The sequence below is a fragment of the Lissotriton helveticus genome, chromosome 2_1 (assembly GCF_964261635.1).
Source record: "Lissotriton helveticus chromosome 2_1, aLisHel1.1, whole genome shotgun sequence".
Lineage (NCBI taxonomy): Eukaryota > Metazoa > Chordata > Amphibia > Caudata > Salamandridae > Lissotriton > Lissotriton helveticus.
This window is the reverse complement of record NC_136059.1, coordinates 1,078,536,867-1,078,825,224: the sequence shown is the minus strand read 5'-3', so window position 1 is coordinate 1,078,825,224 and position 288,358 is coordinate 1,078,536,867.

The window sequence follows — 288,358 nt, the reverse complement described above, 5'->3', positions numbered from 1 at the left end:
CTAACTTGAAGTCTTTACATATCACACTCTGCTAAATTCCCTTTTCTTTTGAAATGCATGCTATCACATTTCTCAATTTAATTAAGTTTCTCTTTAATATTAGGATATTATGTGTTTCCTTACTTAAGCAATGTGGGCATGATCTGTGCCAATGTGAATCCAGCTTAAAATTGTTCCTACAGCTGTCTTTGACGAGACTGCACTTCTTGGCATCAGAAATTAATTCACATTATATTATTGTAGTACTGCAGTACTGAATGTACTTGCTGCCTTGCCTAACTTCACGTTTATTAGGGGGTATTCCATCATGTATATGTCAGAACCTCATGTTATTCTCTAAAGGGCCGTAGTCACTGTTAGATTGCCTGGGAAACAAAATGTCACTTGAGGCTCAATTTATGGACAAAACTGGGGCAGTAATGTATCCTGCGTGACCTTATAGCAGCAAGGATACTTTCACTTATATTCAGCACAATAAATGGCGGTATTCAGATCCTAGAGTGTAGCACAAAGGTGTTCACTTACTAATTTAAACAAGCATTTACAATGCAATAGGTCTCGCATTTGTGAGAGTCTAAGCAATTGGTATTGTACATGACAATGCCTTTTATTTATCTGTTTTGATAATTGACACATAAATAAAAGACATTGTTATTTACAATGCCAATAGCTCAAACTCTTGTAAATACAAGAGCTTTCTCACTTCAAAGAAACGGGCTGCATGGAAAGAGAAAGTGCATGTGGTGTGCTGAATGTTACAGGAAAGCATGTTGTGCCTTTAGTAAGAGAAACTCATTAAAGAAAATAGTGCTTACAGACTAAATAAGACATACCGTGTAACAACCATGCTAAAATAGCCAGTCCTCATGGGAGGTTACAAATGAAGAGAAGACCGGACTAAGGAGGGACTAACAAGCCTATTAACGAATCAGAAGCTATCATTTTGAAGTACAATGACACAAGCCAATGACAAATATCGGTGGAGAGTGGGTGGGGCTTCAAGTCTATACTCCAATTCAGCATGTCTCGCAGAGCAGCGCATACGCTGACCAGGCTAGACCTAAAAATGGCTTGGGAATTTGTAGCAAAATTAAACTGAGCAATAGCCAGATCTGTAGTTTCATGCATCTGCCAAGGTCATCGTGGTGGATTTAGGAATGACGGACAAGCCTTTTGTAAAAGGGATGCCATCTAGCTACACTCTGTGGTAAAAGCAGGAAAGATTTCCACTTCCTCAGGATAGGGCAAATAAAAGTGGTTAAGCATGCCAGGCTAAAATGAATGCATGTCCTATAACGGCAACAACACCTTGCTTCTTATTAGAGAGCAATTTATGGTAAGGGAAAGAACACAACAGGTGCACTGCTAATATTCATAATATGTATTTCTTTTCATATGTAAGGGTTTTACAGCATTCAAATCAGTTTATTCAATGTACATAAAACTAGCAATTGTACTTCATTTCACCCAGGCAATCTTTTAATGACTCCTCTGTTTTATAGCATGTATTGTTGTCTCTTTACTCTTTATTCTTATTATTTGCTGCAGGAGTGTGTTTTTCAGTTGTGGAGTTTTATTGGCCCAGTTGGACATACCCTGAACTCACTACCCCAGAGCTCATTTTGAAAAAAAAATCAAATAAAAAAAAGAAGTGTTCAGGAGTTCAAGGTTTTTTTTTTACGTTCCCTCCACATGTACTACTGAATGATTTATTTCACTCTTGCAGGTTCTGTATCCTCCCTACTTTTCTATTTCTCATATCTTTCTTTTACTGACTAATCTGCATTATCCCTCTTGGGTGAAAGTTAATGATATAAAATGAATTCAGGTCCTCTAAAATGATTGCCGTTGGTCACCACCATCAACCACATGCACTGCAAATTAAGCAGTGCGTCACCATCACCGCAGTGACAGGTAACCAATGCTGTGTCTTTAATATTTAAAGGCCTTTACTTTGTGCGTACAGTAATGACCACTCACTGTTTAATTGCATTGCCTTCTTTCTCAAGTCCAATAAGTAATACACTGCTGCTCCTCTTTGTTCTTCTTCCCCTACTTATTTTGTCTGTGGCTTGCTTTTTTCATTAGAAGCTCCTTACTTTCATCACTAAATCTGCTTCTGCAATTGAGTAAATTTAACCGTCATTCCCAAGTTGATTCCCATACCAGTAAATCTAGCAGAAAAGTAACTGCGAATACTTGAAAATTATGTCAGCCGAGCTTTTCTTTTGAAATAATGTCTGCTTGTTATAGCTACAAAAGAAACAATTGATGGACGGAATGCTGGACAATGCAAACATTCACCCCCAGTCACAAGGATCTGAGTTAAATCTATCATTCTTTTGCTCACCACACCACCCAGTTTGGACCAAGCCATATGCAAATCAGTCGTGACCCTGTTCCTTGTGGGAACAGTCCAGCCCGAACTGCCAAGCCTGGTCCTCCCTGGACCGGAAACAAGCATCCTGGGACCGGTTTCAGGGCATCACCCTTCATCAGCCAGGCTAGCTTGAATCCAGTGGTGTAGTGAACAGAGGACACACGTCTGGGCATACCCTTCCCACTTAGGGCGACACATGCAAAAGAAACAATTGATGGACGGAGTGCTGGATAATGCAAACAGTCACCCCCAGTCACAAGGATCTGAGTTAAATCCATCATTCATTTGCTCACGACACCACCCCAGTTTGGACCAAGTCATATGTAAATCTGTGTTAACTTTGTTCCTTGTGGGAACAGTCCAGCCTGATCTGCCAATCCAGGTCCTCCCTGGACCAGAAACAAGCATCCTTGGACAGGTTTCGGGGCATCACCCTTCATCAGCCAGACTAGCTTGAATCCAGCGGTGTAGAGAGCACGGGACCCACGTCTGGGCATACCCTTCCCACTTTGGGCGACACATGCAAAAGAAACAATTGATGGACAGAATGCTGGACAATGCAAAGATTCACCCCCAGTCACAAGGATCTGAGTTAAATCCATCATTTCTCTTCTTCTCTAGTGAACCCTAGTCTTAAAAGTGCTATCTGTGTCTTTGGAATCAGGGTCAAGGGCAAAGGGACATACAATAGGCCAGGGTAACAAAATACAGGTGACTCTCATTAGAAATCAGACAGCCAAATAAGCATTGGCAAAGCAAATAGGTCGGCGTTATCAGCTAGCCTTTTAGCAATTTTTTTTTTTTTGTTATGGTGTTTGCAAAACTTCAATGTTCAAGAAGCTGCCGGGTGTTCGTCACTCTAAAAAAAAAAATCGACTAAAGGCAAACATGTTATCTAGTCTCAAAGAAGCACACATTACCATAGTAGACCTTGGCAGTGAAAGGAACTTCTTTGTGTGTGGATATGCTCCTTGTGAAAGGGCAGCATGATATAACTCATACTGAAATCAGCCAATATCATAATCATAATACTACTAAACAAATTATTAAGGTAACACAGACATAAAAATCCAATAATTCTGCCATTGCCTGGCAGGCTCATATATTTGACAAAGAAGAAGAAGAAAAGAAAGAAAGAAAGAAAGAAAAAGGAGGGAAACAAGAAAAACAGAACATAAGGAAAGAAAGAAAGTAAGAAAGAAAGAAAGAAAGAAAGAAAGAAAGAAAGAAAGAAAGAAAGAAAGAAAGAAAGTATGAAAGTATGAAAGCATGTAAGAAAGAGAGAGAAATGGAAAGCAAAATCGAGAAAGAGAAAAATAAAAATAAAGGAAGAATAAATGAATGAAAGAACGTATGAAAGCATGAAAGAAAAATAAAGCAAGAAAGTAGGAAAGAAATCAAGCATGTAGGAAAGCAAGCAAGAAAGAATGAATGAAAGTTAGAAAGCAAGATAGAAAAAAAGAAAGATGGAAAGTAAAGAAAGAATAAATAAAAGAAAGAAAGCATGATAGAATTACATAAGGCTCCAGCAAAATTCCTAAGTTAGCGCCAAGAAACTAATCAGTGCACGAGCGCTTTATAAGAAATTTAAAATAACATAACATAACATAGAAGGAATGAAAGAAAGACAAAAAAGTTGAAAAGAAAGAAAGAAAAAATAAGAAATGAAACAAAAAAGGAAATAAAGAGAGAAGATAAGAAAGAAAGGAAGTAGAAAAAAGAAAAGAAGTAGAAAAGAAGGAAGGAAGAAAGGAAGGAAGAAAAGAGAAAGGAACAAAAGGGAAAATAAAAGAAAGAAAAAGAGAAGGAAAGAAGAAAGCATGAAAGAAAGAAAAGAATAAAAGAAAGAAAGACAGAAAGAAATGGAACGAGAAAAGAGGAAAATAGGAAAGAAAGAATGAATGAAAAAATGAAAGAAATGAAGAATGGAAGAACAAAAGGAAAGAAAGGAAAGAAAGAAAAATAGAAAAAGAAAGGAAGGAAAGAAAGGAGAAAGAAAGAAATGAAGGAAAATGGAACAGAGAAGAAATGAAAAAAGAAAGAAAAAACAATGGATGGAAAGAGGGAAATAAAGAAGGCAATAGAGAAAGAAAGAAGGAAAGAAATAAAAAAGGAAGAAGGAAAAGAAAGAATAAAACAAATACTTTTCAAGATAGTGTTACAAGAACTGCAAATTAAAGAAGTTTATTAAAGACCGATTAGTGAAATTGGGTCCAGAATAAATGTTTTCTGAAGGATTGTCTGCTTGTGTAGTGCATGCATAGTAAAAAGAAGATAACTTAACAAAGACCAATTTAAAATGGATGCTGTGAAATACTAGAAGTCAGATAAACAAAGGACACTTAAAAAAGAATTTACAACAGGATTGGCAATAGGCAGGAACTGATAAAGCATGAAATGTGGCCTGTGCTCGGATCTAGCATAAAGCATCCTGTTTTCACCTCAGGCTCTAAATACAAAGCAAACACTAAAGTAATTATAAATTAAAAATAAAAGCACTGCCACTGAGAGGATGCACCTTGTGTGAGGATGTGCTCAATGTAAGAGAGCTAAACAACAAGTCTTTCTGCCGGGTAGAAAGTATGTTACTTAGTATTGCTCCTAGTGCCAAGTAAAAATGATCGCAACCAATGAAACTCACCTATGGAAGTTAACAAGTGGCTTAAGTAGGCTGACCCATTGCCCCAAGCTGTATGCTGTATTGGGAGAAAGCACAATGTGAACGACACAAAGACAGACCACTGGATAAATAGAGGTGGCTGACAGCCACTTTAAACAAGAATGTTATATGTTATATATATTATTTTAGTAAAATTGAAAGATCTTGGCTAATGTCAGACCTAAAGTGTTGCTTACATTTGCAAATCAGTTTTTCTGAACTTGTAAAGACACGCTGTATAAGTGTTTTGCAAGGCATGGAAAATGCATGCATATGTGTCAGCTGCAGGCAATATTAGGACAATTAACAGTAACAAACAGCCCACCAGACCATAAAACAGACCCACACACAGCTAGAAAACTGGCCCGCTCCTTGACCTGTCATACCAGCTCTTCAGACACTGCCAGAGTGCACTACAGGCCAGTCCGCCCGAGCATGTTTGGCATTGATGACTGTTAAATTACTAAACAATCACATTAAATAGTTAAACAAGACTTGTCCGTTTTTTACAAAAGTCTGAGTTGACATTGTCTTAGACTCAGGTGTTGACCCAGGTTTTCCTGCATCAATCCTCCCTTTCACAATGCAAGCAGAACAGTGCAACAGTGTTGAAAGATCATTTCTGTTTTCTGATCTAGCTCTGAAAAGGAAGTCAACCATGTATTACAAGGGATGGCTGCAATGCAGTGTGAGAACATGTAAGGATAATTTCCAATCCTCCCTAGAGATGGCGGTCTGGTGCCAACAAGACGGGACAGAAGCACAGGCTAAAATACCATTCGAAACATTGATCTTTTTTAAGTAGACAGGATACATAAAAGAAGGGAACCAGGTCAAAGGAACTAAAGCATTGTCCGAGGATTGCATTACATTTCTCTTCTCTTTAAATTGTATCTTACATAGCAGGGAGAGGGACTTCAAACACTGCATTGGGGTTTAATGTTTTTCATCTTCAAGCTAGTTAAAGAAACATTCCTCGGCCTTTTTTCGCCGTCCACAGATCCTTCTAATTGCATACCTTCTGGCACTGCATACTCTAAAATTAGATGTTAGAACATGTGTGGCAGTATGTCAAATGCAAATCACAAAGTGAAGAGACAAGTGTCTTTTAGGTGATAGAAATGTGTTCACGTTCTTTTCAAAAAGATGATTAAAAGCAGAACACCTTACTACCCATCCTATTGTTCACAAATGCACACACTCATCTGTCTTATTTCAGAAAAACAGACAACAAAAAATTGCAGTTACATAAAAAAGTAATGGTGTGCAGTCTAAATATCGAGTTTTTATTTTCGAATGGACATAATATCGACTCCAGAATATCGAGATGGCATTAATGTCGAGGTAAGTAATATCGATGTATTTATTATCGATTGTCATGTATGTTAAAAAATATCGATTGAAAAAATATCGAGTAAGTAATATCGATAGTAAAAAATATCGTTTTTTCTAGTAGTTTAAAAATATCGAAAGTCAAAATATAGGTTTTAAGAATATCGAAAGTTGTGTTATCGACAGTCATGATATCGACTGTCATAATATCGACTAATAATATCGATATAAATAATCTCGAATATTTAAATGTACACTGTTTTATTTTTTTATTACTACATTTATTGTTAAAATATATGTTATTTTTTAATTAATTCATATTGAAATTAAATTTATAAAAAATTAATAATTATAAAAAATAATTCAAATAGTATAATAATTTCTAGGAGCGGGTAGTGGGTTTTTAGGGGAATAGGGTGGGAAGTAATTTAATTATAATTAATTAAATATGTAAATTTATTAATTGGTAGTAATATTAATTAATTGTTAATTAAATAATATTTTTTATTTATATAAAATTTAATTGATAATTAATTTAATGTAATTGATTAATTGCTAAATATGCTAATTTAAATAATTTATGTCATGTAGCGGGTTGTGGGTTTATAGGGGAATAGGGTGGGAAGTAATTTAATTATAATTAACAAAATATGTAAATGTATTATTTGGTAGTAATATTTAATTAATTGTTAATTAAATAATATATTTTTATTATATAAAATTTAATTTGTAATTAATTTAATTTAATTGATTAATTGGTAATTATGTTAATTTAAGTAATTTATGTCATGTAGCGGGTTGTGGGTTTATAGGGGAATAGGGTGGGAAGTAATTTAATTATAATTAATTAAATATGTAAATGTATTAATTGGTAGTAATATTTAATTAATTGTTAATTAAAAAATATTTGTTGATTATTTAAAATGTAATTGGTAAATAATTTAATTTAATTGATTAATTGCTAATTATGTTAAATACAATTTTTTATTTCCTGTAGCGGGTTGTGGGTTTATAGGGGAATAGAGTGGGAAGTAATTTAATAATAAATAATGAAATAATATTATTTATTAAAGGTATACAACGTTTACCACGCAACTTTTACAACGCACTACCATTACAACGAAAATTTTACTACGCAAATACCATTACAACGCATGTATTTACAACAAATGTTTTTACAACGCAGGTACTTTTACAACGCATACCATTACAACGTAAGTATTGGTAAGTATATAATTATATTTAAAATGTTATAGGTTTGGGTTTTTGGGTAAAGGGGTATTTTTAGGGTTCAGGGTCAGTTTTGGGTTTTTGGGTAAAGGGGTATTTTTAGGGTTCAGGGTCAGTTTTCAGTTTTTGGGTAAAGGGATATTTTTGGGGTTCAGGGTCAGTTTTCAGTTTTTGGGTAAAGGGGTATTTTTAGGGTTCAGGGTAAGTTTTCAGTTTTTGGGTAAAGGGGTATTTTTAGGGTTCAGGGTCAGTTTTCAGTTTTTGGGTAAAGGGGTATTTGTAGGGTTCAGGGTCAGTTTTCGGTTTTTGGGTAAAGGGGTATTTTTAGGGTTCAGGGTCAGTTTTCAGTTTTTGGGTAAAGGGGTATTTTTAGGGTTCAGGGTCAGTTTTGGGTTTTTGGGTAAAGGGGTATTTTTAGGGTTCAGGGTCAGTTTTCAGTTTCTGGGTAAAGGGGTATTTTTTGGGTTCAGGGTCAGTTTTCAGTTTTTGGGTAAAGGGGTATTTTTAGGGTTCAGGGTCAGTTTTCAGTTTTTGGGTAAAGGGGTATTTTTAGGGTTCAGGGTCAGTTTTGGGTTTTAGGGTAAAGGGGTATTTTTAGGGTTCAGGGTCAGTTTTCTGTTTTTGGGTAAAGGGGTATTTTTAGGGTTCAGGGTTAGTTTGGGGTTTTTGGTTACAGGGGTACAGGGTAAAAATTACGTTTATACTTGGTGGAGTTGGAATAGTAATTAGTATGGGTTCAGTGTCCAGCACCTTCCATGAGTTTACAATTGGTGAAGTGGGAATTGTAATTTGTATGGTTTTAATGTGTAGGTGAGTTTATAATTGGTGCAGTGGAAATAAGAAAACATTTTTAATACAAATAATTATTATTGGTAGGATACTATAATAAAGTTTTAAAATTACATAGAACATTTTTGTATTAATTACAATTATTGTTATTGTAGTAGTTAAAAGATAAATACATTTTTAAAATTATTAAAATATAAAATGCATTTTTAAATAGAATATTTCATATGTAATTAATATTTATATAGAATAATAAAGAAGGAAACATACACAGGGTTAAATGGAATAAATGAAAAACAGTTTATTAACATATAAAAAATAAATTGTAAGCAGAGATGTATTTTTTATTTCTATTGAAAATTGTAAGTAAACAGTTTTTATTATCCAACAAAATATATGAAGTGCATATATATGTTTTTAACAAATAAATGATATTTAAATAATTTTATGTTTATTCACATATATTGTAATTTAAATAGTTAAAGAAACAAATTGGTAATATGTACTTTCCATTTAATAACAATTATTTTATTCACATAGACATTGAATATATTGTCATAGATAAATATGTATATTTGTTTTATAACAGTAACATTTTTGTTTTTTACAAAGTAATCATATTTTTTTTACAAATTATGAATATTGAACATATTTATAATATTAATTTTTACATAGATAAACACACAAATACATTTTTATATACATACATAATGTTTAAACTAATATTAGCTATTTTTATAAACAAATTATTTGTAACAAGGTTATATATTCAAATTTGTTTAACATATAGATTATTTTCTAAATGTATATATAAATAATAAAATATTATTTAAAGTAACAGATAACAGTTGAATAATTATTTGAAAGTAATGAATATTCAAGAAATAATTTTCTACAATTTAAAGAATTATTTACACTTAATATAATACTCAGTGTATTTTTTTAAAGTGTTGGAATATAGAAATTAAAGAGGTTTTTGCTGTATACAGGGACTACTTTTTAACCGCGTAATGTTATTTAGGCTTATTTGGTGCTTCAACAGATCGCGGTTGGATGCTGCTTCGCGTTAGAGAGGGTAAGTTTGTTTTAATTGTATTTTAGAAGTTAATGAAGTTAGTGTTAGTGTATGTGTGGTGTGTTTAAGTTTATGTAGATAGGGTTATTAAGAGAAGATTGTGTTTTCGGTGTTAGGTAGAGTGTACGATATTTCATTTTTACCGCGTTTTAGTTGTAGGTGTGTGACGTGAGCTAATATGTTTAAATGTTACAAAGATAATATGTTTCGTGTATAAATATGTTTTTTTATATATGTATGGGTGTTTTTGTGTGGGTGGGTATGTATTTTATTTTTTCCAGGTTATCGTTGCGTTTTACTGTTTTTGAGGAGGTCCTTCTTTTTCGATCAGAGTTGTGTGACGAGTATTATATACTCTTATTTTTGCACACAAATATTTTGGTTTACAAGTTTTCCAGGAGCGTTTTTTTTTTTAAATTACTATTTTCGGGTTTTCAATGGTATATCGTGTGTATTACATTGGAGAGGAGTCGCTATGGATTTGGTTGTATTTTTGCATTTTTTTTTGGGCTTCCATGGATTGTATGGGTTTTTGCAATGGTGTCGTATGGATTGCTTGGAATTGGATTACGTTTGAAGGTGCAACAGAAATGTAAGTATTTACAAATCTTTTCATGGGTGGGGAAACTGTTTTAATTTTTGCTTTAGTTACGTTGTATGTAACATTTTGTAAATACATTATCTAAATACATTTTATATATGTTAATATTATGTATTATGTATTTGATATTTTAATTGCAAATTGTTACATGTAAAAATCAAGGAATTAAAAAAAAAATGCTTAATGTAACGTGTATAGTTATGTTATGTTTTAAAGAATAGTTTTTGCAATCATTGATAGATAGTCTAGTCCTTTGCTAGTTGGATAGAGGGTAACTTGACTTTGGAGTGTGTTATACATTTTTTTCCTTTCTTTGGTGAGTTTAGGTCCGATGAAAGTTACTGATTGCTCCATTCGGAGCTCCTAGTAACTCTGTTCTTTTTGTAAGGATTGTATTATTTGTGAAGGGTAGGCGTTCCTCGGCCTGTAGTTGCTTGGAAGGCATTGTGCCATCCTTCAACTGCATTGTTTGTTTTTGCTTCCTTATTTAGTGTGCTAAGGTAGACATTCCACCAAGCTATTTGGTATTTGGGTTGTCTTCAATGGCCTGATCTGTGTAGCTTTCCTACCCATGTGTCTTCGAAGTAGTCAAGCATAGGGCTTAGTCTTTCTTCGTTTCTTTTATAGTAGGGGCTGTCTATTAACAAGTTATAGTGCTCAGTTACATCTGTCAGTGGAACATAGGCTAGGGCGATGAGTTTTTTTATTTGATAAGCAAAAGTGCTATCAGTGGCGTATTGGATACTCAAGGTAGATTGTTGTAGATGTCGCCAGATACATTGGTTAAAATGGTAATAGCAACCTTGTATTGCTGTGTGTGGGTATGTTTCAAGGATGCTGTTTATCATTGCTTTTTCAAAGTCAATGATCATTTTTTGTGGAAAATAGTTGTTAGTATGTTGCTTGACTTCAGTTAGTATTTCTTGATAGGTAGCTTGCTGTTTGTTTGGTAGAAGGGCATAAAGGAATGGAATATTAGCATTTTGGAAATGACCATGGATAGTGTATAATTGATAAAAAGGTTTGGGGCATACAGAAAAAGTACCATCCATCATCCAAGTTTGGCATTGGGTAAGTTTAGTCATGTTGTTTGCTGTGGCAAACAGTATAATTCTTTTATCTTTAGATTTGTTGTCATAGAGTATAAAATCATCTTTATTGTGAGTTACAGAGAGTTCAGGGGGAATTTGCACTTCTTCAAAAGTTTTTGGTGTGGGAGGAGTAGTGCATGTTGCTCTTTTTTGTCTAGCTATAGTTCTTTTAAGGGATTCGATAGATGGTAATTGGCTAGAAGCATGTTGGGGAAGTACACTTAAATGGTGTTTCAGAATAGCAGTTGTTGGTTGATCAGTACTAGTACTAGCTTCTTTAAGGGAATCTAGCATTTGTCTAATCTCTATTTCTGTTACATTGGGTGGGTGATTATGTTCCTTAGTATAAGTAACAGTAGTTTCCTGAGTTATAGCTCTACCATAACTTTCCTGTCAACTTCAAGGACCAGATTTGGCCCCCAGACCTGCCCTGCCCTAGTGCGATGGGAGGCCCAGCTAAGAACCTGGGGGTATGGTTCGGTCAGGACCTGAAGGTTTCGGACCATATTAAAAAATTGACTGGCATCTGCTTCGGTTCCCTGCGAGCCTTGAGAAGATTTTTCCCTCTCCTTCCGAGCCCTGATTTTGTCTCGGCTCGATTACGCTAATGCTTTATTTAGCGGCTTGCCTGGGTACATGATTCATCGCCTTCAGGTGATACAAAATGCTGCAGTACGTCTGCTCTTCTCTCTTCCCAGGAGGTCGAGCGTGCGGAGCCATTTACGAAGCCTGCATTGGCTCCAGTGCCACACCAAATTTTGTTTAAAATTCTTGTGTTGGCATTTAGAGCAGCTCATGGCCAGGGACCGACGTATTTGCAGAAACGGATCTCATTCTACATTCCCAATCGTGCCCTACGATCGGCCAACCAATGCCAATTGGCCATTCCCAAATACAAATACGCCCGACTGGGCGGCCAATCAATTTCAGTTAAGGCAGCTTCTGCTTTGAATGCCCTCCCCCTATTCCTCAGAGCCTCTACGACCATTACTGTTTTTAAGAAAGAACTTAAGACTTATCTGTTTAATGTTCCACTCTAACAGACTTGCTCTTGATCTATCACTCTTGCTGTTAAATTACTCACCGCGCCAGGATACCCCGTGGTAATAGAGCGCGCTATAAAAGTTTTAATAATAATAATATTTCGTACACTTCCAAAAAACTTTCAAATCTTTTTGTTTCTCTTGAGTGTAGACATATCCCATGTAACAAAGAAGCATTTTCCCTTTTTGTGAATAAATGAATTTAGCTCCTTCAGTCATGCTTGTATTGTAGTGCTAGGAGGTAATTAAAAGAGAATGTCATTACATTTTTTGAAAAAATAATGTTGTATTCTAATAATACAGTTTAACACATTTCTGATTTACCTGTAAATCTTTTTATGATTTCAAGTAGTTCTTTTCAGGTGTTGATGTTCTTCAAACTGTTATTTTCTGTGTATATATTTTTGTACCTGTGGAAGTTGAGAAAATGTGTACAAATATTTTATAACTATTTATGATATTTTGGTAGAGGTTTTTAGCTAGTTTCTATTTAGTTACCTATCTACTAAATGTCGAAGTTACATTTAAATTATATACTTACTTATTTATATTTAACTTTTGATGTCCAGGTGTTGTCTAGGTCTTCTGTATTTTCTTTTTGTCTGTAGGATAAATAGTAAAAAAAAAACATATATTTTAGGTATTTGGCTTTTAAACATAGGTGTGAGGTTTGAGAGTTACATTTTCGATGGAAAATAATGTAGTAGTACTTACTTTAGATAGGTGTAGCTGTCTTTATGTTGAAGTCAATACGTTTTCTTTCAGAAATCCTGCAGAGTTTCGTCTTCCTTTAGTTAGGAGATTTAGGCTGCATTTTTAGTTTGCTGTAATCTTGTTTATATAGTATTAGTCTAATAGTTTCTGAAGTAGGATTGGTTGTTTAAATTGATAGTCTGTTTTAATTCGTGGATTTGAATTTTGTAACCTGTTATGCTAATTGCTTTCCTTATATGGGTGACGCCAATTAACGTTTATTTAATGTGTAAGGCCTTATTTAGTATAGGTAATGTTATCTTTATATTTTTAAAGTGGAGGAATATATATAATTTGCAGTAATAAATGTTTAGTTGTTCGAAACATTGTTTATGTATTATAAAATGTATGTTTGTATTTATTTTGTGTTATGAATGTTAGGAAAATATATAGTATGTTTTATAGCTTTTTAGAAACAATAAGTGAATAATTATGAATAGTATGACTAAATTTTAAGATAATACAGTGATTTATTCAAGGATGTAGTAATTTCGATATTTTAAAAAAACGATAAATTTGCTATCTATATTTTTGTATTCGATATTTTGACAGTTTTTCATTTACAGATGTGATAATCGATGTTTTAGAAATCGATAATGTTGTTAGTCGATATTGTTGTAGTCGTTGTTTATTTTAGTCGATAATGTGGTTTCGATATTTTTGTGTTTTGTTGTTTAAGTATAGGCAATCGATAATTTTGTAGTCGATAATTTGTCATCGATATTTTGTCCAGTCGATATTCGGTCTGTCGAGGTTATGTCAGTGATCCAAAAGTAATTTCTGTATCTTACCTTCACGCAATTAATATTGTACCTTTCTGGGATGTAAATTACATTTCATAAGTACTACTGAAGAAAAAACAAGTGAAAGGGTCTATTCTTGCTGACGTTATATATTCTTGTTTATTGTGGTTCCATACAAATTTTAAGATTAGGTTAAATCTCAAAGCCAAAATTAGGGGGTAAAAAGATCTTAGATGACATGGGACCTATTATCTCCTTTGAGAGTATTACCCACCACCAACACATTATTTGCAGTGTCTGCCCTTCTTCAAGGCACAGTGCTTGATACCTGTAATAATCACTCCTCCTTTGAATAAGCCAAAGTTAGAGCAGAACATACTAGCAAACAACCACCTGCACCCCTCTAAGTACTCTGCAGCCCAGCAGAGTCAAAGATTGGAAGGAACACAGCTGAAAGCCTTGAGAGGGAGGAGACTACCACATTCTTCTTCCCAACTACCAGTCAACACTGAGGATCATATTCAGAACAGAACCTGACATAGAAAACAACCAAGATATACAGATTCTCATCATCATTTTGTAATGTAACTGCCATACATCACTGGCATGAATCAAATTAGAGTGCAGCCTATTTCTCAAGCCGATGCTGGGGATAATGAAACCCACAGGAACTCATCAATAGTGGACTAAATTATTCATACAAAAACACAGCAGCCAAAAATTAAAGCTGGATAAGCTAAATCTTCCCAAAAAATCGGTTTTTCTACAGTATTCCAAAGGGAGCGCCTGGTCCTACCCCTGTTGCTATATTTGCTTCGTTCAGTACAGCCCCATTTGTAATTCTACAGGTAGGATGATAATGACAGCAGTGTTCTGATTTAACTGCAGTACACATAACCTTAGGAAAAATAATCAAAAAATGTTCATCAAGCTGTATTGCAAAATAGCTTGTGTATGATTTTATGTCCAAAGATGGTGAAATTGACTATTGAAGCACCAAAATGCAAAGTTGATATATTATTGATCAAACTTTACTATCAAGATCTGATTGGGTGCAACATACAGGATATACTGTATCTTACATAACATTGTAACTACAGGATCTGCTGTAATTCATGTTTGATCTTATGTGTATGTGTGGTGTTTTATAAAAAGAACAGTGAATAATTAATATTTAGAACATATATTTTGAAGTAAATGTGCACCACAGAGTTAGGCTTAGGGTGCTGATGTGTAGAAATGTGTAATAATGCGGCTTCTCTACAAAATACTGCCACGGCTTCAATCCTATTTCCGTCCTTTGGTAGTCCACTCCTTCATTTTAATTAATTTGCACTACTATAACTTATTGTTCCGTGGCACACCAGATTACCTAATCAAATGGCTTTATCATATTCAAACCGCTGCTGCCAAGTTAACATATCTCATCACCACTACTTTTCATCCTCGGATGCCCTCAACACTTTGCACTGCTGTCAGGTGCCAAAAAAGGCTAACATTTAAATCCCTCTGAATTGGTTCACAAAGAAATACATCAGGCTGGGCAACGCTTTCTTCATACTAAATCATCACACTTTCACCTAACCACTTATTGCACTTTGGCAATAGTAATCATGACAGGATACCTAATGTAGGAAGGCACGGGTTGATGGCTGTGCCTCCTCAGTCTAAGCAGCTGCACTGTGGCACTCTCTTTTCCTAGTGCTGTGCTTTATTGACACTCATCTGTTTCGGGAAGCACTTAATACTTGGCTCTATGCCTCTTAATAACTCTCCATCACACCTATGTCATTAGAGATAGGTATTTTGTCCCTTGTAGGCTCTATTAGCCTCCGAACCCAGGAACATCATCTACAGTGTCCCCCATGGCTCCCCCTCAGCCCCAACCTTTTCAACACCTACATGACGCTGCTGGCCAACATCATCCCCACCAATAAACTCAACATACTCTCCTAAGCCGACGAAACCCAACTCATCATCTCCCTCACCATAGACCACACCACCACCGGATCCAATCTCAGAAATGCCATGCCCAGCCTCGCTGACAGTATGAGGTCAAACTGCCTAAAGTTGAACACGGACAAGATAGCAGTGCTCATTTTTGGAAACCACACCCCACCATGGGATGACACCTGGTTGCCCAGCGCACTCAGACCAACTCCTGCTGTCCACAACCTCAGCATTATTATCAACAGCCACCTCACACGAAGCCACAAATCAACACAGTGTTATTCTTTTGCTTCCACATCCCCTGCATGCTCCACCAGAAGAAGAGTAACTCAAGCTCTCATCTCAAGCCGACTAGACTATGGAAACGTACTGTACACTAGAACCACCACAGTTCCTCAAATGTCTCCAGACCATACAGAATAGCACAGCCAGCTTCATCCTTCACCTTCTAAAATGGACCAGCATCACCCCTCACCTCAGAAACCTCTACATGCTCCCTTTTCAGAAGAGATGCCAGTTCAAGGTAATGACCGTTGCATACAATGCCTTCCACAGAATCGGACCGAACTACATCAACTACCGTATGACTTGCCACCACCCTGCCAGACTGCTCAATGTTCCTCACCCTTGCACATGTCCCAGACATCCATCAAAGCTGCTGCGGAGGTCATTGATTCTCCTACATCGCTGCCAAGTTTTGGAACGACCTCTACCTGTGAACTGCAACCACCCTCGCCGACTTCAGGAAAGGTCTCAAGACCTGGTTCTTTGACTAGAGGTTGTCAGAATCCCAGTGCCTGGATACTCCCCGGAGTGAAAAGCCACGCTTTACAAATACTTGAGTGATTGATTAATACCAGCGCTAGGACACCTTTACAGGTAACAGCACACTTTATGAGTGTTAATAATAATAACAATCATAATATTGTAAGTTTACTTGATAAAACCAAGATTTCATATTATCCGAAAAATGTCATAGTTCAAAAGGCAAGAACATTACTATGGCCACAAGGGAATAGGCTTGGGTCTGGGTTTAATTGAAACGAAATATGCGGGACCCAATTCTACCTTCTCTTATCAATGCACAGGGAAATTTAAATAGAATTGATTGTTAGACCTGGCATTCTTGGTGTGGTTTCCCACCTAACTTTTTGCCTTCAGACCTCCTGTTTTTGCAGACATTTTTGCTGGCCTTAGGACTCTGCACACTTTACCACTGCTGACCAGTCCTAACGTGCTTGTGCTCTCTCCTTAAAATATGTTAGGTTGGCTTATACCCAACAGGCATATTTAATTTACTTGCAGGTCCATGGTAAAGTGACACTACTTGTGCCAAGTGCCTGTCAATTAAATGCTAGCAGTGGGCATCAGCACCAATTGTGCTACCCACTTAAGAAGAACTTTTAACATCTCAGACCTGCTATTGGAACCTGCGTATTTTCAGTTTCAAACCATCATTTCGACCTGGCAAGTAAACCTTTTGCCAGGCCCAAACATTCCTTTCTAATACATATAAGCCACACCTAGAGTAGGCTCTGGATAGCCCAGAGGGTAGCGTGCAATTTATTTAAAAAGTATGATGTACTTTTAAGTTGTACATGTCCTGGTAGTGCAAAACTCTTAAATTCATTGTTGACTACTGCAATGCCTACATCTCCTTTAGGATCAGATTGGAGTTACCTTATTACATTTAATAACTGCAATTCCCAAATGTGAGCTGGTAACCAGCTACTGTTTGGTGTCTTTGGTATTGTAATGAAAAATTCTAACTTATAGTGAAGTTGGTTTGAAATTGCAATTTTTTGAAAATGTCAATTTTACAAAGTCGGCATTTTCCTGCCTTAGTTATTTGGTGCCTGCCTTAGTCATTTGGTCTCTGGGTCACATGATTGGGTGTAGTTGACAGTTAGGCTTTGTGACTTCCTCCTAGACCACAACTCACAATCGGTAGCTTAGGTGTGACTGGATGGGCCAGCACTGGCAGGATGGGAGGCAGAAATCGAGCCATGTCCCACTTACACTTGAATGGGCTGTGTCCTGCCTCCACACAAATGGCTGCATATCCCCTGCAGTTAGTCTGGAGCCAGGGCCAGAAAGGCAGCACACCTGTGCACTTCAAAGGCCTGCCACTATAAGCTTTTCCCCACTTTAAAGGCACAACTGGGTATAAATATTGGACCTCGGATAGTAACTCTTCAGCACAGGTCTGGACCTGTGAATACTCTGTAAGGAAGAAGGACTGCTGAGCTGCTGAAAGGACGTCCACTCTGCTATATTGCTGCTCTGAACGACTGCTGTCCTGCTGTGCTGAATTGCTGCCTGCTGCCCTCTTGCCTGGTTGTGGATTGGACTTGCTTCTCTTGAACTGGGAACCAGAGGGGTTCCAAGGGCTAATTGTCTGGCCTCCTGATCTGAAGCCTCAGGGACACAACAAGCTTCCAACAACCTTTGGCCCGGTCCGGCGCAACCAGATATCAACAGTTGTAGCTTTGAGCTTTTTGGTGCTATTTTAAAATATTTCAAATTGCATAACTCCAGTTCTAGTGATTGGATTGTGCGTCTTGTTTTATTTATTTTTCTACTTTGGTGTGGGATCCTTTTTCTGTGTTGTTTTCCTTCGTTTAATGTTTGAAGTGTTGCACAATCCTCTACACATTGCCTCTAATTTAAGCCTGACTACTATGTGCCAAGCTACCAGAGGGTTAAGCACAGGTTAATTTAGGGGTGACTTGTGCCTCAACCTGACAAGGATTGTGGCTGCTGCTTGACCAGGGCTCACACTCCAGTCAACCAACAACCCAGTTTCTTACATACATCAATGTTAAAAAATTCTCTGCAAAATGTAAAAATATTTACCATATATAGATAGACCAGCAGAAACTAATGCTCTTGGTGTAGTATTGTGCATTGGGCCCAGAAATGTTTCCCCTTTAATTTTCTAGTCTGTTACATTGTTCTTTCATTTGTCCTCTAGCTACCATCATACTCTGTTGTCTCTCTGATGAATCTTGTTTTGTACTGAAAGGGACTGGACGTTCGGAGGATGACATTTACCAAAAAAGGACCAGGAACATGATAATTGCTTACTCAAATGATTATGATTCAAAGTTTAGTTAAGTCAATACACAGGCCTTAAAATATCAATCAAAAGATTACTTCACAAGTAAAAAAGGAGTCAGGGTCATCAGAGAGTAGATTTCAGAGCTTTAGTTTCTATTCAAGGGAAAGAAACATTTAAATAAATACCATACAATCATAAATTAGGCTATATTAGGTTTAATAAAGCAATATCAAACTCATGTGAGATCCAGTGGTGAAGAGATAAATCTTCCTCAGCAGAGGGAGATTTAGGATAACTCAGACTTATGGATCAATAGGAATTCAGTTGAGCCTCATACAAACCCTTGGTAAAGTTCAGATAGTTCCAAGTGACTAAAGAGGGGTAATCTGTCTGAGTCCGTTGCTGTAACATCAAAGTCACAGCTGCATGACACAAGCACCTTCAACTGAAAGGTTCCACTATGTTAGCATACCAACCGGCAGCAGATCGCAGTATTACGCCGCAGTTCACATTGTCTTAAATTGTGCAAGCCGTCAGTCTCAATCCTGCAAAATGCAAGCAAGCAAACCAAGTTCAGTTCCAAAGTTTGAACAATTATGCCCCATGGATTCCAGGGTAACACTCCTTAACATCATCACGAATATTGGACCACTCTGTCCCATTGGTCCATTCTGATAGGATAAGGATTATGTAGCAGATAAAAATAATACAATCTGGAAAAATTAGATGAAGCACATTACGTAACTTCCTTAAACATTGTAAGTTTAGTCATACGAACAATGGGATACTCAGAGGGTAAGTAGGATTATGCTCTTGAAGCCTCCGTTAGTTCCCAAGCATCTGTTCTAGTATGTGTCAGTTTTGTTGCAAATATGGTGAAGCTGTACTGAAAATTTCAAAAAAGCCATTGAAAGTTAGAGCACAAATGGTAACTTTACAAAAAGTTCCCATATGCTCAGAATGTTCAGTTCATAAGTTCATGTTGAAAAAGAAAAGAAAAGAAGCAAAATCTGAGGCCTACATGAGATACAGTTTACTTCACAATGTTACTATATGAATCTCACATTGCATACAACAAAGTGTTATTCTCTCACATACATGTATTATTATACATTTCAATCAATTCGTAATTATTCATGTTAGTGTGGAGTACTCATAACATTTTTAAAATGTCACCGTTGTACACATAAAGGGGCAGATTTATAAGCCCCTTGCGCCACTTTTGCATCACTTTTAACATGGGAAAAGTGACGCTAAAGTGGCGCAAGGGGCTTGTAAATCTCGCCTATAGAGTATATATGTTTTCTTTTCATACATATCATTAGGGCACACGTATTCAAAAGGTGCATTCAGAGAAGAGAGATTCACAGAAAAGCAGCTTTAACTTAATCCTGTGTGGCACTTACTTTTCTTTAGTGATTTTCAGTGCACACCTTACACATAAAGGTACTATTCATTTCTAGCACGTGGAACTTTTAATTTTCCATCTCAAATCTTTTAGTCACTGTATAATCACACTTTCTAATTACAAGATCAGACTTCTTGAGGTGTTAAAATTTCACATCTATTAAATAAATTTGAATATGATATAGGATGGTTCTAGCATTCTGCATGCTTTTACAATGCAGTATCTAAATCAACGTTACATTTTGTAATTTTCATGAAAAGTGAAGCTTAACACGTTTGTCGTCATTCATGAAAAATATTGTCACAATTCTTTTCTTTCTTTCTTGTCACACTGTTGTAAGAGGAAAACCTCTATCACTCTCTATATAGTAAGTTTCATTGTCTATCTGATTTCGTGCAGTGCGTTGCTCAGGTAAAAGCTACAGCCTAACAGATGGTTTTAGCAATGAATATTTCTAGTAATATATGTTCCTAGATGAGATTAGTTACATAGCAAGGGGAGTATATTATTTGAGTAGCTGTGCACGATTTAGTCCATTTCACCACACTGCATTGTCCCTAATTGCTCAGTACAGGAGGCACAGTAATACTGGGTGCAGCACCAACATTACTGTGTAGTGTTCCCCACCTTGATACTGCGCCATTCCGAGTTTTGCACGTGAAAGGTTAAATGATATGCAGAAAACCACGTTTTCCTGCTGAATCCCTCACGTTCTTTCACAATTTGAACCATAATTTCAACCGAACATTTTACTTCCTCTGCATTAAGTGTATACCCAGTTGATACATTCTAGACTCGCAGTGTTCCAATGGGTCTTTTGATCTTGATTCGTCCAGCAGCTCGTGTTACCTTCCTACTCATGATTGGCCCAATCGAAGGAAATGAAAAAACACCAGCCGCGGCCCGTGGAGGGAGTTACGGTGGGGCAGGGAGGCGGGGGAGGGGCAGGGTGGAGGGTGCTAAAAACCGGCATATGGATAATTGCAGGTAAGTACACAATTTAATTAATAAAACAAATTTTGTAGCGTGCACTGCGTCGCAAAATGCAATGCTGTGCGCGCTACGAATTTCGTTTTATTAGATAAATTGTGTACTTACCTGCAATTATCCATATGCCGGTTTTTAGCACCCTCCACCCTGCCCCTCCCCCTCCCCACCTCCCTGCCCCACCGTAACTCCCTCCACGGGCCGTGGCTGAAAAACACACCTGTAATTATTTCTCGTCCTCTGTATTCTGTGCATGGATGTCTACATTAGAGAGTGAATTTAAGTATTATATAGGTGAAGGCAAATAAATTGCTATCGGTGAAGAACAGTGCATATTTTTCCGATCAGTGCACAAACACAGCCGCGGCCCGTGGAGGGAGTTACGGTGGGGCAGGGAGGCGGGGAGGGTGAGGGGCAGGGTGGAGGGTGCTAAAAACCGGCATATGGATAATTGCAGGTAAGTACACAATTTAATTAATAAAACGAATTTTGTAGCGCGCACTGCATCGCAAAATGCGATGCTGTGCGCGCTACGAATTTCGTTTTATTAGATAAATTGTGTACTTACCTGCAATTATCCATATGCCGGTTTTTAGCACCCTGTATTTGTATTTGTATTTGTAGACATACTTATAGAGCGCGACTGTCACCCTAAGGGTATCCTGGCGCTTTGACCACAAACCTCACCCTTTTTATCTTGGGAACGGTCACCAAGAAGGCCGAGGAGGATCTCAAGAGTCTGGCAGCAGAGTACCAGGAGAAAAGACCTCACAGTACCACTGGACCCAGCCCATGCAAGGCTCTAAAGACCAAGCAAGCTGATTTAAAGCAGATCAGTGTTTGCACCGGTAACCAGTGTAGGTCCGAAAGGGCAAGAGAGGACGAGGCAGACCATGGCCGCGTGAGCGCCAGTTTAGCTGCCATATTCTGTACCCGCTGTAACTTCGTAATCAGAGTACTGGGGGCCCCCAGAAGCAGTGCGTTACAGTAGTCTAACCTACTGAGGATGATACTACGCACTGCTTCCGTCCTCGCTGAGTGAGGGAGTAGCGGAAGAATCTTCCGCAGCATGCGTAACAGCAGCATGCAGGTCGCCATGGTTTTGTTAACGAAGGCGTCCAGCTGGAGACTAGGCCCGAGCAGGACACCTAGGTTACGGACCGAGTCTGCCGCTGTGACAGTGCCTAAGGTAGAAAAAGGCCAAAGTCCCTCTGGCAGAGGGTGAGGCGTACGATCTACCGAGCAGTAGAGAACTTCAGTGTTTGCCCCGTTGAACTGTAACGAGTTCTGACACAGCCAATCTGCAGCTGCCGTCATGCATTGCCACCCTGCCGCTCCCCCTCTCCACCTCCCTGCCCACCGTAACTCCCTCCACGGGCCGTGGCTGCACAAACACCTCTTTGGAATAGGATTATGATTCCAAGCTTTGTCGCAATTACTGCTGCTCCCAAAATTCACATGCCATTCCCCATTTAGATGACGAAATCCCGTGAAAGCTGTTTTTTTTTGTACTCCATTAATACTTATCCCCAATATGTCACTTTAATCAAGCTGATAAGTAAGGTATAGCCTTCGTGACCACTCCTGAAGGCCTTGTTATAACAAACTTCACATATTATCTCAAAAGCCTCATAGTTTGTAAGACTACTATGGCCACAAAAGAAGGAAACTCGTGTATGGGTTTACTTGCAACCAGACATTAGGGAAGCAATTCTGCCATCTCTTTTTATTGCAGGTGAAAATATTTAACATGAAAAGTATTTACCAAATATTCACAGAAACATTAATTGGTCAGAATATATTAAGTTCTATTTTCTATCTGATTTGGCAGCAGTGGGTTGGTCAAATCAAAAGGCAAACAAATGTGTTGGCAATCATGGGTGAGAAAATAAATTAAGAAAATTAATCAACTCCAGGAGCTAAAGATAATATTTCTTTATAAAGACAATAAAACAAGTGTAGTCTTAAAATGCATGCGTTTTAGATTAGTAGTCTTAAAAGGGATACTGAGACTTATGTTAGGCTGCATTTAACTGTACTTTCTTAATTTACCTAAACACCATAATGAAAATCATTTTAGAATGTAATAATGGAAACCACAGTGTAAAGCATTTCATGGGCTAATTCATTCTGCACAAAGAAAAACATTTGAAAAAAGCTCGATTGATTGGAAAGAGAAGCAGAATGAGCAGATGCTACTGAATGAATGTATTAAAAGTCAATTGAGCATTCCAAAAGTAAACAACCTGATTCTTGAGAAGCCATGCAACAAAAATATGCGCTCATCTAATTTGGACAACTGTTAGAATTAAAGGTCAACACTTTGTGAAAGTGATATTTGTTAAAGGCGTTAAAACACTCGCGTACTTTTCGTTTCTACTAGCTCGAACGTCACGGAATATATTTTCAAAATAAATAGCTTTTTGTAGAGGTCGAAATAATGTGTTATCCACAAAGTAATTAATTTTAACAACCTGCCTAAATATGTCTACAGAAACAAAATCGGAAGGCTGTGATTTAAACACGTATATGGCAGAAAGTTAAGGAATTGATATCCTCACGTATACATTTGACGAGAAAAGTTACTTTTTGACATGGGTAGGGGCTATGTCTGGAAATTAATTTTTGAACTAATTCGAGGACACATAGCATGTTCTAAATCTAACATTGGTGTTTCTGTTTTATGTATATGCTTTGCTTTGTAGTATTTATTTGCAGCTCTATTCATACCTCATTACAAATATGTTATTTGCATTGTTTTTATTTTAAATATATGTAAAAATGAAATATTAATTGGATCCTTTAATTCCTTAACACTTACATCTCTACCAGTTCTAATACTTTAAATGACTAATAAGATGATCATTTCTAGGGAGAAGTGATTAAAGATTATTTTCCGCTTTTTTTCTTACAAATTCAAGCAAAATACAATTAAGTTCAGAGGGTCATCGCATAATATTCAATAGCAGATTTATCAAAACTGGCCTCACCTCTAAGACCTTCCAAGTGACACATAACAGTGCAAAGGCTACATTGGGTATTTACTTTCCAGCATAACAAAAATGTTTGCCCTGGGAAAGATGTATTTTTCTTTGCATACATAGCACTGTGTGCTGCTTTGCACAACTATGCTCCAAGGAGTTGTTCCATGGGTGGTATTCCAGCACAACCACCCATGAATTTTTAATCAAAGTCTTATCTACTAAATTTGTAAAAATGGGCTTTGCATCATAAACTAACATATCCTTGAAGCAGATGCAATTTAGAGAAATATTTTTATATCTCCAAACATTTCACACATTGCATGTGTTATGTGCGGTGCAGCACAATTCCAATGTGTGAAATGTTTTTAAGTTTATCCACGCATTGGATCTTGTACAAACCCTATGCTAAGCATCACACAAAGATTTTTACTATTGTACAAAGGTGGGTCCCTGACATTAATGACATTAGGCAGCCTGTTTGTGGGTCAGTTCAGGGGAAGAGAGCAGCGGAAGGTTATATTTACTAAATAAGTCTGCGTTTTTCTCTCCCTAGAGCACAATGCAGCACGGCAACCTTGGTTACTCCACTGCATTGGTTTACATTTTTGTACATATATGCTTTTAGTTTATTTGTAATTACAGTTTCAGCAGGAAGAAGTCTGCCACCAAATATGAAACTTTTTAGTATCTCCTGATATTTAAAGCTACACTGTAAAGTTATCCTACAGAGGCACACATATCACCAGTGGTAAAACACTTAACCTAACATGGAGACAATAAAAGGGATTTTATTCACTTGGACATAATAGCAATATCCCATTGGAAACATAATGTCTGGAGTGGATACTCCGTTTTCTTTCTTTTCCTGGAAAAGCCTAGCAGACTCGAGTGATTATAAAAAATTATAAAAATGTAACCTAGTGAAATCGTATGGCCATTTCAACTTGCTCAAAAGAATTGACACTGTGATTATTGAAAATTAGAGGTGCCATTGTAACACAAGTTACAACATCACCTACCCATAAATACTTAGCGGGAGCCGATGCCAGCTACGCACTTTAGCCAAAACAGTTTTCAGGAGGGAGTCGTAGTTTAATGTTACAATATCATTGACCTGACCTTAGATACATACCCCAAGATAAGTTGTGACCTCCCAGGCCACTCTATCGAACGTCTTTTCCGTGTCAAGCATGACCATACCCATCTGTATATTGAGTTTGCATGAGACATCGAGAGCAGCTATATCAGTACCTATGTGGTCCGTTATATGTCTTCGAGGAATGAAGCCATGCTGCTGCGTTGATACAAGCTTATGGATGAAAGAGGCTAGTCGGGAAGCCAACATTTTAGAAAAGATTTTGGCGTCTGCGTTAGTTAGTGATATCGGATGATAGAAGATTCTATCATCGATCAGCTTCCCCTTTTTAGGTTAAACCACAATATTAGTTACACTCCATGAGTCTTGCGCATTACCCTCATTGATGATATCCGAACTCAGCTGTAGATAGACAGGAGCCAATAAATCCTGAAATACCTTTTAGAATTCAAGCGGGATGGCATCATCGCTGGCCGCTTTAGCAGAAGGTAAGAACTTGATAGCTGCTTCGACCTCAGTCTATGAGATGTCTTTCTGTAATTCTTTGTTGTCAAGACAGTCCAAGCGGTGCAATTATCTCTCCTGCAAGTATTCATAGAAGGTATGTTGACAGAATGAGGCGGCAGATGAATATAAAGCGGCATAATACAGCCCGAATTGCTCCGCTATTTCCTGTGGTTGAGAAAATGACTGGCCACCCTCACCTCTTATAATGTTAACATTGATCCTTGCCTTTTGGTTGATGATCTGAAGGGCTAGCACCCGCCCCACCCTCTCCCCGTATTTGTATTGTAAATTTGTGTGCTTATTATAATTAGAAGCGTTCTTATTCACTAACCCACTATTAATTTTGGATCGCATTTTTAACATCCAAATGTAAATTAGCTGAGCCCCGGGATCTCCAACTGCGATTGCCCCAGCATGCTGACCTGTAAATCTAAATGCTCTTGTCGAGCCTGTTCCACCACCTCAGTAGACCGTCGATTTTGGCCCAGGATAGAATGAAAGGTTTCCCCCTTAACGTACGCTTTCATAAAATCCCATACACTTGAGTTGTTAGCTGTGCCTACATTGTTATTCAAATACACCTTCCAAGCCCTTCTGATATTTGCCACATATTCAGGGTTACTGAGTAAGTATCTAGGGAATGAGAAAGGCTGGATAGTTTTTTCTAGCTCCGAGTTGTCTCTGTAGGGTTAGCATGACAGGGTTGCGATCCGAAATAATCTTAGGACAGATTTGGACAAGAGCATTTTCCGGGAGCGAACTCTTGATGAAGATCATATCTACATGGGAGTACTGTTTATGTGGGTGTGAGTAAAAAGTATAACCTGGCAGTGTTAGATACAGCACTTGCCAAGGACTGTCAAGCAGATGAATATGCAAGAGCTCCCGCAATGCTGCTCTAGTCTTAGACATTATTGCCCGAATCTTGCTATTAGTAGTGTCTATGTTACTGTCCATAATGCAGTTAAGTCACTCAGGATTAAAAAATCCCCATTGCAACCCAGTAGTTCAGCACTTAAATGATCAAGGATCCATTGGCAATCCGAGTTGGGACCGTATATGGCACAGATCATAGTGGTGCGACCCGCTATCTGCAGCTGGACAATAGCCCACCTCTCCCTGCTATCTGACAATGTACGCGTCACAGTGGCTGCTAAGGTCCTAGATTTCAATATGGCAATCCCTGAAACAAAACTGTCTGTGATGTCCATACTTGTGTATCATAGCCGAGCTGTTCCAACAGCGACCTGTCTTCATATGCTACGTGGGTCTCAGTTACGCATGGGAGGTGTAACATTAAAAGAATGAGTATCCTCCACAAATTTCTATACTTATTTTGTTCTATACCATTGCAGGTCCCTTCGTCGTCTTTAAGAAATTGAATAGTGTCATAGGTAGCTTCCTATTGGCATATAAGCGTGCTAGGCGGGCTCTCAAGTTTATGAGATTAACATATGCACTGGGGGGTTTTAAGCTTCCAGACTTTCAGCTTTACTTTTGGGCTTCCTTTGCCGGCCGGCTCACCGGCTTGCTCTGTGGAGAGGTTGCTGGTCCAACTTTGCTATGTTATCAGCTCGCCTGTGGTCCAACAGTTGGGTTTACGCTGTATAAAACTGCTGACCCTAACTACTTTAAATGGGTAAAGGTTAAGGTAATCATAGATTGAGAAGTGTGGCTCAAATGGTTAGAGCGGCAGACCTTGATGCAGAGCTCAGGCCCGGGACCAGGGTTCGGATCGCGGGTCTCGGGCTCAAAAATTCCTCTGACCTGATATTCTCGCCTCAGCGCCGATTCTAATCATGGGTCCCACGCTGCAACTCTGGGCAATAGCTTGCTTAATCTCCACAACGGCCCCCAACAGCGCTGGGGATGCCTGGTTTCACCATGGGGGTGTCCAGGAGTGGACACTTCACAAGGAAAGCCAGGAAGGGTTCCTCAGCGGTATGAGTTCAAGCGCCGGGAGACCCTTGTTGGGTAGCTGTGCGATATACAAGTACAAAAACATTTACATTTACATAGATATAAATCGGATTTGGCTAGACATTTGTAAGCAATACTCTCTCCCGGCGCAGCATCAAGAACACAGTGCTATGGGGTAATTCAACGCTGCCCAACATACTCTAGGACTGCATATCGAAAGACTAGCGATATAAGTGTATCACCCAACTGGGCCAACTCTACGATGGACAGGGGTTCCGCTCTTTTACTGCTCTTAAGGACGAGTTTGGCCTTTCGCAAAAAACGTTTTTTAAATACCTGCAGGTTAGGGATTTTTGATACGTGACAAAAAGCTATTAACAATGTCAAACTCGTCAGAAATACTGGCCGGAATATAAACATGTACCGGCTGAGGGGCAATCGGCTCAATCTATCAGATATTCCTGGCCCGCGCTAATGATGATAGCTTACTGATTGCGGCTAAACTCAGCCAGGTTCTACGTGCTGAAATAGCTGTAAAGGACATCCAGGAGTGTGTAGAAGTACTAGACCAAGGGGTAACATTGGTTAATTTAAGGCTACAATAACATCGGACTGTATATATACTGTATTACACACCGAATGTCATATCTAAGTGGGCTTCTCGTAATTTGGAGAAATCATTCTGTCCGAAATGCCAGCTATATGCTGCACCCTTCAGGCACATGTTCATTAATTTTCCAAAGCTCGACGGATTCTGGAGTGGTGTCTCCAGTATTCTTAGTTCACATCTTGGCCCAAATTTTCAGCTTACTGAAAAATAAATGTTTCTAGGGATTAGAAGTGAGGCATTTGGCAACTGGAGTCTTCTGGCAACTATTGTTATCTAATGTGCCTATTTATGTTTTGCTAAAATCTGGGTAGATAATATAGGTCCTAGTGTTAATGAATTATGGGTTTTACTTAGACAGGTTTACGATATAAACTTGCTTTGGCTAAAGCCAGAGGATCACTTTCTGGACTTAAATTTAATCGGATTTGGACTGATCGGCAAAGGGGGCAATAAGTCGCTGTCTACCTATGATGTTTTCTCTTAAGTTTCTTACTCATGGTCCATTGACATAAGTTCTTTCTTCCTTTCTATCCTTTCTCCTTTTCTTTTACTTAAAAATGTGATTATGATTGGTTCTCTCTTTCCTTTTTTTTAATTGATCCTATTGGTGTCCCCTTTTTTTGTTTTTTGCAAAAGAGAATTTTTGTTTTGTCTACTCTTCTAATGTCATTTGTATAATGTTTGTCTTACTTATGGCTTAAAATTAAAAAAATGGATGGGGGTGGAAAGAACATCCCCTACAAACTTAGACCAGAGACCATTTTCTCTTAACTCAACTAAATATTATCAGGATTAGAGGTATGCCAAATATTAGATTTCCATTACAACTTCTACTATGAAGATTCTTCTGAATGGAGGACTTACATTCTGCCACATTAATTATCACGGCTCTTACACAATATACAAATGAACCATTTTTTTTTTACTAAAAGAGCCAAACGCTGTTGAAATTTTACATCAGTAAACATTCTACAGCCATTCACATCACAGTTGAATACCTTGGCTCACAGCATCTAAAATTTAAATGTTTAACTAATAGGATCTTAAAAACTGTTAAGTATCAAAGCAACTTGACATTCCAGACTTCAGGGAGCAGGCACACTTGTACATCGTTGTTTTACATTTGTAAATTAATTTCATATTATCTGTGAAAAACACTGTACAGCATTCTTTGAGAATGGCCATATATCTAGAAGGAAAATAGATTGCATTAACATTACCTGGTAATTTACATGAAAAAGGGCAACCACTTTTAAAATGTCATAAAAAGTCAAAGAAAATTAATTTCAAAGAAGAAATTAATTATAAAACGACATCGAAAAATTGCTTGGTTATTTACCAACTTTTACTTTTGGAAATGTACTGAAATATTCTTTTTTCCTATTCCCTTCTTGAGTACATCAATTTTTATGATGCACGATAGTATTCATCAAACCTACAGCGAACAAATAGGAAACCTCAAATAGTAGCCTCTGTTAAAGACAGCAGCGTTGCAAAGACTAGATGGAGGTGGCAAAGTAAAATGTATTAATTATTTAAAGCTGAGCAAATACAATCTTGAAAGTGAACAAATGCTTAAATACAAACACGCATGTAAAACATGGTGACATTGCAAACGATTTCTTTAAAATGACCTGAACTACAAACATTTACCTAAGTTTCCAAATGGCATGCAGCTCCATGCTAAGTGGTGTTTTACATTGTCTTGCGGAGAAGGCGTATCTTTGGAAATATAGTCAAGTAACACAATTTAAAAATATCACAAATTACAAATATTATTGCAATCATGCTCCGTCAGTTCCATAATTTGTGCATTTCCACCAAATGTAGGGCCTCACTTATGGGGAATGGGCATAGTGCCGCGCCACAAGTCTTCTTTCAGTGCTGCCCTACGCCAATTTGAAAGGGCAGGAATGCAGAGTATTTAAGAAATACTGTGCATTCCTCTCCTTTCCCCCTGCGCCGGCGCACAATTTGCTGTCTAGCACTAGTGGAGGCACCCTTGCACCATGGTGCAATGTGGGTGCCCCCGTTGCAGACATGATTCTTTTTGTGCAGGAAGGGGTACCTTCCTGCACAGTGGTTTAGCGTTGCCTCCTAGATATGAATGAGAAGCTTGCACCGCCAGAGCATCAAAAAAAGGTGACTGCGCAAACCTATCTGTGTAGATTAGAATAGACGTTTAACATTAAATAGGCTTTTCGACTGTCAGGGGGTGCTAGAATTTGCAACTGAATAGTGCTTAACTGGTGTGTCTGACATGCAATTTAATCCTAAGCGCCAAATTCATAACGTGTTTGGATACATAAGTTAAACTTGGATTCTTTCAAAAGCAATGTGCTGTTGTAAACCTCAGACTGTAATATAAAGGAATCGGGATCTCTGTTCCAAGTCGTTATTTCATTTTGTTTAGGCAAAGGATTTCACTGGGAAAAATGTGTCAACAAACATGGCCGCACATTTTGCTCATGTTGTTTATCCATGCTGGAGACAATGGGGCAGATTTATGTTGCCTGACGCCAGGAAAGATATGGCAGGCAAGTTTATCCTTGCGCCATCCATGATGCGCCGCATTTACAATGCGGCGCACCATGGCACAGGAATAAACAGATGCGTGTCGCATCTAGGGAGTGAAGTTGGCGCAGTGCTGAAGTTGTGTTGCATGCGGCACGCAACTCCAGCACTTTTCCAACTTGCCCTTTCTGTTAACGTGGTGCGTCAAGCCTTACGCCTGCTTCAAGCAGGCGCAGGGTTTTGAAGTATCAGCGTTAGTAAAGTGACTCAGTGAAATCTTGTAGATTTCACTGAGTCACTTTCCAGGGGCGTTCCTGCGACGGAACGCCCCCTCCCCCTTCGTGGAAACGCCCACAGGAAACCTGACGCAGGTTTCATGTGGCGCAGGGCTTCACAACGTGACGCATCTCTCAGATGCGTGACGTTGTAAATACCCCGCACCATGGCGCATCTTTTGTGCTGCCGCTGCGTCACAAAAGTGACGCAACGGCGGCGTAAAAGAGGCGCAAGGGTTTTGTAAATCTGCCCCATAATGCATAGTAAGTTTGGTTAAAGAACATTTCTGATGAAAACCTAGTTCATTCATAGAATGCCATCAGCAAACATATTTTTGTTAATCCCCAAATGTTCATAAATCTACTCAAATTCTAGAAATAAATCTACAATGCTTTTGAGAATCTGCAAACAATCTTCTATTTTTATTTATCAGTTCATTTATATATTCATATTGTTTTTTAGCTTCATCTTTATTCGCTCCGAGACACCCTTCAAACATTATTCAGGTTTAGAGGCACAAACTTTCATGTAGAAAATTTGACTAGGTGCCGTTTCAATGACAGTATCATTAAATACATTTCATACTTTCAGAAATGGAAATTGTCACATGCAAATGTACAAACGAACATCAGATGGGCTTTCATTTTCTGACTTTAGTTTGAATTTGTGTAAGAAAAAGTATGCATATATGTAATCATGATGCAATCCTTGCTCTTCATGTTTGTCAGGAATGCAGGTCAATGCTCTATTACTTACCGGTAATCTTCATTACTCCGGGTCCCGTCGTCCTCGTCCCATTCATTTACATAGTGGAGATGACCATCTCCACGGCAGAAAAAAAAGACAGAAGAATGCGGGTACATGAATCCCCCTCACACTGTGAGTAATAAACCGCACCAACCTAGCATTCTCCTGAACCACCAAGCCCCCCAACAGGAAGGCCGACCGTCCGGGAGGGAGGGCGGGGCGTATGAATGGGACAAGGACAACGGGACCTGGAGTAATGAAGATTACCGGCAAGTAATAGAGCATTACCCCCAGGTCCCTTATGTCCTCGTCCCATTCATTTATATGGTGGAGAATACCAAAGCATAAAAGCTGGCCTTTCCAAAAAAACAGAAGCCAACTCAGTAAACCACACCAAGGCAGCCACCGAAGGAAAGCAAAAAAGGCAGAAAAACCCAGACAGAGCACTCAGACATGAGGGAGCCCCACCAAATCAGTGTTGCACCCAACAAAACAACGGGAGACCAGTCAGACGAGGAGGCCGACAACCACAGATGCCAAACCAGCCCACATCAAACAAGGGAAGTGGAGAGTATGGACACCACAACACACCGAGGCAGCCAAGAACAAAAACAGCGAGGAGGCCACCCAAAGAAGAAGACCAAAGGGTCAACAGGCCATCGAGCCAAAACCAGGCAACAGGAACCAGACCAAGGCAGAGACAACCCACGCCAGCAGAAAACAGGCATCGGAACGGGGAACCCCAAGAAAAGGCCACAGAAGGGAAAGAGGCCCCATAGCAACCAACACCCCGCACCAAAGGGGTCCTGAGAAAATGAAGCCCCAGCAAGAGAACACCAAGGGCACGCATGGGACAAAAAAAGGCCAAGAAGCCCACCAAGGGCAGGACCAAATCAGAAGAGGAGGGAAGCAAACTGCCAGGCCGAAGCAACACCACTCCCCCCCAAAGCAACCAGGACGACCCAGCACCAGAGAGCCCAGAGGACAACAGCCCCCAGAACCCCACAGAAGAGCACCAGGCCCCAGGTAAAAAAGAGACCAGCACCAACCACGCCGGCCAAACAGCACCCAGCCCGGAAGGTGAGAGAGCCCAGGGACACGCCAAGTTGGAAAGCCAAGGCACCGGGGAAAGAAAGAAGAAAGGGATCCAGGAGGGAGCTCATGACCCAAAGAACACAACCCCAGCAGAACACCCCAACAGCAAACCCAGCGAGACAGGAGCAGGAAGCCACAGCCCGGAGAAGCACACACTGACCACCCAAGAAGAGGTGCAACAAGCCCCAAACGGAACAGGCAGACGATCAAATGATCCAGAGAACCCAAGACCAGATCAATGGAACCACAAGGGAGCCAACAGCAGCAGCGGACAATCCCAACCAAAGACCACCGAAAGAACAAGCCAGGCAGAGAGGGACCCAAACAGACCATGCAGAAGGCAGGACCAGCCACACACAGACCAGCAAAGACCAGAGCCCAACAACCGTAGCCCGCAGGGGCCCGGACGGAATGGGACAGGCCCAAACACCACAACCTGGAAACACCAACCCACGAGGGGAAGGACCTCCAAAACCAGCCCAGCCACAGAGGCAGCAGAAGCCAGGGCAGAAGACAAGCAGAAGAACAGGCAAACTAAACCCCAAGGCCCAGTATGCATCAGAGGAAGGCAGAAGCAGGGGAGAAATCCCCATGACAGAAATCGCAACAAAAGACAAGCAGCTGAGAAGTCAGAGCTGAAGCCAAGCAAACAGCCAGACCAGAAGGATCAGAAGGCCCAAAACACACTCGTGGAAGGCCAAAGAGGGGAGGACCCCGTCAGAGCACAGGCAAGCAAATGCCGTAAGGGTGTAGAGAGCCCCGGCACAGAAAACAGTGGACCGTGCACGACCTCAACTAACAAGGCAACAGCACAGGCAAAGAAGCAATGCAACAAGCCACCAGACCCCCTCAAAACAAGCAGCAGACCCCCAGGGGACCAGGGGACCAGCAGCCAGGCACACATCCCGACCGACACCCCCAGAGGCAGCAGGCAAGCAGGGAAGACAGGAGTAGGAGACAAACCAGAACAGGCTCAGCTGGAGCCAAGAGTCCACAATGGCAGGAACACACAACACACGCAAAGACCAGAACCCGACAGCAGAGGGACCAGGGCAAGCGATCAACCGGGCAACCCCGAGCAGACAGCACCAGCACATCCAGGAGGACACCCCACCAGGATGCAGGCAGGCACCCAAGTGCCAATAGGGAGGAAAAGCAGAAGGCAACCGGAGACCAAAGGAGGCAATGCCGGAGACCAAGCAGAGGCAGCCGCAGGCCCGCAGACCACGAGCGACCGGAAAACAACCCCCAGAACAACAGGATCACAGGGAAAATAAAACAAGGCCCAACTCCGGCTAAAAGAAACAGGACCAGGCAGGGACAAGAACACGCCCACCCCCTCACCAGAGATTCAAGCTGGAGAAGAAAACCGCAGGCCAGCGGAAGCACAGCCGAGGCCAACAGCACCCGGGAAACCAGCCAGGCACCAATCATGGTCCACCCAGCCCCATTGAAACAGCCACCGCAGGAAGTGCACAGAGCAGAAATGCGACCCGAAGGGAGCAGGGGCAGAACCCCAGTACCAGCCGCGAAACAGGAGGATTCATGCAACAGACAGAGTATCCAGCAGACAGGGAGCCACAGGAGGAGCAGCCACAGACCGAGCAACACCACCGACTGAACCAGGAGACAGTGAAAGCCAGACCAGAGCCAAAGGGCGCGAGCATGACCACCAAAGGAAGCCAAAGGTAAAAGGCATGCACAGGAGACAGAAAATGGCAGCAAAGACAAGGCCAGAATACTCGCAAGGGTAACCCCTGATAACCCAGTAGAGCGCAGCTGCCGGGGAACACAAGGACCAAGCCAAGGAAACCACAGAAGCCAGGAACAACGCAATGAAAGTGCCAGAGCCCTGAGCAACAAAGACAGCAGAACCTAGCATGGAAGCGGCAAGCCGCTGAACACCATTAGTTATAATGGGGAAACCCAGTAACCCTCAGAACCTGGGTCTTGAAGCTAAACAAAAACAGTGGTTCTGTCGGGAATAGCACAAAAAGCCGCTGAACACAGCACCACCTAGCCAGGCCAGACGAAGCAGCCCAAAGGCAAAGGACAAGCCACACACGCAGGAGGGGTCAGGACCAACACCGGCAGCCACACAAAGCCAGAACCAACACTAGGAAGGAAGAGAAAGGCTTTGCGCACCCAGGAGGCCCCCGGCCAAACCCCGGCCTCCCCAGGCTGCACAGGACCCAAACCAGGAGTACACACAGGGTGCAGCAGGGGAAGCAAGCAGCCACAGCTGTGGAGTGGAACCGCACAGGACTAGTCGCCAGGGCCCGTGCGAAGTACAAGACAACAGCACATCGCAGGAACAGCGAGGCAAAGAAGGAACAGCCGGAGTATTATGGTGGCAACAATAAAACGTATGAAAACAGTCACAGCATAAGAGTGTGCCATTCTGGATGGCAACAATAAGGTCATGAAATACTAATTTTCTTTGCTACCGATTTACACCTGTAGCATTGTAATATATTTATGTATTGATTTGATTATTTATTTATTTATGAATTAAAAAAATTGCAAATATGAAGCTATATGTACGAAGTGACTGGTCCCAAAAGGTGGCTTTAAATCGCACACCAACATTTTGAGGCTAGTCTGTAATTTTGAGATGTGACATATGCAATAGATCATTGTGCAAAATATCCTGTCACAGGGGCTTGAAGAACAACTCGCCTAATGAATATCAATTAGGCAGGTTGCTATTTGATAAACTCTGTAATTGATGTAAACAGAGGGATGGTGACTTGCCCAGCAGACCACCATCCTTGTGTTTGCATTCCTAAATGGAAAACATTTTGTTTACATCAGTCTAAGTTCCTTAATGGAACTGGTGTTGCTTTCCAGTTCAAAAGTAAGTTTATTGAAGAAATATTAAAACATCAATACATAATGCAATTAAACAGCATTAATTTAAATAAATTGTCCAGATAAATATCCAATTCACGAAGACATCCCAGGGGGTGCAGGCATTGGTCTTTTGGACTACTGTCTCCTCCTCCCTGATGTTGCCTGACACTGGGAAAAGCTTCCATTTTGCAAATCTGTTACCACTTTTAAAAGGAGTCATTAACAGTTTAATGGCTTGCAATTGCAGTTGCAGTAAAAAAGTACTGGTGCATCTCATTACAAACTGCAACTAGAAGGAATGTGTTTTTACCCTTCTCATATTTGTTTCTTCGAAATGAGTCATTGAACCCATTTTGAAATTGAACAAGGCTTTATTGAATTTATTGAGTTGCAAAACACCATTGTGCAGGTGTAAACCCTGTGATTTTGCAAAATTGCTAAATGGTTTCATACATCTAGCTCATGGTTTGCTGTACATCATTTAGGAAGAGTCTAAATTGGTAGCTTTAACAAGACTGAGGATCCGATAATAGGAGAATGAGTCACAGTAAAATAAGGTACATTAATGTATGTCATATATACATAGTAACAGCATGTCATGATTCATAGAATGGAGAAGGGTACAGGACAGGGTGAGAGTAAGGGATTACTAATTATTTGCTTCTTGATTGACAACTGTGTGAACTTTGAGCAATCTTGAAGGTGGCGAGTTGGGTAATGGAACATGAGTTAGGGGGAAGTAGGTGAAGTGCTATGATATACGTAAATTGTATGATTGGAATTTCAAAGCCATGCAATAATATTAGTGATATGCCAAATTGTGTCTGCAGACAGCTTTGAAGATTTTGATTAAACACTTGCTTAGATCTAAATTATTGTGTGACAGCCACCATCTCTTGATTTAGAAGTATATTTCCTGAGGTTAGAGACCTCATAACACATTTTAGAACCTAGTCCAGCAGTGAGAATGGGTTCAGGAAGATCAATTAGTAAACTGTTGTGATAGTCTTGTTTACTGGTGATGATTGTAGAGGTCAATATTGTGGCGGTTTGAAGGCTATATTAGGTTAAACTTTTTTCATATTTAGTGATTGATACCTGCCCGCAGAGGCAGGGATGGAAGTTTCTTTTTGCAGAGGTGGATTGAAATATATTCCATTATAAATTGATAATGACAGTTGCAATGACAGTTGCAAAATGATAGGGTTTGTAAAAGCAGTTGGTACAGGATCTGTGCAGAAGTAGATAATGTCAGTCCTGGAGGACTTCAGCATGATATTCATTGCTGTAAAGCTGTGAAGCAATTGAAGAACTAAGTTTAAAGATAGGGTAGGAACACTGGAAAACAAAATTCGGGTATCATATACAAATATATGATAGCAGAATCCACAGGATGAAATAATAATGCAGTAAAAAGGATGAAGAGTAACTGGCCTAAGCCTGTAACTTGTTAGTCACAGACAGTTAAGGGTGTTGATGATGAGAACTATTAAACAGAAAGAAAATGGAAAAACAGTTTAGGCCCTGATTACGAGTCACGCGGTCCACGGAACGCCAGTGCGGTGGTTGCCGTCTTCTCACCGTCCTATCACAACTAGGGCGGTTGGACCTCCATTGCACCACCGCAACTGCTGGAGGTTGCGCGGTGGTCTTGAGGCCGCAATACGCTTTCATATTACAAGTTTCATTTCTGCTGTGGGAATGCCAAAGAACCTCCTGCCAGTGAATACAATTTCAAAATATTACGCACACGGTCTGGCAGTGTGGCTGTGGGTTGCTTCCACATCGCCAAACTCATAATCAGGCCCTAAGTGTTTAGTTGATGTAAGACAGTGGGTTACTGGTGTGTTGTCAGGATGAAGTCACAAGCAAACCCCAAATTAACCTGTGCTCAACCCTCTGGTAGCTTGGCAGAGAACAGTTAAGCTTAACTTATAGGCAATGTGTAAATGATGTATGCAGCAATTCACATAGTAATAAAGTGAAACACCCCACAAGAAAAGTCCAAAGTAATATTTAATAAGTGATTTAAGGCCAAAAGGACCAAAATTCAATGAGTAGAACCGGAGATATGCAATTTTAAATATTTTAGTGAAAATAGCACCAGAAAGCACAAAGTGCCAACTATGTTTATCTGGTTGCTCCGGCCCAGGACAAAGAAATAAGTTCAGGCCAACTGCCATGGAGTGGGGGCCGGCCACAGGAACCCAGTTAGATCTGTTGAACAAATCTATCTTAAATCCTTTTTGCAGAGCCATATGGAGTCCCACGTTGAGGATACATCATGCCTCAGCAAATGCTAGGAGTTGTGAAGCTGTGGTCTGAAGTCCTGCATCATCATTGAAGATGCTGTCAAAAAGGGGCTTGAGATGTAAAGTCCTGTGTTGAGATGATTTGCCCACTGGCTGATTCCAAATAAGCGATGGGGCTTGCAATGTGGTGTCCTGCATCGGCGCCGAGGATGCCATCAATGGAGGGCTTGCAATCAGAAGGCCTGTGTTGAGGATGCGTCATAAAGCAATTGTTCCTGGAGGGCCGTGGGAGCCAATGCGTAGTCCTTCACCAGGGACAGGTCACACAGTGGTCCTAATGCAGAGTGTAGTGGGACGATGCGTCGTGCAGCTTCTGTAATGCGGAGTTTTGGGGAACTGATACAGCACACAAGGGTCCAATATGTTGGTTCATGCTGGTTCCAGAGTTGGCAGAGCACCTTCAGGCACACCTCCAAGACCAAAGGACTGGTGTGGCACAACTTGAGAGGAGAGGACTCACAGTTGGCAGAGTTCAGGTGTTGAGTTGAAGATGGAGGAAGGCTGTTCTGTCCCTGAGGCTTCAGATCAGGAGGCCAGCCAACTAACAATTGAAGTCCTTCTGGTGGTCCGGGTTCACAATGCAAATCCAATCCTTCTAACTAAGTCAGGAGGGCAGCAGGGAAGCAGAGTGGCAGTCCTTCTTTCAGCAAAGCAGTGTTTCTTCTGAGTCTTTAACTGGTCCAGATGTGTACTGAAGAGTTGGGGCCTGAAGTCTAATATTTAAGCCTGATTGCCAATACCAAATGAGAGAAGTTTCTAGAGGCTTAAATTCCATTGAGGTGTCATGCATTACCTTCCTCCCTGCCCTGGCTACAACTTGTCTGGGGCCACCAAAGACTAGTAAATTACCATTTCTTAGTGTGTTCAGTCAATTCTACCATGTTTATAGGAGAGAGCACAAGCACTTTATTACTGGTTAGCAGTGGTAAAGTGCACAGAGTACTGAGGCCAAAAAACAAGATCTGCAAAAATAGGAGGGGTGAAGCCAAAATGTTTAGAGAAATACCACGCTAAGGCTCTCAGGTTAAACAATTGGTGCTATTTAGAGTGATTAATGTGGAAAACAGATATAAAATGATGCAGAGAGCATGAAGAGTAAATATAGAAGAGAGGTGGTCAGGTGGACTTGGAATTGGACATATGTGACAGGTTTGTTTCAGCTCAGGGGAGCCATTCACTAACCTGAATGTAGGCGATTTAATAATTTTTTAATAGTTAGAGGTAAGGGGTGAAACTTAAAAATGATATTTTAGGTTAGATGCCAGTGGCCTTTAGGTTGCATAAATCATTACTGGTGGAAGTTGTTTTTTTATCTGCCTTTGAGGTAGAGTTTTTGTAGTCTGTGTGTAAGTGGGTGGTGGAGATTGCACAGCTACACAGCGGCTAAGTAACTATTTATTCAAAGAGCTCTAGAATCCTCATTTAAAACAGCAGTCCATCTGGTTTCTTTTGGGTATTTTTTTGAGAATAATATTCACAAGTGGTATATTTGTAGTACTTCACAAGACAGCAATGCCCTTGTTCGCATACAGTGCAAAACTATAAATAGTCTAAATGCAAAATTCCTTCTAATTAACAGTGATTATTTAAATGCACAGGCTTGTGTGTGCAGACTGGAAACAGTTATTTTACCAAATGTTTGCACAGCCAAGATAACTGCTCTGACATTTGTGGCTCATGATAAAAACAAAAAGTACTCTGGGAAAGGAAAAGGAAAACTTCATAGGTGGTTGGATCACTTAAATGCATAGTGGCCTCTCCCACTTCACAGCTTTGGGACTTTTAGGGGTTTAGCCTGCACATGTTGGAATGTCTCCACATGTGCAAGGAGGGAACTTGGATGGTAAAGCGTACCACCAAATGGGGGGTGATTATTCAAAAACCCTTTTTTTGAGATAGCTGGTGCAGAGGTTTGTAACTCTCTGCACAGTGTCACAGGTTTTCTGATATCAATGTAACTATGTTCCGCTTCCTTCCCCAGAGTACTCTTTGGAGGCATATTTACAAGGGGATAATGCCACCAGATTGTGACTTTTAGTGACGTTCTGATGATGCAAAGCCCTTCTCTGTATTTACAACGAGCTTTGTATTGATGGCCCCTTTACATGCATCACTTAGCCTGAAAGAGGCGTGCAATGGGTGTTGCTGTGGGCCTGCCACCGCTACGCCTATTGCTTTTTGACGATGCCCCAGATTTACAAGGATGTGCAAGTCTGAGGCACCACCAAAACTAACACCATGCAAAAGCAGGTGTTAGAATGGCGAAACGAGGAGATATACTTTTATTTCTCCTCGTTTTTGATGCACTCATAGAAAGATAAAAACTCTGTTAATAATTGTATATGTGCAGGAAGGTGTCCCTTGCTGCACATAAACAATCATTAAACAATGGTGATTTGCCACTTCTAAATGTGCTGCATTCTGAAGCACACATGAAAGTGAAAAATTGCCATTATGGATTGTTTATGTGCTGGAAAGGACCCCTTGCTGCACATAAACAATGACTCCCTACAACACAGGCACCCAATCACAAGCGCTAGGCAGCTAATTTTAGTACCATTGCTAGGTAAACACAGGGGTACACCTGTTGTAAATACGGCACATCCGTGTGTTTTGGAAATGTCGGAGCATGGCGCTGACAAATTTAGCGCACCTTTGCACTCTGACATTTCGTTGTAAATATGCCCCTTTGCTTTTATGATGTTAACTAAGAGGGTGTACTCATGCTGCATTTACGCGCTACTCTCCCATCATAGTATTTGATTTGTGCCATATGACTATGTAATTTTATATATCATAAGGATTTATTTCAAACACCCTTTTGCAGCATCAACACATCATTAAAGGAAGGAAGTGGTTAAAAGTCTGAAAGCAGACAGTGAGCTCTCTTTTAGGAATTATTCTTTACCTCTCTGGGGGCCTGCTGAGTGAACAGTTTGATTTCTTTCTCTTTATGGATGGTTCAGTGCATGTGCATATGTCCTCTAAACTTAGGACAGGGCTGTCTATCATTTTGGCATCTTGTTTGCAACAGGAGTTCATAAATAAGGTTCTAGTCATTTCATGTCTGAAACGCTGTAATAGATAAAGCAACAGCGAGAGGCTTAAAATGCCTTACCTCTTTCAGAGATGTAAGTATTGTAGTAATTGGCAAAGGTAGATGGAAATTCCCAGTTTCTCAGCATATGTTTTGGGAGTATGAATTCTTCGTTCATAGGACTGATATCTTTAATTACATCTTTTTGTCATATTCAATGCGTATTAGTGGGAGAATTGTCTACTGAATAGAACTGTCCGTACTCTTCACAGACAGTGCAATGTTCCATTGTGCGTTGTCTTCAAATCCCTAGGCTTAACTAAAACACGTGTTTCATTTCAATACTTGAAAAATACAAACGTGATTTTTTTATTTGGTATACCTATTATACAAGTCAACACTTTCAGGGCCGGACTGGGAACCAAAACCAGCCCTGCCAAAGTGCTTGGCCGGCCACCTAGGGGGGAGGAGGGGGGAGGGGGGGTTGACGGTGAGCTGTTTGCCAGGGCCAGTTTCGGACGATTTTGTTACAGCGGCCGATATTGCAGCTTTGCTGCAAAAACGGCCCTGTAACAAAAGCAGCCCCCAGGTGCCCGAAACTGGCCCCCACCCTGGCGGCCCACTGGGGAAATGCCCGGTGCCCGCTACATCCAGTCCGGCCCAGAACACTTTGTACTATTTCTTGACCTCTGGGTGGATACGAATGCCCTCATTCAGAAGCATGTAGGTTCACTAAGACACACTCATTATTTGGTATTTGCAAAACACACGTGGAATGCTGTTTGACATATCCACTCTTAATTCACAGGTATCCCTAATTTTACAGATGAAGGTGGGTCAATTGTTCATGGATTTAAGAACATTTTATCACACTGGGTCTATCAAGAAGGCCACCATAAATGCACACAACTGTCTTGAGGGTAAGAAATAGGGGTGCTGTGGGCAAGTAATTGGTAGCTGCAGAGTGATTTTAATTGCTTAGGACGGATTGCTGTGGCAGTGTAGTGGCCTGACGCACAATTCTGCAACAGTGTTTCAAAATTGACAAAGAGTGTGCTTTTTCAGCCTGGTTATGTCATTGTAAGTAGTTTGCAATCAGAAAATAACTTCATTTACTATAATTTACATTATTGTCAGTTATGTCGACCTAAAGAAACGCAAATCAATTACAAACCAGCAGGCAAACCAGAATACCTGGCCTCCAAACTCAAAAGGGCAGGTCAATCCAGGAACCTCTGAAGCTCCAACACACTACTACTCATCCGTCTGAAATCACAGAAACGCAATAGCTCAAATAAATCCTTTGCCGGGAATGCTCCCAGGATCTGGAACGCCATCCCCCCCACATCAGAATGACCGCCTCCTTCACGCAATTCAAATCGCTACTCAAAGCCCTCTTCCTGGAACGCTCCTCTGTTTAACGAGAACTCCGCCTGTTGGTGAAATCCGATATCTCTCTTGATCGAGAACCGATTGTTTCGCTCTTGAACTCCGTCCCATTTTGCGCCCAAGCTGTTGTTTTACAGACTCTAACTCCTACCTGTTGTTCCTGATTCCTGTTTTCTATATTTATTTCTCCTGTTGCATTTCCCTATTTGCTGTGAAGCGCTCTGATACCCTCGGGTCCAGCCAGCGCTATACAAAACTTCAATAAATAAATAAATAAAAATAAACAGATCAGAGTAATCAGCTGGAGAATACAAAACTAGAATAGGGGTAACAGCAAGACAAATTTGTTGTATTTCTTTTTTATTTCTTTTATTTGAGGGACACGACCTTTAAAGTTTCCATCAACCTCTTTGCTGATAATCTGATTATGCACAGTTGTAGCAACCTGCTTTTGATATTTTCAAACCCTCGCAATTGAAAATAGATTACTCGTTCTAAACTCCAAAATAATATTGTGCTTGTTAAAATTAAGCATGAGTCATATCTTTTTTGCTCTTTGGCCAGACATGCAGCACCGCGTTTGCATCAGGATAATTATCTCGGTGAGATAAAAAGGTGATATTATTTCCTCTCAGGATACATAAGTGAACACAATCGGTTTGACTGTTGACGGGGTCACTTGAGCACACAAATCCCAAAAGTGTATCAATCTTTGTTTCACTCCAAATTCACTTTTCTTGTCCAGCATGGCCACTTTCTTATTCATGCTCTGCTGCCTGCCAGCCTGACAGTCTGTTGATGCAAAGTAAGGGACTAAAGAGCAAATTTACAGTGATTTGGTGTAGGGCGCCGCTGCAAGTCTTTTTGCTGTGATACCCTACGCCAAATTGAAAGGGCAGTAAGGCACCGTATTTACGAGATACGGGGTATTCCAGACCTTTCAGCTAGCACCATGGTGCAAGGGTGTCTGCGTTGTCGGCAGGATTGGCTTTGTCCATGGAAGTGTTTTCCTCCTTCTACGTGTGCAGCAGAAAGATATTTCTCCTTGTTACGCCTGCCCTGCGGTGGCGTACAGTTTTGGCTCATTCCCAGGTTTACAGATCCTTGTAAATCTGGGATTGCGTCAAAACCCATGGGTGTTGCGTGGGAACACCCAGTGCAATGCCAATGTAACGCCTCCCTGATGCAGTGTAAGGCAGCTCAGCAACTTGTGCTGTGTTGCTTTACACCATGTATACAAGGCCATGAAAAGCCACACAAAGTGGTTTTGGGTGGCCTCGTAGATATGGGTCTGCGCTCTATGCTACCAGCATTTCAGACAAAGTGATGCACCAGCAGTGCAAGGGGACCATATGTATCAAGCACGAATGTGTTCGCAAACGCCGATATTCGCAGAATTTTTGCGTTTGCGAACACATTTATGCTAAATTGTAATTTATGTAGCAAATGTGCGTTCAAAATAAGGAATCGCAAAATTTGCGATTCCTTAATTTGCAATTGCATTCAAGGAATAGCAAATTTTGCGATTCCTTAAATGCAATGTAGGAAGCACCAAAAAAGTGCGATTTCGCCTTAAGAAATCGCAAATTAACACCAACTTCAAGTTGGTGGTAATTTGCGATTTCTTTGAAAAATTCCCTTTTTTGCATTTTTCAAAGTGCTATGTGAAGCGTATGTGCGCCACATGTGCACCCATGCTTATTTCAGGGGTGCAACAGGGTGTCCTTTGGACACCCCTGCACCCTTGAAATTGCATTCTCAATTTGCGATTCGCAAATTGCGAATCGCAAATTGAGAATATCTTCCCATTCATTGCTATAGGCCTCTAGACCCATAGGAATGAATGGGGAGGTATTCCTTAATTGCGAATCGCAATTTGAGATTCGGAATTAAGGAATATGTAGGATTCGCAAAATGTATTATACATCCAACATACATAGCATTTTGCAATTCTCAAATAGCGATTCGCAAAAAATCGCTATTTGAGAATCGCAAAATGACTTTTTGATACATATGGCCCTTAGTCTCTCCATCTGAGATCTCGCTATTCCTGGTCTGCCTAATTGTACCTAGAGGGGAGCAAGGTATTGTCTTTATCCCCACAATTTAGGTGTATAGTGCGGAATCAGACCAATGCAATTCAAATCACTTTAAGTGATAAAATACATAAAGCACACTCACACATATACACAAACCCATTTTTAAAACAATTATAAGGCGCAACTAATCAATATTCTAATTGAATAAAAGCAGTAATCTGCAAAGCAGTATCAAAGATACATGACTCATACATGGAATTTAAGAATGAAATAATCAGAACAACATTTTATTCCAGTCAACTATTCAATGGATGTGGTTCAAGTCAGGAAATGTGGCTGTAGAACCCATGGAAGGGGAAAGCTCTTGGTTGAGACCAGCGTTATCCATGACTTGGGCAATAGTAATATTGGCACCACTGAACAGGGTAATCTTTGAATCTATTTATGTTTTTTTTTAACGTCCTACAAGCTGGAGATGGAGATGAATATAATCTGACAAAGGTTCGTGTTCTCAAGATCAGCTCATTGTGTGATGTTGAACAGCATCTGATGATGGTGCTGAAGTTTGAAGTATGAAACTATAAGTGTCCATAGATGAAATGTCATTAGTCGTCTCTGTTTGGATCAATCAACTGTTTTTTATCAGGCTGCATCTATGCAAGATATAGAGCGACATCACGGTCTGTATCTGCTATAGGAACCTCAAGAAGAGAGCCTGTACTTATCGCACAAAGCTATAGAAAATGTATTCAACTACCACAGCTGGGGTTGACATACATAATTAGCAGATGACATGTTTGTCCCCAGTTAACTCCTCCATCTAAAGCTTTTTACTATGTGGCTTATAGTACAAGCCAGCACCACATTCTTCTCATTCAGAGGGGCCCCTTGGACAAGCAAGTGGAGAGACTGAACAAAATGCATTTGTGAGCCCACCCTGGTTTGAAAAAATATACTCAACCCTTTCCACTGTTGAGCTGGCCTTGATTTGGAGTCTTCTTTATCCAGACAAGTGCCTTTGTAAATGCTTGCCACGAAATAAATTGAGAACTCCAGGCTATAGTTGTGGCCACAAAATCTGGTAGGTTGGTCAGAGAAACAGCCTTCAGATTGGTGGAACTATCAAGACCTTAATTCAATTGCAACGTAAGACTCACTGAAATTGACTAAAAAAATCTTTATTTATGAATTATAATGCATATTGCCTGAAAGCGATGTCAGTGACAGGCCAGCTGACTCTTAGCTATATTTCGTCATCATTTGCATTTTTTGTGAATTATTTGAACTGTACGTTCTCAGTGCCTCTGTCCCCAGCAGTTCAAAAAGCAATTCATCAGCAATGAACGTCGGGGCTTGCTTCAGCTTGCTCTAGATGGCTACAGATTTTGATAACTCTGGCTCCTGTAGGTACAACATACTGTCGTGGTTGCAGTCTGAGCAAAAACTTCTATTTTACTACCACTCGAGTGATTTCCTTAAATTAATTATGGCGTTCCATTAAAAGCAACATTTATAGTATCGGAGTTCTGCTGAGGCATGAAGTCGCCACCTGTACTTTTAAAACATGCACCAAATGTACACTGCTAATTCCATCAGCCTTGATCTGGGTTGTCAGTAGTATGGGCAACATCTTCTGGTAGCTACCTACTGTGCACGTATTATGTCAAATGTACTAAGAGCTAAACGTGTTAGATCTTGAAACGAGTGATCTCTGTATGCTGTAGAGGCGATATAAAGGTGGGGAGATTGAATTTAAGAAAAAAACCCAAACAACCAAAATGATTTCCTGCAAGGTGTAAATAGCCAAAGAATGAATTCAAAAGAAGGAGAATGGAGGCTAAAAGGACAGCACTGTCTATTTAAAGGTTGTATGGCATTACAACGCGGGCTTTTACCCCGCATGCTATTACAACGCGGGGATTACAACGAAAGTCGTTACAACGACTTTCGCTGGAGGGCGCTGGATAGTGGAATAGTTCAATATTCTATTCCAACTCCAGCCCACGTTGACAGTTGGGGAGGTGTTGGATAGAAAATTAAACTATTCCCTATCCAACAGCGCCCTCCAGCGAAAGTCGTTGTAACGACTTTCGTTGTAATCCCCGCGTTGTAATGGCAGTGTGGGGTAATCCCCGCGTTGTCAAGGCTGTTCTCCCTATTTAAAAGACAGGCCAGAAAGTTGCCCACTGACCATAGCACGAAGAACAGAAGAGGTAATAAAAAAAAGACATAAATGACAACAAATGTGCAAATTACAAATATTTCAAGCACATTGTGAGGCACTGAGTTGATGATCTGGAGACCTATTATAGTGAGATTCAGGAAACATGCAGTTGCCACTTGGAGTGTAACATAGCAAATTGCCTGCAATATAGAGTGTCCAACTTGTGATAGGCTTATGTGTGGAAGGAAACCCTTGACAAGGAGTGTATCTGTCTGCCTCAGCATAATATAGCGACATGTTTCCATTAGTCGGCCACTCTTGCACATACACAGCAGCTGACATGCCCATTGCCTATGACCACCAGACAGCCACCGCAACCCTGAGGGCGATCCTCTGCTTCGCTCATGTTAGGGCAAGGGGCCAAAGCAAAAGAACCAAGGCTCTGCGTCACCACCACCTGATCTGAGATCTGAAGAGAGGCCGCCACTTCAAGTCCAAGGTAAGCACTGACCGCAGTGAAGACCCCATCTCCTGAGAATAATACAGCTGACACACAGGGAAAGTAGCAAGAGGCCACTATGTGCGTATAGCAGATCAGCAGCCAATGAACTACATAGAAACCAATTATTTTTCCAGATTACTTTTGTAACTTTCTATGGCAACAACTAATCTAACTAATCTAGACAGAAACTTGTTGGATAGCATCCTAAGTGGTCTTCATATAATGTGCATACTAACCAAGGAAATCCAACTAACTTGTTTATTATGTGAATGTGCTTGTATGCCATCTCTGCTGACGAAGAAAAGAGCAAACAAGAACATTTCAGACATTTCTAGAATATCTCGCATTTTCTCAAGTTCCTCCAAAGGTTTTACCTCTGTAATAGTCGCCTGGGGCCATTATCAACGTGCTTGGCAATCTGCTGGCCTCCACCAAGAAGATCACAGCTTTAAGAAACAAAGACACCTTGCTATTGAAAGTGTTTTTAGGAGCTCTGAACCAAAAAGCTGTTCTAATCTCGGCGTGAGATAGATTGTATTGCCGTGCATGCATTTAACCAACGGGGTAATCTCAGCAGAGACGCCCTCGTCACAGACACTGATTACTCAAGTCCAGTGACAGATATCTGACGTGAACACTGCACACTGCCTGCGCTGAATGACTTCCAGCAATGCCTGGCGGAGGCCGAGGTGGTGTTCGACAGGAATAACACATCTCCACCCGTGCATATGTGACAGACTGAAGCAGATTGGGAGCGCGCCTGTAACAATCGCTGAGGAGGCAAAGCCCTGATGCCCCATGTGGGAAGACATTTACTGCTTAGTTAGTGATATGAAAATAGCTTTTTGCCATTTCAATTTTTAACTTGCTTCTACCAAATGTGACCTATTTTTTAAGTTTATACAGCTTGCAGCGGCACAGAGATAAAAAGAGGCACCAAAGAACAGGAGATAAATGCAAGGGGAAATATTTGTATTAAGGCATATTTAGTTGTTTAGCTACATAAAAGAAAGTATGGGGTATAAATAAGGGTAGAGGGGCATATTACCAACAAGTAGCGATATTTATCGCTAAATAGGCTTAGCGACGATTTTTTTATCGCTGAGCATCGCCTGAATTTATCGCTGATATAACGTGCTATTAGCAACGTTTATGTCCAAAGCGATACATTTTCCAGCGATAGCTGCGAAATGCGTGAATATCGCGGAGAATACAGAGATATTCACGCATTAGCGACGAAATGCTCTTAGCCATGTTATCCACCTCCCATTGGATAACATGGCTAAGAACTGGTCTAGGCAGGTGTTAGTATTTGGAGCTATTCGCGCGAATAGTTCCATCACTACGCCTGCCTTGCTAATAGGCGATAACGATGTTAGGGACTGTTTTCAGTCACTAACAGTTTAGGTATGCCCACTTTGCATGTCATTAGCGATAAATATCGCTAACATGCAAAGCGGGCCCCAAACCGCTCGCTATCACCTAAAAGCTGTCGCTAACTGCTGTTAGCGACAGCTTGCCAATAGGGCGATAGAATTATCGCCACTTAGCGGTCGAAAATGGCCGCTAAAATGGCAAAAATTCACTATCGCCACCCTTGATAATATGCCCCAGAGTTTCTCATGGCAAAAGTATGGCCACTTGCAACACTGATGCCTGCATTACAATAAATATATTGCTGCGTGGGTTATTAGTAAATACACCCACCAGTTGGTAATATCTAGCCAAAGAGGTATTGCCTACAGTAATACCTCTCAGCAAAGGTGCATGGTAAAGATCTCAGGGAGGGTTGTTTTACAGATTGCCCAGCCAAATCTGATTGGCTGTTCACACGATCACCAGGCTTAAATATGTCCTCTGGATTAAAGGGTTTGTGTGGGGTCCCTTCCTTGTGGAGGGTAGCACTAGATCCCTCTAAATCTTTGAATGTTGTTCCCATCTCAGGGACCCATTTGTGCCCTGACATAAACAACTGTAACCGAACGAGAAAAAAGACGTCTATATCTGGGCGGTGTAACCCTCCCACCACTGGCTACGAAACTGTAGCTGCAAAAGACTAAGGGGCCGTTTAGGATGGCGGACGGACCTGCGTCCGTCTGGCACCCCAGAGTAGGAGGGACCGGCCGCAGGGGCAGCGGCGGTCCCTCCGTGCAAATTAGGATGTGACCGCCACCCTGGCGGTCACATCCTGTATTTTTAACATTGCGTCGGTGCGGCTTGAAGCAGCACCCGCCGCAATGTTAAAAATGAAAGCAGTGCATTTGCATTCACAAAGCGGCAGGCACCGCGCGGTGCCTGCCGCTTCATGCACGCAAAGGCAGAGGGGTACCACAGGTACCCCCCCCATGTGCACCCCCCACCCCCCCTTCACCCCTGGGGGCCAGCAACGGGCCCCCAAAGAAAAGACCGTATGCCTTTCCACAACGGAAATGCCGCCGTGGAAAGGCATAGGACCACCAACATCCTAATATGCCTGGCGGTGTCTGATAGACACCGCCAGCCATGTTAGAGCTTTTCCGCCATGGTCGGAAGGCAACCGCGGAGGAAAAGCTGCAAACGGTCTTCCTGACCCCCAGCCATCCTAATCTGGCGGGGTGTCTTTGAAGGCTCCACAGCGGTTTTTCCGCATCCTCTGGGCCGGCGGACACTTCCGCCGGCCCGGAGGATGCGGAAAAACCGCAATCCTAATTGGCCCCTTAGTTAGGACATCCTTTGCAGGGAGAAAACTGTATGCAAATGAGGCTGCTACCTCTCCTGGGAGTGAGGTGAGGACACTACCACAGCTTTCATTTCCTTCCGGCAGCATCTTCTGCCCACCTCAAGTAGTCATTGCTTAAAAAGAAGTCCATGCTGTCTGGCGTTAGGCAATCCTATTGCTAGTTAGCACAGGCTGCACATCAATGTATTGGGACATTGAGTCTTCATGCTCTGAGTAGTGCAGATGAGGCTGTGGGCTGAAAGGTTAATATTACTTGCTAAGTGTACATTTGTGTATGTGTAAGGGCTCGGAAAATAATTTGCTGTCACCTGACAGGAAGGCAAGGAGCGGCAGTGCATGAGGACGAATCTGGAAGCACAGCCTTGTGCACAGTAGGAACCACCCGCACTACATCTGATGCATGCGATCAATCAATCAATCAGTAGTTATATAGCGCAACACTCTCACTCCTAGGGGTATCTGGGCACTGTGTCTCAATCGAAGAGCCAGTTCCCTGTCACCTGACAGCAAGGTCAGGAGCGGCAGTGCATAAGGACGAATTTGGAAGCACAGTCTTATGCACAGTAGGAACCACCCCAACTACATCAGATGCATGTGATCAATCAATCAATCAAACAGTATTTGCATAGCGCAGCACAGTCACCCCTACGGGTATCTGGGAAATGTGTCTCCGTCTAAGAGCCAGTTCTTGAGTCTCTTTCTGAAGTCTGCTACGAGTAAGCGATAACTCACACATATTCTTTGAAAGCTACATACCTTGAAATAGTTTATTTTATCACCATTGGCTTTCCACAATTTAAATTCTGAGCTGTTAGGTCTGAATCATGCACTTAAATGAATGCTTCGAGATATGAATCAAAAGTGTTTTTAAATATGTGTAAAGTTTAATTCAAAATGATACTTGTGAACAAGTTCCCATAGAAACAGCAGCTCTTTTTCATCTTTTCATTGCAAAGCCCTTCAATGGCTATCCTCTTTAAAGTTGTTGAGAGAGGCAGAAGCTCTACTAGAGAAGCGCTGCAGTCTCCACGCGACTGTTTAACTTACGACACTTAAACGTTTTAAACAGCTGAACCAGTATTGACTGTTGCGCTTGCACAGCAAGTGCCTGAAATAGCAAGGAAATGGACTATTTGAAGGCCAATTTAATGAAATAAAAATGGGTTTCACATTCAATCTTTACTCTTAGTGTACTAGCAAGTGGCTGAGTAAAGGAAATAATATAAATATACTAAATATTATTGTGTATATATTTCAACGGAAACTGACAGTGTCAAAGATTAAAGTAAATTGGCAACTACATCAAAAAAATCCAAGCAGGGGATAGTGGCAGGAGCAATATATTCAAAGTGAAGTAAAGGGCTTAAGTAAGCAGATTTCTGAGGCTTTTGAAATATTTGCCTTGAGTGAGAAAGTATCAAATGTTAGCAATCTCGCAGAAAATATAACCCCTGTGCCTAAAAGCAATAACAAAGAAAATATGCAGTATCTGTTACAGAAAATTGCCTGCAAATAAATGTTGTTGTTAATGCAGTTTGGACCTTCTTACAGGCTATTTCAAGCACAATATACAGAAAGTGATATTATTGAAGGACGCCTTGCAAAAAATACTTATTGCCAGGCATTATGGCAGATGTGATTAAATAGCAAACGCTTTCCTTGGCGAGCGGAAATTCCTATAATCTGAGCACAATCACATGACACTTCTACGCCTATTCTCATCGATATTAGAATAATGGAATATTGGGAGCTCTATTGAAGACAATGGAGTAGCCCCGGCTCATATGACTGGTATAAACCTTCTGTTACAACAGTCCAATGTTTGTCTTTCTGTTTCCCCCTATTCATTTAGAACATCCACACTGGCTGGAATGTTCTAATAGCCTTACAGCCTTTCTGCCTTGGGCTACACCGGTTGTTAAAGCCCCCCCCCCCCCCCTCATTATAGGCCTGAGCCATGCTCGGGTTTAGGGACTTTAACAACCGGTATGGTCCTTAGCACCAGGCTACAAGGCTATATTGCAGAGTTCATGCGTTATGCTATGTTAAATTGCGTTTATTGGTATTTTGTTTCTAGCTGCAACCAAACAAACAAGGTCCCCCAGGTGCCTATAGTGAGAACAGCCATGTGTTAATTCTTTTCCTAAATGCGAATACATTTTCATTATGGCAAAAGGTGTTAGGTCTGAAAATGAATGCCTCTGTATGCTATAGAGGCAATATCAAGGGGTTCTCACCGAATGTGGAGCGGCAGAGAGCAGCTGCTTTCATCGTCAATAGGAAACACTGATGTCCTTAAAAAAAGGGAGTACTTGGTCACATAATAAAACAGTGAATTATATGTATACTGTAAACCTAGGCACATTTTTATTCAGGAGCCACTGATGCTCCATAGGAACAGAAATATACGGGTTTGAAGGCCCTGCAGCCTTTTGTTCATAAACAATTACAAGCTATGGTAGAAGACAAGGTGATAAGTAGAATGTTTACAAAGTCTGGCAATCACTCATGGTTGCATTCTAGTCCCTATTTTTTAGGGGGGGAAATGCACCACTTCCTGTGGGAACAATCATATGCAAATTAGTCTTTGCCCTGAGTCAATAGGCAAAGTCTAGCCTAAACTGCCAGGCCATATTCCCTCTGAATGGCAACACAAGCAAACCTAGACCAGTTTATGTCTTGTTGGGCCTAAACATTGAAGTACAGCTTGGAACCTTTAGCACTCCAAGAATGAGCCTATGTCTGGGCATCAGGGCGCCAGGTGCCATATTTAAACCACAAAGGTGGAAGGGTAAAATGTGTGCAAAAGTCTCAACCATTGGCAATTCTGAAATGTTTACAAACAGTCCATCTATCACCTTGTGTAGTTTTAAGTTCATGGAAGATGCCATTGGAATACATCATCCATGACAATACTGTTAGACCTGTCAGCCTTAGGTTGGCCTTCCCCCAAACGTTTCGCCTTACTCCTCCTATTTTTTATGATCATGATTTGTTAGCCTTAGGACGCTGTGCACTTTGCCACAGCTGACCAGTGCTAAGGTGTGTGTGCTAACTCCCTAAAACATGTTAACTTTGGCTTACACCCAATTAGCACATTTGATTTACTAGTAAGTCCCTAGTAAAGTGGTATTACCTGTACTCAGGGACTGTAAATTCAATACTACTTGTGGGCCTTTAGCACTGATTGTACCCCTTTAAACATGTTTTGGGCTCCCATTGCAGCCCATGTGTGCAGTTTTAAACTGCAATGTTGACCTGGCAAATTAATCATTTTGCCAGATCTAGACCTTCCTATTTAATACATAAAAGTCACCCCTACAGTAGGCTCTTAACAGCCCATTGGGAAGGGTGCAGTGCATTTAAAAAGTTGTCATGCACTTTTAAGCTTCACGTGGACTGGTAGGCAAACTCTTAAATTTGCTTTTTACTACTGCAAGACCTACCTCTCCTAACTGATAACAATGGGTTACAATTTTACATTTAATAAGTGTTGACTTTCAATTGGAAGTGAGCAGGGAAGTCGAGTTTGGTCTCTAAGAATTGCAATTTAAAACCCTTTTTAATGGTGAGGTTGGATTTTAAGCCTCAATTCTGAAAATGCCATTTTTAGAAAGTTGCCATATTCATGTCCCAACCATTTGGTGCCTGCAGCCTGCATCCTGGGTTACAAGACTAGGTGTAGCTGGCTGTTAGCCTTTGTGTAATTGCTCCTGGACAGTGAGGCAAAGGGAGAATAGGGTTTGGCTGGATGGGCCATCTGTGACTTGATAGGGGGGAGGAGCTTATGAACCTAAAATATAAGTACAAATGCAAATACATCTGAGGAACCTGGGTTCAAGGCAAGCAGGCCCAATCTTCCTTCTTCAGACATGCGGACAGTCATTGTTTTGAATCTTGCACAGGTCTAGGAGTATTCTGATTAGAGGTTCTGAAGTTGCCACTTTTATACCTTGTGCCAGCCTTTGTGTGGGGGGATTTGCTGTCCTACTACCAAACCAGTTCTTCTTCTTCACCTGGTCCTGGCTCCAAACTGTCTAGGGGGATAAAGGCAAGGGTGGAGATAGTGCCAGATTCCTTTGTGTGAGTAACAAGCAGGACCCTTTGAAGTGTAGTCAGGGCAGGGAGTAACTCCCCCAGACATCATGTTAGGAAGTTTCCAAACATACCTAGGCCTCCATTGTTTTAATGTTTTAAGCAATGCACAACCTACAACAGGAGAGCCATTTGCAATCATGTGCCCTTGGAAACTCTCAGAAATGCTCATTTATTTTTGGCAGAAAAATGCCAATTTTCTAAAAGTGGCATTTCCAGAATAGTGCCGTAAAACCTGAATTTACCATTAAATATGATTTTGCATTACAATTTATTTGAGTGTAATCAGCATTTGCCTATCTGGACCCAAACTGATGTTAGTACTTTTAAAGAGTAAAAAAGTAATCCAGTGTTAGCCTTTGGAAGAAATACCCTCACAACAGTGAAAAACGACTTTAGGATTTTCTCACTGTTAGGGCTTGTAAAATGTAAACCCACATGTACTACTTTTTTAATACAATGCCCGCTACCCTATGAGCCTTTAGGGCCTACTTTAGGGGTGGCACGAGTGTTGCTGCCCACTAGTAGCATATAATGTACTGGCTCTGGCACATGTAGTACCATATATTTGAAACTTACAAGTACATTAAATGTACCAATCAGGTGTAGGGCAATTTTACCATGTTTTACGGAGAGAGAGCACAAAAGACAACAAATACAAGGTTCAGAAAAGTAAGGCAGAAGAAGGCAAAAATCTGGGGTGACCCTGCAGAAAGGCCAGGTCCAACTGCAGTGAAAGTTAAATTGCATCTTGCATAATGTTCCCCCACAGATAAATGCAGTCTATCCATACTTCCATACTAATATTATAAAGAGAGAGCCCAAACCTTTGAGGCGGGTAATCTCAGTAACCACAGCACCAATCACAACACCCAATACAACGTTGGAAAGGGCAGTTGCAGCAGAAGGACATAGGCTCTGCAGATGGCCACCATATATATTTTTTTTTTGCAGAGTTTTATATAGCGCAAACTTGACCCGACATGAATCAGGTATCAGAGCGCTTTACATAGCACCAGTTACGTTACATGAGGACACACATTCATTTTTGTGAGGCACGGTCGAGATTAAGTGATTTGCCCATAATCACAGGATATTTGGCATCGTTACCAAGACTCAAACCCAGATCCCCAGGTCCGAGGTCGAGCGCCTTAGCCGTTAGGCCAACTCCTCTATACATTTAAAAGGTAAAAGAACCGTGCCAGCAAAGTAGTCCCTTGTGGGCGTGTCTGCGTTGTGGTGTGGGCGTGGGCTAGGGGCGTCACTAACGCTGGGGGCGTGTGGTATGGCCATCACATCGTGGGCTGTGGGCGTGTGCTTGGGGCGTGACAAATGCTGGGGGCGTGTGTCTGCCCTTCATGCCATGTGAGTCGTACATACAAGCGCCAATTACGTTGCTGCGCAGCATCAAGGGGCACGCTGGGGGCGTGTGTCCGGCCTTCATGCCATGTGAACGCAATTGTGCCGCATCAAGGGGCACGCTGGGGGCGTGAGAAACGCTGGAGGCGTGTGCTACGTTCCGCACTTCATGCCATGTGGGTCGTACATTAATCAGAAGATCGTCTACTGTGGCCGTGTGCTGGGGGCGTGACAAACGCATTTACCTGGAGGCCTGGTAAGTAACGTTACTGCAGCCTCTCCTGCGCGCTGTTACTGAACTCTCTCATTCAACAAAATTACACGCGCCTGCTACCATCAACCAGGGCTCTAGCCGGGCTCAGGTGGTGGATCAGTACACTAATTACACGCGCCTGACAACATCAACCAGGGCTGCAGCTGGGCCTCAAGCGGGGGAACACGCAAATGAGCGTCTCTGCGGGGATAATTACTGCAGCCTCTCCTACTCGCTGTCACTCAACTCTCTCATTAAGCGGATTTACCCGTGGCTGATAACTCTCTCATTCAACGACATTACACGCGCCTGCTAACATCAACCAGGGCTGTAGCCGGGCTCAGGCGGCGGATCACTACACCAATTACACGCGCCTGCTAACATTAACCAGGGCTGCAGCTGGGCCTTCTCCGTCCCTATTCTAATGAAACAAAAAATGTTGTCTACCGCAAGATTTTAAAATAAATTGCCCTTGCCAAATACACACATTACACACATTCTATTTCATACCCGGACAACGTCGGGATGGGCTGCTAGTTAAATATAAACTTGAAAAATATTTTTGAAAGCATACGTCACCAGTATGTAATCACTATAAAAATATACCTTTTAACTGGCCAGGTCCTTCTGACATCAACTCTATGGTAATTTTAAAGAGCAGGCACATAAGAAAACTAGGAAGAAGTGAACTGCTAAAAATGTATACTCTCTTGAATTGCATTTCTAATTGAGCCTGCTATGGGTGTATTACCGAGTTCCTCATATTATTGATTACCTCCTGTATGACTAGGATTATGTCATTCTTTGTGCAGCATTTTTTCATACTAAGCCATTAGCATACCTTTAAATTGCATTCTTTATGTGCATTCATATTACTTGTTATGCAAAATTTCTAGAAATATTGGTTTCACTGCCTTCTTTTTTTAATTTGCCTACAATAAGTGGTAATTTGTTTCAACTGTGAGCTTTATCTGCACTTTAAAAATCATTGGTGCATTATAGGGAAGGAAGCATGAGCTAATGCTAACATTGTATCAAACAGGAATCTGCATCTAAAATGCATCATCAATCATTATAAATAATTATGGACGAAGAGAAATCATTGACGAATAGATCACGTGACAGTGTTAAAAATACATGCTAGCTGATGTAGGCCGAGGCAGACAGTTAATGTCTGATTATGAATAAGAAAGGCACTTGGGAGGGTTCAGAAAATATACACTACAGTTGCATGCTTATCTTTGAGAAAGAGATGCATAAACCAAGACATTATAAACCGCAGTACATCAATTTTGTAGCACTGGGGATTTGAAGCTAACATCATGCCCGTGGTTTTTATTCTAATGTGCACTCCAGGATGCACAAATCAGAAAAATGGATGCACATTCACACTGTGTTGTTTTACACCGCTGGCACGTAGTCACACTGAATTTAATTTATTTTAGGAAAACAGGAAAGAGTGTGCCTAGAGATGCGTCTCCATAGCAGCCTGTTGATCGCTGAAACTGGCATGAATGCGGTTTTTATTCCCCCATTTCCATGTAAACCTCATTGGATTTATTTCCGGGAGCACAAATAAAGCTGGGAGGAAAGTGATGCTCTGCATAGCCCTAAAGGAGACAACGATGCTATGCAGTGGAAGGAGAGGAATGGTGGGTGATGCTAAATTAGAAATGCAAATCTGAAGTATGTAGTTAGTCCTGAGGTTTTGGGTTCAAAGTCAATATACTTTACGAGCCATTGTATTTTGAACAGCTTTTGTCAGACCCCCCCTTAGAAGGAAGGCATATTCTCAATCAATTTCCTTGCAATCCATTTCCTTTAAATCCGTTTCCTTGCATTGTGATTAGCTTATACATTGCGGCTGTTCCTGCATCCCTCAGATTGTGATGTGCTTAAGTTGTGGGGTAGACAGGAAAAGGCTAATTCTGATCACTAGGTACAGGATGGTGTACACTGTTTTGTCATAACCGCATGAGAGCACCCTTAGTAACCATGTTATTAGAGTGTTTTATGTAATCCTCTGTGTTTTTTTAATTATGTTACAAATTGCTTGTAGTGAGCCTCTTTTCCAGAAGTGGGTGTTCCAATAAGATCATTTGACGTTACGTTTTTTTTAGTCTTTCCCTTCACAGTTAGACATGTTCTTAGGTCTTGTACTTCATCATCCTACTCTAGTAATGTCTGCTCCATAAAGCTTACCTGATTTCACATGGGAGTGATATGATCTTCACTCCCCAATGTCCATGTTCTATGAGTGAACGGATTTCGGATTATATGCTTCTGTCAAGTGTTGTGACTTGAGAATTTCTGATATTTCGTGCATGAGGAGTGTGGACCATATGTAACAATGACAATGACATTGATTCTTTATTTGTGTGATTAATAAAAACCAATACAAAAAGGCGAACAATATTAAAAGAGATAATTAAAATAGAATAATATATATACACGTCTTATTCCTAAAAACCCCTTTGGTGTTTTAGTTTTATAAAATGCAATTAGTATTACTCCTTTCCATGTGCCAAAGCAATAGGCCTATCATCCAGATAATTCCCACGCAGTGCCAAAAGTTGACCTGTCCATAAGAGCTGTGTGGACGTGATAGCTTGGCAAAGTTAGCCATATACTTCACTGTGCCCAGCAAATATAACTGTTAAACTGCATAATTTGCCATCCGCGTGCCCAGTTGGAGGAGCATGAGCCTTAGGTGGATTCGGCGGACTTGCAACAAGGCAGGACAGCATTCTCGCTTGTAATACTAGAGGCGACACTCCGTAATGGGAGGTTTCACTTTCTATGTAGGGTACAGATATTTTATAGGAAGCGGATTTAGTCTGGCTGCAAAAATCCTATGGAGAGCTTGCCTCCCCACCGGCTGTGGAAGATGTGGTTTGAGACCATATGATGTGTGAGGGGAGCTTTGGATCTTGTGAAAGCCTCTAGCTGTCAGTGCTTCGATGTCCAATATACGAGACCATGATCTTACTTGCTTTTTTATTGATGTTTTGATGGTGGTGTACCTAATTATATTTGGATCCCAATTCTCTAGGGTTAGTTTCAAAAGTTCTTTGGCTGAGGCAAGGCCAGTTGACCACGGGTTGCCAGGTTGTTGAACATTTTTGTTTATGGCAGTCTTCATTGAATCATCTGGAGCCACAGTTGTTAGATAAAAGTATTTTGCCAGAGTCGCCAGTTCTTCCAAAGATTGTCAATTAAGATTAGATTCCAGGCGAATTAAAGTATTCCTAGTACATGCTGGAAGACAAAATAGTTTTTGTAAGCTGCACAGTGGATCTTATCAAAATCCTGCGCAAATATGCATGGAAACACCTGTATCGCATAATTGATGGAAGGTAATAGTTTTGTCCTCAGGACTCGTTGAATGGCCGTTGTTGTTGGACTTTCTAAAATGGCATGGAGTTTGCAGATATGTGCTAATGGCATCATGTACCTGAAATCCAGTCACAACCAAGCATTGTGCATTTGGAATCCAAGCAAAATGGCTACCTGGAAAAGACTCAAATAAAAGAGCTCAATTTAAATTCTTCCAAATTAACACAATATCTCACTTATTTTCCTTGTGCTTTTTGTTGGTAAACCACTACCATCTGAAATACAGTCAGTCAGGAAGAAAAAGAGTATTTACATTGGCTGAGATTGTATCCTGAGAAAGCCAACAACGAATAGAATCAACTTGCTGATGCCTTCCTTTCTCCAAAGCCAGCACATTCAGGTTCTCCCAGGCAACTGCCAGTAAAACTAAGACGTCAGTACATCATGAAGTAGTTAAATGAATCTAGCTCTCCTCTACCAATTCAATAAATCTTTATTTATTTATTTAGTTATTTATATAGGAGTTTTATATAGCGTTGGCCAGACCCAAGGGTATTGAAGCGCTTTACAACAATTTTAATGCAAGAGTCACACAGTAAGACAGAAGTATACATATTGGTTCGGAAGTACCAGCGTGCTGTGCAACATTGAGGAAGGGATAATTGAGATAACCTCAATGGGTGCACATTGTCATTAGGCTGAACCTCTTTCCGGGAGAAGGGAACAAGGAAGGTTCGGGGAGCGGGGAAGAGTTAGGTCTTAATGACACAGTGTCTGGGTGCTATAGAGTGCATGCTTGTTCGCTTCGGTGTCGACTCTCGGTTCGGAAAGGCATAGTTGAGGAAGAGGACTTTTAGGAGTTTTGGGAATTTTACAAAGGAAGGGATAGTCCTGATATCAGCTGAGATGGAGTTCCAGATTTTTTGAGTGCTCCCAGCAAAGGATCGAGTAGCTTTTTTTGTTTGCGTGTCTTCATGGGGATGAGTAGTAGAGTGTTGGAGCTCCTGAGGTTCTTTGTCTGACCGGCCTTCTTGAGTTTGGAGGCCAGGTAGTCGGGTTTCCCTGTGTGGAGGGCTTTGTGTGTGAGGCAGGCGGTTCTGAAACTGACCCGTATTTCAACTGTGAGCCATTTTAGTTCTCTGAGTGCGAGTGAGATGTGACTCCGGTGACAATTCTGGCTGCTGCATTGAGAGTTGGTTTGAGGGGAGCTAGGTGGGATTTTGCTGTACCGGTGAGGACTGCATTCCCATAGTCCAGTCTAGATAGCACCAGTGATTGACGGGCTTGTTTGAGGTCCTTGGGAGGGATGAAGGGTTTTATTTTATTTTGCTTTACTTTATTCAGTAAACAAAATCAACATAAAGGAATCAAAGTCAAATGTCAGTAATATTATTTTCATACATGAAAATAGACAATAACTTTTCTCTACCTGCAACAGCTGTTGCTACTAAGAATCTGCAACAAGAGGACTGCAGCCATCAAATTCCTCACCCAGATCTACATAAATACTGAACCTTTACCACAAGCTTCTCTTGGCTGCCAACTCTCTTCCAGTAAAATCTAACCTCCTAACTAACGGGCATTCTGCCAGCCAGCCACCAGGCACTGTGAAGCTGGCGAAACTCTCACAGCTCGCTGTCAATTCATGAACTCAGTTTTTAAGAGTCTTATTGGGAACCAGTGGTGATCTGCCACATTATAGTACTGTGGCACTACTAGAAACATTATGGCTAATCACTCAGAAAAAGAAAGCAGTTCTGCAACTTTTATTGTTCAATTCTCACATTTGAAGTTGCTTATCTGCATTCCACCATTCAGTAGTTTGAACCCCAGGGTCTAAAGTGGTTAGGATAATTTTTATGCATTACTAAGGGGGAAACAGGGACATTTCTATCATCTGTACCAGCCTCCCTACCTATAACATATAATATAAAGAGGTATTGCTTGATTCCACACCTTTAGTCCCCTTCAGGGCTAGATGACTAAACCCAAGAAGTGTGGTTTTTCAAGGACGTACTACCTTGGTATGTATAACTGAATGATTAGTGTACAGTTTTCTGCGTGAATTATTGTATTTTTGATTAAACTGCTTACAGACAGAATACATCTGATTTTGAGGATCCCGGTTCGGAGCAAAGCCACCTACCTATAGCGGCAATTTAGAGGCAGAAACATTGTGGACCATTTCAGAGACAGGAATATTTTTCTAGGGCATTGGTTACATCTTTTTTAATTTTACCCTCTGAACCAGCAATATGGACAATATGTCCATGGATTCCAAGAGGTAATTTTACTTTAAAGGATCATCTTCCCATCATATATAAATCTCATGAGCTCTCTGATATAGTCAAGCACATCCTATTAATCATATAGTGAGGATGGATAACCTATGATGAATCATGCCATGGAAATGTGCGTGTGGATTCCAGTTCTAGATTTGTTTTCAACTGACTTGGTAGGCATTCCTGGCCCTGAAAAGCAAACTACTGAATACTGAAATATCTCCTGGCTACTTTACATTTCACAAATGTCACACTTTACATTTCAGATGTCATACATCCTGTTGTGCATATCCAGAGGGCAGCATGTAGCAACCACTCTAAACGATAATATTTAAGTATGTGATCTACTCTAGTCCAATAGGTTTCCTACTCTCAGCACTTCTAATATTTTTAGGTTCTAATGCCCATCTATCCTGCTTATCACAGCACTTTTGAATTTACAGTAAAGAAAGCTTACAGCTCAAGATACCAGAAGGAAACAATCTAATATAGTAGAGCATTCCTGCCTCTCACTCAGCAGTTCTCCACCCTACATTGTTATTGCACACAATTCATTGAGCCAAACCTCATTCAGGGCTGGTTTGGTATATCTATAATTTTTTTTAATTTACAATGACTTCTCTCTGGGGATGGGGTTTGTGCATGATATGGCCATACCTTCCCTTCCATCCTATAGCTGTTTTTGTTTGTCTTCTAAGGGTTCAATATTAACACTGTGGTCCTGTAAAGGAGACCGGAGTATCCTAAAAAGTTCTACATCCTTCAGTTCATGAGAATATTTTCATCAGAGGAATTTGGACACTATATCATATCTAATAAAGTTTCAGATTTGCTTGCTTGATTCTCCTGTTGTCCACCTTGTAAATGTTTCAACATAATATGCGCAAAAACGAACAGATCATGGACGGAATGCTGAATAATACAAACTTTCACCCCCAGTCCACAGGCCTGGGTTGAATTAATCTTTTTTTGCCTACCACACCATCCCAGTTTGGACCTAGCCATATGCAAATCAATCTTGACCCTGCTCCTCATGGGAACAATTTAGACCGAACTGCCAAGCCAGGTCCTCCCTGTACTGGAAACAAGCATCCTAGGACCGGTTTCGGGGTATGCCAGGCTAGGTTGAATTCATTGGTGCAGTGAGCATGGAACAAAACACTTTCAGCTCACGTTTAAACTACAACAACCTCATTATGACAGTACAAAATACAATAGCTCCTCTTCAAGTAAAACCCAACAGATACAGCCAGGTCAAAGTTAGTTTTCTCAATCACTGTGCCACACATGACCACTGACAAATGTTCAACGTTAATCTCAGCAAACCAAACTGACTTTCAGTCATATTAACTTACAAAAGGAAAAGTTAAAAATGCAAATATGAGTATTTGTAATGCCAAGCCCAGTTTCATTCAAGAACAAATAAACCTATCACATAAAGTGACCTAATCCCTTTTCTGGCATGTCAAAGCAATCACTGTCCCTTGGGTGAAATATATACCCTCTCCCTCAAATGCTTAATGTGAAGAATTTCACCTCACTTCACCAACAAGACTCTTTTAATCAGAAACACAATCCATTCTAACTTCGCAGAGGAAAATCAAAATATCATGGGATTTTTAATAACTGATCCAAAATGATGACCTTCCTGCTACCATTAACCAGCTTAAACCATCAAAAAAATATATGTGCTTTCTATCAGTCAATGTTATCCCCTTCCGTGCACCCGTCGGCCATTGGCCGACGGGAGCACTCCCTCCCCAGTGCTGCCCTGCCAATCTTTTAGAATGCCAGCGTGGCCACCGCGGCAGAAAAACCGCCGCGGTTAAGGCGTTAACAAAGACAATCTATGAGCCACTGTCATCAAAAACTATTTTTTGACTCCATTTGGTCCAACAAATATTTTCCTATTGCATATCATCTTACTTTACTCATAAAAGATTAAGCAAATTGCCCCATACTATAAACCTTTGCTACAACATTTTCGCAATCCTGGACTTTAACTTGTGTCCAGTGTCTTGGCTTCCTGTTCTAGGAAATCCAGATGAAGATATGTCACCAACCAATTAAATGGTATAATTACTAACAAATATCTCCTGGCAAACTGTCAATGCAGTTTCTTCTCTGGGTTCAGAATTGACACAGCTTTTCTGAAGAGATCGGATGGTCTGTATCGCTTCTAGCATCACTTCTTGGATCAAGAAGATTTACTGGTTCTTCCAGGCATATTAGCAGGATTTATCACAGGTGCCTATGGCAGGTTAACATGAATGCTAGAACAATGTCTGGGTTTCACTGAGAGTTCCTGAGCTGGTTTTACTCCTTTCTCACTGACAGATAACAAGAAATTTAAAAAAAGGAATTTGCCTCTCAGAAACAGATGCAAAGCCTTGTGGTGTTCTCTAGGCTTTGATTTAATATCTTACCTTATTAAATCTCTATATGGAACCCATGAGTGTGATCTTCGAAGATTTAGGTGCCTATGTATGCCGAACTGGCAACAATATGCAACTATTCTTGAAAACAGCGCCAATTGAAGACATTGGCACAGAAAGCACCTTATTTTGAAGAAAACAGACCTGGAATTCTAAACGTTTTCTCATGTTACACCTCCCATTCAAGAAAAGGTTCATCCTTTTTACGCCTTCCCATGAGAGCGAATTTGATCTGTCATTTATACATGTTTCACTGATCAACAACCACAGACCCCAGACCCCACAAAAGCTATAATGGATTGCAACTTGAGGTAGCAGAATTCATTTGTAGGTTTCTCCACCATAGCCTTTAACTTTCTACCGCCCAACAGCAGGGTAATGACAACCATTCTTACCTACACAACTTTTTTTTTCTTTTTAAACACCTATTATACTCTTTGTATTGTTGGCGTGATTGTCGAAATTTTACTAGTGACTCTGAATGTTGCAGGACTTTGCATTTGCAAATTTCCTGGAATTGGGGAAAGAACTACGTAGATTTCGTATAAAATACAGTTTTTGTGAACAGATTTGGGAAAAGCATATTAACTATTTTGCTGGGAAAAAAGCAAGCAAATAGACGGTTTGCAGTAGAATGTTTTATCCTAAAAACACGAAATCATTTAACCAGAGTCTTGATTCTTCACAATGCATCGATTGACTTTTTAAAGAAATTACTTACTTTGAAAATATGTCCAATTACATTGGTGCTTTCACATTGCTTTAGACAAGTTCAATTTGAATGTAAAAATTAAGGCATGTTCTTCTTGTGACTTTCAAAGACATCGCAATGACGATGAGAGAGAGGGATTTCCATTCGATCCATGCTTATAGCTGTGAATAAAAACATTACAAGCTGTTGGAAACATGTAACATCACGTTTGTATACAGTAACGCTTAGATGGCAGTGAAGTGGGCCAAACATACTGTCCAAAAGGCCCTGTTCTCTGTTGCATAGAAAATACCTGAACTTTTCAGCTCTTCGCCTTAGCTGCATTGATGTATCATGTGTTGTACCTCGGTTGAAAAACCTTTTAGGGACGGCACCAAAAATCAATCGTGTTTATCTATAGACTGCACAGGATACCACACTCTCCAGGATGCATCAAGATGAGAGCATATCAATACCGTGCACTGGGCTTGGGTCAGTAGCAGCAGATTTGAGAAATCAATGTTCCTGCAAATACCCAGGGAGAGCCACAAACACGTTGTTAGCATAGACATATTAAAGTCAGCTGAAGTTTGCAGAAGTCTATGGAAAACACAACTATTTGTGAAAGGGAAAATGCACAGTGAAAGGGAAATTAATATAATCTTTTTTTTTTGTTGCAAATGTGAGACTTAATTCTATTGTTGCCTGTCTATTTTGTTCTTTCTTTTTGTGATATTTTAATGTCTTGTTTGTTTTCTTCATTTGTGGCAGAGCTCAAAGCAGATGTGTGATCTACTTGTGGCTATGGATTTAATGACTGCCTGTGCCACGTGGCATGCAATTAATCAAGGTGCACTTGTGGCACCTATGACTAAGACTACAGTTTATCACTGGAAAATACACACTGCAGATTCCCTCACTTGGATTAATTCACATTAAAATACTGTTGCACCATCTACACCTGAAGGACAGAACCAAAGTTACACTCAGGGCATGATCTCCAAAGGTATGTGTGCATATACATGCACCATGTATGTGTAAAAAACCTTTTAAAGTTAAACATCTTAGCTATCTGTTGGCAGATCATTGTTTCCAATACATGCCGTACTTAGAGCGGGCTATGGGATGGCCCCTTGCTCATGATTCGATGTGTTTGTTGTTTATCTCAGTTGTTTGCTCTTGATTTAGAGGCTTTCCACCTTATTCGTGTGCTTGTCCTACCCAGGAGCTTTTTGTCTTACACGGTGTAGTGAAAGGATGAGTTGTGTCCTTCCCCAGATAATGTTAGATAACAATGTTTTCCTTGCAGGTCTGTGTATCGTACATGGTCAAACAAGCATAAAGACAACGTGTAATAGGAAAAGAATCCGAGTTACAGACAGTTAATGCATTTAACAACAAGGAAGCAGCTAAAGCCCTTGTGGTTCACTTAACCTGTTGAGTATAGTGGTACTGGTATGATCTATCAGTGCTGGGCGGCCCGTTGGGTAGCCATGAGCTTTAGAAATGCATAGAATAGAAGAAAAAAAAGAATAGAATGTAACTTTAGCAGAATGGTGAGAGTACATAGCCCTTTTTTGTTCTGTATGCCCACTACTCTCTATGCCCACTACTGGTTGCTTGCACCTTCTCACTATATTTGCTCCCACCCCTCCCTGTTCCCCACATTCTCTCCACCTGTTTGTGTCCCCCACTCACTCACATTCATCCTCAAATCCTGTCTACCCACCCGGTCTCTCCCCATCATCACTTCACCTCTCCCTAACTCCTGCCTTGCTCTGCCTCGATTAATTGGCATGTCAAGTAGGGGCTCAACAACTGCTTGCCTGTAAGATGTGATTAGGCCTACCATTGTTGTATTTGCTCACCTCTCTCAGGTGATCGACACTGTAACTTTACCTATGGGATCGCCGTGGAACACATCACACTTGCAAGTTATTCTTGCTATGCACTTCTCTGCCAATGGAAAGGAAACATGAAGCAAAAAGTTTGCAATGGAGAGTGAAAAACTCACTACCACTGGGCTGAAGCATGGGTTATTGAATGAACTGCTTATAGCTGCAAATCTACTGTCACATGCTTGTTTGACAAAATAACTGTAAGGAGTGATTTTTCTATTTCTGTGTCTTTGAGAGCGAATAACAATATATGGTTTAAAAGTGAATACTTTCCGGTGTTGGTTTTAGTGACTACTTATCTGCACTGAGTAACATCGTTAAAATATAGCTGAAATTATTAGACAAAAAGGTACAGGTTCACCGTGCAGTAAACCCCCACTCTTGCTTTCAGCTCTATCTATAAAATGATAGAACTTCGAAGGATGAAAGGCTGTGAGGTGCTACTGGAATTCAAACATGTGGACTTAAGTTTATGCACACACTACTACAGCAATTACCACTGCCCCATGCGGAATGGTGCATGGGAGGAGGAAAAAAGTGAAAGACGCAGAAGACCAAAGGATGAAAAAGGCCATCTGAAATTCTCATATGTAAGAAAATTATGCCTAACATTTTTAAGATAAAAAAATCTTTGGTAACAACAGACCTAAAGAAAAAAAGTGCACATTAGTGAAAAGTTGTGAGTCAGAGAAGGTAGGAAACTTCCGGTGCTCAATTATGAAAGAATTATGATTCAATAATATTGATGCCATCCAGTACTTCAAAAAATGGAGAGCACACCAGTTGTGAAAAAAGGGAGGAGTAGTGGGCAGAGGTCAACCTCTGGGATTTACACTTACTCTGATGCCCAATTTCACACTCTCTGGTGCGCTGATTTATCGCTCTACTAAATACACTGGAAAATGGTGCTCCTCTTTACCTGACCTTTTGGCACCCCATAACCTGCGTACCTCTAACTTTACTCTGCTTGGGGACCTCAATCTACATTTTGAGGACCCGAATAATAATCACATTTGATGCTTCATTGAGTCATCCTTGATCTGACGCTGTGCAACTCCTCCCCCACACACATGGAGGGGCACCTAACTTAGCTCTCTTCTTCACTCACAAAGTGGATAACATTCATTCTCGCTGGCCAGAGACTCGCTGCTGCTAGCTGCTAAATCCAACGCCGATCCATCTGATAGACATAAAGTAATGTCCAACTCTTTGCCATCTAACGCTGAATATACAGCTAACTTAAGCAATAGGTCTCTCCTAGAAATATCATCCTTTTTTGGTATATTACAATCAATTAAATCTGGCTTTCCACTGGACCCTCTTCCCCCAGATGGGCTCTGCCTGTTAGATCTACCTGCCCTAATGAACATTAGCGAGGCTCTGAATACATTTCTATAAGAGAGACTGGTACCTCAGAGATGGAAGCCTGCTCTAGCCCTTCCTCTTCTAAAAAAGCCCATTGAATTTTGACTGTATCTTGAACTTCCGCCCATTTTCTTGTTATCTGTTTTCTTCAAAGTGCTGGAAAAGCATGTCAATGCCCAACTCTCATCTTCTGTTGATGCTCACTACCCTCTCCACCCTTCTTAGTCGGGTTTCAGGGCTGGGTGCAGCACTGAATCAGCCCTTTTGGGCATAACAGAACATCTCAGACAATATCTGGATGAGGAAGGCATGGCAGCCCTCATCATATTGGACTTGAGTGCAGCTTTTGATACGGTGTCCCACCCTATCCTGGTTCATAGGCTGGAGTCAATAGGTATGACAGATTCAGCCCTCGGATGGCTTATCTTCTTCTTATAGGACTGCACGTTTCAAGTATTCTCATCCCACGTGAAGTCCCAAACACAATCCTTGTCTTCTGATGTCCCGCAGGGATCCATTCTAAGACTCTTACTGTTCAACATTTATGTGCGCTCTCTGGTCAACCTAATAGAGAGTTGTGGACTCACCCTTTTCTCACGTGCAGATGATGTCCAGATCATCATCTGCTTGTCCTCGGCACAGAGAAATGATCTATCCTTACTGCATCATGATATGACGAATATCGCAGCCTGGTTAAACCAAAACTCATTTAAACGTAACAGTGATAAGACCAAGGTTTGAGTTTTAGGTAACATGGCCTCCCTCAAGGGGGCCAAACATTGGCCAGAATTGCTAGAGACCCCTCCCACTCCGGTATCTAAGGTAAACAGCCTGGGCTTCCTTATTGATAATAAGCCCTCTATGAAGGCTCAGATAGCTAATGTAACTGCTGCTTGTTTTGCAGTCCTTAAATAGCTGAAAAAATCTTGTGGCTTATTCCTCTAGCAGCACAGAGGACCGTTATTCTGGCCCTGATTATTTCCCACCTGGACTACAGCGATGTACTGTATTTAGGCACCGAAAAGTTATCTATACAGCACCTGCAAATTGTCTTGAATGCTGCCAGACTGCTTTATCACTTACCCAGATATGTTTCTGTTTCTCATTTACTAAACAAACTTCATTGGTTTAAGCTGGCCAAACACATTGAATTCAAAGCATTGTGATATATGTTCAAGGCCAAATCTGGCCTGGGACCACGTTACATTCAGGAACTATTATCTACCTGCCCGCTGACTCAGCTACTTAGATCCTCGATCCGGTTCCTGTTCTGTGTTCCCAGGTTTTGATTAACCCGTATGAAGGGCCTCTCTTTTGCCTACCCGGGTCCTAAACTCTGGAACTCATTACCAGATGCTTAAGAAACTGTTAATCATCTCTCACCTTCCGTAACATGCTAAAAACTTGGGTATTCTGATTTTGCACTGTTGGTACAACTAAACTGTGACCGCCTTGCACCGGGAAACCCAGCGGGGTCGCTCTACACACTACAAGTTGTTAATAATAATAATAATAATAATTACTCACATAGGTGGCAAGTGTGATGTAGAGAAGCAAGAGTTGCTTAGTGGCTAAACCGCGACAGCCCCAAACCCCAAACCCAAGAATTTATCATATGGATGGTAAGAGAGAAATCCCAGAAAGGAAAAAGGATAAAGGCAGCCCATGAGGATTCAAGGTACAGACAATGTGGCACTGCGCCACCACCGAATTGCAAAGGAACTCTTACCACTGGTTCTACAGAGGCCAAAACTCACTTCACATATCCACTTGTGTAAAATTTAAACTTAGTTGTATCAGTATTACATAATATGAATTTAATTTAGTGCACAGCCACTTTTTGGTGAAACAAATTTGATTCTTACAATGTTCATTAGTACACATATTTCTAGCCTTACTTAGATTGTATTTATCTTTTCAAATTTAAGTTTCACTGGTTTCCTGAGGTTTTGAATGCTTTACTTGAGATAAGCTAAGTAAATACGAATGTGTACTGCCTTTATTTCTACACACATTTCAGCAGTGTTGATCTTTAGAGATTCACATGTTGTCCACCATCGATTGGAGGGGCTTTAGATGGCATTCACCTTTACTAAAAATGTATTTCTGGCTGTTGATCATACGTACGCCCCAACATGACTCTGTAATTTGTCGACTCAGTTCACCACACATCATCTTACCACATGTATTTCCTTTGGATTTTGTTAATGATATGACCAATAGGGGGAACATGTCGGAACAGTTCCTCAATATGAGTCAAATAAATAAAACAAAATACATAGTATATTTAGGTGCTGATTTCATGTTTAATGATTTCCATTACCACTATCAGTATTTTTGCTATTGACACTCTACTCATGGGTGACAAGGATAGCTTTATCAAAAGGGCAATGTCTGACGTATCGTTGTGGGTGATTTACCCAAATTACTTTCCACTAAGTAGTTTTCAGTGAGATAGATCTTGATGCTTAGTACTTTATGGTATCTAATTGCCAGCGCAAGGGATAAATTCCGCCCACCTGGCGCATGAGTTTGGGTGTCTGCAATAGGGAGAACAGACATGACTTTCCAATTGATGCAGAGCCCCAAAATGCACCCAACATCATTCAAAACTTTAATGAGATCTGGAACAACAGAGGGATCCACCTTCTATCATATCAAGGTGTCGTCAGCATACATGAACACCATGTGAGGATGACCCTCAACCCACACACCCCACTGATGGGCCTGAGCACATAGAAGAAAGGCCAGTGTCTCCATGGCCAGGGCAAACAACAGAGGGGATAGGTGCACCCCTTCCTTGTTCCCCACCTGATTTCAAAGCTGCAGGAGATGATCTCACTCCTAAGCCCCCTGGCCAGTGTGGGCTTATGGAGGACCCTTATCCATCTACAAACATATGGCCCCATCCCCAGTTTAAACAACATGGACAGCAGGTAGATCCACCCCAGCGCGTCAAACTTTTTTCTGTGTCTAATGATGCTAACCAGCAGTGTGTGTCAGTTCGGCATGCCCAATTCCATGACACAGAATAGACAACAGCGGTTCAGAAACATGTGTCTACCCAGGATGAACCCTTTTTTTGCTCTTGGAACAAGGGGAGTCAACATATTTGCCAACATCTTACCCAGTAACTTGTAATCAAGGTTGAATAAGGGGGGGTAAGTCCCCCTTATTGCATCAGAAAGCTTAACACGTTCTCTGGCCTATTCATACACCTGTAAAAGCAGGGAGCCAGCTGCACATAGTATGTTGCATAAAAGTCAATTGGCAGCCCATCGTTGCCCAGCGCCTTACCTCTGGCCAGTTGCTTGATAACCAGTTTGATCACCTTAAGCCTCAAAGGCCCATCTAGCTCCAGTCTTTGTAATGGATACAGGAGAGGCATCTCTATAGTCCCCAAATAGGTCACAATCACCTCCTGGTTCACTACCCCAGGTGCCCGATACTGCTCCCTGTTATAGTCCTCAAGTTCCTCATTTATTGCAAACTGTGTGTTCACTATGGTCCCAGCCTGGCACCGACAGGAGAGCATGAATGTTCTGATGTCAGTAACCATGCCAAGAGTCTACTGGCCTTATCTCCCAACTCATGCTGGCGCTTTACATATTTCTTATAATCCAGGTTAGGTAGCCGTCGTAATACCAACTTGTACTCCCCTTTGATATCTGCCCACTTGTGGTATAATGTGAGGTCGGCCACGCTTTCCCTTTCTGCTGTTTTCAATCTATCTTCAAGCCCAGCATTTCCATCTTTTGCCCTTTCCTCATACTATACTGTTTAGTCATGCATGCCCCTGTATCATCACTTTGAAGGCATCCCATTCCACCACCACATCTGTGGCGGTCCCCTTGTTGTTGGTAAAGTATCTGTTGATGTGCTCCCCCACAAGTGTCCTGAATACTGTGTCTGTTAATGCCATAGGATGCGGGTATTACTCATTGGGGTCACCCCCACAAGACCATCACCATCAAGGGATAGTGGTCATACAACATCCTGTCCAGATACTCCACTGTCATTTACCCACCAGAGCCCTGCTACCGTAGGTCAGATCAATCCGCATGTGGCGGACATGCAGTGCCAAGTAATGGGAGTACTCCCTCAGGTGTGCGTGTACGGTGCACCAAACATCTGCCACCTCTGTATTGTATATTATAAAGAACAGTGGTCCCTATAATGAAAATACTATGAGTGATAATCATACACTTAATCGGTTGTATGTCTTCTGTCCGTCCGGACAGGAATTTATTTTTTAATCAAAAGAGTAATTTTTCGGTTTGTTAAAAATGTCAAGCGGGCACAGCCGTGACCGTCAACATATACAAGACAACAACAGTGCACTGACCCAGCACCAGATCGCCAGACTCGTGGCAAGTGTCTTCGACTACCGAAATAACCAATGTGTTTTTCGAGGCATCTATGTATGCGCAAATGCTTTAACTACCTCGTGCCGGATTTCTAACCGAACACCGCGGTTGCAGAATTGTCTGGGAACACGACCGCTTATTAATTTTTCAAGATCTCGAGGTTTTCCCGCCGTGGAAACTATGCCGACAATTGTATTTACAATGGTTCGGACAACAATAATGTCATCCAATGTCCTGATGATGATGCCCATATTCTAAGAAAGGCATCGAAACGTCAACATATAACCCCATATGCAAACTGTGTATGTAATATTGATAATTGCAATGGTGTGGTTTAACACTCAACGTCTGTCTCACTGAAACTTAAGTGCACAGACAAATTTCGTGCTTTTTTCCATTTTTTTGTTGTTGTCTTGTATATGTTGAAGGTCACGGCTGTGCCCGCTTGACATTTTTAACAAACCGAAAAATTACTCTTTTGATTAAAAAATAAATTCCTGTCCGGACGGACAGAAGACATACAACCGATTAAGTGTATGATTATCACTCATAGTATTTTCATTATAGGGACCACTGTTCTTTATAATAGTTAATGCCCATGGTCCCTATGCTATACCTTAAGGGTTCCCTTGTCTTGTTGAAATACCTCTGTATTGTATGTCCTTTGATGCAGCTGCCTAGTGTAGGCTGTGACTGAGCCATGTACAGGTGGTGTGGATCAATCGCATACCAAATCTGAAATGCAGTTGAAGTCCCCACACCAGAAGACTAGAGACAATGCTGACCTGAGTAGGGCCGATGTTAGGGGTATGGCTGTCCCACATTCCTGGTGCACAAAACTGCTAGCACCAGGGGTTTACCTTCCAGAATTCCCTCTGCAATCATGTAATGACACTCAGGGTATGTTCCACCACAAACTGGACCCCAGGGGCCACCCTCAACAGGACACCCCTAGCAAAGGCAGAGTAAGTAGTGCCATACTTCATGCCTCACCAGTGCTTGCACAAACTAGTGAACTCCCCAGCCATCAGGTGGGTTTCCTGTAGGCAGGAAACTGAACCTTGCACCACCTGAGGTATGAACAGTATCCTGTATTCCTTACTACAGGTTCCCATTCTCCTCACATTCCATCTCACCATGCGTCATCATGTGTACTGTGTATGTCATATATCCTTTCGGTCTGAATGCACAGCTGAAGATCAGTGTGGGAGGGAGCAGTCAAAGCAATTTGAAAAAAACCAAGCAACACAACATCATAAATAGTCCCCAATAAACCCACAACCCTGACCTCAACATCAATCGGTTACAGACAATCAGTGCCTTAAGTGATTTGGCAACCAATACATATTCTTCCCAGGATTGGGGTGATCCAGATGAGCCAGCAGCACACTTATGCAGTCCTAGTCCATGCCGGCAACACTGCATAAACCCTCCTCACCAAACAGCATGCCCAGTGAAGAACCCTCCGCTCAAAAAATCACTTGATAAGAGGATATCATGTTGTTCAGGAGCACATCAGGAGGTCAGCAGTCATTGATGTCACCAGAGGGCCACCACAGAGCTTCTCTGGGATCTTGACCACCTGCAACGTATCCACAGACCCCGTAGAGTCTCCATCAGATTCCCAGCCATCTGGACGGGTCATGATCTAATGTTCCACAGCGGCTAACACGTCAGCTCTCCCTATCGCCGTCTGTGTCTTGGTCGGTTTTCCTCAAATGTTCCTGGCAGAGCACCATCGGAGCCACTATTTCCCTTGGCAACTTGAGCCATGCCAACATCTCGTTCAGGGGTAAGAAAAAGAAGGTCTCATAATTGGAGATGACCTTGTGTTTCGCTGGGTATAATAGAGCGTACTTAAGTCCCAGGGCGCTGAAGCTCCTCTTCACATCCTGATAGGATTCCGACTGCTAATGGACATCCATTGTGTAGCCTGGGAATATTGTGACAGTACTGTTTTGGACAGTCCATGGGCCATTGGCTCTAGCAATTGGTTGGATATTGTCTCTATACCAACAATGAAACAGTCTGGCAACTACTGGTCGTAGTTAGGCTCCTGGTGCAGGAGGTCAGACTGACTCTCTGTGCGCCCTCTCCACTGAAAAGAATGTGGATGTATTACCCCCAGTACTTGATGCGCTAGCCAGGTCTCCAGGTATAAGTACATGCTTGGACCCTCCGCAACTTCAGGCAGTCCCACAACCCTGATATTGTTTCTTCTGGAGTGGCCCTGTGCATAATTTACCCTGGTCGAAGCACTGTCACCTCTTTCTTGAGTACCTCAACATCTTGGTGATGCTCTCCCTCTGAGGAGCATACCACCACCAGGTCTGTTTCTACATCCTGCACCCTGTCCTTCAGTTTCAAGTGGTCTTCCAGTAAGAGCCCTACGTTGATAATGAGTGCATCTATCTTTGGCTCCAATGTGGCCTTAATACTACTTACAGTGGTCAGAAGTTTTTGAAGATATTTCTCTGTGTGGTCCTGCAAGAGATGATCTATAGAAGTCTGCTGGGGAGGAAGGCAATGCTCTACTGCAGATTGCAGTGTCATCTGCGTTCCCTTTCCACCTTTACTCTGCCTTCACTTTGGTCATACTAGTGGCCCGATGTGTCGTGGACTGCTCATCCCCGCAAGTGACTAGGATGGATCCCTGATGCTCCCAGTGTGGGCCTTCATTTCGCCTAGCACTCTGTGTTGGCGCCTCCACTAGGTGAGCCCTGCTGTACCCTTCCTGTGTCAGCACAGATACGTGCATTTCGGTGGAGAGCACCAAATGCTGTAGTATCCTGGCTCCCTAGATGATGCCAAGATGTACTGAGTCTCAGGTCAGCATGCTGCAGGCGGTAAGACTTGAGCCGGCCCCCTCCAGCAGCTACTTCCTCCATTCCAGCCCAGTGCAAGATCTTTCATTAGACATGGGCTTCAACTCTCAGGGTCCCGATGCTCTCTGTGTGTGCCTGAGCCCCTCAGGCCAGCAGTGTGATTGTGTGAAGGTTCTATTTCTTGTGGGGGTAATTAGCATCTATGGGCGTATCTGCCTCCAGGGGCCAACTGTGTGTCAGCTAGCACCACTCACTCACCACAGCTCAGGGAACACCCCTTGCCACACTGATGGGACCCCTCCATGGGCACTGATTATGTGTATGAGGCATTCGACTTACCCCCATGGCCCTGGTGATGTCTGGTGCCTGTCTGTATTGCCATCTGGTAATTGCACACCTGGGAATGGCTATGAGCGTCCCCATGCCACAATGTGATTAATGAATTCCACCTCACGCATCGGGTAATGATACACCGTTATCAGCTGCTCGTGGGCCCGGATCACTGCTTAGGCTGATGCCCGCCTGTTTCAGCATGGAAGTCTTGCTATGTCCTTCAAGTGCGAATTTGCTGCACTTGTCCCGCTGCAATGCGCTGTCTCTGGGTTCAGCGTACCTGGGCCTCCCCCAGGCTAAATGGTATCTGATGAATGACATTCTGTGAGTTGAAGCTCCGTGCAGACCCCCACACACAGTGTACCTGCTGTCTCAACATGAGGGCTCTCATGGGCTGTGCTTGCTTCACCCCCCACTGCTCAGATTCCTCGTTGGATCTGGGGGTGGGGGCAGACTCCATGAGAGCAAAATAACAGAGGCCGATCTCATGTGTACCCAGGCCCCCTCTTCGGTTGCGGCTTTGGTGCTGCCACAATGTCAGGTTGCAGTGAAGGAAGCACTTGCCACACATCAGGAATTGGTAGTTAAACTTTAGGCTTTATTGAAGACACAGCCTGGCATCAGTCCTCCACAAGGTCCCAGGGTTAACTGTCGATCTTGGAATTCCCTTATCCTTACAATCTAGTTATTGCTCAAGATCTTGTCTTCTGGGGGAGCAGGTAAAGGGTCTGCTAGATTAGCCAGTCTGGCAGCAAGGCTGCAGGAAAACTAGTAGTTGAATTTGTGCAAGGGTGGAGGAATGTGCAGGCTGATTGCCTATCAAGATTACCTTTGAATTGGGAAGATGTTGATGGGGTTGCTGTAAGGAATCTGGAAGCAGAAGATGCAGTGGCTTCTGTGCAAGGTGATGTATGGTGTGGATTGGAAGCATATACTTTGGAGGAAATGGCGTTGCATGGTGTTCTTAAGGAGGTGGAATGTACAGCACGGGGCCACAGTTAAAGTACATTGTCTCAGGCTGCACAACAGTTTTTTAAGCTGCTGGATGAATTATCGATGTGTGGTTAGAGTGTTTTGATGAGAGTAGATAGTTTTGTCCCTCCTGCTAGGTTACAATGGAGGTTATTTGATTTAGCGCATGATGCCCATTTAGGTCAAGGGTTAACGAGTAGGAGACTCATGGAGGAATTTTGGTGCCCAGGTCTTAATGATCAAGTTAAGAAATGGGTGGTAGTATGTTGCATTTGCAAGGAAAGTGAGAAAAGGATGAGTGTAGGTAGCAAGAGTGAAGGGGCACATTGAAGGTCCTGGGAAGTGATGGCACACCATTTGTTTGTATTTCAGTAGACTCATGGAGGATTTACCTGGTGAATTCAGATTTGCGTTGGTGGTTTTGGATGTGTAATCCAAGTGAATAAGTGTCAAATAAGTGTCACGAGGAGTACCATCTCAACATTAGGGAAGATTTTTGATGCAGAGGGATTTCCTGTTGTTTTAACAACAGACAATGTGACTCAATTGACATCGCACAAGATGGTCTATTATCTAAAACAGTCTGGTGTGAAACATTCACACACCTTTCTATATAACCCAGAAGGAAATGGTATGGTGAAAAGGGTAAGCCAATTGGTGACGGGAACCATACAGCTGGCTGTGGTCAAATCCTCGTAGCCAAAATGTAGTGAAGGAAGCACTCGCCGCACACCAAGAATTTGTATTTAAACTTTAATGAAGACACAACCTGTCGTCAGTCCTCAACAAGGTCCAAGGGTTAACTGCCGACCCTGGAATTCCCTCAGCCTTACAACTTAAATCCTAACACAGGTCCCCTCGGCAGGGCCAGAGAGAGCCGGGTGAGTGACACCTGCCTGTTGGGGTCTAAAATGTGCCACAACACTCTGGATAGCAAACAGAGGGTCGGAAATTGGCAACCATCACAACTGCCATCTTGGACACACCAGCCCCACAACAACAGATAATTTGTTAATGAATAATCCAAATGTGTTTACACTCTGAAAATCCTGTTGAACTGTTTATTATGTCATAGTGTTACCTCATGATTGGGGAAAAAGGCAAATTGTGCTTGTTCACTGTAGGTACTTGTTAAAAGCTACCTTGTTTCGTGTCCTCGTCGGTCTTATGGTACAGTACACAATTCCCCATGAATGTGCTGTGGATCTTGAGTTTTAAGTTACAGCGGGGTTCTCATCACCTGTGTGCTGAGACCCCGGTTTGTGCTGCCATTTTTAATCTCAGCTCTCGTGTCTGCGCATCACCTGTGTTTAAAGTTATAAGAGAAGTAGGTGTCTAACATTGTATTAGAAGAGCTACATCATGGACATAACATCATTAATGCAACAGAGGTCAAAGACCCTTTATACCCCAACTATGGCTATTGTTTGCCATTCAATGGTTTAATGAATTACCTACATTTCCTTACTTGCATTTAAGCCCATGACATACTTGCTACAGCACTGAGCTGGGTGCATTCCAAATTTTCAGGATTCCTATTTGAAAACTCCTCTTTGTATCTGATCATCCACAAGATTTTCTGACTGTTTTTGCTGTTTTTCTAACTCTGGACAATGTACCACTGCTACCCAGTCTCCAATGTATGCACTCTGATACCTAAAACATGATAGAATTGGTTAGTCCCCATTTGGCATATTAGCTTTCTAGTAAGGTGATAGCATATGGAGCAGGGAAATCTAGTATTGGCATAGAATAGTAAATGTCATCTGTTACCATTTTGGCTGAAACATTCTTGGCATGAGGCTACCCGAGACACCTAATTTCAAAATCTTTGAACTGTGCATGGTATTGCCCTCGGAACACGCTGCTTACCCCCAAGGAACAAAGACCAAATGAACGTATTCCTTTTGTGATTACTGTTGGACTTGGCCCTTTTTGCAGGGTCATCCCTGAACTTTTTGCCTTCCTCCTCTATTTTGTCTGACCTGTTTTTGTTGGTTTTATGACTCTGGGCACTTTACCACTGCTGATCAGTGCTTAAGTGCATATGCTCTCCCTATTGTAAATTGATGTATGAATTAGTGATTCCATGATTGGCTGATTTGGTTTACTGGTCAGACCCTAGTACAGTGCACTGAGTGTGCCCAGGGCTAGTAAACCAAATGCTGCTAGTGGGCTTGTAGCACTGGCTGTGCCACCCACAGAAGCAGCCTGTAAATGTGTGCCTCAGGTCTGCCATTGTAGAGCATGTGTGCAGTCTGGTACTGCCATGCTGACTGGGCAAGTGCACCCACTTGCCAGTCCCTAAACCTTCCCTTTTCTTCATATCAGACACCCCTATGGTAGGCCCAAGGGCAGGGTGCATTGTCAGTATAAAGTAGGACATGCCCTGGTGTATGTGGCATGTCCTAATAGTGAATTACTGCTATTTTCGTTTTTCACAATTGCAAGGATACCTGTTCTCCATAGGCCAGAATGGGCAGTTAGATTATTACATTCTTATAATCCTAACTGACTCACACGGTAGAAATTCGAGTTTAGTATGCCTGAACTCAGAATCATAAAATACATCTTTTAGTGAAGTTGGTTTTATCATTCTGTGTTTGAAAATACCACTTTTAGAAAGTAGGTGTTTTCTTGTCTAACCTTCCAAGCCTGCCTCTGCTAGGTTGTGTTTTCCTTGTCTGGAGTTTGAGTGATAGGGCTGGGGGATTCCAGGAGACAGAATGAGTCAGCCCAGTGGTGAATAGAGAGATCTTCATCTTGATGGGTGGGAGGAGTTGCACCTGGGACCTGAATTGGACTGTGCCCGCCCCCTACAATGCTGGCTCCACCCCCTGTGGTGCGTCTGATGTCTCTGCCCTGCTGTGAAAGAAGAGAAGGAATCATGTCAACAAAGTGCTCCAGGGCTGTGTGTTCCCTCCACAATGCTGGATCCACCTCCTGTGGGGCGTCTGATGTTTCTGCCCTGCACTGTGAAAGGAAAGAGGGAGTCATGTAAACAGAATGCTCCAGAACTGGTTTGGACTAGGCAAAGGCCCCTCTGCCCTCAGAGGACAAATAATTTTGGGGTATAAATATTGGGACCCTGATCCCAAGAAATTAGATCACTTTTGGACTACAAGAAGAAACCTTTGCTGAGGAGAGGAACCTGAAAAAACTGAGGAGAGATTATTCCTAAGCTGAAGTGCTGCTTAGGGGATTGGCCTGCAGTGGTTGCCTGACTGCCAAAGAAAGGAGAAACAACATTGTGTACTTTATTTTCAACTTGTGAAGGATCTCCAAGGGCTTGGGACAGAGCTTGTCTCCTGCTGAAGTCTCAGGGACAACAGACTTCAGCCCCCAGCTCCCCAGAGTTCTTTTGTAGTGCCTGCTGCTGTTTTGGGCCTTCTGAGCGATGCGCGTCGCAAGGAGATGGAAGCGCGACTTAACGAGGAAGAAGCTTGTCACTGCTGCTGCCGTCGCATCTCTGAACAAGGGTGTCACCGCTGGAGCTCTCGTATTTCACCGTATCGAGAGAAACGTCTCGCAACGAAGAGGAAGCGTGTCGCTGCTGCTGCTGCCGTCGCACTTCTGAACAAGGGTGTCGCTGCTGGAGCTGTCGTATTGCACCGCATCGAGAGAAGTGTCTCACAACGATGAAGAAGCGTGTCGCCATCGCCGTCGCTGTGGCTGCCTTCGCATCTCTGAACAAGGGTGTCACCGCTGTCGCTTGCACAGCATCGAGGAAATCGCTTAGCATCCCCGGAGAAGCGCGCCGCCGTCGGAGCTGCTGCCGTCGCATTTCTGAACAAGGATGTCGCCGCTGTAGTTATCGCATTGTGCGGAAGCTTCTCGCAAACGTCGGAGAAGAGTGTCGCAGCTGAAGCTGTTGCCGTCGCATTGCTGAACTAGGGTGTCAGCGCAGCAGATGACGCATCAAATCGAGACTTCTCACATCATCGGAGAAGCGTGCTGCATCTGGAAGATCTTCACATCTTTATTTCTTTGCACCGGAACTTTGTCGCATTTCCATCGCTGCAACATTACTTGTTGTGGAAGCGCAACGCATCATAAGGTACATTGACGCAAAGTCTCGCATCTTAAGAACTGAACTAAACTAAGCTAAAACTACTATTTTTAAGTATAGTATTGTGGATTTTTGTCATTTGTGGTCTTGTGTTAAGTCTATATAAAGAATACTTATTTTTGATATAAAATTTGTGTGGTGTCCATTTGTAGTGTTGTCACTGGGTTACTGTATGTGGTCACAAATGCTTTACACGCTGCCTCTGAGATAAGCCTGTCTGCTACCAAGGGTGTGAGCAGGGGTTATTTTAGGAGTGTACCCCCTTACCCTGACTAGAGGCAAGGGTCCCTATTTGTCACAAGTACCTACCTGTGCCAACTAGAGACCCCCAAATCTAACAATTACCTACTGTCCATCTAGTAACAAAGTGAGCAAAATAATCAAGCAAAATTAGAATGCACTCCGATTGAATAACTCTTTCTCTGATACTCTGCTCTTTTCATACAAAAGAGGACATAATTTAGGTGACCATTTGGTACAAGCAATGACCTGGACCCCTAAAGACACACCTAATCAGCAATTGGGCAATTGCAAATGTCAAAATTGTTCAGTTTGTTCACAAACAGTGAATAATAAGGAATTCTACCACGGTACAACAAACTTCGCTCTTAAAAAATCCATCAACTGTAGGTCCACCAATGCAATGTACTTCATTTGGTGCCTGTGTGAACTGCATTATATTGGGCAGACCATTCAAATGATCAAAATACACATCATTCAACAAAAAGCTTTATTCGTTCTGGTACTGAAAATGCCACCTTGGTGTCTCACTTCTTGACACATAAACATTCAGAAAGAGACTTTCGATTGCAAGGTATAGTACAACCTCAGCTCTCAATACTAGGTTGCAATTCTATCAGCACAAATACCTTACAAGTAGTGTGAACTCTTTGAGATTCTTATAACAATTGTTAATTTGCTGATATAGAGTGTCTTGTTTGCATGCATTGATATACTCATCCCCCCTTGATCCCATAACTTAGTCAATATGTTCCATTTAAAGCCGTCTCATTGTACTTTTGGTTTTTACTTCTTTACACTGTAAGCCCTACTTGAATGGGATAGCTGGATTCTTCTCTTTATATTGTGTCTTTGTTTTTTTAAGTAACACTCTTGGCTGTAATGATATAGTCTATGAACTACCTTAAATTGGCTTACTGAGTCTTTCCAGAAATCTTTTCTAGAGATCTATTCCCTTACATCTCTCTGCATTTATTGCTTTTTCACCCCCGTTCCCCCTCTCCTTCCACCCGCCTCCCTTTTTCCATTCATTGCGGCAGTTATTGTTTACTGCCATTACTTATTATCTTACCCCATTTATTTTTCAGGAGCAGTGTGGTGTACATTTTATCATTTATCAGGGCACCATACACATCTTGCCATGCTATGCTCCTTGTTTTCATGGCGGATAGTTTTTTGCCCTGCAATACTCCCATACAGTACAGTTAGTGCTCTAGTGATTTTTGACACACTGTAATTGTCTCCTTATGCTGACCGCCATGATTTGTTCTTTCCATGATCCTTCTACATGATGGTTGGTGCTGCTTTTGGGTGTCATTCCCATCAGAGGACTTTCCATACAGGTACGAGTTCCTTTGACAAGATACTCCTTTATTATCAGTCTGTGCTTGATGCTTTTTGACTCAAGCTTTTGCTGATTTTTGTATTACCTAGATTACAAATTATTCAGACAAGTACCACTATTAGGCAGATACTTGAACGCTTTATGCAATGGAAATTTTTCTGTCTTTTTTGCCACTTTAATCAAGCCCTGGTACCCTTTTTTGTTCTGACAAGTCCTCTTTCCAACTTTTCCATAAGGGCATTCATAACTTTCAATTCAGTGAGACACTACCCATGCACTTCTTTCTTTTAATTTGCAATTTCAATTTTCTCTTCTTTTTCTTTATAATACCCTTGTGGAACATATACATGTATTTCAGATATGTCCCCTTTTTTAGCTTTTAAAACTTTTTTATTTTTTATTATATATTTAAAAAATTGGCCCTTCTTTATTTCTTTTTTTGTCAGATCCACAGTCAATTCTTTTTGTGCTCCTTTTTGTCCTGATGATGACTTGAAAAGTTCAAGAAGGATGAAAAGCTGTTGACAGTTTTCAAGCTGAAAAAGGATACTTAATATGCAATTATATATACATAAACTCTTTATCCTTTTATCTATTCATGCACCATACTGGACTATCTTGACTTTTCACTGTATTTGAACCTATATGTGTTTCACTTTGCACCATCAACACAAATCTCATGAACACTGTGTGTTTACTTTGCAAATTGATACTAAAGAATTTGTAGTAGATTAAATGGATATTTATGGCTTTATTGATAGTTATATTTCTTGTTTGATAATTCATTTGTATTTGCAATACATTGGTTCAAGTATTGCAGAATTGTAAAAATTCCTCTCTTTAATAAGGGCCCTTGGAACATCATTGAGAGATGCAAATTTTACCAGGTCCCTGTGAGTTTATCGGTTACTCCTATTACATGTACCACATGTGTCTAGCAGCATTAATTGTGCCATCCACTAGAATGGCAAGGAAAACATGGCTACCTGCCATCAGAGTGATAGGTGTAAATTTTAAAGCTGCAGAAGAACCTGACAAAATAAGCCTTATTGACAGGAATGAATCCTACTTTAAAATATGACATAGGTAACCCCTAACAGGAATTTGTTGCTGACAAGGTAGTAAAAATGGAACATGGAAGAATGTTATGTTTGCATGTTCAATTCATGACTAGTCCCCAAAATCTATTTTCTCTGCACAGGGTTGTACCTGATCCAATGAAAATTAAGATAGTTCAAATAAAATATTATGTTTGCTAACATTGGTTTAGGGTAAGCTACAGAATTTATTCATCTATTGTTTTTGATTTTATTAAAAATTCAGTTCAACGCCCTCTACTGCGACATCTCTGCACACCATATACAAGCTGCAAACCATCTAAAATGCCATCGCCAGACTAAACCCAAACCTTCCTTGCGGCACGAAAATCACACCTCACCTCCGTAAGCTGCACTGGTTCCGCATTTAGAAACACTGCCTGTACAAGATGCTCTCCCATGCCTACAAAGCACTTCACAGCCAGGGTCCCACCTACCTCAACCACCATCTGCACTTCCTTCAACCAGAAAGGAACTTCTGCTTTGCATCACTTGCACTTGCCCAGACCCCCTGTAACCACAGAAGCAAAACAGGAGATAGGGCCTTCTCTTACCCTGCAGTCAAATCCTGGAACGACCTCCCCAAGCACATCAGGTCAGCCGCGTCACTTATGGATTGATGCAACAAATTGAAAACCAGGCTCTTCAACTGATTATTCTTCCAGAACCCAAGCATACTCAGCACCTGGATACCCTCACGGGTGACAAGTTTCACACTCTGCAAATCCACATTACATTGCAATGGTGAAGTTGGATTTATGATAAATACACAGTAAAAGTACCTTTTAAAATGATAGACTCTGTGCGCCATAAGCTCTAGTAGAATAGTTTTAATTAGCGTACCAGCACCTGACAGTCAGTTCTTACCTTAGAGAAGTGTGAAAACTGGTCCCAGAGCAGACGGCCTGGGAGGAACGCTGGGTGTGAGGTTTTTGTCTACTCTTTAGTTCAGGAAGAGAAGTTGCAGAGGGTACAGAAACGTCCTTTCCTCAGACACATCTGTGTCTGCAACACCAACGACCTCCAAGCGCAGTTTGGACTGTTATGTTGTAATTAACTCAGGATAGTGCACTGTGGGACAGTTGGCAGCAAGGCAAACAGGATTTGCTGCAAAACAAGCAAGGGTTGCTCCTAGGAATTTTACGTACATTTGTTAGGGAGTGTCCTGGAGTCACCCTTACCCATTGTCTAGTGAATTCTACAAAAGAGGCACATCACTTTCAGCTAATCAGATCATGTTCTGGAACTGTGGAAGAACAGCAACAGACAGGATCTATCAGTCATCTGTTTGGAGACCTGGGCGGATGTCCCTGCTCCACTTATAGCCAGGAATAAGTACTGGACTTAAAGAGTGGCTGACCTCCAATGTGGCTACTTGGACACAGTAAACAGCAAGAGGCCTTTTTCCCGAAGTGACCAGTTACAACTAGATCTGTACTGGACCTTGCTGGTGGCCTCTGTCCCTAGTCAGTTTGCTTAACTTATTTTTGACTTTGGCCTTGGCATATGGGTGTGAGCTGAGAATGATTACATATTGCCTAGATGCATGTGGAAGATTAAACCTATTCTTACTGTTGCACTTTCCAAGTTTTATTTTCCGATTATTTCCGCAGTATTGTTCTGGAAATGTTCAGATAATGTTGGGCTTGTGTAGAATAAGGAAGCTGTTTATTACTCAAAACACTATTGAATTTTTCATGTGTCCTTGATTTTAATTCACTGTGCATTGGATAATACCTGAAATAACACACTGATATTATTCACAACTGTACCAGACTTCAATATCAGTGCAGAGCAGTCCTGACTCTGATTTACATGTTTAAGAAAATTCTTAAAAGCTATTAGGAAATAACTTATTCGTGCATTCTCTCAGTTAGGTTTTTGAAATCACAATTTTTTTTCTGCACGTTTTCTGGTTTTAAGGTGACTTGTATTTGTGTTTTTAGCATTCAGGACGAAACCTATTAAGATTCAATTCTAGAGATGTTTTGAAAGAGGTGCACTTGTTTCCATATCTTGATTATGAAAATGTTCTCAGCGTTTCTGTAGATTATTTCTTGCAATCGCTCTATGTGATACTCATTAAAGAATCATGTGAATTGGATCAAGGAGGTGATAGGAGACCTACATACTGGAGTATTCCTGATGGCTGTTTGCAGAAGGAATGTGACAAGTGGCAAAAATAACCCCTGGGCCACAGTGGAAGTAGCAATGGTTGAATAAACAGACTGTTTGACAGAGGTCTCCAATTTGTGCTGTTCTTTTCGTGCACTGTGGAACTTTTTGATCAAGTCCTGTCTTTGGAATCCCTCAAGCCGACAATTGCCAGAAGTGCTTTTACATGTAATTGTCTTCTTTAGACAAGACTGATGCAATTATCGCTCTCTAGTTGTTAATTTACAGATCACTTGTCACTTCCAGTTCCTGCAGAAGGCAGCACTAGCAGACACCTCTGTCCTTCCAGACACCGTCTTCTGACAAAAACATCCTGACTTATTCAATAGGTATCTCTCAAATTCTAAAAGAGCTGCCAAGGAAAAAGCCTGACCTGTTTCCTGTGATCCCTCGCTGTTCCTGTCCTACTTCCGTTCATTTTCAACATGACCCTATTTATTTATCCCTGTCTTATGGAAAACAAACACACTACTGCAATTTTTCATGTAGACCTATTATTTGAATTGCCTCCCAGTGCCCAGTGGTGGCGAATACAGAATGCTTCAAATTAGTCAAAATTGCTCGCATAATAGCTAAAGCTAAGCAATGGCCATTTAACTAGTATGTGGCAAATTGGATTATTTCCATTGTAGCCGATCACAGGCTTATGCGATGTCCACCAAAGTTTATCAATGGTGAAATTCAGTCTGACCATTAATTTTGTAATTAACAGATAAGGCACATGTTAGGGGAAAATATTCATGTTTCAAACAATATTTTACACAATTAAATTCTTCTTCACTGGAAGCTGAGGGTGACAAAGTGCCAATAAAACAATCTGTGACTTAAACATGACACTTAATGACAGGTCTAACAATAGGAAGAAAATAGGAGCAGGGCTTCAATTGGTATAGGAAAGATACAAATAAAATATGACACATTCAATGGAAAAATACCCTGCATCCAAAATTGAGATATAAGGACACACAATGATAACAGCAGAAAATATGAATGTTAAAAACCTCAGTATGAATTACATTGTAAAATTGTGGAAAGGTCATTTATGAAATTTAATGTGAAAACCTGAAATTAGAAATTAGAAATACGCCACCAAAAATTTGACAAGCAGTTTTAAACAATGGAAAAAATCGTTAAAAATGGATAAAAAGTTTCTAAAAGCCATAATTTTGAGTCAGACCTAAACACCTCCTGTAGTTTAGATTTTGAGTGTTTGGTATCAGATATAAAATGTAGTTTAACTTATTGCAGGATTTTAAATTTGCCATGATAAATCTTTACTAAACCCCTATTTTTTCTGCGGGCCAACCTGGATACCATTTCAAATAGAAGTTCCACAAGCCAAGATTACTCTTGCCAGAGCCCTTGGCCTGGCAATGACTGCCAATACAAAGAGCCCTATTTGGGACAAAAGCATTTCCTAGGTCCATTGCATAAACTGAAGTAGACTCATTGGTTTGGATGTTGAGACACCATGAGTGTTGAAATGTGATTATCTTTGATTTGAATTTTAAACGTGGCCCATTACAATGCCTATTTTATAGGCACTGCCATGGGAATGGAAAAGGAACCGCCTGCCAATGGCTAAAGAAGTCATAATACAGCGGGCGGATTTGGTGTTGCGACAGCGAGGCAGTCCCCCCGCTGCACCGTCAAACTTGCAATCGGGCCCTTAGTTGCAAAAGAGTGGACCACACACAGAGAGACAGGGTGAGCATTCAGAACTGGCTTTTTTGACAGCACTTCCCACATTGCCTGTGCATTCTGCTTTAATTTCTGTAGTTGTAACTCTATGTCTGTCAAATGCTTATGATGAACAACAGTAAGCAGATTTAGTGCTCAAAATAAATTGATTTCAAATATTATCGTAATGCATCAGGATAGAAAGAATTCTCTCCCAAAAAACATGGAACTATTTAGTGGGCAAGGCCTGGGAGGTGCAGGAGATCACTATGTGTGGGCAGAATGAAATACCGTCATGCCCTAGCTGAAAGCCAGACAGTAACAGCATTCAATCAGTAGATTTGGCTGATGATCCAACAGAGATCAACATTATTTTCCACATTATCAGGTCTATCCCCAAGCTCCATCATTTCCAACAGGCAAACATACTTTCTAGAGAGCGTACTGGGTACTGGCTCAATGGCCTGGCTGCTGAGACATGACCCATTTGTAAATTCGGTTCTAAAGATTGAATTTTAAGCGTAGGATTAAAGCAACTTCCTGAACTTCTTGAAATGTTTAGGACAGAACAAATGAACGTGTATGTTTGAAAGTATTTTCCATGAACATCACCTGTGACACACTTTAATCCCTAATCCTCCCGCACTCCACAGAGAAGTCTGCCTAGGTTGGTAGAATTGTGTACCCAATTTAATACGCATAATCTAGTTACACCAAAAAGCAGATCTTAATGATCTTAGTGAAACTCAGCTTAATCCTTTGGAACTATAGCACAAGCAGCAGACAATCCCAGAGAAACATGTACCAAGCAGTGCCAACAATTGCAAAGCCAAGAAAAAACACAATAGAATTCTCAAAATGATTCCGAAGAATAGAAAAAAACGAAATAATGAGCAAAAAACACCAAAATGACCAAAATCGCAAAGTAGAAACACAGATAAGCCTTTTAAAACTTTTAATGCCAAAAGTGACCAGAAAACGCAGAGCACTATTAAACAATACCAGTTCGTGGTTAATTGGGACCTAGGCATGATTTCAGTCTAGCCACTATGGAGTGGAGGTCAGATTCTCCAAGGGAGTTGTCCCAATAAACGTTTTTACCTTCTGAGGTAGTCTCCTTTTTGTAAGATGGAATCCTCTAACAATGCAAGGTCATAGGCTGCAGAAGATTCATCATCATCGAACTCCCAATGAAGTTATTGATGTTGGCACCAAAAGCCCCAAGCAGGATAAATCTGATTTCATAGCCAGCTAGTGGTCTTCGCTGCAGGGATGTACTTAATGCCTTCTCCCTTTACACCTTTACCCTGAGTTCTAGCACAACTCTTTTTCAATGCAGCAAAAGCAGAGCAGGGGATGAACTAGGAGGCAATTTTACAAGTACCTATCACCACCGCAGCAGCACTTTTCCTGATGTTGTGATCTCGATAGGGGCTTCACCTTATTTCACGTGGATTAATGATGTCTTGTAAATAAGGCACCCTTACAGCTATACTTAGAGTGAAGGGGGGGAAATGGGTGTTGTGGTGAGCGTTCCACCGCAACACCCATTGATTTTGATGCTGCTCCATATTTACAAGGGTGGCGTAAATATGGGGCAGCACCAAATATATCAGGGAAAACCTGGTCTTACCCTGGTCCAATGAGGAGAAATGTTTACTTCCTGCTTGATTTTGCTGTTTCCATGTGTGCTGACTTGTGCAGTACACATAGAAACAGCAACAGGCTATTGATTATTAATGTGCAGGAAGGTGGCACTTCCTGCACATGAACAATCATTTAAAAAAATGAAGTTTTGAAACTCTATGTGTGCTGCATTAAGCAGCACACATAAAAGTTACAAAACACCATTTCAGATTGTTTATGTACAGGAAGGGACACCTTCCTGCACATAAACAATCTTCCCCTGCAGCGCAGGCACCCTTGCACTATAGTACAAGGATGTCTGCGTTGTCACTAGGCAGCTAAATTAGCACCAGAGCAGGAGGAAATGCACGGCTGCACGGTATCATTGTACATACGGTGCAGCCCTGTGTTTCAGAAGTGGCAGAGCTTTGCATCAAGCCAAGGAGGCTAACGCTGCTACCACCACTTTCTCGTAAATATGCCCCTAGGTTTTCCTATTCATTTAATTTGCATCTTCTCTGGGCAAGCCTCAGCACCTTGTCCCAGTCAATGGAAAAAATTGAGCCTGTTAGACCAGACATCCTTGGTGTGGTCTGCACCACACCTTTTACCTTCATTCCTCCTGTTTTCTGAATTCATGGTATTTTTTAGAATTTGTACTTGCTAAAGTGCTGGTGCTGGTGTCTCTCTCCCTAATTTTTTTTTTAAATTGTCCTACATCTGATTGGCACATCTAAATTATGTGTCAGTCCCCAGTAGGAGATTCTACATGTAATCAGGTCCTGTAAATTAAATGGTACTAGTGGGCCTGCTGCACCCATAGTGCCCCAGATTACAGTAGCACTTTAAAAAATGCCTCCGGCTTGCCATTGCAGCCTGCAGTGCAATATTGAACTGTCAATTTAACCTCGCAAAATAAACCTTTTGTCAGGCATAAACCTTCCTTTTTAATACATATAATACATATACGTTAGGCTCTAAACAGCCCATAAGACAGGGTGCATTGTATCAAAAATGAAGGACATGTGTTTTTAAGTTCTACAAGCCATGAAAGTGAAAACCCCAATTTATTTTTCACTATAGGTTCTGTGAGGGTCCTGGGAATGAATGTGGTCAGATCCCAACAGCCCCATTTGTGACTGAAGAGGTAGTTTAAAAGCTGTCCTTTCTTCTGACAACTTTTGCTGTACCAGATGACATTTGTTAATTTGACACTTTCTGACAACTTTCCTTGACCAAAACCCAGGCTATTGTTCTCTGGAGAGTGGGGTTGTTAATGGAATGAGCATTGGTTTGAGGAGGTGAGCTAAATGGAAAAACCGGTATCATTAACATTTTGCCTCTGTTAGTACAAAGCACATTTACTAAACTTAATTTTTACATAAAGTTATCCAAAATCTGATTTCACCATTTTATTCCATTTTTAAAACTGGGTGGAAACAAAGATTTAATCATCTTGCATGCATTCTCCCAGGAAAAGGTATTAATAAGGGGTTTTACATTTACTTAGGCCTGTTCATGGACAATCGAGCTAAGCCTACAGAGTGGAGATAGCTTTGGGACATGTAGTCACTGCAAGGGCAAACTATTTAAAGTATTTAGGTTGCCACTGTTTTGTTTAACTTATATGCCTAGAAGGCTTACAGGGTAAACCTTACAGATGACTTTGTAATATATAATAATGGCAAAGGTGGTTTTCTTTTTCATGTGCCAGTTCAACGATTATAAATAGACCTGGGCAAAATGTTAATTATGCTGGTGTCATTTGTATCAATTTGGGAATTTAATGTTACCCTTAACATGCGAAATTCTCAAAATGACACCACTTTGCGTACTTATACACCATTCATAGTAAAAATTTACCGTGAATGCACCATTCACATTAAAACTTTACAACACATTCATAGGAACACAGAATGTGAGCAGCTGTTGTTTGCAGTGCTTTTTTGCATCATGTTCTTTAGCACGAAACGTGCTCAATTTGAGTTCTATCTTTTTGAATAAAGTTTTTAGGATGATCTGCCTCTAATAACTGATCAACTGCATATGCTCAGGAGTTTTAAATGAAATATCTCGCGTTCATCCTATCTCCAGCACTACTTCTTTTGAAATACACCTGGCTGTGGATATAAATCTTTAAAACTTGGCTATTCTTCTGAACTAGAACATGTCTTTTATATGGATGTCTTTCCAGTTAATAAATACAGGGCAAAACCTCTAGGGATGCCTTCTTTAGGATGTTCACAGAATAGAGCTCTGTCACAGCACTGAAATAATTATTTGTATGATTTATGCCTCTGCATGAAATCTTTCTTGGGTTTGAACTTAACTGATCACTTTTAGCACATTTCATAACTTGTGATGGAGATTCGATCTTCTGGCCTTTTGTGTGGCTATGGCTGTTCCTAATTGTGCCTGGAAACATTATTTTATATTATAATTAATTATAAGACTGGGCTTGTGTTTTAACTGAAGGCAAAATTGTGATTAAATGCACATTTTTGGAAGATAATATGGCTTGTCTTCTGGACACTTTTTTAACACTGTTGCAATGTTTAATGACAGCCTGACGGCTAATAGTACGCTTAACTCATAACAAATGTTTCACATTTGAAATACTGATTGCTACTTTTGCTTCAGTAAGAAAACCATGTACACATATACTGTGACACTGTTGGTCTTCTCGAATTCCTCCAGGGCCAGACTAAGTACCGAAATCGGCTCTGGCAAAGAGCTCGCCTGTCCCCAATGTGATGGGAGGGGGGGCATTAGGGACAAGGGGGTGCTAGCGGAAGTAAAGCGATGTGCCGTTTTTGTTGTTGAGCAAAACACACAAGATGATGGACGGAATGTTACACAATGGCAAAACATTCACCCCCAGTCACAGATCTGGGTTTAATCCATCATTATTTTGCTCACCAAGCCACACCAGTTCAGACATGGCCATATGCAAATCAGTCTTGACCCTGTGCCTCATGAGAACAGTCCAGCCCAAACTTCCAAGCCATGTCTTCCCTGGACCGGAATCATGCATCCTAGGAACGGTTTCTGGCTATCAGCCTTCTTCAGCCAGGATAGCTTGACTCCAGTGGCCTAGTGAGCACGGGACCCACGTCTGTTATAACCCTTCCCACATATGGTGAACAGCAAAACACTAAAGATGATGGACGGAATGTTGCACAATGGCAAAACATTCACCCCCAGTCACAGATCTGGGTTTAATCCATCATTATTTTGCTCACCAAGCCACCCAGTTAAGACATGGCCATATGCAAATCAGTCTTGACCCCATATCTTCTGAACTGCAAGGTTAGTGAAGTGATACTCAAAGTAAACAAAGGAAGCGTATACGACTAGGAGTGATTTGAATCATTATATATGTAAAACCAATCGATTTTAATATTTTAATAGCATGATATAATAAATAACTACGTCTGAAGTTTCTGAGGACAAGGGTCTAATTTAGAATTTGGCGGACAGGGTACTCCTTTACAAATGTGATGGAGCACCCTGTCTGCCAAGCTCTCGGTCTGTTACTCTATTATAAGTCAGGTGGTTATTTGGCTTCCGTCAAAGGTGCCAACGTTGACTCTGTAGATTGAAGACTTACTTTGATGGCCAGTTGAGTGCTGGCCATCGGAGTGAAGGCATCACACTGGCCCACTGCTATAGGGTGACATTCTAATGCCCTTTTATTCTGTCCATCAATGCTCCGGAAAAACGGCCATTGACAAAAAATATTGCCTTCCAACCGTCACTGGGTGTGGTGGTCGAATGTTTTTTTTTTTTAAAACAAACGTTTTATGGATTGCCGTCAAAATCAATGTTGGCAGTCCACTAAACATTGGATACTCTCAGAGGAACAGCTGTGGCTTCGGTTACACTGAAGGTACAGAAACCACATCTGGTCTAGTAGTGATCTTTAAATATGGTAGTTTTCTGTCCATCAGGGTGGCGGATGTTATGTCCTTCGCCACCCTGATTGATAGAGTAAATACCACTAAAACCTAAAAAAGTTAGATGTAATCTAGGGGAAGCCATCCAATCTGGGAACTTCATATAATCAGGCAAAATATTGCTTGAAGGAAAATAACTTGAGGTTGAAGAATCTAGAGTCAAAGAGACTGTCTTTACTCTATTCCAATTGAAGAATGTTTGAGCAATTTATGGTTTCTAGGTTTTTATCAAAATGAAAACTAAACAAAGGCGCGGGCACAGATACCTACCTGCTGATCTATGTAACTGTGGTCATGTTTTTGTATTACCACATATAATGCAAACATTGAGCCTATGTCATCACAAAAATCATGATATGATGCTTTAATATTTAAAACTGCAATGATTCTATCTTGTGTTTGGATGTAATTTCTAAAACCTATGACAGGCGTGTTATAGTAGACCAATCATTAGAACTTTTTAGAACGTTATTTTTGCAGCAATCTGGACTCCAGTAAGGAAACAAGCTACCCATAGCCTTAATCGACCTATGAATCCTATAGCAAAATGTCATCTTAAACAAAGCAAGCTACAATATTCTACACCTGGCTATAAACATAGAGGGCATAGCATCAAGGGTGGTGTTTGTGGTGTGACACCACCCACATAAATGCATTTTTGGCTTGGAAGTTGTGTTTCAGGACCCTGAGTTGGTTCTGAGTTGGTTCTGCTGAGTCGGTGTTGGTTTTACTTGTTGTGAGTCAAGAAAGAAAGACAAAACAGTGACTTTTGATGTTAATGGGAGAGAGAGAGAGCGAGAGAGAGAGAGTGAGAGAGAGAGAGAGAGAGAGAGAGAGAGAGAGAGAGAGAGAGAGAGAGGATGAGAAAGAGGTGGATATACCCATCCGGTGGATGAATTTTAAAATGGGAAACCAGACAAACTGAAATCAATACTAGCTTCCCTGCTTGCCCAAATTGCGTGATCCTAGACAAATATTTTATTTCACAGTGTCTCTTTTTTCTTTATTACCACATATTTAATGCATGAGTTTATGATGTGCACTGTACAAGCAGACCATAGGTTTTATTTACTACACTATAATGTTTCTCCATATTATATAAGAACTTAGTTCACATGTAGGCTTTACATGGCTACTGACTTCCCTCTATGGGGCCGATTAGGATGGAGGATTTTCCGCCTCCTCCGGGCCGGCGGAAGCCACCTCCGGCCCGGAGGAGGCGGAAAATCCTCTGCGGAGGCTCCAAAGACCCACCGCCAAATTAGGATGGCTGGTGGGTCTGGAATTCCGTCCGCCGCTTTTCCGCCGCGGTCGGCTTCCGACCGCGGCGGAAAAGCTATAACATGGCAGGCGGTGTCTATGAGACACCGTCCGCCATATTATGATGGTTGTGTAAAACTGCTTTTCCACGGCGGCTTTTCCGCCATGGAAAAGCATACGGACATTCACTTTGGGGGCCCGTTGCGGGCCCCCTGGGTGAATGGGGGGTGGGGGGTGCACATGGGGGGTACCTATGGTACCCCCCTGCATTTGCGTGCACCAAGCAGCAGGCACCGTGCGGTGCCTGCCGCTTTGTGCATGTAAATGTAACACATGCTTTTTTAACATTGCGGCGGGTGCAGCTTGTAGCTGCACCCGCCGCAATGTTAAATATAGAGGATGTGACCACCACCCTGGCGGTCACATCCTAATCAGCACGGAGGGAACGCCGCAGCCCTTGCGGACGTTCCCTCCTCCTCAAGGGTGGCGGACGGACGCAAGTCCGTCCGCCATCCTAATCGGCCCCTTAGTTTGCTGATAACATTGTTAATGGGGAGCGATCCATGAACGTTTTTAAGTTCATGTTTAAAATCTATGGGCCTGATTTAAGCTTTGGGAGAAGAAGTAAACACTTTCACCATGACTGAGTGCTTTACTCCCACTATGGTGAGAGCACTCTCAAGATTATATGGAGACAAAGAACGGCCTGTTTGTCCAGCAAGTAAGAGTTAGGTTGTGTGCAATTTCTCTTTTGACTCAATAGAGCAAAAGTCGAGAATCTTTTTCTTTCTTAATGTTTCTGCGCCATAGGAAAGGATAGTGCATGAAATCCTTCTGGATCAATTGAAACACCAGCTGGGCCTCTAATCAGCACTCTGCTTCAACAGTGTTTATAACATGTAAATGTGTTAATTGGTCCAAGAAATAATCATCACCAACTTCAGTTCTATTTGTACATGAATGATACCCAGTAGCATGTTAAATTGATACATAAAGCAGAAAAACGAAACAATATCACCAACTCTATGATAAACATATGCCATTGGGTGTTATGTTGATGATTGAATATTCCAAGGAATATATTGTCCATTTCACATGGCCACAGGGTCTGGGATCAAAGCCCTGGGGAATTCTTTACTTCCCAGCTTTCCTTCAACCACCAGATAACATTACAAAGAATGCCATCGTCCAGGTTGTGAAGCTTAGGACATTTCTTCCACTCATACAGATAAAACACTAAAGTAACAACGACTGTCTTAGATAACTTAGTCAAAAATTCTCTTTATGAGTTCTCCAAATGTAGATGTCCAGAAAATCCAGAGCCTAGAGAAGTTAGTTGTGTAAATTTGCTGAATCAATTTGGCTTTATAAGAATTCAATGAACTTCAACAAAAAACAAGTCCTGTTTAAGAATTGGGTGGAGCAAAATTCCTTGGTAGATTTACACTTTGCCTGATTGAATGTTTCCACATTCATTTTTCTTGGATGTGAGATGACTGGCCCTGAATTTACTGGGCTAATTTTGGTTGGTAAAATTGCTTGAGGCTTCACCCAGCAATAGCAGCCACGCCTTTTCCCCTGCCACCACTAAACCTCTTTCTTTTGCAGTTGGGGAGCATGCAATGGACCATCTTGCAAAATAACTATTCCCCTTCTCCCCACTATTCTTCCAATCTTCATTTCCTACCTCTTCCTGGCAGAGTAGGCCCTTCTCTATATACTACCTGCTAAGAGCAGTGGTAAACGGAAATGCTAAATCTCTTAAAATCCAGAATACCATGCAATATTCCATACAGAAAGTTCTTTTTCACACAGTTATTCCCCATTCTGAGGGGGCTCTTCTCATAATTGCACAGTACTAGCATGGTCTTACCCCCACAGTTGGAGTTGGCCTAACGGCAAGGGCGCTTGACCTTGGACCTGGGGATCTGGGGTTGAGTCTCGGTAACGACGTCAAACATCCCGTCATTCTGGGCAAATCACTTAATCTCCCGTGCCTAACAAAAAAATTAATGTGTGTCCTATGTAACCGGTGCTATGTAAAGCGCTCTGATACCCGATTCGGTTCGGGTCAAGTTCGCGCTATTTAAAACTCTGCAAAAAATAAAAAAAAGTACCAGTAATATGGGAGCAGAGTTTGATCCTGCTAGCAGTGACCAACTCGTAATGGGAGAACTAGAAAAGCAATAGATCAGTCTTAAAATGTTGTGTCTAGTCTACACAGCTTTCATGAAAAAAGTGGTCACCCAATATACTGTTCACCTTAGAATAAGATCTGGGAGGACAAATGTGATCACCCATACAATATGTACCTTTAAAAGCATAGGGGGAAGAACTATCATCATATTAGACAATGACCCTGCACCTGAGGAACCAGAGCAGTTTGGTTGGGTACAAGCAAACCTTGTAAATAATTCTCTTTAGCAAAGCATTAAACTGATGACAATTCAAAGCATTGCCCCTGGGAAGGGAATTAACCCCATTTAGTGCATCCATAAGGCTCATGATATTTTTTAACCAAAATGTGCTCATTGATATCCCTAAAATCGCTGACCAGTTTCACAAACCATTCTCTTATAGCAATAAAGATGTTCAGTCCAATACCCACTGTTCCTCTTATGGAACCGCACACCCCTGTTGTTATTTCAAGGTCTGTGAAGAGAATCCTAGTGTAAGGGCTAAATGGGAAGGAGAGAGGGAAAGACAGAAACACTACTGCAGGCTACTTTTTGGAATACTCAGACTTGAAAATTAAATGAAAGATCCAATGGGTATTTAAATATCTTCGCAGGGAAGGGATAGCACAAATCAGTGAAGGAATTACACAATAAAGGATGTGAATATAGTTATCACTGGAATAGGATCTGCAATTACTCAGTGCAGTTTGTATGCAGACTGGAACTAGCCCCCAACCTTATCTGAAGTCCCTCTTAAGGGCTGAAGTAAATGCAGTACTGCAGCACCTGGAAAACCTCAGAGTAGGGAGAAAACACTAAAAAACATAGGATATTAGAAAGTGACAGGAACTATAAGAGCCCAGGAACCAGGGAAGCATGAAGGGGTAATTAATAAAGGTGACAAAACAAATACGCTGAGTATAAACCGAAGGCTAAGCAAAGTAGTTGTAACAGACACTATTGCCAGACAGCTTACTTCTGCACATGTTAGGGCTTTATAACCATCTTTGCCTCTACTGACCTGGAAATGCTACTGCTAGGATTGGTACTAAAGAAGCTGGTCCAGCACAACTGATCTGCTTGATACGGAAAGCATTTGCTCTTACTATGCTGGTGAGCTGACAACCATGTCACGCATGCCAAAAAAGGTGTTTTTATGTGTTCTATATCAGCATTGTTACAGATCTACAAAGTGGTTCTAAGACATCGCTTCATAGAACAATCACATTAATAGATTGAAAATAGTGGTAAGGATTTTATTTTAGAATATTTTCATCTTATACACCATAGACCAATATCTGTGTTCCATATAGGTTAATTATTCAGTGCATGCTGATCTATCAATAAGTATGATGAAACTCAGCATGTGTGCCTAGGTAATGACAGAATATCAGCCATTTACATAACATTTTGTTACAGAACTGTAATTCCAATATAGTTTAATTAGATCAGAGAGTGAGAGAATCATGCCCTTTAGGAATATTGCTTCGTTGCTTAGACATTGTGTGTAGATCTCAAACTGTGCCCTTCTACATTCCTTCATAAGTGTAAGATTCAATGCATAACAAAGATACAGGCCATAGCATTGTATTTACACTTAACAGTTTTCTCATGGATGTTCAGAGCTCTTTAACTCTTTCTGCACGTAACATTTTTCCTGTGGATAAGTACAATTATACAGTATTTATTTCTTAATTCATGTCATGGTTTTATACAGAGATCCTTCATAACAAGGCATAATAAGGTTTGTGTTGAAATATCCTTCTTCCACTGTAGAACTTAGTGATGCAATAGAATGGCATCACGGGGTGTTCTAGGAAAGACAGTCAGTTGGAGACGCTGGAGGTTGCTGTGTAGCTATGAAGATGTATACATGAATAAACAAGCTACTACCTACATACCACTGTGAGCGTAGTTACTACATATTTTGCCATAGGACATGATCTGTGGGCTGTACACTTCTGGCTTTTGGGGGCACTTTCACCAATTGGTTATCATGACACTATTCAATTAATACATTTAATACTTTGAAAGCATGACAGTGATAAATCGATATTCATGACTGTGAACAATGTGGCTGCAGAAGCTATAGTTGTTTCATTTGGAAAACCACACAATAACTTAATAAACTGGTACATTTTTGTTAGAACTGGGATTTCTGGTTGGCTAAGGCTGAAGCCAAAGCCAGGCAGAAACCACCATTCTAGTCAGGGCAAGGGAGTCACACGCCAAGATAACCCCTGCTCACCCCTTGGTAGCTTGGCACGAGCAGACAAGCTTATCCCGGAGGCAATGTGTAAAGCATTTGTGCATGCACACAACAGCAACAACATCCTAGGCACACCACAAAAGGAACTTCACACAAGGTTATATAAAAATAACTTTTGTATTGTCAAAACACATCAGATAGTAATCACACAATATACATTGTGCCAACTGGCACGGGCAATATTCACAAGGGATTATGTACCAGACAGGACCACCTGGACCACTGTCAGAATCAGCACTTAGGAGAAATAGAAATACTGTTAGAAAAAGCACATTAGGCAATTACCATTCTAAACATAGCAAGATCACATTGCGCAAAAATTACATCAGGGCCTTGCGCCCTAACCCACATACCCGCCCCCTGGCCAACTGGCCATCCAACAAGGGGACTCAAGAAGCCCTGTGTCCAGAATGTCAGGGCGCGCTGCCAAAGCAGTGTCAGTCAGGGGTGCGCCACCGGCGCAAAACCTAAACATTGCAGCTGCCCACTACTTGCTGGGCAGCTGATGACAATCCCAAGAGCCTATATAATATATAACAAAAAGGGACCCCCTGATAATGCTAGATAGTTCCTAGGTCAGGGCACAAATATTATAAAAATAACATATCCTAGGCAACTAATAGGTCCTATATGGATAACAAATGCTATAGTGACAAAAATATTTGTAGCCTAACACAAATAACCCTCATGTAGTGAACTTCAATTACATATATTAACAGTAGACATCAAAGTGATATTCATAGTTCATTTATTAAAAATATAGAAATTATTCAATCACAGTACAAACATATTAAAAAAGATTGTATTGAGAAATATTTATCCAAGTGATCATATTCCAAATGACAATCTTGTCAATTTATATACACAATTTTTTTTAAAAGAAGGGGGTATATTATCAAGGGGTTTATCTCTGCTTTTTTGGCTTTAAAAGCCAAGAAAGCGGAGATAAAATTATCTCCCTATTACCAAGCTGTCGCTAACACCAGTTAGTGACAGCTAATAGGAGATAGCGACCATCTTGGGCCCCGCTTTGCATGTCAGTGATATTTATCACTAATGACATGCAAAGTGGGCGTGCCAAGATGTTAGCGACTGGAAACAGTCGCTAACATCGCTATCTCCTATTACCAACTTTTGGAGATATTCGCGCTAAGCGCGAATATCTCCAAAAGCTAACACCTGCCCTGAGCAGTTCTTCACCATGTTATCCAATGGGAGGTGGATAACATGGCTAAGAGCATTTGCTCGATAATGCATGAATATCGCTGACTTTTCAGCGATATTCATGCATTGCGGCCATTTTTTATTGCATTTGCGATAAACCTTGCTAATAGCAAGGTTTATCTGCGATAAAAATCGCCGATGTGCGGCGATAATTTTTGTCTCTAAACAAGTTAGAGACAAAAATTATCGCTAGTTGTTGGTAAGATTTTTAACAATACAGCAAATCAAACAAGTGGTGTTAACGATCTGTCTCTACGCGCGTTTCGGCGTATTCACGCCTTCTTCTGGAGAACCACTCGACTTTTCCCACAGAATTCTGTCGATGGATCAAGATGGTATTGGGTTCTAGTTCTTTGTACAGGTGTATGATGAAGCTGTTGTATCCTTAAATTTGATAATCGCGCCACTCTGGGTTATATTTCTCGATATTCCTACGTTCGCCAGATGCGGTGCGATTAATCTATTAAATTGCGTTATGCGGTATTATCTAGAAAAATTTACACATTTTTTAGAGGATACCGTATATTTAAGCGATATCACATCTGCATTCAGTTTTCATAAGGTTTAAACGAATACTTCTTAGCAATAGGTAAATTGGATCCTTCCGATAAAGTAGTTTTATATTCCCAGAGCTGGTCGACGGAAAGGGGCTTGGATGACCTCCTAATCCTCGGTTTGTTTCTGTTGAAGTATTTTTGCGCGGCCTTTAAATGGGGGTCTGCTGCGGTATCCCAAGAGCCTAAACACTGCAGCTGGCACTAAGTGCGCAGCTGTGGAAGGCCTGGCACCACTGTGCCATCTCTGTCCCGCCTAGGGACATTCACTCAAATTGTGCCTAAACGGTGCAGCTGCCCACTAATTGCTGGGCAGCTGTGACATCAGCAGAACTGCGACAGGGCCCTCACTGACCCTAGACAGAACTGCGCCAACTGCTGGAGCCACACGAGGCTCTGTAAATAAAGATGTCCCCCAGCACTGAAGCATCCCACGGGGGGGGGGGGAGGGGGGGAAACACGAGCCTCTCCGGCTCTAAAAACACAAGGACTGCGCAAAACTGAGCCCTCTGACTCTAAATGCATACTGAGGCAAAACATGGGGACAAGAACCTGGGCCCTTCAGAGAATATAGCCCGTGTTGGAGCCCTGTGGCTCTAAAACAGATGTGCCCCCGGAGCCATCTAGGCTCTGCAAACAACTGTGCCACCGTGGGGCTCTCTAAACAAACATGCCCCCAGACGCTGTGCCTTCATAGGCACCGACCTGCGCCCCCACGGAGCCTCTCGGAGCTCTAAAACAATTATGCCCCTCGTTGGAGCGGCCCGCTGCTGGACGGGGCCGCTCAGCACCTTCAATGTGCCTGAGGCAGGCACCAACATATCGGAGCCCCAGCATCACTCACCGGCTATTTGTAGGCGGCGGTCTGCCTCCTTCCCTCTCAGGCTGTAGGCTCCTTTACACTTCTCCCGGGTCTCCACTCCGGGTGCCCGGGTCTCAGCTCTTCCTCCGCGCTGGCGGCCCCGGGGCTCTCCCTAGCTCGCGGGAGAGCTTCACTTTCTCTTTTTCTGGCACCACCGCGGGGCTCTCGCTTTCACATGGGAGCCCCGCTATCCGCCTGCGCCGGTCTTTACCCGGTCCCCCATCTCGGGACCAGGACTTGCTCAGCTGGTGCCGGCGAGGTTCCAGCACTTCCTTTTCGGCCGCATCATTTCCTCTTCCGTCCGCGGCCCCGCCCTCAACCAGGCAGGCCGCGGACGCGGCGGCCATTAATAAAAACAGCTCGGGCCACGACGGCGACTCCACTGGTGCCAAGCGAGGGGTGGGCACCCTTGATTCTTAAAATAAAGTCCGCACGCGGGGTGGGCACCCGCTAAGGGCGCCATAAATGGGGTGGCACCCGTAATTAAAAAATAATTAAAATACAGGCAATATGCTGCAACAGCGCCCAGCACGTTAAGAGTTAAACAGTGCTCCCCAGCAAGAAAAATAAAGTGCTCTCAAGGCGCTGGGGGCATAGATAGCACCACAGGCCCCCAGAGATGACCCTTATAGCAAGAAGGGTCCAAAGAAGTCCTGGAGCATCAAGATGGAGCCCAGCAGCTCCCAGCAAGGCAATTCCTCCAGCATCCAGGGATCCAGGGGCTGGGCAGGGCCCAGGGAGGCAAGCCTTCCCCTGGGCCCAAGCAGCAGCACGCCCCTGGTAGGATTCAAGTTAAGAACAAGAACATTTTCAGAGTGTCACAGCACCCTTTTTATACACCAAAAATCCCTTTGTCTAGCAGGGTGTAGGCAATGTAAGAACCAGCTACAACTGGTTATGGTGAACTCCCTTTCACTGGCCAGGCTAGCGACATCAGTTGCACCACAGGGGGTGGAGCCAGCATTGTGTGGGGAAAACCCAGCCCCATTCACTCCCAGGTGCTATCTCCTCCCACCACTCTAGTTGCAGATGCAGTCATTCAACTAAGGGCTGACTCAGACAACCTCCTGGGGGCTCCCCAGCCCGTGTCACCCTCAAACCAGACAGCCAATCCACAAGCAGGCCCAGGCATCCGTGGAGCCAGGCTCCAGCCAATCACATGCCAGCAGACTCACTACACACACACACCCATGTCTAGAAGTGGCACTTCCACACTAGACACATTCATGCCGCATACATCATTACGCAGCATTCAATCTCACGAGTTTGTACATACCAAACTCGACCCTGCACTCCCCACACATCAGGAACTACCATGGTCACACATATTCCCCATGCAGGTCACTCACCACACATACACAGAGAGCTCACGCACTTTACACTGTACCACAGTGAAAAAGTGCGTAAAGGCCTAAAATCACCAACACCAGGTTCCAGAAACAGGCTAGGAAAAAGCAAAAAGTTTCGGGGTGAACCTGCCAAAAAGGGCCAGGTCCAACGATTTTGATTATGAATATATTGCAGTATCAACATTTATCTACGGCGTGTGAAATCATGTTCAAAGTGGTGCCACTTTACTTCTGATCTCGTTTCATTTAATTTGTTGAGGTTAGCCTAACTTGTGGACGTATCAAGGAGAATTTCATAAGAATGTTTGCCCTGTGCCCTGGACCACCAACATCAAACTTACATCTCTAGTGATTATGAAGGTGGACCGTACCTTAGTGAACAGAAAAAGAGGGGATAACTTTGAAAGATTATTAAAGATGGGAAGGATCTTAGTAGACTAGAATTGGAGTATTTCACATTAATGTAGGATAGTAAGGTTTTCAATCTTTTCCTGAATGTCATGAAGGAGCAAGAGAAAAGGAGTTTCTGATGGATGCAGTGGCATGTGAAAAGGTTTTATAGCGAGCTTCAATGGTTTGGGTTTAAGCATCTGAGGAGTAGTATGGACTTGCTTCTCAAATTTTTTAATTATCATGAGATCTTTAGGACATTAAACCCAAATGTGGAGTGGTTCAGGTGAATTTGTAAGGAAGACTGCTGATCTTGAATTTTGTCAAACTTCCTTTTTATTGAGCATCAAATAAAGCATAACAAAAAGGGTAATGACCTCAAGGGCACCCGATTGCGTGCAGGTTTTGGGGTTGCAATACAGTCAGCTATGATGGGTTCAGCTTCACATGATCCCAAGGACTGCTACATCTCTGTGCAGAGTAAATGATGCAAATTTTATTTAAGGCACATATAACACCCCCCCCCCCCCCCCCAAACAAACAACCCACACTCAATCCCCCCCACCCAGTGGTGACTAAAGTATAATGGAAAAAGTAAAAAAATAATACATAGGAGGCAAGTTTTGACTTGGCATATTGACTAGTGCAGAGATTTAAGGCAAAGCCAGAATATATCTTAGGGGCCCCATGGTGTCAACATGTCAAAAGGGGAAACCTATAGTTGGAAGAGGTGCATGGCCCGCACCGTTGGAGGACAAACCGCAGCAGGCAGACCCTGAGACAGAAAGGCCACCAGAGGACCCCAGCTGAGTACAAAATCTTCGCAGTTGTCCCGAAAAATGTCCGCAAGACGTTCCATGGAAGTATCCTCCACAGTCAGGCATGCCACAGCGATGCCGCCAGGGTATTTGTCTTCTTCCATGCAGCTGCAATAGTGAGCTTGGCTGCTCCCAGACATGTCCACAGAATCGCTTTGTCAGTCTTAGCTTGCCTGATCAAGGTGCGGTCTCTAATTCCAAGGAGAGCAAAGTCAATGGAAACCGGGATTGGATAACCCAAAATGTCTTTGATATGAGATAAAATCTCCTCCCAGAATGGTCGAATCCCACCATATATGCCTGAAGTCCCCCTGCAGCCCACATCCCCGCCAACAGATGTCTGAGGTGTCTGGGAAAATTCGTCGAAGCTTAGTAGGGTAAAGGTACCAATCATGTAATGTGGGGAAGTGTCCTGCGGGTCATTATGCATACAAAATGGCAGCAATAGCCGCTCCTATGTCCTCTCTGGCCACTGAATCTAGAGTGAGAGCCAGCGGAAAATACCACCGAGGAGACTTAGGAGACGTCCCACTCCAGAGAAGGCCCAGGGTGAACAAGCTTTGGTCTGAGACTGTTTTCGGAAGTATCTGGGCGGCTTGGTGCACCCCTATGAGAGATTGGCTAATAAAGATATAGTCAATTCTGGAGTACGTCCTGTGTACATGAGAGAAGTGCGTATAATCTTTGGTATTTGGGTGTAGGGAACGCCAAGCACCCAGCAACCCCAGGTCAGTTATTTTCTGTCGCACCCTGCTAGAAAAGGTGTTAGTGGTAGCCCTACTAGTACTAGAACTATCTAGAGACCCCTGCCATGTAAGATTAAAATCCCCCATAAGCACAATGGGACCTTCGGCAAATCCCCCTATTTGATCAACAGCGTGTGAAAGGAAGACAGACTGCCCGAGTTAGAAGCGTATAATGAGACAAAGGTGCAAAGCTTGCACCTCAGTCAGCCTTTAAGTAACATCAGCCTCCCCTCCCTGTCAGATTTGACCGCCTCGAGTTGGAAATTTGCCGAAACATGGAAGAGCAAGGACACCCCATTGTGTTTAGTAGCGGCAGAGAAGGTATAAATCATCAGATAACCCCTGTGACGCAGCCTAGTGACCTCTGCCCTCTTGAGATGAGTCTCTTGTAATGCTACCACCTCAAATTTGCGGTCATTCAAATATTTCCAAATTTTTTGGCGCTTCTGGGGGAGTTCAATCCCTTAACATTCCAGGAGGCTACGTTAACCATCAAAAAGTGTACCCCCTCCCCAGTGTGCCCCACTGAGTACCATCCCACTGAACAAGTTGCGTTACACCGATCACATGTCCAACTTTTCCGACAGGGCCCACCGTCCACTCCCCTAGAAGGTTATAAGCCTGTTTCTCATGGAAGAAAAAACCAAGAACAAAAAAAACCACCTTCTCCAACAGTCACCACCGGGATCCCTCCCCCCTCAAACCTCCCCCCAACTAGCCCAAAAACCCAAAGTCGAAGGACCCATAGGTCCATGGCCAAACATCCCCCAAACCTCAAAGGAGGAATACTGGGTAACACCGTCAAGACCCGCACCCCCCGATCGTGAAGCCATCAAAACTAGGGAACATCATAGTGTCAAGTGAACAGGAAAATAAAAACCCCAGTGTCCTTGGTATACAAGTTCGGGCAACCATCGGCGTCTCAGTGCCCCTCCTGCCAATGAGCCCAACAGCGGAGCTGCCAGTATCCAGCACGACATGGAAAGCTCAAGTTCACAGGCTGAGCAGGCAGGAGGATATAAAGTCTCACTGGGCCTGGGAAGCAATAGTGAGTCCTCGAGTCCGTGCGCCAAGAAATGGGAGCCCCTCCAAGACTCTGTGGATGATGTTGAAGCGGGAACCCCCTCTGGCCAAGACAGACTCAGGGATAAGAGTTTCAGAGGCTGCGAGGAGCGAAGCTAGCTTCCCCCGCTACCATCGAGGCCCCACTCAACGATCCGACCATCTATGGAACTGCCGACAACAGACTCCACGTGGAGAGCCCATCGATCACAAAGGAGGCATCTGTGCAGCCAGGAACTCCCCTATAGGGCAAAGAAGCATCAACGATTCCTCGTGACTGTGTGCCAAGGGTTGGGGGTACCCCTTAATGGTGCTGCCTCTGCTGAAGACCCTGAGTCGGGAGACTCTTCTGCAAGGGGAAGCCCCAGAATGCACAGGCCCTCTGAAAATTCGGAGATGTGGTGAGTTTTGTTGCCGTGTTCAAAGATGAGGCCAAAGGGAAAGGACCACCGGTAGCAAATCTTATCTTCTTGCAGTTTGGCAGTAATGGGTCTCAGCGCTTGCCGTCGGGCCAGGGTCGCGGAGGTCAGGTCTTGGAAGAGAGAGCAACTATGGCCCTGGATGGACACCTCTTTCTTGCCACCGAGAGGATGGCTTTCTTCACTCCTAAGGAATGGAGCTTGACCATAACATCACAAGGGCGCTTGCGACTTCCTGCCGGTAACATACCCACACGATGAGCTCTGTCTAATTTGATTTTGAGCTGTTGAGGTGCAAGAAGTTCGGCAAAGAGGCCGGTTACGAAGGCCTCCAGATCAGGCCCGTCCGCCTCCTCCTCCAGATTCCAGATCTGGATATTCTCCCCCCGGGTTCTGTTCTCCAAATCTTCTGCTTTAAGCATAGCCTGCTGAAGCTGGGCTTGAAGGGCCTGTTGTTTATCCTGCATTTTGGCCTGAACCGCTACCAGATTCTGCGTTTGCCCTCCACCTCCAGGATTCGGGTTCCCACTGTGTCCACATCCTGCCGAAGAGTTGTGAGCTTTTCAGTGAGATCCTGTTTGAACTCACGTCAGAACTCAACCTTGAAGTCACGATGGGTATCCACCAGGTCGTCTCACGTGAGCGCCATCTCCGGTGGGCGAGTGGTGACCCCGAGGGAGGATCTCTTCTCTGAGGCCTTAAAGTATTGGGAGACTTTATTAGAGTGTTTCTTAGGAGGCATATGGTCCCCTCCTCAAACCGGCGCACCTCCCAATGAATGCCAAATCCTGCCAGGGGACTAAATGATGGGAGTTCCGTGGCTCGAGCAGTGCTCCCGAAGTACAAGTAAATCGGCCCCCCATCAGATGCACCAGAGGGGATCCCCAAGGCCGGCAGCACTATGGAGCCACCCATGTGAAAGGTATACCCTGCTGGTGCTCCCCCTAGAGCTATAGACCGTTTCCAGATCAATGGTCGACTCTCCTGGTAGTGCCGATCACCTCTCCTCCTCACCGCTCTACTGGAATTGCTGCTCAGTCAGACCCCCGCACCTCACACCGCCGCCATCACAGGACCCAAAACCGCCGCCATTTTAAGGTCAGGCAGGCTGAACCGAGGATCACATCATGGCAAAAAAAAATCTTGCTGTGTGGTATTTGAAAGGGGGGCCAGGGGGCCCGACGGCACTGTCCCACGAGGCCCTGGGATGCCCCCGCCGCCACCCCGCTCTGTTGGAACATCCGCAGCGCGTTACCACATAGATGGCGCCTTTGTCGGATCACGTCCTTCCGTCCGTTTTACAGTTCTCCGTCAGCACCAGTCCATATTGCGGTTTATCGCTCCCTCAGCGCCTAAGCGGGAGACCCCCCGTAGATCAGATGGGGCCCCCCCGGCCTCTCCGGCGCTCCAGGTCCGACACGCGACTCCCGGCTCAAGCACTCATAAAATGGCACCCAGAGCCCGGGAACCCCGCAGTCTCGCCTCTCGGTCCTTGCCGCACCTGTTCTCCAGCGCTGCAGACATCACCCATTGGCCGGGCAGCGCCTGAGAAGCAGCGGACCCTGAGGAGGCGAAAATCACCATACCTAGGCAACAGGTAAGTCCATTACACAATCGGGGAGATGCGGAGCTGAGCAAGTTCACAACTGCTCCGCCATCCTACTTGGCCACGCCCTGATCTTGAATTTTAACCTCACTTCACTGGAGAGTCAGTGAATTTCCTTGAGAATGGGTGTGATGTGGTTGAATTTCCTGATAGAAGAAAGGAGTACACAGTTGACTGTAATGATTTGGGGCCGGCAGGCAAGGCATAATTTTAAAACATCAGGCATGGATGGATAGGTGCTTATGCATAGAAATGAATGTACCTGGTAGCCCCGAAAACATGTAAAGAAATATTTTATAGAGCCCTGTCACAAGATCAAATTCTAAACTTGACTTTAAAATATTTCACAAATCACCCCAATTGTGAGTTGTACATCCGTGACTATGCAAGGATTTTTTTTTTTAATTGTCAAGGTATGATTACAGTTACTAATCCAGTAAAAAAATACATTGAAATAATTGTGGCGACTTTTATGAGCAAGCATATTCAGATAGGAAGTGTTTCTTATGCCATGTTTAAGAGGGTTGGACAAAACTTGCTGAAACGTATTTATATGAAATTGCAGCAAAATTACCAAAGATTATGTGGAACTTTGCAAGGAGCATAACACAACATTTAGCGCTGTTTCCGTAGCACAGAATGCATCCTCTGGTCGATTTTGGTCACAAGGCTGCATTTAAACAAAGAAAATAGAGCTAAATGCAACGGAACACAAGCAGCAGATGCTCAAGCTGGCTAATTTAATTGTTTCTTTGCTCCTGAGTTAGAATTTGTGTGCTGAACTACTCATAATTACATAAATGGGTGTAATTGTGTAATTTACAGTAACTTAAAATCAAAAGAGTAACACAAAATAACCAAAATTACTCAGATTACTCCTGCGTAATTAAAATTTCACCCAGGTCTGGGAGCAAATTGCACTGCTCATTTCAACAAATATGTCTTGAGCTTGTGTATTTTTAACACAATGCACTAAGAAATGTGTTGGATCTTGCCCATGTGCATTCACATATTTACACATTTTAACCTACCTTTTTTTTGCGCAGTAGCCCCATGTTTTTTTCTGTTTTTTAAACAATTTATTTCAAAGAAAGAACAAGTAATCAAGCACTAAGTCGGCCTATTATGTCTACAGTCAAATTACTTAAATAGCACATTTTTAAATAACACCTGGCTTTACATGGACAGAGAAAGTTTGATACACTTAAGTATTTTTTCAGCCGTTTTCACACATAATGTCCTTACTGAAATGTATATTGGGTTTGTTGAATTGTTTTAATGCTAGATGTGACAGAATAATTAATCTGCACAAAATAGTCCTTCTTTCTTATATCAATAGTTATTAAAAAAGAAAGATCAATGGGATCTTGCTGTAAACAGAGCCGGAGCATAAAACTTTGCTTCAAATGTGATGTAGTGCAGGATCAAATAAGTAAGCTTATCAAAATGGCCATGTAGTGAAATGAGGAACATTTCAAATGAGGATTTCAGAAGAAATCTACATAACTACTGAGGGTCTTCCATGGCCTTTACTAGTTTAGGATGGTTTCCTCACCAGCATAAGAAAATGCTACATGGATCCATACTAACATTGCTGTCTTCCCTAAACATATATGGGTACACTAGAATAAGCACCCTATGTAATCTTATAAGCACAGGTAGCAAGATATACACCAAAACCATCTCCAACAGAATGCATCCATAACAACCATTAATAATCCATCAAAACCAATGTGTGTTCATACCAGATAGAAATGACACATAACATTCCTTTCTCCATTATCTTACTTGGACTATGGCCCTTAATTTTAATTTGGTCCTTGGAATATCTTGTCTGCCATGTTGTAAGTGCTATAGACTATAAAGCACTCGTAATATGGCAGACAGGAAATTTGCCACATTTGTGAAGGAGTATCCTTTTTGTCAGAAACTTAAAGAGGCCTTGTGCAACCTTTAATGGGGATTTCTCTTTTTGCTGAACATAAGCATAGTGCAAAACTCTTTATGGTCAGTGTTATACCATTGCAGCTGACTGTGTTTGCTGATGACATGATCCTAGTTTGGCTGAACATTTATTTCTGAACAACATCAGTGTAGTCTCAAAACTTGAAGAGGCTAAATATCAAAAATTCATAATCTAGTCAATGAAAATGATAATTCACATGATATTGCTATAAGTACAGAAATTGGTTACTTAAGGGCCTAACTACATTTGAACTTAACTCAGATATGCAATTATAACATCATTTACTTGTTAGATATATCCACATTTGACAAAGGCCATCATTAATTGATTGCGGCACAAATAAAATTACTGAAATGTGTAATTTTCCCAACCGAAGGTCATATATGTCGGGTTGGGACAGTAAGGTACAGTAATAAAATAGTACTTTACTTAAAAATAAACCTAAAAATTCACAGAAAAAACTATTTTACCAGTAATAATATATCACTATATGACAGAAAACAAATATTAGAAATTCACTGGAAGAAATACAATTTCTATGTTTTTTTTTACATAATACGTTTTTGTGATATGTTGCCCCCAACCCCAAACCACACATTGCCTTTGGCCCAGTGCCTGCCCCCAAAACCCCAACAGTTGGGCCACCTACTATTTTGATATAACCCCAGTGCCATGCCCAACAGCTAATGATAAAGAGTTCTTTGCAGGCCTTCACCTTGTGATAAGTACTTTGAAAGGTTTTAAAAGATATTTGTCTCTTACTCAGACCATATTCAGATGGCCAATATCTTCAATCATTATGATGGCATTGAAGTGGGTAATCTTGTCCCTTTTACTGGCATACACGGTGGGGACAGGTTGGCTCTGCAGAAAGCAAGTGGCCTAGACACTTTACCTGAGGTAGATGTGGATAGTCCATCACCACCACCAAAGGAAGATGTGGCCTCCTTCATGGCTGTGCTACCCAAAATTGCTGAGAATTCTGGAATGTCTTTGCCTGTAGCTGAAAACAAAGCAAACTGCATAGAGATTACACAGCTGGCCTCCTCTGCTTTTGATCTCTTGTTCCCTTTCAACAAGGACTTCATAGATCTAATTTTGGCCACATGGAGTAAACAAGTTTCTGCTCAGATGGTGAATCATCAGGTCACCCAGCGCCTTCACCTTTCACCTTAACCTTCCGTAGCTCACTCCAGAGAGTCTTGTGGTATATACTTCCACTTCCTCCTAATAGAATCCTGGATCTTTAGTTTCTACTCCCTGAGATGAACTCTAAGAAGATTGAAGCAATGGGTATGAAGTTATTATTTTCAGGGAGCTTTGCCCTTTCTCTCCTTCAAAGTGGCTTGCCTTCTTGCCTGTTACTCTCATGCTGTTTAGGAAATTGCACACATGTTTTCCTAAACCTACCTGACCACCTTAGGGACCATTTTGCAGAAGTGTTGTTTGATGGTCAGGACACGCCCAAAGAGAACTTTTTCTGGCCTACGTACTGTGGAATCATGGGGAGGTCCTGGGCTTCTTTATTGCAATACATCACAATGCCTGGTTGCTCTCAACTGGCTGTAGGGGGGAGGGTGCAATTTCACTTATATCATTAGATGTCCTCACTACATAACATTGGTTCCTCCAGAGTGTTGAGCACAGCACACCCTACCAGGACATGTCCTCTTCCATTATTTGTATCTTCTGTTCCGTCATAGGACCATGCTTTCACTGTCTCTATCACAATGTGTTTCCCCTTTAGCACTGTCAACACTTCATAGAGGTGGGTGAGCCATTGGAAGCTCAAGCCAGATGCCTGGCTCAGGCTCCTCCTAAGGTCCTTTTGGAATCTTAAAACTAAAATGAGCTGAGATTTCATTGTGCTTCTGCCTGCCACCCACACTATAAACTTATGCATCAAGAATTGAAAACAAATATTAACCCTTGATGTATAGCATAAGAGAGAATAATATACCCAACTAGTGCTAGAACTGCACAATGTGAAAAAACCTGGGGCCAATCTTGGCTTCCCTGCTCGACCAAATTGTGTGATATTAAGCAAATATTTCATTTACCTGTGCCTACTTTTTTTCTTCCATTATTGCATATGAGAGCCTCTTGGAGTATGTAAATTAAGAAAGTGTGCTTTACAAAACAAATATTGTGTTTTATGTAATTGCCTATAATATTGCTCCAGCCCCCTTTAATAAGAATATAGGCCATATATAGGATGCACATGACAACTGACTTACCTCTTAGTCCCATAATGGCATTGCTGTGATGGCAGTGTTGCTAAGTTCATGTTAAAAACGGTCAGTTTTGTTGAATGCTTTTCAAAGCAATTAAATATTCTGATTTACTAAAGTGAAACGCTTTTGTGTATTAAAGAAATATGCTTTTTAGAATTTTGAAGATACTTTCTCATATTTTAGCATGATGTTTGTTGCATTATTTACATGCCACACTTTATGAAGACTTGGCTCATGCACAGGCACGGACCTCAGACCACCTCGTTAATTTGTTGACCCTCACTCCTCATATACTTCACTGTCAATATCTCAACAGCTATGTGTCTCTTTTGTTCCAAATGGCACAAATGTGATTTGCACTCTGTGCTCTACAGAGGGGCCAGTGATTGCATGTGCATGTTTTCTGAACACTATAATGACCCAGTAAGAGGCACGAGGAGAAACTCACACTGCTGTTAGATGCGATTTCAGAGCGCTCAGTCCTATCTCATCATAAACCCCATCCACACCCTGAACTCACCCAAACACTTGGAGGAAACTCAGTCTGCATGATGCACTGTACACGATATACAAGCTGAATGGAAAAATAAATTACTGAAACACATCTGGGGAAAAGAAATACTCCAAGGAAGCAGGATTGGATATACCATGCAACATGAAGTCAAAAAAGTGAAATGTAAGAGGGACTGAATTGCTGATGTGCATTACTTTTAGAATTCGTGTACATATTCTTGAGACAAACTGCTTTTACCTGCAACATTATGGGCATGAATATAATAGTTGGTATGAACTCATTACTGTTTTACTGGACCAACCCCACATAAACCCCTGGCCTCAGCTACCACACCACTGTAGGCTGCTTTATACTTGAGACACCAGTGTCATGCAAAACGCGCTTTGATGCCCAAAGGGACCGCTAAATATCCAATTAACTTTAGGAGACTCCCCTGGGGCCTCAATGACACAGAACTGCATTACTCCTCCATACCAGCATCCCCCCGTTCTCCTCAACTCACCAGAAGGCCAAATCTGTGGCCTCCCATATCTATACATTATTTACATAAAACACTCCATGTCCCAAGCTTGTGGCTTCTGTAAAATACACCAGTTTCTACAAAAAATGCCCTCGAGTGCCCCCCCCCCACTTCTCTAAGACTCTAATGGATCTTGAGTGCCATCCTACATCAAGACAAACTTGCAAGTCGTTAATTTGAAATGAGCACTTGACAAAGTCTCCCTTTGGGCATGCACGCTCCAAAAGAGAACCTAGGTACTTTAAAAAGGAAAAGTGCGTAGGCGCACACTCTAGAGTGAATATAGATTTTGACTCAAGAAAAATTATCGACAGAACATACTCCACTCCCTGGATTTATCATACTCCACTCCCTAGATTTATAGAATTTATAAATCCCGCACAAACATCGCTATTATTATTATTATTATTCTGAGTTTTGTATAGCGCCTGGTTACCAAATAGGCATCCCAGCGCTCGCCAGATAATAACACTACCAAAGAATAATGCAGGGTTTAAGCAGAAAACAAAAACGTCTTTAAAAGTTTGCGGAACCGGAGAAGACTAGCTTCCGAACGAAGTTGTAGGGGCAGAGAATTCCACAAAGTGGCCACATTTATCGAAAACCTTCTGCCACCAGTTCTAGCCCTCTTCACCCTCCCGACCTGAAGAAGATGTTGATGGTCGGAGCGAAGAGAGCGAGGAGCCTTGTAAGGCTGGACCATCTCCCCCAGAATAGGTGGGCCTACCCCATGCAGAACTTTATGGGCTATACAGAGTGATTTGAATTTCACCCTGTCCCTAACAGGGAGCCAATGCAGAGCCCTCAGCGCCGGACGAGCAGACTGACGCCTGGGGAGACCCGTCAGGAGCCTGGCGGCCGCATTCTGCACTTGCTGCAGTTTGTTCAGGGTAGATTCAGGTGCACCCAGGAATAACGCGTTGCTGAAATCCAGCCGCGAGATGATCAATCCCTGGATGAGAAGCCTCCTAGTGGACGCTGGGAGCAAAGGTAAGATCTTCCGGGCTGAGCGGAGCAGGCCAAAACACACGCCAGCGGTCTTTTTAGCATGCGTTTTAAACGAAAGGCCCTGCTCCAGCCACACCCCCAAGCTCTTGATCTCCTGCTTGGGGGTGGGTACCGGTCCCAGACAGTCAGGCCAGCTGCTGGGGGACAAAGATGGAGAGGAGTTCCCCAGCAGCATGAGTTCCGTCTTGGAGCCGTTCAACTTAAGCGCTGAGCTGCACATCCACGTGTAGATCTTCTCCAGACACGAGTGCAGCCGGTCGGGATGATGCGCCGACTGGGAAAGGCCAACCACCAGCTGAGTATCATCAGCGTAGCTGATGATTTTAATACCCAGCGGCAGTACCACACTCTCCAGGGGGGCCATGTAAATGTTGAATAAGGTAGGGCTCAATGAAGAGCCCTGTGGCACCCCACACTGGAGAGGGATTGTAGATGACTTTTCATGGCCTTCCCACACCTCAAATGTCCGACCTTCCAAGAAGGAAGCAAACCATTTGAGAGCCACACCGGTGACCCCCACCCCCGACAGCCGTTGGAGAAGCACCTGATGGTCCACGGTGTCAAAAGCAGCACTGAGGTCCAGGAGGATCACTGCCACTGATCCCCCCGAATCCAAAATGCTCCTTGTATTCTCCACGACCGCCAACAGGGCGGTGTCAGTCCCCTGACCGGGACGAAAACCCGTTTGGGAATCGCCCAGGAGGGAGTTAGCTTCCAGGAAGTCCGACAGGCGACTGTTTACCAACTTCTCAGCCACCTTACTAATACCCGGCAGCAAGGAGATCGGCCTAAAGTTGGCGAGGTCGGCGGGATCCAGGTTAGGCTTTTTCAAAAGAGCCTTAACCACCACCCCTTTCCAACTGGGGGGGACTATCCCTTGAGTGAGGGACAAGTTTATAAGGTCCGTCACTGGGCCGCCGATGGTAGAAGCCACGTGTTTCAGATATTTAATAGGTGCTGGGTCTTTCGGGGAACCACTCTTCATGGTCCTCAAAACCGAGAGGGCTTCCTCCGTGGTGACCGGACCGAGAGAGGCCAGCTCCACTGATCGCATCCTAAGTTGGGAACTGAAGTTATCATCCAAGGAAGAAGCCTCCCCCTGGCGGGGAAGGGAAGCCAGTATGTTGTCGATTTTAGATTTAAAAAAGGAGGCCAATTCTATGCATTTTTTGCGTGGGTCCTCATGGATGACCTGAGGTTCAGGGATATTCAGTAATTCCTTTATGACCCTGAACGACTCTTTGGAAGAGTTGGCCGCAGAGCCTATTCTTTCTTCAAAGAATCCCGATTTTGCCACCCGAATAGCAGATTTATAACAGCTCAGAGCTGCACGATATTGTTTCCGGCTCGTTTCACTCCAGTCTCTTCTCCAGGACCGCTCTAGCCTCTTGCATCCCTTCCTCAGGGTCCTCAATTCAGACGAATACCAAGGCGCCGAACCCACTCTCTTCCCCCTCGTAAGTTGTTTCTTTTTTGGAAAGGATGCCCAAATGAGGGTTGGTGACTTATGTTAGTGCATCAATTCAGGCTAAATGTGAAATAAGGCGCATGGAACACCCAAGATTTTTGGTGGCACAAGTGGTAAATTGGAATGGGGGTGAGGTACAACTGCTGCACAGATAAGTGCATATATACACCCAAATCAGTCATCAAAATGAAATTTAACAGATAAATAAGTAACACTTAAAACAAAGCTACGAAAACATCTGGGCTCCATTCACCTCGTAATCATGGGGGATTTCAATCATCCTATTCCATAGCTAACAGCCAGATGAACGGCAACTAACTGAAGACCAAATGTGGACTGTCCAATCACAGGGAGACCATTATCTAACCAGAGCTGATACAAAAGTATCTACTTTGCCACAGAGGTAGCCCAGTTGGGACTAAGATTTTTGAATAGAAGTTCTCAGCTGACAGTCTTCTGCTACCAACTCATTACTCAGGCACAACAAGCTCGATACAAACTATATAATCACATCTCTTCCCATTTTTAGGAACATAAGATCATTTTCGATCCAAGAAATATGTGAAAGTGAGCACCTTCCTCAGATAATAGAGCTACAGATTGGAAAACGTTTAATGGGTGCACCAGTCTTATTAATTGGTACAATCTATATGATAGATTATAAGCGACTGAAAGAGACTGAAAAAACAATAACCTCTCTTGGAAACACAGCAGAAAATTTGACCATGACTGGAGCTTTTCCCTCTAGAGAATTGGGAGGCTGTTATTAGGGCAATCAATAACAATAAGTGTAATGGACATAGTTAGGGCAACTACCGGCACAAAAGTAGCCTCAGTAAATGCTAATAAAGCTCTATCGAAAACAGGCTAACTAGTGAAAAAAGGGAAAATAGAACACGGAGATGCCTAAGAAAGAACCCAAATTAAAGATCTAAGGAAATACTTCCAGGAACAAAAGCAAAAATACAGGAAACTAATCTGGGAGAAAAGGAAGCAGAGGAAAGATAACTTCTGGGCAAAGTTGCTTCATTCTAGTGGGAATCCAAATTCAAAAGAAAACTGCATGGCAGTTAAAGGTGTAGGATGGTGCCCTAACAGCATAAACAACTAAATATTGCAGAAGATAGCTGGGTAAAGTTTCTATTAAAACATTTTAGTATACACGTGAGCACTCAGGAACAAAATAAGAACTGGAGAAAAGGGCTGCTAAGAAAGGAAGAACCATTAAGACCACAGAAAGTTCAGGTTGTTATGACACCCCAAGCTCCAGAGCAAGTGTTCTGTTCAGTGGCAAGTACCACTCTCTGTTCGCAGAGCAACATTTTTAAAATCATCAAGGAGGTCACAGAGATGGAGCACCAGGACCAAATGGAGTACCACTGGCCATTTACATGACAAATCTAGAGTTCTGGGCAGAGCAACTAGAATCAGTTTGTCATCTAACTCTGCCAAACAATGCGATTCCAGGAACGTGGAGAGAGTCTGCGATTAATTGAATTTGCAATGGAGGAGACAGGGCACTACCGTAGAACTACAGACTGGTTGACTTGTTGGATAATGAGGCCAAATATTTTGCCACACTACTTTTGCAAGACCTGCGAATTTGAGCAAGCGAACAAGAGATAATACCCGTCAACCAAACAGGCTTCAGCAAAGGTGTAGGAACTTTGACAAACATCTTAACGCTGTCACTTGTTCTGCACCAACAGCTAAGGAAACCTATTACTCTATACTTCTGTTTTATACGCCTTATAGAGGCATTTGACAGTGTGCAGCATGAGAAGCTGCGGGTCAAATTAGCTAGCTGGAAAATGCCATCTTAACTGATAAGACAGATCCAAATGCTGTATACGAACACCTGGGTAAGGATCAAAACTGTAGATGGGACATGCTTATCAAGGAAAATCAATTCATACTTGGGTCTGAAGCAGGGATGCATGCTGGCACTTAACCTCTTCAATCTACACCTAGCAGACCTGACATCATAACAGACAGGTTAACTCCCATTCTCCAAAACTAGGTACATAGTAGTAATCTAACCTGCTTTATGCGGATGACCTGATCCTGATAGGAAAAACCAAAGTTGACCTTCAGAGACAGATAGATTCCCTAGAGCGATACTGGTCTGAAAATGGAATGAGAATAAATCTGACCAAGCAAAGGTGTTGTTGGTGGCCAAGAGACGAAATATCCCACCAAAAGGTTTCTTGCGAGGAACCCAGAAAGAATCAGTAAAGGAGTATAAGTATTTCGGGATTCTATTTGACTTAAGTACCCTTTTTGCACCTCACTTGCGCCAACTAAGAACAAAATGTTTAGGATTGTTGGCAGCATTTCAAGCACTATATAAATCCCTAAAGTGAACTGCTTGCCACCCAATGTTAAATGTCATTCTGCGAATCTGCTCACCTCATTGATATCCTGCAGCGAGGCACTTGCAGGAGAGAAGCAAAGGTCTTGCATCTGATATTAGCCAAAATGTATAAACACATCTTCTCCCTCCCTAGAAATGCTTCCTAGGTGCAGATAAGACTGGAATTCATTCTCAGAAAACAAACAGTAGACAGGGAGTATATTTCATGAAAACTTGTTACAGACTAAAAATCGCATCTGGAAACACTCTAAACCAGAAACTGTGGCAGGAAATCAGTAACAGTGAAGACACATCAAGAGGCAGAAGTTAACTGAAAGAGACATGGGATGACTAAAAATCAAACTCCTGTGGGAGTTTAACTCAAATATCCACCCATTAAGAGGGCAATAAACAAATTAATCTCAGCACAATCTCTGCAACAAGATAGGACTATATTCTCAAAGCGCCACCATTCCTGGATGGTAATTTAGAGTTATAAAACTCTATCACCTCAATCATAATTAGAGGTAAGTTTCCTCTTTCATCTAAAACAAAAATTGCTGTGGTAAAGCTTTAGAGACCTTCCGTCACTGGATAACATGCCAGCCTGGCTAAACCAAATTGATAGTGTGGCATGTAGACGGCGTTGGCTGGTGACAGAGGACCTAATTCATCTAGTGTGCATCTGCAAAGTCCTAATGAGAAGCCAGAGATCAGGTTTTCAGAGTGAAGCATACGCACATGCAGGGCAGCATTAGTAGCCTGCTTCAATTCGAAGGACATGAGAATGATCTGTCAGTTTGTGAAATTCCTGATTCTTGCAGAAACTGATTAAAAATCAGCAGCTATCTGTGAAGAAGGGGAAGGGCTAATCTCAGCCACTGTGTTCGCAGGCTCCCAAATGATCAGCACTAATGTAACTCCGATGGCCGTGACATCATAATGATCTAGATGTTCTCCAAGAACTGCACTATTATAATTTTAACTATTATAATTTTAATTGCCACTAAGTTTTTCAATCATATCTCATTTGATCATTGCTTATGCATATCATGAAGGCATATACGCAAAGAAAGACACTAAAAAAGCCACAGACATTCATCTTTTATTTTCTCTTTCTATCTTTACTCAATTTAATATACTTTTAATGGAAATATGTCATGACTGCAATTATTTTAAATGATTGTACAATAAATTTAACTTTTTCTTCGTATTAAAATTGATTGTTAATATATTGATAAATGTATTCATTAATGTTATTTATTTACTATTTTATTATCATTATTGTTTTGTTATATTTTAAAGAAGTTTTTGATGGTCTGTTTTTGGATAATAGGGAGGAAAGGCTATTTATTTTAAAATTGTTTATTTTGCTATAATTTGTTACATTTTGTATGCGTTATATTTTATTGTTTTTAATTACATTAATGTGATTGATTTATGATGCATATATTTTTTATTTTAAATATTTTAAAATGGTGTATAGTTTGACATACATATTTTAAATGATTAGGTATTGGAATGCTATTTCTAACCCCTATAAAGTCCAATACGTTCCCTACCATTGCTTAGATTGGATTGGGCATTGTAATTTTACCCCATCCCCAAAGCCCTTCCTTCTCCCTACTGCTATTTAGATTGGAATGGGAATAGTAAGTCTAACCCCCTTTAAAGTCCAACTCTTCCCCTAAGATTGAGGTTCCGTGATTTAGAACCAGACTCCATTTTGTTTGAGTTGTTCGTGACGCCATTTTTGTGTTGCCCTCGCGTAGGCCGTGGAGGTAACCGAACGAACAAAGTTGCATGGGCCTCATTGTTCATGTATGCATTAGCAGGCCCTTTTCTGGCATGTGAGTGAATTGCAGAGAAACTGACCTCTTCACCTGAAACTGACCTCGCAAAAGCAATTTCCCTTAAGTTTGATTCTTGTCTAAAATTGCCAATCAATGTTCAGGATATCGTTAACTTTTAGTTTCTTGCACATATCTTATCCTACTCAACATCTGAATTGTTTCTTTCCTTACGACTTTTCATTACATGGGTAGTGCTTTCAATTATGGGTTTGTCCAGCTTGTGGAAATTGAATTTGGGACAGTCCTAATAATTAACGTTTGGGTTGGGTTACTGTAAATTGGGTTTTTGTTAATGTGATACTCAGTTAGAAAATGTGTCCTATTGGTCAGAATTTTGCGCAGTGGGTGTACATTTATAATGAGAATATGGTGTATACAAAGCGATGTCTTGCTCTATGAAAATTGAGCAGTTTCCTGAGTTGTACACCGTGTTGTATTGCTTGGTTTACTGTTACTAGCTGCAGCTAATAAATTTGATCTGTGACGCCATCCAGAAGTATTCCGTGTCTCTGTATTCCAAGACAGGAGAATCCGAAGACTTCGGGTGTGTCCCTGGCACCGCTGGGTTCTAAGAAAACCCGGTTCTTCAAGGTTGTTTAGATTGGAGTGAGAAATGCGAATCTACCCTGTGCAACACTTTGACTAGTGTTGTCTACGGTTGAATGGGAACAGTAAATCTAGTCCCTTAAATGTCCAACACTTTCCATACTGTTGCTTGGATTGGAGTGGGAGAAGTCAATCTAAACCCTTCCGAAGTCCAACACGTATATATTTACATATATATATATATCTAGTTCATATCATTAATTAGAACTATATTAATTGTATTTTTGAACTATGTTTTATATAGGTTTTTAGCTTGTTAGTTTAATTTTTACATTTGAATTATGTTAATATTTATTTTGTAGTGTGTTTAAAGATGTTTAATTATTATTATTTTTTTAGATAACATATATATTTAAATAGATTGAAAATTAAATTTATTTTTTTTATTATATTATTATTATTCTCTAGTTCATTTTGACAATATTCTATTCCAGGATATTTTTGACTCAATGTTGTGATTGTGTACATGCAAAGTACGAAAACTCATTATTTTTGTTGATTATATTTTTGGTTCGTATCTGATGTCATGATATTTTTGTTCTCGATATTCTGACATGGCAGAATTTTCCAATGTCATTTTAAGCTAAAGCAGCCTAATTTGTGCATAGTAGATCTTATGTTTATCGTCAGTTTGATGAGGGGTATTATGTATGCAATGAAGTGCACAATAACTGGAGTAATTCTTGAGATAAAGCAATGGATTCTTCCATCTTGCCCATTCAGTTTTGTGCTGCCGCAGGAGCTTGTACTGAATGGCCAGATACTACAGTGGCAGCTCAAATACAACCTGACCTTAATAGTACCAAATTGTATTCTAGTGAGTAATTCAACACACGAAGCAGACTAAAAGGCATAACATTTTATTTGACTATAACCAGTTAAATCTCCCTGAATATGGCTAATACATAAACAGGTGTACACTACAAGTGTCGCATTTGTAAATGTATTAGCTACCCTCATAAACATGCTACAGAGAATTCACAACAAAACTGCAAGGCAAGCTCTCACTACATTCCAAGGGATCACATTTAACTTGCACTTATAGCAAACCAGTTGATGTCGTAGGTATGAAGATGAACTAAAAGGGGATTTGCCTAATCCTTTATACTTAGGGAAACAAAGATCCAATGAATACAGATTATAACAACAAAAAAAACAACTTCATCAGGTACAAATTATACAAGTCCCACATTCTGAAAAAAAAGCAAGAAAATAAAAGAGTGTTTGGTATGAATTGGCAGTGTAGGGGGAGAGTATTCTTTCTTTCAATTAAAGTTAGGAACGTCTGAGTATCAGACGGCATATGAGGCAGAGTGTCTTTGTTTTCTGGTCCCTGAAGCATCTGAAGAATACATTACTAAAATTAAACATAATTGAGAATTTGTATGCCAGGTTTTTATCTTTAAATGTTGTTTCGTTTCTTATACTAACACTCTCCTTTTGCTTGAGCATAATAACTAAGAAAATGTTCTTACCTTCCTTGTCCTCTCCCGTCATCTTGACCTCTCACTTGTCTAGTCATATTAATTTGCTACGCCATGCTGGCTAGAGGTTGATGCCTGCATAGGTTCTTGTTTTTATGTCAGTCAGTCAGTCTTTATGAATAAATTGATTTTAAAGAAAAATATTTTTAATAATTGTATGCCACTTAGTCGGGCTTTCAATACAAATCGTGTTGTAAACCTCACAATTTAATTCAGTCGTAGTTTGTATTCGTTTTAGATCTTGCGGATGTTAACATTTTACCGTGCACGAAAGATCCACACAGGCCTCATTTCTTTCTGTACCTTTTAATATTCAGAAAAATACCAAAGTAGTATAAAATGTAATTTGCCAGGAATGCTCAAACAGTTCAACATCAGGACTTATTGTGTTCTGCCAAACCAATGAGAATGTAAGAGCTCAGGGAACGTTTGCTGCGCTGGCAGTTGATTAGTTTACAGAGAGAGTGATTGATTTATTGCGTCATAAATTGCCTCAATACTAAAATGCCTAGGCATCCGAACACCTTAAGGAGCACAGAAACAAATTAACAAAGGGCAGAAAAGAGTCGAATCCTTACTGCTCTCCTGAAACATTGGCTTTTGCTCCTCAATCAAAGAGTCAGGGAGATTTACTGCATTAGCTTGGCTGCAGACGATGTTGTTGCTCAAGAGTGCTTACATTAAATCTTGTGAGTTTACAAGGCGCTGCAGTTTGCAGAGTCATGCGTTTGTGTGAAAACAAATCATGACAACTTATCACGAGCGTGATAAGAGCAGAGCTATAAAGGTAGCAAGCAAGGAACACGCTGGAAGTCCAGGGCAGTGAAGCCAGCAGCAAGCAGAAAGAAGAACCAGCATTAAAATGGAATTGAATAAGCGGGATTGTGATGGACCAAGTGAAACACATCATGTCAGAGCAAAGTGTGGTGGAACTGATATAAAATAAAGGTAATCGAATTTAGGGGCATATTATCAAGGGGGTTTATCTCCACTTTTTTGGCTTTAAAAGCCAAGAAAGCGGAGATAAAATTATCTCCCTATTACCTAGCTGTCGCTAACACCAGTTAGCGACAGCTAGTAGGAGATAGCGACCATCTTGGGCCCGACTTTGCATGTCAGTGATATTTATCACTAATGACATGCAAAGTGGGCGTGCCAAGATGTTAGCGACTGGAAACAGTCGCTAGCATCGCTATCTCCTATTACCAACTTTTGGAGATATTCGCGCTAAGCGCGAATATCTCCAAAAGCTAACACCTGCCCTGAGCAGTTCTTAGCCATGTTATCCAATGGGAGGTGGATAACATGGCTAAGAGCATTAGCTCGGTAATGCATGAATATCGCTGACTTTTCAGCGATATTCATGCATTGCGGCCGTTTTTTATCGCATTTGCGATAAACCTTGGTAATACCAAGGTTTATCTGCGATAAAAATCACCGCAGCTCAGCGGTAAACTTTTCTCTCTAACCAAGCAATAGCGATAATTATCGCTATTGCTTGGTAATATGCCCCTTAGTTTCTACAGCACTTTCTTTCAAAAATCATTTCTATTATTTTAAATGTTGACATCCTAAAATACAGATCAATAACGGAGTGTTTGACTCTACATATGAAAAGTCCTAGCATGGAATGCTGAAGTCTAAGTAAAATAACTGCTAAAAATGGCTATCAGTTTTTTTTCCTAGGGACCAGATATGCGCAATACAAATACCACATATGTTACAATGTCGGGTGGGCGGACCGGCGGCCGCTATTGCGCTAGTCAGGAGATTACCCCACGAGCATGCGGTGGAAGCTTGTTGGTATCACAGCAGGCGGCATATTGCAGCCTTGGAAAAGGGCCTCAGCATATGCTGCCGCCCTGCAGCACCTCCTGCACGCCTGTTCACTGTGTGCCATGCACCATGTAGTGCATGGAGGTAAGTGGGGGCACTACATGTACCCCCAGGTACACTTTCCATTGGCCTGTAATGGCCGAGGGCCCTATTTGGGGTGCCCGATCCCATTCCATCAACCTTTTCATGGTGGGGTCCCCGCCATAAAGGGGTATCCAAATGGCGACAGTGGAGCCTGCTTCAGCACCTCTGCCAATCTGGGATGCTCCTTCGAACGCCGCGCTATCGGGATCTATGATCCAGGTGGAGGCAGCGGTCTTACGTCGACAGCTGTGGGTCTGACCGCCAGTATCACATACGGTAGTCGGACCAAAGAGCTGTCGGCAGTCAGATTACCACCGACAAACTGTTAGCGGTCGGACCACCTACATCATAATCAGGTCCATAGTCTTGAAGAATCCTGTTAAGAAAAGGGTGAGGCACAAAGATAAACCCTAAAAATTACTTTATGTTTCAAAAATGTTGAAACCTTAAGCATCAGAAAGGTTTGGGTTTTAGAAGGCCTAGACACAGCTTAGATTAGGGGAGAGCTACCTATTTTTTTAGATTTGTTTGTGAATTTACATAAACATAATAGAGTTAAAGAAATCACAGACAATATAGCAAAAAAACAATTTACTTTAAAAAGTATTTGGCATATTAAGTAAGCGTGCAAACCCGCTATTTCCTATGCACCATGGTCCACTAGATGTAATTGGCTAAATCAAATGGAATGTGTGGGAAATTACTTCAAACACAAAAAAAGAAAGTTGCAATATATATCTAATGCCAATTTCAAAAGTATAGTTCTAAGAAGGAACATATAAATAATAAAAAACATATCCCAGAATGAAATAGCAAAATAAATAAATGTCCTCTGGAGTAAACCCATTTAGCAGTTTCCTGAATGTAATATACCGAAGTTACAAATCATTAGCTCTAACCACATCAATACATCATTAGAAACCCAAAGTAATTCTAAGACAATGCAGAGTTTCCATATATCCTATATTTAATTTGAACTTTTACGTAAGGTTTGCTCTCAGCATCTCATCAAGTAGGAGGCTTTTACACATTGTTAGGATGGTATTAAAACAGGTAACGTATAAGAAATAGGGCTGCTGATTTCAACATTATTTCCACAAAAGAAAACATTTTGTTCTCTGATTTCAGAACTAGCTCTCTTTGGCCAACTGAAGACCATTAGGCAGCCGTGCTCACTCTCTTGTCTTTATATTGCATCTTTGTCCTTAGCCAAGGGACAATTTGTGATGTCAATAAGAACATAGGACCCGATTATGAGTTTGGCAGTCCATAGGACCACCAAACCCGCGGTGGAGTTGCGGTTGAGGATCGCCGCATCGGTGGTCAGACCACCGCATTACAATTATGGCAGCCAGACCACCATAGGACCGCCACAACCACCAGGGGTCCATGATCCCTGGTGATGGCGCGCTGGTCTGTGGGCGCAATATGCTTGGCGGTGCTACTGTGGCACTGCTAAACATATTACGAATTTCCTTATCATGGCAGTGAGCCTGCCTTGAAAAGTGTGGCAATGAGAAAGCAAAGAAACTGCCTACAGGGGCCCCTGTTGCCTCAGGGCCTAGGGATGCATGCAGGGGGGCACTGCATGCACCCCGTTTACTGCACAGCATGGACTGCATAGTCCATGCTGTGCAGGAACGATCTTTGATGCTCCCATTGTGGTGCCTTTTTATTAGGCACTGCCGTAGGAACATCAAAGGACCACACACCAGATAACGAGATGACTCTTAACCTGGCAGGCAGCTAGTGGTGAGATTTTGACGTTGTGGGAGGGGGACGGTGGCGTGGCAGCCTGCTCCCACACCACCTAACTCATAATCAGGCCCTTAATCTATTATATTATCTTTACTGTCTGCACTAAAGCTAAATGAGAAAGTGTGTTTAAAGGTGTCCTCCCATTCAGGACACACAGCCCATTAAAAATAGAAAGAGTATAGTGTTGTTTTCTAGTTGGATTATAACTTCGGGATTTTAACCCAATAGAGGCAAAATTCTGATGTCTTGTTCAGTTCCTAAATCATCAGATTTGTGCATGATATTTGTCTCCTGAATAGTCAAATCTCCAACCACATAGCTCACATATCAAGGATAATTTCCCTAAGTACTCAGGCCACAATCCATTGTGCCCACCCCAGGCTCAACTAACATGTCAGATTTACTCTTTTTATTTTAGCTAATAGTGTACACAACACAAAATGCAGTATAGAGTCATTTAAAAATAAAAATAAAACCTTGTCTTTCATATTACATATCTGTCATTAAATTTACATTTTAATTCAAGGCTATTCCTTTATAAGACCCTCCACTCAATCTCCCTCACCTGGCGGAAGTACTTTGTATATAAGAGCAAGTATACCACCCATTTAAAGTGCTTACCTTTGCCACATTTCTTAGATACAGAAAATGTAATACTGCTTCACAATGCTATACCAGTTTTGTTCTCTCATTTTCCAGTTAATCGTTCTGCATTTAATGACAACATGTTTACACTGGGAAAACTGGAATGAGGTTCTTGGGCATCTGTAGGGTATGATTTTCAACTTATTCTTTTGCTGGGACTTCTCTGAATGAACCTGGTCTAATTTTGTCCATTTTATAATTCTTACCTCTTTATTCAGAAGAACCAATTGTGTTTATAAAAATTGTATCTTGAGGCATATTTGCTGGTGTAATAAATTGGGTTACTGTTTGAGGGGGTGAAACCCTACTCCAGCAGCAACCACAATTCTTGTCAAGGTAATCTCATAAGCAAACCTCAAATTAAGTTATGGTCAACCATCTGGTAACTTGGAACAGACCAGTCAGGCGTAATAAAAAGGCTATTTGTAAAATATTTATGCCAAACTTCAAACAGTAATAAAGTAGAAATAGAACACAAGACAAATACCTCACCAATCTAGACAAATATAGTAACTTTTAAAAAAGATATCAGGACTGAAACAACAAAAATCCAATCAGTAGAACCAGAGATATCCAATTTTAAAACGTTAAGTGAAATAATGGCAGAAAGCACAAAGTGCCAACTGTGGTTATCTGGTCGTGCTAGACCTGGACAACGTTACAAGTTCAAGCCAACTGCGGTGGCACCAGATGGCAGAGTCCAGGAGTTGACAGAAGTGTACTGAAGAGTTGGGGTCTGAGGTCTAACATTTATACCTGGTGCCCACTCTGAAGTGGTCTAAGCTTCTAGAGGTTTCCAACCTGCAGATGAATCAAGCATCCCCTTCTTCCTTGTCCTGGCCCCAGATTGTCTGGGTACACAATAGTGTCAAACCCTTGGTGAGAGTGCTCAGGCTGAGACTTTGTGATGTACAAATGTGGTAGGTGACAGCTCCTCACGCTTGTTCAATCAGAGTGACACACCCTGCCAACACCTTTCTTCTCTTTGACTCACTGTTTGGGAGCAATACATAAAAGACCAACTGTCACCTTCACCTAGTCATGTGACCCAGGATCAGGCTACAGGCATCAAATCAACTATCTAAAAGTGCCATTTTCAGAATTGTGATTAAAAACCCAACTTTACCATTAAGGCTTTTAATTGCAGTTCTTTAGATTACAAACTCAGCCTGTCAGCCTGTTCCCAATTGGAAATTAGAGCATTTTAAATGTAGTAAGATAACTCTAAGGTTATTCTATGTGAGAGGTAGGCCTTGCAGTTGTGAAAAAATGAAACTAGGTGTTTTTCACTACCAGGAGATGTACTTTTTAAATACACTACACCCTGCCCTCCAGGCTGTTCAGATCCTACCCCGGGGGTATCTTCTATGTATTAAAAAGAAAGGTTTAGGTCTGACAAAAGGTTTATATTGTCAGCTCCAAGTAGCAATTTAAAACTGCACAAACACGCTGCAATGGCTGGCCTGAGTAATGCTAAAAGGGCTACTTAAGGAGGTGGTACAAGCAGGGATGCAGGCCCACTAGTACCATTTTACTTACAAGCCTTGGGTACAGGCACTATCACTTTACTGCGGACATCTAAGTACATTAAATGGGCCAATTGGGTGAAAGCCAGTTCTACCATGATTTAAGGAGAGAGCACAAGCGCTTTTACACTGGTTAGCAATTGTAAAGTGTGCAGAGTCCTAAATCCAGCAAAATCAAAGTCAGCGTAATAGGACACTTGAAGGCTAAAGTTAGGGACAACCACGTGACAGATGCCTGGTCTAACAGATAGCATTTATTTATGAAGTGCAGTGTTAATTTTGATTGTCAGGAATCCAGGGTTCCAGAAGCTTTTACCAGTTGGACTTTTGTGCGCTGGACTTCCATTTCCTCCTTGTAACAAAGAATCTGTATGATGTCAGCAGGTATCAGCAGGCCTGCTAGATGGGGGTTCATTATATCAATACCACAGGTGCGTTCCAGGCCCAGTGCTTGGTCTCATACTGCACATATACTTCTAGATTTTAACCCCTTCGATGCTGATGACGGCCCCCAGCCGTCATGCATCACGGGGCTTGTGTGCTGATGACGGCTGGGGGCCGTCATAAACCCGCCCACTCGCGATTCTGCCGCACAGGTGCAGAATCTCGGCCGCGCCCAAGGGGTTAAAGGAATTCTGCAATATTTAGTAGTGATGAAGCATCTAACATGGCTAATTCCATTAGATGGTGCCAGACGCTTTGATGATGCTGACTCTGTCTCCAAAAAAGAAATAGGTGCTGATGAAGGTAATTCTTGTGGTGAATGAAAATAGTGTTGAATCTGAAGATTGCTGCAAGGAAAAGTCATTTTGAAGTTGTACCAAGTAGCCTGCATTGAGGAGCTGGACGTTGTGAGGAAATGCAAATGTAAACCCTCTCAGATGAAAAAATGGTGCCCATTTTGGAGCTGTTAATATAATACTTCAAACAACACTACATCTGTGAGAGTATGGGCTGCGTCATCATTGCGGTTATTTAACAACATTCATCAAGAAAATCGTTTTTGAGCAACTTCCAACTGTACTGTGGGAAACTGCGGCCTTGTCATTATAAAACTGGACATTGTCAACATATTATTAGGTGAAAATTTCCTTCATTGATGATGTAGTTGCCACCTTGTTGGAAGCTTTAGTTTTAAAGTGACGCGATGGCCCTATTCGCAAAATAGATATACTAATAGACCCAGGGCTTGATCTCAACATGGAGTCATTAGAAGGAGGCCCTCTTCATCAGATGCCCAGTGACAAGGGGTGCTAATTACACGATTGGTTTTACTGATTAAGGCCACTATCACCACCCCGTTTACCGGCTATTAGAAGATTTTGACCCAGAATTGGAAACAACATTAGGGTTCTGGAATTAACTTGGACATTATTTCATGCAGTTCCTGAATCCTAAGCCCTCTTGTGCACATATTTTTCATCTGATTTCCCCAGCTTGCAAATTCGAGCAGAAAAATATGACATTTTACCAGCTGTGTTCCAACACCAGGTAAACAGTGTGGAGTGGTAATTCTGAAGAATTACCACGCGGCATGATTCAAACTGAGATTGCCAATGATTAAATGTAGCTCGAATAGATCATTTTCTACTAACATGTATGTTTTCCATGTACTCACAGATAGCTAAACATCATACAACACATAATCTTTTTGTAAGTGACCTAGAAGTTTCTATTTATGCACACCACTCTTGGCGAATCAAGATCTCTTTCAGGTGTGGCTTTAATCAAACATCTTCTTTGTTTGTTGAGCTTACCATTTGAATATGAATCTCTTCCATGGGTATCCTTCTGCTTACCCCATGAAAAAACATATGTGGAATACTAAGGAAATCATAGGAACAATCATTTGGAGTCAGAAGATTGGGAACTATTTCGTTAAAATCAAGAAACACCTATGATCAAGCAGTTCGCAAAAAAATATAGTATCACGTGTAGGAGTGTTATTTCGTTCCACAAGGAAATTCGTTTATCCCAGGTCTGTTCACATCCCTGCCCTGGCTCCCCAGATGTAGTGGTAGAGATGTAAAACAGAGGGCATTAATGAAAAAGAATAGGTCAGAAAAGGCGACTGTGTCAGTTTGGCTATTCAGTAACTTTCTAACACCAAATCTTGACACAATTATCCGAAAAGGCATATGAGTTCCTTAGTATTCCTGATGAAAAATGGAGAAAATTATCTTACAGTAAAAAAAAACATCGAAGATAGTTTAGTCATTCATTTAATAAGTTAATTAATCTTCATTAAAGATTACAGTCATTAGGAGCAAAAGTGGAAAAGTCCCAGCTAGAAATGAGGACGCTGTAAAGACATGGAATTGTTTAGTGATTTATTTTCTTCAGCGTTCTACCGATCTAGTGAGTATTGAGTTGTTTTTCCACGGATGTCAATGTGCCTGTTGTTTCCTGAGGTATTTTAGTAGCATTTCTCCTAATTAGATTGTTCTTGCTACAAATACGTTATAAAGTTGTCAAGAATGGGTTCGTTGTGTTTTGATTTATTATTGTTATTTCCTTGTGGCTAATTCTATGGTGTACTGGAGGATTTGTACTTCAGTACGAATTTTAATTTTGACCAGGATTCACCTGATCATCTTTTAAATGATGACAATTTTCTCTGCCTCTAATTATGAATTTACAAGTTATATAAGCTGGATGGCACCCCAAATGACTCTGTAGTCTAATTATAAAACTTGAGCATGTATCTGACTTCCACAGGAAACAAGACGTGCAAGCCTAGAATAAAGCTAATCGAGAAAAAAAATGTTTCTCAAGCAAAGATAAGATGCGCCGTGGAGAATTTGCTATGTCTGCCTACAGTTAAAGTCCTGCAACCAATCAATGCATGAGTAAGGCTTTAATGACAATATGCAAATGTCTCACAGAAAAAAATCCTTTTTATTTTCATAAAAATGTCACTCAAATTAAGAACATTAAGTTTAATCATATGTAGCTTGCAGCTATATAGCGCACATGTTCCATCAATATGGCCTCCTACTGGAATGGCTGTCTCGATTGTTAATTTCGATTTAGCTCTGTAATGCATCAAGTAATGTGGATAATTGTTTTGTTGGTGGGCGTTGTGCACAGTTCTGCCAGGAGTGAGCCATAATTTGCGCTGTTTACCCAGTAGAGATTGGCATGGATGTGTCACGTAGTCAATTGGAAGGCACTGTAATGTTTTAGCTGGGTGAGTGAAGTTCTTCTTTGTAAGCTCAGTTTATTTGATGGTTGTTCTTTTGTCTCACTGTTCTAGAAGGGCCAGTACTAGAGGGACTACACTACATATACATTAAGCATTTTGCTGTTCGAATCCCAGCAACTGATAGCCAATAAGGGGTGAGAAATGTGCGAAATGTCATTGGTGCACCCTATTTCCCTTGTCTGCATGAATAGAGTGTGCTTAAGACCAAACTGCCAGAATTAAGCATTGAACAGACACTGCAGATGTAAAACCTTCTCTGCTAGAAGAATAAGTTACTTACGGTAACACTTTTTCTGGTGGATATAGTCTTTGCCTGTGGATTCCTCATCTTTTGTATTCCTCACCTTTTGAATTACCCCTCAGCCAGCATTCCACAGAAACTTTTTTCTAGCTCTCCCATGTTGACGAGAATGTCCCAATGGCACGGCCCCGCATGTGACTCCGTATGACATCATTGGAGCCATAAGAAGACTTCGCCGGTGTGCTGACGTCAGTTCCAACCACATTTTCTGTGCCTTCTAGGCGAACGGGTGGACCAACAATATAACTGAGGTACACACACTGTATACAATATGTACACGAAAACACACGATATATAGTGAAAGAGGAAAAGATAAAGAAACAAAGCATTTCCTAACCACCAACAGTATGGCAACCAAAAGACAGGAAAAAAACCATGTCAAATAACACAAACTTTTTTGGTATATTAAGGTGGACAACGGGGAACAGGGTGGGTCAGTGAGGAATCCACAGGCAGTTACTGTACCCACCAGAAAAAGCATTACCGAAGGTGAGTAACTTGCTCTTCTGATGGATACATCTGCCTGTGGATTCCTCACCTTTTAAATTGAATCCCACAGCAGTCCTGCTCCCGGAGGAGGGTGTCCACTTACTCATACCAAAAAGCCCTACAGCACAGAACGTGCAAAATGGCCTTCCCTCCTCACGTCAGAATCCAAGCAATAATGCTTCACGAAGGATGGATGGAGGCCCATGTTGCAGCCTTACAAATGTCCACTACAGGAACACCTCTAGTCAAAGTAGATGTGGAAGAGTTTGCTCTATTAGAATGAGCTCTAATACCTTGAGGCGGCTTATTCTTGGCCAAAGCGTAGCAGATCTTGATGCACAAGATGATCCACCTGGAGAGGTGGGTTTCGTTTGTGAACAGCTTTGCCTTTCATTCACCCAATGTAGCCGACGAAGAGCTGATCATCCAGCCTTAGGTCCCTGATTCTGTCCAGGTAGAAGCCCCCTTAGGGTCCAGGCGGTGAGGTCTTTCCTCCTTCTTCGAAGGGTGAGGGGGAGTATAGAAGGTAGATAAAGTAATAGACTGCCCTAGATGGAAAGGAATGACCACTTTATGCTGGAAAGCAGCCTTGATCCTGAGAACCATCTTTTCTACATGAATGGTTAAAAACTGAGGTTTAGAACTAAGAGCCTGCAGCTCACTTACCCTCCTGGCTGAGGTAATAGCAATCAGAAAGACCGTTTTCAAAGAAAGAAGCCTCGAAGGACAACTATGAAAAGGCTCAAAAGGAGAACCCATCAGGAAAGTAAGTACTACATTCAAATCCTACTGAGGCATAACAAAGGGAGTGGGAGGAAACGTATTGGTGAGACCCTTAATGAACCTCATAACAATGGCGGATTTAAACAAAGATGGCTGGTCCCGCAAACAGAGGAAAGCTGTCAAAGCCAACAGGTAATCCTTTAACGTAACCATAGCACAACCCTGCTGAGCCAAGAAAAGAGAGAAACCAAGTACATAAATAAATGGGCCTTCAAAGGATCAATATACCTCTCTCCACACCATTTCACAAACTTGGACCACCTAGAGGAATAAATACATTTGGTGGAGTGTATCCTGGGTAATAAAATAACATCCACCACATCTGGTGGGAGAGAAAGAACTCAGATTGCCCCGTTTAATCTCCACGCATGTAGGTGCAAGCTCTGGAGATGGGGTGTATAACCTGCCCCTGGGACTGCGAGAGGAGTTCTGCCCTGAGAGGGAGACGGAGCGGAGGGTGCGATGAGAGGTGAAGAAGGTCTGTGTACCACGCCCTCCTTGGCCAATCCGGGTAGATCACTATAACTTGGACCCGGTCTTGATGAATCTTCCTCAGAACCCGAGGAGTCAAAGGTATGGGAGGAAATCTGTAAAGGAGCTGCAAACCCCGTTCCAACTGAAACGTGTCCCCCGATGCTCCCTGCATCGAAAACTGGAGACTGCAGTACGACGGGCAGTTTGCGCACTCTTAAGAGGTGAAAAGGTCCAACTGAAGAAATCCCCAATTCTTGAATATATGATGGACTACCTTCGGATGAATCCTCCACTCATGGTAGGCCAAGAATTGCCGACTGAGACTGTCCGTATGAACATTCAGCATTCCGGGCCAGATGATTTGCAAATACACAAATCTGATAGCCCTGAGCCCAGGACCAGAGTCTTAGAATCTCTCTGCAGAGACAATACGCCCCCCCACCTCCCTGTTTTTTTATGAACCACATTGCAATAGTGTTGTCTGTTAGGACTTGAACCAATTGACTGCGAAGGAAGGGAAGAAAAGCCTTGAGAGCCAAACGTATCGCCCGCAATTCCAGAAGGTTGATGTGAAGCAACCGTTTTGCCGGCGATCAAAGACCTTTGATTTCCAGATCCCCCAGATGAGCACCCCACCCTAGAGTGGAGGCATCCATGATCACTGTGGCCACCAGAAGAGGAAGTTGAAAGGGCCTCCCTAGAGACAGGTTGGCCTCCACACTCAACCAAGACAACTCCACTGCATTGTCTCTGAAGCTCCTGACCATCTCCCCGAGATCTCCGCTGTGCTGATACCACTGCCTGCGGAGGCACCACTGGAGTGCCCTCATGTGCCAGCATGCATGGTTGACCAACAGTATGCAGGAAGTGAACAGACCGAGCAGGAGTAGCACCTTCAGGACTGGAACAACCGCTCCATTGTGAAACAAAGGAATCATCTCCTGAATGTTGAGAATCCTATGCGGAGGTGGGAAAGCTCAACACACGATTGTGTCCAGTTCTGCCCCTATGAACAGGTTGCACAGGTCACTAGGTGAGATTTGGCCACACTTATCAACAAGCTGAAGTCTAACAACAGCTGTGCTGTTCCCTGCAGATGATGAAGCACCATCTCTGGAGACTTTGCTTTGAGCAGCCAGTTCTCCAGATAGGGGAAAACAGCAATCCCCAACTTTCTGAGATGAGCTGCCACCACCACCATCACCTTTGTGAAGACCCGAGGCACGGAAGTAAGACCGAACAGGAGGCCCGCAAACAAGTAAGGCCCTAGCGTCAAACAGAGATACTTCCAACGTGACTTCAGGATGGGAGTGTGAAAATATGCTAGTCAATCGACACCATCCAGTCTTCCTGCTGCAGCGCAAGAAGAACTTGAGCCAGGATCAACATCTTGAATTTCTCCTGCTTGAGGTACAAATTCAATACCCTGAGGTCTAGGATCGGTCTTAATCTGCAGTCCTTCTTGGGGATCAGGAAATACCGAGGGGAGAATCCTTGAACCCTTTCCTGCTCTGGAACCACCTATATCATACCTTTCTGAAGGAAAGCAAGAACCTCCTGCTGCAAAAGCAGCAATTGGTCCTCGGAACACCAGCCTTTGCGAGGAGTATAAGGAGGTGGAAACTCTCGGAAGCGTAGGGCACACCCATTTTCCACAAGATTCAAAACCTAAAGGTCTGAAGGGATAGATTTCCAATATTGTGGAAAATGGGACACCCGACCCCGTACAGGACCAACATGCTCCAAGATGGGGAGTACAGAGCTGCTTTCCCGTGGCACCAGCGGTGGGGGCAGTGGAGGAAGAAGAGGAAAGTTGCTGAGAGCACCCCTGCAAATGACCTCTACCCTTTCCCCTGTACGACTTTTACAGAGGGTTCTGCTGCTACTGTTGCTGAGGCTGCTGGCGGCCCAAAAGGAAGCTGTCTTACCAAAACCACAGTACCTCCTATAACCATAACCCCTGGTTTGAGACTGCAGACCCAAGGACTGTGCAGTAGCTCTACTGTCTTTGAATCTTTGCAGTACAGAATCTGCCTCTTCACTAAATAGTCTGGATCCATCGAACTGTAGATCAAGAAGAGAAGCCTGAACATCTGGAGAAACCCCCGAAGACCTGAGCCAGGCATGCCTCTTGGTAGCAAAAGAGGAACCCATCACCCTGGTCACCAAAACCGCAGTAACCAGGATAGATTGAATAGCCTGACGGGCTGGAGCCTGCGTATCTGCCAAAACTTCCAAACAGGAGCCACGATCATTGTCTGGTAACTTAGGAGCCAACTGCTTGACCGAGTCCATTAAGGCATGGATATACCTCCCCAACAAGCATGCAGCATTAGTAAACTTTAATGCCATACACGAAGAAGAGAAAATCTTCTTGGCAGATTGCTCCAATTTCTTAGAGTCTCTGGGCCACATGCATCAAATTTAGGAATTGTGATTCCTGAATTGCAATTTTTAAGAAATCACACGCAATTTAGGAAACACAAAAAAACTTGGGATTCCTACACATTCCTTATTTGCGAATCGTAAATTGTGAATCGCAAATAACAAATGGCTTCCCATTCATTCCTATGGGTCTAGGAATCAATGAGAATTGCATGCGCAATTTGCGAGTACCAAATAGGTACTCGCAAATTGCACATGCAATTTCAAGGGTGCAAGGGTGCCAAAAGGACACCCTGATGCACCCTTGAAAGTGCAATTAAAAAGATGTTGCACACACACATGCCCCAAGGGCATGTCTGTGTGCAAAATAGAACTTCCAAAAATGCTATTTTGTGCATTTTTTAAAGTTTTTAAAAGTTTTCGCACATTTTTTTTTTTAATTGCATTTAGGAAATCGCAATTTGCGATTCCCTAAATGCAATCGCAATTTAAGTAATCACAAATTATGCGATTACTTAAATAGTGATTTTTCATTTGGGATGATACATCCCAAATGCAAAAATTGTGTTTGCAAAAGGGTAGATTCTGAGAATCTGCCCATTTGCAACTGCAAAAAACAATGATGCATGTGCCCTGTTGCCCTCAGAGTTGTAAGGAATGACCCAGCTGACTGTTTACAACAGGAAGCCTGAACCACCAAACTTTCCTGCGTAGGATGGGCAGTTAGAAAGGCAGGATCATTAGGAGCAGGCCCGTACATTCTTGCCACAGTCCTAGAAACAGCAGGAGCAGATAATGGCTTCATTAATAGGCAAATGAGGTTCAACCACAGAAGGTGGTGAATGCAACACCACAGTGAGAATATTTGACCTGAAGTCAGCTGTGGGCAATTGAAGGTCCAAAAGTTCAGCAGCCGTTCAGATGGCAGCATGGTATGGTGCAACATCCTGAGAAGGTAAGGCCTTTGGCAGAGAAAGCTCCCGCTCAGGTGAAGTGTCTAAACCACTGGCCTCTCGAAGGCCCTCGAACTCATCAACGGAGTCGTTGATCTCCTCTTCCTCTGCCTCATCCTGCTGGTATTCCTCTTCCTCCAGCAGTCTTTGGTCATGCCTCCTTGACCGCATTTTCGGAATCGGCTTTAGCGGTGCCAGATGCTGTGCCGGAGACATCAGCCCTGGCATCAAGGGAGGACCCACCGAAGTGGGTAACCGCACAGCTCGAAGTCAAGAGAATGAGGGGCCACCAGAAGGTGCCAGAGACTGTGAAATTGGGGTCAAAAACCTCGGAGCCGGAAACTGCCAGGATGGTGCCATTGGCATAAAGGGCACAAAGGGTGCCTAGGCATAATGCTGAAGGATTCCCAAATTAAAAGTAAGTGGACCCACGGAGACAAACGGCACATCGGTAGGATAGGCTGGACTGGCAAACATTAAGAAAATGTGACGCATCCGACCCAGACCCAGGAAAGGATGGATAAGGAGCCGAGTCTGAATCCACTCCAGGCAGAGTTGAAGGCTGAGGTTCGAGCGCCAGGGTTGCCGGATCCAGAACAGGCAAGGCCACAGGAACAGAAGAAGCCTCTCTGGGCTCCGGAGAATCACTTGGCGCCGGAGAAACCCATGGCGCCGGAGAGCCCCTTGGCATCGGAGAGTGAGCTGGAGTTGCTTGAGGAGAAGGAGAAGGCGGTGGCGAGACAACATCCTTAGAATGACGTCTCAGAGCGGGAGAAGGCAACCTCAAATCCCTACCCTTCAAAGATCGATTTCGAGATCCATGCCCTCTCTTCTTCTTATGTTTCTTCAACTTCGAACCATGCAAGGTTGATGACTTTGATTTTGACCTCTACGACGCCTCTTCTCCTTTCTCGCTTTAGCCATGAAGTGCTTAGCTTTGCGCACCTTCAGTGCCTTCGGATTCATCTTCGTACAGTTGGAACAGCCTCCAACATCGTGGTATGACGAGAGATGCCAGAGACAGTTATCGTGGGTATCCGTGATGGACATATGTCCCCCACACTCCCTACAAGGCTTAAATCCAGACTTCTTCAAAGTAGCCATTAGCACTGCTACTCCAAGAGAGAAGAAGAAACAAAGTATTAATAATACCAATTGGAGAGTCCCAGAAAACCATTATGCGTCGACGGTGCAGGAATGTTAGGACACAACGCTGTGGCAAACGGACAGACAAAGCTGCCTCTTCGATCTCCAGACTACAACCCCCATACAAACCCCGGCGGGAACTACATTACCCATCATGCTGTGCGCGGCGCATGCGCGAGGCATGCACGCGGAAGCGCAGGCATAAAACGGACCGGGATGCAGAGACAGCAGTCGGAATCTGTGCCACTACCAGGTGAGCCGTACCTCTGGAGAGACGTTCACTCGACTCTTGTTCCTTACGCTGAGAAGCGCCTCAGCCCTCTGTCCCCGCTCGAGGTTTCGAGCACTGACTTCGCGCATTGAAGCGCCACAGCCCCCCTGTCCCCGCTCGAGGGTTCGAGCACTGACTTCGCGCATTGAAGCGCCTCAGCCCCTGTCCCCGCTCGAGGGTTCGAGCACTGACTTCGCGCATTGAAGCGCCTCAGCCCCTGTCCCCGCTCGAGGGTTCGAGCACTGACTTCGCGCATTGAAGCGCCTCAGCCCCCTGTCCCCGCTCGAGGGTATAGAGCAACAGAACCAGCGCATTGAAGCGCGGCGGCTCCCCGCTCGAGGGTATCGAGTGACTATGAACTCGTCCCAAGAGCATTAAGAACAACAAATCCCCGTTCGAGGGTTATTGAACGCGTGGGCTAAACCCCTTTGAGTTCCCGGAAACCTTTCCATTTGCCCTCTGTTGGATGATGTCGGGACCGGCATCGCTGCAGAGGACGAACTAGGGATCAATCTGTCCTTACCATCGCAAACCCTGTTCGAGTGGCATTGCCGGCCACTACTTAGCACGGTGTCCTCTGTTGGGTGGCTGTCGGGACCGGCAGTCGTGCAGAGGACGGTTGGACGCCCATATTATCAGCTTCTACCCCGCCCGCTCTGTACCAACAGCTTTGCGGTATTTCATGTACTCACTTGTTTGAGTAAACCCTGGTTAATCTCCGCATTCTACGTCTCTGTAAGTTTGTACGAAAAGCAAGGCCAGAAGGCTGCACACCACTCAACCCCGGGGTACTCAGGGGGTTACAGGGAAAGAGGGAACTGACATCAGCACACCAACGAGGTCTTCCTTTGGCTTCGATGACATCCTATAGAGTCTCAAGCAAAGTCGTGCCATTGTGACGTCTTCGTCGACATGGGAGAGCTAGAAAAAGGATTTTGAGGAATGCTGGTGCAGGGGTAATTCAAAAGGTGAGGAATCCAAAAGGTGAGGAATCCACAGGCAGATGCATCCATCAGAAAGAACCAATGCAAGGTTGGTTTACCTTATTCCTGCTGTATTAATACTTTATAGTACTCATGTTTGGCTGGAGTTAAGGCAGCACAAACAAGGTACAACCCTACACCAATACCATAACCTGACACATTTGTGGGCAGGATGCTGCAGTCTACCCTGGATAGGTCAATGGCATTGCACAGGAAAGACCAATTAAATTACTGGTGCTTCCTAAGCTTGTGTGTCTTTCTGCTATAATGTATTGCTACTTAAGCCATTGGCAACTCAGTAGTGATGTTTGGCTGGACCATCTCATGCCGCTATGTTACTCCTCTAAGATGCACATACCATATTCTGCTAAAGGAGAGCAGCCAGTTAAACCAGGAACACACAAGGGCTCTGCCAAAACTTACAGAGAAATCATTTCTTTACGCTGTCCTGTTTTTAGGCAGTCGTGAATGAGTAAGAGTGACTTGTAAAATAATGGAGTTATCGACCAATTTGAAAGCCATATATCCAAAGCAGTGCTAGGTGTGGTTTTAACACACATCAATAAATTGTTAAGTTCTCTAACACCTTTAGATGGTGACCTAATGACCAGCACCGGACTGGCCGTAGTGGGCAGCGGGCATTTCTCCAGTAGGCTGCCAGGGAGGGGGCAGTTTTGGACCCCTGGGGGCCAGTTTTGTTACTGGGGGCAGCAATATCGGACTCCTGTAACAAAATAGGCCAAAACCAGCACTAGCAAACAGCTTGGCCGCACCCCCCCACCCTCCTACGGGGGCCGGCCGAGCAGTTAGCAAGGGCCGGTTTCGGTTTCCAGTCTGGCCCTGCTAATGACTAAGTATTTTTGAAGTCTTCCTGTCTTCTACCAGCTGCAGAGACTGCAAAAATATTTGAATGAAACATTCAAGAATTCCTGGGACACCAAACCATTCCACATTTGCTCCTCTGCTTATTATGTAGCTGTTTACCCTTTCTTGCATCTTCATTGCTCAGGACACCTATTGCTCAAATGATTACTGTTTCTAGGTGATGGTATGATCTTACTCACCCTGCTGCAGGCAAAGTCAGTGTTTGAGTCACACAGCTTTTTTAAACCATCCTAAGGAAGGGATGTTGCTCATTTTTTACCTTCATTAGACTTTGGAAGATGGGTTACTACATCACAAATGTGCCAGATATTCTGTGGTATGCCTTATGTGCTAAACCACTTGTAATTCAGTGGACAGTTAATGAGTCATGTTTGTGACGGAGTACTTATCTACCAAACTCTAAATCTGGTCCGAAAACATCTAAATGGCAGCACATCGGTTGATTGAAGCAACCTTCAACTTTTCTATACTTCCATACTTTATACTTTATATGATGAAAGCGTCAATGTATCCATACTCATACCAAATGAAGTTCAATCTGCTCAGTGCATTTTCCTAGGACAAATAGAACATGTTGTTTGTAAATCAGTACCTGGGTATATGCACAGATTTCTTCCACAAAATTCTGTACTCATGACAGTTTGTGCTCAAACATAAATTCCATTCACGTTCCTAAAAGGGATGGAATTCACTCAATCTCAATCTTGGGACAGGTAGTGCAAAGAACTTTGAGATCTAGCATTAGTTGCTAGTTTGAAACTATTTTATTGTATAATACAAATTGCAACACTTTGTAAAGCTTGCTTCTATTGATGCCAGGACATCTCAGGCCAGATTCATAAAGGTACATTTAGACGTTTGGTCTAAACTTAGACCAAACACCTAAGTTTATGACTTTGGGAATTCACACAGGTCATTTACGAGTACTATCTTTATGTTCGGCTCGAGAGCGGACATAGACATAGGACTCTTAAATGCCCTTTGTGAATACCCAAAGTCGTAGACTTAGACGTTTGCTTTACATTTCAAACAAACGTCTCTGTTTACCTTTGTGAATCGGACCCCTCATGTCGCAGATTTTTTAGTAGCATGAAAGTCACAAAGCATTCATTAATATCACTTGAATACTGTGAATGTTCAGCGTGCAAGTACTGGACTGACATTGCAGCTGTGTGTAAAGACGCTGCAGTGTCAATGGCAGCCCATGCTGTTAAGCTCAGCGTCTCTTACACTTTCCTAATCTTCTCAGAGGTTAAGCAACTGTAACGTTCTCTGAAAAATGTTCTCGTGCCATCTGTGCTCTCTTCAGGGTTTAACACAATTGTCCTTTGCCAATGAGATTCTCTTGGACCTCTGGAGACATGTTCTCACAGATATTAGTTAAGTGGTTACCTGAGAGGAGAGGCAACCAAGTGCCATCTGCTTCCTGGCAGCGGACTCCTCCAACTGATGCCAGACAGATGTAAGACACAGTTCCTGGCCGCGGCGGCCCAGCAGGCCAATTTTTAATGGAGAGTGGAAAGGATGTTTTCTCCTTTATTATTATTATTATTATTATTATTATTATTATTATTATTATTATTATTATTATTATTATTATTATTATTATTACTGCTACTATCAATAATAATACTAATATTAATGATAATAATATTATTGCCACATAGATTATAATACAGTCGTTAATAATAAAAATAAGTGGCGGTGTATTTATTTGTAATATTATTGATGTATTTTTGTATATCATCTCATTCAACAACAACTGACTCCTTCGTTGCCTGCTCTTGTGCACTTGAGAAAACCCCTATTGACATATGTAAACGGCTTCAAGAGAAAATCTGCTGTGGGATGTAGATACATGCACATTTCTTTATTGTATCATAATGTGTACACGTTCCCAAAAAGAGAACAGTGTGACAGTAAAATAACTGCATTAACACCTCTCTATAATTAAACATTGCGACCCATCAAAAAAGAATAAAGCTTACAATTAGCATATTCATATTTTAAAACACTTTCTGCAGCCTACAAGGCTGCTGAATTGCAACAAATTATCTAACACAGCACCGAAGCACACATTTAAAGGTTATCTGTCAAAAATGACTCACGCTAGGGCAGTAGACTGCAACTTTTTGGTACAAAATAAAGGCAATTCCACAGTCCCTTAAAGCCACAGTCACCCTTAAATAACATCAATACAATGCAGCTGAATTCCCTAAAACACTGCTACAACGTTAACACTGCTTTGAGAGTCTGCACAAAATATATTAAGGGACTGACAAAACTTTTTGTAAATTAAAACAAACACAATCTATGGCTAGTCACTGTTCCAGTTGAGGAGTGCTTGATTAAGGGCCTGATTACGAGTACAGTGGTGCATAGGACCACCGTGCTCAAGGTGGCAGTCTGACCACCGCAACACTGCGGGCCTGGCCACAGTATTACAAGTGTGGCGGTCTGACCAAGGATCTCGCTGAGCTGGTGGTCTGCAACCTTCACAAATATGCCGGTGGTGCTGCTGCTGCCAGCAAAGCCAAGCATATTCATACATTTTCATGGCGGTGAGTCAGATATGAGAAGGGTGGCAAAAAGGCCACTAAGGGGGCCCTAACAGGGCTCCCTGACAGATTTGGACCTAGAGGTGCATGCATGAGCACATGTTGTGCCCCCTTGTAATTGCAACCCAGTTTCTGCATGGTGTGGCATAAAATGCCACACCTTGCAGGAAAGTGCTGCAGGCGTTCTCATGGCAGTGGGCTCCATGTTAGGCTCTCCTAGGAGCCTATCAGCCCACCGCTGCAAACCGCTGCAGCACCGTCCGCCTGACCAAGATTACACTTGTAAGCCAGTGGGCGGGCACACCAAGGTTTTGGTGGTCATCCAGCGGACAGAGTTGTGGTGATGCCACTGGAAGACCGCCAAAGACATAATAAAGCCCTATGTTTCAAACTTTTCCTACTTACATGTACACACATTACACATGTCGTCATACATAAGTATACATGTAGTGCCATGCTTCTCTACCCCTATGCATGCAAGTGCCAGACATTACTTTGCAGCATATATGACTAACTTCCTGCAAATGTGCAATTTATTTGATATCTATCTATCTATCTATCTATCTATCTATCTATCTATCTATCTATCTATCTATCTATCTATCTATCTATCTATCTATCTATCTATCTATCTATCTATCTATCTATCTATCTATCTATCCATCCATCCATCCATCCATCCATCCATCCATCCATCCATCCATCCATCCATCCATCCATCCATCCATCCATCCATCCATCCATCCATCCATCTATCTATCCATCTATCTATCTATCTATCTATCTATCTATCTATCTATCTATCTATCTATCTATCTATCTATCTATCTATCTATCTATCTATCTATCTATCTATCTATCTATCTATCTGTCTATCTATTCCCTTAGGGCATGAGTAATACACTTGGTAGTTATAGTTAGCATTGTGTTCCCATAGGAAATGCCTTTTTGTGTTGCTAATAACTTTGGCACCATTTGACGAATCTCCACGAAACTTTTTGAGTAGGTTTTGCATGGAACGTTTTGGGTGGATCCATCAAATGGGGACTGAGTAAAAGGGGAGGGTCCCAAAACACATATTTACCATTCATTTTTTCATAGGAACTTAGACACAACTACAGCTCGAACTGCTGAACAGATTCACAGCAAATGTTTTGCAGAAAGCTAGATCTTAGTCCAAAAATAGTGCTTTTTGTGATTGGGTGTAAATCAGTTCAGTAGTCATTGAGCAATTAATGTTAAAATCTTTCTATTTATATCACACCCTGGAGGATCTGCAGGGTGAGGAGATCTCTTGGAGGGATCTGATTGGCTGCCACCACATCAACAAAGTGGTGACAGTCATCTTAGTCCTGAGTCCTAAAACAATTAAATAAAATACATAAGGGACAGGGTAGGGATACCCTGACTCTCTAGGCCTTATGTTGGGGGTCACAGAGAATCTGCAAATCTGTAACAAACTTTAAAAAAGAGCAGTCTCCTGCTTGGTAAAAAAATACCATTTGGGTGGCCCAAGGCTTGGGGTGGTGAAGCATATGTAATTTAGGAGGATGGCGATGCATGGCTCCCCTTCCCAAGCCTCTAAGACACACTGGGGACCCCATTCCCCGGGGTTGATATTTTAATGAAGAGGAGGGCGGCCACACTGCCCCCCTCCCTGGGCTTAAAAATGCTCTGGGAACCAAAACCCCCCTGAGCCAGCTCACAGACTCTACCACCAGCACACAGTAGTTTCCCTGCCCTGACAGTGTCATCAGGGAAACAGATGTTTGCATCCGCCTCGTGGAAGCATTTTTAACTCTTCATACGGGTGGGAGCCAACATGCTTCTTCCACCTGCAGGAGTGTGGATATGGAAAGCATGTCTGTTATCTGTGGGCAGGGAAACAAACATTGCTCCTGGTTGGTGGGAGCAAGCATAAAGTGCTGCTTCCTCTGTGCGGGAGCAATACTGGCTCCGCAGTATGTGGTGAGATGGCTGTGTCTGTGGGTGCGATCGGTTGGCCCCCATCCCCATGCCTACTTGGGCCTCCAGGGGCAGAGTCGGGTGCCAGGGTCCCCACCCGGGACCCTGGCACCCGACTCTGCCCCTGGAGGATAGGCCCCCGGGGCCCAAGTAGGCATGGGGATGGGGGCCAACCGATCGCCTCACCTTTATTTATGATAGGTCTCCCTATTGCTTTCCATGGTCCGTTGTGCTGCACTGCAGTCCTGCTTGCTCTGTGTGGTGTATTATGCTTCTGCAGCCCCTGACACCTGCCCTGTCAGGTCAGTTTTGTTCCCTGCCCATTTCCCTCCTGCCCTCTCTTATCTGAGTCCATGTCCCTACCGCATTCCTCCTGCCCTCCATGATCCAATGTACCATACTTGCTAACATTTGAACTTGGTAAGAGGGAGATTTAGAGAAAAAACCTGGGGACTTGATTTTCTTCATTGACTTACATTGAAAAAAGAGAGATTTTAGGCAGGAGACGGATAAAATAAAGCCTTTTTGGGCTAAAAAAAATTGAGAGTCTCCTGCCTGAATCAGGTCTTTTGGCATGTATGGTTGTACTGCCACTGCCTCATCCTTCAGCTCTCAATAGTCCCTTATATTGCCATGGCTGCTCTTGCCTGTACTGCATGGTTGGTTTGTGGCCCCTGGTCCCATTTCCGCTGCTCTCTGTGGCCTGTTGTGCTGCCACTGCCCCTCCCGTCTGCACAGCTTAATCATCTTGTTGCTTCTGCTCCCTACTTCATGAAAGGGACTTATTCCCATAGAAATTATGGTTAGTGCTCTACACAACTAAACTGAGGACATATAGTTCTTAAATTGCGACAGTGCACTTTTAAACAATTTGCTATCTTTATGGTTTTTTTTATCGGGTCAATCACTTGATTATATTTTACATTTAAGGGAGAGGTTGTGGCATTATGCCTAGCTCGACAGACTTTTCAACTGGGGAACCAAGTGCGCGTTTTGGTGTCAACTCAACATCCTGTGATTCTGGGCATATCCCTAAATGAGTATTTCTATGACAACATGAACCCCCTAATTTTGTTCCTTTCTAAATTAAATGCTTAATTTTTACCCATTAGATTCAATCAACATTGCTTCAGCTGTGCCATGCTTTATCATAAGTAAAACTGTTAGTGCTCTCATTGTTTCTGTAGGACACTCTGTGAGGCTTTAGTAGAACACAAGAGAATAAACTGCCAGGCTACTCCTGTTGGAAGTACATGACTTCCTGAAAATGTCAGAATACATTTTCATATGGCTGAGAAAGATAGTGGGAATGTACAGAAAATATGCTCTCATTTTAGGTCCTGGAGCACCTTCTATAACCTCTATGAGTAAAGCATGAGAAAATAGTTTTCTCTCAAAGATGATTCGTAAAATCATCTTAGGCAACACCACAAGTTCTAAAATAAGTATGGTACCATCAACAAATGATTTATATTGTATCTAAGATCTGTTATCACCCTTTATACATTGTCCTTTTTGTGACCCTCAATACCTGCCATTCACTAAAATGCATTTCAGTGGGGTGTTATCATGCATATTGGTCCCAACATGGCTGCCAACACTTCCTGGTTGAAGTGTTGGCAGTCAATCAGATCCCACCATGAGATCTGTTCTTAGACTTCCCACAAATATACAAATTGGGTTTTCATTTAATATCTTCAAAATGAATGCATGGATTTAGTTATGGAAAGTATGACCTGCAAACCAAAAGCTTCCTTTGTGCCAAATTCAGAGTAAAATTCCATCCAGCAGTTCAGGCTGTAGTTGTGTTCAAAACCCCTATTGGGACTTAATATGAGAAACACACTTTTTTAGACCACCCTTTTTCTCGTCCCCTGCTTGATGGATCACCCTGAAACTTTCCATGCCCAACTAGAATCACCAGCACAATTTTTATGGAAACTTTTATGAAGATTCGCCATATGATACTAAAGATATAGGCAATCCAAAAAACCTATTGCAATATGGTCCTACCTACGACTACCTACTGGCGATATAGATATGCAAGGACATTATAGATGCTGAGAGGACTGCGATACATCAACTAACACCAACTAACTTAACCAAATGCTCACTCACACAACCACTCACTCACTCACTCACCCATACATCCACTTACACACTGAGTCACTTACTCATACAGTCATTAAGACACCCACTCACTCACCCATACAGTCACTACACACCCACTTACCCACCCATACAGCGACTCACACCACCACTCTCACCCATACAGCCACTAAGACACACACTCACTCACCAATATGGCCACTCACTCAGCAACTCACTCACCCACACAGCTACTCCCACACCCATACACACAAGGATACAAAAAGTCACACAGCCACTCACGTAATATATGTTAGACATGGTATCTCCTAGTCATAGTGCAGCTAGTATACTAATTTAACTTTTGTAGTAGGTTAGTATATATGTTTAACACCCATAAACTTTTAGAAAATATTCCCACTCACTAGATGATGTCATCAGTGATGTCATTTGAGATGTGATCAGTGATGTCACTGACCATGTCATGAATGATGTGATATATGAGGTCATAAGTAGTGCATGCAGGAGTGTAAGTTATAGTTAGCTCAGGAAGCTAAAACTGCTGAATTTCAATGGTTTTGTATGAGTGAAATCTGAGCTTAACTATAAAGTCCCTGTAGCATTTCGTATTTCAGTGAAACCAGCACTGCGCAAGGAGGCGCATTTGCAGAGGGTGGCGAAAGGGGGCCTGGCCTATGAAAACCTCTCAGCAATCCCACTGTGTGGGATTTACTAGAGGTAACAGGAGAGCTTGTTGGCCCCAAATACCCTCTAGACCTCAGAGGACTTCATACCCCAACCAGCAGTGTTCCAGGAGGCAAGTTTGCAGAGTGGTGAAGAAAGGGGGTGGGGTCCCAGTGACTTGCCCATCTTATTTTTATTATTTACTTTTTATTTATTCAGAGAGGGCAAGCCCGTCCCCCGGGGCCAGGCCTTTTTTAATGCAGGGGCTGCGCAGCCCCCTCCCCAGGCAGATTTTGGCCCGGGGTTCCCCATCTTTCTGGCCCTACCTCTTTTTTAAAAATATATTTTTTAAATAATTAAATAATGGGAGGAGGGCCACGCTGCTCCCCTTCCTGGCCCATTTGAGCAACGGGGACCCAATCCCCCGAGGCCTGGCCTCTGTTTTTTATTTTTTTTAAACAATAATAACGGGAGGGGGCCACGCGGCTCTCCTCCCGGGCTGATTTCAGGCCAGGGATCCCAACCCCTGGTGCCCAGCCCCTAGTGTGGATGCCCTGGTCCCACCCATTGTACCCACTTAGCAATCCTCAAGGCCCCGCGGTCCCTGCCAGCTCCCCCCTCCTGCGGGTGCCAGCATTGCTTTGACACAGAGGGAGCTGCTAACATGCAGCTCCATCTCTGTCAAAGCAATTGTGCTCCACTTTGAGCAACTGAGATCAAAATGCTCTCGCTTGCTCAAAGCGGTCCATCGTTTCCTACGGCTTGGTGGGAGCGATAAAGCTTCCCAAGCCGTAGCAAGCAGGAGCTGGCCTTGAGGGGGTGGAGATCCACAGGGCATCTCCCCTTGTTTGCACTTCCAGCCCCAGGGAAGTGGTGGTACCCGAGGCTGCAGGGGGCCGCATTGCACCCTGTCATTTAATTGTAAGAGTTGCACCTGGGAGGTGATGGTCCCAATGGTTGCTGGGATGCCCCTTGAGGTTTTGTCATTGTACGGTCAGAGCTGTTTTTGTCTATTAACAAGCAGGGCCACTGGAGATTTGATTTGAAGTAGGGGAGGGGCTTTCAAAGTTGAAGGAGTGATTAAAGGGAGATGAAAAGCAGATTAGTGCATAAGATTTTTAAGGCTACAGGTTTTATGATGTGGGTACTGAGCTTCCTTGCCCGCGCCCTCACTCCTACAGAGTTTCCTGACACACACTAATAGTGAGCTGTGCCCTGCACCTTGCACTCACCAGTCCCTCTAAATGCCCAATCTATGTCCTCCAGAAGTTGTCCTGTCCTGTTCCCTTTCCCAGGCACCTCATAAGTGCTCGTGGAGAGGTTTGACAACAGACACGAGGACTTCTCATCGATGGGTCATCCAAGAGTGGAAAATCAAATACCCACGAGAGCAGGTCCTGCCCTGCTGCTTTTGTCAATATAGAACAAACACAACTCCTCCCATATGACAAGGTGATGGTTTTGGGAGTCATTTTTAAAAATAGTGGCACACATTTTGGAATCTCCATTGGTCAGAACGTTTTTTCTGTGTCCAAAACTGACAGATGCTGATTTGCATTTTGAAATAGTACTCAATACAGCATACAAATATTCTTTTGCCAAATATTATGCTTTTATAAGAAACTCCCAGAAGTAAGAATGAGGGTCATTGCTGATGCCAATAATACTCGCAATATCATGAATTTATGGATGATCTCAAACATTTGCACTACTTTTTACATTCTGATTATAGTTTTAAACTTACACTCACATACATTGGGCGTAAGTAGATCAGATAGTTCTCCAATTGCTCACGCCTTTGTAATGGTTTTGGGAGAGACATTGATGTGAAGCGAAAAGGAAGAAATAGTAATTTGCATATTTTCCCTAACGTTATAATACCAAATGCTTTGCACAGCTGCACTTTGACCCATGTATATGCCTACCACTTTTTTAAAGTGAAGTCAATGTGTTATCTGCAGTGCAGATGTCCTGCAGGAGTTCTTTATGCAATGACTAGTGGCCGCTGCAGGGTGGATAGAGAAGTACCTACAGGAGTCAGCGTTGCCCAGGCTCAGTCGGGCCCCGCTGTCAGTGGAGAAGATGCAGTAGCTACTTAAGGACATGAAACGGGTATGGCACCAAGAATAAATGGCCTTCCTTCAGAGATGTACCAACTCTTGCCAGAGATGGCACTGGAAAACCTACTGGAAGTGTATATAGTGTCAGGAGAGTCAGGAGAATTGCCTCAAAGTATGAAAGAAATTACGAGAGTTCTGTTTTCCAAAGATGGGAAGGACCTGAAGGATCTAATGTCATAGTGGCCTCTCTCCATACTTATTATCGATCTTAAAATACTTAAAAGATACCATGTACAACCTTCTGCACCTGAACCACATTGCACATATGCTTGCCGCCTTTACAGACAGCTGTGCGGTAAAGTTCCTGGAAATAGAGAGGAATTTTGATAAGGTGGGGCAGCAGTACCTGTGGGCAATTATGCAGCACATGGGATTTGACCCTAAGTACATGAAATGAGTGAGACTCTTATACTTGGGTCTGGTGGCTCAGTACTGGGGGGCTGATTTCAGATCTCTAGGAACTGGTCAGGGGCATGCTACCTGCTCTGGCTTAATTTTAAACTTTTAAAAGCACAATTTGCATTTGGAAATATCGTGTACAGGACGCAGGCGCTTTAGCTTCGCCGCTTTACTGGGGAACATCAGGCAGAGCTTACCTGCACTCTAATTGTTTTGCACCCGCATTTTGCGGGACAGAGGGACATCGGGGGGCTCATTAGGAACGCTTCGTGCCGCCGTTCTTTGGCCGCCATATTGGGTTGGGCATCGAGGGGGTGAGCATTCCTAGGCGCGATCTTAGGTGAGGGGCCAGTGGCTTGCCCTCACAGGACTCTCGCGATCTTCTGTACTTAAGATGGACGCCGCCCAAGCGCGCAGCGGGCGCGTCGTAGGCGCGCCGGAGGTGGGCCAGAGGCAAGCCCGTTTGCGCCCGTTCGCGCACAGGGCGCGTCAGGCGCCGGGAACGCTGCCTCTCTTACCTCCCATCGCTTTGTCTATTCTAGTTTAGAACTCAGGCAGCTCATGCCGGACCAGCAGGACATGGATGTCCGCAGGCCGGAGATGCTTGCCTGCGGTCTACTTAATGTGAGGTCCCTTTGCAAGCATCATACTGAGATAGTCCTTCTTATCGAGTCTCTTGGGCTGGACGTGCTCTTTCTCATGGAGACTTGGACGCGGGCAGATAGTAATGTAGAATTGGGATTGGCATGTCCAGTGGGCTACAAAATTAGGCACACTAGAACAGAGGTGGAGGAATAGGTTTTATTTTTAGAGAGACTTTAGCCCTCACTCAGCTGGAGATTAAGGAGGTGCAGGGTTTTGAATTGATAGGCTTCTCCTTCAAAAGACAGAAAGGAGTACTACAATCTGGGGTGCTTTGTTATAGACCCCCGTCTAACACAGTATCTACTCTGCCTGAACTGATTGATCTTATCTATGATCTCTCTAATTCTCATACTAGGTTATTAATCCTGGGAGATTTTAATTTGTGGCCGAATGGTCCTCTACATACTGCCTATAATTAAACATTGCATTTCCCCGGTTATAGACATTTACAAAGCCAGAGGGGTTACTGTCGCCCTGTACGGGGCGGAGTTTTGACGCACCTCAAACCTTGAGGTATTAGCTAAGGCGGAAAGTAAATTCCTGAAAGAACTTATGGCTCTCCCATTGAGCACACCCACAGTCCCGGTGCTTCTCGACTTGGGCTGTAGACCAATTGCGGACCAGGCGTGACTTCGGCCCTTGCTCTTGTGGGCTCGCTTGTGGAGGGTCCCTGAGCTAGCCTCACATGCAGCAGGCCTGTCTGAAGTGATTGCAATGGAGGGATGGCATCGTATTAAATGGCTAAGGGGTGTTAAGACTCTATTGGGGGAGCTGGGGCTGGATGATTGCTGGGCTACTCGTTCTGCTCCTCCCAAAGCCACCCTGAAGAAACTATACTGGGAGTGGGGATCTTCCAAACTCATTGGCAATCCTCGACACTGCAATTCAACCGCAGCATTCCTAAGAATCAAAGATGTGGTTGCATTAGAGCCTTATCTGGACCTCATTTCTATTCCACTGGACAGGGCTCTCTACTTTAAGCTTAGAGTGGGTACCTTACCTCTAGGCAACTTGGTGTCCAGGTGGAAATCATCTTCCCAGTCCTCGCCCTTCTGTGCTCTGTGTTCGACACGGGTGGAGACGGTGGCACACATTTTTTTGAATGCCCGGACTATTGTGCTCCAAGGAGGTGCTTGCTCACACCATTGTGCAGACTTTTAGGTACACTACAGCATTCGGTGGCCCTCCGCATCTTATTGACTGATACACCGTCCCCCATTGTCTGTGGTGTTACAAAATGTTTAAAATGGGCTTGGGTGATTCGTTCGAAAAGGCTTTCCATTTCAATTTAATCCCTGTTTAATTATTTATTGTAACTGTTTCGATTGTTTTATTCTTTTAAATCATAATGTATTTTATCTTTGGCCTTGAGAATGTATTTTCTATTGTATGTATTGCTTTTAAGATATTTATGTATCGAAATAAAGCATATATCACTCACTCGCCTATAATGACCTATGCCAGGCTTGCAGCAATATTCAGCTGCAACAGCTGGTACTTTCTACACCTCATCTGAGGGGCCATATCTTGGACTTAGTCTTTGCGGACACCACTCAGGTGTCGGTGAGGGACATAACCCCCCAATGCTGGACGGACCATGCTCTGGTCTCCTTCTCTCTTTACCTTTCGGCGGACTCTTCAAATGTTGCAGGGCTGAAGCCTTCCATAGTGGGCAGACCTTGGTCTAAACTTTTAAAAACTTCGGATTTGCCTATTTTACTTCCTGGCGAGTACGTGCTGGGGGCTAATGCGGAAGAAAACTATGCCAGTCTGTGTCAGCAAATCTCGAACTCTTTGGACAAGGTGGCTCCATTCCGTAGGTCAAGGGACAGACAGAGACAAGCCAAGCCTTGGTATTCCAGCGATCTCCGGCAGTTGAAGCAGCGATGCAAGCGGGCTGAATGGGCTTGGAGGAAGTAATATTTAGATCCGGCAAAAACCATCTTTAAGCTCGCTTTAATGGAATATAAAGCACAGATTTAATGTGCGAAAGCTATCTATCTTGAGGAGACACTGAATCAAGTGACTAACGAGTCACAGACTCTCTTCAGGATTGTTAGTGACCTCTCCCGGCCTGCATGTGCCTCGAATAACATCCCTGCCTCTCAGCTTTATGCGACTCTTTGGCAGTCGCTTTTGAAGATAAGATAGCTACCATCTTGAGCGGTCTTACCATGTCTGACTCTCAGCCTTTGGTGCCCCTGGCTTCTCCATCTATACAGGGTGACCCAGAAGGTCTATCTGACCAACCTCGGCTGAGCTGCTTCTCTGTCCCGAATTTCGATGATTTTTGCAGACTGGCACAGACTGTGTCCTCGGGCTCCCCTATGGACCCCCTTCCTCATAAATTCTGGAAACTTTTCCACAGGGAACTCTTTCGCCCACTGTATTCCATCTGTCTCCAGTCCTTCGAAACCGCTATGGTTCCCGACTGCTGGAAGCTAGCAGTGATGTCCCCCCTTCTGAAGAAGCCCACACTAGACCCCACCTGCTCGGCGAACTACAGGCCTATTTCACTGCTCCCTTTTTCGGTTAAAATCATGGAGAAGTTGGTTACTCAGTCTCTGTCCAGATACCTGGAAGATAACATCTGTCTGGATGTGGCCCAGTTTGGGTTCAGGCCAGCGCATGGCACGGAGTCGGCACTGGTGGTCGTGTTGGACAAACTTCGTTCGCGAGTTGACACTGGTCGAGCAGCCTTTCTTGTGCTGCTCGACATGTCGGCCGCGTTCGACACGGTCAGCCACTCGACTCTCATCAGGAGACTGGAGGAGGCTGGGGTAACGGGGCTGGCACTGGACTGGCTAGTCTCGTACCTTCACAATAGGCAGCAGGTGGTGGCATTGCCGCCTTTTAGATCAGGTGTGCGGAAGGTAGGGCAGGGGGTGCCCCAGGGCTCAGCCATCAGCCCAATATTATTCAACCTGTATCTCCGCCCCCTAATTCAACTGATTAGCTCCTTTAGTATATCGGTATTTAAATATGCAGATGATACTCAATTAATTTTTTCTCTGGAAGGTAAAGACGCCGTTTCCTTAGAGACCTTCCACTGCTGTATGACAGCTACAGCGGACTGGTTGTGCTCCAACTCACTCCAGTTTAACAGGTCTAAAACGGAGGTGCTGTACTGCTCCAACGATCGTGTTCCACGCTCCCTGCCAGAGGATTTCTGGCCCTCTTCTTTCTCGGGGGTAGTGACGGCAGCAGAATCTGTCCGCAATCTGGGAGTTATGTTAGGCCCAAATCTACAACTGGACGCCTTCGCCAATAAGACCATTGCCACATGCATGTTGTTGCTCCGTATGTTACGCAAAGTCCTTCCTGTGCTCCCAGCTCAGGCCAGACCTGAAGTTGTGCGGGGGATTATTTTAAGCAGGTTGGACTATTGCAACGCACTGCTTCTGGGAGCACCCAAAATCTTAGTTGGTAAGCTCCAACGGATACAAAACATGGCAGCCAAGTTGGCTCTCTCTCGTCCGCGCGCTGCCTCCTCCACTTCAGCGCTGCTTGATCTCCATTGGCTGCCTGTCCATCAACGGATTCTTTTTAAGGCTTCGTGCTTGGTTTTTAAGGCGTTGCATGGACAGGGACCTGTTCTGTTGCAGAATCTTTTCTCCTGGTATACTGCTCCTCGAACCTTGCGTTCTTCTTATACATGCCTGGTAACGGTTCCCAGGTTTCAAAGGTTAAGAATGGGAGGTCGCTCTTTCAGCTTTTCCGCTGCTAGTCTCTGGAATTCTCTTCTGCTTCCATTGAGGAGCCAAAGCGAACTTCCATCTTTTAAGAGAAATCTGAAAACGTATCTATTTCCAAGAGTAGTGTGATCTCTGTGAGCGTGTGCCAGTTATGTTCTGTCAAAGTGCCAGGATACCCTTTGGGTGATAGTGTTGCGCTATATAAGACTGCAATACATACAATACATACATACATACATGTGGCAGGGTTGTCCTCTGTATTATTTGCTCCTGCAATGGAGCCACAGGCGAGCATGCTCCATGCCAGATTTGGCCCATGGGGGATCCATTTGGGTGACAGCCCGCATGTTGTGTCCCTGTTATGTTATGTTATGTTATGTTAAGGGGATTTTGTATAGCGCACTGTCACCGGAGGTATCATGGCGCTGAAAGGGTGCTGAGGAAACAGAGGGGATTTAGCAGGATTGTGGGAAGAGCCAGGTTTTTAGTGATTTGCGAAATTGGATGAGAGTGCCAGAGGTCCTAACTGGGAGAGGGAGAGAGTTCCAAAGTTTGGGGCCGAGGAAGGCGAATCTTCGACCCCCAGATCTACAGAGTTTAAAGGAAGGGACCACCAAAAGATGTAAGTGAAGTGATCTAAGGTTACGTGAAGGACAGTAGGGTCGGATAAGGGATTTCAGAAAAGCGGGGCAAGAACCAGAGAGAGACTTAAAGATAAGACAGCCAACCTTAAAGGCGGCCCTTAGGCTGACCGGAAGCCAATGTAGTTTGACAAGGAGGGGTTTGGCGGACTGCCACTTCGGAATACCGAGGGCCAGTCTCGCCGCCTGGTTTTGAATGATTTGCAGCCTGTTGATGGAACATTTGGGCAAACCATAATAGATGGAATTTGAAAAATCCAGGCGGGAGAGAACAAGGGCCATGATGACTTGTAGCAAGGCATCGGGAGTGAGGAGGTAGGCCACCTTCCTAATCCTGCGTAGCTGGAACATGCAGGAGGAAACCACCGTCCCCACCTGCGGCCCGAGAGAGAGCTCAGCGTCAATAGTGACCCCAAGGCTTTTCACCGAGGCTACCGGGGTGGGAGGGGAGCCAAGCTCTGCCGGCCAGAAGTGTGGACCCCAGTGGACGGTGCTCTTACCCGGCAGGAGGAGCTCCGTCTTTCCTGGGTTCAATTTCAACTGGTTCTGGCACATCCACTGAAAGATATGGGACATAACTGCCTGGAAGGTGGGAATAGCAGAAGGAGAGTTTAGAGAGAAAATGAGTTGTAGGTCGTCCGCGTAATTGAAGACGCGGACGTCCCACTGCCTCAAAGAAGAAAGAAGAGGGTGAAGATAAAGATTGAAAAGAAGAGGGGATAGAGAGGAGCCCTGGGGGACCCCGCAAGGCAGATGTTCCCTAGGGGCCCTAAATGTACCTAGGCTGAGAGACTGGGATCTCCCCATAAGGAAAGATTTCACCCATGCCAACGCCAGGCCCTGGATGCCGGCCTGTTCGACACGGTGGAGAAGGATGTTATGGTCCACCGTGTCGAAGGCGGCCGACAGATCTAATAATACCAGGGCCTGGGAGGTACCCTTGTCAGCTCCGTCTCTCAAGGTGTCTAGGACAGCCAGGATCACAGCCTCTGTAGAATGACAAGGACGGAAGCCTGTACGCCAATGATGTGTTGATCTACTTATGGGATCAGGGATGGACAGTCCGCTTTTGTTGGGGGAACTGAACAAATTTGCTGCGTCTTGGGATTGCACACAAACATGGCAAAGCCCAGGCTGTTTCCCCTGGTGGGACTAACACAGGGAGACTCAGACCTTCCTCTGTGGCTGGGATTTCCCTGGGCATTAGAGGCTTTTCGGTATTTGGACACCAGGGTAGCGCGAGACCCAAAAGCTCACTATGCACTCAATGTGGAAATGGTGGTGGAGGGGCTGGCTCACTCTGCATGATGGGGGCCATTTCTGTGGCAAAAATAGTGTTCCTGTTGTGCTGTCTCTACATGCTGCAGACCGCAATGTTATAAATTCCTCCCATGACTTTTGTATGGTGGGACGGATTTTTGGGCTGCTGGGTGGTAGAAGTCGGGTCAAAGTGGACACGCTCAAACACCCTTGGCAGAGTTGGGGTCTGTCAAACCCTTTTCGATATAATGCAGCATTTCAACTCCAGCGTGCAGTTCTGTGGTTGGATAAAAAGTTGAACTGGGAAAAGACCCTACATGAAGAAACCTATGACCCTATTTCCATTCAGGACGTTCTTATGATGGGGAATATGGCCCTGACTCACTACCCTATCTTCTGCACCAGGTGGGTAGAGTGTGTAAAAGAGTAGTGTTGGTGGTCTTGCCTAGGATGCCCTATGCTGAGGACTTGCCGCTGTAGATAATGATACAATTTTCTGCCCTGCTATGAAATATGTCATTTGAGGGGCCATGGGGGGTTGCTAGAGGGTCGAAATGTGTACTTTGAGCAGCCATGTGGGGTTGTGAGAGGGTCGGACATCTATATATCAATAAATGATTTATCATGTTTGACCAAGCTCAGGAAAGGTTTGGAACTGACCCGGGTCAATTATTGCAGTGTGCTCACCTTGCACATACAACCTGGGCATCTGGACCTGGTTTCCGATAGAAGTAAGGGAGCATGAGACTGGGAGACCTGGTAAGCTGCCGGCGCCTCATCACACTCCTGCATGTGGCCCTGCTTGCGGATGCAGGGAAGCTGTCTGAGCTGTAGAGAGATGGAGCGTGGACTGAGGGGAGGATGTGAGGGACTTAGAATAACAGAACGCCTGTGAACAGATCAGAGTTGTGTCACCCAACACCCGCTTAAAAATCATGCAATTTAATTGCTTGCATCAAAACCCATGTGACTCCTCTGAGACTGTTTAAAATGTACCCTGGCATGTCTTCCAGATGTAGTATATGTTGTCAGGAATCTGCAGGATTTTTGCATATGACCTGGGGACTGTGGATGGTTGACACGTTTTGAAGCAGTGTGGTTTGCACTTTGTCAAATATAAAAGGTGTTTTGCTGCCATAAATGGTACAATTGTGTCCACCGGGAGTGCTTACTCAGGGCAGCAGGATACTAAAGATAGCGGCCCGAATGGTTGCATTGGGGGTGGTGCAGGCGAGAAGCCAGATTGCTATCATCTGACAGTCACACCGGCTGCACAAGATCTTGGCCTAGAGGCGATACTTCCATGAGTGGGTGTTGGCAGAATAGCAGCACATTAAGAGCACCCACAGGAATGAGTGTGTGGCAGAGGATATAGCGACATGGAGTGAAATGGTTCTAACAATAGTAGACCACACTGCCGATAAATCACAGTGAAGGAAGCAATGGGCCACCGGGTCAAGTGTGGGCTGAGTAGATAGTTGAATTATGACCTGTCGGGGGGGATACTGCTCCATAGATTTAGAGTAATAGCACTGTATGTGACTTGATTTCAACACTGACATTGTTATGTATTGTTACCACGTAAAATATGAATACAAAATGTATATACAATGTGTACTTTCCATAAATATTAGTAATTCATGCTATTCATTTGACAATCAGTCTACTTTTTGATGCAGCCTCAATGACTTCAATTTCTGACTTCTCATTGATGTACATCCCAAATGATTTAAATTTGCTGTTGTCTGTCCCCTTGACAAAAGATCAAAAGCAGATCCCTTGTTCTTATTCATCTACTGCAGTACTGTCCATATCACAACTCTGTAATCTATTTTTAATAGCATAATTACAATGAGACAGCCCATACTCAAGGTGCCATCTCTCTTACCTCATCTTATCACATTGACTTCCCATCTCTTCTCATTCTACACAGTCTCACTGGTCCTTTTTTTTAATCACATTAGCATGCTAACAAAACTCATCCCACTAGGAATCACAAGTATCAAATTAAAATGGTTTTTCTTCTTTTTGTCTGCTTTTTTCTTGTGTCCTGGTATGCCTTGTTGTCTCCTTTCACCTCACACCTAGAAGGTGCCACTTATTCAGTACTCGGCCCACCCCAATCTCCCTATAAACAGTCCCCTCCAAAAAAGATCAACACAACACAAACAACACTCAAATCTTTTGCACTTTTTCCTCTTTTAAGATCTATTTTGACACTAAGGGGCTCAGTTATGAGCAAATGATGCATTGCAGCGCAACAAGTTACCTTGCTGTGCTGTGCTGCACTGTGTGACAGGGAAATGGCAGGAATGCATTGTATTCAAACCATTACAGCACATTCCTGTCCTTTCCCTTGCACTATCACCCATTTCGCTGGCTAGTACAGACGCAGACACCCTTGCAACATGGTGCAAGGGTGCTTGCATTGCATGCAGGATTGTTTTTGTGTTGGAAGGAAGACCTTTTGGCATAAAAACAATCCAGGAACTCATATTCCTCTTTCTATGTGTGCTGCAGAATGAGTAAATCTGGGAATGCATCAAAATCCATTAGAGTTGTATGGGAACACCCAAGCAACATCCATGGATTGCCTACCCAGGGCAGAGTACTGCAAAGCAGAGATTTGCACTTTGTTCCGTTCCTCCAGATTGTTTAACCATTCAGAGCCATGCAAAGTAGCTTTGCGTGGCTTCAAAAATCTGACTTAGCGGTTTGTGTCACTAATGTACGACGTTGCATGGTGCAAAAATTACGCAATCCTCTAATAAATGAACCCCTAAATCTTTGGACTGTCTGCAGAACTAATATAAATGATGGATGTTGATTAACTAGTGCTCAACTCGTCAAAGATGGAAATTAACAATGTGACAGGAGTCATTCATTTAACTTACTACAAAATAGTTATGTATCCAATGCCTACGAAATCCCAATTCACCCTACCTAGATATTTACCCACTTTCCAACAGAGATGAGAAACAATATTTCGCAAACACAGTTGTTGGACATGGCCCTCCCTGCAGGGTCTTTTCCAAAGATATTGCTTTCACTCCTATTTTTGCTGAATTAATTTTGGTTGGTCGTAAGTGAGCCTGGGTGGAGTAAGCGGAGTGGAACTCTGCGGAGTTCCACAGAGTTAAAAAAAAAAACTCTGGAGGACTCCGCCCCGCCCCAGTCCCACCAATTTTTTTGAAAAAGGGTAAAAAAAACAAGTTTCCTTCTCTCTCACATCTGCGGGCCACCCTCCTCCTCGCTGTGGTGTCTCCTTGTTGCCGCCGTCCTCCTACTCGTTGCCGGTCCCAACCTCCCACATTTTACGTCTAGCGTGGACTGCGCATGCGCAGTTCCAGCAAGACATAACAAAGAGCACGTAAGTGGGTCTTTTTACCCTTTTTTGGGGGGCCTGGTGGCGCTGGGGATGAGGGACATACTCCACTCCACCACATAGTTAGAGTTTTGCCCCCACTTTGCATTCCCAGTTGAGCTTGGAGTTGGTAAAACACTGTAAACTCCGCTGGCGGAGCGGAGTACACCGCCCTGGGTTAGTCTTAAGGCTATGTTCACTTTATCACTGCTAGTCAGTGCTTACATGCCTGTGCTCTTTCTTTTAAGCTTCCGAGAATTGATGTACACCTGAATTACATATTTAATTTAGTTATACATCAGTTGTAGAGTGGTATACCATATAACCAGGATCTCTAAATGTAATGCTACTAGTGAGTCTAAGAGAAAGGGGGGAAAGTCCTAGCCTTCACATTCAAATGCTGCTAAACCAATTTAACAGCCTAAAGGCTATCAATTCAATTAATATGGACTATAAGCATTTATTTGCTACTTCGTTCTGTGCACTTTACTCCACATTTAATCATGGGTCAGATAAGTGCAGATAAGTTTCAATCAAGAACAAATAATGGGTCTGCAGCACTTACTGTGCCACACACTTAAGTAGCCCCTTAAAACATGTCCCAGACCTGTCATTACAGCATGAAAGCAGTTTTAAACTTCCAATTTGACTTGCTAATATAAACCCCTTGCCAAGCTTTCAACTCCCCTTTTATTGCATATACGTTACCCCTAAGATAGGCTCTATTTAACCAATAGGGCAGGGTGCATTGTAATAAAATGTTGAACAAGTACTTTTAAGTTGTGAATGTCCTGGTAGTTAAACTCCTTAATTGGTGTTTCATTACTGTAGGGCTACCTGTCCCTTGCGATAACATTGGGTTGCCTTATTACATTTAATAAGTACTAACTTTTGATTGAGACCAGATAAGCATTTCATGTTTGGTATCTTTGAAATTGTGATTAAAATTCCTCAATAATGGTAAGTTTGGAGTTTAAATTAAAATTTTGAAAATGCTACTTTTAGAAAGTTTGATAAAACTAGGGAGTTAGGCCCTTTAGGAAAGTGGTCTATGCTGGGCCATATAACAATCAATAAACAACAAAATTGCCTGTACCACAATTATTTTAAGCCCTCATTATTCTCGCTTATTGGTCGAACACAAATGTTTTTTGTTTACACCGGTATTTTATTTATACCTTTTTATTTGAGTTTTTTAAGTTTGCAGTTACCAAACTTTTTCATACATAAAGTTTGGTAAATGCAGACTTAAAAAACTCAAATCAAAAGGTATAAATAAAATACTGGTGCAAACAAAAAACATTTGTGTTTGACCAATAAGCTAGAATAATGAGAACTTTTAGAAAGTTGGCATTTTCCTGCCTTTTTTCATTTGGTGACGGGAGCCGTGTTAGGTCACATGACTGGGTGTCGTTGACAGTTAGACTTCTTCCCCGACTGCCACACTACAGAGCGATCAGGTTTCCATAAATTGGCCATCTGGTGGCAGGCTGGGCACAAACCCATGTGCAACTGATTAGGATGTGCTCTGCTCTCGCACAAAGGGCTTGTCACCTCTGCACTGCTCCTGTATCCAGCCCCGCTTGAAACCAAGGCAGAGGAGTCATGAAATTCCAAACACTTCAAAGAAAATTATCTTTAGAAACATCTCCTACTTCATCGAAGGCATCAGGTATAAAATTAAGACTCTCATACCTACTCATTAGTTCACTTTATCGACCTACCTTGAACCCTCACAGGCCTATCCTGCTCCTTGAGCCTTGCTTCTCTACCTGAACCCACAACTACTACAGTGACTCCAAGGGCTAGTTTGCTGGCCTCCAGTTCAGAACCACGAAGCCATAAGAGGCTCCCACCATCTTGAACACGCACCTGGACCCAGCCTGAGTTTGTCCTAACCCCCACCCCCAAAGTGGTGCCCCTTCAGTCCTGGACCCTTGGTGGTGGTGCTAAACGTGCCCAGAGAACCACAATCCAAAACTTGGAAAGTTGTAGGTTAAAAACTGTTCTTAGAACCTAGAAATAAATATGCTTGTCTATCCACCTAAGGTACATCACCGGTTGGCCTGAATTTGAAGGAGCTTCCGCTATGTTCTTCTTGGCAGCAGCAAATCCTGTTAATACAGCATATCCTGTTCAATGATCCTTTGCCAAAAGGGTATTTGGCCTCCTGGAACTCTTGCTAGCTACAACCTCCTGCCTTATCCTCCAGGAGATTTTCCACTTCCAACAACATGACGAAGTCTGAAAGTAGAAATCTTTACCTCACCCTCGTCTATCAGCTCCCCAATGATGACGCTCTTTTCTCAGACACCTCCTGCTGCTATACCTGTGGAATTTTACCTTTTCAGAACATTTTCTGCTAATTTTCTTCTAAGTCCGAAGCAAAGCGCTCACTACGACCCAATCCACTTCTTTTATCAGACCTGCAATCCATCACGGTTCCCCATATTTTTCGATTTTGACCCGGTCTTGCTCGACAAGATGTCCACGGATGGAGCTTTGATCTTTTAAGCTCTAGATTTTACTAAACATTTTTTAAAAATTGCATTTTTGCAGCTTCTTAGAACAACTGCTGCATGACACATCTTTGACACAGGATGACACAATACTTCGCAGACCAGGATTTAAGGCAATTTTATTACATGGGTCTAACTTGGTGCCTGGATCCATCCCACACTCCATCATGGTTGCCTGAACTTGTTACCTTGTTCCGTTCCGGCGTGACCAGATAACCACAGTTGGCACTGTGTGCTTTTAGGCAGTATTTGTATTTAATATTTTGAAACTGCATATCGCCGGTTCTACTAGTGGATGTTTGTTGTTTTAATGTCAAATAAGTTATTATATATAATTCTATTTTTCAACATTGTTGTGGCATTTTTCTTGTGTTGTGTTCTCACTTTACTTCTGTTAGTGAGCTGCATAAATACCTTACACATTGCCCCTAATTTAAGCCTGACTGCTTTTGTGCCAAGCTAGAAGAGGGTGAAGTACAGGTTAATTTTGTGAATTTTGCAGTTAACCCTTAACAGGGTATTGTGGCTGTTTCTTGAACAGGTGTCATCCCCCCTCAACCAAAATATGAAATACTCCTAAGTAGGAGAGGTGAAGGGAAATTAAAGGAGGGGTTTATGGGGAGCACATGCTAACATAAAACACACTCACGTAAGAGTAAGATAATTGAAATTCATAAAACATGCATTTAAATTGAATACAGCAGTACTACTGAAAAAGGCGTTAATGTGCTCCAGCCCAGCATTGGAGAAAATCAGCACCATGCCTGGCTGACACTAACATATACATAAACATATAAAATAAGTTGCATTAAATAACAATATCTAGTTTATCAATAATTAATAATGATTTAAAAGCATATTTTAAAATATACGTAATAACAGTTTAATTAAATGTGTTTTAAATGATATTTTTTTTTATTAAATCACAAATAGAATAATAAAAAATGTGCATCCTTGAGTATGACATCGTATACACCAATCATGCTTTTAGGGGTGGTGGAGAGAAAGTGAACATTTACTGTATTGGAATTAAAAAAATAACTTCAATAAAAGTATTAAATGAAAATGAAATATGTTACATTTTAGTGCAGTTGTGTTGTCCCTTGTTACTCTGTTAGTTCTAGGTGGACAGGAGTTAGGGAAATATGTGTTAGTTTTTTTATTTTAAAACATTCACTATTACTTTTTCTAGGCCTGTTGGCAGAGATCTTTACAAAAAGCCAAAATGTTACTAGTTGTAACTTTCCAGCCATTAGTTCAGAGTTAAGTGTCTCCACTCTGTCATTTGCGGGGGGGGGGATTGGAGACTCATGAGTCTATATCTTTTCTGGAATCTCCACATGAAAATTATTAATTCCATCCATGCGGATATTTACACATATTTACGCAGATATTAGTTGTGTGAATGCTCTGGGCAGTTTATTCCCATTCAACACTGATCAATAGATATTTTTAGCAGCCTGAAAAGGAAAAAGGGCTAACAACAGTTTAAATCTTTATGTACAGTGGGATCATTAGGACCACATAATAAAAGTCTGAGTCAATAACTTGAAGTTAACTGATTTATTACAAACTCAAAGCCAGTCTAATATAAATCAATCTTAAGACCATACTGTAGAAATATATGATTATTAAAGGAAGACCTGCACGTCTTACAATATTGGTCCTCAACAGCAAAGAACATATAAGTATCTCAGTTGCAGTGATACAAAATTTGAGGAGAAGAACTTGATGACTGGACAAATTATTTATTACAAACCTTCTCCCCATACATGGAAAAGATTTGCAGCATCTAACAAACCCTCCACTATCCTAGGGATAGGGGAAATCCTATTGAATGAAGGAAGCAAGAAAGGTGTCAGCATCAGAACCTCTGTAGATGTTCTTTAGGTAAAGAATCTTGTATAGCATGAAGTCACACAATCAAAAAAGTCAAGAGAGGTCTCTATCTCTCGAAGCCTAAAGGGAATCTGACTAACCCTATGGTGAGTTCACTAATTAAAATGCACAACCCATATTAAAAAAAAACATGACCTCATCAACATCTCAATATCTTTCAGTTCCCAAGAAAGAATCTGGTTCCCTGAACACTACTCCCATTTTCCAGTCTCCGCTTCCATAGGGCCTTTAGGTTCCTCCCTTCATCTGATAGTACCAACTGGTAACTCTCCTTTTGTTCTTCATTAAAATTGATTGACCTTGCCAAATATTCTTCACCTCACGATCCCAGAAATACAATGTGCTTTTCACTAACTAATAAAAGTCTTTGGTTTGCACCTACAGAGGAGAAAATATGCAGAAAAACAACTTTCAGGTTAATATTAAATGCCTCAACTGTAAGCTTAAGGCCCAATATCATGCTAATTTAACATTTCCCTTTAGATACATATTAGTTCCAAAACCTACATATATCCCAATAAATGAAATCTTTACTATAGAAATCAAACCATCCTATACTGTACTCTAATATGGTGCACTCAAACTGATATATGTATTATTAAACGGAAACAACTGGTCACATTTTATAAAGTAAGTGTAAAACACATGGATGACTCATTTCTCTAATCCCTGGTGAGTGCACTGCATAGCAGACATTGCAGAAAAGGAAAACGTTAATATGCTCCAACATACATCAAAAAACGCAATAAAGGCACATGCCATATAGTTGGTGCACCATATCTCATTAATATTATTGCATCACACGAGTACATGAGTTTAAATGTAAATATATATATATATATATATATATATATATATATATATATATATATATATATATAGCCTAGCCAAATGTAGAAGGGCGGAGACAAAATCATGCTTCTCCACTTGCTTTTGTGAATTGACCCAAATATGCCTGGCCTTGGCAAAGGAGCGACATTTATTTATTCAATCATTCATATATTTATGTATTTTAGTTTATCTGCAAACTCATGTAATATGCAAACAAACTGAAAAATATATTTTTACAAAAATCAAGGCATGGCTCAGCAGCTCAGATACTCCTTTACAAGAGGCAGTGTACATGAGATTGGATAGATGGCATCTCTCACAGTGCATGACAAGCAATTGATGAAATGGGTTGGCCAGGTGCCCCACACTATATGGTGTGGTGGGCAGAAATATTATGTAAATGACACTAGAACAGATCAAACAAACCAATGGATGTAGAGGGCTAACCAAGATGTATTTATGTAGCTAGAACAGTCTGAAAGCCAGACCTGAAAAAATGGTAGGTATCTAGATATTTAGATTCCAACCTTCACCTTTTCTAAATGAGTCATATCAAGCTTTGGCTTGCTCTGCACCTGAGTATTAATCAATGGGAGCTCTTAACAGCATCTGAAAGCTCAATCCAGTTATTGGAGAAAATATAGTAAATGTCTTTCTCTTGTCACCTAGTAAATGTCTTGCTTTCGGCTTGCTTTTGTCAATCAATGTTTGACATCGCTGAGGGAGCTGAATGAGGCGCCGCCATGATTAAAAAGCATCTACTGACAGCAGAACTCCATAGCAGTGCATTAAGGCATAATAACTGCTAGCCAGGGAAAAAAAGCGTTCTGTTACAGCAGTTTGTTTATGGAAACATACAATTTAAGGGTAATGATTTTCAGTCACTTCTGTCCTGGAAGATGTAAATGAATATTTCGGAGGTGGAAGGGCTCACCACATTGCAGGATTGCTACTTCACTTTCTCGGTTTTAATGTGACATGTTGAACAGCTACATCACTTACCATTGATTGGACAGTTTTATTTATTTATTTGCGCTCAACGTATTGAGTGGCTCGTGCTGCCTCAGGGCAAGGCCGCTTCTCAGCACGGCCGTGCATTGGGGCCATAAACAGCGGAGAGGCACACTTTGTAGGATAACTGTTTCCACAATGTTTTCCACAGTTCAGACAAGGAAGAAAGAGGTAAGGATACAGGTTTTAACAATTAAAGGAGATAACTTGTCGCATACTTTAAACCGCATTTCTATATTCCAGGTGGTGCTAATAGCGGGGTCAGTTCTTGCACGTTTTATAACTTGCAACAATCTGTCCTAAAACGGATTGTTTCTGTTGTTTAATGGTTTTGTGATGACATAAAGTTTTTCCTCGTTTTAGTGTGTTGCGCCTTGAATTGTGAATGTACTGGACATTTTTTATAGTAAGTAAACAGTGGATGGATTCTGGGGGGTTCGGAAATGTGTGTTCTTTTTGGCCCCTTTACTCATTTGGTGGCCTTGCTGAGTGCAATATTAATTAATAATATTAATGGAAGAAATAATAGGCATTAACATAATTTTAAATAGCGCTTAAAACGAAAGGTATACCTTTTTAAATGAAGTAAAAATGAAAGATGTTATTGTTACCTAATTTAACGGTACTGAAAGTGGTCCAGCGTTTCCAGATGAGAACTAGATATACTTCAGTGTAACACTAGAAACAAGGCATTGCTTGGAATCACTTTCATGTGCGATTGAAATGGCATGGCTGAGTCAAAGTTCATTCCTTCACTGAGTTCTAGAATTTGGTAACTGAGGCTGTGGAAAGTCTATGCTGTGACCATAGAAGAGCGACCTGCTTAGTGCTCTAATCACCCCAAAATAAGTATTTCTGTTTTGAACCTTCTAGCTTCTAGTTTGATGTTTGTATTTAACTAGTTAAATGTAAAATATCTAATCCTAAATTGATATGGACAGCATAGTCATGCATTTTAAAGTGTAGGTTGAGGAAATAAAAGATGACGTTGAACGGAAATGTAAGCATGAACTTGAGAGAGAATTTGGCTTGGGGTGTCTCCACAGATTATCACTTTCATTTCTGATTTCTAGTCTCCCATTCAAATTCGCAGGTTAGATTTTGACCTAGCAGGTCTGGAACTGTCAACTTTAGATTCTTAATGTTATATAGCTTGCTACTAGATTTTTACTGTTGTCAGTCAATGGAGCTGAAGAAGCTGTTTCTCTGACTGGTCAAACACTGATAGTCAGTTATGGTGAATAATTGGCATCACGGAGACATATTTGTACAATTTAAAGTATTCTCATATGTGCACCGGACCCAACGGCTACCGGGTCGTGTCACTCTGAACTGTGAGATGCCGACACCGCAAGCGCAACAGGGTCTGAGATATATATAAAAGGCTGTTTTTGAAATACCTTAGTTGCCCTTCATTTGGGCCACTGGTAAGAAATCACACAGTGGCCATTTAGTCCGGTGCACATATAGGTGATATGAGGTCCTCCCGCCCTGAAGAAATTGGCAGGAAATATGTACTGGCAATGAAACATGTCAGCTGTTCAATTTAATATGGTCTAAACATGATAGTGTGTGTTTTTACCATGAGTGCAGTGTTTGATAATTAAAGACGAAAGCCCAATACCTAGCAACTCATTTTTATGTGATTTTTTTGATCTTGTGAGAAAGAAACTTCTCTCCCTGTGGGGACCTGTAAGTGGGGCAATAATCTGTGTGGTTTACACATATGAAAATATAGGCTTTAATACACATACAACATTCTTTTTCACCTTTGGGGTGTTGGTTCCTTCCACTTCATAGGAGAGTTGCCAATGATGATATAATGAGCAAACTGGTGAGTACCTGCCAATCGCACCCTGGTGGATGCTGAAGTGAGGCTCTCCCTATGCTTCTTCTGTAAGGGTAGTTGATTGTTGCACATTTTATCCCCTGTGGCACCGGAACATTGTTTTTGTTTTTAGAGTACTCAAATGCAGGGATGTCGCTCTAGATGGATACTAGGGATAAACACTATCTCAGACATAGATGAAGTGGACCCTGTAAACCTATGCAAAAGACTTGATGTGAGCATCTCACCAAGGAATTTGTGCATATTGTGATTGTTGAGCGAAGGGCGCCATTGGATTGTTACCCACTTTTGCTTCTCTGTGTAGGTTTTGGAAACACTGGCCCCAGGCCCAGCTCCCTTTCACCCTCCTTCAGCAAAATTGAAAGGAGCTGAATTCACTCTCTGGCCCATAGCAGCCTCTACATCTGTTTCATCTTCCCTGGACCCTGCCCTTGAAATTTCTCCATTGCATGTTATCACCCACTCCAAGCAGGTGACACATTGCAATGCAAAAGAGCCTGGTAAGTAGCCCAAAATCCTAATGACCAAGATCATAATCCTTTGCAAAGGGGGTTGTAAAGAATGGATCACGTTGAAGTCCAAGAAGAGTGCCCTAAGCCTTATCTAAAGACTTGATTTACCTCCTCCTCGTATATGCAACCAGCCCTGTCCAAATAGGGACCAATCGAGAGAAAGAGGCTGATATAATCAGTAGTGTGCATTTTGTTGTGTGATACCAGGGGGCTGATTTCTCCGGTTCCAGCCAGTATTGCCTCATCAAAATCTAACCATTGTGAAACAATGAGCCCAGAATGGGGACTAGTCTTTTTCCTTTTCCACAGATATTCCTGATTCTCACCAGACCGCCTGCACTTGCACACATACACAATATTTTCCAGTATACTTAATTTCCTATTTGAAATGGCCCTGCTACCATGCTGTTCATTGTCAGAAGTCCACTCTATCTTATATAGAAAAATAAATAAATGAAATCACATGCACTTTGTTTGTGTCAACGTCAGTAAAACAGAATGTTACCTCTGAATAATTTATCATGCACTGCTTGATAATATTCCTGAGAAGTGACGGGTTTATTCATATTCAACTCCATCTACTTTATACTTTCTGGGATTTTTTAGAAAATGTCAGTTCCTTGATTGTTCTCTCAGCATACACATGTGACATTATGTTCTTTACATATTCTTTCAACTAGGTATTCCAAAGTCTCTCAAAATCAGCAACCTGTTTAGGCTAAGAGTTAAATATTATGAGCCTGATTCACAAACGTAAACTTACAAGGTTTTGTAAGTTTACTATTTTTGGGGATTCACAAAACTGTGAATTAATAATAACTTTACTAACTCCGCACATAAAAAGATAGGCCTGTTGTATGTTTTTATGTGCAGGGTGCCTGGATACCCTCACGGGTGACAAATATCGCTCTACAAATCCACCTTATATTACATGTATTACATTACAGATTTGTGAATACTGAAAAAGAGTAAACTTACACATACGTTTACGTTTACCTTTGTGAATCAGACCCGAAAGCTGTTTGGCTGGCTGTGTATCATAGGAGTATTCTTGCAGGCTACGCACATACGCAGTAATGTTATAGCAAGGCTGAGGGGCATGCTCCTGCACGCTCATGAGGTGCCTGGGTCTGTGTCACAGGTGAGATGTTCCTAAAGAGGTTCAGAGACAATAACATTGATTTGCTCCCCAGCTCACCTTTAACTACTCAATTAGCACTTAAACAAACCAATTATTTTTTCCCGTTTCCTACTCTCATCCCGAGCAGCTTCTTTTCTGTTCATTGCCAGGGCTTTGAATTAATATTTGGTTTGACAAACTTTCTAGAACGGTCCAGATCAAGTAACTAGTAAAGGACTTCAGTCCCAAGCAGATTAACCGGCATTAGCATGTGCCAAACTGCCATTGTATAGAAGGATTTGCAGTACAGTGTCATGATTTGTGTTTGTCTTGTTCAGTTTCTTTATTGCTGTGTATGCAGTTTACATATGTTTAACTTTTTAGGACATTCATTCTTTTACCATTTTACTAGATTTTGGGGAGGTGGTTTAAGAGGAGATTAAACATGCCTAGTTCAAGGGTATGAGCATTATTTATCATGTTTTTGAACTAATTATATAGATATATATATATATATATATATATATATATATATATATATATATATATATATTTTTTATATATATATATTCCAACACTCTTTAACTCGGTTGAGTTTAAAAACGGCAAGCACTCAGATATCCGTTCACCCAATATTTTATTACAAACCCCTCACCCCTGACAGACGCGTTTCGCTTGCAGCTTCGTCAGTGTCAGTTAGTGTACACACAAAGTCGCCATTTTAACCCTCCGGTTTGCCCAGAAGATTCAACAACAACAACATAGAAGACGGTGCCATTTGGCAACACTGCAATTTTGCAAATCCCCAGTATATTTGTTCCCAGTGGGGGCCGGCACCGATCGGGGGTGGGGTGTTGTAGAAAAAAAGAAGAAAAAACATACCGGATTGCTGCATCTCTCCTCCGCCGTCCCTCTGTCAGTTCTCCCAGCCCTTCTCGAACAGCAGCCGGGACGCGAATCTGCCAGAAGCCACGATTGGAAGGCACGCCAGACTCCTTGACCAGCGGCCGGCACGCGAACTAGCCAGCACCCGCCATTGGGAAGCACGCCGGACCGCCTTATCAGATTAACTCCACGAGAGTCTTGGACCATATGCTACGAGTCTGCCCACCGCAAGCAGAGAGAATCCGTCATTGGGGCATATATCGGACTTCAGCAAGAGAAATGGCTGACTAGCTCCATCACCGCCTCCCGACCATCCGCAAAACTTAAGACCCAGAGACTCTTTTCATTGAAGGATGCAGCGCAACCTATAGATAGTTCCATGCCTAAAGCGACGATGGTCATTTATTTACAACCATATCACTAATGGTCACCATCGATCCTGTCCACACATAGAGTACTACCTTTCACTACTGGCAACCTAAAAGATCTTACCCATTATTCCTGTGTCAACATCGCAGGACGCTACATCTATCAGTCTCTGGTACTTCAGAACAATTCATCATGGCTTCCTGATGAAGGCTAAATAGCCGAAACGCGCGTAGTAGTAATCAAATCTTTAGCCATGTTTTTTAATATAATCATCTATACAGTATCAAAACTGTAAAGTATAAATAATCTGCATAGAGAGACAAACACGCATAATCTCATGCCGTTGCAGAATGTATAAATATAAAGGAGATCAAAATATAATAAATATAAAAAATACTGTTTTTTCCTTTCTTTTATAAATTATTGTTCAATAAAAATGCACAAACCTTATTTGTACCGTGCACTCTGTTTATGATTTAGTGTTCCTATTTTCCTGTCAGTAAATGTCCGCCTTATAACCCTGTTCCTAATTATTGTATTGACACACAGTTCTCCCAGACAGAACAGGAAGCAGGAAGCACCTGGCTCCCTATAGCTAATCATAACTCTGCAATGCAGTGTTGTGATAGGCTTGAGCACTGAGGTTCGGCACTCAGACAGGCAGTGGGAGCCTGGGCATGTTCCCCACCCAGACTGTGATACAGCCTGAGTGGAGAACATGCAAAGTGCCCATTAATATTTGTATATTTATAACAACATGTATATTGGTCAGGTAGACCTTACTGACTGGCGGTGGAGCTCCTTTTTAACATCTGGACCCCCGACCGTGATAGTTGAGTGGCTATCTCTGAGGTGGTCTTGATGGAATCCCAGATGATGAAGGGCGGTTCCGTGTGGTGACTGATGGGCATCCTTCCATGACCTTTGTAGGGGTGACCCTTGTTAGATACACTTGGTTTGAGGGTATCTTAGGGCATTTCTTGGGGTATACCGTGCGTAGGTTGTTTTGTAGACCCTCCAATATACATGTTGTTATAAGTCTGTAGGGAACATATTGGAGCTTGGTCTTTAAAATTCCCCAGGGTCCTCATTACCTGTTTGTCGTTTCCCATTAATATTTGGCCAGCCCGAGATGGCTGGCCAAACATTCATGCGTTTGAAGTGGGCAAACCACTCCTTCCCCTGCTCCTGTATGAGCAGTCCAGCCCTGCCTGCAAATCTGCTGCAGCAGGAACACTTAAAATGATAACAACATCGAGTTATTATCATTTTATGATTCCTTTATTTCATTGTTGCAAAGAAGTGAGGCGATGTTCCTCCGCCTTAGTGGAAGAGCCGCCACTGTTTGTTCCGCCTTCATGCTAGTGCTCCCTAAATTTTTCAAATCATCTTCTTTGACCTTTGTTCTTTTCTTTTTTTCCTTTCTTAATGTGTTCCTGACTTCATTCCTTCTCTACTTCCTTTTTCTCTTTCTCACTCCTTCCTGGTACCTTCACTTTTCTGAATTCCTCTTTCCATTCTTCCACCATCTATTCCATCCTCTTCTCCTCAAACTCTTCTTTCATTCCTAAATCTTAAACATTCTTACTTTTCTATCTAAAGTCGAGTGTTTACAAAATATTCACACCTCTACCAGTCTAAACTGAGTCTACACACCTCAATGGGCGGTCCTGTTCTTTTTTATCTCAGGTCACTGCCAGGGGTGCTCAACATGAGTAACTGGTTTAAGCCTCAATTCATGACTGCACAAGATCTCGGTTATTTGGGACTTTTCAGAAATTGAAATCTCCTTCTCTGGACAAAATGTCTGCTAATCGAGGTCTTTCATGTGCATTCTGATAGGTATGTTTTGTACACTTATTTGGAAACTGCCATTAAATTATTTTTTGGGGGGTGAATTGGAGTACAGAATGCTGACATTAAAAAGCAGAGGGGGGGCGTGGCCAAGATGGCGGGGTGAGCGGACGCTTCCTCCCGTAGCTCCTCCGGCCCGGCTCAACTCGAGCCCCGATTCTAGCGCTTCTCTCCCCCCGCGGCTGCACTGCGGGCGAGGGTACTGTGCCGGAGTGCCTGGGGCACATTTTGGTGCCGCTTATACTTCTGGGGCCCCGGGGGAAGTTCCCGAGAGGTCTCTCCAGAGATCGCTCCGAGGATTGGAGCCGGGTCGCCCCGAGGAGAAGAGCCTGGAGGCGGAGCGTGGAGCGGCGCTGTCCGCGCGCCTTGGCTGGCCCGGGCGCTGCACGGCGGACTGGACGGACTCCGGGGAGTGAGGCAGCTTCCTGACCGGTGCCTGGTGGCGGGCACCATAGCTGGGCGACGGACCTTAGCCCTGGCCGCGATCCCCCCACTGCCCGGGGTCTCGAAGGGCGGCGCCTTCCGAATCCCGCGCCCGGAGGCGCTGATGGCGGTGTTTGGGCGGAGCCCGAGCCGGGCACTCGACTGGTAATGGAGGGGAGCGCCGATTTCAGACTTTCCGGACCCGTCCTCATTTGAGTGTTGCCCACGGACTTGCTGGCCCGGGCTGCCTTCTTGGGTCCCACCCTCCCGCCATCTTGTCTTTGTTTGGCTGTACCTGGTGTACCCAACCCGCGCCCTTTTCACACGGGAGCCTCGTCTCGTTCTGGCGCCAGTTCATCTGCTGCCCTCCCTGGGAACCCGGGACGGGAGACCTGCTCTTCGGACTTTGCTGCCTGCCTGCCCTGTTGGTCCGGGGGCCGTCTTGCCCGCGCCCGGTCCGCCATCTTGTCGCCTGTGACGCACTACCCTTGTCCTCGGCGAGGGCCTCGCATCTTGTGCCCACGAGCGGTGGCGATCGCCTGCGGCAACTGACCCTGGACTTTGCTGGGCCCTAGGATGGCTGGAAGACGTGGCGCAGCACGGGGAGATCGCACCTTGCCGGAAATGCTCGGCAGGCCCCAGCAACTACGCGACAGGGCGCTGCCATCCCCGGGGGCTTCCCGGGTGCCCACGGGCGCAACTGCGGGCGAGCCGCCGGTCACGCGGTCCTTCATGGAGGACTTATTCGCCTCCCTCAAGGAGGACTTTCAGACTCTGAAGGCTGAGGTGGCAGGAGAGATCCGGGAGGTGCGCAGGGATGTCGAGGGCCTGGGTGAACGGGTCGACGCGGTGGAGACGGCGGCTCAGAGTCGCGATGAGGAGATAACCCATCTCCAACAGGATGTCCTCCGCCTCCGGGAGCAATGTGTCGAGCTCCAGGCCCACTCGGAGGACCTCGAGAACAGGTCCAGGCGGAATAACATCCGGGTGCGGGGTGTTTCATCCGCCGACGAAGGTGCGGACCTGGTGGCTTATCTGCAGGACCTGTTCCGCGACATCTTGGAGGAGGGAGCGGATTTCCCCATCCGCATTGACAGAGCACACAGGGTGGGCCGCCAGCGCCAGTCATCGGCGCCCCCGCCTGATATCTTGGCGTTCTTGCCGGATTTCCCTCTAAAGGAGCGCATCATGACGGAGGCCCGTAGGAAGCAGCCACTGACCTTCCGCGACCGACCTGTGGCGCTTTATCAGGACCTGTCCGCTATCACGCTGCAAAAGCGCAGGTCCTTCCGCATCGCTACGGACTTTCTGCGAGAGCACGAGACGGCCTATTCTTGGGGTCACCCCTTCCGTCTTATCTTTCGATGGAATGGGGTACTGCATCAGCTGCGCTCCTTACAGGATGTTTGCGGGGTGCTGGGTCTTACTACTGCGGCGGAGGACGGGGCTACGCCCGCGCGGAGGCGCCCCGAGCGGCGGGGCCGACGGAGGTCGAGAAGGCGCCCATCGTCAGCGCCGGTGAGTCGTCCGGACTCGCCCACCATCCGAGCTGAAATGGCGGAGGCCCTGAGGACTGCGGCCGAGGACTTGCCTGCATCTACTGGTGTGGCCTTAACGGCCTAATTTTTCTCCGGGGGGAGAGGTTCTTAGCTTTAACGATGTTGGGCTGGGGCTGGGGGGGCGGGGGGGTGGTGCGTGGCTGGACGTCCACTTGACTGTTTTCTGCAGACTCGCCCATTTGGGCTAGACTGAGACTATGGGGTGGGGTTTTTTCCTTTTTGTTTTGGCCGGTTGCCATAAGTGGTTTTTGGGGGGGTTTCATTGTTGGTTTGTTGTGGGGGGGGTCCCGTCCGATGTAGTCCGACCGAGTACGAGGCCGCCACTGGCCTTCCCTGCGCCCCTGCCCCGCGCGCCCCCTCCGCTGATCCCCCGTCTGCTTCATAGCGTGCTGCTCCCCTGGAGGCGATGCCGCCCCTGAAGGTAGTGACCCTTAATGTCAAGGGTCTGAATAATCCCGTGAAGCGTAGGGCGATCCTCTCCCTGTTAGAAGGGTCGCGGGCGGATATTTGCCTCCTGCAGGAGACTCATTTACTCTCCGGAGATTGCCATAGGTTGCGCTCTGCCAAGTTCCCCACGCAACTATTTTCCTCTGCTGCGACTAAGACCGCTGGGGTGGCCATTCTTCTAGCCAGCTCTTTTAGAGGGGAGGTGCTGTATAAACATGCCGAGCAGAAGGGGAGGCTCTTAGTGTACCGCATGCGCTTGGGGGGTGTTGCCTTTACGGTTGGTTCGGTTTATAGCCCAAACGACCACCAGGATCATTTCCTGGAGTCGGTGTTGGTGGACGTTACTGCCTCGCCCGATCGCCATATCATTCTGGGGGGAGACCTGAATATAGTCTTCGACTCCGCTCTAGATAGGTCTGCTCAGCGCTTTCCGCAAACGGGGGAGCTTTCCGCGGCGGTGCGGGACCGGCTTGCAGAGACGGACTTGCATGACCTCTGGCGTACCATGCATCCCACCGATAGGGATTACTCCTACTTTTCCCATGCGCACCGCACTTATTCGCGGTTGGATTACCTCTTGGTGAGCGGCCCGCTTCGCTCGGCCGCCGTGGCGGCGGACATCGGGGTCTTGTCCCTGTCCGACCACGCGCCGGTTTCCGGGATCTTTGCGTGGCCGGCGGCCCCCCCCCTCGAGAGGGATGTGGCGGCTTCGGGACACGCTGCTCCATAAGAAATCGGTGGTGAAGCGAGTGGACGAGGTCATCCGGGACTTCCAGACCCACAATGACAACTCTGACACGTCCCTGGCTACGCAGTGGGCGGCTTTGAAAACGGTCGTCAGGGGAGAGTTTATCTCCATTTCCTCGGCGGAAAATAAGGAACGCCAGCGCAAGAGGGACGAGCTGACGGCGCAGGTTAGGGAGCTTGAGCAGGTACACCGCCGTACAGGGGCTCCTCGCGTTTGGAGGCAACTGAAGGCGGCACGGAAACTCCTCTCTGCGCTGGATCTTGATCGGGCGGAGTACGCGGCGCTGCGCCTGAAGCATGCCTTTTACACCGGCGGAGACAGATGCGGTAAGCTTCTGGCCCATAGGCTCAGGGCTGCGCAGCAACGCAATGTGGTGAAGGAGCTGGTGGGAGTGGATGGGGTCCCGGTTTCCGGGGACGCGGAGGTGGCGGATACCTTTCGATCCTTTTACGAGGCACTGTACGCTTCGGAGTCTTCCCCACCGGGTGAGGCTGAGGCCTATCTGGAGTCCGTGACCCTCCCGGCCCTGGACCCCTCCCAGGCGGACCACCTAGAGAGGGACATTCACGTGGAGGAGGTCATTTCCGCGATCGCAAGGCTGAAGCATGGTAAAGCCCCGGGCCCGGACGGCTACACGACCTTGTTCTACAAGACCTTCTGTCCCGCTGTCGCTCCTCTCTTGGCTCGCTTGTTCAACTCCTTCTCCGAACCGGGCGCCATCCCACCGGACCTCCTCTCGGCGACTGTATCGGTTATCCCCAAGCCGGGGAAGGACCGGACCTTGTGCGGCTCGTACCGGCCCATTTCGCTCCTGAACGTGGACCTCAAACTTTACACCGGAATCTTGGCGGCCAGACTGGGTCTCCTCTTACCGGGTTTGGTGGAGGCGGATCAGGCCGGTTTTGTGCCTGGTCGGCAGACGGTCGACAATACGAAGAGGGTGGCGCATGTGCTGGAAAAGGCCTCACGCGTCCCGGGGGAGCGGATGCTGCTATCGGTCGATGCGGAGAAGGCCTTTGATAGGGTTCATTGGCCGTACCTCGAGCTGGTCCTTGGGAAACTGGGGATCGGTGAGAAGTTCCGCACTATGGTCTTTAACTGCTATAGGAGACCGTCGGCGTCAGTTCGTGTCAATGGACACAGCTCCAGCAGCTTCACCATTGAGCGCGGCACGAGACAGGGTTGCCCTCTCTCGCCGCTCCTCTTCGCCCTTTATATGGAGCCGTTTGCGCAAAGGATCCGCGACAACCCGGACGCTATTGGGGTGAAGATGGGGCAATACACACACACTGTCAGCTTATACGCGGACGATGTCTTGCTGACCCTAGATGACCCCAGGCGATCACTCCCTGCCTGCGTCCAGGAGCTGGATGCTTTTGCCCGCGTTGCGGGCTTTAAAATGAACGTGGCCAAGTCGGCGGCACTGGATGTGTCGCTCTCTGCCGACACCAGACGGGACCTTCAGAGTCTCTTCCCTTTGCAGTGGTCCTCCTCCACGGTGCCTTACCTGGGCATTTTGCTTGCTCCCACCCTGCCTGCCATGGTCGCAGCTAACTATTCCTCTCTAGGCAAAAAGATAAAGGAGGAACTTGACCGATGGAACAAGGGCCTAATCTCGTGGTTGGGCCGTGTTGCGGCGGTGAAGATGACGATACTGCCCCAGATCCTGTATCTCTTTCGCGCTCTGCCTCTTCAGCCCCCCGTGGGTTGGATACGGCAGGCGCAGACAGACATCTCCCGCTTTGTGTGGCAGGGTCGTAAGCCTCGGATGAGGCGGGTCCTCTCCATGCTTGCTCCGGAGGCGGGAGGGCTCGGAATCCCGGACCTCCGGAAGTACTTTCAGGCGGCGCAGCTTAGGTACCTGGTTGAGTGGAGCCGGTGGGAATCGGACAAACATTGGCTCTTTCAGGACCAGGCAGTGGCTGGCCGTACCCTCCAGGAGGTCCCGTTCCTACGGCGCATTCACCGCCCGCCTAATCTCTACGCCTCCTTTATCACCCGGGTCCCGCTAAGAGTGTGGGACGCGGTGTGTGAGCTTCGGGAGCTCACCACTTTTCCGTCGCCGTTCACTCCCATTGCTGGCAACCCGGACTTCACTCCGGGCCTGGAGCCGGGGGCCTTTTCCCACTGGGTGCATGCGGGATGTAGAGCGCTTTTCCAGATTTACGGCCCGGAAGGCGTGCTCCCCTTCCAGCAGCTCCGACAGGAGTTTGGCTTGACGGAGGGGGATAGACTGCGTTACATGCAGGTCCGCCATTGGGCTCTTCAGCCCTTAGTGCGTGACGTCGCCGCCCGTACGATTACGCCCTATGAGCGATGGTTGGTGACCCGGGCCTCGGACGCCAAACTCATCACTGATTTGTATAAATTTCTCCAACCCCCGCCGTTCCACTACCATAACCCAGGGAGGGAGCGTTGGCACAGGGAACTGGGCAGGACCCTGAGCCACAAGGAATGGGATGGGATTGCATATCGGGCGAGGCACTCTGCGTACCACACTGGGCTGACGGAAACCTTCACTAAAGTGTCCACCTATTGGTACTACACCCCGGTGCGGCTCTACGAGATGCGCAAGCTAGGCGATAAGGGATGTTGGTGCGGCTGCGGGCAGGAGGGCACCCTTACGCACATTCTCTGGGAGTGCCCGGTGCTGTCGGCCTACTGGAAGGAAGTCTTAGATGAGGTGGATAGGCATTTTGAGATTGAGCTCCCGCGCTTCCCCGCGTATGTCTTGCTTGGCCTCCCCAATGACTTAATGTACCCGCTGAAATCCCGCAGGGGTAGGCAGATTGCGATTGCGCTAGGCTCAGCCGTGCAGAATATACTTGTCCTTTGGCGCACACCCACTGCCCCCTCCATTACTGGCTGGTTGCATAGGCTCTGGCAGGTACTGGGTATGGAGAAGATGTCGCTAACGGTGGCTGGGAAGGTTGACCAGTTTGAGGAGCTCTGGCATCCCTTTTTGGCGCTGCTGTCCACGGAATTTCACGAGATAACGTGTCCACGGTACCTGCGCCTCCTTAGGCTGACACCGCCAGTGCCAGCGGCGGAGTGATTCTGCGGGTTGGGGACCGGGGATCGGGGGTGGGAGGTGGGGGGGTTTTATGCTTCTATTGCTGACTTTCGGACGGGGTTGTTGGGGTGTTGTTTTCTCCTTTTTCTTTCCTTCTTGCTTTTTCCTTCTTCTCCTTTCTGGGGTCGGGGGGCTGGTGGAACGGTCTGCTTCTCCTTTGCTGTGTCGCGGAGTGCTCTTTTGGCTTCGCCTTGCCTGGGGAGTGGGGGCCTACGGGGGGTTGTTCACAATGCCTTATTGCCTTCTGTTTTTGCCCTGTTACCCTCTGGGGCACCCTATCTTCCTCCTCTTCTTCTGACTCGCTGCAACGTTTTGCTCTTTGTATTGTATGGTTACCTGACCTCCTGCTCCCCCCCCCGTGTTTTTTATGCCTTAATAAAATACTTTAAACCTAAAAAAGCAGAGGGCCTGATTTCAATACCAGTTTCTTCTCAGGCTCCCATCTTAAACCTAGGCATATAAATTTCTCTTAACAAAAGTTGCAATAGGCATAGAAAATGGTGACCTTAATTGGCATAAGGAATGTATAAAATGCTAAAGAAATACCTGGACATTCCCCCGTTCTGTTAATCGTGACTACAATTCGTTCTTCCATCATCTACTCCTTTTTCTGATCACCCATTCCTTTTCTTTCAACATCTTCAGTTTATCATTCCAGGCTTTTCTTTTCTATAATTTCTACTTTCCTTCCAGTTTGCTTTCTTCCCTAAACGCCTTCAAACCCTTGCCTTACTCTTCCTTCCTTTAATTTTTTTTCCTGTTCATTTCTTCCTCTGTCCCATCCTTCCTGTGAAGCTGTGTCATTTGTATAAGTGACCATAATTGGAAGTCAATGGAGCACTCATTGTACAGATTCTAAGATGAAGATCAGGGCCAGACTGGCCATAGTGGGCACCAGGCATTTCCCCAGTGGCCCACAAGGGTGGGGCCGGTTTTGGACCCCTGGGGGGCGTTTTTGTTACCGGGCCGGTTTTGCAGCATAGGGTCAATATTACACCCAGCAACAAAAGCGGCACAAAGCTTTCCACTAGCAACCTCCCGCTTCCCCGCCTCTTCCCAGAGGCGGCAGAGCTCTTTCCAGGGCCGGTTTCGGTTCCCAGCCCGGCCTGACAAAGATACAGTCAAGGAGGGAGTGTAGAGGTAACCGTGGTCTGAGTGTCACAAATTGACAATGTCACAATGTACTGTTCTTCCAAAGTTACCTTTCGCTCCAGTTCTCAACCCAGTAGCTGATATATTTTTCTTTTTGCTAGACTTTTAATTCCCGTCCTGTATTTCACTCTGTGCTTACTTCGAGTTAAGAAGGCCAGCAGTTATAGGCAGGCTTGATTGCCTGTTTGTGTACTTGGAGCTAAAGTGCACGCTTTATCCAAGAACTATAAATTATCCAAATGGCAGGCGTTCATGGCCTTGCTTTTGAGCAAGATTTATGACGCAGGTCGTTTCATCTCCCAGATTGGAGTTTACTAATCTCTGGTCCAATCCCCTGACTGATAAGTACCCAGGGACAGCCTCCGCACCCTTAAATCACCGCGGCGGAAGCCTGCAGCGGCGAATAGCTGAAGAATCACAATTCTGGCCTCCTTGAAAACCTGCTTGTTATTTGTATCCACTGTACTCGTGCGAGCGAAGAAGAGTAATTCTGTTTGCTCCCAGGTGGCTCCAATTTGATTTGAACTCACGGCAGAGTTTAGGCTGATGAATAGCTTTTTATTGAACATGAATACATTGAGAATCCAGATTAGTCAGCCACTTTTTCATCATAATTTAAATTCCAGAGAAAATGCAAACTAAAAAAAAAACGGAGAGCGAAGGTAAGCGCGGTTGATGAATTGTGCTGGCTGACTCGCTGAATTAATGAAATCATTAGTGTATACGATACCACTATAGATTTGCTTCCCCTCGTGTTTTTGTAAAGAAAACAGGCAAAGAAATGAATTAATATATCTCAATCCGGTTGCAGACTTGAAAGTAATCCCGTTTCTGTGGTAAAACTGGGTTTTCATTTAGGCACTAAACCTTTGCTAATGGGAGTGTGCTCGTCGTTAATAGGGTGAGATGTAGTGGAGTGTGAATTTCTGGGTTACAAATACAATACACTGCTATCTGGCCTGTGATTTTAACTGTCAAGTGACGCAGTGCATGCTGGGAATTCTCGCTATCGAGCATGCATTGAGAACGTGATTGGTTCGGTTCTTTCTGTGAATGGAGGGCTTTTTAGTCCTCAGGAGCTACACAAAGTCCTTCAGAAGACTGTGTTGTGTTGGCTTGGCTGTAAAGTACAGTGAGTAGACCGTGCACAACATGCAATCAGTGTGCGCGGTTTGGTAAATATTTCTCTTAAATGGTAGAAGGGGCAGGAAGGTGCAGGTAAATAATGACTACATTTGTTAACTTTTTCATATTGCGTTCATAAAATGTAAAATATTTTTTCAGCAAACTGGTGGGTCAGTGGTGTTCCCCAAGTCACTGCACAGAGCGAATGGAGACGTATCAGTGGGACTTAATCTTCTTCAGTGAATATTGGCTTCCCATCAAGGAACGTATCCAGTTTAAAGCTCTCTGTGTCAGCCATAGGATCGTTCAGGGGAAGGGCCCTGGTTTTTTGCGCAACTTGCTTACACCGTATACACCTACTCGGCTCTTGCGGTCTCAGGGTGCGGGCCTGATGTACGTCCCCAGGTTCAGCAGGGCTAGAATGGGAGGAAGTTCCTTCCGTTCCCTGGCTGCCCGTAGATGGAACACCCTCCCAGTCAGGCTCCGTGCGGAGACCTCGGAGATGGTGTTCCGGAGGGAACTTAAAACTTTTTTGTTCCCAAAGTCTTAATTGCTGCCTGTCCAGGGCTACTGTTCGGATGATGCTTAGACCACATATAGCGCGGGGACACACTGGTAAGTGTAACCAGGCGCTTTATAAGCTCAGTATTATTATTACACGCAGCGAGCTACCAACATCTCATCCAGCACAAGGGTAAACTCAAACGTCGCTGGTTGAACAATAACATCCTACCCCACCAGCAGGTTTAATTTATTTACATAGTTACCAGAAACCTTTGCAACCCCACCAGTCCGTCCTTATACATGAAATACAGAATTCACCGACCAGAAAATTTAAGACAATACAGGGTCATTTCATCATCTTGTTCACACTGTCACAGTAGAGTAGTAAATGGCAGTTATTGTGGTTCTCTCTCAGGCTAGTACAAGGAGTGGAGTGGAGCTGAGTCCTTGAGTGAGATACCGCTCTGCTCAATTATAAGTGAACTGCTCTTTCTCTCATCTACACTTTCTGTTTGGGGGTACAAGCAGGGCCGGCTCCAGGGCGGTGGGACCGGTGCCACCGCACCGGGCACTGACTTTGGAGGTGGTGTGTTTTCAAATATATAAGGGATTTAAAAGCACCTGCTTTAGAGTTCCTTGCCTCCATCAATTTTCAGGCAACAATAAAAATGCTAAGATAACTCTGATGATGATTGGAGCTGCTGGAGAGATGAGAGTTTTGTCTAGTGGAAATTATGACTCAAAGTAGCACAGAGTGTTAATACACCTGCTGAAAGCATCTGTAACATGCAGATTACAGAAATGCGTATAATCTAAATAGTTAGTTGAGTTACCACTTTTGTCACAAAGATATGTTTTCTACTTGCAGTTTAAAGGTTAGGATCCTAGTATAGCACAGTGAACTATGAACTGTCATCAAAAGCCGCATGCAAACTGCAAGGTATTGGTTAGAGCACTATGTTTACCCCACTCCCCCCGGTCTTTCATTATCCTAATGTCTCAAAATGGGTTAATTTGGGTAGAATTCAGTTCCTATTAGTAAAGACAACCCCCAACCACTGTGGCACAATTTAAGTTCTGAGTTTGTGCTTCTTCAGGCCAAGCACTCTTAAACTATGCTGCCTACCAGTATGGCTGACATTTGACTCCTACGCCTTCTAGTCCTCTGTCTTTTGTAACATTTCCCATATACTGCTTTACACAAATATGATTCACTGTCTGTGTAATGTGTGTGATGTAAAGTGCTCTGACACACCACACTGATATGAGTGGCACTATAAGTGAAAAGAAATGCATGTGAGAGAGAGTGGTTATGGAGACTTGATGGGCGCTATTAAAGAGTGGTAGTGAGGGAAACCATGGAGAAGGTGGTCATTGGGGGCGCCGACAATCATTTTTGCACTGGGCGCCGCCAATGCTAAAACCAGTCCTAGATACACTGGACAACTATTTTACGCTTTCAGAAAATCTGAGGTGTAATTTCTTACAAAGTGTGTTCCAAAAGAGCATCCATCATCTGTTCCTAGCCCCCACGCCACCCCTAAGGCAAGTGCATGAGAATTTCATTCTACCCTTCCATCAGCCCGTTTTGTTCCCTGTACTGTATCCTTGTCCCCACCTACCACCTCAGACCAGGTGGTAAATGGAAGCATTAGTCCCCAGAGAACTGGGAAATCTGTGAGGAGCATGAAAATACTTTATTTAGGCTATATGTCATAAAAGTTGTAAAGTAAAAAACAATAAACCATAATACAATAGCCACATGAATTCACAATGCAAGAATCTTGGAGGTGTACCACACATCCTGTGTTCCATAAAGTACTTCCCCAATAATCTAGTACACAGGAAAAGAGAACATAAGCACAAAACGTAGACAAAAACCTAAAATCGTCCGCCATGTCACAGGTGGGGTTTATGCACATAGAAAACGTAATATGATGCTACTTATTGCTATCACAGACAAAGCAGTTTAAGTGGAGGAAGGAAAGTACATCAATACAATTCATCAGTGAACCATAGGCGTACAGAATAAAAACTCATAAAACACAATTATATATTTAAAAAGAAGCAGAATAACCCTCCCATCTGCTAACAAATGTCAATGGCAGCTTGCAAGTCTCTCTCAAAGCACAAACTGGGAATTCTGTGAGGAATTCTAACTTGAATTACCGGGTATGCACTGTTATACAACCTGTAATTGCAAGGTATTGGCTGGGTGCTGCCGCATAGTACTGCTGTCAACTGGTGTAAACTTTCCACCACTGCAAGAATTGTGCATCTTGCATTCGAGGTGTCAGTGTTTCTGTAATGTTGCTATGCCTGTAGAACATGTGCAGACTTAGGGCCTCATTTACAGCATTTGGGCATAGGACAGTGCAAAAGGCACCTTGCTGTGCTGCCTAACGCCAACGTGAAATGGCAGGAATGCACCCTACTTCAGCGATAGGGAGCATTCCTGTCCTTTCTGCTTGCACTGAAACCATATTAGCAGCCTAGCGCCAGCATAGGTGTTGCTCGGATATGAATTTACCCTAAATGAATGAAAATACAAAAGGCATTTGGCAAAACAGGAACAAGTTGGTTTAATTAAACACTGCAGCCGAGAGAGCCTCAACAGAGTGTGTCTGCTCAAAGTCTCACGGTGTGCAAAGTTTTGAGCGTCATTATATACAGTTTTACAGTAAAATGTAGCAATTTCTACATTCCAAAAAGCTTCTCAGTCATAAATTTCCAAGTGCGGGCATCTGATAAGGATACAAATGGCTCTCGACCTCAAGGAGAGCTAGTGTGGGCCGGTTCTGATTGGATGAGTGTTTCTATCTACATGTGATATCTAACATTGTGGTATTTTTGGGAATGCAAGCATTTGGTCAATTATGTTTTATTGAGGCATTTGCTTCAGACCTGTTTGTGGTGCAACTATCTATCTGTGGGACCGATTAGTGTTTTCCCTGGATGCACGTTTGCCTTCGGGTTAAGAGAAACCCCACCTGTGATTTGTCATTCAATAGGCATGGGTGTGGGTCGTAGGACCTGCCTGACCATGTATCTCTGACTCAGGGTTGATGGGGAGGTCACCTTGAGTAAATCTGAGAGCAATGAGACGAGTTCACTGGAAGTCCTAAAGATAAAATTGCAGTCACTAGTATCAATTTTGTTGACATTCTCAACATTGTGTGTACAGTTGTCATAGCGTACATCGATATTGTCTTTACTGATATTGACATAGTTATGCATTCCTAAATCATAGCGTACATTGACATTGGTTTTGCTAGTAACAACATTGTTATGTTTGTGAGAAGTTGGCCTGGCATATGCTGTCGACTAGTCTAGTGGGCACCTTGCACCAGTCCAAATGACCCTTATTAATGGTAGGTTAAAGACAACCTTAATATAAAGCTATCCTAGTGGTAGCTGTGGGGAGCAGCCTTCAGGCTAAGTCTTGGAGGAATGTAAAGCAGCTTGTTTTACCAGTCTATAATCTCGTGAATGACCAAATGAAAGGAGAACCACACCAGATATCTATATAAAATATATGTATTTATTCTAAACACATCCCTCTAGTCCCTTTATGAGTCTAGAGGCAAAAGCACATTCAGTAAACTTAATATCACACAGTAAATTAGCACAATATACGTTGAGTCCTGGGGGCGTACCAAACCATATACTATGAAAGTGGTATAAGTACCACGACTTGCATAGACACGAGGCCTAGAGCCTTCAGAACCGCTGGGGCCACCAGGAACCACCCAAGGTATTGACACTGTGGACCCGTGGGCGACGCGTGCAGTGTGTGAACACAGCCACGAATCACCATTAACTTCTATGGGGAAAGTCGCTGTTGGAATTTTAAAGATAAAGGACACTTAGAGGAGGACTTTGAGCAAACCCCTTTAGACTTTAGGGGTTCTAGAGCCAACACCAATGGGAGCACCGGAGTACTCGAGTTACCTCACCCAGGGAAGCCGGGTGCATAGGTGTCTTTTGGTGTCGGGTTTCGTCGTCGTTTTCAATGGCGATCTGCTGCAAAGTGCTGCTGCCGTCGTAGAGGAAAGTGTCCAGTCTGATCCAAGTCTGGATCGAAGATGAGAAGAACCTAAAAGCAGAGGGGACAGAATCTGGGTCACTTGCCAGGGACCAGGGGCACGATAGTCGAATGCCCACCGATGTCGGGTGATTTCAGGTGAAGAAGGTGAAGCTTGACTCTTCAGCCAACGAGGACCAGGAGGCGTTGATAAAGTCGCAAGTGTCACAAAATCATTCATTTGACAGCAGAAATCTTTGACCCGCTCCTTCGACAACAGAACTACCAGAACTTAATGGTGACTGCATTGCCCTAATGCAATGTGAATATCCATCAGTCGTTTTCCCTACCTGGGATAGGCTTGCTCCTATTCACAGGGAGCAACCATCCTGTACATCAGGTCCCTTGTTATTTTGTTCTGCAAAACAAACTCCTACTTTGTAAATGTTTTCTTTCAAAACATAATGTGTTGCCCAGCTTATAAATCAAGCTTGGTACCTGCAGGCAAAGTAACAGTTTCTTTTATGGAGTTGCCACAGTGGTGACTCCATTGAAGGCAATCAATCAATCAATCAATCAGGTGGCTTGTAGACCGCAACTACTCACTGGTAAGGGTCTAAATGTGCTGTGGAGGGGGGCACATCTGCCCCCCAGCTATTCTTTGTATCTAACAAGCACTCATCTGTCAGAAGGGGCCAGTCAGACATTTAGCAAGGTCAATTGTCCCTCATGAGGCCTCAATATTATCTTCTCTGCTCTCACTCATTTCAGCTTCTGGAATCCATTTATGTTTCTATTTGGACCAAATGATGCCTCTCATCATGTCTCATTGAGTCTGATTTCCAATCCGTTAAAGAGTACTGCAACTGGGAAAATGTTGATTCTTACTTTATTGATGACATGGCACTGAGCTGTGAGTTTTCTTATGACTCCAAACCTATCTGAAATCCCTCCCCGTTTACCTTTCGTCATCTAACAATATGGTATTTGACCAGATGCACTATACTCATTGTTAGACATGGCATCTTTGTAGTGGTTTCCCCTGACTTTTTGCCTCTACCTCCTGTATTTTTGATGCTCTGATGGATTTCGTTTTTGCTGGATTAGATGCTTTGGACACTTTGCCACTGCTGATCAGTGTCAACGTGGAAGTTCTCCCTGTGTATATTGTGATTACAATTGATTCTCCCTGATTGGCATATTTGATTTACTGGTATGTCCCTAGTAAAGTGCACTAAGGGGTCGATTATGATGGCGGTGAATCCGCATCCTCCGGGCCGGTGGAAGCCACCGCTGGCCCGGAGGATGCAGATTCACCGCCGCGGTCACAGAAAACACCCACCGCCAGATTAGGATGGTGGTGGGATGGCGGTGGAAACAGCGGCGGACGGCAGGTCCATGTGCCGCTGATCTGCGGGGTGTTGAGCGCTATTTGGTGGCGTTGTCTGCAAGACACCGTCAGTCCAAATTAGGATGTGTGTTGAAACATGCTTTTCCGCAGCGGCTTTTCCGCTGTGGAAAAGCATGTGGAAATTTGCTTCTGGGGGCCCCTTGCGGGACCCCAGGGTGAAGGGGGGGTGGGGGTGCACATGGGGAGTACCTATCGTACCCCCCCTGCATTTACATGCATAAAGCGGCAGGCACGGCGCCGTGCCTGCTGCGTTGTGCCTGTAAATGCAAATCATGCATTTTTAACCTTGCGCCGCAAGGTTAAAGATACGGGATGTGACCGCCAGGGTGGCGGTCACATCCTAATTGCAACGGAGGGACCGCCGCTGCCCCTGCGGACGGTCCCTCCACCTCGGGGGTGGCGGACGGACCTGCGTCTGTCCGCCATCCTAATAGGCCTCTTAGTTTGGTAAGGCCTGTAAATCAAATGCTACTAGTGGGCCTGCAGCACTGATTGTGCCAACCACTTTACACATTGCCTCTGGGATAAGTCTGTCTGCTCATGCCAAGCTACACAGGGGGTGAGCAGGAGTTATCTTAAGTGTGTATCCCCCTTACCCTGACTAGAAGCAAGGGTCCCTATTTGGACAAAATTACTTACCTCTGCTAACTAGAGACCCCCATTTCTAACACTCATCTTACCCATGCAAACCTTTGTCTTACTCGTGCTGTACACTGCAATATTACCAGACTGAACTTTAAAAAGTATGAAGGAGTGTAGGCAGGAGGAAGAAAAAGAAAACAAGCCTTCTCCGTGTATGCAGCTAGATCTGAAACAACATCCCTATCAGCATCAAATATCTCCCACTTGCTTACAATTCTAAAATAATTGAAAACCCTTCTCTTCAAGGAGCATTACCTCCCCTCACAATAGGAACCCATATGCAATCATATCCCTTTAAATGATCAAGAATTATCTCAATGGGCTTATGCCCATTGCTGTGCTCTCTGTTGTTCTCCACCTCTGCCATCACTATTCAAGTACCATCGTAAACATCATATATACATACTGTCCTGTGCCACTGATGCCTTTCCTTACTTTGTTGCTTATCTCTGTTTTGGGCAGCTCCACTTTTAACAATAATAGGAGGTGGTTGTTAGCAGTATCATCAATCATCTCCATTAGCACTTCTTTTTAATTAGGTCTATATGAAAGTTAAATTACGCTGGTGTAATTCACATCATTTTACAAATTTTGAGTTAAGCTTGTTATGTGGAATTTCCAAATTCACACCATTTCACATAGCTGTGTGTCAATACCTTTACACATGTAATGCAAAGCGAGCAATTTGCTGTACTTATCAGAAAAAATATTGCTGCAAACACACAGTAACTACAACTGTTGTTCACAGTGCTCGTTTGAATGGCTCTTGACATCAAAAATTAACACAAGAATGCAGTTTTTACAAAAATATAGTGTAAAATGACAGATTCGTATTTCCGTGTATTTACACATAATTTCACGTAATTTTGCCCAATTATTTAAAGCAAATTTTGCAAATGTTGCACATTTCTACTTTAATGTGACTAAGGAGCCATCATGGAGTGCCTCTTGCAGATCACACTCCAGCCTATAGTACTTCAATTAGTTGACTGCTCAGTTGTTTCCTTCTGGTCGGGTTAGGCCATCAAGCATCACCTCTATTCTATTTGCTCTAAGCTTAGCACAGACATACAGGAGCTCTACCTTCACCAGTGCAAGGTAGGTTCCAAAGACTTGGGCACTCTCATTCAGAAAAGCTCTGTAGCATAGATTTTCATCACAGTTCCGAGGATTTTTTTAGAACTGCTTAATGGAACACAGTCAAAAGTCTGTCTCTAATCCAGTTCTTTTTCTCCACAGGCACGCAGAGCTTCAAAAAGTCAAAAAGAGAACCCTGGGTAAGTAAGAGGAAATTGCTTTTATACATTCCTGGGGACAATTGACACCTCCAAATGCCCAATCAAATTCAAAAGATGCCCAAAACATTTGAGGAAAGTAATTCCATGCCAAGTGCATTTCTCTTTAATCGCATTGGTAATGAATTGTGGATGAAACTCTTCCTTGCCAGATGTGTACGTGAAGTTTTTATTATCTGCTTGGAACATAAGGCAAAAGATGAGAGAATAAGGCATGGATACATTTTGCGTAATTTGTTATGTGAAAAGCAGACAAAATTACACAAAATACCGGTCCTTCCGTTTGTATATTGTCTTACAGCGTACCTGGGCTCACAGGAGTAAGGCAGAGCACATTGTGCTCACAGGAGGATTTACTCGTGCTTTTTTAAAATATCCCGTTTTTGTATTTGTGTTGATTTTATTTGCCTAAATTATCTTGTTTTTAAAACTCGCCCACTTACCTGCACATTAATAGTGATTTCACCGTGCTAGCGCGGGTCCCAGTCCCTCTAGGCAGCACCACGGCGGACATCTTGGGTTGGAGGTGTAGCGCTGAGTAGTCTGCACGGTCTAGTTGTCAGAAGGACGCTAGACCGGTATCTACTTAACTGGGCAAATTAGGTGGCCTGTCATTAGGAAATTAACACTGCGAGGAGCAAGACAGAGCGTACCTGGGCTCACAGGAGTAAGGCAGAGCACATTGTGCTCACAGGAGGATTTACTCGTGCTTTTTTAAAATATCCCGTTTTTGTATTTGTGTTGATTTTATTTGCCTAAATTACCTTGTTTTTAAAACTCGCCCACTTACCTGCACATTAATAGTGATTTCACCGTGCTAGCGCGGGTCCCAGTCCCTCTAGGCAGCACCACGGCGGACATCTTGGGTTGGAGGTGTAGCGCTGAGTAGTCTGCACGGTCTAGTTGTCAGAAGGACGCTAGACCGGTATCTACTTAACTGGGCAAATTAGGTGGCCTGTCATTAGGAAATTAACACTGCGAGGAGCAAGACAGAGCGTACCTGGGCTCACAGGAGTAAGGCAGAGCACATTGTGCTCACAGGAGGATTTACTCGTGCTTTTTTAAAATATCCCGTTTTTGTATTTGTGTTGATTTTATTTGCCTAAATTATCTTGTTTTTAAAACTCGCCCACTTACCTGCACATTAATAGTGATTTCACCGTGCTAGCGCGGGTCCCAGTCCCTCTAGGCAGCACCACGGCGGACATCTTGGGTTGGAGGTGTAGCGCTGAGTAGTCTGCACGGTCTAGTTGTCAGAAGGACGCTAGACCGGTATCTACTTAAACTGGCCATGCAGACGCGCAGCGGTCACGCGCAGCGGGCTCGCCGGAGCATCGCCGGAGTCACGCCAGAGTCCAGCCCGTCTGCGCCCGTCCGCGTTGAGGACGGGCTGCAGGACGGGCTGGATCCTGTGACGTCTGACTTATCCGCTTGGTCCGTTGGCGAAGTATTGTCTAGTGACTTGGCGCTTCTTAGACCCCCGGTGAGCCTCTGTCACCATCGGCTCCTTCCGGAGGTCCTATGGCTGGCGAGGTCCTGCCCTTCGTGTAAAACATCTTTTAATTTCTCTTTACAGGCTGCTAGGAAGCCTGCTCGCCCTCCCCCTGGCCTGCCTATTTCTCAACCCAAGCAGGGCTTTTTAATTAATGCGCGGTCTTTGATTAAACATAACATTGACTTTCATGATTTTGTAAGCACCAGACAACCTGACTGGGTTTTTATTACTGAGACTTGGGCCTCTGAGACCTCTGGCCACGACCTCCTTTTAGCCATTCCAGAAGGCTATGCCTTACAGAGGCTAGATAGAGTGCAACGCAGAGGAGGTGGTTTGGCCATTCTCTTTAAGTCCACACTCTCCTGCACCATAAAATCTCTTTCGACTCCGACAGATTCGTTTGAGGCCTTATATTTTTGTATTGTGAATGCCCCTTCGAGTTCCTTCACTGGAATTCTTCTATATAGGCACCCAGGATCCAGAGCTAACTTTTGCTCGGAGCTTTTCAGGATCTTGGAACCATATTTTGGCAGATCTTTCTTTACCATCCTAGGCGACACGAACTTTCATCTAGAGGATTTGGCATCTAAGGACACATCTTCCCTAGTTAACTCCTTGGAAGCTTGTGACTTTGTCCAAAGAGTGTTGCACCCAACCCACAAGGCTGGCCACATCCTTGATGGGATATTTTCTAATGATCAAAGATTAACTGTCGGCGTTCCTTTGCCGATAGTTTGGTCTGATCATTTAGCCATTCCATTGTTCCTGGACATGCCCCGTTCTGAGGTCAAGGTAGGGACCAAGAAATGCCTCAAAAGAAGCTTTAAGAATATTACGAATGAGGCCTTGGCCCCCTTTATTCGTAGCACGAACATCACATCCCAGCGGATGGTAGATGAGACGGCTCTAGAACTCGCTGACTCTATTACTAAAGCAGTCGATGAGTTAGCGCCCGCCTCATTCAAACACGTGGCACGACATAAGCCGACAGCTCCATGGTTCACGGAAGAACTGAGACTCCTTAGGCAAAAATGCAGAAGGAAGGAGCGATGTTGGCGCAAGTCTTGGGATCCCAGAGATCGAGAGGTCTATAAGGACCTGTTACGAGTATACAAAAATAGGGTCATTAAGGTGAAACAGGATTATTTTACCAACTTAACCTGTTCCCTTACGTCCTCTAAAGAGCTCTTTAAGATCGTTGACTCTTTATGCACACTCCAGGTACCTGATCCCGTGGTTGCTTCACAGGAGCTATGTAATAACATCTCAGATTTCTTCTTTAATAAAATTGATGACATCCATGTGGCTCTTCAATCACAGAGGAACACTCTTAGTGAAGAAGACCTCTCTCGAGTTAAACAGCTTGAATCCTGGGTTATGTCTTCTCCCCAAGTCTTGAACCAATTTCCCTTGCTCTCATTGGAGGGTCTTAACCTCCTGTTAGACAAAACTAAATCTGCTTCTCCCCTGGACCCGGTTCCTTTGAGAATACTAAAGGACTGTAGGGACACTATTCTTCCTCCAATGTTGGAAATTATGAATGGAGCTCTGGAGCAAGGTATCTTCCCGGTGGCATGGAAGAGGGCCATTGTAAAACCACTTCTTAAAAAGCCCACCCTTGACCCTGGTCTATTGAAGAACTTTAGGCCCATATCTCTTTTGCCGGCCTCTGCTAAGATGTTGGAGGCCCATCTGAATTGTCATCTCTCCAACTTCCTGGATGTATCAGGTTTTTTGGATGGGTCCCAACATGGCTTCAGAAAGCTACATAGCACTGAGTCTGCACTGACGAAGGTTGCGGATAACATCCGTCGGAAAGTTGATCTTGGACAGACGACCGTGCTAGTGCTGCTGGATTTAACAGCAGCATTTGATACCCTGTCTCCCGGTACTTTAACATCTAGGTTAAGGGAGGCAGGGGTAGCAGGACCGGCCTTGAGTCTCCTGAACTCCTTTTTACACCAGCGAGAGCAACGAGTGATGCTTGGGGAGTACCTCTCCCCTGTCAAGTCGTTGCACTGTGGGGTACCACAAGGGTCGGCATTGAGTCCGACCCTGTTCAATATCTACGTGGCCCCCCTTGCAAGACTTGTAAGATCTCAGGGGATGGAGGTCGTGTCGTACGCCGACGACACGCAGATTATGGTGTCCCTGACTCACTCCGTGAATGTCACCGCGTCCAACTTTAAGTCCTGTATGCAACTGGTTGCAGACTGGATGATTTTCAACTCATTAAAGTTGAACGGTGACAAAACGGAGGTCCTGGTCTTCGGCAAAGACCAGGAAATGTGGTCAGGTGAGTGGTGGCCTTCATCTTTAGGCATCTGCCCCACACCCACACAATCTGCTAGGAACCTAGGCGTCATTTTTGACACCCGGCTCTCCATGGAGCTGCAGGTGAACAGGACAGTGGCCACCTGTTGGGGCGTCATCAGGATTCTGAAAAGAATCGCGTACTATCTCTCCCCACAGGCACGAAAACAGGTTGTGATCGCCCTTGTTGGCTCAAGGCTGGATTACTGTAATTCACTCTATGCCGGGGCCAACAAGGGCTTTCTTCAACGCCTGCAGGTTGTGCAAAATGCCGCGGCGCGCTTCGTTTTGGCCCTGCCATGGATGTCCTCCGCGACCTCGGCAAGGAAGAGTCTTCACTGGTTGCCTATCCCTTTCAGAGTCTCTTTTAAACTTCTCTGTCTTACTTATAGCGCCTTGAGGGCAGGCCCGACTGATGCCTTGGGTTCTTTGCTCTCTAGGTATGTGCCAACCAGATGTCTTCGCTCGTCAGAGCTTAACCAACTGGTAGTCCCACGCGCTAAGACGGTAAGATGGGGGAACAAGGCCTTTTCTATTCTGGCGCCTCAGCTCTGGAATACTCTTCCCTTGGAGATTAAACTACAGCCCTCTCTTGACCTTTTCAAGAAAGCTCTGAAAACTTGGTGTTTTTCCAAAGCATATCAGTGAGCTCGTGTCTCTGTCTGCCAGCAGCTAATTTTTTTTTTTTTTTTTTTTTTTTTTTTGAGTTAGGCGCCTTGACGCCCAGTGGGCATAGTAGCGCGTGAATAAATCATATTTCATTTCATTTCATTTCATTTCATTTCATTTCACATTGGCTGTGCCTTTGCATCCAATTTGGACACAGGACGCTTTGTGTACTAAAAGAAATAGCACATTGTTGTCTTTGGCATGAACATGCTCTAATTGTTTGCACAGTTCCAATGCCTCTATAATGGGATTTTTACCCAATCAACATCTCAGTTATATGATCTGGTACATTGGCGTAATCTTGGACATTTTGCTTAATTTGAAATGGCATAAATTACACACGATTATGCCAGGGTAAATAAAATGTACCCAGGCCTAGTGGGAATGTGGCATCAGCCTAGTCTTTTCCATGAGGTGTGTGTCATTTGGTCATGCCACCCAGAAAAATGTTTCCCTTAACTTTGCACTCTCAGATCACAACTTGACTTGCTGGAACTGTTTCAAAGTGTCAACCAGAGGGGAAAGATTTCTTCTCGGTAATGCATAGGAGGCTAGAGAGTGTGTGTACCTGGCTTCACAGTAGCTGGAAATGGGAGACAGTGACTTTTGCATACCACTAATCTTATTAGCACTCTACAAATCTATGGCATTATACATTCTGGGAGTATCATAATATGAATATGCCACCTCACATGTACCCACACACTCACAGATACATGCAAAGTTTGCTGAAGGGGATGAAGGGTTTCATGGTATGAACTACTATTTGGATTTACAGATGAATTAGTTGGTAATGTCTACATTTCAGGTGGGTAAAAAGATCTGCACTTCACTAATAAGAACAGCTACCATCAACCATTAGTAGGCTCATAGTGTGGGCAAGGGGACGGCTATCACCCTCAGTGACATTAGACCACTATCACTATGAGGGCACGCTTGGTTCAGAGCTAGGTCCAGAACCCATCATTGTCAAAAGACTAGGACTTGGTCACAGGGCACACAGGATTAGTGCGTGGAATGACCAAAAATAAAAAACAATGGTGACCACAGGTATGCAGCTGTGGCACGCAAGGTAGAGAACATGCCTGTACCTCATCCACAAGACATTCCCATGCCAGCATCTTTCCAAAGGATGTCTGTAGGACACAATGGTATTGTATAGTGTGCATAGCAGTAGGGTCTGGCAGATCAAACAGTGAGATATGGTGTTCTATGTGAAGTAGGACATGTTCCAGTTTTGAAACTATTGTTGGTTCCCTTCTTGACCCTGAATCCTGGAAAGAACTAGAAGTCATCTGGTCTAAAATGCTGTAATTTGACAGAATGCATGTTGATGGGCCATTCGTCATACTACGTTTTTGCAGTCATATGTATGCGACACATACACATAGTGACATACCCTTTTATGGTACTTGCCATGAAAGTAGCTTCATCCATGCACTGAGGACGATGTTTGAAGGCATTGGCTGTGATTTGGTAGTTGTTGCGGGGTAATGCCACAAATGTAAGTTAATATATCATCTGTGTTGCATTGACAGTGTTATCAGGTGTGTCTAAGTGAAGTTCTTTTATCCATTTCATTTGACATTTTTATTGTTCATGTCTGTAGAATGGTTTTACTTTCTCTTTTTGAAATTGCAGGAACAGCCTTGATAGCTGTTTCTGTCAATTGGTACAAATGCCCTTCAGGCTGGCAGACATTTTAAATTTGGCGTGCAGCAACTCCGTCAAGGCAACTGAATACAATCCATCCGCCAAAGTCGAAATCAGCTCCTTTGTTAAATCAAGTTTCTTTACTTTTAAAGGATTATGATTTTATGAGAGATTCAGCTACTTATTAACAAGGTTCATGGCAGTGTGTCTGAGATCTGTAGACTCGCATTAGAGAGAATATTTTTTTTTCAAATTCCTTTCTTATGACTTTTACATCACTTTAGTTTCTCTTCTTTATATTGCCTATACATCAGTAATATTTCGAAAACTTTGGAACAAGAAGTAACTGCCTACTCAGGTGACATCAATCTTAAAGTGGCATTTGCTGTGTTTAACGTGCTTTCTAATTCTATTTGAAGTCAGGATGGATCAAAGCTGAAATTTCTATACCAGTAAGATGAAAAAAAAGCTTTCTGATATCAGTAGTGCCATCTGTTTTTTTATTTTCTTGGGAACTGTTCAAGTTTAAAAGCTGCTAATTACACTGAATTCTAGGTATAATAATTTATTAGCCGCCCCACGAAGTCTGAAAATATCCTCCCTTCTGGAAAAACATGCAGCTTATGTTATAATACTCTTTTTGTTCTATTTCTATAACATTCCTTAAAGAAAAATGCATTTTAATTGATCGTGTAAATCCAGCAGTCACGTATTATTAATAATTAAATGTTTTCTTCGCCACCTCTCTCCCCTGCTTCTTAGTTTTTAATCTTCTAAAATGACACCAGTCCTCAAAGGTGTTTGAATTTGAGAGACGCTGTCATCATTATTTTTGTGGATGTGTTAATAAGGATTACACATGTTCCTTGGATTATTACTGCTGCTCAAAAGCAAAGCACTGCCTGCTTCCCATATCAAAGATTACCTTGAAGTAGATATGTATGCACAACAGGAAAGGCAGTTCATTTTAGTAACAGCTGCTAAAATACATGTACAAATTGTTATAAATATACATCAAAAATTAAGTTCTCCCACACTGATGGTTGGCCTTGTGTGTGTTCCCCAAAGACTCACAAAAATGCTCCTCAGCAGTGTACTGGAACCTGCTTTGCTCGTGTATTCGATATTTTTGAAGGAGTCTCTTCTGAAATATGGAATTGCACTCAACATTCCTCGATATTTACAACAATGTGATCCATATGTGTGCATTATGCCTAAGGTAATATTTAGAACGTCACCATGCTTTCTGGGTGGTGTATTGACTCCTCGTAGATAATAGCCAAGGAAGTCACAGGACGGTTTTTCAAATGAAAAGCCACGCCTATGGTGAAAATTAATATGTTTTTATTTAATTGATACATGGCATGTGGCTTTTGTTTTCATTACATGAGGGCTGGGGAAGGGTGCAATTAATGCCAGATATTACCCACTTTCCTCGGTTATAGGGGACAACATGTATATTTTGGTTCTCAGAGCATCAACATTGAGCAGGGAATGGAAATTGTATTACATCCCCTACTTACTGGTTTCAAAAACATTTGCATTTCATGTAATTCCGATATCTGGGTATAAACAGGGATTTGTGGTTGGGTCAGAAAACTGCAGATCAGTCATACTGAGGGCTTTACTGTTTAAACTTGAATGTTAACCCCTTCCAGGCTGATGACGAGCTCAGCTCGTCATGAGCGTTACCTGCCGTGCGCTCATGACGAGCTGAGCTCGTCATGAACCACGGTGTTTTTAAAATCGCCGCGCACAGCGGGAAAAGCCGCCGCAGCGATGCGGTTAATACACTTAGAGGGATATTTACAAGCCCCTATCACCACAAGAACATCACTTTTAATGACGTTCCCGTGGTGATACGGGCTTCGCCTTATTTACAAGGCAGTGTTAAGCAACTTAACATGCTCAACGCTGCCTTGTAAATAAGGCCCCCTTTCACTCTATGATTAGCGTGAAAGGGGAGGGTAATGGGTGTTGTGGTGGGCTTTCAACCATAACACCCATTGATTCTGATGCTGCCCATTATTTACAATTGGCGTGTAAAGATGGGACAGGGCCAACATTAAGACTAGGGAAAACTTTTTTTTAAACAGGCACAAAAAGGAGAAATTTTCATTTCGCCTCATTTTTGCTGTTTCTATGTGTGCTACATTGTGCAGCACACATGGAAACAGCAAAAAGCCATTGATTGTTTATGTGCAGGAAGGTGACCCATCCTGCACATAAACAATCATTTGAAAAAAATGCCGTTTTGCAACTTCTATGTGTGCTGCATTATGCAGCAGACATAGAAGTTTCAAAATGTAATTTCAGATTGTTTATGTACAGGAAGGGTCACCTTCCTGCACATGAACAATCTTTCCCTACAATGCAGGCACTGTTGAACTATGGTGCAAGGGTGTCTGCATTGGCGCTAAGCAGCTAAGATTAGCACAACCCCAGGGGGAAACTCAGGGCTGCACAGTATCCTTGGAAATACGGTGCTGCCCTGAGTTTTGGAAGTGGCAAAGAGCGGCGTTAAGCCAAGGTGGCTAACTCCGCGCTCCACCACTTCCTAGCAAATATGCCGCTTAGGGCCTTATTTCAATGTCAACATCATTGCGGATATGGGTCCCACCGACCTCCGGTCTGCAGTCCTGACCTCTGAATTTTGATGCAACCCTAGATGGTGCGGTCGCAAGCTCCTTTTTCTGTATGGTAGCCAGTGCTGTGGTCAGAAACCGGCCGCAGCACAAGCTCCCATACAGAAAAGGGAGTTTGTGTTCACCCTTGCACCGCATGGCCAGCACCTCATGTGCCGGCTATACAGTGCAGGGATGAACAGCGGGGCACCATAGGTGCCCCCTCGGCCCTCAACCACTGGCTGCTGGCTGAATGGAGCCCTGCTAGGGACCCACAAAGTCACTTTCTGACAGGGTTTCCATGTTATAAAGCCCGGCATGAAAAACCTGCCGGAAACCGACATCGTAATCCGGATGGTGTAAAACGCCATCCATAGGGCTTACCTGCCGGTTCCTACTGGCAGATGTGCTCCTTGAGCTCGTCAGAAGCCAGCCGGAATGTCCGGCTTTCCAAGCCACATCGTAATGATGCCTTTAATAGTTGTGGGTGCTGGAGAATCTGACTTCTGACATAAATAATTTTGTAAAGAGATCCAAAGCATAAGTACACAATACCCGCATATATGCCTAAGGAAATGTATCATTGGCATTTATAAAAAGTAAGGTTTACTAGCTTTGTCAAAGGGTGTCACCAAATAGTGGGCTGGGTATGCTCAGACATGAGTCCCAGGCTCTCCACACCACTGGAGTCAAGCTATACAGGCTGATGAAGGCTGATAGCCAGAAACCGGTCCTTAGATGCTTGATTCCGGTCTGGGAAAGACATGGCTTGGTTGTTCGGACTGGACTGTTCCCATGAGGCACAGGGTCAGAGCTGATTTGCATATAGCCAGTGTCTAACCCAGGGTGGTGTGGAGTGCAAAAAAACGATGGATTTAGGCCCAGATCCTTGTACTGGGGTGAATGTATGACATTGTTCTACATTCTGTCGATCAACTGTGTTTTTTGCAATTTTCACCCCGAGTGGACTGGGTATGCTCAGACGTGAGTTCCAGGCTCTCCACACCACTGGAGTCAAGCTATCCAGGCTGATGAAGGCTGATAGCCAGAAACCGGTACTTGGATGCTTGATTCCGGTCTGGGAGAGACATGGCTTGGTAGTCGGACTGGACTGTTCCCATGAGGCACAGGGTCAGAGCTGATTTGCATATAGCCAGTGTCTAACCCTGGGTGGTGTGGAGTGCAAAAAAACGATGGATTTAGGCCCAGATCCTTGTACTGGGGTGAATGTATGACATTGTTCTACATTCTGTCCATCAACTGTGTTTTTTGCAATTTTCACCCCGAGTGGGATGGGTATGCTCAGACGTGAGTCCCAGGCTCTCCACACCACTGGAGTCAAGCTATCCAGGCTGATGAAGGCTGATAGCCAGAAACCGGTCCTTGGATGCTTGATTCCGGTCTGGGAAAGACATGGCTTGGTAGTTCGGACTGGACTGTTCCCATGAGGCACAGGGTCAGAGCTGATTTGCATATAGCCAGTGTCTAACCCAGGGGGTATACACCCGTTACAACGGATCTTTTACTCCGCACTACCATTACAACGCGACTTTTACTCCGCATACCATTACAACGCATTGCGCTGGGGGGCGCTCTAGGATAGGGAATAAGTATAATTTACTATCCAACACCTTCCCTAGGGTCCACGGGGACTGGAGTTAGAATAGTAAATTGTACTTACCACTATCCAGCGCCCCAAGGCGCTATGCGTTGTAACGGTATGCGGAGTAAAAGTCGCGTTGTAATGGTCTGCGGAGTAATAGTATGCGTTATAACGTCATACATCCAACCCAGGGTGGTGTGGAGTGCAAAAAAACGATGGATTTAGGCCCAGATCCTTGTACTGGGGTGAATGTATGACATTGTTCTACATTCTGTCCATCAACTGTGTTTTTTGCAACCAAATAACCAACAGCAGATTTCAACCCTTTAATTATGATAATAAACCACATGACTGTAAAGAGTACAAGGAAGTAAATATTTTATTTCACGTTTTATTTTTACTATTAACAATGTTACTTGGTAGCCACAAAGAACCATGAAATAAATTCCCATACACTTCGGATCCTTACAACATAAAACTCAGCCCCAGAAATGTGTGACAGTAATGAAAATATCTCCTTTGGTCATAACTCTAGTGACCAAGGAGACTTAACGGCATGCGTGCGGCGGCTATTTTTGCGCTACGCGGCTTTTTTCAAAAAGCCTCGTTACATGACGAGCTGAGCTCGTCATCAGCGTGCGAGCGGCACGACTCATGACGAGCTCAGCTCGTCATGAGCGCCGAAGGGGTTAAAGAAACCAAGAAGGAAAATGAGGAGTCTCATTATTTTTCCTGGCAGCCACTGCAACTGAACACCACACACCCTGTGAAACCCTTGTCCTTCTGGGGCATCACAACATGAAATATGGAATTTTAATAGACCAGAGAAGGTAATGCCTTAAGCAAGTATGCTGCAGTCAGTGACTTGCTGGTAAATATGTTGTTCATACCATCATTTTTTGTTTTAAGTGCCTGTCCAGCTGAGCCTGCAGCTAGTTCCAGGCTCCCTCCTGGGGCACCTGAACACAGCTGACTTGGAACTCCCAGCAACTCTGTAGTCGTGTGGCCGAACACAGCCCCGAACTATCCCATTACTCGCTCAGTGCTGAACAGGGAACTTGCATTTCCCACTGCTCCAGCTGCTCTTGTATTCATGAAAGTAGCATGGAAAGCACATGACATGTGTCCTGGCACAAGGGGCCCTTCTACTGATGAGGACCTTGAGTGAGGACCAGGGGCTCCCTGTGCAAATAGAATGACTGGCAGTCTAGAGACCCCTCTTGAAAAGGGAATACTTTTAAAGCCATGCAAGACTGAGTCAATGGCTGGTTGGTCCCCCGAAAGGACCCACAGCACACAGGCTCCCCATAGAATGAATATTAGGTCCTGATAAGATCAAAGGATGCAGCAGATGCCCCCTAGAATCATATCACTCGCCACAATGCTTTTATGTACAGCACAGAAGTGACTCAAGCCCATTAAGATGCCTCCTCCCTCAATGGACCAAACTTAATTCTTTTTTTTGTTCTGGGTTTCTGACCTTAAATATTTTTAATTTAGGATCTTCTGGCTGCTTATTTTTTTGATAGTTTTTTGATGGATTTGAACTGTCCTTTGGCCCTGCCTCTTACTCCTCTTCAGCAGCAGGAAGCTGTAGGACTTGAGACCTAGGATACTATAAAACATAGCATGTGTGTTTCTAAAATGGACACTACCCTGAGGGTATCTTGATGCTGAAATAACAGACATTGTTTATTGCTACATTCATAATGGGAGCAATAGGGGAAAAAGAATGGAATCCGACTGCCCCTCACTCAATCAATTATAAACAAAATAAGGTCTGATCACCACATGAAAAAATTTATAAAAATGTGGGAAAGGCTAGAAAGCACCTCACTGTGGTTTGCACATGTGAGGTGCTTTCTAGCCTTTTCACACGTTTTTTCAAAAGTTCTCAATTTTGTGAGTTATGTATACACATTACTTTCAACTAGGGTGGATGTGTATTGAATGTGGTTATTGACAAAACGCTTTTAAAGTTGAGCAGTATTGACTAATCAGTTCATGGATTGTTAACTGGAACTGTACTGGAAAGGGTTTTGAAAAATATTAATAACACCCAGGAGTTTTGAAATAGTAAGTCCCACTGCCTGTGGTGATCAGACCTTATTTTGTTTATAATTGTTTATTGCTATCCAAAACATTAGTCCTCATTTTTTCTGAAAGGTGAAAATCTGAGTGGACCCATTGGAATTTAAACATGTAGCCCTGAGGACAAGCACAGATCCCTTCAGTAGATATATTAATCCACTGAAGCACCAGACCCAGCACTGGGAACTCCTAGCTAGAGGCTTCCTGTATCTTCCATCCACGGTCCTCAAGCAGACCACTCTCCAGCTAATCCTCTTGTGGACGATTCTCTCCCCTTTTCTCACTATCCCAGGAAAAAGCGAATCCATCCAAAGATCTATATTGTTCAGGGTGAGTCTTTGAATAGCAGTATAATGAATTTGACACATCAGGGTAGCTCAAAACCTCACTCTCATTAGGACTGGCTCACTCTTAAAATACAAAATGAACACACAATGGTCAAAACTGAAAGTGTATATGTGTTTGGGAACCAAGAATATATGAAAAAGTTCACAAATATTAGCCAAACCAAAATTACCTTTTAGAAACGATCTTACCCAAAACATGTAAATAAAGGTACATACTACATATTCTACAATTCAGATGAAAAGAAAGGGTACACTTCTTCTTGGATTTCAAATTGAATTATAAGGCCATTGCAGATCACCACCAGCTCAATTAGGGCCCCATTTGAAAAAGGTTTACCTGTGAGTAGATACAAATCTGAATTAGACAAGTAGTAGCTCTCTCAACCACAACACGTGTGCACTGGCATGTGAACCCCTTTCACATGTAACCTGTTCAGAGCACGTTACCTCAGCTGTACCAAGCAGCTGACATATGATAAGATAGCACTGAGAGTTGCAGCTCAGGCTCATTTTGAACAGAAGTTAACAATGGGTGAGATTCCATTAAAGAGACTTGGTCGCAGCAAAGGTGCAAAAACAGAGGTTCAGCTTGCAAAACCCTGTCGCTGTTTAACAAGTCAGAACCCATGTTCTTACATGGCAATGAGAAAACAGGTATACAAGCTGTTTGGCTTTCTTTGGAAGCAACCAACAAATTAAAATATGGTCTGATCTCTGCTCAAGGACCAATGAAATAAAAGCCTAATAAAATGCAGAAGCTGATTCTGTCTTAAATGCCAGCTAGTAATCTATGACTATTCAATCTTGTCTGATAAATCCTAATAGATGTTACAGCACTCTGAAGTGACAAACAGGCAACATGTAAAGCTTCATCAAACGCATAAATAAATAAAGAAAGAAATACATGGCTCTTCCAATAATCCTTGTACCCCTACCTTATCTGAGATGAATACTCACCAAGCTTGATCAAAATAAAAATAGGCCGTGCATTCAGAAGAAAATATGAACCTTTATATTTAAATGCTTGTCTGTTAATGTTAGTTATCAGGGACTAAACTATAAAGTTTATTCGTGATTAAAAGCATAACAGTAAAACGTGCTACCATTTCACAACCTTATGTTTACATTTTTCTTACCCAGGCATCATGACAAATTGCATTTACTTGAACATATCTAAAAATTCAAGGGAAAATATAGCACTGAGGTAAAACAAATGTTGAATTCCAAAATTCTCAATGCAATTCTACTGACAAACATATGAAAATAAACATGCTAAATTCACAGACGACATTTTTCAGATGGTCAGGGCGTGTTGGTGGTATAATTCATGTTTACAATTGTTATAAAAAACGTTCAGCGCCCCTCCTTGCCTTAATGGTACCAGGTTGCGCATATGAACCAGTGAGACCTCTATCCTTAGTGCTCAGCAGTCTTTATGGGGCAAAATGTAGTGTGGTTTCAACAAAGATGCCCACCAGTTGGTTCGCTATTATACCTTATTTTACGCAGGCTCTGTGCCCTGAGACTTAAGTGTATTCATGCAGATGTGCAGTAAAATATAAGGGTCATATTTATTAAAAAGTCTTGCAGCACAGCAAGCCGCCAAGCTGCGCAGCACTGCATGACAAAGAAAGGGCAGAAATGAGCCGTATTTAATGTAATACAGTGCATTCCTGCCTTTTTCTTGTGCTGGAGCACAATGTGCTGCCTAGTGCCAATGCAGGTGCAAGGGTGCTTGTGTTGTAAGCAGGATGGTTTTTGTGCAGGCAGGGACACCTTCCTGCGCAACAACAATCTGAAGGCATTTTCTTGTTTCTATGTGTGCTGCACAATGCAGTACTTAAAGAAGGAGGGAGAAACAAGGAGAAATAAAGATATTTCTCCTTGTTATGTCTCCCCTAGGGATGCATAGCATTTTGATTAATTCCCAGGTCTACCAGTAATGGTAAATCTGGGAATGCGCCACAATCCATGGGAGTTGCATGAGAATGCCTAAGCACCACCCATGGAGTGCCTCCCCGGGGTAAGGCCAATGCAACACAGCGATATTTCCTGTGTTGCGTTACTCTAGATTTACCTAGCACCTCAGGGCCTTGCAAGGGGGCCTTGCATGGCTTGATAAATCTACCTTATGAGTTGCGTCGCTCTTGCTTCCTCTTGTGTGGCACAAAGGAAACACAACTCATTGGGAAATATGACCCTATGTTTGGTTCCATACATTTAAAGTAAGTCACACCAGTGATCTGAAGAACATGGGTGATAATCATTCATGTATAGGTCACATGCCATTTTAATGCTATCATCACAAAGGATCACTGCACTTTAATTTGAGGCATCTATACAAAATTATTTTGAAAGGTACGCCTCTGGAAAACCATGTGGTCTTGCTTTATCAAGTATCAACGTTTTATTCAGATTTTTTTTCAAACATATGTGATGTGCAAAAATCATGGGTAACATAAAAACGTGAATGAGTGGTGTATTATCACATTCAAATCAACCCTGGAACTGAAATTTTTTCCTTTTCAGGAGGCTGTGCACATCAGAATGTTATCATTCAGTGCAAGAGAGCCAATGGATGAAGTGTGCTGCCCCATGCTGTCTAGTGTGGTTGGTAGAAGCAAAACATGAATAACATGAACAGTGGCGTAGCTAGCCCTCCGGCCGCCTGTGGCGGTCCCTGAGTATGCCTGCCGCAGTGAAGGGGGTTTGCTGGTAAGTATTCCCTGTGTGTCCCGTTGCGGCAAACGCATTAAAGAACAGGGGCCTTGCTGTAGCCACCCCCAAGACAGCAGGTAAAACCAGGGTGCGGCTACCGCCCACCAAAACGCGAGCTGCCCCCACCACCCTAGCTACGCCACTGATCACGAACAGACCAATGGATGAAGAGGGCCGCCAATCTTGTCATCTATTTATTTATGTATGCATTGTTTATGTTTTTGGGGAGAAAACTTGATGCTGCCTAAACAGCTATAGCTTTTTTTTGGGCACAACTAAAAAATACCAAGAAGCTGTTAACTTCAAGTGACAAGTAGTTTGATTAAGTTGGCCCTGACAACCTCTAGCCATCCCTCCAAAGAACTGAGCCTTCAACAGAACATATCAAACTGGACATCAATACACTGCATCGCATTTACCCCCAGATGCATCAACAACCCATTTTGCGATTCCTTAATAGCGAAAAATACCGATTCGCTATTAAGGAATAGCAAAATGGAATGCATCAAGAAATCACAAAAAAATAGCGATTTATTAGAATTCCTTAATTGCGACTCGCAAAGACAATCACAATTTGCGAATCACAATTAGCGAATCACAAATTGAGATTGCGATTTCAAGGGTGCAGGGGTGTCCAAAGGACACCCTGCTGTACCCCTGAAATTGATCTGTGCACATATGTTGCGCACACACATGCCCTTAGGGCATGTGTGTGCGCAACATGAAACCTTGCAAAATGCACTTTAGTGCATTTTCCTAAGATTTTGCAAATTACCATGAAATTGTACTTCATGATAATTTGCGTGCCCTATTAGCGAATTCGCTATTTTTAAAACATTCATGCATTGCATTTAAGGATTCTCAATCTGAGATTCCTTAAATGCAAATAATCGCAATTTAGCGATTTCTCAATTTGCGATTATTGCATTTGGGATGATGCATCCCAAATGCAAAAATACCGGTCGCAATGGGCAGATTCTGAGAATCTTCCCCTTTGCGAGCGGATTTTTGTTTGATGCATCTAGCTGTATGTGTTATTTGAACACTCTCCTTGAGGCAGGTAGGGCTGCTCTAAAACGCAAGGTTTGATGCTATCAAGAGGGTTCACATTTAAATCGAGCAAAAACGCCTGAGAAAGGATAACAGGAACATGCAGACTCAATTACCAGCATTTCTGTGGCCCAGTATTTTTCGACGTCTGCCATTTCTAAAATTCCTTTCAGGTCCAGATATGATATGCCGGGGTGCTGAAATGTAACATAAAGACAGCGTTTAGTTTTCCCCACCATAGTTGTGATAATCATACTTGTTCTGAGGCGACTGCTGCCGTTGTTGCATTCGAAAAGGTTTTAATAGCAGAGTCGCGAATATCTCTGCGGAGTAAGCATCCCCCGGGCGCTAGCAGTGTTATTTCCCTTTTGTGATGACACCTTCGGTAAAAAAAGAAAAAAAAAATGAAGCGCGAAAAAAAGCTGCGAATTTGGGACGCTGCAACACGAGCAAATGTGCGCCCAGCAGGGGGGCTGCAGCACGGCAGGCCTTGTGTAAATCACCATAGACGTTTCGTTTAATCCCAATTAGTACTGAACACCGACCGACGACATATTACACACACGTGGACAGTAAGCAGGAGAAGGTCATGGAAATCAGATATTCCCCCGAAGTGATAATCAGCTTTTGTCCATTACTGGCTTCACCTTTTGCGGAATGTGCCTTGTTAATGAATTCCTCAACAAGCAATGTCTTCTGTGGATCGATGTAGTGCTGTGAGTGAGGCAATGCACACCTTCACGGTGCAGAGAATTCGATGTTTGGAAAGAGTCAGTCTGATTCATCAAGCCGAATTGCGCTCGCAAAGGACCAGATTCTGAGAATCTGGCCCTTTGCAAGCACAATTTTTGCATTTGGGATTCATCATCCCAAATGCAAAAATCGGTAATTGCTAATTCGCTAAATTGCGAGGAATTACATTTAAGGAATCTCTATTTGAGATTCCTTAAATGCAATTCATCAACCATTTTTAAATTGCGAATTCGCAATTTCGGGCCGCTATTTACCGCAAGGTCAAACCTCGTGGTAAATAGCGAAAACTTAGAAAAATGCTTTTAAAAGCATTTTTATAAGTTGCATGTTGCACACACACATGTCCTTCGGACATGTGTGTGCGCAACACCACTGTAAATTACATTTCAGGGGTGCTACAGGGTGTCCTTTGGACACCCCTAGCACCCTTGAAATCGCTATCTTATTTGCGATTAGCAAATTGCTAATTGCAAATAAGGAATACTCCCAATTCAACCCTATGGGAGGCCCATAGGAATGAATGGGGAGTTATTCCTTATTTGCGATTAGCAATTTGCTAATCGCAAATAAGGAATGAGTAGGAATCGCAATTTATTTTGCTATTCCTACATGAATACCGTTTTGCGAGTTTGTAATAGCGATTCCTTATGAATCGCTATTAGAGACTCGCAAAACGGCCCTTTCATGAATCAGGCTGAGTATCCCTAAAGCGTTAGAATATAACTAGATACACTGGACAAGCTAGGGGAGAGGATGTGGCCTTAGTTAGGGCGGTCCACCTCAGGTAGGTCGAACCGTGTTCGAGTCTCGGCAATGACGCTCAACATCCTGTGATTCTGGGCAAATCACGCAATCTCGTCGTGCCTTACAAAAATGAATGTGTTCTTGTGTAACACAACTTGTGCTCGTGTAAAGCGCTCTGACACCTTGAGCCAATATCGCGCTATGTAAAACTCCGACAAAAAAGAACAAAATGAACGTTTGTAAAAAAAAAACGAATACATGCAGCTGCTTCCTTGGCTGTTTGGCAAAGGGCAAGGAGTAGCAGTGAACAAGTTAGAGGTGGGAGCTGCGACCGCAGATGACTCGTCGCTGTGTTTTCTGTGAATACAATTACAGGTGTCATGGACCAAATTATTGTCCGTTTTAATTACTCTAGGCGCGTTGCAAAACCAACTCACCTTATTCCACTTTATACAACGACTCTTCAATACATCTGTGTCCTGGGTAGCGCCAAGAGACACCTGAAGATTAATGTAGTTCTTTACAAATGTCCTAAATAAATAAACGAACTGTCTTGAGGGCTGCTGTTGTAGTTTAGAGAGGGCAATTTAGGTACAAAGGCACCTGAGCGTCAGTAACCATTTAACTGACCCCAATATATTGACCTTAAGGGTTGCGAATTGGCATAAAAGCAAAGATAATTTTTGCAACGTGATCATTTTTTTTCACGCTCCACCTTCTCCCCAAAAAGGCTTGATTCATTCGAGTCAATAGTTTGTTTATTTACTTGCAAACATGCTTTAGAAAACCGACTCTCGTGGTAGATTTTCAAGAGATTAGGGTTCACAAAAGAAATGGTTCATCCTGTTCACTTTCCCAAATCATATCTCCCAGCTCTTTATCCTCTTCCTTTTAGGTTCATGCCTGTCCGCATTAAAGTCTAACCACCTTTTCTATCAGCTTCTCCTATTTTTTTTAACTCTGCTGTATTCTTTCCTGTCTGTACCGCTGATTTCCCATGTCGGTCCTGACACTTGTCTATTTTTTTTATAGCAATGCAGGCCTCTTCCTTGTTTAGTTCAATCTTTCTGTTAATCCCTTTTCAGTTCCACCTTTCATGCTGATAGGTAGACATGTAAACATTCGTTAGCAGTTTTCCAAAATAACAGATGGCCTCGTCGTTAGCTGCTTACTCATATTTTAGCCTGCCAGGAGCAACCACCCTGGGGTGCGTTATGTAGAAAATGCACCTTTCACCCACAATCTACAGACTGCAAAATCTGTGTGTTTTGCTAGCCAACCCCTTAGAGGATGTTTCTACTGCCATGCAGATTTGCCTTCCTTAGATGGGGGATCATTGTAAACTCAAACGCCTGGTCAAAGCTATGATCATAATGAACTTAGATGTGTTGAATCTAATGCAGCTAGTAAAGAGATTACTTCATAAAAAAGACTGCTCTCTGGCTGCCCATGCATCATTTGCATAAAATGACACCACAGTCTCCTTCAATTTCCTATCTAAGGACTGCTGTCAAGTGTTGCGCGAGCCACTACACCCTATTGGACATGAGTTTTGGAGGAGTGTATTATAGATCATTAAAAAAAATCAGGAAGAGTATGCACAAAACTCCATGATTTACTTCACAATTACTGAGGACAAAGTAGTCCTTATCCTCACAGAAGCAAGCATATAAAAAATGGGGGCAAGCAATAACCCCATTTCCGCGTTCCCTATGGAAAATGCGAAATGATTGCTATTCTTAAAAACATACAGATACTCGTAAATCTTTAATTCATTTTTTGTTGGATTATAAAAAATTCTTTAACACACAATGTGTTAGACCTGTCCGGCTTAGGGTAGTCGTCCCCCAAATGTTTTGTCTTGCCCCTAATATTTTTACTGATCTCATTTTTACTGGCCATAACACCTTAAAACTGCTGACCAGTGCTGAAGCATGTGCTCACTCCTTAAAACATGTAACATTGACTTATCCCCAAACGGCATATTTAATTTACTTGTAAGTCCATAGTGAAGGGGTTCTACGTGTGCCTAGAGCCTGTAAATTAAGTATTACCAATGGGTTACCAGCACTGATTGTGCAATCCACTTAGGTAGCTCTTTAAATATGTCTGTGGTCTGCCACTTCAGTTGGTGTATGCTGTTTTAAACTGCCATTTCAAACTGGCAACATAAAACTCCTGCCAGGCCCAAACATTCCATTTTAATACATATAAGTCATGCCTATGGTAGGCCCTAAACAGCCCGCAAGGCAGGATGCAAAGTGTTTAAAAAGTAGGACATGTAATTTTAAGTTTTACATATCCTGGTAGTGTGAAACACTTACATTTGTTACTGCAAGGGCTACCTCTCCCAGAGAATAACGTTATAGTTACCGTATCACATTTAATAAGCTGTAAATTCCAAATAGGAACAAGTAACCAATTCATTTTGGCTGTCCATGGAATTGTAAGGAAAAATCCTCTCTTGTGGTAAAGTCAAATTTTAAATTACAATTTTGAAAATGCCACTTTTAGAAAGTTGGCATTTGACTGCTTTAGCTATTTAGTGCCTGTAGCCTGACTCTGGATCACATGACAGGGTGTAGCTGACAGTTGGACTTTGTGTATTTCTCTTAGACAGCCACACACACTAGAGAGCTGAGGTGTACCTGTTTGGGCCAGTACTGGCAGGATAGGGGGGCTTAGCACATCCTTACTTACGCTTGAGTAGGCTGCATACCCCCTGTAGTTAGTCTGGAGCCAAGGCAAGGAAGGCAGGAAACATGTGAACTTCAAAGGGAAACCTCCCAGAAGCTTCTCTCACTTCAAAGGAAGGCCCAGGTAGAACTATTGTCATCCCCTCTGCTGCACAACTCAATCCCTAGCAGAACTGAGGCATCACCTCTGCTGCGAGGTGTCTGTCAACGCAAGGACTTCATAGCGACTTTTCAGCCTGCATTGGAACTGCTGCGGTGGGAAGCTTCCGTAACGCAGCCTCGGAGACGACACATCACAGCATCACTGCATCACAGCCTCACAAATGCTCGGAAACAACGTATCGCCTAGACTGCATGACCTATCCCCGATGCTGGTCTTCGTATCCCAAGCCCTCGAGTTGGGATCCTTGATGATGATACTGGACCTCATACTGTAGCTTCGTAACTCCTCAAACCAATGCAGCACATCTCCTGCCCGACGTATCCTTGACGCAGGACCTCACAATATTCCACAACCAGATTTTAAGGTACTTTTGTTCAGCAGGCCTAACTAGGTCACTGTTACTGTCCTGTGCACCGTCATCTTGACCTGAACTTGTGACTTTGTCCCAGTCCAGAGTCACCAGATATACACATTTGGCGCTTTATGCTTTTTGGTGCTATTTTCCCTGAAATCTTTAAAATTGTATGTCTCTGGTTCTACTGGTTGAAGTTTAGTTGATTTTGTTTTGTTTTATTTATTAAAGAGTTAATATATTTCTACATCTGGTGTTTGATTCTTTTGCGGTGTGTTTTGACAGTGTTACTGTTTTAAGTATTGCATAAATACTTTACACATATCCTCAAAGTTAAGCTTCCCTGTGCTGTGCCAAACTACCAGGGGATTGAGCACAGGTTCATTTGGAGTGTGCTTGTGACTTTACCCTGAAAAGATTCGGGGTTTCCACTTGAGTAGGGTTCTACTCTCCTCAACCAGCGACCCAGTTTCTTACAATGTGTATTTAAAAGGCACAAATTGCCATTTGCTGCTGAAATAACACATGTATAAAAGAACTATGTTCTGAGATCTACAACAAAATAGTGTCTCGGTTGACTTGAGCCCAGGAACCTGCAGCTTTCCAGACCGAAATCTCCGATACCATTTCATCTACATTTTTAATTAAATCGTAACCCCCACAAGCCAGGATGCTTTTTGTTTACTGTAAAACACCTTTAATCCCTCAAAAGACTCTGCCACTGCATCATAGTTTAGGAACAAAACTCCTAGTGTAGTCCCAAGAACCATTTATGGTAAAGTTCCACTTTTCCTCAAGATACATTTATAAAGTATCACCCATCTCACATTTTGCGTTCTGCCTCTCAGAACTGATGCCCTTATGCACTAATACATTTTCCCATTGCCACATAATTGGTACAATATTTGATACATCGTACCCTAGCTATTACCTCATTTTTCTGTCTCTGTTTAAATACCATTTCCTCATTAGAACACACTCTATTTCTGGCCATTGCATTTCTGATTAGTCCATGTTGAACCCCTCATACCTCTGTTAGATGTGGAGGATAATGCAGTTCAGTGGCTGAAGAGGAGGATCTTGTGTCAAACCTTGCAGAGACTGACTTGTGGCAATCTCAAGGACTATTTGTGGAAGGCATTCCATTTTTAAGTGGGCTCTGTCATTAACAGTTTTTCATTCCAGGCATCATAAAACTGTGCTTGATGACATTGTTAATCCCTCAAATCTCTTCCAAAGTAATCTGGCTTGGATTGTCATTGAGTAGCCATAATTCTTTTATGCAAGACGAGTATCACACATTTCCCAATAATTGGCCTTCTCATAAGGAACAATGATCCACCTGTTCTACATTTACACCATCTTAATATTTTCCCTTGCAAACTGAAATAATTTCCTAAAAATTGCCAATATTGCCTCATGTTTGGTAGTCAATGCTGAAAATGAGTGTGCTTTTACTTCCAAGTTGAACACTGTTTTCCTTACAAGATTGAAACTTCTAGGGAATGTTTTCTTTTTCACGCAAAAACTAAAAACTGAATAAATCCCCTTCTTAGATAAAAAAGAATTGTGGAAAACTTCCCAAACTGCTAGTAGTTATTGCAAAATGTTTGAGAATTCATGGAAATTTGTGAGAGAGACAAAACGCAATTAGAAACACCTCTATATGTCATTAGTATCAGCCCCTTCTCTTATTTTCGTCTGTGTCTCTCAAAAACTCTGCAGACAATACAAAGAATTTTGAAAGTGCGTTTCTACACTGCTGAGAGCTAGCACTGGTTTTTCAGAGCTTGGATGAAGAGGGATGTTTTAGGTTTGGCAACTTTTACTTGCACTAAAATGTTATATGTTCTATTCTTACCTATTGCGGTTTTCAGCCGCCCTCTTTATTCAGGGGTCTGTTGTTTTGTCATTCACTTCTTTCTTACGCCCACTATTGCAATTGTCCTAGGGCAGTAGGCCAGCCACTTCAGCTGCTGGTTAGCTTGGCTGTGTGTGCCTGCATTCTGCTGTTTCATAAGGAGCACATTCGCCTTCAAGTTGTTACTGTTCTGCAACAGGAACTACTATAGCAATGCGTGCTTTTAGAGATCAAAATATATTTCTGCTTTTAGCCAATAATTGATATTGCCAAATGCTAGGCAGCTTCATAAAAATAGAGTTTTAAAAAATCATACAAAAACAAAAGAAACATTGACAGTGCCAAAAGGCAACCAGACCTATTAGCTGTAAAAATGTGTGTTTTTCCGTTGTAGACAACCATTTCACTTGAATTTCTAATCTGTGGAGAATCTGGATTTCTTTTCTTGGGACACTGGTTTTGATGATGACACAATAGTTCAGCTGGGAAAGTACCAAGGCACTAGTGAGGTGACTTGGGAAAGCAATGGAATCATTCTAAGGACCATTGGTTGTATCTTGGAAAGCAAGAGTATCATTCTTAGTCCGATTGGTTGCATCTTGGAAAGCAAGAGTATCCTTCTTAGTCTGATTGGTTGTATCTTGGAAATCAAGGGGATCCTTCTTAGTACCATTGGTTGTATTTTGAAAAGCAAGGGGATCCTTCTTAGTACCATTTGTTGTGACTTGGAAAGGAAGAGGATCCTTCATAGTTCCATTGGTTGTAACTTGGAAAGGAAGAGTATCCTTCTTAGTCCGATTGGTTGCATCTTGGAAAGCAAGAGTATCATTCTTAGTCCGATTGGTTGCATCTTGGAAAGCAAGAGTATCCTTCTTAGTCCAATTGGTTGTATCTTGGAAAGCAAGGGTATCCTTCTTAGTACCATTGGTTGGTATCTTGGAAAGCAAGGGGATCCTTCTTAGTACCATTGGTTGGTATCTTGGAAATCAAGGTGATCCTTCTTAGTACCATTGGTTGTATTTTGAAAAGCAAGGGGATCCTTCTTAGTACCATTTGTTGTGACTTTGGAAAGGAAAAGGATCCTTCATAGTACCATTGGTTGTAACTTGGAAAGGAATTGGATTCTTACTAGTACCATTGGTTGTATCTTGGAAAGGCAAAAAGACCCTTCCTTGTACAATTGGTTGTTCAGAATTTTGCATACAGACATTTCTTCTGACATAAATATCGAGCCCTAAATGTCATTTACAAAAATATATTGTGCAGTTGGGAGTAGATTTATGATTTCCAGTGAGGCGGTTTTCTTTATTATAATGCAATCAGTCCCACGCATGCTAACATGTGTGATATTGTTGATATGTGCAGCCCCATTAAATTCTCTCATTAATGTTTAGCTATTATAAATCAAGACAAAGCATGGCCTGGTACTCCAGCTGCCCCTATTGTGCAGTGCTCCCTGAATAGAGATACTTGCCTGTCAGGCATTTTCAAAAATGATTATTTAGTAAACACAGCAGTGCCCTTCTCTGCCTCTCTCTGGCACAGCGCAACAGTCCTGAGCTCTAAATGGATTAAGGGGTCAGATCATTACAATGGCAAGCCACACTGGCCATATCTGTAGGTAGGTGCTTGGCAAACCGCTACCTGGGAAAAAAAATCCTAATTAGAAGCATATGCTGGAAGACAATGCTGAGCACAACAAAGCCACGCTCTCCGAGTGGAGCCTGTTTTCAAAGGCTGTTTAATGGAAATGCATTCATCCTGCTTCCCTTCAAAGCCGACGCATGAGAATTGAAAATACAAACACTATACCAGGAGACCATGGAATACAAAGGTATCTGGCAGCATGCAATCTGTCTCTGGTTTCAAATGTAGAAAAACATTGTCATTCCTTCACCCTCAGTGTGCCTCTGCTGCGTGAGACACCAGCATGATATGACAGTACGAAACATCTCAGCTTTAACAGCAGGATATTTTATACTATTTATGAATGGACGAAACATCAAATATATGTCGGTACAAGACCGCTGTGGGAAGTAAGTTAAGAAATTGTTCTGCTTATTATATAATAAATCTGTTTCCAATATGCACTGCTTGCAGAATACAACCTTAGTCTGCCCACCCAGGTGGGTGGCCCTCTTCCTTACATTAGTAGAGTTACCTGTGTAGCCATTGTAAGAATGCACATTGGCTAATTAATGCAATTTGCTGTCCACTGTGTGTTGTTGTCGGGATTGGTTGCTCTTCCTCAAAAGAGGATAAAGCATTTGTACACAGGCCAGCAACAATGGATTTAAATTTCATTCTGATGACTGGTGATACCACCAACATAATTTGCATGATTGCATGATTAATCTGAGCATTTATGTATTACATACATTTCCATTTTTCTTCTGTGATTTTATCTTCCTGACCACTAATCAGTTTTCATGCCCCACACAATAGCACCTAAATGACTCATGGTCATAATCATCAAATACTTTATTCTGCTCAATCGAGCTATAAAAGTCAAAGCAAATAAAAGAAAACCACATAAAGTATTAAGCTTAAAAAAATTGATCTTTTTTTCTTCTAAAAACAAGTATTAAAAGACATCTGTGTGATGAGAGAATCATTCAGTAATGAGATTGTATCATTATGGCACTTAAAATGTAATTTAAAACAGCATGTATCACAGTTTAATTTCCCACGTAGTGCAAATAAGCATAGGGCATGACATAAGATATGATTTTTAGTGTTTGTAATATAGGCAGCGGAAACCACACTCTTTGTGCAGTATAAAATGTGCAAAAAACCAAAAAGTGCAAAGTACTTTGTTCTGCTGGAAGTTCACAATGATAGCAGGCGAAAGTTGAGAACCACATACCTTTTACTGGGAAAGCTAACAGAAAGTATATTGTTTGGAGACGAAACCTTGTCAAAATGAACTTGTGCCTCTCATTTACAATGACCGGTAAATTAAGTGCTGTTGTGCCGGAAAATCCCTGAGGTTGTTTTTTAACCCTCCCCCTTCTATCTCTGCCCGTGATCTTTGTACTTTTTGATTAAAGAGTGCTTTAGTTTGAGTTAGGGGTATAGTCGACAAACTGCTGGATTAAGATAACATGTTGGGGCACCAAGTCTTTCTAAACTCGTTTCAATATACTTGAGCTATGGAATATCCAAGCAGTAGTCCAGTTTCATACAATCTTGTAAGATTGTTCTGCATAGATGGGCTTCTGGGCTTTTCCATAGTCTGTGCCATAATAAAAGTGGTTGTAGCTTGATATAGTCTTCTATGTGGTGAAGCCGAACCTTCCCTCCTTTTTTCTTTCTTTGAATCGTTAGGGGCGACTGGCACTCTGCATCTTCAATGGCAGTTTGAAGCCCAGCGGGCAGGGCAGCGGGGTGGGGAGATATTGGGGGCGTGGGGGGGGGAGGTTTGGTTTATATGTTGATTGGTTTGTTTGTTGCATCAACACAAAATCCTGTTTCAATAGACGGAGTGAGGGGGCGCACTGGAAGTACCGGGTTGACGATGGTGGGCAGTGAAATAAAAGTATTAAGTTGGAACGTTAACGGGTTAGGGGATAAGATCAAACAAAGTGTAGTTCTTCAATTCCTTAAATGACAGGCTCCGGATGTGGTCCTCCTTCAATAGACGCATCTTATTGGGAACTCATGCAATGCTCTGCACAGAATGGGGTACAAGTTAATCGCACACTCCGGGTTTACGTCAGACTCAAGGGGAGTGGGTATCTTAATTCATTATACATTTCCACTGGCAGTGTCCTCCACATGAGAAGATGGGAGGGGCAGGTACATTGGAGTCACAGGCATGTGGGAGGGACAACATATACCTTTTTTATCTGTTTATGTTCCGCCGGGGTTACAAGGCACAACACTGGCATATCTGGGAACGGTCCTACTTTCGCTCCCTGAGGGGTTATTACTCTTGGGAGGCGAATTTAACGCAGTCGTCTCTGGTATGATGGACAGGTATCCCCCACGGTAAACAGGGAGGGTGATGCGGTGGCTGCCTGACTTTATAGACACAATGCGACTGGTCGATAGTTGGAGGTTACTCCACACAGATCAAAAACAGTATACTTTCCACACGGGGGCACATGATAGTCTCTCGCGCCTGGATTACTGTTTGGTCCCCGCTGCACAAGCTTCAAACATAGCGGAGGTTACACATTTAGCCAGAGGCATATCAGATCACTCTCCACTTTGGATTCACATGGTCATAACCCGGGGCACGGCGGGAAGGGTGGCTCCAATAAATCCATGGTATTTGCGTAACCCCAAGACCTCTACGAAAAGCTAGATGACTACTTTACCAATAATGTAGGTTCAGTGTCTTCGCCTGGATCTCTATGGGAGGCCTTTAAGGCAGTTATCCGGGGTTATGCCCTGTCTGTGATAGTGGGAACTAAGAAGAAGAAGCAAAGGGAAGTTGCGGAGTTGGAAACTGATATCAGCAAACTGGAGGGTGAACTGGAGCAGGAAGTGACGTGGACTAAGCTTCACCAGCTGAGCCTAAAGCAGCATGACTACAGGGCATTGGTCACCAATAGAGCTTAGGCTCTTGGTAGGGAGCAACAAGGTAGATTGTACGAGCTGGGGGACAAGGCAGGGAAGCTTATTGCATGGCTGGATAAGAGAGATTGGGCTTGCCGGTTGGTCCCTGAGCTCTTAACGGCGGAGGGGAAGCAACTTACTGAACCGCCGAAGATAGTAAACGCATTCGCTGTGCACTTCCAGGCTGTATATACATCAGCTTTTTCCTGATCGGAAGCTGATTCCCACTTATTGCTCCGAGATATACAACTCCTGTGTTTTTCCCTTGACGATCAGCAGTTTATGGACAGTGCGATGACAGCGGACGAGATTGCCCTGGCCATCCAGTCGTTGAATTCCGGTAAGGCACTGGGCCCCAATGGGCTGCCTTTCGAACTTTATAAGCTCAAACCTGATAAACTCGCACCATACTTGAAGGAAATGTTCATGGAGTCCAGGGATGCAGGGATTCTCCCTAGAGATCAGAGAATTGCGTCAATAGTTGTGATCCATAAAGAGGTCAAGATTAAAACAAGCTGTGCCTCCTACAGGCCTATTTCACTCCTCAACGCCGAGCCGAAGATTTTGGCCAAGCTCCTGGCAAATAGACTGGTAAAAGTCATCAACGATCTGGTGCCCTAAATTTGCGCAGACTGCACGGGGTGTTGGCCAGGGCTCACACTCTACAGGAGCCAGCTATAATTGCATCACATGACGCAACAATGGCATTTGACACAATAGAATGGTCTTACTTGTGGGCAGTTTTGGCGAAGTTTGGGTTTGGCCCTGGGTTTATTGGATGGGTGCGTCTGCTGTATTCGGAGCCGCTAGCTCAACTAGTAGTGAATAATAGAGCATCGGCTCCCTTCTTGCTGGGACGGGGCACCCGTCAGGGCTGCCCCCTGTCTCCCCTTCTTTTCTCTCTGGCTCTTGAGCCTTTGCCGCCTGGATACGCTGGGAGCCTTTGATCAAAGGTCTGCAGTGGACCCCTGAATGGGAGGACCGGATATCGCAGTACGCAGACGATATACTGCTTTATCTGACCTCTCCGCGTAAATCTCTTATTGTGGTATTTGATGTCCTGGCTTCCTTCTGGAGAAACTCGAGGCTTTCCATCAACTGGGAGAAATCTTTCCTGTTCGTATTGAAGGGGGACCCCCCTGTCCCTCCAAGAAACTGTCCAATACAGGTTAATAAAGAAGGGTTCAAATATTTGGGGATTTTTGTTTCACCGGATTCCTCACTTAGGTATACTCGAAACCTTCTACCTCATCTCCAAAGACTCAAGAGTGATGTTTCCAATTGGAAGAAGCTTACTCTCTCACTGTTGGGTAGGGCAACCCTCTTTAAAATGATGGCTCTCCCTTGATTTCTCTATGCCCTCCAAAACTCCCTGGATGTGGTGCCATCTAGATACTTTGGTGAAATAGAGAGCCTACAGCGGAATTTGTTGTGGGAGGGTAGGCCCCGTATTGCTCTGCACAAATTAACACTCTCCTGGTATGATGAAGGCATATCTCTCCCGGATATCAAGAGATTGCCGCGATCAATCATGGCACATATGGCCTGATTGACGACCCTGGATATGCCATGGATAAATGGCTTCTCCCTGGGGGTAGGTATAGCAGAGCCCTATATTCTCGACCTAATAGACTGGCATTGAAGGGACCGACTAAACACTCAGTCAAGGCTTGGCATGTGGCCACGGGTGCACTGGGCTGGAAGAACAAGCTGACTATAGCCACCCCGCTGTGGGATTCGGAACAATTAGGCTCGCTCTGGAAGACGAAAGGCTTCGACCAGTGGGATCTCAGAGGAATTTCCACGATTAAAGATATCTGGGGCAGGGGGGGAATTAAATAATTCAAGGACATGCAGGTAGAATATAAACTTGCGGAGTCCGAGTACTTCCGTTATGGACAGATTCGTCACTCCCTTCTCTCTGTGCTTCTCGGGGAGTCGGAGGCACCAGAGGCACCCTCCCTGGAGGACAGGATACTAGACGGGCACCTACCTGACAAAACTCCTTGATTTATAGGAAATTGATCTATCACAAGCCTTACCCTCTGGAGGCGCTGAGAGATAAATGGATGCAGGACGGAATAGAGCTGGATGAGGAAGATTGGCAGACAGCGGTGTCCTCCCCTAATGAGGTCGCAATTCCTGCCCTCTTGCGATTAGTTCAGCTTAAGATTCTCCATAGCTTCTACATCACGGGACCCAGGCTGGTGCATACGGGACTCTCAGACAGGGGGCTATGCAAACGACAATGTGGTCAAGTGGGTACCTTTATACATATCATCTGGGAATGTGAGCTCATCAATACATATTGGCGCAATATACACGATACCATACATAAAGTCCTTGGGGTCTCTCTTTCACTAGAGGCGAGGAGGTGCTTACTTAATATCTGGAAGCCTACTGATTTGAATACCTCACAGACGCAATGGGATACTTTGGGATTCATGATTGCTAAACGAAATATTGCTCAATTGTGGGGGGCTGGCCAACCTGCCACCCTGGAAGTGTGGGAAAACAATTTGTACTGGTGCATGTTTACGGAGAAAACTGCATATCTTGCAAGGGGATGACCTAAAAAATGGTCTTTGATTTGGGGGCCTTGGAATAGCTAAAGAGGGGGAATTTGTACACCACCCCTGTCTGCCACTTTGGACGAACCACTTCTTCGTGAAGTTCCCATATAATCATGAACCTTGTTTAATCTGTTGCCCCCTGATGTATGCCCGGCTGCTTTATTTGACCCTCTGTAAAGTGATTTAACTGATGCTTCTTTCAATAAAAAGAGTTATAAAAAAAGATATAGTCTTCTAAGAAGTCAAGCCCAACCTCTTTGTGGTAAAAGGTCATCGGAGTAGAATGTGGAACTGCCAGGAGTCTTCTTATAAACGTATTCTCCACAATTTGAAAGCCTTTGTCACTAGTATAGCCCCATAACCATGCGCTAAAGGTGTATTTAGAATTAATATTCCAAACAGGGGGTCCTTGTTATTTACACTGCTAAAGGTGGAGACAGACATGCATTTACTTTTAAAAATACCAAGTATGCTTCTGAGTGGTTTGTGAACCAGTCTTTTGGAGAATCTAAATACAGTATTTACAGCTCTTTGGAATTGCATGATTCTTACATCCAAGAGGAATTTCCTATTAAAATCTACGTCCATCAGAATTCCCAAATACGGGAAATGGAGGGTTTTCATAATTTGTTCCCCACCAAGTAAAAACCTTTTAGTCTTAGCTAGTTTGGGACAGCATTCCATTTTAAAGGACTTGGTTTCATTTGTTTCTAGTAACAGACTACTCATAAAACTACTAAAAGCATTAATAAAATCTGGAGACCATCCACTGTTCATGCAATAAGGACAGCATCTTCTGCATAAAGCAGCACATGAATTTCTCTCTCATTGGTATTTGGCAAGTATTTCCCAGCTGGTATCAGATGGCCACCCAGAGAAATAATATAAATTAGAAAGAGAAAAGGTGCCAGGACACAGCCCTGTCTGACCCCGGTAATTGATAGAAGTTTTCAGATAAGTCTCTGTTCCTACTGTACCATACTCTGGCAGTGATATGTTAATTTAGCCTACCGAGCAGGGAGATTATTGCACTGTCAATGCCTAATTTGAGCATTAGGGACCACAGCTTTAGGCTGTCTAGCATGTCAAAGGCACATGTTATGTCCATGAATGCAAGGTGGACACATCCTATTTTTGCCTTAGTAGTCTTTTGGACAATCAGAGAAAGATTGGAATATTGTTCAACAGTGCCTAGCCCTGGACAGAAGCTAAACTGTAGGTCTGAGCGTCAACGTCACTCTGTGGCTCAGCTTTCCAAATTGGCCAGTTGTACCCTTTCTAGAATTTTAACTGTTCTATCTTGGAGGGATATCAGGTGATAACAGTGAGGCTGACTCATCTTTTTTTTAAAGATAAGGACGATGACAGCCTCCTGCCAGGTCTTAACCATGATGCTCGTAACAGCGCTTTTTATAGCACTTGTAATTATGGATCCCCAGAATTTTGGGAGAGATTTAAAAAAGGTCAGAGGGGATTCTGTCGGGGTCCAGGGCTTTGCCAGAGGGTCTGCTCTCAATGGTTAAGATTACCGTACATCTGGTACTTTAATGAAATTGTTTAATTCCAGGTGGCAGTTGGATTGCGGGTAACTATCGTATTAGAGCCTGTATTCAGGTTCTTTCTTTCGGGTCGAAGACATTAAAAAAAATGGCCACCCCGTCTTTACTTGGGATAACACAGTCCATTGTTTGAAGGTTCTCACCCAGAGGATTCAGGGAGTTTACAATCTGCCAAAAACCTTGGGAGTCTTTCGTCTCACTTGCCAGCCTGAGAACCTCCCAAGCCTTTTCCTTTATCTCTTTCTTTCTTTCTTGAATTGCTTCTATATAGATTTTATGTCAAGACCCGGAGGCTAATATTATGCAATAATTTGCTTTATTGCCACCACTCAGCAGCATATTTTAAAGCTTCTAGGATCAAGAACTTAGAAATTGTAAAACATTCCAAATAGAATAAAACGCCCAGCAACCAGTTCTCTTCCTTTTTTTATTGCTGCTGCTCATTCAGTTAAGTACTATGCATTTCATGGCGTTTATTTCTGTTCTGAGTGTATTTAACAAATCGTTATAAGTATGTCGAATGGGATTGTTTGTAAGTCTGGTGCACGGCTTGTTTATCTGTCATGTGGTTCTCTTTCAAATATTGAAAAAATGTGTTTTCAGTATATTTAAATCATCTTTGATAGATCGTCATTACTTGCATTGACTTTAGTGATTGGGTATTTTACTTTCTACTAGTAGGTAGGTTTTTTTAAGATGTGTGTGTAATTTTGGCCTACCTCGGGCCTTCACAAGCGAAACCGTTACTCTGTGTACTAGGTACCTCACAGTGTGTTGTTATGGTGATGGTCTTTCATTTGTGTCTGATGCACGAGGAGTCTTCAGCTTGTGCAGAGACTCCGTGAAGGAGGTGCGCATCATGGAGCATATTGACATGGTGCGTGCAAGCATGGTCCTGAATATCTAGACCGCTGCTTGCTTTGTTAGATATTTCATTGGTAAACGTTGTTTGGAATCTCCTGGCTCCCGTAGCAAGTGTCCTTGTTATAAAGCTGGGGCTGACAGGATCTGAATTTTTCTTTCAGAGAGGAGACGTAGCACGGAGGCTGGTTTAGATAGGTGCTATTGGATTTTCTAACAGTTGATTTTTGGTGAGGTCTTTGATTTCTCTTATTGTGAAATTTGGGTGTAGTGCTTAAATAATTTAGAGTTTGAAGTAGAATTAGTTTTTCTTTATTTAATTTAACTTGATTGGTGATTTGCTTTAAAATTAAAAAATGGAACAAGCAGAAGAGTCTATGAAGAGTTCTCTTGAAGAGAAAATAAATAAGGCTATTGAAAAATGTACCACAGAGGTTTCTCTAAGAATGGAGCAAAAGCTTGAGCTGCTTGCTCATAAATCGTCTACTCCTGATGAGGAGAAATTTTGGTCAGCTACTGAGTTAAAGATCAACAAGGAAAGCTTCACGAAAAAGGAAGCATATGTCAACCAGTGATGGCTTGGCAAAGAGAAAGTAGTCTACCATGATTGAACACATTTGTTGTAAGGACAGAAATATGGGTGATCCTGAGGGCATCAATGATGGGCAAAATGAAGGCTCGCAATTTGAAATTCAGAAGGGGGTTTTCCTAAGGAAGGAAAGTTTAAAAAGGATGATTGCTCTATCTTGGACAGAGTATGTTTGACCCTCTTCTGATCAAACACCCTTTATGACCTCAATGGTCCCCCTCTGATCATGTGGCACAATATATTGAATATTGGATTAGAAGAGAAATACCTAAGGAGGTGCGCGACAGATTGAGATCTGAATACCCTAGACACACTGTTGATGAAAAGGTTGTTGCAACTCCAGAGCTGGATGCAGAGATTATAGCTTTTATTGCTAAAGGGGGATGCAACCCGAGGAAAGACCTGGATAAGGGTTTGAGGTCATGTCAAGACAGGCTTTTGGATGTTGTGGGACCTTTTACTAAGGTTTTTAATTTGGCTGAGGAAGCTTATATGTATTAGAAAAATGTTGATGTGGACGAACTCCATCAATGGATTCAGAGAGCAATATGTATTTTGGATAATGGCAATACTGCTTTATCTATTGAGAGAAGGAAAGGTATACTGTTGGACATTGATCCAAAATTGTCGGAGTTAGTGGGGAAAGACGAAGGGCCTTTGGCAAATGGTTTTTATTTGGTGATGCCTTTATTAAAGATCTTTCCAGGTGTGTAGGTGCATTTAGTTCCCTGCAAAAATCCCAAAAAGTGATCAAGAAGGTATTTCAGGAGCGTGTTTTTGGTATGGCTGGAAGAACAAGGAGTCGGTTCCTCGGCCAAGGTCAGAGCATCACAAGAGGTTCCTTCTCTCGAGGTTGTAAAGGTTTCTAAGGTCAACAACCCTTTTGTGGAGGTGGATTCTTTCCGCAGGGGAATATATCTCGGGGAAGATACGATCGAGGGGAAAGAAGAGGCAGAGGCTCAGTCGGTAAGTCAAGGCCTTTCTGCTATTCCCTTAAAATTGGGTGGCAGACTTTCCCAATTTTATCAAAATTGGGTGGTGATTACAAGGGATCCTTGGGTGTTGGAAACTGTTTGGGGTTTTCAAATAGAGTCCAGTGCAGGCTTGTATGCTAAGGAGATTGGTTTTTCAAAGGGATCAGAGGAATTTGATAGATTTGAAGATTCAAGAACTGATTACAAAAGGAGCTGTGGTGAGAGAGTTGGATTAAGTAGAAGATTGTGTGAGCAATATTTTACTAGTGGAAAAGAAAGACAAGGGAATGCGTTCTGTAATATGTTTGAGAGAATGGAACAATTTGGTAGTGTATCATCACTTCAAAATGGAAGGGATGCATTTGTTGAAGGATGTGTTGCAGAAAGGGGATTGGGTGACTTCATTGGATCTGAAAGATACTTATCTGACAGTTCCTATTTGGGAAAAATATTAAAAGTATTTGAGATTCCTGTTGAACTTTGTGTGTTTACTGTAGGAGAGTAGGATCTGCTTCTTATAGTTACCCCCACTTTTTGCTGATGTTTCACAGTTTTCGACTTAGTCTGGCTGGGATCCTGATATTCAGGACCCCAGCCTAGCTGCTTTCTCCTCTAAAGTGATTGCATTTACTTTAGGTACACTCCAGATTGGATTCTGGGGTGCCCTTATACGTCCCTAGTATATGGTTTACTATGTACCTGGGGCATAAGTACCCCAGAGGCCTCCCAGGGGCTGCAGCATGTATTGTGCCACCCCTGAGAGGCCACTCAAATTGACACTACAGGTCTACTACTGCAAACCATGTAAGGTGGTGCATGCACCCCTTACTTGGATATAGGTTCACTATATCTACCTTATCACCGTACATATAAACCTATCAGTCACCCTTAAGGCAGGCCTTATCAGTCCTGAAGGCAGGGTGCTGGGTTTTCTGTGAGAGGGTGTCTATTCATGAGCAGTGCCCCTCTGCAGTCTTCGGAATCTATTCTCCAGAGTTGTTCTTTGATGCAGCCTACCATATACTCTTAAGTGCATTATAACCTCGCGGTAAATGCTAACTTTAAAACGGCTGCACAGAAACCTGTAGCGTTTGGTGTCAAACACCTTGGAATCAAACCGCCACACCAGTAACTGGTGTGGGAGGTATGATTCCACCCTCCTAGAGGGAGAAATATGACAACACCGGTATACCCGGTACCAGCTTTCTCGACCCTGGCATCACAAGATGGATGCTGCCAGACACAGACACGAGTCTGCCCTCCTGCTGCTGGATGAAACTCCAGCAGGAGAAGGCGGGAGAATAGGTTTGTTGTCACAGGGAGATGTAACCACCTCCCAGAGAGGCTTTAGTGTATTGGGGCAGGGTGGGTGCACTCAGTGCTTAGATGTCTGCACTGGGGGCACATTTGATGGCCCTGTGCATAGTCCAGCTCAAACCGGTTGCAGGAGCCATTTGCTTCTGCTATGGTCTGAAACTGGACAAAGGACATGGGTGTAGCCATCCTTCTGTCCTGACTCTCCCATAGGAGGGTCCCCAGAGTTTGTCCCACCCCTTCCTTGGCTATAAAGTAGGAACCCCTGGCTGCAGGACTTTAGATTTACCTAGACACAACTCTGCTACAGAAACCAAGTACTTTGACGATCTACTCTGTGCTAGATGACTGAAGAATCTCCCTTGGTATAAAGGAATTACACCCCTGCTAAGCAGGCACCAATGATGCATCTGACCGGTTTGCATCTCTGAAACTCCGAAGGGCCCAAAGACGTTTGCAACACAGTAGGTGGGTTTCCAAGTGACCCCGAGGTCGTGCTCAGCAAACCTTCAGTGCTTAATTTGTGCCAGTGCTTTCTGATGTTTAGCACCGGCACTTATATCTTAGGGCCGGGTCTATTGGATTTTTCTCCCTGTCCTAGGCCCAGTAATTATTAAAAATAAATGTACATACCTGTCCTGTTCCCAATTCGGTTTGGATGCTAGCAAGCCAAACACATTTCTATACTCATACACTTTTCCAGTATACCCAAGCCCTGCTTCGTTGACTTTCCCAGGAAACATGTCTACTGGCACCTTTTCCCAGCTGATCACCGCCTTCTTTTGTAAAATTAGCAGTTAGTTCTGTTAAGCCCATCAAGAACTCCCAGAAAAGCTACCATCTGTCAAATAGAAAATGAGCGCAGCTTCTTCCAAGAGCTCGCAACAGGCCCCTCCTGCTGTTCATCTCAAATATGCTTTAATGAAAAGGTGAGGGCAGCTGCACTTTTGAAAAGACACCCTTCGATTTCCAAATGCACTCAAATTTGTACAGTTTTAGAACCATGCTGCAGCACTCTTTGGAAAGAGTTGTCTAAAATGATGTGATTGACAGGGTCAGTGGCTCGCAAATCAAAGCTTAGTTGAAGAGAGTTAGTAGAAAGCGTATGGTCTAATCAATGTACCTGTTCGTTTGCTTCCAGAACCGTGACAGTGAATAAGATGTAAAACTGCATTGCCATTGTTTTTATACAGGCAGTGCAGTGGTAGATGCATTGTTTTTGTATTAAACTGATCCTTCGTTTTTGAGGTTTGTCTGTGCAAAGGAGAGAGCTGGTAGCTACCGAACCTCATCGAACAGTGCTATGCTTATACATTTTTCTACATTTCTGATGACAAAAGCAAGCAACCCCCACCTTTTGTTCTACCTTCGTCACTTAAAATACAGGGTAGAGAGACTCCAAAACATGGGAGAGAAAGGTAAAAGCGCTATGAAACCCAAACAAAGCACCCAAGAATATTCACACCGACTTGATATCAACATTAAACAAAAAAACTGGATGCAGTTTTTCGTAAGAGCACATTACTAATCACAACTTTCATGGACTACCCACAAACCTTGCATTCCAGATCAATGCTTAAAAACATCTTTCCATACCCCTGAATCCCACCAGCCAATAGATGTATGTACAAAATGCACACTGTGAGTGTGCTGCAGCCAAACACTTTAGACTCACTTTTTTCAAATGGCACTAAAGTAAGATGTTCACCTGCTAAAGAAATTCAATGGTCAGATCACTTTCTGATAGAGTTCATTTTAACAGGCTCGAAAAAATCATTGCATAAAGCGCCACTCCCGCCAATTTGGCGCCGACAGTGGCACAAAATCAGGGTGGAAAAGCGGCGGGAAAGCTGGTTACAACCAACTTTTACAGATGAGGATTCAGTAGAGACTGCACTAGCCAGATTCAATGACTCACTTAAGTTAGCCATTGATACTTTGGCCCCACTCAAGCTTCATAAGCAATATCCCTCCACCAAGCAAGAAGCCTGGTATACACAGGAACTCAGAATAGAGAAGCAGAAATGCAGACGAATGGAAAAAGTTTGGAGGAAAAAGAGAACTGAGGAGAACAGGAAAACATATCAAGAGGTCCAGTCAACTTACTACAAAAATATAAAGCAAGCGAGAAAAAATAGTCTCACCCAACAACTTGCGGAGGCGGGTAATAGTCCTAGGGAGTTGTTCAAAATACAACAGAGCTTTGTTAAACCTACAGCCTGCGAGAGCCCCGATGAATTCTCTCAAATACTTTGTGATGAGATCTCGGTGTTCTTTGAAGATAAAATCGATCTCATCTACGATAATATTATGGCCTCTAGTAGCGCTGGGAATAAGATCTCCCTCCCACATAACCCACTCAAACAAAATAAAAACCTACTATTGTCCTTCCCGCCAATCTGTGACACAGACCTCCCCCCTCTCATCAGCCACATAAAATCTGGATCCCCCAACGACTTCCTTCCTGCCAAAGTGACCGCCCCTCTGATCACCCTCTTAGAACCTTCCATTCAGTCTGTGATAAACACCTCACTGGCAGAAGGACAGGTCCCAATGGAATGGAAGAAAGCGGTGGTGAACCCAATAAGGAAAAAAGCGGCACTCCCATGGACAGACCTCTCGAACCTCCGGCCCATCTCCCTCCTACCACACATCAGTAAGATGACCGAGAAGCACGTGAACACCCATCTATCCAAACATATCGAAGCAACGGAGGGCCTGGACTACTCACAATCCGGGTTCAGGCCCAACCACAGCACCGAATCAGCCCTCCTTGCAGTGACCAATAACATCAGGATGACACTGGATGGTGGGGGATCGATGATTCTGGCGCTGTTGGATCTATCCGCTGCCTTTGATACGGTGTCACATGAGGTGCTTCTCGGTCGTCTGAGGCAGGGCCGTAGCTAGGCATGGGCAGCATGGGCAGCTGCCCAGGCCCCCCCGCCCAGACAACCAATATGGGGCCTCGCACCTCAAAGGCCCCCTGCCTTGGGCCTCACACCTGTGATGTAGCACTGCGAGGCGCAAGGCCTCACAATGACGGCACTGGGAAGGGGCGCCTCATCCCTGGGCCTCGCAGCTCTACACCATTAGTGCATGCTCCGGGAACAAAGGGCCTCTCCCAAGCTAATCACGGCTTGTAATTGGCAATCCGCACTGCTCACACAGAGGCACTGTCCTGCACTTTTAACCCTTTCAACTCTCTTTCAGCCCTTGATGAGCTATGAAAGAGATGCTTGTGGGCGGCAGACAGGGATGCAGTGCAGCACACGAGGTGTCAGGCACCAAGCAGCTTCAGTAGAGCCTTCAGCTACAGGGATACAAACAACCTTAAATGAATGAATGAAACCTAGACTCAGGACCTGTATTATTATTATTATTATTATTATTAAAAGAATTTGGTACCGCGCACATACACCAATTGGTTTCTTGGCGCTCACCTGTACTAAGAGTGTGCCCTGTAAGGTTATTTTAAAGTGCTCTCGCAATTGTAAATCACCAAATGAGGCACAGGGAGATTATTTGCCCATGAACAAACAGGAACAAACAGCCAAGAGTGTAACACACGTCTATTTGGTTCAAAGGCTATTCACAGGGCCACTGTAATTATGCAGAAGAGGATGGGCAAATTGTGCAGCAGAGTTCTCTAGATTATGTGGTAAAAACGAATAATGCAGTGTAATACAGTACATTTTGTCATAGCATTACTTTATTATTTTCTCATTTTACACTTGGTAACACTGTCGGTGGATAGGCTGCCTGTCATTAGTATCGGTTTAACACTCAAATATAGTAATAAGGAACAAATCGGTAACCATTGAACCTTTGAAATGGGCCTTTAATTGCATGGAAACATGTGTTGCTGGGTCTTAGTAACTTTTGAACCGGTTGAACAAGAAATTTGTCCAAGTGGGAGGCCGGTGCAAAAAATAAAAAATAAAATGATATTAACAAGGCGTTATTATCTTTTTAATTTTTTATGCGGCTATCTGAGCTATGTCGGGTGGGGCTGAGCTTACCAGAGCAGAGTGAGGAGTGGTTTGCTCTCCCTAAGTGTGCATAACTGTTTGGCCTGCCCTCTTGGGCCGGCCAAACAGTCATGTGCACTTAGCATGTTCTCCAGCTGGCTGTATGGCACATTTTCTGTGATTGCACGCTGTATGCAAATTAGGGGGGCCTCACATTTAATTTCTGCCCAGGGCCCCAAAAGTCTTAGGACCGGCCCTGCTCTGAGGGATGTGGGACTAGGGGGTGTGGCTCTGTCCTGGATGGAGAGCTTTCTTTCAGGCCGCTCTCAAGAAGTCAGGTTGGGCTCCCATAAGTCCATCTCCAGGGAGCTCTCCAAGGGAGTGCCACAGGGCTCGTGCTTAAGCCCCACGTTATTTATTGTGTATGTGGCCCCCCTGGCTGACTTAGTGAGATCCTTTGGGTTCACCCCGGTGTCGTATGCCGACGACACCCAACTTCTGTTCCCTTTCCAAACCTACACACCTGCACTAAAAAAATCATTTGCAGATGGAATGAGGGCAGTATCAGAGTGGATGGCTAAGAACTGCCTACAATGTAATGTAGGAAAAACGGAAGTAATGTTATTCGGGGAGGCAACGACACTATGGTCCCCCGAATAGTGGCCCATGGAACTAGGACCTGTTCCCTACCCCAAACAAACCGTTAAAAACTTGGGAATCCTATTAGATCAAGCACTAACACTGAAAGATCATGTAAACCAAGTTTCCGGCACCTGTTTCCGCGCCATTGGACTGCTGAGAAGGGTTTTCCATACTTACCTGACGGCCATAGGAAGACACTGGTCCAGGCGCTAGTCATCAGTAGATTGGACTATTGCAACGGTCTTCTCCTATCAGCCAATGAAGAACAGCTTAACAAACTGCAAATAGTCCAAAATACTGCGGCGAGGCTAGTCCTTAATGCCCCTCCTAGGACCCCCTCCCGCCCTCTGCTGGCTAGACTCCACTGGCTCCCAGTGCGGCAACGCATTAAGTTTAAGATCCTCTGCACCATTCATAAATGTCTGTCAGGTACTGGGCCCAAGTACTTGACAAAAGCATTCTCACCTTATGTCCCTGGACGTTCCTTACGCTCCAGTAACATCCAGCTACTACAGGTACCCAGAATAAAAAAATCCAGGCAGGGAGGTCGCGCCCTTGCTCACACCGGACCTGTCCTCTGGAACTCACTGCCTCAGACACTGAAACAAATTACCAATCACCTAACCTTCCGAAAATCCCTCAAAACCCACCTATTCATAAGCATCTAAAAAAAAAAAAAAAAACATCTACCCAATCTACAACCACCCTTCTGACTATGGATCAGCACAAGTTGTACTCCCCCACTGGCAAAAGCGCGGAGATACCCCTTCGGGGGTCGAGTCAGGTGCTCTATAAGAATATAAAATAAATAAAATAAAATAAACGCTTATTCATGTGTTAACAAACCTATAACTACAATGAACATAATGAAATACATATGTTGCTTTTTCATGTTTTATGAGAATTTCCACTGTACTCAGCTATTTTGTATCTAAGGATATTCTTTTTTTACTATGCATACATTCTGTCCCTTTACAGAAATCTATTGTTGCTAGAAAATAAGGTGAAGCGCTTGAGCAAGGGTATCTCAACAAAGTTCTGTTTACAAGTGGTAGCTCTTGTGCTCCTGGTCGATTTTTTTTTTCGTTTCTTCATATATTTTTTTCTTTTTTAAAAAGAGATGGTATTTCTTGTGTACCACTTACAAACGACATTATGCCGGTAGGAATGTTGGCCCTACAGATCAACAGCCTTCAATAGTGTGTTGTTAAGTTCAAAGGAAAGTAGGGGAGCAAAAAATCCTGGCAGTTTGATACTCCTCTCATATTGTGATATCTATCAGACCCTGAAATAAAGAGTAACTTGAAAAAAAACCTTATTTGTGGCAAATGTAAACACACATTAGTTTATTTTCCTTTTTCAGTGCCGTATTATACAACTAGGGATAGCACTCATGATTAAGATTTCAATTGGTATTGAGAAATTGGGTTGTTGATTGAGTAGTGTGAAAGTTCACTCAAGAAACAGCCACAATCTTTGATAGGTTGACCACAAAAAATCATTAAATTAACCTCTGCTTAGTGCCAGGGATGAGATTCTTTGCAGTCCTGGTAATTAGAAAACACATTCAAACATTTTATAAATTATAAATGAAATGTAACATGAACAGTTGTTTCTCGTCACTAACATATACTTCAGAAGATCAATGCATATGATGTGTGTAAGGCACTGTGGATGGTGTTGGACTACGGTGTGGGTGTTTGGATGTTTAGATGGAATGTGCCAAGGGGTTCTCTGAAGCTTCAAATGAAAATTTTTATTCCAGGTGTTAGAGACAGAATTAGCTAAAACACAGGACTGCTTGAGGGTCAAACATGATGTAGGCCACTTGGCAGTAATGAATTATATGCCACAGTGGCCTAGTGGCTGCTATAGGTGATTTCTACTGTGTTCATGTAGTGCTGAGGGCTCTGACTCTATCAAGTGGGTAGCAGGAATTCTCTTCTATCTCTTCTATCTCTACTCCTAGTGAGATGGTAGGTCTTCTGCTTCAATAGAGAGCTGTCAAAGGTGGTTGGGTATTAACCTTGTGGAAGGGTAGTGGGCCTTTATCTGATCAGATCAGGGCCTCATCCTGAAAGTTCTGAAGCACACTGATCACTGCCCAGCTTTCTTGGATAACTCTCCATCAGGCGATGTGAGTCACAGTTGGGAGGAAATATCTTTTTTCTTGTAGTCAGTGGCTCGCTGAAACTCTGATTGGGTATTAAAACTGTCTTTCAACAGTGCTAGTTGTGGCTGTGGGTGGAGCCAGTAGAGGAAGTATGTGTAGCCAGTAGAGGAAGTGCGTGGGGCCAACAGAGGCGGTGGGTGTGGTCTCCTAAATAAAATTGAGCACCTGCACTTAATATTTTACAAATTAAGCACTGCTTGAGACCTGTATCCCTCTTGGGGACCGTGCAACCCGAATCCCTGGGCACCGTGTCCATTTGCAGAAGCATCTGCTTTATAGAGACCCCTGAAGCTGTGCTTTGGGCTACTTGTAGTCTATACCCCGAGCAGTGATTCCACTGAAGATTACCGGCTTACACTCCACGAGTGTTCCGTGGGCTAGTACTTAGTGATTCCTCTCAAGGTCCCTTCGAGATCCCTGGTCTGTTGGCCTGTGGGTCCCTGCAAAGGCAATTTAACTTTCAGTGCACTTACCTGGTTGCTCCAGACGTGCACTGACTCTCCATCACTTAGGGAGTCACCAGGACCTTGTTGGGCCTCACAGAAGCATCTTTACTCTGACTGCGTGGGTTGCCGTTGCCAAGGCTTGTTGGTGTTCAATCCGGACACTGACCCCCAGCACTCGACATCCTTCGTGGGACAGCTCGCCTGTAAACTTTGGTCATCCTCAACATCTCCTGGTCTCCGTGGCTGCAGAGTCAAGCTTCACTTCTTCTCACGTGAAGCAACCGATATCGGTGGGCATTCTTCTGCCGAGCCCCTGGTCACCCTGAAGTGACCCAGACTCTGTACCCTCTACTTTCAGGTTCTTCTCAGCTCTGATCAAGGCTTGGATCACACCGGACACTTTTTCTCTTCACGGCAACAGCACTTTGCAGTATCACGCCATTGAAAACAACAAAGATTCCCGACACCATTTCACACCTATGCTCCCGGCTTGCCTGGGTTAGGTAGCATGAGTACTCTGGTGCTCACATGGGTGCTGGTCTTTGAAACTTCCAAGTTTGAAAGAATTTGCTCAAAGTCCTCTACTAAGTGTCCTTAATCTTTAAAATTCCAATGGTGACTTTCCCATAGAGTTGTACGAAGCTCGCGCCTGTGTTCTCACACTGCACGCGTCCGCCATGGGTCCCCTGTATCACTACATTGGGTGGTTCCTTGGGGTCTCAGCAATTCTACGTGCTCTAGTCACTGTTTCTAGTTAAGTCATGGTTGTTACACCACTTTCTTAGTGTATGGTTTGGTCTCACCCTGGAGCCCACTGTGTATTGTGCTATTTACTGTCGTTCTAGTGATTTAATATTGTGTGCTTTTTTTCTCTAATTTCATAAAGAGCTTAGTGGAGAGTGTTTAGTAATAAATACATATATTGTATATGTTCCTTGTGTGGTTCTCCTTTCATTTGGTCATTCAGGAGGTTATAGACTGGTAAAACAAGCTGCTTTACATTCCTTCGAGACTTAGCCTAAAGGCTGCTCTCCACAGCTACCACTGGGATAGCTTTTTTTAAAGATTGTCTTTGACCTAATCATCAATAAGGGCTGTTTGGACTGGTGCAAGGTGCCCACTTCAATTAGTGGACAGCATATACCAGGCCAACTTCTCACATTTACCAGTCAGAATTTTGTTAGCACCATGGTGCTTTACGAATGCACTTTGCCCTGTAGCAGCTTATTTGAGAGTGAGAGGGGTGTTTGTCTGATTATTTATCTGTAAGACATCTTGATTGTGGATCAGAACAAGACAGATTTGGTTTGACACACAAATATTGCAGTAAGACTGTTGGAGTTTTTAGGTTTTGTAGTGAACAACACAAAGTCCCAATTTGTGCCAAAACAACAAACACAGTTCTCAGGTTTTGTTATAGATACTGTGGAAGGGGTTTTGAGGTTACCAAAGGAAAAAGGAAAAAGGACAAGAAAGGAACTAAGGATTACATTGAAGTTAGATTGTGTTTCCCTGAGAATATTAGCCCATATTGTAGGCCTTCTCTCTTCTACTATTCAGGCTATTTTCCTAGGGGCCTTTGCATTATCGGGCCTTACCAAGATTGAAAGCAAGTCATTTGAGGAATGGCTTGAAATACTCAGAAAAGGTTTGTCTTTCACTGGAAGCAAGGCAGGAGCTGAATTTGTGGTTGAGGAATATGGACGCCTGGAATGGGCATGCACTTTTTGGAGAAAACGTAGACTTAATTATAGAGTCAGTCAGATGCAAGCTTGGAAAATTGGGGTGCAAGCCGTCAATTGCTGAGAACTGGTGGTCATTGGACGGAGCAAGAAAATAATTTACATATGAATTGTTTGGAATTATTGGCAGGATTTTTGCAGAGGAAAGTGTGAAATGTTCTGTAGTATTGAGAATGGATAATATTTCTGCTGTAAGATATGTCCACAGGTTGGGAGGTCCACGTTCGGAGAGCTTAGTGGATATAGTGAAGATCTTTTGGGAGTATTGCTTGGAGAGAGGCCTGTCTGTTCAGGCAGAACATATTCCGGGCATGACAAACTCGGTTGCAGATTGGTTCTCGAGGCATTTCCACAACTCCTGCGATTGGATGTTGGACAGAGGTGTGTTCAGGAGCTTGGACCAATTGTGGGGTCCATTTCAAGGGTATCTGTTTGCGAACAGACTCAATTGTCAGGTGGAGAGATTTTTCAGTTGGCATCCAAAACCTGATGCGGCGGGGATAGATGCTTTCCTGCAAGATTGGAGAGATCTTCAGGCTTATGCGTTTCCCCCTTTTGCCATGATAAGCAGAGTGAGAGGGATGATTCACTAATGAAAAAAAAACAGTGGTGGTGATTACTCCCTTTTGGAGCTCTCAGGCATGGTACTTGATCATGGTGGTAATGAGTGTAGATCTTCCGGTGTTTCTGCCGTTTTTTCAGGGGATCCTATGTCGCCCACAGGGAGAGGTTCACAGTCTAGTGAAAGAGGGCCAGCTTCAATTAGTGGCTTGGAAACTTTCAGGAGAATTTGGAAAAAGTCAGGACTCTCGAATGAAGAATCAAGGCTTACTGAAGAATCATGGGCACAGGAGCCTCCAGGTACTAAATATTCTGTTCTTTGGGATGTTTCAAAGGTACTCTTTTTTATGGAGTCATGGAGCGATAATAGTGAATCAAATCTTAGGGATTTATAATTCAAGTTGACTACATTGTTGTGTCTGGTCTCTTTCTACAGGGTGTCTGATGTTCATGCACTAGAGGTGTCTTTAGGATCTTACACCGAAAGGGATTTGTTTCCATATAAGATAGAGAACTAAGACAAATGCTTCAACAATTTTTATCCTTATTTCGATGATAGAAAGAACTTGTGTGTGGTTCATTGTGTCAAAGATTAAATGTAGATTTTCCAGAGCCTTGATGGGCTGAAAATCTAGATTTTATTAAAGACACGGAGAGTTGGAGACTAATATTATCCCTCCCACAAAGTATTAACCCAACCCTGATGTTGTTTTATTGATTTCACAGCAGGACAAATCTAAGAAGTCACGGGATTCTCCTTGGAGTGTTATATTTCTCTGGAGTTTTGGGGAAAGAAGAAGTTTTCTTACCATTTAAAGGAACTTTCTTTGACAGTACATTTACTTCAGAATTCACAGTTCAATAAAGAAGGAAGAGCACTGGTTGCTGAGGATTTTTATTCTATTTGGAATGTTTTTAAAAGTTCTTGATTCTAGAAGCTATAACCCCGCCGGCGCTGCACACATTTTTGCCCTGTGCCGGCGAGTTAAGTATTGGGTGGGGTTCGGAAGGCCCCCGACCATTCTCCGCACACACCCACCGTGACGCGTAGCCATAAAGGAAATTATTACATAATATTAGCCTCCGTGCCTTTAATAAAATCCAGATTTTCAGCCCATCAATGCTGTGGAAAACCTACATTTTCCTAGACTAGAGAACTCCTGTCTGGTCTTGTGGTTGTTTACTCAGCGCAAGCTTAAAAAGACTATGGCCATAGAGCAGGTTCCATCAAACCACCTTGGATTGTAACTGATATTGCTGTGCACTTAGTTAACCTGTCTGTCATATGGTTATTCAGCCTGGTAATTGCAATTATTACTTCTGTCAAGTTGGTTTCTTTTTGAAGAATATTATCTATTTCTGCTTGATTGTCCATAGGGAGATTTCTATGGAATGCTTCCTTATCGATTTTCTACCATTTATTCTTGCTATACTCTATCTGGGGTTGAGGGATTTTCTGCGTGACCTACTTGAGTGATATCTTAAGCTCCAATATGAGTGGGGTTGTGGTAGCGTATACATGAGGCCACAACTATACAAGTCATAAGCACTGATGTCAGCTCCTTGGAAATTAAAACATGAGCTATTGTGGAGATTGAGCTAGGGCCCATATATGTCGGGAGCTTTGGCGCACTTTGTGTGCAGTATTCTGATGCAATGACCTTTATGACTCAGTTGATCCGAATAAAGTAGTTGAAGATTATGACTGATGGTGAGCATTTCCCATGTTCAGGATTTCCCCAACATTGTTATAGCCTTAAATGCAACTGCTTAGGACTGCAGTATATTAACCCCAGTTTAGTTTGAGCACATCAGTATTTCCAAATCTTAGCATCTATGTCTTCTTTGTCCAATTGCTCCTTTTAAAGGCTTTATGTTCTCCATTACAGAATGGTCTGTATGTAATCTATAAAGTCCAGAGGCCCATCTCTTGTAACCTGAGGACCTAATCATGTAAGTCAGTGGGGGTAACTCTTCAGGTTTGTACAGGAATGAAGTCAAGAATGCAGAGATTGCCTGTCAGACTCTAAAAGAGGCGAACGTATCTAACACAGTCGTGTTTCACCATTGGGAAGCAACTGGGAAGCAACTGGTCCAGCTTTTTAGACACGTTTTTTCCATACAAATTGTTACTCCTGGGTCATGTTTCGGGGTAGCACAGACTTGTTAGCAACCTGGAGATCCAGGGAGTAGATTTGCACGAGGCAAGTCGCTTTGACCATGGCCCACATGGACCAGTAGGTGCATTGAACTGCTTATATGAGCTCTTAGCTTTGGACAGTTCAGTCTTAAGATCATCTGTAGATCTCCCTTTTCTATTTGATCCCTTTCGATTGGCAGGTGTGGTGTGTGAGTCACCCAGGCAGCATTGCAAAGTTGGGCTGCATTTCATGGTAATATCGTTCAAGATCAGGGACTGCAAAGCCTTCCCTTTCTTAAGGCAATGTGAGTACTTCCCATTTCAATCTAGAATTCTACCCACCCTAATCAGTCTAATCGGAAGTGCCGGCTGCAGAACAAAGAAGTGCCTACTAGAAGGAATTGCGATGTTGACAAAGAAATAGAGGAATCTGGGTAGGACAAGCATTTAGATCAGAGTCATTCTGCCCAGCATAGTCAATAGCATTTGAATTTATCTCTCTACCTGCACCACTAGTTTGGCATATTCAGGTCTGTAATTGTCTTGGACTACTAACTGCTTGGCTCTATTTATGAGAATGCCCAGGTATGAAAAGGAGTCTCACACCATTGTAGAGGACATTTAAGAACGGCTCTATTCGTATTATCAGTGAGTGGGAACATTTCAGTGTTCCCCTCTTAATTTAGATACCTGAGAGCCCACTGAATCGTATTATTTCTGTAATGATAGCCTTCAAGTTAATTTTGGGGTTCTTCACAAACAACATATTGTAATTCGCATATAATGAGAGTAGTAATTGCTAAGCAGGAAATACAAACCCTGTAAGCAAATTGCAATCTCTAACCAGCAAGTCAGTGACTCCATGGCAAGGATGAACAGGAGGGGAAGAGTGGACACCCCTATCTCGTGTACATATAAATAGAAAATGGCCTGGAGGTGTATCTGTTAATAAGCACTCTGGTCATAGGGTCTGAGTATAGCAGTTTGATTGGTCCTCCAATATTAGTGCTCAAAAGAATTTGTGGTATCAAGGAACACAGACAGTATTGATGTACAATGGCTAACAGTGTTTTAGGTTGTGAGAAGTCTCTCTGCCAGGGGTAAAACACAATTGATTGGGGAGAACCATTTACTCTATGAGGGTTTTTGGATACTACCTGCACAGTGATTTTATTGTCTAAGTCCACGAGAGGCAGCTGTCTATAGAATCAAAGTCCTCCTATCTCTTCATCCTCATCAGGCATCAGTACATTACAAATTATGGCTTCCTTTTTGGCTGATAGCAGTTCCCCTATCTCTCAGGGGTTGGGATAAAAAGTCAAAGGAGGAACCAGGACTTCTTTGAATTCTTTACAAAATTCAGCGGCGAGCCCATCAGAGCCAGGCTTTTTACTCCCCAGCTGGCCACCTGTGACATGCTTAATGTGCTACACAGTTACTGTTTACAGTAGATAGGCTCAGGAGTCACTCTAAATCCATGCCATGGAAATGGCATCTAAATCTTCTTCTATCAGAGTAAGATTTGCTATTATTTTGGAGGTGTAGAGTACTTCATAGTATTTAGTGACTTCTTGTAAAATAACATTATTACCCCTAGTTATCTCACCGGAGACTAACTTCAAGAAGTGCACAGTATTTTGTTGGTGAGCTTCTCTAAGCATCCATGAGAGAATTCTGTTCGGCTTTTCTTCCTTGCCTTACCAGCACGTAGTGCATTTTCATCCAATTATCTAATGTATCAATCCTCCGCCTCCATAAATAGTAAATGGGCCTTGGTAATGTTCTTGAGCATGCTAGAGTTGTGTTCTGTCTCATTGTAAGTTTTAAATCTGTAAGGTTTTTTAAGGTGTTATAGTTGTGTGCATAAAAAGAAAAATAACACAGCTTGTTTGGTATTGACTATACGTTTGTATGCAAGACCTTTATGTATACATTAAAGGTTTCCCACACTGTTGCACAGTGTGAAATAGACCCCAGTTTTGTTTAGAAAACACTCATTAATGACTGTCTGTAATTCAGCTTTAATTACTGCATCACTAAGGACTTCAGAGGGGAAGCACCAAATGCATTATTGCTGCATGGATTCAGGAATTGTGACTGTAAGAATGATGGTGGAGTGATCCGACAGTGTACACAGAAAGTACTTCTCCTTGCTGGCATACAGAAAAATATCTTGGCAAGTAGTGAGTGCCCCAGTGTGTCATGGGCAGCAGAGAAGTAGGAGTGTGTCTTGTCATCTCCTTTCCATTTCCTTCAGACATCTCCAAGACCATCCATCTTTTGCCTATATCTCACCGTTCTATGGGAGGAGGGATGATCCATTTTGCAGTGGTCAGTCCTGTCAAGCAAAGGTTCTACAGTTAAAATCCCCACCCCTTATAATATTGTGGGCACTACACTGTCTACATATGGCAGTGATGCTCTCAAACAATTCAGGGGACGCTCTATTGGTTGGATATGTGTTGATCAATGTAATTGGCATATTCTGTAATACTCATCTTTACACAAATTTCATACTCTACTTGGGGCATGTAAAGATGTGTGCGAAGTCTCTAAAGTGCAGTCGCAGCCTCATAGGGGACAGCATGAGCTCTAAGAAGTTTCTTCACCTCTAGAAAGGAGTACCTGGCCTCCTCCACGGCTACTGTGAAGTCTGAGAAAAGTGACTCAAAGGACCCTGGAAAGTGCTAAGGACCCTTCTCCCTGATGAGTTATAGAACTGTATCATGGTCCTGATAGTTCGGCAATCAGGTGATTATTGGCCTGAGGAGGTCTAAGGACCAGCGCTATATGTGCTTATTCAATGACAAATATCTCCTACAAGTCTACCAAGCAACTCCACTCTGCAGCCTCCCAAGCTGAGAGCCAATGCATGATTATTTATGGTCCATTCTCTTTGCTTGTGCATGCACAGACACAACCTACAGGCCCCCACTGAATCACTTCTCATCCTGTCACAGAGCCTCAGCAGCTAGCCAGCCTGTCTATCTCCCCACATTTTTTGGGCAGGGACAACTTCAGGCTCCACCAGGCACTCCGCAACCGGCCTTAACTCACGTCAACCAGTGCTCTAGGCACTGAACTGGCCAATCACCATATCAGGCATCTCAGAACCTCATGCAGGGTGCTCTCTCATAGAGATGTGAGATATAGCTGAAAGATGAAAGTATTAAAAACTGACCATGTTTTACCTTTCTGAAGTAGTCATATGGGGGAGGGGGGGTGGCTCTTTTCACCAAAATTTTCGCTTGAACATTAAATACTACTAAATGTTGTTTAATTTACTTCTCGGAGTAAAGAAACACTTTTAAAGTACTAGAGTGAGAAAATTGGCCATTTTCAGTTACCCTTTAGTTTAGTGCCCCTGGAAGCACGAAAATTACTTTCTACATGCTCATTTTAATGACCAGGATTTGTAGCAAATATGGAGTTTTTTGGGAACTAGGGTGCATTACTTAGGCAGCCATCTTGGACTTACCCCATAACCATTTTGACACTGGTAATTAGACTTTTTTTATTTATTTGTTCTTATTTTTACTGGAATTATGAACAGGAATGAAAATAACTGCTGACAAAAAACTGAGTATGCAGTTCCTAAGGAACGCAGTGACTGGGGAAAGGAGGGGTTATGTCCCAGGTGCCAGGAGGTTGAAAGAGCAGCTAGGGGGATCACTACTTTAACAAGCAAGACCCTCACACAACCCAGAGGGTGTCATGCTTCATCATCGGGCAGCACCTCATTGGGACGGCGCTGCAATGCCCAATGGGCCCCGCAGGGGGTCTCTTTACCAGAGGTCTTCTCTTTTTGCTGATGCGAAAACTGAGAGGTAAGGGGCCAAAAAACTAATGTGAGTAGAGACGGGAAAGAGCAAGTGGGAACTAAATATAGCTATAGGCAACCCACAAGATATCCTTTATTCACTGAGTTTCTATGCTATAGTAAAATGAAGGACTGAAAATTCGTTGCTGGAGAGTGGAAAAGGTATAACCTCTCAAGCTCAAAATAGAATGTGTGTAGTGAATGGGGTCAACATGTTTCATGCCTTTTTAAAGTCCAAGGGATCTCGGCATTTCATCAGGACCAAGGGATCCTCGTATACTCTGACAGGGACGGATTGATTGTGTGTTTGTGTATGTGAAGTGGCACACCCTGGAAGCTGGACTCGTGGTATAATCCAGGACAAATGAAGAACAAGGTAACTGGGTGGAAAGAGGGATTAAAACTGACACGGTTAGTTCACCCCGGCAAACAGAGGTCTAATACCAGGGAGTGAACTGTCAGATTGTTGCAGGACATAAAAAAGGATAGACATGTTAAACAAACAGGCAAGGGGACACAAACCAATGGAGATTACTTCACTGGCTGCATAACAAATAAAGCAATTTACTGTTCTTAGTATGATTCTTAAACCATCCTTGACTGTCGTAGTCAAATAGCCTCAAAGCTAAAACAAATATCAAGCCGTATTTTAAAGTTAGTGTGGCAATTAAAAAACCAAACTGTACCATAAGGGTAGTGAAGGCACATAGTAGGTGACGCACACCTTCACCTGTGTGTAGACCGAGCACCCGGCCACACAGAATGCCAGGTAAGAGTTGTACGTTCGGGGGATTGGCTTACCTAGATCAGAAAGAAGGTTACCTCGGGGGGCGGGACACTGGCCCCATCATGTCATTCCGGGCGTCCCAGCAGTGGTGAAAGAGGGAGCCTAAAAGAAAAAGGTTTTACACTGAGCCTGATAAAAGGGCATTTTCAGAGCTCAGTCAAAGAAAAGTAGTTAATCTAGCTGGGAGTGCCCGCTACAGAGGCGCTGTGCCCCGTAATGTACGGTAGCCCACTGCAAATATGTTGACCCCATTCACCACACACATTTTATTTTGAGCTCGAGAGATTATAACTTTTCCCCTCTCAATCCCTGATTTTACAGTCTTTGTTTTTTTATATTGATTAATAAAGGTGAATGTCAAAGAGGATGACATCCAATAGTTTTTTATAGAACAATAAGGAAGAAGGATATTATTATTATTAGCTATGTAAATGTTTATTACATTTACAAGGTATCAGGTAACATCCAGCGCCATCTTCACTGATGAGCCATAATTAAATACAAGTATAGTTGCAAATCATGTTGGAATAAGCATGCTGTGGATCCCAGGCTTATAAATACCTTTGGGGTTGTCCTATTCTAAGTAGCACCATCTTATAAACCCATCTTAAAGCTGGTATAAGGGACTTCGGTAAGACATTCAACCACACTTTCATGATCCAACCAGACTGCAGAAAAGATCTAGAACAACAACAATAATGGCAATAGGCATTTATAAAGCGCACAGCTACCTCAAACAGAGGTGTGCCAGTGCTGCGCAGACTACAGCCAGCAAAAAAGCCAACAGACAGAAACTACCCCTGCATAAAGAGCCAGGTTTTTAGGGTCTTTCTAAACTCATGTTCCGATTCTATCTGGCACAAATGAGATGGCAGAGAGTTCCACAATCTTGCGGTGCTGACCGAAAAGGACCTGCCTAAAAGGGCCTATTTGGCTGCATATAGCTTAATATAGTCCACTGCCACGCAGGACTATATGTGGAAGCATAATTCTTTGTGTGAATGCAGCATTGCTACCTCCCTCCTATCACCATCTGAGTTTTCAGATGTATCCCAAGGAGTGAGTTATAAAGACATCTCAACTCATTAAAATAGTTATAAGCAAACATTGACAGCTTTTTTCTCCTTGTGGTAACGTTTTTTATTATTATTCCTCAACTAATAGATGCAGGGACATAAGTCATCCTCTGCGACCTTCCCTCAGGCCAACATGAGAGTTATTGGATTTAGAAGTTATAGCCGGACAAGAATGGGCTCTAAGAGATATTAAAAAAAATCTATTTCCTTTTTTGTGTATTTTGAGTCCTACAGACACTCCGGCAGTGTCCAGTGGCTGCTTATAACATTTAAATTTATGGAAGTTGCAGAAAATAACTATCGGGAGGGAGAGGAAGTGAAATTGCATTGCTTCTTTTCAAAAGAGGCAATAATTTTCCATTGCTGAGCATTTCATTTCCAGGAGTCCTCTAAATATGAAAGTTGAAAAGGTGAATTCATAAATCAACCTGTTGAACTTTCAAAGAGATACTCATTTATGATGCAGTATTATAAAAGTCTAATGCTTCAGTGATATATTAGGGCTCTTTGGAAAGGTTAGATCAGTTATGGAAGTCTTTAAAACACTGGGCGCTTACAGCTTAGCTAAGGAACTCTTTTATGTGACCCGTTCCTTGTTTAAGAGCTCATTTTCACGTTTAAATGTAATCAAACTAAGATTTTGTCTTGCTTTATGACAAAACAGCACTCAAAATGTCCACGTAGTCCCTGTGATATACCACTAAAACGTGCCCGACTGCATAAAAAGAGAATACAGCATAACCTAAATGAGGCATCATTGTTTTAGGTACAGTCAAAGGGCATATCTGCAAATAATGACGTAACCGTGGGAGCAAATGCATATGGATACTGGTGGAGTTTCAGATGTCATAACCCTGGCGCCTCCAGCCGAACATGATAATAAGCAGACATAACAAGAGTTGGCAAACCCAATAGGTCTCCCCTTGAGAAGCTGATGTGATGTTTAATATATATATAAATATATTATATATATATAATATATATATATATATATATATATATATATATATATATATATATATATATATATATATATATATATATATATTCACTGAAAAAACCATAGGTTATAGACCATATATAGTTAGGAATTAGCATTTAAAAAACCTTATTTTACTCACACAAAACCATTGAAATTCCATATATAGTTAGTTGCACTAACTATATATCGCGCACCCGCAATCCACTGCTGATGATGTCACATATTACATCATTCATGACATGGTCAGTGACATCACTGATGACATCACTGATGACATCTCAAATGACATCACTGATGACATCACTGATGACAACATCCAGTGACTGTATGTTTCTGTAAAGTTAAAATGTGTCTTACATATTGAAGAATGAGTGGAAGTATAAGTGTCTGGACAAAGGATTTAGTAGGTGCATGACTGAATGTATGAGTGAGTGATTAAATGTGTCTCACTGAGTGCATGGGTTAGTGACTAAAGTGTCTTAATTTGTGCATCATTATGTCTGTTGTTCTGTAAACTGCTGCATGTGTTGATCAGTAGCTATATGATTAACTATATGGGTTACTGATTGATTGTCCAAGTATTTGTATGGGAGACTGAGTGTGTGTGTGGCTGGCTGGGAGGTGTGTGACTCTGTGCAGATCAATGTGTACTTATATCAATGATTGTATAACAAGGTAAGTATGTGTTAGTATATGTTTGAAAATGTAAGGTGCTCTATGTTTAACTGTATAGACAAGAAAATGGAAGTGTGATTGATTCTTTACAGGACTGACTAGGTATGTGAGTAACTCCATGGATGAGTGGCAGAGTGTGAGTGTCTGTATAGGTGTATGAGTGCATATGATAGTGTTGTAAAGATGAGTGATTGTATGTATGAATGATTGTATGGGTGAATGAGTGAATGTGTGTGTAGACGTAGGAATCAGTGAGTACATATGTAGTAACTAGTATTGGTGTGTCAATGGTTTCAAAAATTATACTCTGTATTTAACACTGGGTGAAACAGAGGTTATATTAAAATGTGAGGAGATGCATTGTATTGTCACATGAATGATATCATCAGTGATGTGGTCATTGATGTCAAATGAGATGTCATCAGTGATGTCATCAGTGATGTCATTTGAGATGTCATCAGTGATGTCATCAGTGATGTCACTGACCATGTCATGAATGATGTAATATGTGACATCATCAGCAGTGGATTGCGGGTGCGCGATATATAGTTAGTGCAACTAACTATATATGGAATTTCAATGGTTTTGTGTGAGTAAAATAAGGTTTTTTAAATGCTAATTCCTAACTATATATGGTCTATAACCTATGGTTTTTTCAGTGAATTTTCAAGGTTTTGTAAATGCTAATTCCTAACTATATATGGTCTATAACCTATGGTTTTTTCAGTGAATTTCAATGGTTTTTTAATAGCAAATATCATAAGCTGTCGAATGTCAAGTACGTGGTAAGTGAAAACATTTTCGTGTTTATGCACACTGATCTGCTTTGAATGGTGCCCCCCCCCCCTCATTTCTATTAGGAGTACTCTCTCTTTGTACATAGTGAAGGGTAGTTAACGCAGGCCTTTGCCCCCGTTGTAATACGTCGTGCCTGCTTCTCTCTCCATTTGATTGATTGTTATCCAAGTATTTACTGTTTTAGAATTGGTTCTCTTTGGTTCATTCTCTATTTACAAACAAACACAGAGTCGCAATACTCTGTTTAGTCTTTGCAGATAACGAAAAATCGTGTAAAAAAAAAGAAAAGGAATCGAGCAAAATCAGTAGGCCACTAATGGGATCTCTTTTTGACCTCGCTAAAATAGAAACATTAGGAACAACCCCTCATGACAAATACAAAACTAGTGAAATGAACTGAACTCCACACAATGATGGCTGCAAAACAGCTCGGCTCCGCCACCCACCCCGCCCAAAATAACGATAAAGAGCGGCTGCCATGATTGGTTGCGGAATGGCCACGACGGAGCTACGAAATGGTGCTGCTCTCATGCTAACCCCAGCTTCAGTCTGAAACATCCAGAAACACTGTAGACTACCAATTCGATCAGTTCCGGTAGCGCCCCAATGTAACCCGGTAGAGAAGAACTAGCCCTCCCCTCTTTGACTAATGGTTCTTGTTGCCTGTCCCTTCTGTTGTCATTTAACAGAACTATTTAGCCTGCTGAAAGGGGTTGTGTTCCGACCGCTGGTTGGTGGAGACATTTTGACTATATTCTGGACCTGCGTTGTCGCGTAATGCGTCATATGACGCGCCGCGTTAGCGCATCCGGAAGTCATCCGGGGCGCGCAGCGCGTAACGTAAGCATAACAAGTCATGTGACTTGTTAATAAAACTTTTCATTGGTTCATTTTACTTTTCTTATTCTAATGATGAAAGGCTTGGTCATATGACCTAAAAATTACGCTTTTTATTACTTCCGAACATTATTTTTTCTTAAATATATGTTATAATGTTCCAGGCTAATGTACTTTCCCGGAAAATTTACAACTGTCCTGCAAGTAAAATATATTCTTTTTTTGAGAAAAAGAGCGTTTCTTCGTCCCATGACGGAGCCGTTGAGCAAAAGAGGGTCGACCTGCTGTCTTAGTCGCCGATACGCCTGAATATGAGATTCTTATCGATCACTTTATGTTGCAGGAATAGAAAACACAACAGCCCTTGACCATTTATCTTTACTGCGTTCCTTCGTATTATACCTTTTACCTTTCATGTAATTGGTCTGCTTTATTTCACTTGCCTTTTAATGATTCTAAAACAGTGACTATTATAAAAAACTTTACCAATGTATATACTACTACCATGTTTTCTTTTAAAAACCTTTATTGTGAAAATTTCATTATACAAATACGAGCCTATAACCACGTGGGCCGGCCACGGAGCAAACTGTAATCGTATATGATGAGTAGACATTTACACTGTAGAGGAACGTAACGGGCGGGCCATTAGGTTGCAAGAACTAAGGTGTCTAACAGTTACGGAATCGGTGGACGTACATTTTATAATTAAAATACGACAGGGCCAGTTACAATAAAATTATCTAGATATACATTTGCGGGCAAGTACCATGGGTGACGTTAATTCGAACTTTCAATAGTACAGTAATCAATAACACATCAGAACTTAATATCAATAGGGATGTCGAAATATTCAATCAATTCTCGTCCCCGCCCGCCATGTGCTTCAAAACTGCATACGTATCTCGTGATTTCAAGGTTCTGCAACCAGTACACAACAAGGAGTTACGAGTCCCATTTATTCCGGCGCCATTTTGGGCGAGGACGGGCAGGTCCAGGATATAGTCAAAATGTCTCTACCAACCATCGACTATGATGATGTTCATATGCTGTATTTATTAGAGTAACACTCATCTGTCCACATGAAATTAATTTGCCACAATCTAAACATGTCATTTTAATCTTTCCAAAGTTCTTCTAAATATTTGGGACCGTTTCCCTTGCCTCTGATGCTGTCAGTGCCACTTCTTTGATGAATGTACTAGCAGGTCAGGGGTTCTCCTCCAAATCTCTCTTTTATGCAGCACTATAATTAATTGGTGCCACCTCTCCATATGACGATGCATGGTATAGTTACCATAACTATATTCGGTTCCTCTGGAGAGTTCATCGTGGCAGATGAAGCGTGTAGCGTACCGGGCATTTACCTTTTTTTGCATGTACAGGAAAGGGAAAAAAAATCGAGCGTCCGAGTTCTAAGGTGTCCCAGGGCCATTTTAGTGGACCAGGCCCAAATCCAAAGAACAGGCCGCCATTTTGAGAGTCCTGTTGCAGCCGCCTGTCGCTGTAGCATCAAGAGCAGCCGAAACTCAGCTGAATGGCAACTGAAACGGTAAAGGGGCGCCCCACTACAGCAGACAAGCCTCCACCTAGGAAGGCCCGTTCACGCCGCCCCCCCCTTCGGGCACCCCACGCCGTTATTCGGAGCAGTATTGTAGGATGGCCACACCAGTGCGGCAACTTGCTACACATCACCTCGGTGGTAACCGAATCTCAGCGCCTTGTGGTGTCTTCTATTCAGAAAACATTGTTGCGCTGCCTTTGGCCCCATTCGCACATCGGTCCGCTACTGACGCCATCTCACAGGCTAATGGGGTGCCCCACGCCGAGTTTCAGCATTGTAGGATGACCACACCAGTACAGCAACTTGCTAGACATCACCTCGGTGCCATCCGGATCTCGGCGCCCCACTGCAGATGAAGTGCCTCTCAACTATGAAACCACCACGGTGACATCCGGATCTTGGCGCGTTGTGCTGCCTTCGGCCTATTCGCACATCGGTCCGCTACTGATGCCATCTCACAGACTAATAGGGCGCCCCACGCCGAGTTTCAGCATTGTAGGATGACCACACCAGTACAGCAACTTGCTAGACATCACCTCGGTGCCATCCGGATCTCGGCGCCCCACTGCAGATGAAGTGCCTCTCAACTATGAAACCACCACGGTGACATCCGGATCTTGGCGCCTTGTGCTGGTTCCGGCCTATTCACACATCGGTCCGCTACTGACGCCATCTCACAGGCTAATGGGGCACCCCACGCCGAGTTTCAGCATTGTAGGATGACCACACCAGTACAGCAACTTGCTAGACATCACCTCGGTGCCATCCGGATCTTGGCATCTCAACGCCTAGTGGTATCTTCCATACAGAAAATATTGTTGCGCTGCCTTTGGCCCCATTCGCACATCGGTCCGCAACTGACACCATCTCACAGGCCAACAGGGCGCCCCACGCCGACTTTTACCATTGTAGGATGGCCACACCAGTACAGCAACTTCCTAGACATCACCTCGGTGCCATCCGGATCTTGGCATCTCAGCGCCTTGTGGTGTCAGTCAGAAAATATTGTTGCGCTGCCTTTGGCCCCATTCGCACATCAGTCCGCTACTGACACCATCTCACAGGCCAACAGGGCGCCCCACGCCGACTTTTACCATTGTAGGATGGCCACACCAGTGCCACAACTTGCTAGACACCACCTCGGTGCCATCCGGATCTTGGCATCTCAGCGCCTTGTGGTGTCTTCTATTCCAAAAATATTGTTGCGCTGCCTTTGGCCCCATTCGCACATCGGTCCGCTACTGACGCCATCTCACAGGCCAACGGGGTGCCCCACGCCGACTTTCAACATTGTAGGATGGCCACACCAGTGCGGCAACTTACTAGACACCACCTCGGTGCCATCCGGATCTTGGCGCGTTGTGCTGCCTTCGGCCTATTCGCACATCGGTCCGCTACTGACGCAAACTCACAGGCCAACGGGGTGCCCCACGCCGACTTTCAGCATTGTAGGATGGCCACACCAGTGCTGCAACTTGCTGGACACCACCTCGGTGCCATCCGGATCTTGGCGCGTTGTGTTGCCTTCGGCCTATTCGCACATCGGTCCGCTACTGACGCCGCCTCACGTGCCAACGTATTTTCTCCGCATTTTATACCCTATGCCGCATAACAGGTCATGTGACTTGTTTATAAAACTTTTCATTGGTTCATTTTACTTTTGGTTTCCTAATGATGGAAGGCTTGATCATATGACCTAAAAACAACACTTTTCATTGGATGAAAACTTTTTTTTTTCCCAAACGATGAAAGCCCCACCTTGTTTCTGGATGTTTCAGACTGAAGCTGGCGTCAGCATGAGAGCACCACCATCTCGTAGCTCCGTCGTGGTCATTCCGCGAGCAATCATGGCAGCCGCTCCCCACCAGAAGCCTACAGGAGTCGGGGGCCCCCAAAACTTTTGATGAATCCTCAAGGCGGAGGGGACGCTTTCGAGAATGGGGTCCAAGACCTAGCAGACAAGCGTCCGATTTCCAAGGTGTCCCAGGGCCATTTCAGTGGACCAGGCCCAAAAAGGAAACAGCCTGCCGCCATTTTGAGAGTCCTGTGACAGCCGCCTATCGCTGCACCGCAAGAGTGGGCGCAACTCAGCTGAATTGCGGCTTTTGACACAGTGGACCAAAAACGGACGGAATGGCAACTGAAACGGTAAAGGGGCGCCCCACTACAACAGATGAGACTCCACCTGGAGAGGCCCGTTCACGCCGCCTCCCCCGGGGCGCCCCACACCGTTATTCGGAGCAGCATTGTAGGATACCAAAACCAGTGCGGTAACTTACTGGACATCACCTTGGTGCCATCGTTCTGCTGCCTTGGAACTATTCGCACAACAGTTTGCTACTGATGACCCACCCCCCGCGACGCCCCACGCCAGAAATCTGGACGTTGTGCTGCGTTGGGACTATTCGCACAGCCGACCGCTACTTCGTTGTTTTTCCCTAAAAATGTTTATATGTTATTACTGTTTTTGTTTTCTTGTATATATTTATAAGTTATTAAAGTTTTATAATCTTACTACTTTGTCGGAGTGCTATATATTTTTAATGTGACACATAATTGTAAAAATTTTGATGTACAAAGAGTCATCCCTGGAATCTTCCGCTTCAGGCTCGGTCCCCTCCCCAATCACAATACAGGATGGTTTTCAGATAATAGGAACGCGTCTGCTGTGACGGATCTCATCGAGTGTGGGCCTTGATCTACTATAACTCCTTTGAAGAGGGGTGATTCTTTACAGCTGGGGCCATAAACTACATCTGCAGGGCTAGCTGATACCCTAGGACCGGCCTGGACAATCGGACACAGAGGAAAAGGAGTGTCAGAGGGTGCGGTAGTGAATAGGGCGAAAGGGAGGTGTCGGGCGGGCACAGGGTGTGATTCTCAGGGAAGAGCAGCGCAGATGGGGGGAGGTTTATTACCCATGCATAAGACAGAGAGCGGGGGTGACCACTGCCTGGGGGAGATGCTTGCGAGGGTGGGGAGCCATGCTAAGGATCGACAGCGTGCACAGAGTGGGTCTGGTCAAGGCATCTAAAATGACTGCCGTGCACAACAAAAGTGTGGCATTTGAAAAAAGACAAGATGGCGCAGACAATGTTTTTCAACACTTCCTGATTTCCTTCGAATCGAACGTTAACAGACGTTGGGGCATATTACCAAAGTTAAGCGATATTTATCCCTAACGATGCTTAGCAACGATTTTTTTACCGCTAAGCATCGTCAGAAATTATCGCAGATAAACCTTGCTATTATCAAGGTTTATCGCAAATACGATAAAAAACGACCGCAATGCATTAATATCGCTGAAAACTCAGCGATATTCATGCATTACCGAGCTAATGCTCTTAGCCATGTTATCCACCTCCCATTGGATAACATGGCTAAGAACTGCTCAGGGCAGGTGCTAGCTTTTGGAGATATTCGCGCTTATCGCGAATATTTCCAAAAGTTGATAATAGGAGATAGCAATGTTAGCGACTGTTTCCAGTCGCTAACATCTTGGCATGCCCACTTTGCATGTCATTAGTGATAAATATCACTCACATGCAAAGTGGGGCCCAAGATGGTCGCTATCTCCTACTAGCCGTCGCTAACTGGTGTTAGCAACAGCTAGGTAATACAGATATAATTTTATCTCCGCGAAGCGGAGCGCTGTTACAGATATATATCTTGTTTTTGAACGTTAATTTCTCAAAATCCACTGAAGCACATATATTGAGACCTAGCAAAGGCACATCGAGCTACCAGTCCCTACAATTTTGCCAAGTTTCGTGCAAATCCATTCAGCCGTTCGATTATTATTATTATTTTTTTTTTTGCCCCGCGGGGCCCTTTTAAAACCTCCACATCAAACCTAAGAGGTCAAGGAGGATCTACTATGCCCCTTTATGGTCATTTGCCCCTTCGCTTTGGCCTCCTCTTGTCTCTCGATCCTACCGAGAGACAAGATGGCGGCCGCTACGGACTGTTTGCAATGTTTACAGACGCCGGAGAACCAATCAGCTTCGCAAACCTCCGTTACGCGAAGCGGAGCGCTGTTACAGATATATATCTTTTTTTGAACGTTAATTTCTCAAAATCCACTGGAGCACATATATTGAGACCTAGCAAAGGCACATCGGGCTACCAGTCCCTAATATTTTACCAAGTTTCGTGCAAATCCATTCAGCCGTTCGATTATTATTATTATTTTTTTTTTTTGCCCCGCGGGACCCTTTTAAAACCTCCACATCAAACCTAGGGGGTCAGCGAGGATCTACTATGCCCCCTTATGGTCATTTGCCCCTTCGCTTTGGCCTCCTCTTGTCTCTCGATCCTACCGAGAGACAAGATGGCGGCCGCTACGGACTGTTTGGAATGTTCACAGACGCCGGAGAACCAATCAGCTTCGCTTCACAAAGCTCCGTACCGCGAAAAGTCCGCGAACCGGAGCGCTGCCCGGTCCGCTGTTACAGATATATATCTTTTTTTGAACATTAATTTCTCAAAATCCACTGGAGCACATATATTGAGACCTAGCAAAGGCACATTGGGCTACCAGTCCCTACAATTTTGCCAAGTTTCGTGCAAATCCATTCAGCCGTTCGGGCTAAAAGTGAGGCCAACCGCCCTATGGAAAACTCAATGTTAAAAACACGTTTTGGGACCCCCCTTTTTTCTCGGCCCCCCCTTGACGAACCCCCCCCAAATTTTCAAGGGCTGCTCAAAAACAAAATGTGCCATTTTCCTGAAAATTTCAGCCAATTCCGTCCACAAACGCTAAAGTTATTATACATAGAATTTTCAAAAATCCCATAGAGAAAAAATCCTAACTATATATCGCCAGTAGGTAATATATATATATATATATATATATATATATATATATATATATATATATATATATATATATATATATATATATATATATATATATATATATATATATTCACTGAAAAAACCATAGGTTATAGACCATATATAGTTAGGAATTAGCATTTAAAAAACCTTATTTTACTCACACAAAACCATTGAAATTCCATATATAGTTAGTTGCACTAACTATATATCGCGCACCCGCAATCCACTGCTGATCATGTCACATATTACATCATTCATGACATGGTCAGTGACATCACTGATGACATCACTGATGACATCACTGATGACATCTCACATGACATCACTGATGACATCTCATTTGACATCATTCTTGTGCTAATACGATAAACCTCTTCAGACTCTAATAAAACCTTAGATACACTCAGTGTATACAGACACTCACACACTGTTACTCATTCATGGAGTTACTCACACACCTAGTCAGTCATGCAAAGAATCAATCACACCTCTATTTCCTCAACTATACAGTTATACACACCTTACTTATTCAAACATATACTAACACATATTTACTCTCTTATACAATCCCTGATACAAGTTCACAATGATCCATACAGCCACTCACACATTCAGTGGCTCTCATGCACAGTTATTTATATATGCCAACTCTCACATGTACTGTGTTTTACATATGTACTTACTATGACATGTAGCATTGACATATCCATTCACTCATCAATACACTCATGCACACAGTCAACCGCCCATGTAGCTGTTTCCACATGCACTCTTGAACTCATACACCTAGTGAATCAACTGCTCACACATCTATGCACAGAGTCACACACCTCCCAGCCACCCCCACACAAACTCAATCTCCCATACAAATACTTGGGCAACCAATCAATAACATATGTAGCCTCTCGTATAGCTAATGATCCACACATGCAGCAGTTTACATCACAACAGACATACTGAAGCAAACATTCAGGCAGTTTAGTCACTAACCCATGCATTTAGTACGACACATTTATTCACTCACTCATACAGTCAGTCACGCACCTACTAAATCCTTCATCGAGACACTTATACATCCACTCATTCTTCAATATATCTAACATATTTAAACTTTACAGAAACACACAGTCACTGGATGATGTCATCAGTGATGTCATCAGTGATGTCATCAGTGATGTCACTGACCATGTCATGAATGATGTAATATGTGACATGATCAGCAGTGGATTGCGGGTGCGCGATATATAGTTAGTGCAACTAACTATATATGGAATTTCAATGGTTTTGTGTGAGTAAAATAAGGTTTTTTAAATGCTAATTCCTAACTATATATGGTCTATAACCTATGGTTTTTTCAGTGAATTTCAATGGTTTTTTAATAGCAAATATCATAAGCTGTCGAATGTCAAGTACGTGGTAAGTAAAAACATTTTCGTGTTTATGCACACTGATCTGCTTTGAATGCTGCCCCCCACCCCTCATTTCTATTAGGAGTACTCTCTCTTTGCAAATAGTGAAGGGTAGTTAACGCAGGCCTTTGCCCCCGTTGTAATCCGTCGTGCCTGCTTCTCTCTCCATTTGATTGATTGTTCTCTTTGGTTCATTCTCTATTTACAAACAAGCACAGAGTCGCAATACTCTGTTTAGTCTTTGCAGATAGCGAAAAATCGTGCAAAAAAAGAAAAGGAATCGAGCAAAATCAGTAGGCCACTAATGGGATCTCTTTTTGACCTCCCTAAAATAGAAACATTACGAACAACCTGTTGATAATACCAATGTGTATGTACATAAGCGGCGTTCATTTGTGTTCACAGTACCCCTTCTTGATTGTTTGAATCGAGCATTGAATTGTTCGAAGTTGGTTCTCTTAAGAATCTTCTCTGCCTGCAAACGAGGAAGAATAGGAATATTCTCTCTCCCTTTGCAGATAGTGAAGGGTAGGTAACGCAAACCTTTAACACGTCGTGCCTATTTCGTTCCTCATTGATTGATTGTTTCCCCAAACATTGACTGTTTGGGAATTGGTTCTTTTTGGAGGTATTCCCTGTTTGCAAATATACGTAGGAAAATCTTTGCAAATAGTGAAAGGGTACGTAATGCGGACCTTTCTCCCCCGTTGTAATCTGTCATGCCTATCTACTCCCCACTGATTGATGCACCTGTTTCACCCGGACCATTTACTAGAGATACGTCATCTGGCCCGACCAGAGAGCACCCCTAGTGAAAAGGACATATGCAATAATAACGAAGTGATCACTGTATCCTGTTAACAGAAACTTTAGCATGAAACAACCTGGAAAGAAAAGAATAGGAAAACGAAAATCAGTAGGCCACTGATGAACATAAACTTTTATTAAACAACGAACAAAGAAACGATAACATAACGTAATGATAAAACCTATTAATGTCCTAGAAACAAGAAAACGTTAGAAATATGCCAGTGGTGAGAGACCAGAAAAACAGTAAGAGAAACCAAATCACCCCTCGCTGTCCCACCACCTGCCACGCCAAAAAAATCGATAGACTAGGGAAAATGCAAGTCAGTAGAACATCCGCCCCCACTCTGGAAACTTCCAAGGTGGGGCAGGGTTGCGGCTACGCCCAGCCGGGAGCAGCCCATATAAGGCGGATCCTGCTGCCACGCCTCGGCCAGGAGATCCTAACGTAGGGTGTAGCCGGAGGAGAGGCCGAGGCCAGCGGGACCCGGCCAGGGGATTGCCTTTACAACGCTGAAGAGTTTCAGGGGGGGGAATGTCTCCTCGACCCTCCCCTCTCTCTCCCAGTCCGGCCGCGGTGGCCCTTGAGAGTTGCAGGTAGTCCCGCCACATGCTCTTCCGGTCCGGCCACCAACGGTCGGGGGGCCGAGGCCGACGAGATCCGGCTGCAGCCGATAAACCAAGAAACCCGTTCATGGGGCCAGAGCCAGGGGCGTCCGGCCGACATCCACCGGAAGCCCGGCCCGAAGACGGACGGGACACTTCTTCTCTCTTGAATAATGGCTGCGACAACACTGGGGGGGATGTCTTGCACATGCCTCCGACCCCCCCCCCTCTTCCTCATCGCCTGGTCCGGCCATAACAAATCTCAAGCGAGACGCCGTGGGGTGCACTGGGAGGGAGAGACGATGCGAACAGGCCTCTCCCGCCTCCCCAGTGGAGGCTTCCCACCTGCACCCTCGGCGCTCCAAGCGCCCGGAAAAGGGTTCTTCCACTGTGGCGATGCTGCAACGTCTCGCCCGGCAGGTGGAGCCCGTCCGCTCATTTGACCCCGCGATCGCCAGTAGCTACCGAACTCTCAAAATGGCGGTCGACCTGGCAAGAGCGGGCCCAGCATAAAGAAATGGCCCGGTCACTGGTTGACTCCACCACCGTAGTCCTCCATGACTTTGAAGATTCTACAGGAGCCGCGGGAGTCTCCGACCCCCGCAGACACCCCCGATGGGGAATGACTGCCATAATCGCCCGTGGAGTGATGAAACTGTATCCGCGGGACGTCGGCGCTCCCATGCTGGCGCCAGCCTCACTTTGAATTACTAGAATCCTGCAGACCTCAGTTCCGGTGAAAGCACAGTGTGACCCGGTAGGAAAAATTGTTGCACCCCCTCCCCTTTCTGACTGATAGTTCAAACCACCGATCCTTTCCTTTGCCCTTTTAACGGAACTTTGGACTGCCTCCCCCTCTTTTACATTTTCTAGAGAAAACAAAACATTAACCACTACATTAGCATAGCAGTTGACACCAGAACTGTTTTCAAATTGAAAACCAACAACATCTTCAACAGAATCCTTTTTGTTTCTGCTGTGACCCTGCTACAGCACAGGCATTGTCCCCAGCAGTAATTCTGCAATGCCGGTAAGAATAGCTGTGGTGCCTACTGGACTCACTCACCCCCGCGGCGCCCCACGCCGTTATTTGCTGGGCGGCAACTTACTAGACATCACTTTCGTGCCATCTAGATTTCAGCGCGTTCTGCTGCCTTGGAACTATTCGCACAACAGACTGCTACTGACGACCCACCCCCAGGCAACATCTTCTGAATTTTCATAATTTGAAAGAACTAGTAACATGTCCTCATCAGGAATTCAAAAGAAATTGCCACGGTCTCTTCGTTGTTTAAATGTTTTTACTGTTTTTGTTTTGTTGTATATATTTATATGTTATTAAAGTTTTATATTCCTACTACTTTGTTGGAGTGCTATATATTTTTAATGTGACACATAATTGTAAAAACTTTGATGTACAAAGAGTCATTCCTGGAATCTTCCGCTTCAGGCTCGGTCCCCTCCACAATCACAATACAGGATGGTTTTCAGATAGTAGGAACACGTGTGGTGTGACAGGTCTCATCGGGTGTGGGCCTTGATCTACTATAACTCCTTTAAAGAGGGGTGATTCTTTACAGCTGGAGCCATAAACTACATCTGCAGGGCTAGCTGATAGCCTGGACAATCGGACACAGAGGAAGAGGAGTGTCAGAGGGTGCGGTAGTGAATAGGGCGAAAGGGAGGTGTCGGGCGGGCACAGAGTGTGATTCTCAGGGAAGAGCAGCGCAGATGGGGGAAGGTTTATTGCCCATGCATAAGACAGAGAGCGGGGGTGACCAGTGCCTGGGGAAGATGCTTGCGAGGGTGGGGAGCCATGCTACGAATCGACAGCGTGCAGAGAGTGGGTCTGGTCAAGGCATCTAAAATGGCTGCCGTGCACGACAAAAGTGTGGCATTTCAAAAAAGGCAAGATGGCGCAAACAATGTTTTTCAACACTTCCTCATTTCCTTCGAATCGAACGTTAACAGACGTTGGTGCATATTACCAAAGTTAAGCGATATTTATCGCTAACGATGCTTACCAACGAATTTTTTACCGCTAAGCATCGTCAGAAATTATCGAAGATAAACCTTGCTATTATCAAGGTTTATCGCAAATGCGATAAAAAACGGCCGCAATGCATGAATATCGCTAAAAAGTCCGCGATATTCATGCATTACCGAGCTAATGCTCTTAGCCATGTTATCCACCTCCCATTGGATAACATGGCTAAGAACTGCTCAGGGCAGGTATAACTTTTTTGAGATATTCGCGCTTAGCGCGAATATCTCCAAAAGTTGGTAATAGGAGATAGATATCTTGCATGTTGTAATGCAAATTATTGTGGTATATGGAACTCATACCATAATCTCTCAGGAAAGCAGAAACTGATCCTTTTGGGACCGCCTGAAAAGGCCTACGGGGTGAGGGGTACTCTACTTTGCCCCCTTTTCACGTTCCGAACTATTTTATTTTACTCTCTTCTGTAATTACACAAAATAGCAGCGATAAGATGCATCGGAGACACACAGTGAGAGAAAGGAGGCCGGAGATGAAGAAGAGATGTCAAATACACATTGGAGATAATATAGTGGCAGAAGGGAAGTAAATATGAGTAAACTTACCATGTAACATAAAAATGTTGCACTCTATACTATAAGTCTCATTTTATACTACAATCACTTCGCTACAACCTCATAAATTAAAAATAAAAATGAATAATGTCTCAAACAATTTTTGATTTCTAAATATAAATTTATTCTTCAGAATTTTCTAAATTTGAAAGAACTCGTAACATGTCCTCATCAGCAATTTCCTCATGAAAAGTCTGCAATGATGATTCTTGTAACTCTATGGTCTCCAAACATTCGATAAATTCGCCATCAACAGATTGATCAAAAAAATCATTCAAGTCATCTCCTCCTTGTGACAATATTTCATTATTGGTGCTGTCAATTTCAATCAATGTAGTGGAATCATTCAAGTCATCTCCTCCTTGTGACAATATTTCATTATTGGTGCTCTCAATTTCAATCAATGTAGTGGAATCATTCAAGTCATCTCCTCGTGACAATATTTCATTATTGGTGCTCTCAATTTCAATCAATGTAGTGGAATCATTCAAGTCATCTCCTCCTTGTGACAATATTTCATTATTGGTGCTGTCCATTTCAATCAATCTAATGGAATCATACAAGTCATCTCCTCCTTGTGACAATATTTCATTATTGGTGCTCTCAATTTCAATCAATGTAGTGGAATCATTCAAGTCATCTCCTCCTTGTGACAATATTTCATTATTGGTGCTGTCCATTTCAATCAATCTAATGGAATCATACAAGTCATCTCCTCCATGTAACAATATTTCATTATTGGTGCTCTCAATTTCAATCAATGTAGTGGACAATTCAAAAGAAATTGCCACGGTCTCTTCATTGTGAGCCATTTTATTTTGAAATTGCTTGCTGTAAATTGCAGAAAAAAATAATCACTTTCATTTATCGTTTTTAGTAATACATAATATAAAACTAACTTTATCAAGTATTTAGTATAACAGAAGGACTGTAAATAAATAACAGAAAACATTTTTCAAATTATCTTAAAGTGTACAACATAGTTCCCCTTACAAATTAACAACTCACCTTTTTAAAAGTAGGAGAAGTGTTAGTACTGTGTAAATCAAACACCAGAAATTCACCACCAAAAATTCCTCACAAATGTACCTCAGACAGTAGTATCACAAAATGGCTGTGGTTTCCTCTCATTTGACATATATACATAACCAATTAACTTTCATCACACACAAATACAAAACCAAAGTAACATTTTAATTGGTTCTAAATTTCAACACTTTCAAATGTGTTTTCCCCATGCAATTTTCCATAGGACATTTACATACGTCTACAGCCTGAATGGCTGAACGGAATTACACCAAACTTGGCAAAATGGTACATCAAACCTAAGAGGTCAGGAAGGATCTACTATGCCCCCTTATGGTCATTTCCCCCTTCGCTTTGGCCTCCTCTTGTCTCTCGATCCTACCGAGAGACAAGATGGCGGCCGCTACGGACTGTTTGGAATGTTGACAGACGCCGGAGAACCAATCAGCTTCGCAAAGCTCCATAACGCGAAAAGTACGCGAAGCGGAGCGCTGTTACAGATATATATCTTTTTTTGAACGTTAATTTCTCAAAATCCACTGGAGCACATATATTGAGACCTAGCAAAGGCACATCGGGCTACCAGTCCCTAATATTTTGCCAAGTTTCGTGCAAATCCATTCAGCCGTTCGATTATTGACATTTAGATACGTCTACAGCCTGAATGGCTGAACGGAATTACACCAAACTTGGCAAAATGGTACATCAAACCTAAGAGGTCAGGGAGGATCTACTATGCCCCCTTATGGTCATTTGCCCCTTCGCTTTGGCCTCCTCTTGTCTCTCGATCCTACCGAGAGACAAGATGGCGGCCGCTACGGACTGTTTGGAATGTTCACAGACGCCGGAGAACCAATCAGCTTCGCTTCACAAAGCTCCGTACCGCGAAAAGTCCGCGAACCGGAGCGCTGCCCGGTCCGCTGTTACAGATATATATCTTTTTTTGAACGTTAATTTCTCAAAATCCACTGGAGCACATATATTGAGACCTACAAAAGGCACATCGGGCTACCAGTCCCTACAATTTTACCAAGTTTCGTGCAAATCCATTCAGCCGTTCGGGCTAAAAGTGAGGCCAACCGCCCTATGGAAAACTCAATGTTAAAAACACGTTTTAGGACCCCCCTTTTTTCTCGACCCCCCCTTGACGAACCCCCCCCCCCAATTTTCAGGGGCTGCTCAGGAACAAAATGTGCCATTTTCCTGAAAATTTCAGCCAATTCCGTCCACAAACGCCAAAGTTATTAGACATAGAATTTTCAAAAAACCCATAGAGAAAAAATCCTAACTATATATACCTACTGGCGACCGCCAGTAGGTAATATATATATATATATGTATGTATATGTGTGTCTGTGTATACACACACACACACACGTAAATATATATATGTAATCCCCCAGACATCAACTTAGGGGAGAGTGTGGAAGCTACAACCATGTCGGTAAGAGAATATGAGCTACAGTGTGACTTGGCAGATCTCTTGAATGAGGGTGATTTTGATGGTACTCAGGAGACTGAAAATGTAATTAAAACCAATAACCCAGGAAACACTTCATTCAAGCCAAAATCGACATTTAACCCAGTGATGGCACACGATAACATTGATGTATTCAGTGACTTTGTAACAACAGAATTCAAAAAATTATACAAAAAGACGATGGTTGAAAATAAAAAAACAGCAAAATATAATGATGCTTTTGGCAGCCTAATGAAGAAGCTCCAAGATAACAACAAGGTGGTCATTAGGCAATCAGACAAAGGGGGCAATATTGTCTCTGGCCAATGCATTTGTACTTGGAGGAAGCGTTGAAACAACTCAATGACAGGCAATGTTACAGCAGAAGTGACTGGCAAACAACCAAGTTGTCTTGGGAAAAGTTCAATACCAAGTTATACTCTTGGAGAGGTCAAGGACTTCTGAGTGGAGATGAATTGAAATTTTTAAAAACTAATCATCCGATAATCCCGGTGTTTTATCTAATTCCTAAGATCCACAAGGACCGAAGTAGGATACCGGGAAGGCCCATTATATCGGTCCGGGGTGGGACTTTTGAAAATGTGTCCCGCTATATCGATCATTTCCTCCAAGACTTTGTAAAATCCTTGCCATCCTACATAAAAGACACTATGGACTTCTTGCAGAAAATTAGGAAAATAGTGTGGGAAACTGAATATCTTTTAATCACATTAGATGTGACTGCTCTTTATACGAGTATTAACCATGCTGATGGTTTGAAGGCAGTCACGTATTTCCTAAGCAGGAGACCGGTCTGTATGTTGGAACACAATAAAATGCTTATAGAGATGTTGGAAATGTGTTTAAAGAACAACTATTTTCTTTTCCAGAACCAAGTGTTCCAGCAGTTGAGAGGAGTGGCAATGGGGGCCTGCTTCTCCCCCAGTTACTCATGTTTACACATGGGGCTGTGGGAGGAGCAGGTCCTGGGTGTTGCCTTTGCAGAGGTCATGTCCAGTAAAGTAGTGTCATGGTACAGGTTCATAGATGACCTCTTTATAATATGGAGAGGTTCATCTATAGAAGCTGAACAATTTATCTTGGACATTAACAACAATGAACTGAATCTCAAATTTACAGGTACAATCAGTGACAACAAGGTTAATTTTTTGGACGTAGAAGTTTACGTGGAAGGAGGCAAATTGCAGACTAAACTACACTGCAAGGAAACCGCGGGCAACACGGTTCTCCATGCGTCCAGCCAGCACCCCAATCATCTGATCCGAAGCATCCCTTATGGGGAGATGCTGAGGATCAGAAGAATCTGCAGTACAGACGAAGCCTGTCTAACAGCACAAAATGATAGTAAAACAAGGTTTCTAGAAAGAGGCTATTCAGAGAGCTTGGTGCAAAAAGCAATGCTAAGGGCAAACAAAACTAATACTCTTCCCAGCGTAGACGGCATTACTGAGGTAAAAAGTACAGTGACAATCAGTGAGGGTAACCAACCAAGACTCATTACAGAGTATAGCCGCCAACATAGACAACTACAAAAGATTGTCAAAAAGAACTGGCCCATAGTCACAGGGGATCCAGTGATAGGCAAGACATTGGCGAAGTACCCAGCAATAACTTACAGTCGTGCCAGATCGATGAATGACATGCTGGTGAAAAGTAGCCCGGAAGTAACAAGCAGAGACAACTGGCTCAAGAAAAGTAAAGGTTTCATAAAGTGCGCTGTGTGCAAGGCATGCACCATAGGGAAACACAAAACATTTTACATGTCCCCATTTAGTGAGGCCCCTATCTCAATCACCCAAAAAATGACATGCAAAACAGATTATGTCATTTATGTGTTGGAAAGCATCTGTGGGCTATGCTACGTGGGTAGCACAAAGCTACAAGTACATAAGCGCATACTCCAACACATGAGAGCGGTAAACAACAAAGATGAAGCATACCCTGTGACGAGACATGTCAACCTTTGCCACAGAGGAGACTTGAACTGCCTCAAGTATTACGCCATAGACATGGTGCTGCCGCTCCGCAGAGGGGGCAACAGGGAAGCACATTTAAGACTACTAGAAACAAGATATATTCTTGAGCTTGACACCAAGACACCTAATGGCCTCAATGCAACGGAGGACTTGTACACATGTCTATAAACAGTAACAGAAAATGATATTCTGTATAGACTTGTCCAAGTCAGCCCATATCCATCAGAAATCAGAACAAGTGGGGTCATCAAACGTAAATAAAAATAAAAAGAACTGCTTTTTTAAGAATGTTGTAATTCAATTTATCACTATGGGTAATCACACAATCTTTTCTTAATTATGAACGTACAGGGTACAAACTGACTTTCCGGGCAGTGTAGTAGCAGTAATCCACAGACCAACCGAGCCCACTTGGGCGTTGCACCATCTATCCTCCCTGTCTGTGTAATAAGATCCAGACTAAATAGATTTTAGATTAGCGAATATTTGCACATTTGAGGCAGACTTTTGCACAAGTTTCCATCAAAAGTGAAATCAATGAATTCAATGTATTATATATTGGTATTCGGGCTTTTGACAAATATGAAAATGTATAAAATGTATAAATGTATATATAGAATGAAATATTGGCACATAATTTTTATCATTAATGAGATGGAGGTTATCCAATGTTTTATAATTCTGTAACTTTGCACATATTTATATATATTTTATCTATTTATTGTGAATTTGCACACAGGTCTGGAGACATATCAATAAGGAGGTTATAAAAATATAATCGTGATGTATTAAAAATACTAATGTAACATCATAAAGTACATAGATTACGGTTAAAAGTTGTGGTGTAGGCAGAAGTATGTTGTTCATGTCTATAGGCCCGGAGTCATGTGACCACTACCTGTACTTTAAAATCACGAGGTGAAAATGACCATGTCATGTGATCAAGGGCCTCAGGGCCCGAAACGCGTCATGGCGGACGAGAGGTTGCACGAATAAAATACGCGCTAAATATACCTGGTTGGGTCCGGTTCGTTTTTTACTTCCAGTTTCCTGGTGTAGCAACGAAGTTCTTGGCATATATATATATATATATCCAACACACCGTCACCTTCCTCACGCTCTGGACCAACTCCAGCCAGGAAAAAAGTCGACGGACACGGACCATTGAAGTGCTCCAATTTTAATTAAGGTGCAGAAAAAATATACATACATATATATATATATATATATACATATATATATATATATATACAAATATATATAATGTGCTACACAAAAGAAAGAATAGAAAATAAGGCACCACCTAAACGTGGTAACCATATGCTTCCAACACAAATTTTAAATAAATAAAATAAACCATTGAATATAATTTTAATATATGAGGGAATTTCATAACAGTTCATATGTAATTGCAATTAGTGTCGAAACTTAGTTTCAGTGCACGTACTAGTAAAATATGCTTGTTATTGGGGTAAAGAAAAGACATGAGCCTTACAATTACTGTAACCCTAAGATATAATATAAATATACAAAGATTACTATAAAAAAGTAGAAAGAATGAAAATAAATTTTCATATTAAAGTATTGGCCCACTTGAGTGCACAATGTGCACGTGTAATCACGAAAAATGGCATCCCTCAAAGTGAAAGACATTCAATGGTTAAATGGGCTCACTCTTTACCCCAGACTGATTTGCATATGCCATGTCTGAACTGGGGTGGCAGAGTGGGCTAAAGAACGGTGATGGATTAAACCCAGATCTTTTTACTGGGTGTGAGTGTTTGATTGGTTCAGATGCTCCGTTCATCACCACCCCCTTTTGTACCGCTTTGTTCGCCATAAGTTGGCAGGGTATGCTCAGACGTGAGACCCTTGCTCACTTTGCCACTGGATTCAAGCAAGCCTGGCTGAAGACGGCTGAAATGCCAGAAACCGGTCCTAGGAAGCTTGTTTCCGGTCCAGGGAAGGCATGGCTTGGCAGTTTGGGCTGGACTGTTCCCATGAGGCACAGGGTCAGACTGATTTGCATATGGCCAGGTCTGAACTGGGGTGGCAGAGTGGGCTAAAGAACGGCGATGGATTAAACCCAGATCTTTTGACTGGGTGTTAGTGTTTGATTGGTTCAGATGCTCCGTTCATCACCACCCCCTTTTGTACCGCTTTGTTCGCCATAAGTTGGCAGGGTATGCTCAGACGTGAGTCCCTTGCTCACTTTGCCACTGGATTCAAGCAAGCCTGGCTGAAGACGGCTGAAATGCCAGAAACCGGTCCTAGGAAAATTGTTTCCGGTCCAGGGAAGGCACGGCTTGGCAGTTCGGGCTGGACTGTTCCCATGAGCACAGGGTCAGACTGATTTGCATATGGCCATGTCTGAACTGGGGTGGCAGAGTGGGCTAAAGAACGGTGATGGATTAAACCCAGATCATTTAACTGGGTGTGAGTGTTTGATTGGTTCAGATGCTCCGTTCATCACCACCCCCTTTTGTACCACTCTTTACCACATGCTGTAAGCTTTGTTGAGTGGAACCCACATGTGAATGACAGTTGAACGAACCAACGAATGATTAGGGCTGACACAAGATCTATCTTTGTATGTATATATGTATGCGTTTGTATTCATATTTTTTATATTACATGAGGCCAGACCTAAAAAGTGGGACAATTAGGAACTAAGGATTATGAGCCTAATTTATTAAAACAATGTATGAATGATGTATGTATGAGAGACTTAAACCACACACCTGTATATATTGACATTTGCATGGTTTCAATAAAACTCATAGAGCATGTTTGTATAGAAATGTTTGAAAATTAAAGATTTTGTACCGTCCTATTCCAATTTCATCTTGTTGTACTTAGCAATCGGCATTTTTAGGGTACGTAAATCATTTGCACAGGGACATCTTATTTTCCCTGTCATCATCACTTGGGAAGTATTTTTCGATCTGGAGATGTCTTTTGTTCCTACACTGACTAGGATATGATGGTATTTAAGTGCAGAGAGATCAATCTATTTCGTCCAATATCAGACAGTTTGTGATTAAATATAATATGTATTGAGAAAGTGGAGACATGAAAACAGAATACATTGCTGATTCCTGAGTACCAATGCAGAACCTCCTGCAAAATGGTCAAATATATTAGTGTAATTTTAATAGATTTTCATTAGTTCACATCCTAGAAATGCTCCTTTGTGGAACTGAGTCACACCTATGACACAAGGTGCCATTTAGATTTTTTTTGGTGGGAGATAAGCTAGGTCCAAGCACATTCAGATACAACTCTTAAATCAGATTGTTAAGGGAAGGTGCAACATGTTATTGGTAATTATAGGAAACCATCTAAAAGTCTGTCAGGGACTCTCAATAAGGTGATTATTGGGCACTTGTTGATTAATTTTAATTCAAAAATATGTTTAAAAATGATTGTATATATGCAAACCTTCCTTGATCACAAAGATAATGCAGAGGTTATGGGCCACCTTGACTGAATGATTGTTTGTGTGACTCAAACAATTTACATAAAAAAATTATAAGAAACTCCTCTATTGGTGATATGTAATACAATATTTATTTCTATGATGAACGATACTGTGATTCAAAATCTTTTAGGGGCATATTATCAAGATAGGCAATAAAATTATCGCCATTTTAGCGGCAGAAAACTGACGCTAAAACGGCGATAATGGGCTTCATAATATGCTCTATGGAATTTCAATTGAAGCCTATGTTAGATGTGAAGGACATCTAACCTGAGCTTCAACTGGAGTTCCATAGAGCATATTATCAAGTCCATTATCGCCGTTTTAGAAGCAGTTTTCTACCGCTAAAATAGCGATAATTTTATCGCCTGTCTTGATAATATGCACCTTAGTTACTTCAATGGTATTCGATTCCATGAACAATGAGACTGTTTTGAATAGATCGAGATTGGTGTAGATTTTGTTCAACACAACTAATAGGTAGGGTCATCTATTACTCCAGCGTGATTAATGCCTATCCCATACACCCATTCAGAATTATATTGGAAGGTAAATGTTGTACTGCTATGAACCTGTCACTCTTTTGGCTGCGTGGTAGACAGTCTGAAAGTTCTTATAGACCACCATTACGCACAAATTGCTTGAGGTGAAGTGGCATTTGGTAGAAGAGTAATTATTTGCTGTGGTCTAGAGCCAATGGGCTTACAATATTATTCGTGACAAGGGCCATCCTTGCAGTTTCCTGCACGGTTTACTGGCATATGTAAGATTTCAGTGGTGGATGCCGTAGGCCAGAAAGGTGTTGACCGCCTCTGTGCTAGTTTCCTGAAGGCAGATGATTCTTGGAAGCAGTTGAAAAGAAGAGTCAGGTACACTGCTTTAAACAGCACAGAGAGGTCATGCGTGTAGTCTTTTACCCTTACCTCAAGTTGTGAGAAATTCTTCTTAGGAATTAATGATGGTAAATGGTTTGACAAATGTACCGGTACATGTAGATATAAAATCAAGAGAAGTATATTTATCTTGAAATATGAGGAGCGTTGTGAGATGACAGGAACCTATGAATAGAAGGTCTACTAAGAGGTGTTAGGTGCAAAATCTTCAGTAGTCCACAAAGAGTTTTTTCAGTATAAGTGAGATTCTAGTTTGTTTCAGCATCTGGCGGATTACAACATACAGCTCTTAAAGTAAGCCCTTACATAAATATGAAATTACATAAATACATACACTTACATAAATCTGAAATGTGAAATTATATTGATGTCTAGATACATCACTTTTGTGTTTGAAATATTGTTGGGAGGTAATGAGGCTCTCATCCACTCTTTATTTCTAATAATTTATATTTTGGTGTAAGGTGAAATTCTGGAAGGTTTTTTGTTTGTCATAACTGTGATATGTGTCAGTAAATACCAAGTTATTATGGTGATACTATACCTATCCCAGTGAAATTTGGTATTGACATATTATGAATCAATTAGCATATGTTTGTTACATATGTACCATGTGAAGGCCAAAGGGCTTTTAGGATGGATGATCTTTTCGTGAAATGATAGTCCTCAACCCAGAATGACGATTACTAGAAGAATTAGTAAATCATGGTTGTGGCATTGCCTCAGTATTGCAATTAATACCATGTAGCAGGACCGTCGGAATTTTATGCCATTAGATGAACAAATTATGTGTCAGTGCTGACTAAATTACGCAGCTTGAAAAGGCAAATAATCCACATTCTGTTTTTGGCATTATTCCGCAGTTTTCTTTTCATTTTAATACACATTGCTCAAAAGGATTTCAATTGCCATACAAAGTAAAAAGGTTTCTAAGAACATGGGACCATTGGTTATTGAACAATCAAATACAATGTCTTGGATTAAAGGTGGCTGAATAATGCATCCACTGTAATATACTTCTCTACTTGTAGTTTGTAGGTTTTTGGACAGTCCTTCTCTGATGAAAGTAGAGAGTACTTCTTGGAGCACTATAACCAAGTCTTCCGACAGTGTATGCTGGCTTACGGGCTTCTACTTAGTTAAGGCCCACAGGAGTGAAGTTAGAAGCTAAGCAGCTCTTCTACTGGCCAAAAGGCTTAGTCCTAGCCCTGAAGAATGGGCAGCAAACTTTTCCACATTTAAGATATAACACAACATAGTTCCCAAATATATGAATCAGTGTAGATATCCTTGAACTGGAAAGGAACAGCAGCTTCTTTTTACAGTCTGCAATGGTGAGAAGCAATTTACTACCAATTAGTGCCAGTACATGCTCAAAGGTTATTTATAATTAGAGCCAAAGATGTTGGGCAGAAATTCCTCCCTGTGGGAAAGGTGGCTATGCTCAACTAAGCGAAGGTACTTTTGAGGGGTAGCCTAAATAACACCAGTCTCGGACATTATACATTATATTTCGCATCATAAACTACCTGGTGGCAAAGGAACACTACAGGTGCTGGGGCTGTCCTTCTTGTTCCATTGTGGACAGCAACCATCTTATATTTTGCACTCACCATTTTATCTTAAATGGCGTCTGCAATCACCTATAGTTAAAGATAATCACTATCATGTTCATGCCAAAGAAACATTTTAAGGGACTTTCAATCCAGCTTCAGTACAAGAAGCGATGCGCACTGTGAAAAACACGTCAGAGCTTTATTTCTGATGGTTGTGAGTCGCCCACTGTGTACATTAATAATCAGGCATCTCACATTTTTAGTTCAAATAGGCACAGAAGCTCATCATTATCATGTGCGTGTGGTGTTCTGGGCTTATTGTGGTGATATGCCTCTCTCTTCATCTAAAGACATGATCTATTCGTATATAGTGCAAGTATCAACCATACATTAGAAAAACCAACGGAAATGATGGACGGAGCGTTGACAATACAAGCACTCACCCCCAGTCAACTGATCTGGGTTTAATCCATCACCGTTCTTTAGCCCACTCTGCCACCCCAGTTCAGACATGGCCATATGCAAATCAGTCTGACCCTGTGCCTCATGGGAACAGTCCAGCCCGAACTGCCAAGCCATGCCTTCCCTGGAACGGAAACAAGCTACCGAGGACCGGTTTCTGGCATTTCAGCCGTCTTCAGCCCGGCTTGCTTGAATCCAGTGGCAAAGTGAGCAAGGGACTCACGTCTGAGCATACCCTGCCAACTTATGGCAAACAAAGAAAAAACAAAGGAAATGATGGACGGAGCATTGACAATACAAGCACTCACACCCAGTCAACTGATCTGGGAGCGCTTTATTTTGGCCCCCAGCGCTTAATAGTGCTTTGCTCTGCTTCTAGTGCCTGGAAGCGTTTTGGTTGCTGATAGCGCTTGGGAGCGCTTCATCTTGTCCTCCTAGCGCTGGGAGCGCTTTCCGTCCACAGCGGCTGCCCACGCCGCCTACGTGCCCTGTTATATTATTTATTTAATTACCGGGTGCCTACCCCGGGTTTTCCGTGCGGTGAATTGCCGCCGCCTCCCGGCCGGAAGTCAGGCAGGCCGGGGGCGGGACGTTAGGACAGCCGGAAGCCCAGGCGAGAGCCTACCCCGCACTGGGCCGTGTTGCCGAGAGGAAGTGCGGCCGGAGATAGCGCGGGGCTCCCGTGAGGAGAGGAGAGCCCTGCACCGAAAGCAGAGTCCAGGCCGCAGCACCGGAGAGCCCTGAGGAGCGGGAGCTCACCTCCCCCCAGCTGCCGCAAGACCCGGTGAGTGCCCGTGAAGGGAGGGGGGCGTCGGGGCACATTGCCAGTGCCCGCCCCTCCCCTCTGATGAAAGGCTCTGGGGGCATTACTTGGTTGGGAGCCAGAGAGGCTCCGGGGCACAAGAGCACGGGAGTCCCCCGAGAGGGACCGCCCACGAGAAGAGGCAGTCTTGTGTAGCGTGGAGCGGCCCTGGTTGGCAGCGGGCCGCTCCCACGAGGAAGGGGTCATTGCCTTTCTGAGTCCCCAGGTGAGGGACTCCAGCTAAGCGGGCAGCAGTTGTCTTCAGAGCCCCGAGAGGCTCAAGGTGTCACTTTGGTTTAGAGCCCCGAGAGGCTCAGTGGCATTCCTTTAAGCCCACAAGGCATCCGGGCACCTTTCTTGAGAGCCCACAAGGCTCAGGGACATTTCAGGCACAGAGGAGGCGCGAGCGGCCCCAGTTGGCTTCGGGCCGCTCCACCCTCATACGGGAGCACTTCTTTCTTTTCAGCCCTGTGAGGCTCCCAGCCCACTGTTGTTGTAGAGCCCCAGAGAGGCTCTGGAGTGACATTCTATTTGTTTAGAGCCTCGAGGCTCCTGGGGGACAGTGCTTTTGGCCAGAGCCTGCAAGGCTCCAGCGTTGGCCCATCATTGTCTACCCAGCTGCCCAGCACTTCGTGGGCAGCTGCCACGTTTAGGCCCTCCTGACATTGGGACACAGGGCTATCCTAGCCCCAACAAGGCCAGAGGGCCAAGGGACTGCCACAGGTTGTGGCTCATGTGAGTTTTGCGCAATTGCTTGTTCTTACACCTCTGAATGTGTTTTGATGCATCATGTGTTTTCCTTCCCTACACCTCTGAATGTTTTGATGCATCATGTGTTTTCCTTCCCTACATCTCTGAATGTTAATGCATCATGTGTAATGTTCCTATGCTTATACCCCAAAATGTTGGTGATACTTAGGTGGTTGTTTTTCTCCTAGTACAGGTGTTGCTAGTGAGGTCTTGGTTCCCTGCGCAATATTTTCCTAAGGTGGTTAGGGTTGCGTTGGAGGTACTTACCCTTTACCAGTAATCACTGGTTGTGTGCTACATTTTCTATTTGGTTCTACAAGCGTTCTATGTGCTAATTACTATTCCTACAAGTGCTAATTCTACCAAGTACTAAGTCTAAAAGTGCATATTCCTGACAGTGGTCCATGTGGCCCTGTCTTGTACATATCCCCTGTAAATTCTGCCCGTGCAAATTACAATCCATTATAGTGGACGACCAAAGCTCTTCCGGTAGTGAAAAAACACCATCCCTTTCTTCCATAATCAGCTTGTACCAGGATGAAATTACCTTTTTGGCAAGAGGTTTATCAACCAAGAGAGATATTAGCTGGCTGTGTCCACCTAAGGGAAATTTATTTCCACGGGTTGTCCGAGAGACATATGCACTGGACCAACTAGATATTTGCATATGCTTGAACCTAGCAAAGTTGGGGGCAATGGTGTTTCTAAGGCATTCCCACGGGAGCAGTTCCCCCTCCATGAATAAGTCACCCCAAACAGCCAACCCAGCTTCCTTAATCGGGGACGCAAAGCTGTCACTCAACCAAGCCGGACTCTCGGGGAGATCCCAAAGCGGAGTCCTACTATTGTAGTACCCTACCTTAATAGTTTTAGTTAGCTGTGCCCACATTTTAGCCATTCCTTGCAGAATCTTCAGCTTAATTTTTTTTTTTAAACTTGGGGTCCCCAAATTTGAACAGAAACCCTGATTGGCTAACACCTTCTCCTGTAAGAAGGGTGGAATACAAAGACCCTGCCCCATACCCAGATGGATTATTTAAAAGCATTCTGACATGAGACAGTTGGAATGCCCATGCATATGTCTGAAAATCTGGGGCAGCGATTCCACCCTTTTCTCTACGCCTCCTCAACTTTTTCCAGGAGATCCTCGAGAGGCGCTTACTCCAAATGAAAGAACTGATATCAGACTGAAATTTATTTATTAATGAAGGATCAAAGTATAACGGAATTGTATTAAAAAGAAAAGACATTTTAGGTAAAATAGACATTTTAATTAAATTGACCCTTCCTAAAAATGATAAAGGAAGTTGTGCCCATGACTGTAACAATTTACGGCATTCCTTAGCTACAGCTACAAAGTTTATTTTGGCGATCTGATTGATACCCTTAACAATGTTCACGCCCAGATATCTCAACTTATTTCCAGGACGTACTGTAATATTTGCTGGAACCTGATCTACATTCCATATCATCATCTCCGTCTTATCAGGATTGATCTCGTACCTGGAGATTTCGCCAAACTCAGAGGCCACCTTTAGGACTGCAGGGAGTGCAGTGTGTACCTCTGATGTATACACCAGAATATCATCGGCGTATAGGGCCACCTTTCTCTCCCACCCCTTATACATGAACGATCTGATGTTAACATTCTCTCTTAAGCACTGGGCAAATGGTTCAATGTATAGGTCGAACAGGAGCGGGGAGAGAGGGCAGCCCTGCCTTGTACCTCTCGAGATATTCAGTGGCTCAGTTAGGGTGCCATTTACCAAAATACGGGCATTGGGGTTCTGATATAAAAGATCAATTGCCCGCCGCGTTTTTCCACCCACGTTGAACTTGGCCAAGGCCTCCGACAGGTAAACCCAGTTCACCCTGTCGAAGGCCTTGGTTGCGTCCAATGTGAGGACCTCTAAGGGAAGGGACTCCAGTAAGGCCATATCTATCGCCCCTATTAAATCATAAGTTAACTCATATAACTGTCGTTCCTTCACGAATCACTTCTGATCTGAATGAAGGATTTCAGGAGCCACCGTTGCGAATCTCTTAGCAAGTATTGTGGTAAAGATTTTGTAATCCACATTTAAAATTGATATGGGTCTATACGACCCATATGATGTAGGTGACTTTCCGGGCTTTAGAATTACAGTTATAGAGGCACTATCCCAGGATGGTGGAGGGCGAATGCCGTCCTGTAAGATTTGGTTAAATAAAACTGTCAAGAAGGAGGCTAGTTCTTGCTCTAATGCTTTATAAATTTCAGCTGGTAGACCGTCCGGTCCCACCGCCTTCCCCTTTTTTGCATTTTGAACGGCTTTCCTAACTTCTCCCTCTGAAATTATACTATCCAAGAACTCGCTCTGTTGTCTTGATAGGGCCGGAAGGGCGATTTGATTCAACCATTCCCTAATTTGATCAGGTTCAGCAGTTTTATCTTCATGATATATATCCTGGATGAACTCTCTAAAAGCCTGTCTTATGTCCAGATCTGAGGACCGTGGAGCATCATTGACCATGATCAAATCTATGTTATTACGAATTTGATCCGTTTTGGCTTTCCAGGCCAATAACTTCCCTGCGCCCTCACCGTATTCAAAATGGGCGATCTTACTAGCATCCCATCTTTCTTGAATACGCTGGTTTAAGATTGAAGTTAGTTGGCCCTTTAGAGAGAGTAGCTTATCATGGAGGTTGGATAAGGGAGTTGCCGAGGAAGCCAAGTTGATATCAATGTCGTGCTGGACTTTAGCTATGTTTGCTTCGACTGAGGCCACTGCCTCCCTATATTCCTTCCTTCTATAAGACACCTTGGCGGTGATGAGGCCTCGTAAAAATGCCTTTAGGGAATCCCAGACGATACCATTATCAGCTGACCCAACGTTTTCATTAAGAAAATGCTGGACCTCAGTTTTAAGGAATAAAACGTCATCGGGGTGGGAAAGCAAGGAACGATCAAATGTCCAGCTCCTAGTTGAAGCATTGAAAGCCACCAAGAGCTCCAATGCTACAGCCGCGTGATCGTATAGATGTATGGGAAGATAATGAATATTCTTAACTCCGTCAACTAAACTATGACTGATCAATACAAAATCAATCCGAGATTGATGATAGTACTTGTAGTTTCTAAACGAAACCCCCTGCTGAGTCCCAGACTTTTCCCTCCAAATATCCACGTACCCGAACTGCTTCATCGAATTAAGCAAAAAAGTCCTGGATTTTGAAGGGATACGGGAACGGTTATTTTGCGACTTGTCTAGAATTGGATCAAGAACAATGTTGAAATCTCCCGCAAATATTACTGGATCGGGAAAGATAGAAGATGAAAGAAGATTGTATATAATACTGAGGGGTCATTTTGATTCGGGCCGTAGTACCCCACAAGTGCAAATTGGGCCCCCAAAATATTTAATAAGGCAATAACCCATCTGCCACCTGGGTCCGCCATGGAGGTTATCAATCTAGCCTTTAGTTGTTTTTTAAAGATCAAGGATACTCCCCTAGTATTCGTGTGTTGGGAGGTGGCGACCGCAAAGTCAATCCACCTATTTTTCTTTATCACTATATCTATTTCAGACTGAGTCAAGTGAGTTTCCTGGAGCAGGATGACCTGTGCATCTATATCTCGAAGATACTGAAACAGTTTTCTAGCCCTGGGTTTAGTCCACAGGCCATTTATGTTCCAGGAAAATATTTTTAGATTAGCCATAACCATAGAAAAAAAGAGACCAACCAGGTTCTTACCCAATAATGACACTGATACCAAGGAATGCCGTTATACCGTTCTAACCAAGACAAGCTCAGCTGTAAATCATGAGGCACCCACTGAACTTCATAGTGAAAAATCATAATGTAATGACAAATGAGGAATTTTTTTGCTTTTGTTTGATCTCTGAACCTTCCGTTCCTTTAGGTACATTAAGGACACGAATGTTACTGCGTCTGGCGTTGATTTCCAACACCTCCATCCTGTCCAGAAGGGCTTGATCTTCTCTCTTTAGCTTAACAATGTCCTCCTCGACTTTGTCCACATGAAGTGACAACACTCCCATGTTCTCTTCCAGTGTGCCTGTCAATCGTATATCCTGGGGACTCTGGGGTATCAGCAGGGATTCCAACATGGGATACTATAAGTGCTAATCCTTCATCAGTAGCGGCTGAGGAAATACCTGGTCTCAAACCCGGGACCAAGACTGGTGCAGAGGACAAGCCCAAAGTAAGGAGAGGGACGGGGTTAGAAGCAGTGACTGGCGCTGAACCTGCACCTGCGCCGTCATTGAAAGCAGCTATTTCCTGATTTTTTGAAAGGTGCAACACTTGTGGTAAAGCCTTAAAATAAGAACGCAAAGATGGTGTAATTTTAGAGCCTGCTTCTGCTGCGATGTTAACACCTTTGGCGTTCGCCCTTGTTTTAGCGCTATTTGAGCACGTACGCTTAGTTTCCACCTCTGTTGTTAGAAAGGAAGAGGGCCCCTTATCCGTCAAGGGGGTGCCTTAGATAGCATCTTAACCAGATTTTTCCCCCTTTTCCGAACACTTTGCCCCTTAGATCTAGTTTTAGTCTGGCGGGGGGAAGAGTTTAATTCTGGGCTGCCCACCACTTGAACACTCCCCTTGCCGTTTCTGGGACCCCCTTCAGCCTCCTTGTCAGCCACTTTCACGATGGAAACCAACTCCCCACAGCTCCTCATTGAGACACCGCTCGACACGCGCACCAGATTGCGTGCTCTCCTGCCCCTCCTCAGCTCCAGGGCAGCTGAAGACCACTGTCGCAAAACCAGAGGGAAATTCTTGTGGCTCGGCGATTTGCGCAGCGCCTCCGCTCTACAGCCAGGATCAGAATCCGAAATGCCGAGAAACACCACTGTAACGCGGTTACAACATCCAGGAATGGAAAGGGTGAAAGACTCCCCGCCCGGGGAGAAGCTTAGAAACAGAAATGTTGCGCAAATACCTCTAATCGCGGCGAAATTCAATTTCTTTAAGAGCGGACAGCAAGCTCCGATATAGCGGCTTTAATTCCGTTCATCTTCTGCCGGGTCGGGTTGAGTCAGGTCGTCGGGTAGGACACAGCGGGGGCCCGCTTCACGGAGCACCACGGCAGCTCAGCCGTCTGCCGCCATGTTCTCCTTGTTAGCTTGTTACCAATCCAGCTCGTCATGAGCACACGAGAACCGTGGCTCATGACGAGCTGAGCTCGTCATGAGCGTGGGAGGGGTTAAAAAAACCCTGAGTGCTCCAAAATCTTGTATTTGTTGTGTGACAAGACGAACTCACCTTGTGTCTACGGGGGCACCCGCTGTGTGTTCAGCTGCCCAGGTGAGGCGTAATGGGATATATAAAGAGAAAATAAAAAATTAGTCTTGCGCTATTTCTCAGGTCCCCATTACCCTTACAGCGAAGAGTCCATATGGTCCCTTTGGATACTATTCTGAGGACACACATAGCACTATAAAAGTCTATATAAAGTATTTTTTTCCAAAGCTTCTTCCAAAATTCTCCATTTAAACACACATATTCGACAGCCAAGCCATATATTTGAGAGCCAAGCCAACATGTGTTTCGCAAGTGTATTGCTTCTTCAGGGCAGTTATGTAGAAAGCATAAATTATATCCTCTTAGTACCACTATAGCACATATAGAGATGAACATCATACACACAGATTATGTGTTGTAATTTAAATAGACTTTTAAAGTGCTACGTGTGTCCTGCTTAGAATTTTAACCATGTATATGTGCGTGTGTGTGTGTTGGAAATTGTGTTTTTTAGGGGCTTTCCCTCTACTTTTGAATTTTCTCTTCCCAATTTTCCACTGATTTGGATGCTAGCCTTAGGAATTTGAGTGTGTTTGATACTGCCATTTAGTGCCAAAGCACTAAGCTCATCATATACATGATTGGCTGATTTGAGTCCCTTATCAAGAGCTAAGTCATATTCCAAGGACATGTATCTCAAGTGCTTCTCCATTGGCTTGCAGCACTGGTTGTGCATCCACGTTGGTAGCTCATTGATTGTGCCACAGGTTTGCCCTGGTGGGGCCTGTGTACACAGGTAACTTTACTCGGTTTGGCATTTAAAAAGCTATGTTCCAAGGGTCTGCATGCCTACTGCTATGTGGGAGTTCTCTCTGGTGACAGGGTGTGGTATTGAGAAGAGGGTGAGCCTGTGTGTGTGGGTGTTAAATTCAAGGGTCGTAAAGGGCACTGGGTGGTGTGTTTGGTATGATGGGACCTGCTTCTCGCATTGAATTAGCATGGAGGAATGTAGGGAAAGGCTATTGAGCAGTGTTTCCTAGGGGCAGAACAGTAGCAGTATCAGTTTTGATATCAGTGAGTTTGTAATGACAAAGCCTATATGGTAGTGTGAGTGGATTCGACATTATGTGTGTGGAAATGTCACTTCTAGGAAAGTGGGCATTTCAAGGCTCATGGCATTGTGTGCATGTTGGCCTGTCTCTAATTCAAGGCTGGGTGCTAAGAGGGCCGCTAAATCTGTGCATTCCTGAATGAATGCCATAAACTAGGAGCTCAAGGCAAACCGTGGACCTGTGACTCTGAGGGGTCTTTCTGAGATGGTTAAATGAGAGTGGAATTGGGACCTGCATTCCAAAGGGCAGGGTCTTGGCCACACTAAAGATAGGGATTTGACCTCCTTGGTTAGGATAGCAGACAGGAGAGAATTTAGAGCAAGCCTGTGCATTTCAAAGGTGGCCTCTTGAACTGATTGCATCTTCAAAGGCCATCGTGGGTTTAACTACTGGGACTCTGGCCTCAGCACTCAGAGACGCTTTGGGATTTGGAACCATAATATGCTGGTTCAACACTGGGACATTGACAAAAGGGATCCTTTGGGCAGGAGGGACTGCAACTGCATTATTCACAGACTCATGGTGGCCTGGGGTAGGTCATTCCCCAGGAAGGGGAATATCACTTGGTGAAATTTTTCCTGGACGTTGCCGGCCTGTAGCTAAGTGCCAATTGTCATGTCCTGGGTCCTGAATATGGTTGAGTAGAGCTTGCATATTTTCACTCTGTGGAATTCTGCGGAGTTACCATAAAACTCCAACAATTTCTGTGGTGTTCCAGATGGGGCAAAGTTTTGCTCGGCCACCCCTATTTAAAACATGGTTCCTAGAATGATGTGTGAGACCAAGTGCTGGTAGATTTTATTTTAATGAAAATATTCGATTTCCAAACCTCATGCCATAAATGTCAGTTGTTCACTTTTCAATACATTAAAGGGACTGTTGGGAACCCAGTGCCTCAGCTCTGCCCACATCTAAGTCACAAACTCTCAAGTCGAACAACAAACTTCGGTGGTTGCAATTCCCAAAAGAAGCAATGCACCGAGCAGTAGCCCACAAATGTGCAAAACTGCTCCATTCAATAGGCCCTGATACATACATTTTGCCATTTACAAACTAGACCCAAAACAGCCCATAGATCAACTTTCTCCCCAAAAATCATGCAAACAGTAGACGTCCCAAGCCATCATTCATGAAAACCACTTTCACCTGGAGAAATCAGAACCACTCCAAAAGCATTTTTGGGAAACCGCCAAATCTGGCTGTTAGATAATACTGGAAACCGACACCTCAGAAACAATTTGTTTTCTACCAGTTCCACTTGACCGATCCTTTTCAACCTTGGACGGACACAAATCCCACTTGTTCTCCACTACATCACCAAGTTGCATCCTGATCTGAACGAGCATGACTTTTAGGGTCAATAAAGGAGGGGGTGTCCAGCAATGGAGATTGACCGGTTTCCCATGCAGGGGCACATACTGAGGTCTAGTCTAGGCCTGAGAGGTGAAGTACAGTGCTAGAGAGAAGCAAGTGGCAGAATGATATGAGGGGGCGCTGGAAGTGCTATCACACTCACGATGCATGACAAGCATCGTTAGTGGCAATCACACTGCTGAAACTGATGCTGGATAGTGCATGAGCAATGCCAGTAGAACAGAATAGTCTACTTACAAGCACCGATCCAGCAAACAAAGGTCACTCATGTCTTACAGGCTCCGGCTTACGAACTAGCAGAAGCAGAGAGACTAATGGTCTGACGTCACCGGAGCCGGCCCATGGACGGAAGGCTGCATATGCAGAAGCTACATACTATTGCTAGCAGACATGTCCTCATTGTCTGAGCCCCACAGCCAATCAGGAAGTGGAAAACCTTTTGCCAGCCTATCTCAAAAAGGTTCAGGGGCATGTTTAAGGACCAGTTTTTACAGTCACCCTGTGATTGAAAACACATAAAACCTAGTAGTGGCTTAATGGTGGAAAGACACTGATATCGAAGGTGGCATTCAATCTGATTTCTCGAAGGTACATCAACGGAGCCGCGAGGGAGACGATTATGCGCAGCAGAGTCTTGGTTTATAATGCAATGAGCACATGGTCCCTTTCGTTCTAAGGCTTATGATGCCATAGGCTTCTAAACAACAAATTGAAACTAAGGAATTTCCTTTTTGCTAATAATATTGAGAGCATTGTGTCCCTTTTTTGTAGCTTTTACCACCTGTCTACACATAATGCTGATACAGTTGACATTGTCACACCATTCATTTGAGTAGAGTAGGGATCTGTGTACCCGTCCTGAGGAATAAGAAGCACGCTTCGAAACATGTTGACACACGCAGGAGGTTTTGTACATTAATACAACACACCTCCACCTCACACCTTTTAATAATACCAGCACCAAGGCTTATTAAAATGTTTTACTCCTATGTTGCTAGGTATTTTTTAACATTCACTTATCACTCACTCCTGACCCTACCTCTCACCACCTCTTTCACACCACACATAGAGATTACATCCCTGCTTCCGCAAATTCATTGGTAGCAGCACGCCGCGTCCCGTAGAGGGATGCGAAGACCCCTATGATGAAGCATGACACCAATGGCCCTTTTGGTGTGTGAGGGGTATTTAAGAAACATGGTGTGCTTCCCACCAATGTAGGAAACACACTTAACCCATGATCAAACTTCATTAATTGTAATCTCCCTTGGGTGGATCTTTTTGTTTACTAATAACTGTAAGGGGAGGCTGAATCCACCCCAGGTGTTCATGTAGGACACCAACTCTCCACAAAGGACAACATTAAAACATTCAAAAACATACATACAATGATATCAAGTCTCATTCCACACAAATGTGAGCAGACCTGAATGGCCGTGCCCAGCACCAATGTGAGTGCCAGTGATGGTGGCATAAAAATGAGAGAAGGCAAACCTACCCTCTTAATGGGATATTCAGCTCACTCTCAAGCCTTAAATAGGCTGCCAAGATCACAGAGCTGGGTATCAAAGTACACAATAAAATCAAGGTATCAACAAGGATTAAAAATGGCAATCGCCAAGCGTACACATGACGCACAAAGAGAGTTCTCTTCTCAATCACTAGATGCAGCTTGTTCTAACCACCTGGCACTTCCTTTGCGACCCCTGGCCTCAGAATGGACAAAACATTTGCCTCCTCTGAGGCCAGGGGTCATAAAGAAAGAGCCAGGAGTAGCAGGGAGCAAGCTAGAGGTCACAGCTGCAATCCCTGACTACCCTCAAATGATGTCCATTCTTTTTCCTACTCAAAACAATCTTAAGTGAAAGGCCGGTAAAGGCCGCGGGGGATAGAGGACACAACAGGTGAAGAACACACCATTTATAAAGGTCTGTGGATGAAATACCTTCTTGGAGCTTCAGCATCTTCATTTTGGTATACCTGGTGAGAGGAGCAAGCCTCGAGCAGGTGCAACTCATTTAAAGAGACACACTTTGATGCGCCCGGAGGAGAAAATGCTCTGTGCGACATGAAATGCAACATCAGGGATCATGGGAAATGTAGTCCAAGTGTCCACTGAAAAGTGTTCTTCTGTCTGTCATGTCGATTCAGTACCAAAAAGCACAGAAAAGGATGCGCAGTGAATGGAAAGACAGAAAATTAATCCATACGTTTGTTGTGTGATCCCAAGGGGTGACTTTGTATGGAGTGAGTTAGGAAAACATGTAAATCAGTGAGGGGAATTCTGAGATGTGAATTACCTTCTAAAGAATGCCCATGGACTGACCATTAAAAAGGATAGAGCACTCAGAACAGATGGTGATATTGTTCAACTAGCCCTGCGCCACAGGGTCACAGTCAACCTCGACAAGTGTAGTTAATTGGGAAATCTCAGTAGAACAAGCACAGTCAAATTAGTGCAGTCTATGGGGCTTAATCCTTTTATCCTCATAAATGACTTTTCAATCTAAAAATGTATTGCTGTTCCCTCTGGAATAGGAAGTCATCCAGGTTGCCCATGTGTGTGGTGAAGTAGGGTTTGTCAATAATAGTCAATCTAATATCATCCAGAGTGTGTTGTGACATGAGGTAATGTCTGGTCAGTTTAGTGTTGGACTTCTTACACCTCACAGAACTATGATGTTAAACAGCCCTCCTCTTGATTTTGCGAGTAGGCATTCCCACATACTGGAGTCTGTAGGAGACAGGTGATTAAATAAATCACCTCAATGGAGTTGCACTTGATACGATTATTTAGTATACAGGGTGTTCTAATGCCCAGTTCAAATCTGAGTTTGTTATTGTGAAAAAATGGCAGACAGAGCATGATCCGCCTCAGAAATGTCCCTTGATGCTGGATAATGTCCATAGAGTGTTCTTGTTGTCCCCTAAGCCACCCAAGGTCTTGTATGGGCCACTATGTCATTAATGTCCCTGCTCCACCATTTCAGGGCAAATAGTGTTTTTTAGAGGTTTGTATCACCTGTCTTCATGATGTGCCAGTTCTTATAACAGCTCTTTTTAGAGTATCTGTTAGATTGCTAAGGGTGCTCACACACACCATCCTCTCCGTTGTTTGTTTTGGGAAAACCTCTAGGAGTGAGTCTGTGTAATTGTGTCTGACCGTGTAAGCCGCTCTTTCAATTAATGTCTTTGGGTAATGTCTCAGTGTCAAGTTATTGCTTAGTTCCTCTGCATGTTTCTTGAATTTATCATCCTCTGTGCAGTTTCTCCTTATTCTTAAGAACTGTACCACTGGGAGGTTATTGCTCAGGGGCATGGATATGAAAACTGTCATATGACAACAGACAATTGTGTCCCATTGATTTCTTATACACATCTGAAATTATTCCTCCCTGCTTGGGATATAGTAATAGGTCAAGAAAATACAGAGACTCTTTGCTATTTTCACAAGTGAAACTGAGGTGGTTATTCCTGGCATTGAGCCACTCAATGAAAACTTTCAACTTTTGAAGGTCTTCCTCCTAGACGACCAAGATGTCATGCATATATATATTTAGCATAGTTTTAGGTTCATCTGGAAGGGATTGCTTGATGGATATATATGGGCAGTCTTAAAGCTGTGCATATACAGATTCGCCTAGCTTGGGACAAATGTACTGCCCATGGAATTTCTGGTCAATTTCAAGTACAATTGGTTTTGAAACTCAAAGAAGTCTTCTATTATGGCGATTGCAGCACATTCTAAGGCAAAGGAAGAAGGGAGTCAAATCAACTATCTCTCTTAGTTATAGAAACCCCTTCACTGTCTGGAGAGTGTCCACTTGAAGGATATTAGTGTATAATGATTCCACATTCTACAACACTAGATAGTGTTTGTCAATATCAAACCGGACATTAGTCAAAAGGGTTGGTACATGTTTAGTGGGCACCATCTGCCAATGATTGTGCATCAGCACAGGGTCCATGAGAGATAACTTGCAATTGCCACACTTATAACCAGTGCTACCACTGAACAAACTGTAAGTTTGTGGGAACCACTAATTAGCTTCAAGGATCCTGCTCTACTAAGTACTATATTAGGCTCTTAATTCCTACTTTTGTCACAGATTCATTTTGAGCTGGTTTATTTTAGGCTGTCTCTCTGCGCAGGCATCCAGTAGCATAACATGAATGCCCTGGGTACTAATGCATGCAAGGATAATGGGCACCCTGTCCCCAGATTTAGAAGTAAATACCAGCTCTTGTTTGAGTACATTAGGCCACTTAGACCACTGGGCCCTGGTTTCACTACACCACTTGCTCTATTGAGAGCTAGAACCCTCCATCTCCAGTTACACTCTAATGATGACTGACACAATGCCTAGAAAGAGAAAGGATTGGATGGCTGAGAGGATCTTTTTGGATATTTGAAAGTGAACAGCACAAGTCACATTTGTTTGTTTATGGGAGAATGGCATTATGCCAAACGTAAAATGAGCAAAAACCTACCAGTAACAGATTATAAGTGTCAGTAACTTCAGTTTACTTCCAATAACTAAGCATTTAACTCTTTCGATGCTGATGACGGAACCACTCCGTCATCAGCTGCGGTGGCGCTGTGCTGATGACGGAGCGGTTCCGTCATGGCCCTCTCGCCACGCCTTTGCGGCGCGGATTCCGCGCCTGCGCTGGGCGTTCCATTGAGCGGGCGGGGCCATGACAGAACCGCTCCCTCATGAGCACAGCCCAACCGCGGCTGGTGACGGAGCGGTTCCATCACCAGCATGCGCCCGCCGCGCGTCTGCCCCTCCCCCTTAGCGCTGCGGCGGAATAGCCGACGCAGCGATGTGGTTAATCACAATCAATGTGTATGTTGTTACGAGAACAATCTACTAACAGCAAAACACAAAAGTGTAACACTTAAAAAGCATCAAACAATTAGCAAATAACTCACTAACGAGGCACAGTTTTGAGTTTGACATTAAACATAGCCAAAAAGAGCAGATTCAATGATGGGCTGGAGGCAGATATATTTCTGTTGAAGCTACAAATGTACAGTGTGTTTTTTATTTGGTTGGTTTATCCCAGTTTGTAAGACATTACTGTAGTCCACCTCACATTTCCTGTTTTCCAGCAGCATCCTCTGTCAATCGATGTGGCTTTCATGGTTCAGAAGCTGCTTAAACTGATGAACTAAATGCAGCATTTAGAACATCAAACCTAAATCACTAGTTATTGAAAAACACGGAGCAGTGCACTGCTAAGGAGATCGTTCCGCCAGAAAGGTATTATTAACACATTCTGGGGCTCCAATGTTGTCACGGTTGTAGCGTCGTCAGACTAGTAAGATTAATTGAGAGGGAGTAAATATATTGCAGCCCTCCGAGATGCGATGGGAGCTGCAGCCTTGCTTTGGGCAGGGAGAATATGAAAGCAAAAAAAGGCTCCTAGATCTGCAGTGTGGTAGACCTGACAATGGAATGTTCTCGATTTTAGTTCGGAGTATTGTATATTTTTTCTAGTTAGACCAAACATACTTTATAACAATTTTAACCTCTTGTTCCTCATACCAGGTTTTAATATAGGATTAATGTATGCTCAGTGCAAGGGAAATATTAAAACAAAGACTAGAGATACACTGTGGTATTATTTGTCCACCAGCCATCAGCTATATTTGTGGTGAACAATCTGATGGGCTAGTGAAAGTGAAATTATGTGCGATATTGGTGGTCATCGAATTTGCAAATATTCAAGTGCAGCAAAATAAAAGGTGTATTTTTTTCCAGGATTGGTTCTAGCAATGCCTCACAAATATCAGAGATGCAGCCCCACTTCCAACCTTCACAAGGTCAGACCTTCACACTTGGTATTAACTTCCTAAGGCTGAAAAACCCTAAGTGGGGATTTAAAATGCGTTTTCAATCAGATGTTGCATTTTACTCCGGTCTTGGTTGTAAATTACACTGTAATATCCAGACCCGACACCCAAATTATTGTCTGTAACTGTGCTTGGTCTGTCTTAAATGTGAATTATTTCTTAATTCCCATGCCTGATTCACAAAGCATATTCTGTGGTGTATTGCATTTTACTCCAGGCTTATGTGTTATTTACTCATGTATGTAGAAGAGTACGAATGATAGAATAGGGTCCTAAGTTATATAAATATAGTGCTATTCAAAGCTGTTTAGAGGATCGTAATGGATGTGGGAACTATCTTATAGTGTATATGGCCCAGGGAGAACTATATGTTACGAAGAGCTGCATAAAATATACAGTTATCACTCAGTGAAAGACATATTTGAAATTAGATTATATTTTGTCCCCTTTTCTTCAATCCATCTTGTAGGTAGGACATGCAAAATACCTTGCCCTATCAATGATTCAAGTTGTTTTCTCACAGTGGACATTAATTAAGTCATGAGCAGAATAAATATAACTTTGATATATGTAGTTATCCCTGCAGTGCTTTGCTAGGCACTTGTGCTGTCACGTTGCCCATAGGGACATTGCCGTTTTTCACTAACTTAGCATGAGCACGTTGCAGCTTGCCTGCTGCTTTGCACACTTTACTACCCGTCTTTAATTTTTGCAATAGTTTTAAAGACTGCTTTCATGTGAGAAATCATTGCTGTGTTCGCTCTCTACATGTTCTTGGGATTTTGACTGAACATTATGTGCAAGGTCAAACAACAATGTCCCTTGTTATTTTGCTCTGGCCAGTCCTTAGCCCCTAGACAAAACATACCGATGCAGCTGTTTGGACAGCATACTTGGGTTTTTGTACGAATAGATGAGACACACTTGGAGAGGGACCTTTCCAGGGAGAATAGCACCCATGATGTAGATCTACCATCTATAAGCTAAGGTATGAGGTCTGCTGACAAAGCCCAGAGATCTTTTTAATATATAATAATACTTTTTCTTAGCAAGGGGAAGGAGGATAGGCACTATAGTCCTTTCTCCATTGTCTTTCTATGATGACATCTCCCTTAATGATTTATGGACTGACTGCTATGCTGACAATATTTGTACTATGCATTTTCCTGCTTGTTGTGGCACGTATACTGCATCCTAGGGCACCTTAATTAAAATAAATATTTTTAATTGTTTTGTGTCTCTGTCAGATCTTACTGTGGACGAGTACAAAAAAGTGAGCCAAAAGGTGTATCTTGTTACCACGATTCCTGAGAGATCTGGGAGTGCTGTGTTCTGGGGTGTCTAATCCTTTGCTTCTCTGGGAGTGAGTAGGAGAGCAAGTGAGACACTATAGCTAGTTAGTCCTGGGTTCATGGGAACTAAGGTGGGAGGAAGAATCAGTCCCTATACACCAAGGTCCCATATTACTGTGCATAGTTCTGTATTTGTGCAGAATCCCTGCAACAGTGCAACCTGGTTCTATAAGCATGCACAGGGCCGAATTGACTGTAGCAAGCATCAGCCGTTTTCCGGGTGGGTTGGAAAGATAGGGGCCAGTTTTGAATCGGTTTGGGCCGTTTTTGTTACTGGGAGCTAGTTTATCAGCAGTGCTGCATAATTGCCCCCCTCTAACAAAAGCAGCAACACTCCTCACCCCCCACTCACCCCACCACTGGGGGCCGGTCCTATAGAATTGCCAGGGCTGATTTGTTTTTGTTCTCAGTCGGGCCCTGGGCATGCAATCTGACATGGTTTTATTTATCTTTTATGTCTCATAATGTTTTATGTCTTCGCCGTCTGACCTGTGACTACTTGGGAAGCTCACTGATAAGTCACTAATTAATATAGTGAACCATTTTTTAAAGTTTTTACCTTGTTGAATGGAATATTATTTATTTAAACAAAACATTGAAAAACATAACCATAGATATACTAAGGTATTTAAAGTCTTACCTACATTTTCTCCTTTTAATCTTCTTTGTAAATGTTTGACAGAACACAAATGTGACAAGCTTGCTGCACCCACAGCCAGAGAGTGCAGAGGTGTCATGACTATCAGTTAACTTGTAGCTAATAGTGATAGCTGCTTCCCTGACTTGACATTTGATACCCCTTTCCACCATTTTAATTAGGTCTCATGAAGGAAACAGAATGAACAGGAAGTACATGGATTTATAATCAATGTTTAATTTCTAAAGCCTTCAGAGATAGTCCTTCCCCATAAAAGTTAATCAAATACTGGATTGTTGAGGGTTTATGTCCAACACTGTGATTTGCCATTATGCCTCAAAGGGTGATCACTGTTGCATCTGCATTCAATTGACTTGTTGATCTTTAGGAGCCCAGCTCTATTCCTAACTTAGCCTTGTGTTCCATACCATGTTGCCATATGCAGACCAGACTAGCACTATAATCCGTCAGTGCAATTCATAGTGTACCACAGCTATGTGATTAAGTTAAGTGGGCACTCTATGAAAGAACAAGCTCATAGTGCAATGGGGCACTGATGGGTTGTGGGTTGGGTAAAGAGCCAGTTTGTTCAAAGTACATGCAAATCTGTGAAAATGAAAGTAGTGTGTCACAAACCAGTAACAGGACATGGAACAGGTTATGGATTCTTTACATCATGCAGATGGCTTGCTCAACTCCACTAATTTGTGGCAGAAAATATATTATGTTTTCAGGATGTGTATTTAGGGTATTTTGTAAAATTATTTTATGGCCTTTTATGTTGGATATCATTAACAGCTATAAAGGTTGGACCTTTCTTGATAGTCAGGAATGAGCAGGTCTCTAAAATAAGGAGGGATTCTTTATTTAGCAGTTGGAGATACATATTTACATATTAAACAAGACACAATGAAGAGCATGATGCCACCCTTCTCAGCTTATAAACCTAACTAATAATCTGCTTGAATCACAAGCAACACACTTACATCCCATAAATGTGTCAACACATGTTATGCCTCTAGCATAAGATAGCAAATCACTTGCTCATACAACATAGAGGTATCTTCTCCACTTAGTGAAATCATTCTATTTGTATGTGAATGTTTTGCTAGTATTTTATTTTGTAGGTTTTGTATATTAACCATAAGAACTGTCTTGCTTAATAGGAGATCTTACATTTAAAAAATATTCCTTTGATAAGCATATGCAAATGTGCACCAGGAACATTTATGCATGTTAATATTTATGATTCCAAGATCTCTTGGCATACTGCGATTGTCAGAGCAATCTTTGAGAGCTCTTCTAACCTGTAGAATGCAACAAAAACTTGGAAATGCATTCCAAACATAGTTATAATTACAAGAGCCTTATTCATAATGAGTTACACTTTTGAGTAAGTTTTCCCTACATTTGGTCTTCATAATCTCCGAATGTAAACTTACTACGAAAGTGTAAGTTAGGTTTCCAACCCCAGAGCAATGCAAATGGCTTACTCTTGTATGAGTGGTGACATCCCTCTTGATACCCCTCCCAGGCCCTCCCGAAAACCCTCTTCCTCCTCCCTACTCCCATCCTCTTAAGTAACAAGCCTGCCCCTTTTCTCACCCACTCCCCTCTGTATCTCCTACCTTTACACTAAAATCTGTACTTATATGTGCGATGACTCCGTATTTGGGGCAGAGAACTACTCACATGTAAGTATAAATACAAGTTTTGCTTTGTACTATGTTTTGTAGTACTAGAAACTGTACTACAAAGGGCATTTTGAGAATCAGGACCTGAGAAATCAGGCTCAGCTGGGACAGGTAATAGCGGTGGGGAAGTCGACTTACCTTGCGCACGCCGCATCGCTGACTCGGCAATGCGGTGAGCACAAGGTCTGTGGTTTTATTTATTTTTTATTTTACTTTCCCTATTCTGTCGTCTGCCGACTGACACCGCCTCACCCCACCACCATACCGCTGTTACCTGTGCCGGCCACACCTGTGAGTAAATACATTTATGATTTTTAGGTAAATCTACTCTTATCATTCAGTGATTTTAACAAAATGAAGTTTATATTTCGTGAGATACTCGCTTCTTTTGTTGTGTTAATGAATTGTATGCTATACACTGATTCTGTCATAGGGCCTGATTTAGATCTTGGCAGAAGGGTTACTCCATCATAACAGTGAAGGATATCCTGTCTGACGAAATATAAATCCCATAGGATATAATGGGATTCATATTTCAGTGAAAGGATTATTTGTCACTGTTGTGAGTGTAGCAGGCCAGGGAGTGCCGACATTTTTATGATATGCTTCAATTATCTGTACAGGACTCACACAAGATCAAAGTTTGCGCTCAGATAGTCTGATCGCAAAACACTTATGACATATTAACACAGAAAAAAGAGCAAGGGTCAGATACATATCATAATGTATTTCACTGAAAATAACTTCATAGTTTTAGCAGCAGTACATTAACAAGTTTTTCGTCTGCAATCCTGCATCCTCAAATGAATATATATAAAGTTTCTTTATGTCTGAATACTATTTAGCGATGCTAATTCCTCCTTCATATGAAGTAGACCATGATTACAAATGCATGAAACTGGCATTTTGTATGCGATGGAACCCAGGATGAAAGCCTTTCACTGCTGGTTGTCAAAACATTTTTTAAATTCTCAGGCCTTGAAAATTAGCTTACTGTCATCGCAGCAGTCTGCTGCCATAATCACCATTATTTTAATTTCTTGTTGCAGCTCCTGTTGAGAAATCAAGCTAGGCAAGCTCTTGTTCTACATAAACCAAACATGATTAAATATATAACATGTCTTTGAATATGACAACAGTGACTAATACTGAAAATGAAAATTAAATAGAGGATCTCTCTGGACATTTGCCCTAGAGTGAAGAGAATGTCAAGGCGTTACATTACATGATTAGATATCTTTCTTTCAACATCATTCCTGGATTTCTGAAACAGAGTGAAATTACTATCTGCAAACACTAAGCACCCTTGTAATATCTTGCCTTGATAATATACCTAAGTTTTAAATTAAAAGAACAACTTCACTGCCTTTTAAAGTAGTTATTATTCTCAATCTTAACTGCCAATAACAGGATCTCACAAAATTCAGTTTACTGTTTTGCAGGAGTAGTAATTGCTGCTTATATATATATAAAAAAAGAATAACAAGGTACTAAAAGGGTACAGGGAGGATAAAAGGCAGCATCATCTTCCCCAGGTGGTTCAGCGAAATGGTATGTCACAGTAGACATGGGGATTAGGGCTAGGGTAGCATGGACTGGGAAATGGGATTACCAGTTGGTGCACAAGGAGGGGGCTAGGGCCTCTTTGCATATATCTCGCACACCAGGCAGCAAGGTATTGGTGGTTCTTTTCACTCCTCCCACCCATGAAGCCGGAATCACGTTTTTGCAAGGATAGAAGTTTGTTTGTTGGGGCATTCATGTTGAACAGTACCGGGCCATTTTATTTTTTCAATTGTTATGTTTATTTTAGCTGGTAGGGCAAGTCTGTTTTAGTTTGTTTATGGTAAAAGAAAGACAACTGTATAAGGGGAAATGGTGGGGGATTTGTGTTGAGGAGTGAAATGTAGCCAAGTAGGTTTATTGAAGATAGACGGAGCAGTGAGCTACAAGCGCTGGCAATGTTCCAAATGGACAAGGAAAAAAAGAACAGATTTAGGGTGCCGAGGAAAGGTGAAGAACAGGGTACAGGACAGCTAGATACCAATCTGGGTCATATGGTTAGGTTGAGATGGTTTCATTGGGGTAGTGTTACAAAAGGGAGGGTTCAGGGCACTAGATCTAAGGATGCAGGCCTTTTCATGTTTATCTTGCAGAACCGTGTTACTTCTCTTTTATCGGACTCAAAAGTAAAGGTACTGTGTACCTTGTCCCCTGTAATACCTTACTGGGGTAAAGAATAATGTAAAAGAAGAAGACTGCAGTGAGACTATGTTTTAAAGCACACTTGTAAACAAAAACATCTGATTAGTTTGCAAAGTAACCATTTGAAGTATCTCAAAAAACTAAAAGCAACATTGAAACGCATTAAACCTCATTATGAGACCCATAATAGGTGAGGAGGTAATACTGCACTCAGAACCTGAATCTATGTACCATATTCACCAGTTGCAGGATCGCCTATATATTCCTAGTTCTCCATCTGGGAATGAGGGGTACGATGATACCAAAACACGTTTCCCCTTTTCCAAATTGTAACACCAAGGCTAGTGTGGTATTTCCCCAAACAAATTTTGCTAAATTTTATCTGCTGAAATGTGGGCTTAGAAAATGTGCAATATTTTCGCACAAGCTGGAATCATGATCCAAATGCACATTTTGGGACAATAACCTACACACCACATTTTAGCAATGTATTTATTAATATTTACTCCACAATGTACAATTGGACATTGCACTTCTTCCCCTCTTGCATTAAATAGGAACTCTGTTTAAATACACTCAGCCCATTGTTATGAGTGGCCCATTCAATTCCAAAAGCTTTGTGTGGGGTCAAACTGGATTTTATAGCCTCAAAGTCGATTCATTGCATGAGTCGACTTGCCGCCTCACCATAGTCCAAGAATTTACGTATGGCTGTAGTCACATTTTTGGTTCTCAAACTCATCTAGTGGGGCATAGCTAGAAAATGTAGTTGTACTTGGCTTCACAAGCCAAATAACATTACCACAATATCCGATCTTTTAGAAGATCAAAAAACTTCAAGAGGGACAAACCTGGGGCCTCATTTATGAAAAGTGACGCATCGCTGCGTGAAAACAGCGATGCGTCACTTTTCACTGCACCCTCCTTGCGACACCAATGATGCGTCATATTTACAGTATGACGCATCATGGCGCAAGGAGTTACAGATACGTA